This window comes from Heterocephalus glaber, unplaced genomic scaffold, assembly GCF_053883595.1.
Source record: "Heterocephalus glaber isolate CG9 unplaced genomic scaffold, H.glaber_assembly_v1.0 deba00001608, whole genome shotgun sequence".
Taxonomy (NCBI): Eukaryota; Metazoa; Chordata; class Mammalia; order Rodentia; family Bathyergidae; genus Heterocephalus; species Heterocephalus glaber.
This window is the reverse complement of record NW_028258379.1, coordinates 10,307,909-10,545,435: the sequence shown is the minus strand read 5'-3', so window position 1 is coordinate 10,545,435 and position 237,527 is coordinate 10,307,909. Positions and strand designations below refer to the sequence as shown.

The 237,527-nt window shown below is 43.7% G+C and overlaps 3 protein-coding genes and 5 pseudogenes across 9 annotated transcripts; 5 read left to right on the top strand and 3 right to left on the bottom strand.

Annotated features, from left to right (window-relative positions):
- Nucleotides 1–11,561: 11,561 nt before the first annotated feature.
- LOC101704260 (zinc finger CCHC-type and RNA-binding motif-containing protein 1 pseudogene) lies at nucleotides 11,562–12,230 on the top strand (annotated as a pseudogene).
- A 30,821-nt stretch (nucleotides 12,231–43,051) lies between these two features.
- Nucleotides 43,052–43,571, top strand: LOC101704609 (RING finger protein 11 pseudogene; annotated as a pseudogene).
- Nucleotides 43,572–65,334: 21,763 nt separating this feature from the next.
- On the bottom strand, nucleotides 65,335–161,174 carry Susd6 (sushi domain containing 6). 7 transcript variants are annotated; one of them, XM_021247218.2, is made up of 7 exons: nucleotides 161,037–161,163; nucleotides 158,896–158,981; nucleotides 117,889–118,091; nucleotides 75,832–76,029; nucleotides 74,702–74,840; nucleotides 71,141–71,562; nucleotides 65,335–69,313 (listed from the first exon to the last, which is right to left on the bottom strand). In XM_021247218.2, exons 3-7 carry the CDS (start codon nucleotides 118,007–118,009, stop codon nucleotides 69,288–69,290), a joined length of 906 nt encoding a protein of 301 aa, XP_021102877.1. In that variant the 5' UTR covers nucleotides 118,010–118,091; nucleotides 158,896–158,981; nucleotides 161,037–161,163; the 3' UTR covers nucleotides 65,335–69,287. The 7 variants fall into 7 exon arrangements, with proteins under 7 accessions (XP_021102877.1, XP_004837375.1, XP_087051444.1 ...); XM_004837318.4 differs by lacking the exon at nucleotides 158,896–158,981 and having other exon boundaries at nucleotides 161,037–161,174; XM_087195318.1 differs by lacking the exon at nucleotides 161,037–161,163 and having other exon boundaries at nucleotides 158,896–160,571.
- Nucleotides 161,175–172,330: 11,156 nt separating this feature from the next.
- LOC101697033 (vitamin D 25-hydroxylase-like) lies at nucleotides 172,331–173,812 on the top strand (annotated as a pseudogene).
- Nucleotides 173,813–183,998: 10,186 nt separating this feature from the next.
- Nucleotides 183,999–184,831, top strand: LOC101697407 (small ribosomal subunit protein uS5 pseudogene; annotated as a pseudogene).
- Nucleotides 184,832–201,682: 16,851 nt separating this feature from the next.
- Nucleotides 201,683–210,575, top strand: Ccdc177 (coiled-coil domain containing 177). The gene has a single exon (XM_004837319.3). It carries the CDS (start codon nucleotides 201,683–201,685, stop codon nucleotides 203,795–203,797), a length of 2,115 nt encoding a protein of 704 aa, XP_004837376.2. The 3' UTR covers nucleotides 203,798–210,575.
- Nucleotides 210,576–219,313: 8,738 nt separating this feature from the next.
- On the bottom strand, nucleotides 219,314–220,285 carry LOC101697775 (sex comb on midleg-like protein 1). Its single transcript, XM_004837495.1, has one exon. The coding sequence runs from the start codon at nucleotides 220,283–220,285 to the stop codon at nucleotides 219,314–219,316; it is 972 nt and encodes a 323-aa protein (XP_004837552.1).
- An 11,771-nt stretch (nucleotides 220,286–232,056) lies between these two features.
- LOC101705959 (glomulin-like) lies at nucleotides 232,057–234,657 on the bottom strand (annotated as a pseudogene).
- Nucleotides 234,658–237,527: the final 2,870 nt, after the last annotated feature.

The following is a 237,527-nucleotide window of genomic DNA, read 5'->3' as shown; positions in this document are numbered from 1 at the left end:
CGATACACATCCCCTCCCCTCTCCTCCCCAATCCTTAATTCCAGTATTTCCCCTGCTCAATTTGCTAGGCCTTAGAAATTCAGGTTGGCCGGGGGGGGGGGGGGGGGATTGTTTTATTTTTGGTACCGGAGATCGAACTCTGGTCCTTGCCCTTGCGAGGCAGGCGGAGGAACCACTGAGCTAAATCCGCGATGCTGAAAATTTTCTTTAACGCTTTTAGGTGAAACCCAAAGCATACCTACCATTTTTGAGAACACAGAATCTAGGGTTGCACGCTTGCAACTAGAGCTACAGAGAGATACATAAAGTAGTTCAGGAAGAAAGTAACTAGCCCGTACTCTAACCTCAAGGGACCCTCAAGAACTTGGACAGTTTGTATGGGATAAACTAGTCCGTTCACACAGTTATATGTGCAAATAAAAAGAGCCTCAGTTGGTACACAACAAAAAGATGTAGTTGATTATCTATGATGTGAGAAGTTAAGGATGGATCTGAGGTAGTTAGGGAGCGCCGAAGTGGGACAAAGGCTGAGTCAACAGAATGGACCCCTGGGCACAGTAAACTATTGCCCTTTGTATCATGGCATTTGCCTCTTTTCGCCAGAGTGGATATGCGCCTGAAAACCACAAAAGCAAAGTGCTTATGCAAATTACAAAAATTGTTACTGAAGAAAAAACCTGAATAAGTCTAACTTCTCTTGTTCTTAGCAGACTTAAAAAATCACAAATTTTGGAGATCACACAGCAGCTGGACAATACATTGTTAGTTTCCCGGTAGCTTTGCTGTGGATAACACCTCTGACTTTTGGTTTAACAGTTGCCTAGGTTACTTTACACACACATAAAGGGCGCATTTTCTAAAAACATTGACTCTTCAGATATAATCCTACAGATAGCTGATAGGTGACTAAAATGGAATAAAACTCGGTATCTCTGTTGTCATGCTATGCCTGTCCCCTTAATTCTTGGGTCAGATTCTAACCAGTTATGCATCTGGACATGTTGATCACTTAAAAGTTGTTCATCCAAGACTGTAATACAGGTTTAATATATCTTATTGAGCATCAGAGCTACTCTGTGTTTTCCCTTCTCCCGTCTTTCTGCCCTCACCCTCTGCTCCTCAGCAGCATAAAGCCCTAATGTCCTTCAGCCCTAGCATAAAGCCCAATCCAAACTATGAGGCAAAAATGTTTGCACAGATGATGGTCCCAGCTGCAAGAATAACTCAGCGATTCCTGAGACAAGTTAACTGTGACACCTGGTGGTCTGTCTCATGAGAAAAAAGACATCTTTTAAAACTGTGCCCCTGGCTGGTGGACACTTACTGGACTTTTTAGCCCAGCACCAACAAATCTATAAAAGTTTGCTGCTTCCTTTATTGTGCAAACAGACTGATCCCCCTTTTCTTAATTGATTCTGGCTCCCTTCAGCTGAATCTTCTCCCAAAGTCTTGACCATGTATGTACTTATAGTACTTGACTTGGTCAAAGATCCGATCTAGTATCAGATTTTAAATAAAGTATGTATTTGTTAAATTAAGAGAAAAAAACTTACCTCTAGCTGTTGCCCTTACAAATCTTGACATTTTATAATATGCAAATGGTCCCAAACCAGTTCTTATTTAATTACACATGTATGATTTCTGCATAATTTCAAAACATGGAAATTGGTCTTCCAGTTACTTTGTACATATTGTGTTGATGGTGGAAGCAAGGGCTTCTGATTTCATTCACTACTGGTTACTTTTGCTACAAAAACAGAAAGTAATCTGGAAAAGGTTTCCTGGGGGTAAGAAACAAAGATGGTGTTGTACACCATGGAAAAAGTTGGTACCTTCAGCCTATGGTGTTGTGATTTTCTTCAGGATTAATTATTTTATAAACCCCTTTTCCTTGATTTATTTACTATTAAAAAGTTTGTGAATTCCACAAAAGTAGTAATTTCTTATTATTATTATTATTATAAATACAGTATTTTAAAATACTTGCCTTCTGCAGTGTTAGTCTTTTCTATAACAACTATCTAATGTCAGTTATGCCTACCAGATTGATTCTTATCAGTTTCTTCAATAAACAAAATCATATTCCGTAAGTAGAATTATTTCCCTCCTTAAGTGATCCTATAATATTCTGTTCATACCCTTATAATTCTTTCATTTTAATGATATATGTTAAATGATTAAAACAAATAATTGATAATTTGAAATAGGAAAAAAAGGTCCAAAGGGGTAGGGGAAGTGGGAGGGGAAGGGGAAAGGAAAGAAGGGAAAGGAAAAATTATGAGAATAGGAACAAATGGAAATAGTCTTTGTAAATAGGGAAGGGAGCACAGGGAATGGGGATAAAATAAGAACCAAGATACATCATGGTCAGGTACAAGCACCCAATGATAAATGTAAACGTATTGTATACCTACAATGTACCAATAAAAGAACTTAAGCAAAAAAAAAAAAAGATATATGTTATTTATCATTGCAGAAATACCTAGTGCAAAATTCAGTATTGATAGACCTAGATTTACATGACCATTTTTTCCAGGTCGTTTTCTTCCTATATTAACATTTCAACAAAATAGCTTGGAATCTTTTTCCTAAAACATCCAAGTGAATAGTAAGTCTTCACTAAAGGGAAAAAATTCAAAGAGATCATGGATTAAAAGAAACCCAAAATCGATTGTCCATTTCGGTAGGGGACTCTTAGTATCACTGCTATGTTTATTCATTCAGTCCCGATCTCATCTAACTCAAGTCAGCAAATTACAACCCTGGGCCTAATCTAGCTGCTCACCTCTTCTTATATGGCCTGAGAATGCTTATACATTTTTAAATGTTTGGGGGAAGAAGGATCAAAATAATAATATTTAGGATGGGGGAGGAGGAGAAGTAAAAAGAATTACTATGTATTATGCACTTGTACCAATTCCCCACAATGAATTTAATTGTGTACTGCAACGTGTACTAGTAAACATATTAAAAATTTTAAAATAACACTTGGTGACACATGAAAATTTTTGAAATTGAAAGAGTTCAATATCCACAAATAAAGTTTGCTTGAAATACAGCTTTCCTGCTATTTACTTATTGTCTCCATCTGTTGTCATATTACAATGGCAGGGCTGAGTTGTTGCAATACAGACCATACGGCCCACGAAGCCTAAAATATTATGATCTGGCCCTTTGCAAAACACATTTGCCAGTCCCCTTAACATTCTAGACTCTAAACTGCTCTATAAATGCTCACCTAACTTTTTTTTTTTTTGGTATCGGGGATTGAACTCCGGTCCTTGCACTTGCACAGCAGGCGGTGAAACCACTGAGCTAAATCCCTGGCCCTCGCCTTTTTGTCAGATAATAAAACTGTAAACAAGGAAATAAGATTTGATCATTTTTAAATAGAGATTATTTTATTCCAGTTATAAAAAAATATATGTTCATTGTAGAAAAAAAGTTCAACAGCAAAAATAATTGAAAGAAAATACAATCCTATCTCACCAAATCAACCTCTGATTATATTTTGCTGTATTTTCTTCTCATTTTTTCTGAATTCTTAATATGTTTTTTCCAATTCAAAAGCAATATAACATCATTTTGTAAAAACATAAATATGAATATATATATATATATATATATATAAATATGACATTTTAAAAAATCATCCCTGAGTTGGGCATGTTGGTGTACACCCATTATCCCAGGTCTTCAGAGGCTGAAGCAGGAGGATTACAAGTTCAGGGCTAGCCTGGGCAACTTAAAATTGTAAAAGGGTGGGGAATATAGTTCAGCACTCCCTAAGTTCAATCCTCAGTATTGATGTAGAGGGTATCATCTCTATTCCTGATCCCTAAGGAATAACTACTTAGAATTTTAACATTTTCCTTTAGTGTTTTTCTATAAGCACAATTGTATTTTTGAGATATGAATCATCCTCATATGTATAACTTGGTATTATGAAGTTTTTCACAAGAACTATGTGTATTTTCCATGTCTGTTTGTTTTAATGTATTTATGGTTATAAATATATATTCACATGTCTACTGTTTTTCCACTTCACATCACTACATGCCTGGGGAAAAGTATTCATCCAGCTATTCTGTTTTTCTGAAATTACCTAAGTATCATCAGATGCTTAAAAATCCCTATCCAGAATTCCCAAAGTAAGAAAAAAATCTCATCTCCTTGCTTCCAGTTTGTGATACCAAAGATTTTACAAAAGAATAAGTATCTTTACACAGTCTTTCTTAGAAATTTGTGGGTTTTCAAAATGCTCACTTTTGGACACACACATGCCTACTTACCTACCTGCCTTCTATTATTACATACTGATTATTTTGGTTGTTAATTTTTTCAAAGATTGCACAATATTTAAAATACCCACAAACCCACTAGCGTCACAGAACATATACCAACGTTTCAGTCAGTGATGGGCCTTACAGGTGATGGTGGTCTCATAAGATTAGAGTGTAGCTGAAAATTCCTACTGCCTAGTGAGGTAGTGGTCAGTGTAAATTCACAGCATGACACACTACTCGTGTTTGTGTGATGTTGCTGTAAACAAACCAGCTACACTGCCAGTCACATAATAGGACAGCGCATACAATTATGCACCATACATAATACTTGATAATGATGATGAACAACTATTATTGCTTTATGTATTTATTATACTATACTTTTGTCATTGTTTTAGAGTGTCCTTAGTTTTTAAAAACTTTACTATAAAATCATATGTCATGATACACCAGCAGCAGCCTCGTACATCTGGTGTTCCATCTACATTTGTGCAAGTACACGCTGATATTCCCACAATGTTGAAATTGCCTGACAGCACAATTCTCAGACCATATTCCTTCCCATCATTAGCTGACACATGACCATGCTTTCATTTGAGTGGTTAGACTGATGCTTCTCAACACTAGCTGTATGTTAAAATTACCTGGGACATGTTTATAACATCCTGCTGCCTGGGTCCCTACTAGAAGAAATTCTGATTCCAATGGTCTAGGGTCTTCTGAGACTTAGCCAGAGATGCAAACTACTGGTCTAACTCTGGGAACTCAGTGTTTGGTTCTGCCCAAAGTCTGGCTTCATCTTCCCTCCTCCATGCTCAGGTTTGACAGGAGACCTGATTGGGGCCATTCTAATATTTCTTAAAACAGGAAACTGAGGGCCGGGGATTTAGCTCAGTGTTTCTGCCACCTGCCTCACAAGTGCAAGGTCCTGAGTTCAATCCCTGGGACCAAAAAACAAAACAAAACAGGAAACTAAGGCTTACAGGGCCCAGCAGTCTTTTCTGCCCAGACCATCCCACTTTGTGACTTTCCTTTCAAGGACCTGTTCACAAAAGCTGCAGTATGTGATACTGTTCTGCGCAATAGAGTGGCCCTGGGAATCCCAGAGGGGAACCAACCCTATCAAATTTGCAGTTTCCCCATCACCAAGGCCAGAGAAGACTGGGGTGAAGCAGAAATTAATATAGGTGGAGCAACTCTTCACAGGAATTGAAAAAATAGAGAAGTATCTATGAAGAAATAGGAGAAAGAGGTTAACATCAGGGCTCCTGAGAATATTGTCTTGGGCAGAGATAGAAAGTAATTCCCACGGATTCAGAATCCATTGACAAACTTAGAAATGTTTTATAGCTCTATAGCATAGAGTTTATTTGATGTCAGTTTGTACTATGAATTAACACCCAGTTTTAATTCTCACTTTAGCTTCTCCTGCTCCACTTTTATGTTTACCTCCTATGTCAGTCAGCTTTCTGTTGCTGTGACAAAATACCAGAGATAAGTCAACTCAAAGGAGGAAAGGTTTATTCTGGTTCATGGTTTGAGTTTTTAGTCCATGTTCACTTGGCCTTAGAGCTTTGGGCCTGTGTCAGGGAGCATGTGGCAGGAGAGGCCTATTCACCTCATGGCAGTTGGGAGAGAGGGCAGATCAAGGTACCGATATCTCCTTCAAGAGCATCCCCCGGCAACCTAATACCCTTCTTCTAAAAGCTTCCACACCTCCCAGTGGCACCACAGGCTGCCAGCTAAGCCTTCAACACCTGGCCTTTTCAGGGATACTTAAGAACTGAGAATTGAAACCCTTCTCCATTATTCTCCAACTCATAGTTTTTTATAAGACTCATTTTAGCATTTATTCCAAATGCAGACCACCAGTGTCATTTCCCCATGGACCTGGACTCAAGAGTTTTCAGTTCAGGAGTCTGTATATCTAACTGACAAACATTAATCCAACCTGCATCGGCCAGTTGACTTTTTTCCAAAGACACAGCTGAACCTGTGGCACATAGCTACTGCCATAGTTATTGGTCGCCCAGCCCACACCTGGCACAGCGTGGAAGGGTAACACACAGGCTGTGAGGCTTGGGAGGTGGGGATGACTGGGCCCACCAGGCTGGCTGGCACGGTGCCAGCCCTACTTGACACAGAAAAATGGAAGTGATCAGGCTGCTGTTGCCTCTATCTCTCTCCCTTCCATCTTCAAATATCTATTCCCTCACTCTTCCCCTCCTGCTCATCTGTCTGAAACAAAGGAGTTCAGGGTCTTCCCAGGATTTGGTGCTTGAGGCACCAGATTCCAAGCCTTGCTCCATCCAATATTTCCTTTTTTTCGGTACCGGAGATCGAACTCAGGACCTTGCACTTGCAAGGCAGGCACCGGAACCACTGAGCTAAATCCTCGCCCCCTTGTTTAAGTTTTAACATGGAAACTAAGTATATTTAGAAGTTAAAGGATATGGGAGTAAAGATAGAAAAATAAAGAGGAGGGCCGGGGATTTAGCTCAGTGGTTCCGGCGCCTGCCTCACAAGCACAAGGTCCCGAGTTTGATCCCCAGTACCAAAAAAACTTTAAAAACTCTCCATTTAACCAATCTCACTTTCCAACTTGTTCATCTCTCCTATCTTCACAGAAATTGGTTGGTCTTTCCACTCCTGGGTGCTGCATTCCAAGCTCCCATTCACAGCCACACTTCCTCCCTACCACACCATGGACACTGCCTTCACCATTCACTGTCTGCCTAATTTCAAACCCCAGTGGCATCTTTACAGTCCTCATCCTATTTCATGAGAGCTGATGTTCATCTCTGTGTACACCTTACTGTACACCTGGCATAGTGCTCAGGGCTTCAGGTGCATTAGCCTACTTAGCTCTTATACAGCTCTCAACATCAGTTAATATTCTCCTTTTAAAAATGCTGAAACCAAAGGTCAAAGTCACACAGCTAGGAAATGATGAATCTTTGAATTAAACCTGGGATGTCTTTATCAACTCAATGATTCTAAAAGATTTTCTTCCCAGTGTGAAAGGAGTTACTCAAATGGGATATCAAAAACCTTATAGCAGTTTTTAAGTCAGGAGATAACATTTCACATCCCTGGTGAGTAAGTTTAGGTACATTTTTGTCTTTGTGGTACAAAAGTGGAACCTGTAACATACAAATGAATTCAGCATAAGCCATTACTAGTAAGGACCAAAGCATCTAGGATGTGTTACAAATGACACCCACAGGCCAAACCACACCAGGGAAGCAAATAGGCCTTTAGCTACAAACAAGCACAGGAGCTGGGACCAAGTGTATGTTGGACTTTCAGGTCCAACACTTACTATTGTAAGCTCTAAAAACTGAAATAGGTCCTGGGACTCATAGGGACTCTGACTCTATTTGTTAAAGACCAAATCTATGAATTTATGTATGTTGTTGGATCTTTCTATATTTACTCATATGAAAAATAAATCAATAACAATATCATTCATAGAGTTGTCATGAGGGTTGAGTGAGATAATGCATGTCATGTGTTTGATCCAGAGCCTGGCACACTCAACACAGTCTAGCTATAATAATTAATATGACCAGCCCTGTCTCTCTAGTCAGAAAGGACAAAAGTCATAGTGGAGGTTAAGCTTCTGTAACAAAGAAGCACAAGACATGTTTAAAGAACATGTAAATTTCCTTCTCATGCCCCAAATCTTCTGTATACAAAATATAAAGGACTGAAACATTCCAAAGCCAAAAACATACCATGGATTTATTTCAAAAGGGGAGGAGGGAGAGGAGAAAGTGGAGGAAAGAGAAGAGAGGGGAAGGGAGAGAGGGAGAGAGGAGAGGTAAGAACCGGACGAGAGCCATAGCTACCCATAGAATTGTGCTTTTATTCCTCACAGTTCTGAAAGCTGGAAGTCCAAAACCAAGGAGCAAGCATCTGGTGAGGGCTGCTTTCTGTTTCCAAGCTACTTCCTTGAGCACTGCATCCTCTGGAGGGAAGGAACACTGTGTTCTCACGTGGCAGAAGATAGAAGAGTGAGAAGACATACCCTTCTACCAAGGCCTTTTATAATCAGCATGCTCCACTCATGAGTACAGAGCCCTCCTGACCTAATCACCCTCCAAAAGGCCCTATCTTCTGAAACTGTTGAATTTGGGGTTGAGTTTCCAACATATGCATTTTGAGGGACACATTCAGGTCATAGCAGCTAGGCACCAGGACATCATTAACACGTTAAACTAGTACAGCTTCTGGATCTAAGTCTGGAGCATTGAAGCTATCTTGATCAGGCCAGTTATAATTCTCTCTGGCGATTTCCTGGTTAAGTTTCATGAGCTCTCGGCCACAGTCCCGCTTCAGAACGGCAGCATATGTAGCATAAACAGTTGAGTGTTGCTCAAAACAAGGAGGTGGAGGTGGAGCCAGGAGTATGGTGGTCGACATCAACCATCACGGTAATGAGCAGAGTTCACTCTATCCAGGGAACACTGATACATGCCCAGTTGTTTCGAGCCTGTGATGGGGCAATACCACAAGTCTTTATGGAAGAAGACAACATGATAACACTTACGTTGCAGGTAGGAAACAGTACCAGAACTAGCTAGGACTCTTTACTTGGAAAGAAACAGGATCCCCGAGACAATCACCTTAGAAAGAAGAGTTATGTATTGGCTACTATAGCTGAACAATTTACAGACAGATCCAGCTGTACCCTTGGCTTGACATAGAGCTCAGGTGGTGTCTCCAGCATCTCGCTCTTGGTTCTGCTTCCCTTGAGAATCTGTCTCACTCCAAGGCTGGTTGACCTTGTGTAGGAAAGATTGCAGTAGCTCCAGCTCCATGGTCTTACAGCCTCACACCACCAAGGCCAGGGGAAGAGAGCATCTCTTTCAGAAGCTCCCATTGAAACTTCTTAGATCTTTTCCAGAAGCTTTAGCAAACATTTCCTAATGTCATGTTGGCTTTCCACTGAATTATCTGCTTCTCCGCGAATTTGTCCCTAAGTCCATTTTGACCATGATGATAGCTTTATGTTATTGTGTGACAGCTTTCCATCATTGTGACAAAGTATCTAAGATAAACAACTTAAAAGGAGGAAATGTTTACTTTGGCTCATAATTTCAGAAGTTTTATTCCATGGTCACTGGGCCCAGTTGTTTTTGGCCTGTGGCAGTGCAGTTCATCATGGTGGTAGAGCACAGGATGGAGGAGATTTGCTCACCTCATGGCAGCTGAGAGGCAAAGAGCCAGTGAAAGAGATAGGGTTCCCATAGTCCCTTCAAGGGCACACTTCCAGGGACCTAACTTCCTGCCATTAGGCCCCACCTTCCACAGTTCCACCACTTCACCACTGGCTGGGACCAAGTCTTCAGCACATGGTTCTCAGGAGAACTTCCAGGTCTCAACTATTCCAACTCTGTCTTAGTTAATCTGGATTTCTATAATGAATTTCCACAGACTCAGTGACTTAAATAACAAATATTTATTTCTGGTGGCTCTGCAGGCTAGAAGCCTGAAATCGTGGCCCCAGAATGGTCAGATTCTAGATGAGAGTAATCATCCTGGTTATGTGCTCTCACTGCCTTCCTTGGTGCAAGGAAAGAAGGGAAGAGAGGGAGAGAGAGGGAGAGGGAAGAAGGAAAAGTAGGAGGAAGGGGGGAAAGGGGAGAGAGAGATTGTGTTTCTTCCTCTTTATAAAGGCATTAGTCCCATCATGAGGGTCCCAGCTTCTTTACCTCATCTAACCCGTCTCTCAAAGGCCCCGTCTCCAAATACCATCACATTGGGAATTAGGATTATACCATATGAACTTTGAAGGGACACAAACATTTAGTTCATAGCAGACTAGGTACACTGAGGGCTTTAGCCAATCAAGACCCCTGCTACAAATGGGACTCGTGTCAGAAATGGGAGCCCCATTCATACTATAGTTTGATAGTGGCCATGGATTGGTCCCCACAAAGGAAAATCAAGTGACAGTTTTACCAGACAGCGGTAAATCAACATGGTGACAGTTAACCTCCAAGATGACCACCAAGGATCCTCTCATCAGAGTATTTACATACACCCCCTCATGGTCTATGAAACCAATAGAATATGGCAGAAGTTGGAAATTAGGTTTTAAAAGACAATGGCTTCCCTCTCCCCTCTCTCACCTCCCCCACCCACCCCACACTTGGGGAGAAGCCAGCTTCCACGCCAGGATGCCTAGGCAACCTATGGAGAGGCTGACTGGAGCCTCCAACCAATAGCCAGTGAGGATGGGTCCTGTCCACACCACATGGGGAAGCAGGTTCTCCAGGCCCACTGGAACCTTGCAGTGACTGCAGCCCTAAAGGTCAACATGACCGCAACATCATAAGCAACTCTGAGCCAGAACCACCAGCTAAGCTTCTCCCATATTCCAAACCTTAGAAGCTATATGAGTTACTATTTGTTTGCTGTTTTAAACAGTTACATTTTGGAGTAATGTGTCACACCACAATAGAGGATAAGGCAAAACTATAGCAGGGCATGAAGCCAGTTCTGGTGTGATGGCTAATTTTGGTGTCAACTTGATTGGCTGGAGGAATACCTAGAGCACAGGTAAAGCACTACTCCTGGGTATATCTGTGAGGGTACTTGCAGAGATGATTGATGTATGGATCAGCTCAGGGTGGGTGGGTTCTATCCATTCAGCTAGACGCTGGACAGAGCAGGAAAATGGAAGAAGCAGGAATTCTCTCTGGCTCTTCCTTCTGGCACAAGGTAGGATTTCTGCTGCTGCTGCTGCTGCTGCTGCTGCTGTCCTTGAGTATCATACTCCAAGGTCTTTACCCTTCGGACTTTGGGACTTGCACCAGTGGCCCTCTGCAGGCTCTTGGGCCTTTAGCCTGAGATTTGGAGATGTACTGTTAGCCTCCTCGGTTCTGAGCTTCCAGTTTCTTGGATTAAGACATGTTAATTCCCTCGCTTTCCAGCCACAAATGGCTCATTATGTAATATCTTAGCCTTTGTGATCATGTAAGCCAATCCTCTAGTAAGTCCCTCTTTCTATAAATAAATTATATTGGTTCTGTTTCTCTGGAAAATCCCAACTAATACACATGGGATTGATGGGGAGATGGTAAAGAAAAGGGACAGGCTGGAGAAATGTTGAGGTGGCAGATTATAACAATTTGGTAATCGGAAGGGAGCCACGCAGGGCCCCTCTGCTGCGGCAACCCTAGGGTTCTGTGCCCACCCCACCAGGGTATAGGATGCCCAGGTGGCTGGGAGGGGCGAGGAAAAGTCGGGGTTGAAGCCCCGCTGTGCCGAGGCCGCCATCCCTGAAGAAATGTGTGGTGGCTTGGCTCCGAGTAAGAGCACAGTGTATGTGTCCAACTTGCCCTTCTCCCTGACAAATAACGACTTATACCGGATATTTTCCAAGTATGGCAAAGTTGTAAAGGTTACTATAATGAAAGACAAAGATACGAGGAAGAGTAAAGGGGTTGCATTTATATTATTTTTGGATAAAGGCTCTGCACAAAACTGCACCAGAGCCATAAACAACAAACAGTTGTTTGGTAGAGTGATAAAGGCAAGCATTGCTATTGACAATGGGAGAGCAGCTGAATTCATCCGAAGGCAAAACTGCTTTGATAAATAGAAGTGTTATGAATGTGGGGAAAGTGGACACTTAAATTATGCCTGTCCGAAAAATATGCTCAGAGAACGTGAGCCTCCAAAGAAGAAAAAGAAAATTGCCGAACCGGAAGAAATCGAGGACAAAGCAGAAAGTGAAGACGAAGGAGAAGACCCCGCTCTCGAGAGTCTCAGCCAAGCCATCGCCTCCCCGCAAGCCACGACTGAAGAACAGAACCAATGGAACCCAGTGCAGGGGGACCCTCCACGTCAGAGGTTTCACGGCGCCCAAGGATAAAGAAGAGCACATACTTCAGTGATGAGGAAGAATTTAGTGATTGGAGTTGTATAATGTAGATGTCAGGAAAATAAAAACCATGCGCAGTACAAATTATTTGGATATAAGAACACTTAGGACCAAATAGTAATTTTTTACCATAAACAGTGCTTAGAAGATGAAAAATAATTTTTTAAATTATCATGCTTAGAGTTAGGTGTGGGGATATACTCCTGTAATCTCAGCACTCTGGGAGGCTGAGGCAGGAGGACTGCAGGTTCAAGCCCAGCCTGGGCAATTTAGCTAGTTAGCCAGACCCTGCCTCAAAATAAAAGATAATTTTAAGAGTTACACTGAGGATATAGCTCAGTACGAAGGCCTTGGATTCAATCCCCCATATAGATAAAAGATCATATTTCTACCTTGCCTTGGCATACTATAGATTTAACATCTCTAATCCAAAAATCCAGAATGCTCAAGTGGAAAATTCCACACCATGCAACTGTGATTCACAGGCAACATTATGAAAACTACTGCATCCAATTGCCTTCAGGTTATGTATGGAAGGCACTTATGAAGCATAAGTGAAACTCATGCTTAGACTGAGGTTCCATCCAAAACATATCACCTTCTGTATATGTACATATTCCAAAATATTTCTGGTACCAATCTTTTTGTTTGTTTGGTTTGGTTATGAGATAGGGTCTTCCTATGTAGTTCAGGCTGGCCTTGAACTCACTATGTAGTAACCCAGGCTAGACTCAAGCTTAAGGTGATCCTCCTGCTTCAGCCTCCGAAGTGTTAGGATTAGAAGGAGAGTACCTCTGCACCTGGCTGGTCCCAAGTATATGGGATAAGGGATATTCTGCCTGTTCTAAAACTCGGGATTTGTTAGTAATAATCAAACTTGAAAAGAACTAATTTAATAAAAACAAAACAAATATACAATGGTAATGCTATTTTTAATCCCATAAAAAGGTAGGTATTAAAATTTGAAAACTTTCCTGTAAATGCTTTAGTCATGTCTCACTGGTTCATAAGTACTTCTGAAATAAATTCAGTCTTTAAAACAAAAACTTCATATGAACTGAAAAAATAAGGGGTTTAATAGTACTGTTAATAAACTTCAGAAAGATGTTGTCTTTAAATATGGGTGCTTCATCATCTCACTTCTTTCAGCTTTCTCCCAGTCTACATGTATGTAAGTTACAAATATCCATAAAATAGCCAGCGTGGGGATGCACACCTGAAATCCCAGCACTGGGAGGCTGAGACAGGAAGGTGCCTTGAATTCCAGGCCAGCTTGGCCTACACATAGAGTTCAAGGCCAGCCTGAATTACAAAGCAAAACCCTGCCTCAAAAAAACAAAAAAGAAAAGAGAGAAAAAATACACAAAATATAAAGTAGCTCTAAAAGGCTTAAAGCCAAGCGGGACATGCCTATCTACATTGTGTGTAATACCAAATTCTGTTTCCAGAAGCAACTGCTTTCCATTGCTGTGTTATATATATGCACTGCAATAAAATGCCTAAATTTCTGTCAGCTGATAAAAGGCTAAAGGAGGATTTTCAAACCCATCACACTGCCCCCGTAGCCTTACTCCATCTCCCACATGCGGCTATGTTAAAATTTCAATTAAATCCATATTTACTGTTTCTGGTTTTTGTAAATGATCTTGTAAGTTTTTTATGTATTTATTACATTTCTTTGTATTTATGAGTAAATCTTCCTGCAATTCTGTGGTTGGTTATATAAGAGTGGGATTTTTTTTTTTTTGGAGCCTTTAATTTTCTACTTTGTATATTTCTGTACAGTTTAATGCTTTGTAAGAACACCTACATTTACCTTTTTAATGACTAAAAGCAATAAAATATTTCCACTTTGAAACTGCAAAAAAAAAAAAAAAAAAAAAGACAACTTGGTAATCAGCTTGACATGGTGAGGAGTGGAAAGAAAAAAGTCCAATTTCACTTCCAGGCTGTTGTGTGGATGCATACTATGAATGCAACAGAGAATACAAGTGATGAAATACAGAATGAGCAGCTAACACCCAAGAGTTTGTGAACTTGACCAATCCAGTTCATTGAGCTGGAAATACCAGGGACATCCTGGAAGGAGACATTTCTGAATGCATCAGGAAGGACGTCCCTCCCAGCAGGCAATAAGATGCATGAATCTAAAGGATATGATACAGATAAGAGCCAGAGAGGTTTTTGATATCAAGTGGGAAGGCATTCCCACGTGGGCGATTGATACCACAAAAACAAGTGAAGTCACCTGGGTTTTGTTGCGGCAAAGATGTGAAGGGAATTTTTGTGAAGATTGTGAATGTGTTCACCTCAAAAGGAGACTCCCACTGACCGGTGAAGAAAGTGCATGAACGCAGAGGATCCTGAGGAGACACAGTGGGGCGAGATGAAGGGGGACCAGCTGGCCAGAGGGTTACAATCAGGCCCAAGACCAAGAACTACAGGGTTACAACTTACCTGCTTAGAGTTTAGACAGAACCCTGGCACAGTCAGCTTGTGTTCACTTTTTGCTCAGGGCATATATATCAATGTGCCTCATGCCATGGATTAATCCCCCAACACATGATTTGCTTCATTGCATTTTACATTTGATTTTATATATATGCTTGCTTTTTGTGTTTTATTCAGGAAGATGTTTTCCAGCCTTGACATGGCTGACATCTGAAACGGAGTCACTACAGCTCAAAGGTATCTGGCCTTCCCCGTGTCCCAGGAGTCCTTCGCACTTATACCTCTCCTCTGGCAGTTATTGCAGTCTGCCTTCAAGTAATTATTCAAGTAATTATTCATGGGCAAGGTATAAATTCTTTGATGTCAGCCCAATTTTACAAATCTTTGCATCCCTCTCAAGGAGAAGCAGTCTCCTGCTCACAGTAAGTTGTGGGCAGGTCCAGCTTGTGTGGGACCTCACTTGAGCTGGCTGCTTACCACCCACTCCCCGTCCTTAGAGGACAGGACATCCTGTCTTCATGGTTAAAGTCTCTCAGCAGCTACGTGGCTGCTGCTTGAAACTGCTCTCTAGCTATTACTAATGGGCTCATCATAAATTAATGAAGTTCTCCCTCTGTGCCAGAAAACTTGTGACTTTGAACTGAGAGACCCAAAACTGAGGCAGCTTAATGGCAACATTTCAGATGGAAGTCAACTTCCCACTTGTAGCTAAAGTGTACAAAACCACCCTAGTAGAACTAGGACTGGAAGTCCCATTTGACCCCGCTATTCCACTGCTGAGGATCTTCCCCAAAGAGTTAAAAGAATCATACCACAGTGATATATGTGCGCCCATGTTCATAGCAGCACAGTTTGTAATAGCTAAAACTTGGAAACAGCCCAAATGCCCATCAACTGGAGACTGGATAAAGAAAATGTGGTTTTTTTATAAAATGGAGTACTACTCAGCCATAAAAAATGAGAAATTAGAGACATTTATAGCTAAGTGGATGCACATTGAGGTGATACTCTCAAGTGAAATAAATAGGACACACATGTGTAAATACCGAATAGTTTCTCTGGTGTGAGAAACTGAAAGTGTAAATAAGGACTCAAATGTATAATAGATAATGTGAAATAGGAAGAAAAGGGGCAAAGGGAAAGGAAGTGGGTGGGCTAGGGGAAAGGATAGAAGGGAATGGGATTAATATGAGAAAATGTAAAAATAGGAACAAAATCTTTGTAAATAGGGAGGACTGGAGGGGTTGAAGGGAGGGCTGGGCAAGGGTGAAAAAGAAGAACCAAGAGAGACTATGTAAAGGTGCAAATTTCCAATGATGAATGTCATTATATTGTATACCTAAAATGTACCAATGATTAGAATGAATAATCGATAATGTAAAATAGGAAGAAAAGGTCCAAAGGGGTAGGGGCAGTGGGAGGGGCAGGGGAAAGGAAAGAAGGGAAAGGAAAAATGATGAGAAATGGAAAAAATGGAAATAAAGTCTTTGTAAATAGGGAAGGGTGGAGGGCGTGAAGGGAGGGCTAGGAATGGGGAAAAAATAAGAACCAAGATGCATTATGTAAAGGTACAATTCCCAATGAGAAATGTAATTGTGTTGTATACCTACAATGTACCAATAAAAGAATTTAATACAAAACAAAAAAAACACCCTAGTGCTGGCACCCCCTGAAACCAGGTTGATCAAACCTCCCAGGTGTCATGAGCTCCCCCCAGTACCTTCTACTGATTTCTTCTTTTTGCTTAAGGTAGATCAAGTTGGCCTCTATAACTTAGGAGGAAAACTGTTTCAACATAATTCAGTGTCAGCAATAAAAGATAGGTCTATCATTAGACACTTAGAAGTATCTCATGAAATCCAAGGGCAAGAATGCACCCAGGCCTGAGAATCAGTCTGAAATAGGAAGTGGGAACTGTCAAGAACTAAGGACTATACAGTTTCTACCTCTCATCTTTTTTTTTTTTTAATTTTACTTGTTCACATGCTGCAGCTTGTCTTTCTCTGCTTCTCTATCAATATAGGAGAAGAAGGCCATGCCATATCACCCAGATTTGATATCTCTTTCATTAACATTAAATCCCAGAATGAAAAGGGATCCCCTTAGTACCAATTCCACATTCCCTGGAGAGGAAATTCTGATTGGCCCAGTTTGGGCCAGGTATCTATACTGGTCCACTCAGAGAGATGAGATCACATGACATAAATATGGCTGCCAAAGAACCTAGTGCTTAGAAGAGCATGACTGGTTAAGAGTCACAATCAACCAGGCTGGTATCCCAAATGTTGAATAAAAAAAGAGCTCAACCTTAAAATGATCTAGATCCAACTAGCCCCTAGAGTTCAACTTCCAACCACCAACCAACTTCCACCAGAGCAGAGCAAGCCAACATGTCTGTCTTCCAGCACCATGTCATGCTTTGGCAAAGACATGTGAAACCATTTTATCTGCCTGAGTCATGCCTATTTTCCTCACTCTGATTAGAGTGGGGAGATAACCTCATAATTACCTACTGTGCCCTGTAACATTCAGCAATAATGGGAGGCTTGTTCTGTGCCAGACATGTGCAAGGAGTTTCAGTGACTTACCTCACTGGACCATCTCAATAACCCTAAGATGGCTGTTGATAACCCTATTTTGTGAAAATGGAATATGTTCCGGAAGGCTTATTTCCAAATTTCTGTAACCATTAGCAACAGTGTGGGATTCAAGGCTTTTTCATTTACTCCTTCCGCTGGGCCAAGGTCAACTCTAGCATGGAGTGGCAGGGTGGACAGAATAGAATTGTATGCCATGGCCAGAAAGCAGCTAATACTGAAACTGAGTCTAGGCTGAAAGGTTCAGACATGGCAGGTGTCCTTCATTTCTAAAATCTGACACTCCCCACAGCCCTAATTCAGTACACAAGTCTCTGATTTGACCTTCCCCAGTAAAATGGAGCTAATAAGGATCAAAGTAAGATGATGCTTAAAACTGGGCTTGAGATTTTGAACAATGATTTCTCTTTTGAATCTCCAAATATTTTATGAGCTTTGCCTCTCCCAGGAAGATTTAAAGAATAAGTCAAATCTAAAGCTAATAACCATAATAATAGCTCATATTTATTGAGTGCTTACTGTTCCTCACACTGTGCTTGGAACTTCACATTAAATCACTTCACTCCTCAAAACTGTCCTAAGAGAAGATGGTGGCCTAGCTACTAACTTTTCAAAGTTCAACAGCAGATAAGCATTTAAACCCAAGCAACTTATCTCCAAGAGCTTGAATTTTACTACCATGACAAAGAAATAAATCCTAGATATAGGCTGAAGGTAAACTTCAGGACATAGAGAAATTTAAGAAAAGAATTTGTCACACAAGAGGGAAGATGAGGCCAAGGAGCTGTTTTCTCTGAAGTGGAGAGACCAGCAGAACCTGGGTGTGCTGGGTCAGGACAGCTAGGCAGGCAGCCTCCACCACCTCTCCGGGAGGCCGTGGTTATCTCTGCACAGAGCTTAGGCTGCAGCCACTGCTGTGCTCAGTTTGCTGGGTGTGAGTACCCGAGGCATGTGAACCCCTTAGGTACATGTCAAGACTTTCCAAGGGGTACCTAGGATTCTGGTTTAAGGGCCCCACCTGCCACTCTAGATCCTTTATTTTAAATGAATTCTCTCCTAAGCTGGCCTGATATTGAACTCTCTTGTGCTACAGACATCTCCTTTCATGGAGCCCGTTTCCCCACTAGACAAAGACTTGGGGTGGGCGACAAGTTATCTTTCTTCTGTCAAGAGAAAGGGGAACATCTCTGAGGCCCCAGACAAGGTTCAACTGGAAATACTGGGTAGGTACTGAGAAAGCCAGTAAGTCAAAGGATTGCATACCAAATTCTTTGTACATTAAATGGTTTCCAAGCCTTTGCCTTAAACTAACTTGAGGTAGGGCATAAATTGAAGTATGATCAAGTTGCCAACTAATATAGCACGAGTATAATTTTTGCTCATTCATAAAAAGATTGTTGATGTACAACTCAGAATTTTTAAAATTAAGTAGTATTGCTTTAATAAAACTCTACTCATTTCTACCTATTTATACAAACAATATTTCTCAGCATTTGCATACAGAAATATCTTCTTGCAATGAGTATTAATCATCTACACCTATATACAAAAAGTCCTATCCACCTCATGAAGAGATGTATTTCCTATAAAATTACTTTTGAAATTGAATAACTATCAGAATTATAAGCTTATGTTGTTTTGATCATATACAATTAATTTTTCATACATAATACATAATTTTTATGCATAATTTTAATGTATAGTACAGGCACAGACTATGGAAAGGTGCTTTAATATACTTTAAATATAGAAGCACAGTATATTGGGGTGAAAGTCTGTGGGTAAAGTTAATGGAAATGAGTGCAAGTATAAAAAGAATGGTATAAATTTCTGTCTTATTAGAGGAGCTGCTTTCCAGGTATTAAAATGGATCATCATATGTGTCAAATTGTGATGGTTTGATGGTATCAATGAATTTACTTAAAAGAGTGATGTGATAATTTTATTTTGAATTAGCAATACTTCAGTACATCCTCTGCAACTATTTATTTTTTGAGATGAAGCCTTTTTATGTTGCCCAGGTTGGTTTCGAACTCCCGGGCTCAAGCAATCCTCCTTGGCCCCAACTTCTTGAGTAGCTGGGGCTATAGACACATGGCTCTGCCTAGCTTCCTCTGTAAATATTTAAACTGATGACTAAATGGTCTCAATGTCAACTAAAATGTGGGAAAAAAAATTATGTAGTTTTTCGAAGTTCTTTTAAAGGATAGGTAAACAAGAAGATTAGAGGACCACAGGCCTGACTCATGGAGCTCAACTCACTAATGCAGGGAAGTGGATTTAAAAAGGTGAGTGTTGAGCCAGGTCTGGTGGTGCACACCTGTAATCCCAGCACTTGGGAGGCTGAAGCAGGAAGATTGATGCAAACTGGAGACCAGCCTGGACTACATAGCAAGACTCTGTCTCAAAAAATGAAAAAAAAGTGAGTCCTGTAGAAGTCACTGCCCCTGTGACAGTTAATCTTGACTGTCAGTTGTAATTGGATTAACAGATACCTAGGCAGTTGGATTGAGGGAGTACAAACCTTTTCAATGGACTTACCCATTGGTGAGTTGAATGGGCTCATTAGAGGAAATGGGTCAGAAGGACATGATCTACGGATTCTGTCTGTTCCCTGACCCTTTCCTCTATGGCTCTTTCCCTCTTTTCTGCTTCCTGGCTCCCATTAGGTGAGCAGCCTTGCCCCACCATATCCTTCTGCTATGATGTTTCTGTCTTGCCACAAGCCTAAAATCGATGGAGCCAGCCAACCATCAACTGAAACCTCTAAAACCATGAGGCAAAAGAATCCTATTGTCCTTTAAATCATGAATGTCCTGTAGTTTGTCCCAGAAACAGAAAGGTGACTAATATACCACCCCAGGGAGGGTCCTGAGATCTTTCCCCTCTAAATCCCAACCCACTGCTCCCTTCAGGTGACATTAGTCTGGAAGCAGATGGCTTTTCTCAAAGGTCCATTCCAGTGCCCTCTGTGGGCACCTCTTTCCACACTTCTGGGGGTCACCAGGCCTTTGCAGGCACCTTCAAGTCAGTGGTTCCTAGACTCAGAGAACTACCAGGGTCAGACCCACTAGGAGTCTGGTTAACATTGCAGTTTCTGAGCCTTCCTTAAACCCATGGAAACAGATCTCTGGGCAGTTCAACAGACTCTCCCCAACCCAAGCCAGAGTGGAACTCCATGCTCAGCTGTGAACTTTGCCTTCCTAATAAAACACTTGAGCATTATCCAATAGACTTCTCAATAGGCCCTTTTCTGGGGTAGCTCACCCTGCTAACTGCAGTTTGGGGAGGAGCCTAAGGACCTTTAACCAGTCTTAAGAAGTTTCTGATAATCTTTAACTAGACAGTCTTCTGGCTATGCTTTTCTTCTTTTCTTTCTTTCTTCCTTTATCTTCTTGTTTCAGTATACTAACAACGACTGTCTAAAGCAGCACTGTCCAATAAAACTAATACTGCAGGTTGCATATATAATTTTAGTTTTCTAGTGGCCATGTTTTTAAAAAGGGAATGTGAAACAGGTGAAATTAATTTTTAAAATATAGTTTAACTCAATATATCTGAAATGTTACCATTTTGACATGCAATCAATATAAAATCATTAATGTGATATTTTACATTTATACAAATTAAGCCTTCAAAATCTAGTGTACATTTTACTTCTTCCTTTTAAAATGTCTCTGCCCAAAGAGAAATCTCTGCTTTCTTCTTTTTTTTTTTGGTACCAGGGATCGAACTCAGGACCTCACTCTTTTGAGGCAGGCGGCAGCACCACTGAGCTAAATCCCTGGCCCTCTGCTTTCATTTTTATCTTCTTTGTTGGAAAGACTCCTACTTGACAACAAGTTTGAGACAAAACCTTGACATGTGTTCATAACTGATGTTTAAGTTCCTTTAGCTGCTGGGGGTGGGAGGTTTCCAGAAACCTACATTTCATGACTATTCCAAGTGATTGTTGAGCACACTTCAGGGTTTTATTGTTTTGTTTTTGTTTTGTTTGCAGTATTGGGGATTGATCCCAGGGAGTGCTGAGCTATATCCTCAGCCCTTTTCTAAATTTTATTTTGAGACAGAGTCTAATTTCTCTAAGTTGACCTCAGACTTGGAATCCTCCTGCCTCAGCCTCTTGAGTAGCTAAGATTACATGTGTGCAACACCATATCCAGCATACTTCAGGTTTGAGTCACTCTTTTAATGGCTATGCAGCATTTACATCCAAGCTGGTGGCTGATTCTTCCCCAGCTGCCTGTATGGAAACCTGTCTGTTGGCAAATTCTGTCTCAGAAGGAAGGAATGTATGGACATAGAAGCTGCATGTTCTGCTTCTCCTGGGCTATTGGTCTCAACAAAGCTGTAACACATTCCTGCCTCTAGGCCCGCAGCATGTCCCAAGCATACGGGCTTTAGGCATGCACCTACTGTGCAGAAAAGACTCAATAAGCAGTGACTGTTTTAGGTAGCCTGGCTCCAGGCTCTATCATTTGCTAGGTGTATGATTAGGACATGTTATTAGTCTTCATCTTGAACATGGGAATAACAGTGATCTACTTCATGGAGTTGTGATAAGACCCAGTAGATACATGAAGTTTATTGGAGGCACCTCATATTTTGTGGGGCTTCTATGTAAATGTCCATAATTAAATATGGTATTTCTGACCCAGACATGGTGGCACATGCCTGTAATCCCAGCACTTGGGAGACAGAGGCAGGGGGATTGCTGTGAGATCAAGGCCAGCCTGAACAACATAGCAAGACCCTGTCTCAAAAGAACAGAAAATAAATAAATAAATAAATAAATAAACAAACAAACAAACAAACATGGGCATTTAAAAAACTCCTGTTAAAAAATAAATAAAAGTGGGCCAGGGATTTAGCTCAGTGGTTCCACCACCTGCCTCACAAGCCAAGGACCCGAGTTAGATCCCCCATACCAAAAAAATAAAATAAAATAAAAAAATAAAAGTCTCTCGGATCATGCTGTTATGGTCTCAATGTGGTTTGTTTCCTCAAAAATTCAAGTTGAAATTTAATTCCCATTATGACATCCTCAGAAGTGAGACTGGTGGGATTTTTCAGAGGTCATTAGGAACTGGGGATGGTTGCTCACACCTGTAACCCCCACATTCAAGAAGGTTGAGGCAGGAGAACTGCACGTCAGAGCTCACCCTGGGCTATCCAGCAATTTAGCAAGACTGTTTCAAAATCAGTGCTCACTGCTTGCCTTATCTCAAAACTCAGTTTTTGCTTGTCAGACTTTCTCTCCCAGGCTTTGTTTCCCATGTCCCAGCTGCTTAAAGCTTCCTTGGGGAAGGGAACTTGTTTTGTCAGAATCTAAGCACTCATCTTAAACCTGCTGCACCGGATCAGGGTCATCAGCCCAACTGCACGCACACACCCAGTGCCAAAAGACGCCCCAGGTCCTGCTGGGTGTCTTGGTTCCCCTTACAATGCCCACACCTGCTCCCCACCTCCGCCATCTTCACACCTGAGGAAACAAAGTACTGTAGTTTTCAGTGTCCTCTCCAAATAAGTTCTCTATCAGACAGGTTCTGCCAGCTCAGGGACCTTCTTCCCTGACTACAAGGCCCTGTGGCTCTTCTCAATTTCCAATAGTGGGATTTATAAAATAAACATGTTTACTGAGTGTTTAAATTGCTTTTATTTTTCTATATGCATCTCACAGGAGAAACGTACTGTGTAGATTGGTAAGAAGAATGCTGACCACCTACAGAAGCCTGCCCCTAACACCGCTGCTAGCCTGTTGGCCTCCCTCCAGGCTTTCCTCCTAGGCTAATATTTTCTTATCAAAATTAGGATCACGCAGCTGACAGTACTGTAACTTTTTTTTTTCAGCACAAGGGATTGAATCCAGGGCCTTCACACTGAGCTACATCTCCACCCTTTCTTTATTCTTTCTTTTTTACTCTGAGACAAGATCTCACAGAATTGCCCAGGCTGATCTAGAACTTTTGATCCTCCTGCCTTCGCCCTTTGAATAATAGCTGCGATGGCAGGCATGTGAGGCTATGCCCAGCTGTAACTTTTTTTCACTTAGCAACACTATCGCACAGATACCTAACTCAAAGGCATTGGACATCACGATCTAAGTGGTGCGTAGCATCTAGGAGTCCAACTTGCAGCACTACCGATGTCCTAGTAGCTTTTTTGTCAGACTGATGTTTGAACACCAGCAACACAACATTGAGTAAATGTGGGTGGAATAACCAGTACCTTGGCTACGACAGCTGCAGGGAGGGCCAGAGAGAGAGGTCAGAAGGCAGCTCCCCACCACCCACCCACACCCCAGCACCAATGACAAAGCCACCCTTGTCCCACACATGGCCTCAACTATGGGAAACCTCTCAGAGAAGTCTCTGGGTTTTGCTTCCAAACAAGAAACTCATTCCTTTACTTTTTCCACTTAAGGTGTTTAGGTTTGAATGAATGTCCAGTGATTATCCCAATGAGTGAATGGATCCAAATCACTTAACTTAATCTGCACATCACCTTGTTTGTTTTTTGTTTGCTTGCTTGTTTGGTTGGTTGATTGGTTGGTTGGTTGGTTGGTTTTGGTACTAGGGATTGAACTGAGCTACATCTTCAGCCCTTCTTTATTTTGATACAGGGTCTTGGTAAGTTGCTCAGGCTGGGCTTGAACTTTCCATTCTCCTGCCTCACCCACCCAGAGCACTGGGACATCACTCTGTTCTTATTTCCAGTTGACAGAAGAGAAACCCAGGCTGCCAATGAGGCAGACCCAATACATGTGACCACTAGGACAGGTCATTTCTTAACATCATCTTCTTCTATACAACAAAACTATTTTCAGCAATAATTATGGAAATGAAACAAATGCTCAAATGGCCAAACTGGCCCGTGACCCACACACACACACACACACACACACACACAGGTGGTACCATCCACCAACTCCAAGCCACCTCTATATTTTGCTTCTCCTTGGCACAGGACAGCAGAAGTGAGAAGTAACCAAAGGACCTACCCAGGGAGAGAAGAAAGTAACCAGACCCCACAACTGTCCAATTGAACCCCTGCCCCATGAGCTACAGTCAGCAGAGACTGGAGGGCTGATTGTGTCTCCATCTACCAGCAGGACAAGGACACGCCTTGGCTTGGGGGGAACAGACAGAGGGGCCTCTGGTAAAGACAGGGAGAGCACCTCAAAAACCCATAGTCCCTAAAGCTAGGCAAGGAAAATCATGACTGGATGGATCCCAAGACTGCAGACCTTGGAAAGAAACCACTCATTAAAAAATATGGAATTTTTTCTTTGACTCAATCTTTTTTTGATTTTTGTATTTTTTAATTATTTTTATCTTTCCTTCATTGGGTTTTTTGGGGGAAGTTGGGGATTTTTCTCCCTCCCTTTTTTCCTCTTTTAGTTTATTTTCTCTCCTTTTCCCTTCTCCCTTTTCAACTTTTTCTCTTACTTCTTATTTTCTTTTATTTCCTGTATTTTGCTCTCTGTTTATCTTTTTTCTTGTTCATTCTTTCCTGCAACTGTTCTCTATTGCTATTAATGTCCTTTTACTCTTCAATAGAACCCCCTTTCTCACTTGTCTTCCTCTTTCTCATATCTCATTGATTAATTTTTCAAATTTTCCTTTTTATATTCTTTGGTTTGCTACCACCTCCACCTTTACTAGTATAACTACTAAGTTTTATGAATCTCTAGATAGCTAGTTAACTTTACATTCTTATTGTTGAATCTGTTCTATTGTTAGTAGAGATAAAGTTGTTCCATTTGGTAGATATTTACTGTATGTCAATAGTAGGTCAATATTTAGTTTGTCTTAGTGTTTATACTATAATAATGAATCTCTTTTTTATGGTGAAGGATGGTATGTTATTGGTCCTTAGGGTTTGTCAATATTCAGTTTGAATTTGACACTATAATGATGCTGATTTTACTACTATAGCCAAGGTGACATCGCTGTTGCTATTCATTGGTTTTCTTGGGCTGCCAATATCTGGATTTCCTTGGGGTCAACAATACCCTGGCCCATTCCTGGAGAACTAGGGGCTGGGTGAAATACACTGCAATGTCTTATCCTAAGTAAACAAAGGCGGTTGAATCCTGAGACAAAAGCAAAGGCCAATAGTTAGCCAGACCTAGAGGATCCCTCTAGGTCTAAGAAGTAGCCATTAACTAAAGAGGTCACCATACTAGAAATAAAGCTTTCCAATACAATCACCCACAAGCCTCAACACAAAAATCAAACACAAACAAAAGAATTAAAGCAGGAGAAAACAAGCCAACCAAATTCCTCCCAAAACTCCCAACTCTCCCAAAGCTGGTCCATGGAGCATCAAAGTGGAGGATACAAAAAAACCACACACTTGAATTATTCAGTTTGATTTCAGGATAGATAATAAAATAGATCAATAAAGCATTTGGCAAGCTCACAAAAGATGTAAGCAAACAGATATGAGGCCAAATAAACAAAATGATGAGTGTCTTCAAAGACACTCATAAAAAGCTAGCAGGGCTAAACAAAATGATTCAAAATATGAATGACCAGCATAGAAAAGAATTAGAAACCATGAAAAGGCTCCAAATAGAAATTCAGGAGATTAGAAATTCTACTGAAATTATGGGCAGCAGAAGTGACCAAGGTGAGGACAGGGTCAGAACTACAAGACAGGGCTGATTTGGTGACCAAATAATGAGAGATACCTCAAAAACAAAGAGTAAACAGGAAAAACGTGTCCAACACCTACAAGGTGATGCAAAGAAGACTAATGTGAATCAGTGAAAAATTAGAAGACACACAAATGGCCTCAAAAATCCTGTTTACTGAATAATAGCAGAAAACTTTCCAAATGATTAAAAAGAATTTAACATACAGATAAGTGAGGCATATAGAACCCCAAATAGCCATGATCATGAAAAAACCTCTCCACAGCACATCATAGTCAAAATCCTGGAAGTCCAACACAAGAATAGAATCTTAAAAGTAGTTAGAGAAAAACAAATCACTTATAAAGGTAAACCCATAAGAATTACAGCAAATGACTCGACACAAACATTAAAGGCCAGGAGAGATTCATATAAAGTATTTCAAGCCCTAAAAGAAAACAACTTCCAACCCAGGATGATATATCCTGCAAAACTATCATTCAAAATTGATGAAGAAATAAGATACTTTCATGATAAAAAAAAGAAATTCATGGCCTCCAAACTAGCACTCTAAAACATTCACAGGAATATCCTAGAAAGATACCATGAAGCTACTAATGACAAAAGGGCTGATAGAATGAACATACCAGGTAGGGCAAGTAATTAAGTAGAAAAAGAAGATACAGAATGAGCAACAGGGAAGCAATGACAGGAATAAGTCAATACCTGTAAGTAATAACTCTCAATGTGAATGTAAATGGTCTCAATCAAAAGACACAGACTGGCAGATAGGAACAAGAAACAAAATTCAGTGATACATTGTACACAAGAAACACATCTAACCCAAAAATAAACTCATAGACTAAAAATCAAGGGATGGAAAACAATATTCCATGCAAGGAGAATCCTCCCAAAAAGTAGATGTAGCTATTCTATATTCAGACGAACTGAACTTCATGCCAAAACTGATCAAAAGAGGCCAGAAACAGGGAGTCATTACGTATCAGCTAAGGGAACACTCCCACAAGAAGAGATAACAACTATTAACATATATGCGCCAGGGCCAGGGATTTAGCTCAGTGGTTTCGCCACCTGCTGCGCAAGCACAAGGACCCAAGTTTGATCCCCGGTACCAAAAAAAAAACAAAAAAAAAACCCCAAAAAACATATATGCACCAAACAGCAGCAGACCCAACTTCATAAAACAAGTACTACTAGACATAAAAGACCAGATAAACATAAACACAACTATAGTGGGAGACCTCAATACCCCTATACAAATAAACAGATTTACTGAACAAAAAATTAACATAGAATTATCAGAGTTGAACAAAACTTTGACATAAATGGACTTAATAGATATATACAGAGTGTCTCACCAGCAACAACAGAATATACATTGTTCTCAGCAGCTCATGAAACTTTCTCCAAAATAGATCATATGCTAGCCAATAAAGCAAGCTTAAGTAAATGTAAAAGAATTTAAATTACAGCATTCATATTATCAGACCATAGCAGAATAAAACTAGAAATCAACCACAAAAGAAATCACATAAATTATGCCAATGTACAGAAACTAAACAATATACTCTTAAATAAACAATGAGTTATAGAATAAGACAGTTTCTAGAACTAGACAATAATGCCAGTACAACACACCAGAACCTATGGAACACAATGAAAGCAGTCCTAAGAAGAAAATTTATAGCTGTGAATGCCCATATCACAAAAACAGACAGAGCCCAAATAACCTAACAAGCATCTCAAAGTCCTAGGAAAACAAAACCAATCCAAATCTAAAGCTAGTACAAGGAAGATTATAGAGCAGAAATTAATGACATTGAGACCAAAAAAATAAATACAAAGACCCAGTTAGTCAAACAGCTGGGTCTTTGAAAAAATAGGCAAACCCTTAGCCCATCTAACCAAAACAAAGAGAGAAAAGACCCTAATCAATGCAATTAGAAATGAAAAAGGTGAAACCACAATGGGCATTGCTGAAATCCAGAAATTATTAACAACTACTTCACAAACCTGCACCCAATAAATTGGAAAAACTAGAAGAAACGGTTTGATACAGACATATAAATTAACAAAACTGAACCAAGAAGATTTAAAAACCCTGAATAATCCAATAACAAGCAATGAAATTGAACCAGTAATAAAGAAAAAACACTACCAACTAAGAAATGTCCAAATCCAGATGGACTCACTGCTGAATTCTACAAGAACTTCAGGGACATTTGAACACCAATATTCCTCAAGCTCTCTAATGAAAAAAGGGAAGGTGTACTGCCGAAGTCATTCCTGGGAACTAGCATTACCCTAATTCCAAAACCGGACAATGATCCAACCAAAAAAGAGAACTACAGGCCAGTCTCTCTAATGAACATAGATGCAAAGATCCTGGCAAATAGAATGCAACATCCAGAGACGCACGGATGGTTCAAAATATACAAAATCAATAATGTAATGCATCGCAGAGGCAGAAGCAAGAACAAAAAAATCACATGATCATCTCAATACACACAGAGAAAAGCCTTTGCCAAAATCCAGCATCCATTCACGATATAAACCCTGAAGAATATAGTATAGAAGGACCTTATCTCAATTTGATAAAAGCCATTTATGACAAATGTACTGCCAACATCATGTTAAATATGGGGGAGGGATTGAAAGTTTTCTTTCTAATAGCAGGAACAAGAAGTCAAGAGTGTCTATTATAACCAATTCTCTTCAACATACACCTTGAAACATTAGCCAGAGCAATCAGGCAAGGAAAGATATAAAAAGAATACATATAGAAAAGGATGAAGTCAAATTATCATTATTTGCAAATGACATGATTCTCTCCTTACAAGACCCAAAGTATTCCACCAAAGGACTCTCAGAATTAATAACAAAATATAGCAATGTAGCAGGATACAAAATCAACACACAAAAATCAATAGTGTTCTTATACATTAATAATGAATTCACTGAGAAAGATGAGGAAAATAATACCATTCACAATAGTATCAAGAAAAATTAAATACTTAGGAATTAATCTAACCAAGAAAGTGAAAGACCTGTACAACAAAAATTATGTAACTCTGAAAAAGGAAATCAAAGAGCACATCAGAACATGGAAAGATATTCCCTGTTCCTGGATAGCCAGAAACAATATAGTCAAAATGGCTATCCTTCCAAAATTTATATATAGATTTAATACAATCTCAATCAAAATACCAACAGTATTCCTCACACATCCAGAGAAAACAATGCTAAAATTCATATGGAATCAAAAGAGACCAAGAATAGCAAAACCAATTCTGGGTAACGAGCAAATCCCAGATTTGAAGTTACATTACAAAGCCATGTTTTTTTAAAAAAGAAAAGAAAAAGAAAAGAAAAAAGCATGGTTCTGGCACAAAAACAGACATGTGGATCACTGGAACAGAATAGAGGAAGGAGAAACAATCCCAGGCACATTCAGCTATGTGATATTTGACAAGGGGCCAAAAGCATACACTGGAGAAAAGACAGCCTCTTAAATAAATGATGTTGGGAAAACTTGTTTTCCACATGCAGAAGATTAAATCTAGACCAATATCTCTCACTATGTATTAAACTAAAATCAAAATGGATCAAAGAACTAAAATTTAAAACAGAAGCATTTAACCTGCGGGAAGATAGAATAGGCAAAATTATTGAAGGCATAGGCAAGGACTTCTTGAACTGAACCCTGGTTGCACAGAAAATAGTACTGAGAATCAAGAAATGGGATCACATCAAATTAAAAACTTCTTCACAGCAAAAGAAACAACCCACAGAATGAAGAGATAACCTACAGAGGAGAAAAAAATTCTGCTAGCTTTTCCTCAGACAGAAGATGAACATCTAGAATATATAAAGATCTCAAAAAATTAGACCCCTCCCAAATTGAAGACCCAACCAAAGAATGGACAAATGAAATGAATAGACACTTCACAGAAGAAGTACAGATGGCAAATAAACACAGAAAGAAATGGTCGACATCGCTCGTCATTAGAGACATGCAAATTAAAACAATACTAAGATTCCATCTTACTCCAGAAGGAATGGCTATCATCAAAAAATAAAATAGTAAGAAATGTTGGCAAGGCTGCAAGGGAAAATGAAGCCTCTGCACTGTTGGCGGGATAGTTAACTAGTACAACCATTGTGGAAATCAGTATGGAAATTCCTCAAAAAACTAAAATTAGAAATTCCATCTGACTCAGCTATTTCTCTTTTAGATATCTTCCCAAAAGAGTTAAAGACATAATATTACAGTGATACATGCCTACCCATATTTATAGCAGCACAATTCATAATAGATAATAAATAATACATAATAATAATAAATAATAATAATAAATTCATTTAGCTATTAGCTAAATCTTGGGAGCAGCCTATATGTCCATCAACAGATGAATGGATAAAGAAAATGTGGCATTTATACACAAGGCAGTTCTGCTTTGCCATAAAGAAGGATAAACTTCAGTCATTTGTAGGAAAATGGATGCATCTTGAGACCATAATATTAAGTGAAATAAATCGGACACAGACACACAACCCCCCAATTTCTCTTATGTGAAAAACCCAAAGTATAAATAAAGAGTGAAATAAAAGGTAATAGGAAGTAGAGGGATAAATCTTTCTCAGATCGGAAGCGGATCAAGAGCTGGAGAGAAGGGGTAGGAAGGGAAGGGAAAGTACGTAAAAAAAGGAATTTAAAGAAATAATAAAATAAATAAAAATAGCCAGAAAAGAAACAGACAATGAAGATTTTTGCATTAAGTCTTGTATAGCCAATCATCCTGGTAAATTCTAAAATAGACATAAGATATTATGTTATTAAAAGTTATAACAAAGTAAATAATTTTAATTACATTAATGATTTATGAAAGGTGAAGATACAGACGACAAAATATTTTCTTTTTTTTCTTATATAATTAAATTCTTTTATTGGTACATTGTAGGTATACAACACAATTACATTTCTCATTGGGAATTGTACCTTTACATAATGCATCTTGGTTCTTATTTTTTCCCCATTCCTAGCCCTCCCTTCACGCCCTCCACCCTTCCCTATTTACAAAGACTTTATTTCCATTTTTTCCATTTCTCATCATTTTTCCTTTCCCTTCTTTCCTTTCCCCTGCCCCTCCCACTACCCCTACCCCTTTGGACTTTTTCTTCCTATTTTGCATTATTGATTATTCAGTCTAATCATTGGTACATTTTAGGTATACAATATAATGACATTCATCATTGGAAATTTGCACCTTTACATAGTCTCTCTTGGTTCTTCTTTTTCACCCTTGCCCAGCCCTCCCTTCAACCCCTCCAGTCCTCCCTATTTACAAAGATTTTGTTCCTATTTTTCCATTTTCTCATATTAATCCCATTCCCTTCTATCCTTTTCCCTAGCCCTCCCACTTCCTTCCCCTTTGCCCCTTTTCTTCCTATTTCACATTATCTATTATACACTTGAGTCCTTATTTACACTTTCAATTTCTCACACCAGAGAAACTATTCAGTATTTATGCATGTGTGTCCTATTTATTTCACTTAAGAGCATCGCCTCAATGTACATCCACTTAGCTATAAATGTCTCTAATTTCTCATTTTTTATGGCTGAGTAGTACTCCATCTTATTAAAAAAACACATTTTCTTTATCCAGTCTCCAGTTGATGGGCATTTGGGCTGTTTCCAAGTTTTAGCTATCACAAACTGTGCTGCTATGAACATGGGTGCACATATATCACTATGGTATGATTCTTTTAATTCTTTGGGGAAGATAGCCAGCAGGGGAATAGCGGGGTCAAATGGAACTTCCAGTCCTAGTTCTTTGAGGTATCTCCATACTGATTTCCACAGTGCTTGCACCAGTCTACACTCCCACCAGCAGTAGAGCAGGGTTCCTCATTCCCCACAGCCCCGCCAGCATTTGTTATTGGTTGATTTCATGATAGCAGCCATTCTTTCTGGACTGAAGTGAAATCTCAGCGTTGTTTTCATTTGCATCTCTCGAATGACCAGTGATGTTGAACATTTTTTCATGTATTTATTTGCTATTTCTACTTCTTTGAGAAATGTCTGTTCATTTCAGATGCCCATTTTTGGATTGGGTATTTAAATTTGGGAGGTCTGATCTTTTTAAGTTCTTTATAGATTCGAGATAGTGGACCTTTGTCTGAGGAAGAAGAGGTGAAGATTTTTTCCCACATTTTGGGTTGTCTCTTCACACTGCTGGTGGGTTCTCTTGCTGTGCAGAAGCCTTTCAATAAGAAGAGATCCCACTTGATTGTGCTAGTTCACGGGCAACTGAGGTTTTGTTCATAAAATCTTTTCCTACACCAATGTCTTCAAGGGTTCTACCTAACCTCTGTTCCAACTGGTTCAGAGTTTCTATTTTAATATTTAGATCTTTAATCCATTTTGATTTTAGTTTAGTGCATGGTGAGAGATACAGGTCTAGTTTTAATCTTCGGCAAGTTGAAGCCCAATTTTTCCAGCACCATTTATTAAAGAGGCTATCTTTCCTCCAGTGAGGGTGTTTGGCTCCTTTATCAAAGATGAGATGGCTGAGTGTGTCTGGCATTGTTTCTGTATCTTCTAATCTGTTCCACTACTCCTCCGGTCTGTTTCTTTGCCAGTACCATGCTGTTTTTATTAAAGTAGCTTTGTAGTATAGTTGCAGGTTGGGGATTGTGATACTCTCTGCCATGTCTCTGTTACCTAGAATTGCTTTTGCTATTCTGGGTCTCTTCTTGTTCCAAATGAATTTTTGGATTGTTTTCTCGAGGTCTATGAAGTATGCTGCTGGGATCTCAATTGGAATTGCATTAAATCTATATAGCAGTTTTGGAAGTATGGCCATTTTCACTATATTAATCCTTCCTACCCAGGAGCAGAGGATGTCTTTCCATTTTCTGATATCATCTTCAATCTCTCTTTTCAGAGTGCCATAGTTTTCAGAGAAGAGGTCTTTGATTTCTTTCGTTAGGATGATTCCTAGGTATTTCAGTTTTTTGGATGCTATTGTGAAAGGAATTATTTGCCTATTTCTCTCTCAGTGAGTCTGTCATTTGTGTAGAGGAAAGCTATTGATTTTTGTGTGTTGACCTTGTAACCAGCTACTTGACTGAATTTGGTTATTAAGTCTCAAAGACTTTTGGTGGAGTTCTTGGGGTCTTCTATATAGAGTATCATATCATCTGCAAATAATGACAGTTTGACTTCTTCATTACCTATCTTTATTCCTTTTATTTCTTTCTCTTGTCTAATTATCATGGCTAATGTTTCCAGAACTATATTGAACAAGAGTGGTGATAGTGGACATCCTTGTCTTGTTCCTGATTTTAGTGTGAAGGATTTCAGTTTTTGACCATTTAATATGATATTGGATGTTGGCTTTTCATAGATGACTTCTATCAGTTTGAGGTAGAGACCATCTATTCCAATTTTTTGTAGGGTTTTTATCATAAATTCACGTTGGATTTTGTCAAATGCTTTTTCTGCATCTATGGAGATAATCATATGGTTTTTGTCCTTGGCTCTATTGATATAGTGTATTACATTGATTGATTTGCATATATTGAACCATCCCTGCATCCCTGGGATGAATCCCACTTGATCAGGGTGTATGATCTTCTTGATGATCTTCTTCATTCTGTTTGCCAGTATCTTATTAAGGATTTTTGCATCTATGTTCATTAGTGAGATTGGCCTATAGTTCTCTTTTTCGGTTGGGTCTTTCTCTGCTTTGGGGATCAAGGTGATGCTTACTTCCAGGAATGAATTTGGGAGTATTGCTTCCCTTTCAATTTCATTGAAGAGTTTAAACAGTAGTGGCAGTAGTTCCTCTCTAAATGTCTTGTAGAATTCAGCAGTGAAGCCATCAGGGCCCGGGCTTTTCTTAGTTGATAAATTTTTAATTACATTTTCAATTTCATTGGTTGATATTGGGTTGTTCAGAATTTTTAGGTCTTCTTTGTTCAACTTTGGTAATTCATATGTATCTAGGAATCTGTCCATTTCTTCTGTGTTGTCCATCTTATTGGCATATAGGTTCTGGAAGTAGATATTGATGATCCTCTGGATTTCTCCTGGGTCTGTTGTAATTTCACCCTTTTCATTCCTAATTGCATGAATTTGCACCTTTTCTTTCCTTTTTCTGACAAGGTTGGGTAAGGGTTTTTCAATTTTGTTTATTCTTTTGAAGAACCAACTCTTGGCTTCTTTGCTTTTTTGTGTCATTCTCTTAGTCTCCATTGCATTGATTTCTCCTCTGATCTCTATAATTTCCTTCCTTGTATGAGCTCTGGGGTTGTCCTGTTCTTCTTTTTCTAGAAGCTTGAGGTTCAGCATCAGGTTGTTTAATTGGGCTCGTTCTGTTTTCCTAATATGCATATTCTCTGCTATGAATTTCCCTCGTAAGACTGCTTTCATTGTGTCCCATAGATTCTGATATGTTGTATTGTCATTGTCAGTTAGTTGAAGGACCTGTCTGATTTTTTTCTTTAATTTCCTCTGTGATCCATTGGTTATTCAGAAGTGTGTTGTTCAATTTCCACATGTTTATGAAATTTTTTGAGTTTCTTTTGCTATGGATCTCCAATTTCATCGCACTATGGTCTGATAATATACACAGGATAACTTCAATTCCTTTGCACTTACTTAAACATGTTCTATGTGTGAGTATGTGGTCTATTTTTGAGAATGTCCCATGTGCAGCTGAGAAGAATGTGTATTCTGATTTTGTGGGGTGGAAGACTCTGTAAACATCTGTTAAGTTCATTTGTTCAAGAGTTCAATTGAGTTCTAGTATTTCATTACTTATTTTTTGTCTAGTTGATCTATCTGTTTGTGACAGTGGGGTGTTGAGGTCCCCCACTACAATTGTATTAGTGCATATATGACTTTTCATGTCCATTAGTATTTGTTTTATATAGTTGGGCACACTAGTGTTCAGTGCATAGATATTTATGATTGTCATCTCTTCCTCTTGGATTGTTCCCTTTACAAGGATGTAGTGTCCTTCTTCATCTCTCTTAATCAGTGTTGGTTTGAAATCTACTTGATCTGCAAAGAGGATGGCTACTCCTGCTTTTTTTTGGATTCTTGTCACATGGAGTATTGTTTTCCACCCTTTAACTTTCAGTCTATGAGTTTCCTTTTGAATTAAGTGTGTTTCTTGTATGCAGCATATTGTTGGATCTTGCTTCTTGACCCATTCTGCCAGTCTATTTCTTTTGATTGGTGAATTGAGACCATTAACATTGATGGATATAACTCATACAAATTGACTTATCATTGTCATGACTTTTTCTTTTTGTTGGATTCTCCCCCTTTGCATTTAATTTCTTGTTGTGCCCAACTGATTCATTCTGCTGGGCTTCCTGGGGTTGTGATCCTCATTGTCTTTTCCTAGGATATTGTCAAAAATTTTTTGGAGTGCCGGTTTGGTATTCATGAAGTTCCTAAGGTGCTCTTTGTCATGAAAGTATCTTATTTCTCCATCCATTTTGAAAGATAATTTTGCAGGGTACATCAGTCTGGGTTGGAGGCTGTTTTCGTTTAGGGCTTGAAATACATCACTCCAAGCTCTTCTTGCCTTGAGGGTTTGCATTGAGAAGTCTTCTGTGATTCTGATGGGTTTTCCTTTGTATGTGATTTGTTTCTTTTCTCTAACTGCTTGTGGAACTTTGTTCTTCTGTTGGGTTTCTGGAATCTTAACAATTATATGCCTATGTGCAGATTTTTTTAGATTACAGCTACTTGGAGTCCTATATGCCTCACTTATCTGTATGCCAAGTTCTGTTCCCCTGCTTGGAAAGTTTTCTGCCATCACTTCTGTGAACAGTTTTTTTTATGTCATCTGCACTCTCTCCTCTTTCTTCATTGACTCCAATCAGTCTCATGTTATTCTTCTTTGAATCATCTAGCAGCTGCTGGATTGATTTCTCATGGTCCCTTACAATTTTAAAGGAATTTTTCTTTTCCTGGTCACTAGTTGCAGTCTTATCTTCTATATCTGAAATTCTGTCCTCACATGGGCTCATTCTGCTGTGTAGACTTTCAGTGGAGTTTTTAATCTCCTGGAAATCTATTTGCATCTGTTTTATGGATTCCATTTGTTTCCTATGTTGGGATTCCATCATGTTCCTCAGCTCCTCTCTAGATTTATTAATCATGTCTTGCACTAGGGGCACAATTTCTCCTGTTATCTGAGAAATTATTTCTGATTTCATTTTTTCCAGATCCCCTTTGGTTGCCAGTTCATTGGGTCCAGATGGTTGAGTATCAGAGTGTTCCATCTCATTTCCCTTTGGGGTTGCTGTAGGTGATCTGGAAATCTGGTTTTGAGACTTATTAACATGTTTCCTCATTTCAACTGGGCGGGGGGGCTGGTGGCACCTGCACGGATTACCTCCTCTGAGCTGGGAGAGGTGGGACAGGGGCTGGGAGCAGTGGTAGGGATGGTGGCCCAAAAGCCCTTTCCTGTGGGCTGGGAGCCGCAGGAGGGATGGTGGCCAGGACGCCCCTTCCTCTGGTCCAGGAGCAGTGGGACGGTGGCTCAGAAGCACCTTCCTCTGGGCCGGGAGCGGTGGGAGGGGTGGTGACCCAGAAGCCCCTTCCTCTGGGCCAGGAGCGGCAGGACAGAAGGTGGCCCAAAAGCCCTTTCCTCTGGGCTGGGAGCAGTGGGAGGGATGGTGGCCGGGAAACCCCTTCCTCTGGACCAGGAGCAGTGGGACGGTGGCTCAGAAGCCCCTACCTCTGAGCCGGGAGCAGCGGAACTCAGTACCGTGGTCTGGTGGTCTGGTGTCCATCCTCTGTGTCTTTGTAGTGTGGAACCAGGTGGCTGTACAGAGGAGCGGGGGGGGGGGGGTCCAATGGATTGTTGCTGGGGCGCGGGCTGATTCAGTATGTTCCGCATGACTCGGGCCCTCGGTCGGGCATGCACAGACCTGCCTGTCTGCAGTGGGCTGACTTGGCATCTTCCTTGCGACTTGGGACCTCAGTCAACAAAATATTTTCCAAAGAGAAAATATCCTAGGTCAGGGTGTGATAAACACAGAGTGAAAGAACTAAAGTAAAGGCCGAGGATTTAGCTCAGTGGTTTTGCCGCCTGCTGTGCAAGCTCTAGGACCCAAGTTCGATCCCCGGTACCCAAAAAAAAAAGAAAGAACTAAAGTAGCTTGCATTCTGTGTCCTAGTTCTCACAGCTGATTTGGAGTCTTGTTTAATCAAAGGGATGTGATCAACACAAGGATAGCACACCAGAGGGAGCTACATAGTTCCAAGCGCTTATGAACTTAGGTCTTGAGGTGAACACAAGTAGCTGACTCAACTAGAGTTGGGCCAACTGTAACTCCCATATTGTATGAGGCATGATCATTAATGGCACTGGGTCTTTTACAGTAATGTTTTAAAATTTAAACTTTCATTGTATATTTTGATCACCCTCATGTAAACAGCTCTTCAGATGTAACACACATGAGCTAATTTGAACTTTGTCTATATTTTATTAATATGCCACAAGAATTTGCAACAACTTTTTAGAATCACCATTGAACTTAGACCACAGAGTTCTTTCAGGAAAGTGTGCTTCACCACTGCCATTGGTCAGATTTGCTGGCACATGGTGGCATTAAAAGGCAGAGTGACTTTGAGTGGGTTGTGCTATTGTTTCTGAATTCCCTTGCTATCACATGTATCTGAATGTTCCCCCAAAGCTACATGAGCCCTTAGGTGGAGCTTTTCAGAGGTGGCTGGATCTAGGGTGTGTGAATGTGGATTAAGGGTGCAATAACTAAATTAGTCCACTGATAGGTTTAACATAGTTCTGGCTAATAGGAAGGCTCACCCTGGGTAGGGATGGCACCAACCAGAAGGCTTGTATCTTGAATGGGATGAAAGGGGAAGCTTTCTGCTTCCCCACTTCCTGCTTGCCCTGCCATGGGCTGTTTCTCCTCTGCCATGCCATCCTGCCTTGGAGCCAGCCAACTATGAACTGAAACCTCTACAAACTGTGAAATGAATTAAACCTTTCCTCCTTTAACTTGTAGGAGTCTGGTATTTTGTCTCAGAAATAATAAAAGTAACTAAGACATCCCTACATACAGTTCACTTACTCTCTTATTTCCTACAGGGACCTCATGTCACATAGCTACTTGGGACCCTATTGGGAACACCAAGTCTGGAAGCTTCAAGTCTGGTGCCTACTTTGCCTCACTCCAGCCCTGAGGTTCAGGCCTGATTAGGTCCACCTATCATCAAAACCTCCTGAACAACCAGGTGCACTGACACACGCCTATAGTCTCAGCTCTGAGACTAAGGCAGGAGGATTGCAATTTTGATGCCAGCCTGGGCTACATAGCAAGACCCTGCCTCAACTCTCCCTCTGAAGAAATCCTCCTGCCCAGAAGACAGTTCCAGTCCATCCCCCACCATCCCCCACATACCCTCCTGCATCCTTTGCTTCACCTCCTTTCCACCTAGAGATCACTGTTTCCATCCTGTAGGCAGCCCTCCACAACTCCTCCTCCTGGATTTTCTTTCTTGTTCTATACTGTGCTACTAGAAAGCCTGGTTGACTCACTCCCAATGTGGCTTCCCTTTCCCCTGATCTCTCTCTCTCTCTCTCTCTCTCTCTCTCTCTCTCTCTCTCTCTCTCTCTCTCTCTCTCTCCCCTCCCCCATTTTGCTTAGCTCTATGAGGAATTTTCATATCATCCTCAGGTTTTTCTGTAAAACTAAAATCCTGAATCCTCATCCATGGGGTCATTGCAAGGATTAAAAGGACTACAGAGTCACCACACTTCCCTAGAACAAATGAGTTGCTTACCACCCAGAAGATGTTTATTGAGTACCTCCTGTACACAAAAAACTTCTTGGTCCTTGGTTGTCCCCTCTCCACCTTCACTGCCCCACACTAGTCTCAGGAGTGGGGTGGGGTCTGTGGGGACGCATGCCTATCCCTTCCTGGAGGTTTTGTTCTAGGTAACTAAGGGGTAGAGGGGCTGCCAGGATAGACTGGCAGGTGTCCATGGCTCCTCCACCAGCAGATTCCCAGACCAGCTCCTTGAAGGAGCCCACCAGCATAGTAGAAAAGACCAACAATTAAACAGGCAGAGTGCCACTTTTATGATCTAATAGTTAATGAAATGCATATATCTCTGGTGAGCCCACTAATGCATACTGATTTATTGAGCATCTACCATGTGCAAGTCATAGATACTTCCCTAGGTACAAACTACCACCTTCCTTCTTATGTGTCCTGTGTCACAGAACATGGAGGGGCAGATCCAGACTCCAGAAAGACACCCTGCCTCTCACACCTGTGCACAGGAAAGGGGTCAGGGCCACCTCTCTCTGACTAAGGAGACTGTTACCCACCCAAAGACCCAGCACATGGCTCTCAACTGGAGCTGCCTGTCCAAATCTCCTGGGAATCTGCATGTCTTCAGTCAACTTCCACCTAATTTAGCAACATTAATGAGAGGGAAGGAGGGGATGGAGAGAGAGAGAGAGAGAGAGAGAGAGAGAGAGAGAGAGAGAGAGAGACTAAACAATTTGAAAGAAAGTTGCATGATCACCACACTTGGCCCACTTGCCCCCCAAACACTTGGGCATTTACCTCCCAAACATAAAGACTGCATGACCACATCACCATTATAACCTGCAAAAATTTAACAATTGTCCCTCTATAGTGCCTCATACCATATTTGTGATCAAATTTCTTCAACAGTCATATTTAAATTTCCCTAATCGCCCACAAAATGCCCTCTGGAGTTGGACCCCCCCCCCCCAAGGCTCACACACTGCATTTGATTGTTGATGTCCCTTTAGAAGTCCAAAGGCTTCTGGTCCCCATACATATGCCACAGCCTGCCCTCCTTATTTGTTTTGACTGCTGTGTATTCCTAACAATATTAAACACACACATTGACATTTAAATGTTTCCCCTCTCTGAATTAATTACCTACACGCACGCACGCACTCACACATGCACGCACATCCATGCAAGTCAGGATCTTCCAGACCCCACGTCCTTTTTGTTGTTGTTTTTTGTTTTTTATAAAGTCCTGGTCCTAGGACACATACACAAATCACTGTACACAGGCCTCTCATCTGTCACTGAAAATTCCCCATTCCCTGCTTTTCTCTATGGGGGTGTTTGCCTGCACTGGTATGCTTATTGCGCCACCTGCTGGACGCCTTGCACGGTACTCAGCTTGTCTCCACCGGAGGCACCTGAAGTCCCAGATGATAGAAAGCTTTTTCAAAGGCTCTGAAACAAGCGCTGCCCTTCGTTACCAGACCCATTTCCATGCATAACGACCCCTTTATGAACTTCGACCTGTTGCTAACCTTCACCAGTGTTTTTACTTTAATGTGACAGAGTCATGAGCCCAAGGAAGAAACGACCCAAACAGAACAAATAAGAGAACTGGACAGGAAAATGAAGCAAACACACTGAAGGATCCACCCGGCAGGACTTCATGACGGTGCAGGGAGCATCTTACATCGGACAGACCTGCCGGCGGAAGTCCTCGGATCAGGGCTGGGAAATGGTCCCACATTCCAGTGGTCAAGCAGAGATGTTAACGACTAGGGAATACTGAGATAACAGATGCAGTAGCGCTGCACGCCTAGGAAAAAGATCACATGTGCTTTTGAGGTACCCAAATTTAAAATCATACAGTAAGTCATAAAGAAAACCTCTACAAATTTCAGAGTCCTTGTTATTCAGACTATATTATTTGATCGCAAAGCAATATAATTAGAAATTTATAACAAAATAGAGGATTTTTTTTAAATTTCAGGATAAACCAGGTAAAAATCTGTGATATTTTGAGGATAACATAATAAATAACTTAAATTCTTTTTGAAAAACTTAGGCGGTCACTAAAAGAATGGAAATAATTCTGGTGCCTTCTAGACAAGGGAAAAATAGAGATTTCAGAAAATTGATAACTTTTCATTCCAAAAGAAGGTAGAAAAAAGTAAAAAGGGAAAAACATTGAAGCAATAATACAAAGTGAGATGGCAGAAATAAACCCAGACTGATTCATAATTATAAGAGGGATACACATATTTAACTTAGATAATGAAAGATAGAATTTGTCAGATCAGGTCAAAGCCCTACAAATCCAGCAAAACCACAATGAAAGCTTGAAAATACAGTGATGAAAATCTGGCTTAGCAATATAACATGGTCAAATAACATTAACTGCATGGTAAAAAAAAATTGAAAGAGGATAAAGAGGAACTTTTCATATAAAAAGAATATTTCATCTAGAAAATATAACAATTATAAATGTGGGTAAATTTAATAATAACTGAGGGGCTTTAAAATATGCACACAAATTCTTTAGTCCTTCTCCCTTCCAAAGGAGGGGTCAAACTCTCCACCCTTAAATGTAGGTTGAATTAACGACTCCTTTCCTCTTTCTTTTTTTCCCAGTACCAGGGATTGAATCCAGGGCCTTCACACTGCGCTACATCCCCAGCCCTTTTCTTATTTTTTATTTTGAGACAGGGTCTAGCTGAGTTGCTAAGTTGCCCACACTGGGCTCAAACTTGTGACCCTCCTGCCTCAGCCTCCCAGAGTGCTGTGGATTGTTTCTATGTGACACTACACCTGGCTCCAATCAATAGAATGCAGTAGTTTGTGGCTTCCAAAGCTACATCAAAAAAGACAGCACCATTTTTACCCAGTACACTCTTAATCCACTTCCTCTGGGGAAAGCGGGCTACACTGTCCCATGGGCACTGAAGCAGCTAGAGAGAAAATGACTCCTCCCACCGGGACCCACCTGCTCCCCAGCAGAGCAAGCAGGAAGCACTCTCCCACCCCAGGCAGCAGTCAGGGCCCTGCAGCCTAGTAAGCCACCGCAAGCCAGGGGATCAAACTAAGCCATTTTGGAATCCCAGGCTTCTATGCACTGTGCAGTGATAAATTGTGTGTGTGTGTGTGTGTGTGTGTGTGTGCACATGCATGTGTTTTCAGTGCTCAGGATCAAACTTGGGGCCTCAAGTGTGCTAGTCAATCTACCCCCAGCCCTACTGTTGCTTTAAGTCATTAAGTTTGGGGGTAATTTTTTATATTGCAACAGTTAATAAAATGGCCTCAAATTGTATAAAGCAAAAGCGGACATAATTATGAGAAGAAATGGACACACTCTTAGGCAGGAGATTCTAAATGCCTCTATCATAAATGAATATATCATGCAGGGAAGACCCAATTAAAAAATAGACAACTGAAACGAATAGACAATTTACAGAAGTACAAATGGTCAATAAATATAAGAAAAATGTTCAACATCGCTGACCATTAGAGAAATTCACATTAAAACAACATTGAGATTCCATCTTCCCCCATAAAGAATGGCTATCAGCAAAACATCAAATAATAACAAATGCTGGAGGGGCTATGGGGTAGGGAGCCTTCTATACTGTTGGTGGGAATGTAAACTAGTACGACCACTATGGAACTCACTATGGAGATTCCTCAGAAAACTGAAACTAGAAATTCCAGCTATTCTCCTTCTAGGTATCTTTCTGAAAGAGTTACAGTCATCATATTGCAGTGATATATTCATACTTATCTTTATGGCAGCACAATTCATAATAGCTAAACTTTGGAAGAGGCCTATTATGTCATCAATAGGTGAATGGATGAAGAAGACGTAGTATTTATATACAATGGAGTACTACTCTGCCTTAAGGTTAAACTTGAGTTATTTGTAGGAAAAGGGATACACCTTAAGACTATAATGTTAAGTGAAATAAATCAGACACACAGGCTTAAATATCACATGGCTTCTTTGGTATGAGAAACCCACAATATATAAATAAAGAGCAAAATAAAAGACAGATAATAGGAAACAGGGAGATGGATCTTTTGCAAATGGGGAGGGGCCAAGAGACAGGGGATGGGATGAAAAAAGGATTAAGATGTGCTATACACATGTGCCAACTCCCTGGAGGAGTGCACGGTAAACAGGCTAATGAGAAATTAAAACTTGAAAAAAATTTTTAAAATGAAAACCAGGTTACCAAAAAAAGAGCTTATGTGTCAGGCACTTTTTTTTTTTTTTTGGATTGGGAATCGAACTCGGGACCTTGCACTTGCGAGTCAGGTGGCAGAACCACTGAGCTAAATCCCCAGCCCATGTCTGGCGCTTTTAAAAATATTTTCCTTGGTCTGTCAAAACAGTACAGAGATCACACAGCCCAGCCATGAAGATGGGGAACTGCCTAAAATTCCCCACCTCGGATGACATCTTCCTACTTCACGAGTCTCAGTGGGACCTGGCTAGCTTTGGCGAGAGCACAGAGCCGATCAGGAACAAGTTCCAGTTCCAGTGTATGATCCAACACCCAGCCAGACTCGGCTAGCAGCTCAGCTGACCGAAGAGGAGCAAATTAGGATAGCTCAAAGGATAGGCCGTGTACAGCTTCTGCCTAAGGGAGTTTATGACCCTGGAAGAGATGGATCAGAAAAAAAGATCCGGGAGTGTGTGATCTGTAAGATGGACTTCATTTCTGGGGACCCGATTCGATTTCTGCCGTGCGTGCACATCTATCACCTGGGCTGTATAGATGACCAGTTGATGAGATCCTTCACGTGCCCCTCCTGCATGGAGCCAGTCGATGTGGCACTGCTTTCGTCCTATGAGACTAATTGAGACAGGGTCTCTTGTCTGACTTCAAGTGAACATCATTCTTGGTGGTTTTGATCTATTGTCACTGAGTCCAAACAGCCAGGGATTAGGAATTAAAATCATGCACAAAAGTTTCCTAAAACTCCCTGGATGGCTGTAGATGTTGAGGAGAGTGTGCAATATTTTGGAAACTTGGGGAAAGTAGGACGATATTTTTATGTAAAACATTGACACAGTGTTTAAAAGGATAATAGTATTTAGAGCTTGTTATTATTCCTCCCGGACATAGGAATTGTGTGACGTGTTACGGCAGCTGTTTATGTTTAAACTGTGTGTGTTGAAGATTAGGAAAAAGATAGTGGTTATTTTTCCTAAATGAAATAACTTTCTTCTCCCCTCCACTGATTCTTTTCTGAAGTTACTGGCATTTGGGTCAAGGTTTCATTAAAAGCTACATTTTATAACATGGACACCAAAATAGTAGTTTTAGGCTTGTTTGCACGGTTCTTTATTTCCATTGGAAACGGAATTCATTGCCTTAGGTCTTTTAAAATAGTGTATTATTATTGTTGGGCCTGACTCTATGCTTGAAAACCAGGTTATTTATAACCTGTTGTAAGTGCTACATTCTGTTTGCAGTTAGGAAACGCAAAATTCAAAGTGATCTCCTAGCTTGTAAGCCAATTGAGAGCACTATCCCTTTTCTATAAAAAAATGAGTTAATGTGTCAAGAAACCAACTCCACCACAGTGGTTTAATAGTATCCTTTCCTATGTGTTTATCTAACTGTTTCAGGTTTTTAATATGATGATGATTGAGGACCAGGGGTTTAGCTCAGTAGTTCCAGTGCCTGCCTTAAAATCACAAGGTCTTGAGTTCGATCCCCAGTACCCCAAAAAATATATATGATGATGACTGAAAGTAAAGGTAAATTTTAAATATTAAGATTTCTGATTTACTGAGCTTGAATTATACCACCATGCTTGTGTGATAATGAAGGTGGCACCATGATGAAATGTAACAAGAAAGTAGTTTCTCGGTGTAACAATTTTGATTTATTCTCTTTCCTATGACCTCCTTCCTTGTTGTCTTGACCCATAGCAAAATGATACTGCACCTCTCATTACTGTTGGGCTGGGGTTTATTGAAGTTACATAAACACATCTCAATCTGTGTCTCTTTTAAAGGTATCTATTAAGTCCTGCCAGGTGACTGATAAGACTAAGCAGGGAATAAAGGTAAATGTGTTTCATGTTTCGCACACAAATGCAGAATTTGTATAACAACATGACTTCATAATTGTGATCTCAAAAAAGGAATTCCTCATTTAATTTTTCTTGCAGTTAATGTAAGAATACTCTAAACCTCTAAGCTTCTGAAGTGTTAGAGGTAGTGATGGTCTAGTAAATATGTAGTAGTAATGTTTTATCCACTTAGCATGTGTTTATTTTTCCTTATGTACTCAGAGGTGACTTATTTGTTCAGCTCAGAGATAATACAGCTAAAAATCATTCATTGGCAAAAGGAGAAGTGGTCTCCACCTTAAAAACAAATGTTTCTTATTATTTTATATTGATTTGAATATTTGATTCTAACACTTTTCTACATACAAAACAGGTTTCTGGAAGGCTCTTCATAATTGCATTATAGGAGAATTTAGTATGTCATAAGTACTTATTTGACATTCAACCATATTATCCATATGTTGGTTAATTTCCTTATGACCCCCACAATAGAATGGCTTAAAGATGAATTTGATGAAAGTTGAAAGAAACTAGATTATTGACCCAGGGATTTAGCTCAGTGGTTCTGCCGCCTGCCTCGCAAGCACAAGGTCCTGAGTTCAATTCCCTGTAACAAAAAAAAAAAAAAAAGAAAGAAAGAAACTAGATTATTGGGTTCTGTTAAATTGTTACATGTATCTTGCTTAAATTGTTCATTAATTTATATCTACCCAATTACATAAAGGAAATTTGGAGGAAACAGCTGAATTTGTGCAATATTTTCAGTGATACTTTTTTATTCTTGTGTTTTCTACTTAAACATGGTGTCTATATCAAGTACTATAGTCAGACTTATTTTCTAGGTTCTCAAAATTAGTAAATGAACTTGTTAAAAAATGATCTTCCATATTGCAGTTAGTCTTTCTTTATTACAGGGCTTCTTTCACAGAAGTTTGGAAATTTTGAAGGAACCAGTATTGAACAGGATGCTTTTTTGAGCACTTTGTATGCTTTAACTTTATTCTCCACATACTCTGTTAAGAATCATCGATTTTGGCTTTTACAACATTGTTGAATAAAGTTATAATACAGCTAAAAAAATATTTTCCTTGAATACAGAACCTTGCACAAAAAAATAGTGTAATTATTTCTTTTTTTCTTTAGCACATTTGCAGTACATCATAGTGAGACTGTGAAAGAAAGAAAGAAAGAAAGAAAGAAAGAAAGAAAGAAAAAAAAAGAAAGAAAGAAAGAGTTGGGCATGGTGGTACAAACCCTTAGTGTGGAGGGCTGAGGCAGAAGGATCACGAGTCTAAGCCCAGCCTGCGCAATTTAGCAACTTAGTGAGACCCTGTCTCAAAATGAAAAGTAAAAAGGGCTGAGAATGTAACTCAGTGTGAAGGCCTTGGATTCAATTCCCAGTACCACAAAGAAAGGAAGAAAGGGAGGGAGGGAGAAGGTAAGGGACAAAAAAGGAAGAAAAGAAAAATAAAAGAGCAGTGATGCAAACCTGTAGCACCAGCTCCTCAAGAGACTGAGGCAGGAGGACACCTTGAGCCCAGGAGTTCAAGACCAGAGTAGGCAACATATTGGAACCCTGCCTTTTAAAACAAACAAACAAAAATAAACTGGATGAATTTTATTGTATTTTATATATATTTTAATAAACCTAACTAAAACGAACACATCTAATTGAACTAGACAAACCTTTGTGAGATTGACCAGAGAGAGAGAGAGAGAGAGAGAGAGAGAGAGAGAGAGAGAGAGAAAGTCACACAGGTAAACACTTTTAGGAATTTAGAAATATAAAAAGGCACATGATTACAGCTAACAAATCTTCAAAAATCAAAGCAATACTCTGAGCTACTTTATGAAAAATACATTAAAAAGCTGGCCATGGTGGCACATGCCTATAATTTCAGCACTCAGGAGGCTGAGGCAGGAGGACTGCTGCAAGTTTGAGGCCAGCCAAGGCTATTCAAGGCCAGCCTGAACTACACAATGAGATGCTGTTTCAAGAAACCAAAAAAAATTAAAAGAGAAAAATACAGTAAAATAGCATTAATTTAACTTTATTAATAATTGTCCAAATTATCTTAATAAAGTAAAAAATCCAAATCAATAATCATTCAATAAATTGAACTCATAATCAAAATTCTCTCCCATCAAAAGACACTGGGCTCATTTGATTGTATAGGTCAGTGTTATCAAATGGTTAAGAAACCAACAAGCTCTGTATCCTACAATCTGTTTCACAGAACTAAAATGAGGAGTGCTACATATTTCACTTTATGAAATTAGTTTTACTCTGATAGTGAACAAGGACAAGAAAAGAAAACTATGTCATGTTCACTTGTGAACATAAATGTCTAAATAAAATACAGCAGAGTATTTTAGAACATGCAACATACGTGTCAACTCTCTTATTATAGATAAATAGATGTTTATAAGAATCTAACAACTAACAATATTCAAAATAACACAATACATTAACATATTAAAGAAAACATGTTATGTCCATGTGTGTCCATGCACATCACGTTGGGCTTTGAATCTAAGATCTTCACACTGAGCTACATCCTCAACACTTTTCTATTTTTTATTTTGAGACAAAGTTTCCTTAAGTTGCCTAAACCAGGCTCTAATTTGTGGATCCTCCTGCCTCCACCTCCCAGAGCACTGGGATTACATGCATTCACTACCACACCTGGTTTAAAACATGTCATCTTTTTTTTTTTTAACTAAAAAGCCAGGCATATTGCACACCTGTGGTTCCAGTACTCGAGTGGCAGAGGCAGGAGGATTGCCAAGAGTTCAAGGCCAGCCTGACCTACATAGTAAGACCCTGTCTCAAAAAATCAAAAACCAAAAAAGAGCCAATTGAATTTTAACATCCACGTGGCATGAAATTCTCATTAGAATAGCATACAACCAAGTTTTATATATCCCATCCTTATCCCCCAGTTAACCATGTTCCCTCCTACTGTTTAGAAATTTCTTATATATCCTTCCAGAAACAGTTTTTTTGTATTTAATTTTTCTTAGAAAATGTCCCTGGACAGCACATACATTACTGCCCAATTCTTGGTGTGTTTTTTGGTTTTTGGTTTTGTTTTTGTTTTTTTCAGTACTGGAGGAAATCCAAGGCCTTTGCATTGGGCTACAGCCCTTTTTTATTTTTTATCTTAAGACAATTCTCAATAAATCACTCAGTAGCCCAGGCTGAACTCAAAGTTGTGATCTTCCTGCCTCAGCCTCCCAGAGTGCTGAGATTATAGGAAGACGCCACCTGCCAGCTCCTAATTCTTTTTAATAGCTGAATAGTATATCATCCTATGGATGCAGACATGTGGTTATTGTCATTATTTTCAATACTATTGTGAACAATATTTCAATTAATACCCTTGTAAATACATCACTGCATATATACAAACACCTTCAGATATTTTTCTGTTAAGTTTCTAGGCCAATGCTTTTAATCATTCAGTCTAAGAATCTTCCTGTCTAGAACTCAGTCCTGAGACTCCCAGATAATACAATACCCCTCCTGGAGGTCCTTGTTTTCTTTTCTCTACCTTCAACTATTAAAAAAATAGGTACCAGGGATTGAATCACAGGGCAAGCACTCTACCACTGAGCTACATCCCAAGCCCTTTTGCAGTTTTTTTTTAAATTTTGAGAAAGTCTTGCTACATTGCTCTGCTGCCCCAATTGCTAGCTTCGAACTTTCCACCCTCTTTCCTTAGCCATCTGAACAGCTGGGTTACAGCATGAGCCACCACATGCACACTTCCGCACTGTCTCTAGCATTTCTATACGTACCAGCTTCTCTCTGTACACCTATCCTCAAGTTCCTCAAACACCCTTCACTGAGAAGACGCTGATTGGACTTTGTGTGATATGTCATTAATGTTTCTGTATAACCAGAACTTGAAATACCCTGGTTGTTCCCATCCCATCCCATCCTTAAAATAAATTCTTCCCTTAACCAATTATCGGTAGCCCCAGCCTCTTCTCTATCTGGTACCAAAGCATCCCAAAGAGATTCCCTGTCTTCACTTCTCCCTGCATGCTTGGCTTTTCCTCACTATTCCTCTAAAACTCCCCATATACTAGATTCACACTCACCGTATTGAGTTCATGGATCTGACGTGGCCTTTCAGTAACATGTTAGTGACTCTCGTAAAACTCTAGTTTCCAGGATACGATTTCCCAAATTCTATGTGTTAATTTATTAAATATTTATAAAACACCTATAAAGGTGTCAGGGCTTGTGTTTAGATGTCCCCCCCAAAGCCTCATGTGGATGAGGTGGGGCTTTCTTTTCCAGAGGTGGCTGAATCTAGAGTGTATGATGCTGGGAGTAAGGGCATGTGATTACATGAGTGATTGGTTTGGCACCGCCCTAAGCCCTGTGGTTTGGATCGGATAAAAGGGGCAGAAAGGCATTGTTAAGGCCTCTTGTTGCTATTGCTGCTTCCGCCTCCATGACCTTTTGCCCCTCTGCCACCCTACCTTGGAACCAGCCAATTACAGACTGAAACCTCTATGAATGGTGAGCCAAATAAACCTTTTCCCCTTTAACTTTGGCGTCAGGTATGTTGTCTCAGCAACAAGAGAAAACTAACACAGGTGCCAAGCCTATAAAAAGATGTATAAATAGGTACTTACAACACAAAACATACGCAGCTACCATAGAGCTAAGGCCAGTGCGTACAGGAAGGGCCAAGTGGACTTCCGGAGTAGGCCACCTCCATGACCTCATCTATTGCTAACCCAGTAATGTGCCCCAGGACCCTGGCTCCCCCTCTCCTGTTTTACGTTCCATTTATACACTTCCTTACAGCAATCTCAGCCACTCCAAGGTAAGAAATACCTTTATACAAACGGCTGGTAAATGTACATTTACATACTCTGGATATTTATTGTGTTCCTATTCTCCATCCCCCAAATTGCTGCTTTTGTTCAGCATTTGTCACTTCTCACATGAATTCATGTAGTGGTGATGTTCTGATTCTTGTTCAACAACTTGCTCAAGACTGCTCTTCAAATAGGGAGTAGTGGTGCATACCTGTAATCCCAGCACGCAGGAGGCTGAGGCAGGAGAATTGTCTCAAGTTCGAGGCCAGCCTGGGGAACACAGTGAGTTCAAAACCAGACTGAACTGCACAGTGAGACCCAGGCTCATCTGTTGCTACTCCGTCAATCTGACATTGGCCCTGCCACTCAAAAATACACAATTCACAGTGCAACCTACTTGGCACATGATCCACACCTTTAAACATTACGCTTCACTCACAGGCCAGCGCCTCGAGGTCAGCCAGCTCTGATTCTGTGAAACCCCTTGGGGGTTTCTGTGTTCCAAGGACTCTTAGGAAAAGGACTGATCTGACGGTTCCTTTCCGTGCAGGAGAGAAGCCGCGCAGAGCAGCAGTGCTCTGTTCTCTGCCGGTCATGGATCGCTTTCTTGATGGATGCAGAAAAGGCATTTGACACAAATTAAACTCTGATTCATGGTTAGCAACCTTCAGCACACCAGGACATGAAAGAAGCCCTTTACTGTGCTGGCGCCCACGTACCCACAGGCATGCAGAGGGGGTTTCTGGGGCCTGTTACCACGAGGGAGACTGCACTCCTCAGTCAGGAGGCTGCGAGGGCCTTAGTAGGGAGGTAGACTTGCGCTAAGTTTCCAGCTGTTAAGTCCGTAAAGGCTCTGTGGTTTTATTCTGAGCTAGTGACCTCAGCAAGCGGGAGCCCACTTACCCTTGGATATTTTAATGATCTCGTTTGTTTACAGTGTTCGATGCTTATTATTTCTTATAATATGTTTCTAGGCTTGCTGAGTTGTTTTCTTAATTTTGACTGCACCTGGCTGGGTCCCCTGCACATCTACAGGCAGCTGGCTTGGTGGGCTGGGCATGGCTCTCTGCTTTGTGCCTCCCACACAGACAGGGTGGGCACATTCTCCTGACCACGGCAGAGGTTTGCATGACTGGCTTAATATAACAGATATGGCAAAGGATACAGAGGAAGATCGCACGAGGCCGGTCGTGTGGGAAGAGACTCAGTATCCATGTCCTCTCCAGGTGCACTACCTCCTGCCCCCTCAGTGCTGAAACTGTGGACAGCTTCATAGCTTTCACCTAGGAGGTGGGGCTGTTTCTTAAATCCCTGCCTGCTGTACCATCTGCACACCAAGAGCAGGTTCTGTTGCTTTCTAGGGGGCCTCCTACCTACAGGCCACGCGAATGGTCCTCAAAGCCCTTCACCACACTCCTTTCCAACCCCACCTGACTCCCTCGTGCTCCTCAACTTCAGGGCCCCTCTCACACGCTAGGTCCCCGCCCTTGCTGCTAGCTCTGTGATGAGAGCCACGCCTGAGAACGTCCAGGTGCACATGTGCCCAGCCCCCAGCCCAGCCTGGCACTGCAGATGTTCTTTAGGTTGAATTGTGTCCCCGTCCCCAAATATGTTCAAGTTCTACCCTCCCATCCCTTCCTGTGAATGAGGCCTCACTTGGAAATAGGGTTTTTACCAATGCAATCACAGATTGAGATGAAGTCATACTGGATGGGTTGGACCCTAACCCAAAGACTTCATTTCTTATAGGAAGAAGAAATTTGGGCCAAGAGACACACAAGGCCATGTGATGATGGAGGCAAAGAGTGAAGTGGGCAGCTATAAGAAAACCAATGGCCAGGACTTCGGGCAGCCACCAGAGAGAAGGGGAGCAAGGGGAGACTCTTCCCGGAGTCTTCAGAGGTGGCGCAGCCTGTGGACACCTCGATGTTGGACTTTTGGCCTCCAGAGCTGTAAGACATAAATGTCTCTTGTGTTAAGCAACCTAGTTCGTGGTAATTTATTACAGCGGCCCTGGAAAATGAGCCGAGCCCTAACAGGAATCTATTTCTCCTAGATCCTAGGTCACAGCCCCCAGCTCCAGGCCTCAGAGGCCATCCTGCATCTGAGTCTCAATTTTCTCGATCTGGCCATTCTCGCCCTGCCTGAGCGTCCCCTTGATGACACTAGATGGCGCCAGCGGGCTGCGCCAGCCCCGCTAAGTGGGCGCTGGTGAGGCTAAAGGAACTCCTGGTGAGTCACCCGCCATCTGGGATCCTCAATCCAAGATCAGATCTATTCAACTGCTTTACGTTCTCCCCAGAGAAGTGGCTTTTGACCTGTTAGAGAGAGGAAACTGCCTGGTTCGCCCTGGCTCCCCCTTCACAGCCTCAGCAGAGTTGCTGTCCTAGGCACTGTCCTTGGGCCTCCTGCGCAGGAGCCTGGTGGCTGCTGGGTGGGGAGAGAGCAGTAGGCCACCGCACAAGGCGCTGAGCTCAGGGCCTAAGGAGGCGAAGGGTTTGCCTCCAACTTTGGGCGAGCCAGGCTGGGCTTTGCGGGTGTGAGGACAGGACGGCTGCCTGCAGGGGAGGGCAGTGGAGAAGGAAGACAGGCAGGGGGCTCTGCTCCTCTTCTTGGACTCGGTGTCTCCAGCCCCTTATCCGGGCTTCTCCATCTCAGAGCCTCAGAGACCTTCTTGATAACTACTTCTCTGGCTGCCCTACAGCTTGTCCACTGCCAGGTTCTAGTTTAAAAGAAAGCCTGGCATTGTCCACTTCACCCTGTCACCCCTGCCACCCTGGGTTCAGGCCATCACTGTCGATCCAGGGGACAAGCCCCATGCACCTCCAAGTCTGTGGGCCAGAAACACTGGCCACACCAGGGGGCTGTCAAAAATGCAGAGTCTTGGCCGCCCAGGCCCGCTGAAACATGGCCTGCCTTTTAGGAAACTCCCTGCATAACTCGAGCAACATGAGCATCCTCAGAGCCTGGCACCCACCGCTCTCTGCACCCACTCCTGCCCTCCTGCATCCATGTTCAGCACAGTGAGAACTTTGGCAGACGCATCTGATGAGCTCCCTTCCTTACTGAAGTCTTCCATGGCTCCGCATGGCTCTTAGATGCCCTCTTGACCTACCAGCCATGCCTGTTCCTCAGAACCAGCTCATACACTGTCCTCCTTCCCACCGACTGTCCCTTCTCTTTGTGGTGTCTGTATGCTGTGCCCTCCACACCTCCTCACAGCACATTCAGCCTTGAACTCATCAATGGATGAATCCACTGATAAGCAGCACAGCGCCCCATGATCCCATCACCTTCCAAACCCCACCTCTGGACACACCCGGCTCAGGGGACATTTTAGATCTAAACCATAAAAGTGTCTCTTATGGTCACAATCTGAGGAGCTGAATATAAGACTTTGACATATGGATTTGAGCCAGAGATCATATACACACAGAATCCAGTCTATAACATCAAAGATCGCAACAAATAATCTTTCTTTTCTCAAGAAAGGCAGATGGAAATAATAGGTATTATTTATTGATCTTAAACTCCCACAGGGAGCTCTATGTCCCCTTCCTGTTAACAAGGGATCAGATAAATTTTCTGTATTCATTGTGAATATCCCTTCTGCCTTTTTATATATAATTTTGATTTTATTAATTTATTTAACAGGTTACATTCACTTGCTTCAAAATCTCAACGTATAAAAGGGTCTAGAGGATGATTCATCCCCCCATATTGCTTTCTCTAGCTCCACCATCCCTCTCCAGAAGCACCCAATGCTCCCAGCATCAAGGGTGCATTCAGAGGTCCCCTGTGAACATAAAAGCATGCATATGGGCATTTCCTTTTCTTCTCTTTTTGTATGATGATGTTAGCATTCTCCACGCCCTGTTCTGCACCTGTGTTTTTTCATACAACAGTGTATTCTGCAGCTTGGTCCTGAGGTATTTTATCCTTTTTCTTCTTTCCTATGTCCATTTTATGTTTAGCCCATGTTGATGATGATTTCAGTGTTTTGTGGGGTTTTTTTTTTTTTACTTTATTAAACAATTGTAAGAAATAACTTACATAAGCAAAGATTCATTTTCTTTATTTTTTTTTTTTTGGTACCGGGGATCAAACTCGGGTCCTCATTTTCTTTATTAAATAATTGTAATGGGTAACTTGTAACTGTGGGAAATTTTCCTTCAAGTAGAATGCTATGATTTGAATGTGTGCGTCCCTCCAAAATTCAGATGGGGACCTTAGCTGCCAAAGTGATGGTGTCAGAAGGGAAGGTCTTTGAGCTATGATTAGGTCAATCCTCACAGGTGGGAACCATGCATGCCCTTGTAAAAGGTGAGGACCCTATTGGACCTTCCATCTCTTCTGCTATTCTAAGTGAGGATATGATATTTGTCTCTTTTGCAGCTGTAACCACTCTGCCACATGAGAACACAGCAGGAGGTGCAGAGTCTGGGACTTCATCAGACACTGGTGTGGCAGGTTCTTGATCTTGGACTTTCAAGCCTCCAGATTGTGAGAAATAAAATTTCTGTTGCTTATAAATTATCTAATCCAAGATGCTGTGTTATAGCAGCAGGAATGGACTAAGAATAGAATTTTCAGGTCAAGAGTAAATTATAATATTTTTAATTGAAGTAAACCACTTTATTTAGAAACAATAAACTTACACAAAGCTCCCTGAGCATTTGAGAGTATGTTGCTCAATCCTTTCCAAATATTTTAATGTGTTTCCAACAAGCAAAGATACTCACTTACATAACCACAATACAGCCATCAAATCAAGACATGTGATATACTACTGCCACCTAACTTCTATACCCCATTTAGGTTTTTCCCCAATCACAAATATCTTTTAAGGCAAAGGGATCCAGTTCAGAATCATGGGTTACATTTCTCTTTATATCTTTGGATTCCTTTAGTATGGAGCAGTTCTTCAGTCTTTTCTTAATTTTCATGACCTTGACATTTTGGAGATTGCAAGACAGTTTTTCTATAAACTATCACTCAGTTTGGCTTTGTCTCATTTTTTGTGAGTAGATTGGGCTGCAGTCCCACTGAAATATCATAAAAGCAGTGTTGGGTTCTCTCAGTGCATCCTACTAGGTGGTACATGGTTTTGATTTGTCCCCTTGATTAAAAGATGTCTTCCAGCTTCTCCATTGTGAGGTGTACCTACATGGGCCCATAGTTTCCTGTATTGTTAAATGGATTTTACCATTGTTAGCATTATTTTGATGGCCAAGTTGTCCCTGATGTGGCCCGCAGAAGCTCCTTTGAGTGGGAGTGCTGTGGACCCATGGCCATCATTCTTTGGGCACTTTCTGATACAAGACATTCCAGGCATATTTTGTTGTCTTCCTACCTTAGTTCAGAAATAAGCCATTTTTCCAAGGAGCTCTGGTTTCTTTTAGTGGACAACAGTATTTAAGGTGACAATCTGAAAGCTCAGTGTATTTGCAGCTCTTGGATGTCATGCTTTCAAGCCCTCTGGAAAGAGCTTGGGACTGTCTGCGTGTCCATGCATGTATACTTCTATATTTATTTCTATATCAATTTATGTATATTGAAACTCATGAGTCATACCCCCTATTCCAATCTGACATTGCAGGATTCATTCTGTTTGTGCTGGGTGGGTCTGATTTGGGGCTTTTTCCCCTTTCTTAATTTGCAAGTCTCCTCTGTCCCCATGTAATATTACCTTGTGAATGAATTGTTCGGTAAGAGAAGGAAAGAGGATGACAAACTGCAGTGTGACTTTGATGGTTATTGCCAAGTTGCTCTCCATAGAGATGTTCCAATGTACACTTCTGCTAATTTTAAGCCTTTTCTTTTGACAATCTGATAGGTGAAAAATATTATTTCTGATGTTTCAATGTCTATTATTATAAGATAGCTTGAATGCCTCTGTAAAACAGAGAAACACTTGACAAGGAAAAAATGTTGGAGTTGGGTGTAGCTACTCTCCCTCATTAAAAGGGTCAGCTCGGAACACTGGAATAACTGTGTGGCTGTTGCTCAAAGAACCGTTGCAAGTTACAAGTAGCAACGTCCCTTCTGTCATCTGCCCCAAATGGCAAGTAATTTGACCTGTACTGGAGACTGAATGAGTCCTAAAATTCTCGAAGATGTTCTCTGCAGGCAGGAGGCAGGCACTGCCCAGTTGTGACCAGAAAGAGCTACGTTCAGTGGTGTTTTAGTAGAGAACAGATCCCAACAGGGAGATTCTTTGCACTTGACATCCTGAAGCTTCTTTCTCAGCATTAAAATTATTGAGCATAGTCTAACCCAAGGAAAAGCATTCCTAATTTGAGCAGATCTTAACTATGTATTAGGTGGAAATTCACCTAAATAGGGCTAAAAAGAAAAAAACCTTGCAAAAATAGCAGTTTCTTGGGACTCCTAGTTTAGATGTTACTACTTTTGCTCCTGTGGTTTTCAGTACCTGGAAAAGTCCTCTTTTTCTTACTTCACCCCACAGGACCTGGTTAACTTTTTTATCTATGAAATTGAAGTACAATTCATCCTCTAAGACCCAAACCAAGTGACACCTTCCCTAAGGACTCTTTGTTCACCCCCAAAAGAAATTAACTCCTCTTCACTCCCTAGGTGCATGGCTGATTGTCATTATAGCTCTTTGTTTTTTTATTTTTTAAGCTCTGCTTGAAGTTTTAGGTAACTGTTTATCTTTCTTCCCTATTAAACTGCAAATACTTTGAAGGAAGACTGAATTTTAGAACCAGGCTTTATGCTTTGTGTAATCTCGGATGATTTGTCAAATACATGGACAAATAAATGGATGAATGAAAAATGAAATGACAGAAGCAGGAGTGGGGAATGACCATCCCTGGAGAGGATGTAACATAAAAAGTCCCACAAGACCTTTGAAGCTCAGCTGCTCAAGGCCGTAGAGATACCAGCTTTGTGCTTGGTATGTTTATGTTGAGTTCCAATCCTTCCTTCCATCTTCCAGATCCCTCCAGATGTTCAGCCCAGCTAAAGGCTTCATCTGCAAGCAGGCTGCCTTTGCTGGAGGCAGCCAGGCTCTTGCTCCCTTAGGGAAGTGTCACTGTGGGGATGTCCATGCTTTCCAAATCCTCCACTGAGCCCAGACAAGTTTTGAACCGTAGAATCATCTGCTGGCCCAGGAGTAGCAAGTCTAGGCTACCCAGACAGGCATCCCAGGACAGGTCTATGTTATGAGATTTCCTTTTCTGGGGACACTGGGATACCAGGGGAAGTCCAAAATGTCAGACAGGAAGTCCAAAATCTTGGGTGTGGGATGGGATGTTCCTTGTGCCCTGTAATGTTCCTTTGTCACAGACAGCTTGAAAGAGGGACCCAGGCAAGCTTGGGAATGTGTCATGTCTCGCCCCAAGGTCACAATCTGTTGAATCTGTGTGTGGTATCTGAGAGAGAGAAGCCTGGCAAGTCCTCCAGCTGGAGATCCTGAGGTGAGGCAGGAAGCCCCGGGAATACAGAGCAGCCACTGGACCAACCCCTCACATTCTGCAGTGAAGCCCAGAAGGTGCACAGGAGCTGCCTGTGTCTCATAGTTGCCCTGAACTTGCCAGAGCCCAAAACCCATCCTGAGCTGAGGCACAGCTGAGCACACAGGACTAGGTAGTTTCTCGAATGGGTTGGTGTCCTGGCTTTGGGCATTCCTGGGAGAGATTCTTGGGGAGGATAGTAGGTTGGACAGGGTCAGGTGCTGGAGAAGATACTTCCAGGAGTAGGGACCAGACAGCCAGGGAAGAATGGTGAGGCATAAAAGAAGTGAACTAAAGAGCAGAGTGGAGTCGAGAATTCAAATTCAAATCCCAGCCTGGGTGATTGTCCATCACCTATGTGGTCTTGGGCTATACTGGAACCTCTCTGAGCTTTCTTCACCTGTAAAATCGGGGGGGGGGGGTTAAGTTTGTCTTTAAGAATGACTGAGTTAACTGAATAAAATACTATCTTTAAGGCACCTGACCTAGTCTGAGAGTCTTGTAGGTGCTCAGCAAACATCAGGGAAGGACAGGGAAAGAGAGGAGTGTGGCAGATGCCCTATGACCACTCACACCCTCACACCACACTCCTAGATCACTGTCCTTTTTGGGGTACCACTGCATTGGCCCCTCTTCTCAGTTCAAGGCGAGAGGAAACAAAGAGGGCATTTCCTTTCAGCTGGCTTGGCACTCCTAGAGTGCAGGTTCTCCAGCCCTGCCTTTGGTTCCAGAGCAGAATTAGCAGCCTCATCTCCCTCCTCCTGGCCTCTTGGAGCAGCAAATCCGACACTTGCAGCACAGTGGGTAGAGGCAGCCTACAACCCCTTGGACAGCTCCCTCCACCCAGGGCCTTCCCTCTCTAGCCCAGGCTGCAGATAAGCCACAGCCCTATGCCAGAGAGCAATCTGGGAAGAGAGAAGCATTAAAATCAAAGTATGGCTCAGGTATTGGACTCTGGGAGGCCTTCTCTCCATGCCAGGGCTCTTCTTGCTGCCTGCCTGTGCCCTTGTCTGAAGCAACCAGCTGGGAGTAGGAGCATCAGAGGTCATCTGAGTCTCCGCTGAGAATGCCTCTTGGAACTTGCCCAAGGAGTCATCCTGGTGTATGCTTCCAGCACCCCCACCAGCCTCCCAGTGAACAACAGGCAACAGGCACTCAGGATATTGGAAGGAAGCTGCGTTGGAGGAAAGGATGGAAAGCCAAGTGAAGAGTGGACTTGCTGAGGGTGTGGGACACATACTAAGCCTCGACAAGTGGCCTAGAGTTTCAGCCCAGCTCTGCCTCTAACTGGCCCTGTGGCTGTGGACAGTCAGCAGGTAGCCATGCACCTCAGGGTTCTCTGTCAAAGTGGACATTTTACAAATGATGACTGAGGGTTTGTGATTGTCTTACCTGCTCTGAACACTCAAGGGGAATCAGGTGCATTCCGAGGAAGAAAATGAAGTCCTGAAAGGCACTGGAGAGAGCTAGCCATCGGCTGGGGTGCTGTGGTTTCGGCCAGTTGCTTTTGTTCTTGCATCATGAGAAAACCTACATGGTGTGGGCAGTGTTCTTTGAAGCGGATATTAAAACATTGTCCTATGAGATAGTCATGGCTGAATCCCAGTCTCCATCATTTCAGAGCTGTGTGACCTCATGATGCAGCTGTGCTTCACAATTTTGAGCCTGTTTCTTCATCTGCAAAGCTGGAGTTAGTCATGACATCCACAGTGTAGCTGCCAGGACTAGAGGAGTTACCGCAGGCCAGCGGCTAGGGGCACGCCTGGTACCTACCACTCAGATGTGATGCTGTCAACTCCCTTGGTGTTGGCTTCCCTAAAAGCATCCACATCATGTCTCCCTGAGATCCTGTTCACCTGTCTCTCCTGCCCACCGAATGGCCTGCAGCACCTACTGCTGCTACAGCATCTCCCAGGAGTAGCAAAATCCTGTCCTTATTTTAGGTCAGCTTCACTGCCTTCTTCCCCAAGCTCTTAGTGTTTTGGGAGCCATCACTACAATTCTTCGTCTCCTCCCTGCTCCAAGATTCTGCTCTCTCCAGGAATATCATCCAAAGTGCTACTGCTGTGAACTCAAACACTCCATGACAGGGAAGTCTGAGTGGCTTGGAGTCTCCCTTCCTTCTTCTTCCCTTCCTCACCCAAGCAACCCCCATTCACATATCTTGTTAAGCTTTGGTGATGTCGCATTTTCTAAAGCCAAACCAACCTCAGCTAATTTTCCCAAGAAGCTTTCTCAAGACAATATCAATGTTTTCTTAACAGCCAAGACCAAAACCTACTTTCCCTTTGCCAAGTAGAAATGAAAATCTGTCGGAAAAACTTGGTTAGTGATCAGAAACCGACTTAAGACAGAGGGCTAACAGCTTCCTGATTCTTGGAAGCTCCCCCGCATCAGGAATCGAACTCAGGACCTTGTGCTTGCCAGATAGGCGTGGAGCCACTGAGCTACATCCCCAGCCCTGGAAGCTTGTAAGTTTTGCACAGACACACACAAGTCACTGAAGCTACTGGGAAGACCTAGTGGTAAGGTGTGAGTGGGGGTTGTGCACTTTGTTTTTTTGTTTTGTTTTGATTTTGGTACCAGGGATTGAACTCGGGACCTTGCACTTGGAAGGCAGGCGGCACCACTGAGCTAAATCCCTAGCCCATGTGTGTGCACTTTGAACTAGGAAGGAAAATTACTCTTTTCATTTTCCATCTCAAACTTGGACTTCTTCATGATACTCAAAATACCTTCTTTATGAAAAGAAACGAAACATTTAAAAAACTTCATGAAAGGCCAAGGATTTAGCTCAGTGGTTCCACCGCCTGCCTCGAAAGCACAAGGTCCCAAGTTCGATCCCCAGTACCAAAAAAAAAAAAACTTCATGAGACATGAAAAAAAAGTTAATTAAAACAATACTGGTATGATTTTTAAAATTACAATTCCCAGTGCTGGTGAGGTTGTGAGAAAATGAAGACTCTGCCCATGACAGCACATTTAAAAAATCTCAGTGGAGGTGGCCATCTGAGTGTCAGGGAAGGAGGAAAGGGGGCGCAAAAGCACCAAGAAGTTGATGTAACTGCTCAACAGACATGTGAAATGCACTGAGACATATCCAGTCATTAAGATGCATCTCTTTTGATCCAGCAGTTTCATTTCTAGCACTTTATTCTAATAATTTAAAAGAATTTTTTGATAACTCAAAGTCCCAATTGCCAGTATTACATACAGCATTAAAAATGATGTGGTTTGGGAGGTCTGATTCTTTTAAGTTCTTTATAGATTCGAGATAGTAGACCTTTGTCTGAGGAACAGCAGGTGAAGATTTTTTCCCACATTGTGGGCTGTCTCTTCACTCTGTTGGTGATTTCTCTTGCTGTGCAGAAGCTTTTTTTTTTGGTACTGGGGATTGAACTCGGGACCTTGAGCTTACGAGGCAGGTGCCAGAACCAGTAACTAAATCCCTGGCCCCAGAAGCTTTTTAACAAGAAGAGATCGCACTTGTTGATTGTTTGTGTTAGTTCATGGGCAACTGAGGTTCATAAAATCTTTTCCTACACCGATGTCTTCAAGAGTTTTACCTAACCTCTGTTCCAGCCAATTCAGTGATTCTGTTTTAATATTTAGATCTTTAATCCATTTCTATTTTAGTTTAGTGCATGGTGAGAGATATAGGTCTAGTTTTAATCTTTGGCAAGTTGAAACCCAACTTTTCCAGCACCATTTATTAAAGAGGCTATCTTTCCTCCAGTGAGGGTGTTTGGCTCCTTTGTCAAAGTTGAGGTGGCCGAGTGTGTCTGGAGTTGTTTCCGCATCTTCTAATCTGTTCCACTGGTCCTCAGGTCTGTTTCTTTGCCAGTACCATGATGTTTTTATCACAGTAGCTTTGTAGTATAGTTTCAAGTTGGGGGTTGTGATACCCCCTGCCATGTCTCTGTGACCTAGAATTGCTTTTGGTATTCTGGGTCTCTTCTTGTTCCAAATGAATTTTTGGATTGTTTTCTCAAGGTCCGTGAAGTATGGTGCTGGAATTTCAATTGAGATTGCACTGAATCTATATAGCAGTTTTGGAAGTATGGCCATTTTCACTCTATTAATCCTTCCTACCCAGGAGCAAGGGATGTCTTTCCATTTTCTGATATCATCTTCAATAGCTCTTTTCAGAGTGCTATAGTTTTCAGAGAAGAGGTCTTTGATTTCTTTTGTTAGGTTGATTCCTAGGTATTTCAGTTTTTTGGATGCTATTGTGAAAGGAATTATTTGCCCTATTTCTGTCTCAGTGAGTCTGTTGTTTGTGTAGAGGAAAGCTATTGATTTTTGTGTGTTGACCTTATATCCAGCTACTCTACTGAATTTAGTTATTAAGTCTAGAAGACTTTTGGAGGAGTTCTTGAGGTCTTCTATATAGGGTATCATGTCATCTGCAAATAATGACAATTTGACTTCTTCATTTCCTATCTTTATCCCTTTTATTTCTTTCTCTTGTCTAATTGCCATGGCTAATGTTTCCAAAACTATATTGAACAAGCATGGTGATAGTGGACATCCTTGTCTTGTTCCTGATTTTAGTGTGAAGGATTTCAGTTTTTGACCATTTAGTATGCTATTGGCTATGGGTTTTTCATAGGTGGCTTTTATCAGATTGAGGTAGAGACCATCTATTCCTATTTTTTGTAGGGTTTTTGTCATAAATGCGTGTTGGATTTTTTGAAATGCTTTTTCTGCATCTATTGAGATGATCATATGGTTTTTGTCCTTGGCTCTATTGATATAGTGTATTACATTGATTGATTTGCATATGTTGAACCATCCCTGCATCCCTGGGATGAATCCCACTTGGTCAGGGTATATGATCTTCTTGATGATCTTCTTCATTCTATTTGCCAGTATCTTATTAAGGATTTTTGCATCTATGTTCATTAGTGAGATTGGCCTATAGTTCTCTTTTTCAGTTGGGTCTTTCTCTGCTTTGGGGATCAAGGTGATGCTTGCTTCCAGGAATGAATTTGGGAGTATTGCTTCCCTTTCAATTTCATGGAAGAGTTTAAACAGTAGTGGCAGTAGTTCCTCTCTAAATGTCTTGTAGAATTCTGCAATGAAGCCATCCCAAAAATGGGCATCTGAAATGAACAGACATTTCTCAAAGAAGTAGAAATAGCAAACATACATATGAAAAAGTGTTCAACATCACTGCTCATTCATGAGATGCAAATAAAAACAATGCTGAGATTCTACCTCACTCCAGAAAGAATGGCTGCTGTCATGAAATCAACCAATAAGAAATGCTGGCGGGGCTGTGGGGAAAGAGGAACCCTGCTCCACTGCTGGTGGGAGGGTAGACTGGTGCAAGCACTGTGGAAATCAGTATGGAGATACCTCAAAGAACTAGGACTGGAAGTCCCATTTGACCCAGCTATTCCCCTGCTGGGTATCTTCCCCAAAGAATTAAAAGAATCATCCACGGTGATATATGTGTACCCATGTTCATAGCAGCACAATCTGTAATAGCTAAAACTTAGACGCAGCCCAATTGCCCATCAACTGGAGACTGGATAAAGAAAATGTGGTTTTTTAATAAAATGGAGTACTACTCAGCCATAAAAAATGAGAAATTAAGAGACATTTATAGCTAAATGGATGCACACTGAGGCTATACTCTTTAAGTGAAATAAATAGGACACACATGTGTAAATACCAAATAGTTTCTCCACTGTGAGAAATTGAAAGTGTAAATAAGGACTAAAAGGTATAATAAGTAGATAATGTGAAATAGGAAGAGGCAAAGGGGAAGGAGATGTGGGAGGGGTAGGGGAAAGGAAAGCAGGGAATGGAATTAACATGAGAAAATGAAAAAATGGAAACAAAGTCTTTGTAAATAGCAAGGGGTGGAGGGGTTGAAGGGAGGGCAGGGGAAGGGGGAAAAATAAGAACCAAGAGAGATTATGTAAAGGTGCAAATTTCCAATGATGAATGTCATTATATTGTACACCTAAAATGTACCAATATAAAATTTTAAAAATGATGTAGTTGATTACTTTATAAGATTGTAATACACTGCAAAGGTTGTAAAATGTACACAAAATATTATTAGAAAGTGATCTTTTATAAGAAGGAAACACGGGCATAGAAAACTGTCCATACATTACCGACAGGAGGTGCGCTATGGTGATTTTAATTTTCCTTCTAGATTATCTAGGATGAGCATGTATCACTTCTGAGTATTTAAGGGTATCTTATGTAGCCTAGGAAAGACCCATCTTCGAGAGTTACGACGTCTGTTGTCCTCTGCAGGTCTGCACTTTCCAGGCTCGCAGGTGGGGTTTGGCAGCAGGGCAGGAGTCCTCTCTACCCACATGGTTTACACCTGAGCCACAACTTCAGGCAGGCCCCCATCCCACTGGCACTGTAGGTTTTGAGGGCTTTGTTACCTTTGCCCGACCTCAGCTGTCAAGATGGAAGTCAAAAGCACCACAGATGACCCGTGCTGACAGCCTGTTTCCCTGTCTTCTCACCTGTATAGGGCTAGCATTCCCTACCTCTGTCAGCACGTTTCCAGTGTCAGGAGGCTCATCTGTCACCAAAATAGTCTGTTGAGGTCTACTGCTTTGAGATCTTGGTTTTTTGTTTCGTTGTTTTTCTTTCCCCTGGTACTGTGGTTTGAACCCAGGGCTTGTGCACTGAGATACATCCCCAGCCCTTTAATTTTTTGAGACAGGGTCTCCCAAAGTTGCTAAATTGCCCACGTTGGGCTCCCTCAGCCTCCTAGAGTGCTGGTACTGTAGACACTGGGCTATGCCCCATTTTTAAAAGAGATTATCATCCTGGTGGAAGGCATACCATTTCCTTGCCCTAAAATTAGAGTTCTCTACTTGAAGCTTGCTGGTTAGCAGACTCAAAGGCAAGAATGGGGGTTGTGCCATCTGGAAGGCCCGTGTGAGGAAGGCCAGAGAGGCAAGCAGTGTCGTCCCAGTGGAACCACCTAGGTTTGAATGGGATCCTGGCTCAACCACAAGAAAGCTGTTTCGCCTCTCTGTACCTGTTTCATTGTATTTGGTGCATGGCCACAGGCAACAAGGGCACCTGTGGAGCTGCTGCATGGATGCAACAAGTTTATGCACGAAGGGCTTAGAGCTGTGCCCGGTCCGCAGTAAGTACTTAGTAAGATCAGCTATTGTTATAGCTGATTTAGAAGTTGGTAAAGAGCTCAGTGAATGTTAGGTCTCTCCCATTCACCCTTACCACTGATAGCAGTGATGCTTGTGCAGACCCCAGATACCTTTTTCCACCCACCCATTGATGCCGTTAATAAATATCCCCTGAATCCACCAACTTCTCTTCATCTCTGCCACCACCCTAGCAGAAACCACTCAGACAGGGCCAGTGACTCACTGGTCTCTGATCCTGTATAATATGCCTTATACCTATAAGCCCATTCTTCATAAGCAGACAGAAAGAACGCTTTCTCCCTCCAAACTGCCTGTATCTTCCTAAGCCCTGTCACTGAAAACCACTATGGTGCTACTTACTGCCTTCAGGGCACAGCACCAACTTGCCTGCTTGACTGCTGAGGCCCCTCGCTCCAATCCAGCGACAGCGAGCCTTTTAGTTGTATGCTTGCTTAGGGTTCCCCACCACTGCTCTAGTCCCTGCATTCCTCCCTGGCTCATTCTGAGCTGCTTTCCCCTTAACCCTGCTGAGTACTTTCAGTACTGGGGATTGAACCCAGGGCCTTCACATTGAGCTAAATCCCTTTTTCAAATTTTTTATCTTGAGAGGGGGTCTTGTTAAGTCACTAAATTGGCCTGACTGGGCTCAAACTTGTGATCCTCCTGCCTCAGCCTCCCAGAGTGCTGGCATTACAAGTATGCACTTAACTACCAGACCTCACTCCTGGTTTAAGCTGAATGTGTTTTCTGCTCCCTTTGCATCTATTGAAGGGTAGCATCCTGTCACTTGCCTTGCTTACTGGCCCTTCATGTTCCAGCTTCAAAGCCTTTCATCCCAGAAACCTCTGCCTGCCCCTGCACCTCACCCATCCCCATGGACAGTCACCGAGCCTCTGCACTTGTCTACCCTCCCAGCACATCTGACCTTCCAGGTAGGCCCACCACAGTCTACTGGCACTACAGAATCGCACCTTGAGCACAGGGGCTGCACTCAGAGCTCCTGAACAAGAGGAAAGGAATTTTCTTCAATCCGGGGTTCCTGCAAAAATGTTCGGAAAGGATCACATCTGCCACATTCGTAAGAATTTTTTATTATTATTATTTAGAAATGCAGTTATATACATAGAACAATTAAAATTAAATTAAACTTTGTACAAATATTAAAATACTATCTTCACACCCACTGCAATGTACAGGATACCAAAAAATATATATATAAAATAAAATAAAGCAAACCCAAACTGATTTGAGTGACATCCTGCACAGTCAATTAAGCGTGTGTTGTTATAAACCATTACACGAGTACCATTCTGCAGAAGATCCCCTAGTGGTGTGACAACCTTAAGCCAGGCCAGGTGTGGGTGCTGCCACGCAACCCGATGATCTCTCCTCCCTGCTCGGCAATCCAATCCCAGTGCTTTTGCCACTGCATCTCCTCCACTAACCGGGCTGCTTGGCAGAAGGCTCAAACACTGGTGGTTTTGTTCAAAATTCTACTAGGGTTTCCAGGAAATTAAGAGACACTTCCCAGCAAAGCTAGGCCTGCCACCTTTCCCTCTCCAGGGAACTAGCTTCTCCAAGATTCAGCCCAAGCATCTGCCTAGCGAAATATTCTCCAAGCCCTGCAGGAGACCCAGCTGGCCCCGCGAGAGTGCTCCCAGCTCGCTATCCTTGGCAAGCACATCTGGACTTACTGTAACTGTGACGGCTGTATGCCACTTCCTTTCTAGCCCCTTTTTGCTCTTTGAGGAGGGAAGGGAAAGGCGAGGGGGAAGCAAGGATCAAGAAATGTTTGCAGCATATTCCATTCTCTATGCAAGAACGTTCCCACAAATGGAGGCAACAATGTTATGCAGTAATCAAGTGGTTTGGGAAGAAAGGGGCCAGGAGCCATCTATCCGTGTGTGGCTACTCACGAAGCAGGAAAAATATACCTTTGTCTGTCTTGCTGCCTGGCTTCTCCACAGAATTTTAAAGCTGGGGATGGGAGGAGGAGGGCAAGATGAATGGGGAAGATAATATTGCAAATGGAGTGCTTGTAGAATGTACACTGAAATGTCTTATAAAACCAAACAAACTCACACAGTGGCCAGGACTCAGCCATTTCACAGTTCACACCCAGTGAAACAAAGCACATAAAATACAGAAATGGCAAAAGACAAAGCCGACCTGCTAAACTAAGGCATGGGAGAGGTGGACATGTTAAGTGACTTTTACCATATTCTGGCCCTTCGAAGTTGCTAGAATGTCACCAGGATAAAAAACCTGCATTGAGCCAGCTCAAGTGTAGAAAAAAAAATTTTTAAAAAGAGGAAAAAGGAAAACAATGCTTTCTAAAAAGTCCTTTGGTGCTGACCACTTCTGCACAGGTTTTCTGCAGGACAGGCATCCCTTGGAGGTGAGCCCAGGCAAGCAGGGCTGTGGCTACAGCTCCTTCCCACCAGCGGCAGGCTTTGGGCAGGCTCCTTCCTAACAGCCTGCCACTCGGCCTCTGCCCCGTCTCTAGCCAGGCCTCACGTCAAGGCAGCTGGGGAGTCCCCAATCCCTCTGCAAGGGACAAAACTCAGAAGCCCCAGGAAGAGCGGCATGTGGCCAAAAATGAAGAAATTGCCTTGCGGGAAAGAGAACTGTGAAAGAAGCCAACTCAGACATCAGCATCAATGTGAGCCGAGCCCCAAGCACCTGTACACCCAGGAGCCTCGGAAAGGGCCTCCTCTAAGTCAGACAAGAGGGGTGGTGCGCTTGTTCCAACTTCTTACTTTCCTGACAGGCAGGCCTGGGCTTGTGAGGCCCAGAGCAGTGTTAATGAGCAGTGAGATGGAAGGAGGTATCAGGTCAATAAACCAGAAATAAAAAGTGCAACCTCTGAGGGGGCAAAAGCTCAGAGTAACTACACAGAAAAGGGTGGGCTCTTTTATTTAAAAAATATTCTAGAACAGAATTCGGGGGGGGGGTGAAAGCGTGGAAAATAAAAGCTTGAGAGTGAGACTTCAGCCCTGCCTCCCCACTTCTCACATTTCCTTTCTGGAGGAAGTCAGGGCACTGTTGCGCATCAAAGAGGGTCTGCATGTTAATGCAGCTGGAGCCTTAGGACTCCTCTATTAGGTGGCCTGTGCCAGCAACTGCTGAGATGTGTGTCTCATCTCCCTCAGGCTTTAGCCTTTCAATTCTGGCACCTTATCCAACTCATTCCCTACCTCTGACTTTGCTTGCCTGGACTTTCAGCACAACAGATGGGGCTTCTGGGTGGGGGATGTGTGGGAGTGGCCAGCAGGCACAACAGGCACTGCCCTTACCCTGAGAGGAAAGAAGATGAGGGGCAGCAGGAGGCCAGGCATGACCAGGGAGTAAAGTGCATTGTAAGAGTGGAGGCAGAGGGGTGGCAGGTTGGGAGAAGCCCATTTCCCCATCTTCAGGCCACCCACGCCTGGGGCTAACCCTGTTAGGTCAGATCCTGAACAGGGCTTTTTATTATTTTTACCACACCAGAGATGCTGAGGAGGAGCAGAGGTGCAGCAGAGTCAGCTTCGAGGTTTCCCAGCCCCAGTGTTTCAGGAAAAAAAAAAAAAAGCCAAAGCAAACATTCCTTAATGCCACGTCTGTCATGTGAAGAAGGTAGCAGCCTGGTGGAGCTTGTCTGCCCAGCCTTCCTATGTTCACCACAGGGCCAAGAGGGGCCCTGGGAGAAGTGCCCAGTGCCGAGTCATCACTACAGCTCCCCTCCAGTGTCCACACCTAGGCTTCAGTCTAAAGGAGCCTGGGAGCCAGGCTGCTGGGCACCCGCTTGCCCACTTCAGCCAGTAAGGCAAGGCGTACTGTGGACCATTTCTCAGCTCCTTCCCCAGAGGGCGGGGAAGACAGGAATGGCTTGTCAGCCATGATGTGTGCAGGGGCACCGGGAAGGGCAGAAGTAGGAAAAGCAGAGGTGCACTAGGCAGCAGGCCACTTCCTGGGCACAGTTACTAAGGCACATGACCGTGGTGAGGAGGATCCTCAGGACCGGGCTGGAGCTGCCTGCAGCTGCCCAGGGACTTGGTCTGTGCCTCTTGGCCTCCTCTCCGTCACCACAAGCCCAGAAAGTGGCAACTTGCCCAGAGTGCCAGTGACCAGATGAGTGTTGGATGGCATTTTAGAAACTCCTGGGATGATGTGCCTCAGGCTCTGTGGGCAGCAGGGAAGCCAGAGCTGCCTGGGCTGAAGCCCAGGAGGCAGCATGCAACTCCCTTTATCCAGGGAACAGAAAAGACCAAAGTCAAGGCGCAATGCTGGAAGCAAGAAGTGAGAGTTTGCATATTAGGAAGACAATCATTACCAGCCACCTTCTTTCCCTCCCTCAGGATCTTCTGGATGCTTCTTGGAAACTCTCACCAGGGCCAGGAGCCTGCACCTGAGCTGAACAGCCAGATGCTAGGATGGCTTTGGGATGATTTTCCAAATTCTCCATTCTCAGCCAAGGAAATGTGCCACCAGTGTCAACCCAGGGACCCACAGCCTGCCCCAATGAAAGCTACTTGTGCCTCAGAGGCTCACTCTTGACTCTGCTCCTGTGAGGGGAGGTGGTGCCAGCTGCAGGCCCAGCCTCTGCATGCAGGGGCAGGAACCACCAAGGCTGTGGACAGCTGCACACCTGCACTGCAGGGAACTGGATGGGCTGAGGGAAGGCACAAGTAAACACAGCGGTGCTCAGCCGAACATGGGCTGTAGGGCTGCCACCAGTGAGCTGGCTGGAAGGGACTGAGAGGCTCGGGGAAAGGAAGAGAGAGTTCGATCCGGCACATTCAAATACATCCCAACAGATGGGAAGGCTGGGCCAGGCAAAGAGCCAGTTGCTCCAGCTGTCCAGGCAGATGGCGGGAATCTTCCTTGAGTTTCCAGTGAGGTGGCCTGCAGGCCCTCAGAGACACTGATACACAGGTGGCAGCTCAGATATCTGGGTGGGGTAGCTGGAGTACAGGGTGCTCAAACCCACAGGGAGTGGGAAGAAGGGCGGAGAAGACCCTCGCAGAGAAGAGAGGCCCATGGCAGCCCTCAGGCTTCTTTCAGCAGCGGGATATCTGTGGGAAGACAGGAGGGCAAGCACAGCGGTTACCCAGAGGGGCCTCCCCACAGCACTCTTGACCCTGCAATAGGCCCTAGTGTAGAAAAACAAAATGCCCACACCTACATGTTTAGGGAGTCAAAAATCCCCTGCCCCCTTTTAGGCCTTTCTAGCTCTCTCCCCTCTGTGTGCTAAGATCTGAACACTCAGCCTGGTATTCAAACCTTTTCTGGCCCCACCAGCACAAACCCTCTCTCTTTTTACTCTGCTGGTCTAGCCACTTCCATTTATCTCCTAACCACTCCCGAATGAGGCCACAAAGCCTTGTTTAAGTCCCACCTTCTCCTCAAAGCCATCTGCCAGCTGTGTGACAATGGATGAATCACTTCCGTTCTCTGGGTTTTAGTCTTCTCATATGTCAGTGGGGGGTGGAGGTAGGGTTAGACACATGTTCCTGACTTCCTCTCAAGTCCCAGTAAGCTCAGGCATGGCCTGCAACAAACTCACTAAATCACCTGTATTGCTTTCTGAGCCCCTTATTTCAATGTGAACTCTACAATTCCTGCTTCCACTACAGGATTTCTCTACTATGGGTCCCATCATCATTTCCAACTGACAGTCCGTGCAGCAGATAGCACCCTTCCTTTCTCTTCGCGTCACTCCTGAAACCTCCTTCAGCTCCAACACAGGCTGGGCTGTAAAAGATGCTTGGTCATTCCAAGGAACAAAGCAAGGCAGCCCAGGAAGAGCAGGGCACATTCCTAGCCCCTTACAGAATATGAGGGCTACTATTTGCTCCTAGACGTATCTTAAAACACATGGCACTAACAGTCCAGGGGTCACTGGTTTCCACACCCAACCTGAGGCAACTAATCAGTGGTCCCCTGCCATCTCTCTAGCCAACTGAGAAAAAAGAGGGCAAATCATGATCTGTATTTACGAATTTCCAACTTTTAGACATTCACTGTGCACCCAGCATACCCAGGAGGCAGAAGTTCCTTCTGAGGCTTTTAGGGAGGCTCTAAGTGCAGAAGGCATTACTGTCAAAAGGGAAGCTTCTAGATTTAGTCTGTGTCCTGAACTGCACTGAGATTCCACTTGAAGATATTTTTTAAAGTGACAGAGCCAAGCCAGATTAAACTCTCCAGGCTCCCACAAAGACAGAAATGTCAGGAGGCAGAAATGTCATTCTATGGCCAGTTCACAACACATGAACTGGAGTCTCCTGGGAGGCAGGACAGCACTGAAGGTTTTGAAACCAGAGTCATCACTTCAAATCCCAGCTCAATCATTTACCAGTGGGCAATGATTTGTCCTCTTTGGGCCTCAGTTTTTCTAAACAGGGACAGTAACAAATAGCTACCATTCAAGATCACTGTGAGGATGAGCTGAGATAGTACACAGAAACTAAGGAGTGTCGTACTTGGCAGAGCCCTGCTTGCAATGATGTAGCTGCTCTGCGCCGAAGAAGAGACAGCTCCTGTTCTCTCTGTAATACAATCCAGGTCTCCTTGTCATTCCTGACCTTTCAGGAACATAAAATTTGTAAGTATAGGATAGCCCAACCGCCACTCAACTGTCCATCTTTTACTTAGCACTGTCCTGTGACCATGAATAGTGTCCAAGACTCCAAACTCTCAGTATTCACAGTGAAAAGTCTCTCTATTGAGAGCCCAAGGCCCCACCTGGTGCTCTGAAGGTGAAACTGTTTGGTAGGCTAATATCCTGGGTAATATCTTTCTTTGCCAAAAGCACACCAATTATTAGAAAGACCCACCATCCTTCCTCACTCCCGGCAAGGACTCCACACAGCTAACAATCCTGTTCATCACAGACCACTTACCATCTGTGTATTCCTCTGATGTGAGGGATAAAAGGCTTTGTATGTCGCTGTTCTCTGAATCTGTGGCTTCTTTGTGTGCTGGCCCGCTGCCCCCTGAGCCAGCCACCCAGGAAGAGGTGGCTGCCTGATGCACCATCACAGTCTCTGAAGCCCTGGAGCCCCAGGCTTCACACAGTCCTGACTGGCCGGGGGCCTCCTCCTCACCACCTGAAGAGGAGCAGGCCCCCTGGCTCTGCTGCTCCCTTAGCAGGCTCCTCCCACTGGGCCCAGCTCCTTCTGACAGCACGATGGGCACTCTGGGGTCTGCGGGTGGCATGGAGTGCCCGGAACTGCCATACACAGCTTCCTCATATGAAGGGAGTGCAACCTGCACCCCATCTACCATGATGGAGACCTGGTCCCCAGATACCCCCTGGTCACGCCTGGATGGGAAAAAAAGACAAAGAGACAATCAGAATGAGCACACAGATAAATAAATAAATACCATCATACCAACAAAAGCCACCTTTTCTTCTCTCCCTCTTGGACTGAGGTTGACCCCAGGGCCTTCACACATCCCAGCCTCTTTTTCATTATTTATTTTGAGAAAAGGTCTAAGTTGCTCAATTGTCCAAATTGGGTTCAAACGTGTGACCCTCCAGCCTAGGCCTCCCAGGATGCTGGGATTACAGGCATGTGCCACTACCCGAAGCTAAAAGCCATCATTTTGAGCATTTAACTGTGTGCCAGGCCCAGCACTAAGCGCTTTAAACACTTTGCCACACTGAATCCTCACCTGGCTCCTTTCAGATAAGGATTCAGTAAGAATGTAGATGCCCAGAAGTCAAGTAATTGCCACAGTCACAGAGCTGGTGAGGGGCAAGACCTAGGACTTGAATCCAGTTCCAGCTGCTTCCAGAGACTATGCCCTTAACTTGTGGGTACACAGGCACTGGGCTTCTGTGCCAAAGCTAAGAGCCTAGAGACCTAGAAATGGAACCATCCATTCAGCTCAGCTAGGGTAAGAAAACAAGAGGTGGTGGCATTCACCACGAATATGCTAAAAACCACTTCACTGTACACTTCCAATGGGAACTATGTGAGCCATATGAATTGTGTCTCCACGGAGCTGTTAGACAAAGGAGCAAGAGAGAGGCAAGCACATTATGGTCCCAAAATAGGATTCTGGACTGGAAGTCACATGAACAACATTTGTTCTTCTGACTCAATCACTTTGCTTAAAATTTCATAAACTTAAAAAAAAACTACATGAGGGCCGGGGATTTAGCTCAGTGGTTCTGCTGCCTGCTTGCAAGCGCAAGGTCCCGAGTTTGATCCCCGGTACCAAAAAAACTACGTCAATTATTACACAAGTACAGTCAAGAACATATAGACAATCAACATACAGCTCACTGGTTTGCTCCAAGTGACACTGGTGTAAGACTTCTAACCAGGTCAGGAATCTCACGCTGCTACACACTGACACCACCCTGAGCCTGTCCCGTCACTCCCGCCCCTCACTATCACCTACACAGAAACGACTCCTTTTGATTCACATTCTAACAGTTTACTACCTCAACATGAATCCTTTAGTGCTTCAGTTTAGTCCTGCACATTTCTGATCTACATATATGAATGAGATACATAATAAACGGGTGTGTGTTGACACAGTACACATCTCTGCTTCTTTTACTCCTTATGTAAGGTTTATTCCCACAGATACCTTTTGAGGATCATTTCTGTTACACACATACACACAACTTTCCTCATGAACCATGTGAAAGAAAGTAAGGTTAAGATACTATACAGATGTCCCTCAGCACTTCCACTCCTATATAACCCCAGCCTCCTTACACCCCGGAAATGTAACATTACAATCCATTGTATAATACAAGTTTCCAAAACCATCCCCAAAATGTATCTGCAGTCTTTGTTTTCATCCAGGATCCAATAAAGGGTCATGCAATGCATTTAGCTGTCTGGTCCCTTTTACCTCTGTTCATCTGAAACAGTCCACTAAAGTTTTTCTTTTATGACACTGGCATTTTTAGAAGACTCCAGGCCAGCTGTGGGATGCCCCACAATCTGGATGCATTTAACTGTTTCCTCAGGATTGGATTCAAGTCAATATTTGCCAAGAATACTACACAGGTGATGCTGTGTTCTTTTGGCTCATCACCCCAAGGCACATACAAGTCTACTGCCAGACCACATTACTGCTGGTCAGCTACTGTTAATAGCTCTTGCTGGGCATAGTGGTGCATGTCTGTAATCCCAGCACTCAGAAGGCTGAGGCAGGAGGATTGCTGCAAGTTGAAACCCAGCCTGGACTACATAATGAGACCCTGTCTCAAAAAAAAAAAAATCTTTCAAGTTCCTTACCTATACTTAGAGATAAAAATATGGGCTACCTGATACAAATAATGTACATACTGTGAGGATGAGAGAATGGTACTCTTAAGAAGTGCTCAGAGGTTTTGGGAAGGAAAAGAAACTTTGACAAGGTAGCAGAGAAAGCAGTGTATACACTCGCATGTGCTTACTTTTTGTTATTCAAAAACAATCTGTGTTGTTGTTTAAAAAGTAATAGAGGGGCCAGGGATTTAGCTCAGTGGTTTTGCCTCCTGCTGCGCAAGCACAAGGACCCGAGTTCGATCCCTGGTACCAAAAAAATAAAAATAAAAAGTAATAGATATACATGGTACAAAATTTAAGTGGGATCTATAATGAAAACCAATCTCCGTTCTACTCAAGTCAGGCAAAAAAGAATCAGGTGGTTACTTTTAACAGACTTACTAGTTACCTACAGGGGAAATGAAACTCCTTAACCTAGATGAAATACAGATTACATCAGTCTGACTTTATATGGAAGAGCTAGTTCTTTCAAGTAAATGAACCCCATCAAATTTTCTCTATTCTATTAACAACCTTTAAATATAACTGCACCTCCATCCCTTCAAACAAAACAAAACAAAACAAAAGGAAAAAATACAAATCTCACATACTATAGATCAGCGTGGCGAACCTATGGCACGTGTACCACAACCAGCTGTTTTATTATCATTGAAAGCTCTAAAAGGTTCACCATCACTAGTATAGATTAAATTGAGGCTGGTCCTTGTCTATAAGTTCCAAACCTGGAGCATTTTACAGAATTTGGGGTGGTTTTTTTTGCCCGCCGTGCATCCATGTATGTGTACTGGCATCACCTGAAGGTGCTTGTGAGCCCCATTACTGGGCCTCAGCCCTACAGCTTCAGATGATATGCACTCTGGCCTGGAAATATGCATTCCTAACAATTCCCAGGGATGCTGATGCTGCTGGAACCATAATCCAAGAAGCACTGATGAGAGGAAATGACAGGGCTTTGCAGCTGAACAGATCTGGGTTCAAATGTCAGCTCTACTAATGTATGCAAAGCAACGAGCATTGTACTACACACATCCAGGGCCCTCCCCCGCCCTTTCCCTAGGACACACAGACAGAGGAAGCTGTAGGCCTCCAACTTCCCCCAGCCAGGCAGAGGCGAGCCCCATAGTAATGCCTGCTGCCTGCCCCAAAGCAGCATGGCTCCAGGCTTACCTGCTGTGATGGAAAGACTTCAGCTTTGGCTGCAACAGCACAAACAGCACCACAAGGAGGAGGATGAGTGCCACGGAGCTGGCAGTGGAAGCCACAATGGACAGCGTGGGGACTCCAAGTGATGTGTGGGTTTCTTTGTCTATGGAAACAAGCCTCCATCAGAAGAATTTGATGTCCAGACATAAAACACAGGCCCCACAGCTGACGCAGTCAAATGCCCCCTGCCTGGTGCCACACAGAGGCATCCTACAGCAGGGCCTCTTCGGGAAAGCAGCGTAGAGCTGCATATGTACACACAGTGCTCTGGGAAAGGGACCACTTCCCTCTCCTGTTTCCTGAATAAAAAATTCCCCTCAACTCCAGCCTTTGAGGTCCATCTAACTAGATCTAACTCATTAACTCTGGAGATCTTATCTCTATAAACCACTCTGATCCCACCCCCAGTAACAGGCTGCTGAACTTAATGTTCACTAAAATGAACACATCATTCCACCACGAGTCCACCCATGTTTTTCCTCATGTGGTGGGATAATTTAGAAGTACTGGGCTGTAATAAGCCCACCCTAGTCCTGAAGCTATGGTTGTAGACCTCAGGTTGGTTCTCTTTTCTGGGGTGTCAGATGACCAGATGACACACACTTCCCTTCAGACAGCTGGATTTTCTTGTCATGTAAGACAGGAGGAAACAGGAGGGAAGAGGGGGCTTCTGTCCAGCTGGCCTGTAGCCCCATAACAAAACAATCCATTTCCATTCAAGGAAAAATGGAATGAAAGAGACACTAGGGAAGGTGTCAGCATTATGTTCATTGTAGTAGCAGAACACAGTCAAAGGTCACGAGCACTGGCTAGGCCAAGGAGATCCTAAACATCAAAGGGACTTGACACAGCATAGCAGATGCCTCAGTGAAGATATGGGAGGCCCTCAGTACCTCAGTGGAATACAATGGGACACACACCACCAACCTCAATGTCTTCCACAAAGACACAAAATCCTAAAGGAAGGGAGGCTGCAGGGCAAGCTGGCTATGCCACAGCACAGCCAAAGGTACTCGGCAGGAAGCACGCACCACTTCCCAGGAGGTGACAGAAAGCAGAATCCCAGAGCAACTCCTTCTGATTTGCAGACTGACCCTCATTGAGATGGCAGCTGATCTCCATGGCTGGCTTCCACTCGCCATTCTTACACGTCAGGTATTTGTAGTCCCCCTTCAACATGTAGCCTTCTGCACACAGGTATTCAATGACACTGCCTGCTGTCAGGGGGTCTCTGCAGGGTCGGGGGTGGCAGATGTAGCCACCATTTTCTGGCTCCGGGGGCAGGGGACACACTGCAAAGACAGAGAGGGTGGTGGTACCATGGTGAAACTTTCAGTGTTTCCACTTGACAACGCTGTTCTGAAAGACCTGGTGTGAAGGGCAAAGAGCCAACATTTAGAGCAGACAAAGCCTGGAATTCAGGCTGTCACTGATAGAAAGGGAAGTCTGGTCACTCACACCATTTCCTACCCCTTCCCTGACCATATCTCAGGAGAGCTGCCTCCATATTGAACAGGCAACTCTGACAATGTCTTTTTTTTTCGGTGGTGGTGGTACTGGGGATCAGACTCAGGACCTTGCGCTTGCAAGGCAGGCGTGGGGCCAATGAGCTAAATCCCAGTCCTCTCTGACAATGTCTTGAACCTACTGCAACTGTGACATGACTCTAAAAAAACTCCTAGCACAGTAAGTCAGAGTAAAAGGAGATAAAATACTGCCAGCCAGTGAGGGGCAAATATTAGGCTCGTTTCAGATATCAATGCCAGAAGGAATTCCATAGTAAAATAAAAATGTGTGTTCTCAGCCTCAGAGTGGATTTCTGGGAGGCTTCCCAAGTCCCTGGGTGCCTTTCATTCTCTGACTGGCAGTGACATCACTTGTCTCTATCTCATAGTAAGTCCCACATTTTTCACCCACCCAGGCAGGATGATCTGGTTTTAAAAGCACCTTCACCCCTTGTCTTATTTATTTGTCCCTACAACTCTGAGATAGAGTTTCTCCCCTTTGAAGTCAAGGACACCGAGGCCTACAAAAGCAGTGACTTAGCCAAGCTTACGAGCGGAAGAAGGCTCACCTGGGACCTGGATTCTATCCATCAGCAGGTGCCACTCCCATTCTGTGAGCTGAGGGGTTTATAAAGGATGTTATGGGTCAAGGCTATATCCCCTACACCTCTTCAGACTGGTCAGCTGGGGATGTGGCAAACAGGGACTGGGTTTGGTGGGGCTGTAGGGGAAGGCAGGGTGAGCAGGTTCCCAAGAACTTCAACTTTCCCAACACTTTCCAAATGTAAGATAGTCCAAGTTTTCCAAAGAAAATTCAATTTTGCTGATCATATCCTATTCACCACCCTGAGTATCACAAAGACATCTGTATGAGAATCAAAAACGGTCATTTTCTCTTACTCCCTCTAACAGGCCTGGAGCGACTGGTAGTCATGCTATAGTGCCTGGCTGTCCAAGATAAGGCACTGGCTCACTCCCATCTGCAAGCTCCACTGACTGCCCTTGGTCAGATGTGTCCTGAAGGACTCTCTCCAGCATCCACCTCCCTACACTCAAGAATGCTATAAAGCTGGCTGGGGTGGATACTAGGCCAGCAGAAAGGCACCCTGCCCTCATGCTGCATATCACTGAAGATGGGGAGACGACGCCATTTTCATTTCAATTTATTTATTCATTTGATGGTGGTGGGGATGAAAGCCAGGGCATCGCACATGCTAGGTACATGTTCTGCCACTGAGCTACACCCCTAGCCCTACCATTTGACAAAAACTGTTAATAAAGCCGGATGTGGTGACACATGCCTGTAATCTCACCACTTGGGAGCCTGAGGCAGGAGGATCATGAGTTCAAGGCAAGCTCAAATTGCACAGCCAGATCGTGTCTCAAAGAACAAAAAGCTTTTAACAACCAAGCTGGGTGCCAAGGGACCCAAAAGAGAAGTCTAGCAGTTTCTCTAAAACTAGATGATGAGCCCAAATAAGCCCCCTCACCTTACCCCAGTCCTCCTGAAAGACACAGTTCCAATCTGGCCACTTGGCTCCGAGTCCCACACTGGAGGCAAGCAGGGGCAAACACTCCTGGTGCTCTCAAGGCTGTGGCCAAGCAGTTCAGAGAGCTGGCCAGCAAACTGCTTTACACCTTCACGTTTCCTCTTTTGTTCAGGGCAGCAAGCCTGTCACAAACCTCAACTCCCCTCAATCTGTGTCTAATGGCTTCATTTCCCCGGCATAACTAATGCCAGGCACTCCAGGGTAGCTCCTGAAAGCAGGCAGAAGTGGCACACTGGGCCAGTGTGCTGCGGGGGCGGTCTGGGTCCGGTCTCTTCTTGGGAAGGAAGAGCTGCTGATTCTAAGACCACTCCTACTCTGCTGCATATTTCTGCCTGTAAAACCCACAAATCCACAGAACCTTAGAGTTACAGCCCAGAGGTAACCTAGCATTCATTTTAGAAGTGAGGAAAGTGAGGTCTACAAAGAAACAACTTGTAATTCAATTTAGTTTTGCTTTAACTGATATTTATTGATTACTCTGTATGGGGTCATGGTGTTACAGCTCTGAAGAAGGATAAAAAGATAAGTACCTCAGGTACTTGTAGCCAAATAGGGGTATGACAAACATATGCATACATTTAAAAAATCGTTTTCTTCACTGTGTCTAGGTTTTTGGTTTGGTTTAAGAATACTATTCCCTCCTTGGAGGTTATAAGCATACTCTACAATACTGTCTTGTAATGTTTTAAGGATTGGGTTTTACTTAAATACTTTTACCCGAAAAACCTCATGGGAAATGTACATACATGGTTAAAAAAAAAAAATCAAAAGGAAGGATGCAAAGTGAAAAGCCTCTCTCCCATGTTTTAGCCACTCAGCTACACTCTCCAAAGGCACTACACTGGCTTCTTCCACACTCTTTCAAAAAATTCTCCTGAAGATTTATTGCAATTCACATCAAAGAGTGTGACTCGTGCTTCAAGGGAGGAAGTCAAGAGCAGGAGACAATACATCTTGTGTGTGGGAGATCTGGGTGGCTAGGGAGGAAATGGCACCTCAGATGCGGCTCCATTTCATCAGGAAAGGAAGCGGCAATCTGAAGTAAATGCACTGAAGTAGGGAGGTGTAGGTCAAACGCAGAGAATACCACGTAGCCCAGTTTAGCTGAGATCATTAATAAGGAAAATTTGGCCCCCCAAGTTAAAAACTTGAACAGTGATGAAAACATTTTGTAGACATTCAAAGGGAAAGGAGCCACTGAAGGTTCTTAGAAGGTTAGCATTACAAGTGGAGCTGAGTTTAACAGACCAGAGGTAGGCCAAAGGTCGAGAGTCCCTTTAGATTACGTCAGCAGTACAGCAATCCTAGTATGGTAAAATAAACTCAAAACAACAACAAAAAAATGTTATGCTTATTCCAGAAGGTCACATAAAATAAACTGAATTATGGCAGGTTCAGCATCATGAGATGCCTCCCCGGTTTCAAGGAAGAAAATAAAGAGCTTAGAAGAAAGGATCAAAACATAAGTAAAGGAGGCAAGGTCATTTTCAGATCCTCTTCCCCAAAGAGCAGCATGGAAAAGTTCAGCTGAAGGCAGATGTGAGGTGGACCCTCTCAGTGAGCCTTGGGTTAACAGAAGGATGAGCAAAACCCACATAGCCAACAAAATCATCCAGGAGCTGCCAGAAGCCACTCTCCTGGGCAGATGCTGACAATCTGCACAGCAAGGTCATTCTCTGACAACTCCAAGTCTGCAGAGAGAATCTCAAGCTCTGATCATAATCAGAAAGGCAATAAAACATGTGACTTGACAATGCTACATACTTTTTAAAGGAGAGAAAGACCAAGCAGTTAACTTTACAGGGAAAATCCTCTAGCTCCTCTTTGCATTCCACTGTCTCCCACTCCCACAGGCAGTGGGCCTGCAGTGAGCACAGGCAGGGGGAGGGAATCCTTGGCCGGGGGCTCAGTAGGCATCCAGGCCAAGTCCAGCCAACCAGCTGAGGGTGCAAATGACCTTGGCAGGATCCCACCACCAGGATCTCAGCCTAACACACCCCTAAGAAGCCAACCACAACCCTTACTGGCTCTATTCTGTTTATGCGTTGTTGTTTTAGGGTCCAGTCTTTGAGGAAAAAAAGGCAAATTAAAACCAAAGAAACTTTTATAACACTTCATAAGGAGCACAGTAAAACAAGCTCCAAGAAAGGGCCCAAGGTCAAAGTGCTACATTTAACAAAGAAATAAACATTCAAGCCCCTTCAAAATAAGGTGTGGGGAGTCAGAGGCCCCATGCCTGGAGCCTCTGAGGGGTTAAAGAGTTGAGCAGAGGAGGCAGAGGACATTTAAGTATCTGGTGCATTCTCAGAAGACAACAGAAGAGCTCTCCAAACACAGAAACTGAGGGCTGTAGAAACTGCTGTCTCATGAGTTCACTCACAGGTCTGAAATAATGTAGCCTTACACTAAGATGTGTGAACATATGGGACCCAAGGGAGCAAGGAGAAACAGGTGCTTAGTGAAGGTGCTGAAAGCAAAGACAGTCAAGAGAAGCTTTCCTGGAATCCACCCACTGCATCAGCTACGCAGGTGTGAGCACAGTAGTTGAGGGGCTACGGGGGAATTCCAGAAAACAGAGCAGGCCCTCTCCATTCACGACCCCCTGGGAGGGCTCCAGGTAAGTGTGACAGAACCACACCCTCAAAGAGTGTAGGACCAAGAGGCGACACAGACACACATGCTGCCAACTCTAAAAGTCAGTCAAGGAGATGACACAAGCTGCTCAAAGGCAAGTTTTTCTATGAGCCTGGGGTGCCTTGAGCAGAGATAACCTCATTTGTCTGGCAACCAGACTGTGAGAGCCTGGAGCAAAGAAGAAAAACAGGAGCAAAAACTAAGTGGAGTGGGGCAGAAGGGATGGAGGGAAATCACAGATTAGTACAGTACTGTCCAGAGCAATGTAATGTAGGCACACAGGTAATTTTAAATTATCCTTTAATAAAAGGAAATGGGTAAAGTTAACTTTGATAATATTTTTATATAACACAACACAGGGTTACATTCTGATAAATCCACTGTAAAGTGAAAATATTAAGTTATGAGAAAAAAATGTGGAGGTTTCTCAAAAAATTAAAAATGGGACGACCATATGATCCAGTGATCTCTCTACCAGATACATATCCAAAAGAAATGAAATCAACATGTCAGAGACACTGGAACTCTCACGTTTACTGTAGCACCATTTACTGTAGCCAAGAAACAGAAATAACCTAAGTCTCCACCGGCTTGACAAGTGAATAAAGATAATGTACGTATCCACAATGGAATACTACTTAGCCATAAAAATGAAACCCTGTAATCTGCAACAACATGCACATGGAAACACAAAGCACTGTATTAAATGAAATAAGCCAAGCACTGAAAGACAAATACCACATGTTATCACTCATATTTAGAACCTACAAAAGTTGACCTCACAGAAGTTGAGAACAGAATAGTGGTTAGTAGAGGCTGGGGAGAGTAGAGGGGGAGAGAGGACAGGAAAGCTTGGTTGACAAGTAACAGTAGCCACTCCTTTAGGAGCTGTCCTTTGCAAGGTTACTTTACCTCCTTTGTCCACCATTCTAAATTCTAAAGAGAGGCAGCACCTAAATGATTAGGTCATTAACTGATAAATAATCTCTTTACATTTATAGAACCCAGAACATCTGGTGACCTTCAGATTACATCAGAGTATGTCATGCCCCTCCTTATTCTTTATTTTTGTGTACCAACTAACAGAAAGTATGTACATTGCAGAGGCTTAACTTACAAGAAAGTGACCTGTCCATCTAAAGAACTATAGGAATTAGCCCCAAGAGATCAAGGTCCACTGCAATATTCCAGAGATGGGGGTGACGGAGGAAGGAAGGGGAGGAGGGAGGGAGAGAGGGGGCAAAAGAGAGATTGACCCACCTGCCCCTTGGTGACATGTGCCCAGCATGTTCCCCAGTGTCACCTTGCTCACTGCTCCCTCAGCCTCTTTCCTCTCCCTGCAAGATCCCCTTTATGTATCTGAATATTCCAAGATGGCCTTTTGAGGAAACAATAGTTCCTTCCTCACTGTCCAGGACAGAAACCCTTGAATAAAACGGACTTGCTTCCTACCAATTCTTAGGTCTCAAGTATTGGCTTTTGAATGGTGAGCAGGTGGACCTGAGGCCCCCAAAAAATGGACACTATTTTACAGGTAAGACAGGAGAAATAAGTTCTGGTTTTCTATTGTACAGTAGCATGACTACAGACAATAATGATGTACTATATATTTCAAAAAAGCCTTAAAAAAGGATTTTGAATGTCTTTATTACAAAGAAATGATAAATGTTTGAAGAAATAGATTTGCTTATCCTGATTTGGACATTATACAATGTATGTATACGTGTATTGGAATATTGTGTGTTGTTCTGGTCATAAGACAAGGAAAACAGTAGCTACTGTAAACAGAGAGTACACTACTTGTCCAAGTACTCTTCTGAGTTCTATGTGAAGCAGGCATTCTATCTTCTCCTTTCCACAGATGAGAACAATAAGGCACAGATGAGTTAGGCGATTTGCCCCAGGACACAAGTATAAACGGCAGAGGTGGATTCAAAGGGCACAGCGGCTCCTAGGCTGCAGGTCTGGCTACTAAGTTAGGCTGGGCCTACTGAGGAGAGCAAGCCTCTAGGAAAACCTACTAGGTTTTCCTGTGGTTCATCCCTGATGCATGGCCTAGAGGTTGGAAACATTTAGCTATTTTGTACATAAAAGTAAAGTCATAATCTAGTATGAACTGTCCAATTCAAAGGGAAGCAATTTTCCCATAATAAATTAGAAAAAGTCTCCTAGGCAGACTGGAATTAGAGCATGCCAGACAAATACGAAGAGGGAGAAAAACTGACCATCTGATTATGGTGAAAGGTTTCTTCTGAGGCCTCCTTTAGAAAGCTCTATAACAACAGGTGATGCATACTGGCCATGTCAGGTTCTATTTCAAGCACTTTACATTTAAACTTGAAACTTTACACACACACACCCTACACATGTAAAATCTTGGCATGGTGCTCATGGCTATAATTCAGCACTCAAGAGGCTGATATAGGAGGATCTTGAGTTTGAGGCCAGCATGGACTACATAAAGTTCTCAGGCCAGCCTGGACTACATAGCAAGACCTGTCCTCAAAAAACTGAAAAAGAGGGAGAAAAAAACTATAAGAAATGTGCACTTACATTATACAAAAGAGCAAATAGAGTAAAAGAGATAAAAACAGTTACTCTAGGTCACCCAGCAGGTAAGTTGGCACACTTAGGACTGGAACCCAGGAAAGCCGACTTCATTGACTCCATGCCACTGGGCATATCACAGTGTCCTGGAATCCAGGTTCTCCTCCCACAACCTTAACCTGCCAAGGGAGCCTCAGTGGGCAGAAGTATAGTGACAAGGACAATCTGGGTATTGCCTGTGGACAATCATCTCCCTGGGCCTCAGTTTCAATACATGAAGGCAATGAACCAGAACCTTTTCAAAAATCTGTCAGAAGTTGGCTGGTGGCTGGCCTCATCACCTTTTGGATTCATTTGTAAATGTCCTACAACCATGTGGTTTCAAACTGAGCACAGGGCAGGAGGGCTGGAGAAGCCTCCTGCATGCACAGGCTCCCTCAACTGAGCAGATTCTTGCTGCAATCTGGTGGGAGCAGGAAAACAGGCAGGAGTCCAATTACTAAAGAGATACCCAGGGCTCCTTCTGCCCATGACTCTCCCAGACGTCTTTCGCCTTCCTGACCCTCAATCCGAACAGGCAAAAATCTAAGACAAGCTGCAGTGAGAGGGAAGAGAGGTGATTTCTCATGTCTTTCGCAACCTTCTTCTCGGGTGAGACAAACCTTCCCAGCAGTGAGACAGGAAGCCCATTGTCCAGCCAGGATCCCTTTGCTCATGAGAACTTCCCACACGCTGGGGGAGGGTCAGCCTGCCCTCCCTTAAGCCTTTCTGAGGGTGGGGCAGCGGCGCTGGGCTGGGAGAACACAGGAAGAAATACATCCTCCTCTGCCCTTCCCTCCCTCAGAGTTAGCCCCCCTCCCCCCAGCTCCCACTTCTATTACCCTAAAAGGCCCAGCCCAAGGTTGCTCTGGGACAGCAGCAACTGAAGGCAGGTCTGTCTCAGGGCCCATTCAGCTCGTTTTGGGCCCCTCACTCTCCATCTCACAGCCAGCTGTGGCAGAGCCAAAAAGAGGCCTTGCCCCACCCCCACCCTGTACAGGAGATCAAAAAGCCATGCTCTACCACTGATCTACATGCTCAGTTGTTTTCAGTACTGTGTCTTATTTTGTTTTTAGTTTTAAAACAGGGTCTAGCTAAGATGCCAACGTGGAACTCAAACTTGTAATCCTCCTGCGTCAGCCTCCCTAAATCCTGAGATTATAGGCATGCATCACCACACCCGCAGAAAACTATGTTCTTTACTGCCCCAAACATGGATGCTGTTGTCACTTGGAAAGAGTCACAAAAGTCCTTAGTCATTTAGAAAAAAATGTTCCTCTCCTGGGCCTGGAACTCCTGGTCTGAAAGCACAGAGTCAGTGGGAGCCCCACCCTTCTCTGAACCAAAGTTCCAAGGCCACTGCTCCCGGGACATCTCCCCAGGCTTGGCCAGAGCACTAAGGAGCAGCACAGGCAGAGCCAGCCAGCATGGGCCTGAAATTAGATGCCTGGGTCTCATACCACATTGCAATCTGGGGCAGATCTGTTAGTTTCCTCATCTGTAGGAGGACATAAAAGCTATCTACTTCACTTAGTTGCTACACAGATTAATCAGGATTCCACAAGACAAGTATCTGGCACTTTATCACACACAAAGTGTTCAATAAACAGCAGCTTTAATATTTTTGCTCCGTGTTCTCACAACATCTTTATTCCTCTTCATAACTGCACCTCTGCAATCACTTTCTCACAACCCTTCTCCCATTTACATACCCACCCACACAGCAGGGCAGGGCATTGTTCTCATTTTTGTATCCTCGGCATTTGACATAGAATCTAGCAGATAGTAGATGTTTAGCAGAAAACTGCCCTGACTTGCAGAATTTTGCCCACTTGTAAATTTGGGCCACAGTGGCTTCTGATCTGTGATGAGTCAATAACAAAGCAAAGCGACTCCCTCTCCAGGCTACATCTTATAGTCTCTACATTAGTATCTTACCATGAAAATACACTCCGTACCTAAAGAGTTTGGGCCACAAGGGATCAGATAAATGAATCTAGCTTTGACCCAGGGACTCACTCTGCGGCCTGTCAACAATCCTGTCTGAGCCTTACTCCCCAACAGCAATATCCCGCCCCAGGGGTTTTTGAACAGACTAATGAAACGGCATATGTGAAAGTGTCTTGTACCATGTCTGCCACATAATGGGCACTAATAAATTTTATACAGCAAATTAAACCCTTATCTCTGATCTTTTGGAATGAGGCAGGCCAAAGGCTTTAGCAAACAAAAGGAAAAGGACTGTTTCAGAAATTTCTGGATATCTGGAGAGAGGGCAAGATGAGCACTCTGAGAGATTTTTTTTTTCTTTCTCCTTGCTTCAGCTTAGCAATAAGTCAGTTCCATTTCCCACTTTCCTTCTCAGCTGTACAGCTAGGCAGCTCTTGGCTGACAAATGGCCTCCATATGGCCTGTTACCCTTTCACCTCCCCTTGTGCTCACAGTTCAGGGACCCCGAGCAACAGGCTGCCTGCTGGGGCTGGGCCCTCTCCCCGAAAACTGTTATGACTGCTAAGGAAAAGGCAGGTGGGAGGACATTCTCCTTCATCCTGCCGCTCCAGGTCCAAGCCTACAGCAGTCAGTGCTGAAGCCACCACCCATCTAGTAGTACAGAATGTACAGAGCAAAGCTGGCCCCTAATTACTCCCACCCCAGAATGGCAGGACTACTGCAAAGCTAGGGAGCCAGGCTATTCCATGTGTTAATACATGTTACCATGTTTGACTTGAGAGTGGAAGAGAAGGATTAAGAGAAAGTGAGAAATTTTATTTTTCCCTTATCGATAAAGGCTATCTAGTCTCATCTGCTTCAGGCTGCCTAGTTCTGGCCCAACTCCTCATCTGCAGAAGGCAAGTTGGTCCTCTACAGGAGTGCTCCAATCAGCTGTTGAGGCACAGACCAACCTCTGGGGTAACTATTAGCTGGTGATAATTAACTGAGGGCTTAGACTTCAAAACAGTTGATTCCAGGGTGCAAAGGTCAAAGTTTTGGTTTCATTTCTAATTCTACCATTAACAGTAATTCCTAAGGTCAAATCCAGTTCCAAGTAAACACAACAGGCCTTCAAGAAGCAAACATTCCAATTTAAAACAAATATATGATCTCTGTTCTCCACCAGGGTAGAGGAAGAAACGTAACATTTGTACCAGGTATTACATTAGGATCTCAACATTCTCCCACCCTAAAAGGAAAGCAGTATAATACTCAATTCGTTCAGATGAAGAAACTAAGGCTCTGAAAAATTCAGTAAGTTGATTCCAACTCTGGTTTGCCCTTCTGCCTATTACAGGAAAGCTGCTTGACTACAGACACCACTGGAAAATCTTACCTGCAAAAATCAAGACCTGCAAAGTGAAACATGGAGGTAAATGACATGGGCAAAGCTGATATAACTCCTGTATGGAAAAGAATATGAACTGGAGAGTTTACTTACACACAGAGGTTCATATCTCAGTGAGCCACATTTTCCCACAGAAGGAGAGAAAGGTTAGTCAGTTTCTTCACTAATCTCTTTGCACTACAAATGGAACTACTTACAGATCACAGATAACAAAACTCCAATTAGAAAAGATATGGGGGCATTTTCAGTGAGAACGCAAGTCTTCAAGAGTGATACATGAAAGAAAGGTTGCCACTAAATGCAGAATCCAGATGTGGCCTGAAATTAGAGGGTTACCTGTCTGCCAGTTTACCCAAAACACACAAAGTCCACTGGAGTATCTCTGCCAAAGTCCCAAATTAACAGCCCCTGCTACGTGTTATCAGTGAGCCAGGCAGTGATTGCTTCTCCCAGGTCTTCATGAGGCCACTGGTACTCACAGAGGCCTGGGTAACTGCAAAGAATGATCAACACTTGGTAAACTCTAATTATGTATGGGTGGTTGCAGAGATCCACTGAGGCAGTGGCCTACACCCAGCAGAACACCATACATAGGTCTTTGAAAAGCACTCACCAGTGGTTGAAGGGTAGTCTAGGTGGTCTTTCTGAAGAAACAGATGTGACTGGGTCTAGGTGGTGGTGGCTAACCTATGGCACACATGCCGCAGCCGGCTGTTTGTTATTACTGAAAGCTCTAACAGGTTTGCTATCACTGGCTAGGGCATGCCACCAAATGAGCTCTGTACAATCTGTGGGGTTTGTGGTAGGCCCGGATTATACAATGAGGCAGGGACAAAAAAAGGTTCTAGTTGTTCTGCGGGCAGGGAGTGGCTGAAGCTGCCAGGACTACATGTCTTTTCTTTTTTTCTTTTTTTTTTTGGTACCGGGGATCAAACTCGGGTCCTTGAGCTTGCGCAGCAGGCGGCAAAACCACTGAGTCAAATTCCTGGCCCTACATGTCTTTTCTTTATCACTTCTGAACCAACAATTATTAGGAATGCTGTGATCAAGGTGTACCAGCGAGCAGAGTCAAAAGCAACAAAATCCAATGTGCTGGATGTTCTCCCATCTCCATCTTATGTAGGATAGGCTTCTTTAAACACTTAAAGCAGTTTGTCATGATTTCCTTTGTACCTTCCTAACCAGAGCTCTCACCAGCTGATCGTAGGCAGGAAGGAGTAGGATTCCCCAGGTGTTTTTTTTTTTTCCTTCCCTTTCATCAGCCTACAGGAAGCCAGGGATGTGAAGGGCTGCTTAGCACACAATGCTCCTAGCAGATAACCCTTGCTCCTCCTACACTCTTTCCTGTGAATCCTGACCTTGCTTTTCTCTGGGAAAGCCACACATAGCCTCTTTAAAGATCTGTTAGAGACAGGAATCCTAACTTGCTACAAAGTCCAAAGCAAGGCACCTGTCCTTCAAGGTTTAGGACTTACCTATAATGTTAACTTGTATTTATCAACCTGTATCTGGCATATTGTTTTGGCTCTGTGATTGTTACATAAAGCAACTCCTGAAATACTGACTTGTGAGCCTTGGACCTGGATGGAGTCTCAAATATGTTTTTATTTATCAGGCTGAGGACTGTGTTTCTGTTACCTATTGTGTCTTCTGACCCTTGATCGTGGCGAGCCTCTTTCCTTAGACAGGTTCTCACTATGCTGCCCAGCCTAGCCTCAAACTCATGATCCTCTTGAGTCAGCCTCCAGAGTAGCTGGGATGCCACATTTGGTAAGCCATAGAAGATAGTAGCTGGTGTAGCCTCCACAGATTCAGCATGTCTGTAGATAGCTATGCCCAAATGTCCCATCAGTGAAGAGAAATACCCTTTAATCTTTCGCCCTTCAAAGAGTGACTTTAGTAACTTTCATCCAGAAGACAGTAAAAAACATTTACAAGTGTAAACTTTACTGTCTTAGGCTTTCACGTTCCTAATAAAAATTCCTTCATTAATTTAGTATATTAACTATTAGCACCTACTATGTGCCAGGGTGGTACTAGAAATACAAGAGCAAATAATAGAGGGTCCATCCTTGAGGAAACACCAGTTTCTCCAGGGTAAAGATAATGAGCTCCAACTAGTTATAATAATAGTAATGCCTACTTTGTTTGTCTCTCAGAGTTCATAAGGATTACATTTCTCCATCTATTCTCTTGACAAGACATTACTAATTACCAAAGCACAGCAATGGAGGTAGGCAAGTGCAATGAAGAAAAAGACTGGCCCTGTTCTCTGGGAGCCTCCTAATAAGTGACCATAACAGGAATAAATACAGACCACCACAGCAGGTACTAAAAGAGGATTAATCCAGTAGGGAAGAGACCAGAGGACAGAAGAAATGGTATTAGAGCTCCAACTTGACAGAAAGTAGGATTGTGACCACAGGATAAAGGATTGCAACCAAGACAAAAGAGAGTGGGAAGAACACAGGAGGGGAAGATAAGGGCACAAACAAAGGGAGAGAAAGAAGAACAATTGGTTTATATATGGGAAGTAGCAGGGGATGGAGATTTTGAAACATTAAACTGTCACCAAGGAAGGCTGTAAAGGCTAGGGTAAAAATGTAAACTCGTGGGTTCCTCTTCCATGTGATGAGATTTTTAAGGACACTTCCAGCCCTAAAATGAAAAGCCATGCTATTTCCAATAAAATTAAAGCTTGCCCACTAGTACTAATTCTGCTGAAGAAACAAGCCATATTTATAAATTTGCCTACCTACCCTGGAAACTAGTATTTTCCACTGGAGCTTAGAAGTGCTGCAGGGGTAAAATAGGGAAAGGGGAAGAACAGAGAAGAATCATGAGTTTTCCAATATAGATTCATCTTCCTTCTTTGGTTTGCCTAGGTGAGAGGGGACAGGAAAGAACTGAAGGGGCTGGCACACAGAAAAGGAATACAAAGCTGTCTTATGGTCAGCTTCATGCCCAAGGTTCTCTCACATGGCAGCAGATGGTCGATCCCTGGAGAACTAGATCCCAGAAAGCAGCTGCTCCCAGGTCATGGCTTAACTAACAGCTGGGTTCACAGGTCCTCTATGCACAAGCTGAATGCCAGAAATCAATAGGTCCCATTGTGACTGTATGCAGGGCTCTCACATCCAGGCTCATGCCCTTTGCCTGCCTGAACAGCAGACTGGAAAGATAACACTATACAGCCTGAAAGACTGCACTTGCAAATTAATAGAGAATTATAAAATCCAATCTTTTTTTTTTTTTTTTTTGGTACCAGGGATCAAACTCGGGTCCTTGCACTTGCGAGTCAGGAGGCAGAACCACCGAGCTAAATCCCTGGCCCTATAAAATCCAATCTTATAAATTACCTTGACTTTTCTAGGAAACTGAGATGCTAATTATTTAGGAGCTAAAGGACACGCCCATAATGGGGGTAGGGAGAGGGACAGAAGGGTAGGTACTTATCAGATGAAAGTCACTAAATGCCTCTGGTTCTCCTCTTCTTCCTGCCTAATGCACACAGGAGTCTGGCTCCAACCAAAAAGCAAGCGAGATGTTTCATGTATTAAAAGAGATAAAAATCCATAAAATGACGTGTGTGTACACAGAGGAATATAACTGTATGATTACACAATTAGCCATATTAAAGTATTTATACTGCTGAGACTAAAAGCCCCTACTCAAAGGCATTCCACCAAAGTTGAAAGGGAAAAGGAAAATAGAAAATAAAGCATCTAATTGCAATCTTCCACAAAGCCAGACATCCCCAGCTGGTGCCACAGCTGAATACTCTTAATTAACATGTTGTAAAGGCAAGTATGAAAGACACTGTATGCTTATCAACTCCATGTGGTGGCCAGCCAGGCATACAAGAAGCCTGGAACACTGCTATAATTAGAAAGATTTTTCTTTTCTCTCTTACAATGGTAGTCCAGTGTGGGATGTTGGTTAGTTTTTCCTAAAAACTTTGTTGTTTACAGCATGTACATAACAACTCTATACCCATGAAGTCAGAGATTGAGACTAAAAAACAGAAAAAAAGTTCACAGTCCAGACGCTGGCACACTTTATGGTGGTTGTTTTACTCTTAATTCTCCAAATGTAGGCCCTTAACAGTTACAGAAGGCTAGTAATCTTTGAGCAGGGCAGCCTTTTAAATAAAAGCTCATCTTGTAGCTTAAAAATCAAAGGTTAAATGTAGCTAAGCACAAAAAAGATGACACAAATTAGCATATAAATGAGAACAATGGGGTCATTAATACATGCAGAGACAAGTTCAATATGTAATGTGTTCAAGGGAACAGATTCACAGTTCTAGAAGGGCCTTTACACTTAAAAGGAGGATTTTTTTTTTTAAATAAGACTCTTAGTCACAGCAGAACTTGTTCAAGGTAGTCCCTGCTTCCCTGAAAAGGTCCTTCAAAGTCAAACAGTAAGTTTACATGCTACTAAAAGAAGGTTGTGTTGGGCCGGGGATTTAGCTCAGTGGTTCCACCGCCTGCCTCACAAGTGTAAGAATCCAAGTTCGATCTCCATACCAAAAAAAAGAAGGTTGTGCTTTCAGAAAGATGAGATGACTAGTAACATTGCCTGTAAGACACGATCTCGGACAACATATCTGGGCATTTTAGACATGATTCCTTAGCTCTGTTTTTCTTCTTTATAGCTACGCAAAGCTGTTGACTTGGTTAACCAGTATTCCACATACACTTGCTCACTCTCCACCTCTAGCACCCTCGCTGAATTCCAAAATCTCTCCTATCTTTCTTGTAACTATCATCAACAATTTCATTTTTCCATTTGCAACTCAACCTTATAAAAAGTAAAGGTGAAATAATTCAAGTTCCTGTTGCAGCATACACGGCTGCACATATCCATCGGGTGATGCCACTGGGTGCGTGGCTGGCTGGCAGGCAGCCACACCTCACGACCACTCAAGTGGTTCTTTCTCAGCTGCTGCACAAATGTTCAAATTCATTACACAAAGCCGACTGGCTATCAATTTACAATATACCAGAGAACAGGTTCTTCCTAAGACAAATGTTTAGAAGTAGATTGCTAGATGAACTGGCTCCCCAACACACACATACATACATACACACACACACACACTTTTAATTTCCTTGCCCCCTCACTCCCTTGGTCCCAAAGGCCCAGAATCATTTTGGTGAGCCTAGAGAAAATATATTCTTAGGTAGGCCTGCAAGCAAATGAGGAACGTGTCCAAGAATAAGGATTGCTGGCACTCAGCACACACACCTGCATTCTGAAGAGCCCTGAGGTTTGCAGCAGTACACTGAGGGAAGACGAGCTAGTCAGCGCGAGCCAGTGATTTGGGATGACAGCTCATCCTGGGTTTCCCCAGACTCTATGCCTTGTTGATGGAACAGACACGTCAAACACACAATCAGGGCTCTGAAGACTGCAGATGCCTCCAGCCAGACCTTGCAGTGGAATAACATTAGCAGCACAATAATTCCTCCCAACAGCAAGTAATTTGGCCCATGGTAAATACACTCAATGTGCCTCACATACTGCCTGCAAGTGGATACCATCCGCCGCTAGGGCTAGACTATTTATTTATACTTGGGATCCTTCCCTTGCAAAACCTAACAAACCCACCCACTTCCAAAAGGCACAGACGCTACGAGCTACTGGATGCTGAGCCTGCTGCTTTCTCTCTCAACCTTTCCCAAATATCCTCAATTTCCTCATCTCAGGACAGAGAAAAACTTGAAAACTTATATTGGGATTTCTACAATGTGAGCAGAACCACTGGAAGTCAAGACCTCAGAATAGTTTACTTAGCAGCAATCCAAAACAGTGGCTTTTAAGAGGGGGAAGAAAGCCTTGGTCTTTAAAGGCAGTATCTGTAGCAGAAGCTGAAGACTCTTTAGCACCCATTCTGCCATAGAGACCCAAGCCCCCTGGCAGAGAGTGCCAAGGCAGGCAGCAGAGCCTTGGCCTGGCCTGCACCAGGCAACAGCTGGGCTGATCCCCAAAGAGGAACCCCTTATTTCCCAAGGCTACCCAATGGGTCTGTGTGAAGCACTTGAGTTGAGTCCTCTGGAAGTGGCAGTCAGACCCAGTTGCAGCAGCCATAATGGAAACTGTCATTTTCTAACTATGGACAGTACCTTATTGGAAGTCATTTACTCTCCATTTCTACAGGAAATTAATAGATCTCAGGATAAATATAACATGTTTGTGCTTGTTTGAATAAAAATTTATTTCCCCAGCCAGGAATGGTGGTGTATCCCTATAATTCTAGTATTCTGGAAGGCTGAGGCAGGAGGATGCAAGTTCAAGCCCAGCCTGGCCAACTCAGCAAGACTCTGCCTCAAAATTTTTAAAAAGGGCTGGAGATCTAGCTCAGTGTAAAGACCCTGGGATATCCCCCCCACACACACCTTATTTCCATTTACTGCAAGATAGATAGTCTATTAAGGAGACCACTTTTTTACTGGTCATTTTCTATTTTGATTTGTTATTCAAATTCCTCATTTAAAAATTTTAACAGAGTAAAGGACATAAGGGAACACCACCCAACACTGGCAAGGGTTTGAGGAAACAGTACCCTTCTACTGCTGATTAGGCAGGAGGTAACTAGTGTCCCTCTGACTTGGGCAGTAAGCCCTGTCCAATCTCATTCTAAAATGACAACATTCTAAAATTACTCTACCAGGTCCACCAGAAGACATTACCTCTACTTAGGGCAGAACATGGTCAAAGCTTTACTCAGAGTGGTACCCACTAGATCCTACTCAGCCAGCAACAAACTATGGCCTCAGCTGGCCAGTCGAGGCATTGAAGCTGCCACCTTCACTGGGAGACCACACTTATCCAAGACAAAAGAAAAAAGCAGTGGCTTTCCACCAGGTCATTTCTCCTTCCCAGAGCCTAACTGCATGATTTCCTGCCAAACTATAAAGTGGGGGCTCCCTTCTGTTGCCCACCTAGGGGCATACTTCAGTTTACCCTCACAGGATAATCTTTCCACACGATGCTTTCATTTTGGAATCTACTAATAGCTGTCAATTCTTTCTATGCATCCCAGTGTTTCTGCTGAATATCAAGTCTCTCCACACTTTGGCTTGCTCCATTTCTCCAACATGAAGTTCCACTAAGCTACCCCTATTCTCCTTATTCCTCCGTGATCATGGCCTTAGCAATCTTCTAGATCTTAACTCTCTCTCTTAATAGCCACCATTTTTTCCCCAAACAACTCAAACCTGGCCCCAGATACAAGGCCAATCCTCTTCTACAGGAATTTCTTTCCTCTCTGAACTAAAGTGTCCAGGTCTATATAATCTAGCACACAGTTAACATACCACTATTTCCACCCCTTCCTAAAGATGAGTGGGTACCTGCCTCTCCATGGTACCACAAGTTCTTCAAAAGGGCAGAGTGCCCACCTTTGCCATCCTGAGCACATTTAAGAAGCTGGATAAGTACCTGACGGAGAATGTGTCCAGAAGGACTGGTACCTCTCATAACATGGACAAGGAAAACGCTTTAAAAGGCCCCAACTCTTGTTTCCCAGGGAGTCTCCTCTCCCCACACCTCTCAGCTGACCAAGTTCTAGAAAACTCCAAGATTTCTGCCTACAGACAGCTCCCATTTCAATTTGCATCCAAACATCAAACAAAGGATTTCACAACACCCCCACCCCCGCTGCAGGCTCTGGAGCTCTTGAAGGGAACCCTGTTTAAACAAGAGGTACAATATATTTTGGGAAAATGATGAAGCAACTTCCCATAAGAGGGAAGAAAAAATTCCCCAAGTGCAAAACAGAACAACTTTCCTGCCAGGGCAGGGATAAAGGAATTGATATTCAGGCCCTTCATCCTTCATCCTTGGAAAAGCCTGCTGTGTAGGAATAGAAGAGGCTGAAGCAGAAAGGGGGACAGCAGTTCCTTATGGCCAGATATGGAACTCAGCAAAGTTTCTAGACTCCAGGACCCACTAAACACTGCATTCGATACTGTCCAAGGTGCTCCTTGAGTCTAGCCTCCTACTTTCTCTTTTCTCTTATATGCCTTAAACAACTGCTGTGATCCCAAAGGTTGGGTACAAATACAATCATATTTTAGATACTCCAGGCCACTTGCTATTTAAAAAGAATTGCACAGAGACTTCTGAAACTTTGGGGCAGGGCCACTGAGACAGGGTCTTGCTCTGTAATTCAGGCTGGCCTTCAACTACGTAGCCCAGGCTGGCCTCAAACTTGTGCCAATCCTCCTACCTCAGCCTCCCGAGGGCTGGGATTACAGGCTTGCACCACACACCACCAGGCCCAGCCATAAAACCCTTTTGCAATGGCCACACTCTCATTTAAAAAAAAAATAGGGGGAAGGTTAATTTTGTATTTCAAACACTTGTTTTGACTGTAAGGTTTATTTTCTCTATAGTCCCTGGGTTTTAAGAGAGGACACCTGCAAAATAGTGTAGAAGGAGAAAATCCCTACCATTCTGCTTGATGTGAAAGGCTTATCTAATAACTCCATATAATTTATCACTGCTAATCAAACATTACAACTCTGGCAGTACTCTTCAGCAAGAAGAAAAGCATCATCCATAAAAGAAACTCCTCTCAGCTCCATGTCCACATGGAGACCTAATGTTTCAGTAACATTTAACAGCACAAGGCCCTGGGTTAAATCCCCAGCACTGCAAAAAATGATTAACATTTAACAGATTTTAACACAGCAACACAGCATTTGTGAGGGTTCTTTGACATTAAACCCTTCTCTCAAACTTGAGAATTCACCTAGCCTGTTTGCATGGAATAAAAGACAGCATGTAACAAAACAAATTCTAGCTTTTCCCTTATCACAGTAATATGAGCCATACTCCACCACACACTTTTTACTGTCTTACTTTCCCCACCAAAGGGCATATTCTCAAGAACTAATGAAAGGACCAAAAGTAAGCTAACAAAGAAGGCCAACTCTTCAGATACAACAATGACCTGAAGACCGTCAGAGTCTCCCACTAAGTTCCCCCTGCAGGGTCACGTCTTCCCAGCCCACCCACTAGTCTCCCTATTAAGCCACTTAGCCTGTGATTATTCAAGCAGAAGCCTTCTTTCTCTGTATCCATATGGATTCCTGTTACAATGCTCTTTCAAAAAATAAAATTAATCTGCCTAATGTGCATGTCCAACAGATTTCCAAGGTTGATAAATTTTACTTTTTAGGCAGCTGCAGGGAAGACAGGAAGCTGGGTAAGGGTATAGGGTGCAAACAGCACCATCCAGAATTCCTTCCCTGAGCAAGCCTTTTCTGTAGGTTGCATTAACACATATATCCAACTCATGAACCGATGTCAATTTATTATTTTTCAAAATTATCAAAAGTAAACTGATGGTGGGGTAGGGGAGGGACTACTGTTTCCCTGTGTCTGTCTGATCAGTGGATTCCCTCCCTGGAGGTAAGGTATGCTGGGAGACAATTTATTGGGATGTCTATATCAGTTTCTTTACCACAAAAAAGAAATCCCCTTTTCTTGCAGCTCACTAAAGAAATGGGCTACAAAATGACAGAGGACGACCCTGTAAATAGAATTTATAGAAAAGGAAATTGTAGGGAAGGGGTGGAGACATATCAGTTTTCTTCCTCTAATAAAGCCACAAGTAAAAACTAAGATGCAGAAATTAACCTGAAGGCTTCACTTTAATTGAAGAGCTGAGTCAGTAGGGAGACAGCAAATCATCCTCTCAAAACTCAGACTTGTTGAATGTTGTAGAGTCTGACAGACAAAAGGGGCTCCCCAGCAGACAAGTGGGGAGCAATATTTAAGTTGTAGGGAACAACGTGGGTAAAGATCTAGGGCACATGCCACAGTGGACAAGGAGAACAGTGCGGTGCCTGGACTGATTCTATGCCAAGAACAAGACTGGGAAGCAGCATAGATGAGGGTTATGTTGTTACAGAGTAACGACATTACTTAAGTCTTAAGGTGAGGAGTATTTGTGTATTTGTGTGTGTGCGCGCGCATGTGCGTGTACATGTGCCTGCCTGTCTCTGCCTCTCTCTCTGCCCTTCCTTGCACTCTCTTTTTTTGCAGCTCTGGGGAGGGAACCCAGAGCCTTCACACTAAGCTACATCCCTTGCCTAGGCTGGCTTGCCTTCAAACTTGTGCTCCTTCTGCCTCAGCTTCCCAGAGTGCTGGGATTATAGGAGTGTAGCATTTGAGTTACACTGGCAACATGGTGGAAGACAGACTTGTGGACAGCAGAAAGAAAGATGGGGAAGATACTGGAGACAGGATCATCAGTAAAAGAAATGATGAAACTGCAGTTATCAGCAGTGGTTTTGCTTAGAGGGGCCATCATTTATCCCCTTGGCTGTGGCTTTCTGTGCCACCCGATTCACCTCAGCACAGACACCACCAGGAATAAGAGCCTCTACAGAAACTCAAGCATGCAGTGGAGAATGGGGCTTTGGAAAGGGATTTACATCCACAATCTCTGTTGCTGGTTGGTTCTAGGTCTCTGGACAGATGCAAAATCAACGAATCCAAAACACTAGGAGGCTGTCTTGAACAAATGGGGTCCTGCTAACCCTACCCTCACTCCCTACTAAAAATTATTTTCTTATAAGGATATGGAAGATGTTCCATTTAGGCCATGTAAGTGGGGGTTTTTGGGGTTGTTTTGGGGGTGGTTTTTTTTGGTACTGGGGATTGAACTCAGGACCTTGTGCTTGTGAAGCAGGTGCGGTACCACTGAGCTACATCCCCAGCCCATAAGTGGTTTGTTAAAAGACATAAAATTTTTTTTAAATTCCTGGGCTGTGGATGTAGCTCAGTGGTATAGCATTTGCCTAGCATGTACAAGGCCCTGGGCTCAATCACCAACACAATAAAAACAAACACCATTCCTACTGGCTGAAGGGTCTGGGAAATGGTAGGTGACAACCATAAAACACATTCCAAAACTTCTAGAAGAAAATGTAAGAGCCAGTCTTATGAAATTTGGAGAGGGAAGAACATTTTAAACAACACACACACATACACACACACTCCAGAAAGGAAAAAATATATAAAATTAACACTATAAAGTAGCAGGGATTTTCAAACTCTTTGTTAACAGGTCCTTTTGCATTATTAAGAATTATTAAAATTCCCGACACAGCCAAAGCATGTATGAGTATATGTATACACATATACATATATACACATATGCATGTGTACATACACACATACACACATATACATATACATACACATATACACATACATACTCCAAAGCCAGCTACAGTGGAGTGTGCCTATAGTCCCAGCTACTGTGGAGACGAATACAAGAAAATCACTTGAGCTCAGGAGTTTAAGATCAGCTTGGACAACATAGTAAGTCCACATCTCTTAAAAATAAATTATTTGAAATAAAGCTAAAAGTTTTAAATATTTATTTATAAACTCATTTGAAAAATAACAAACTCACTACTATTAACATTGGAGAGATCATAACATAGTCATGAAAGAATGAGTACCAAAATGGCAAACATGTTACTGTTAATATGAAAACCATTTTGACCTCATCAATTCCCTGTGATAGGATCTCAGGAACCATTGAGAACAACTGCCACAGAAAAAGCTAAAATCATCTACAAAATGGGAGACGATAACCAAGGAAATTCAAAATTAAAGTCCCTTAGAGATTACATTTCATGTCCATCAGATTGGTAAAAATCTAACAACACTAGCTGTTTCAAAGCATGTGGAAAATTAAGACTTTTATTATATCTTAGTAGTACCCTAAACCAGCAGAACTACTTTGGAGAACTATTTGGCAAGATGTATAAAGTTGGAGTTGTACATGTCCAATAATCCAGTACTCCACCGGTAGGGGCATATGTCAGGGAGGTCCTGTATACATCCTTATGAAACATGCACAGAATGTTCCTGTAATGTTTGTAATGGTGAAAAACTGGAATCACCTACAGACTCACCAAAGAGAGAATAGTTATACATTTATTTTATTATTAATACAGTATAATTCTAATTGCATATAACTTAGTTATTAATTATAGCATGATATTATAGTTATATATTACTGCTACAGAATGCTATACTGTAAACTAAACATATTAACATGGCTAAATCTCAAAAACAATTATTAATAGGGGCAGGGGAAAGGAAAGAAGGGAAAGGAAAAATGCTGAGAAATGGAAAACATGGAAATAAAGTCTTTGTAAATAGGGAAGGGTGGAGGGGGTGAAGGGAGGGCTAGGAATGGGGAAAAAATAAGAACCAAGATGCATTATGTAAAGGTACAATTCCCAATGAGAAATGTAATTGTGTTGTGTACCTAAAATGTACCAATAAAAGAATTTAACAACAACAACAAAAAATTAATAAAGGACACTATGAATGTTTACTACATTTTATAACACACAAAATATCCTATACAGTGGTATCTCAGTTCACAAACTTAATTTGTTCCACGATTCTGGTTGTGAAACCGAATTGGTCATGAACCGAAATCAAATTTCCTCATAAGGTTCAATGTACATAAGGTTAATCCATTCTGAACCATATGTTTATTTTTTTTCAATCACAAAAACATGAAACAAAGTACAGTACAATATGAAGGGAGAGAACACTAACCTAGCTTGAGGCAACTTCTGGCATGGAGGACAGGAAAGTGGGTGGAGAGGAGGTTACTGTTTGGAGAGAGTCTCCCTCCATAAGGACACTGGGGAGATCTCCTTCAGGGTTTGTCTCTTAGCTACAGGGTCAAAAAGTCTGTCTAAAGTCACTAGTTTTTTCCGATGCTGCATAAACCCTCTGGAAATGAGAGACCACGTTATCGTTCATCAGATTCAACACTCTGTTCCTTACAGTTACATTGGGGTGACGCTTCTCAAAGAAATCCTGGCACTCATTCCATTTTTCCATAATGGATTTCATCATATCACTCCTAACCTCCTCCCTGTCTTCCTGTTCCTCAGTGGAATGCTCTTCAACAAGTGCCTTTTCTGGCTCACTCTGGAGTTCAGCAAGTTCTTCTACTGTCAGCTCCTCCATATGGTCCCAAACGAGCACCTCAATTCTGCACCATCAATGTCTAGACCCATACTCCTGCCCAGGGGCACAATCTCCTCCACTACCTATGGATCAGGCCCTTCAAAGTCATGTTCAGTGACACATTCTGGCCACAGTTTCCTCCAGGCTGAGTTTAAAGTCTGGTACATGACATCTTTCCAGGCTTTGTCAATGAGGTTGATACAGTGGAGGACATTGAAATGTTTCTTCCAGAACTCTTTCAGAGTCAAGGATGTCTCTTTAGTGACATTAAAATATCTAGTGAAGAGTGCCTTCTGTACAGCTTCGTGAAGTTGCAGATCACTTGCTGGTCCATGGGCTGCAGAAGAGGTATCGTATTGGAGGAGAGGATCTTGACCTTTATGAAGTCATACTCGGCATCCATATCATCCACTAAGGTTGGGCGATGTGTCAGGGCATTGTCCATCAGAAGGCACTTTTCAGGTAGTTGATTATCAGAAAGATAATTCTTAATGGCAGGCACAAACACCTCGTGCAGCCATTCTACGAACAACTGCCTTGTCACCTAAGCTTCAGCACTGGCACTCCACATGGTAGTCTGGCCTTGTTCATGGTAGTCTGTTCCTTGAATGCACGAGGGGGTCTGGGAATGGTACACCAGTAGTGGCTTAATCTTCAGATTGGTGCTTGCATTCGCACACAGCAAAAGGTCAATCTGTCCTTCATGGGCTTGGCAGTGCCTTTTCCTCCTTCAAAATATAGGTTCTGTTCGGCATCTTCTTCCAGAAGAGCCCTGTTTCAGCACAACTGAACACTTGTTAAGTGACACATCCTTCTTAAGCCTTCAGGAATTCTGTGGGTTCTTTCTTGTAGGCTTCTTAGTGGCCTTATCAGAACAGGAAGCCTCACCATGTCTTATCACATTGTGGATACCCCTTCTCTTGCACAATATATCAAACCACCCTCTACTAGCTTTAAATTCATTACTTGTTGCACTTCTATAGAGGGGTTTTCTTGCAGTAAATCACTGTACAATTTCCTAGCCTTTTCACTGACACTATCACCTGCCAGCTATTTTTTGTTCAACCACACTAAGTAAAGTTCTCCACCTCTTCCAGCACTTGTGTCCTCTGCTTAGTTAACATTGTTATTTCTTTTGCCACATCAGCTCTTTCAATGGCATCTTTATTCTTCAACATAGTCAAGGTTGTCAACTCCACCATCTTGTACTCCAAGGCAAGATCAGTCATATGAAAACCACTCTCTCATGCTTTTCTACAATTTCCTTCTTCAATTCAAAAGTTATTTTCTTCCATACCTTATTCTTACAATTCTTGCTCTGTACTTTCTTGTAACTTTCTTTATCACTCTGCACATCCATATTATTGTATTGCTTAGAAATATATGTGTAAGTATATAAAAGCATAAAAAATTTGCTGGAAGGGCCGGGGATTTAGCTCAGTGGTTTCGCGGCCTGCTGCACAAGCGCAAGGACCAAGTTTGATCCCTGGTACCAAAAACAAAATGAAACGAAACAAAAAAATTTGCTGGAAGTCACATGTCAACTTAGGATCCTACTTATCTATGGAGCAAAAGATCTGAAGCAAATATGGCAAAATATTAAATCTGGGTGAGCAAGTGCCCAGGTGTCATATATTAGTCTCTTTTTTTTGTTGTTTTGAGCCAGGGTCTTGCTATGCTGGATTTCAACTCCTGGACCTAAGCAACCTGAGGCTTAAGTACCTCAGCGTCAACTAGAGTCACACCCCACTGCGCCTGGCTCTAGTCTTTGTATTTTTTAAATGTTTATAAATTTTCATTGAAAAGCTGAAAATGAGGTAACAGATTTCAAGTGGCTATTACCTGGAACATAATACATATTTAAATGTTCTTTTCATCTGCAGTATTTTACAATGCCCCCAAACTAAAGCATATCATCACTTCTTGACCAGGTATTTGGTAACTTGGTAACTGTTTCCTAATCTTTACTACCATCCTAAGTCCCATTTGGTCCCAAAATACAGAGAGCAATAGTAAGATTCATTGACACTACTAAATCCTATGGCAGTACTGTTTCTACCTATCCATTATGTGATATTGCACCCTCTCTAAAACACCCTCATCTGAAACCTACACCACCAAACAGGATCTGTAGAAACACTTTTTTAACAGAGTTAACCTGAGTACTCTCAACAGGCCAGAGCTTTGTTTAAAAGTATTCGGTCTCAATGGGCCACCATCTGCCTTGAAGTGAAGTTGCCAGCCAGAATGACCTAGCCACTGTCATTTAAGTTAACACATCCTTCCTTCCCCACTCCTGCTATTCCTCGTCAGTTTCAACCTAAACCCAATTAGGCCTCAGGAGTGGGATTTCTATGATGTCAAAATCCAGATCTTAGATCCCTAGTGCTTCCTGCAACACCGAAGGCACCAGAATGCCTTTGGGGTACAGTTTCTCAGTGGGATCCACCCTTATCACCTGCCATAGAATGACGGGGGCAGCAGACTGAACAGTTTCTGCCTCTGAAAGAAATACATGTAATTTATTTATTTATTTTTTTGGTACCGGGGATCGAACTCAGGTCCTTGGCTTACGAGGCAGGTGGCAGAACCACTGAGCTAAATCCCTGGCCCAGAAATACATGTAATTTATATCCCTAGTTTCTTCTCTTCAGTGAGAGGAATAAGGAGCTGGGAGATTATTTCACATTGTTAAAAAACACTTTCAAAGAATGCAGATCGCTAGGCTATACCCCTGACCTACTGAACGATTCTTTATGGGGTTGGAGTAGGGAATCTGATTCTAAAACCACAGTAAAGCCAGAGAGGCACCATCCCAAAGTATGTTGATTTTGTAATTCTGATGAAAGAATAAAGCCTCAGCACCTTTTCTGTATTCCAGAGTCTCAGGATGTCAATCAAATACTACACAAAACTCTTCTTCCCAGTTTTTCCTTAGTTTGGATCCTGTCTTCCCATCAGGCCCAGTTAGGTCTGAGCTCTTCTGGAAGGCTTCCTAGATGGAAGTTATATAGTATCTGTATTACTCAAGGGGAACTAAGACGTACTCTGTGCTTTCTTTCTTCCAATTAAGACTATAAGGCCCTCCTTCCTGGCAGAGAACCCAGTGCATATGTAAGGGGTTCTAACATTCAAGTGGCTGAATGTTAAAAGATGAGGGCATGGGAAGCCAAAGTTAAAAACAGACAAAACAATGTAGTATTTGATTTGCAATGGGAGGACCTGGGTTCAAACCTCAGCTTTGTCCTTTGTGGGCTGTGATAGGTATATTGTGAGGACAACAATATGATGAAATACACAACAAAATGTTCCATATCTTTTCAACTGTCAACAGTGGATAGCTATGACTACACATTATTTCTCTGGCCCTCAAAGCCAGTTCTTATTTTTTATTCTCTGTGGTGCCAAGAAAGGAAAATTACAAGAAACAGGAGTTGCAGCTTCTGAAAACAAGCAGAGAAAAACTGCCCTGGAGACTATAGGTCCCAAGGTCTCTTTGTAGCCACCACTCTGCTGCAATCTCACCTGTTTAGGCCTCTGTACTACTACCCAGATCAGGAAGAGGTCCCAGGTACACTCCAGGAGACCTACAAATGTTAAGTGATAAAAATGAGTGGTGAAAAGCTTGCAGATACAATGTCTGGAACAAGAAAGCATTCTCGTGGGGACCCTTCACCACCTGCACACCAAGAACTAAGTAGTCTTACAGGAGCAAGTTTCCAGCAACAGTTTCAGCTTCTGGAAATACTGCCAAAGCCAGTCATTAAAATCAAGTTCAAACCATTCTTCCAGTAAAGGAAAGAGCAAAGAATAGTATCCAGCTGTCTAACATTAAAGCAGGGTGGTAGAGGAAATTAAAAACAGTAGGGATTTCCAATTATTGCTAACAGGAGAGTGTTCAGAAGGGAGGAAATTAATGAAATCATCAAAAGACTGGCGATTTTATGAAAAATGAATTAAATCAACTTCAGCCTTTCCCTGTTTCCCTGTAGGCCAGTCAGTGCCTGAGCTGCCTTTGAAAGTGCCCCATCTGAATCACAGAGGCTAGTAAGTGACAATTCTGAGAAGTCTTCCTTTTCTCCCTTCAGACACAGGTTGGAAAGACTGGTTCTGAGGCAGACTGTGCTAATTCTCCCCAACCCAAGAGTTCTTTAGCTTGCCAATACAAACACGTCAGGCTCCAGTGAGAAATAAAGGCAGAAAACAGGGTTAAACTCAACCTGCAAAACAGCAAACTCCTCTAGGATATAACATTCTGTAACTCATAGCTACTTAGGACGAAGAAGACAGACGGGAGGAAGAAGTCTGAGAGCCTGGAGGGACTCCTCACACAGGTGGCTTATGCAGTGCCTCTGGTGACCACTTTGTGTGTGCCCCAAACCCTAACACACTCTACACATGGCCAGTTTGGCCAGTTTTGTGGAGTTAAACACAGAGGAGGGAAATGGGGAAAGACGAAAGGGAGGAGGGCAGAAGAAGGCAACTATACCAAGTTAGAAAGGGAGAAACTGCAGGAAAGAAAAGGAGGTACTTGGATATAATCCCCTATTCTATCAATCCAACATTACCTAAGTCTGCTATGAACCAAGCACTATGCCAAGCAGTGGAGAATGACAAATAACAAGCCCAGGCTCCCTAGAAATTAGGATCAATCAGACAGCCTGGGAAGCCTTGCAAGTGGAGTGTGAAGATCTTGAGTAAAGGGACAGGGATGTGACAAAGCACGTGAAGTCATTTCTCTCTGGAGGCAGGTGTTAAGAGAAACAGCACAACTAGTTTTCATTCTTGGCAAGTAAGTCTTTGGATGGGATTCTGATTTGGTACTGCTGATCAAGAGAAGTTTTCACACAAAAAAAATTTAAAGCAAGTAACAAGCAACCAGAAGTTCTTGACCCTGGGGGAGGGAGTGGTCTTAGCATTAAAGAACCCAAGGTATCATCACCCTCAAGCAAAATGAGGTATTCACCAGGGAAGGTGCTGGGCTGATCCCCAGGATTCCAGCTTAGACGTAAGCAGAACCTAAGCCAAGGAAAGACTCCCTAAAACACAGGCTTTCTCAGGTCCCTGTTGCCTAAGAAAGTACAATGGGGAAAGGAAATGCCCAAGGTAACCACCCTGGGAGCTCACTACTCTCTCTGTGGGACAGACTGCCAGCCTCAAGAAGATAAGGGATAGAGCTGCCAGGTCCTGCCTTAATCATTTAGCCTTTTCCCAGTTTTAAAACTAGGTTGGTCCAAGGGCTTTGCACTAACTTTTATTCCCAGTCCGTTCTATTTTTAGACAGGGTTTTGCTAAGTTGCCCATGTTGTACTCAAACCTGCAATTCTCCTACCTTAGACTCCCAAGAGTCCTGGAATCACAGGTGTGCACCACCACACCTGCCTAGCATCCTATTTCTGAACCAACTCTCTCCAGTGATTCAAGATCTCTCCACTGTTCTGTCTCTGTCTTACTAAAATGTGCTCTGAAAAGTGTCAGATAGGTTTGTATAAACTATAAATCGGTGGTTCTCAGACCAGCAGTAGCTACTGCTACATTTCTACCAAGTTCTTGATAGAAGAACTTGGTAGAAACGTAAATTTTCAAACCTCATTCAAGACCTACCACATCAGAACCTGGGGGGAGTAGGGATGACAATCTGTGTCTAACAAGCCTTCTGAGGGATTCTGATGCACACTTGAATCTAAGAGCCATGGTGCAAATAACCTATAGGGTCCAGCTTGTTGGGTCCCTCACCAACTGGCCTCTTAATGGAACACCTGAATGACCTCTAGGATTTCAAACCTGGGGGACTACATAACTGCCTCTGGAGGAAGGATCAGCTTCCTTTCTCAGCATAGCTTTCTCCTGGTTCCAGGGTTCAAGACTTCATTCAAAATACACAAGATGATGATTAAAGGATGCCCTCTGAGCTTTGAAAGAATCTAGAACGTTTGGGCTTGGAGAAATGTTCTGATGACCAGAGGGCCTGGCAGGTCTATCTTTTATCTTCTTTAGGCTGCTGTGGTCCTTGCATACTATGCTACAGAGACAGGAGTCACTCGTGGTTATGAGAACAAAACAGGATTTTCCACACCAGCTCTAGGCTGGTGAGACCACTCCAGAAAGGTCACAGGTGTGCTGACAGGCCTAGGCCTCTCTATGACTGGAAGGTTGGCATATGGGCAAACTTCCCAAATCCCATCATCTGAACAGAACTAAATACTTGTTCTGGAGCAAAACTGGGCCAGACACTCGGTTCTGTAGTAACCCCCCCCCCAGAGTCTGCCATGGGTTCCCTGACCCCTCTTGGGGCACATCAGAGGGGAGAGAGGGTTTCCACTGATGTATGCCAGAGAGCTGCCACTGTGGTCCAGAATCTGGCATCTCAAGGACTACCGAGTACAGCCTAATAGAGTTAAGAATTCTGTCAGCACCCTTACCGCTTCCCTGTTCTTTGCCCCATTATTCTTCACCTTCCACTTTTCCAGCCCCTAACACTTCTCATTTCAAAGGGAACTCTGTGGTTTCTCAGAGGAAAATGGATGTGAAACCTCCAGGTCATTCTGACTGTGACACCCTTGTCTGGCTTGACCAGTTTTCCATGAAAACAACTTCCTTGTAATGATCTCTTTTTCCTCTTACCTTCCTTCCTCCCAGGAATTAGAAATCATCACATATTGGAAGTTCAACCTATAGATACGGACTCCATAGATCTGGGCTGCAAAGTCACCCAAGACTTGGGCTCTGTTGGGACATTTAGTTTAATTTTGTATAAACAGGGGGCTAACTAAATGCCAACCTTCTATCAAGGATGGATGGCAGACTAACCACTTAGTAAGTGCCAACTGGTGCTAAGTGCTTTGAGTAATTTAGAAAAGACATACTGACTGAAAAAAAAAACATGGCGTTATAGTTATCCCTTCCTTTGGAATACATTTTATTGCTTAACCAGCACTGTTTCATATATAATCTCATTTAATCCTATTATTCACAATCTTGGCTATTCCCGAAAAGCCAGAGTGCCATTACTAGCAACAGATTTTCTGAATGCCAGGAAGAGGGGACCAGCTGAACTTCAAAGTCTAAACTACCTAACAAGATACAGAGCACAATAGAACAAAGAATAGGTTACTTTGCTGAAAAGCCACTCTAAAGAAATCTGAGGTCCGTCTCTGCTGGAAGTCCTAACAGTTCTTTCCAGCCCAGAACACATCAAATCAGTCTCCACTCCAACTTCTCCAATTACCCCAGCTAACCCAAGATCATGAATCCTGGCACACAGTCACATGGCCCCACTGCCTGCTGCTCCTTCACTCTTCTTCCTTCCCCAGTCAAGAACCTCCCACATCCTCCAGCCTCCCCATGGAGTTCACACCCCCAGCTAAGACCCTTGGGACCCAGCACAGAACACCAGGGAAGTAAGAAGCTCTTGTCAAGACATTGCTCCCACAGGCTGGCTGGGCTGAGGCAAGAAGGGACCAGGTGAGGTGCTGAGCCATGGACTCTGATGGCTTGCCCCAACCCCTCCATTTCCTGTCCCATGGGCAAACAGGAGCCTGCCGTCCTTCTCATCCTCATTCTCCTCCAAATTAACATCCTCTTCCAACCCTCTTGACTTCCCTACTTAGATTTATTCAACTCTCTGACCCATTAACCATTAATTAGTGTTTGTTTTTTCTTATACCCTTTCATCCTGCAGACACTTCAGCAGAGCGTGTTCTCCTCCTCTTCCTCAACTCTGGACAACTCAGCTAGAAAGGGATGCTGTCTCCACCAGCAGCACCCTGCCTCTCTGGGTGCTTCTCCAAACTCTGCGTTTGATGATTATCAGCCTGCATCCCTGAATTCTTAGGCTAAGCTAAACTTCATTTTACTTTCCGCAAACTCCAGCTTCTGAACATATTCCACCAAAGTGGAGGAGACAACTCATCCTTCACCAGGGCAAGGAGCAAATCAGTTCAGGGGATAGAGTACACTGGATTACCAAAGTTTCAATGGAAATAGCATGGCACGTTCCAAGGGAAGAAGGTACCTAAGTGACAGAGCAGCATTGCACTAACTTTCATCTCCCCCTCTCCATGCCAGCTGTTGCCTGCCACAGTGGAATGCAACAAAATAAGAGTGCCAACAACCTGATTAACACTTAAACTTCACCACAACCCTATGTGCTGCATGTGTTACTGCCCCAATGTTATAGATATACAGATGGAGTACTGTAGATAGCTAAGTTAATTAGATATACTATAGGCAGTGAGACAGGACTGGCCCCTCAAGGAAGTCAATACAGAAGACAATTGAGGCGCATTTACTGAAGGCCAGGATTCAGAAAAGAGGAACTACTACACTCACATACTTTTCCTAGGGATAAACAGCAGTGACTGATACTCTATAAACAGGTATCAATCACCTTCGATGGGGACCAAAACCTTCCTACCCCATTCCTTCCCAGAAATCCTTATTCCTTCCATGTACGCTTGCTACTCATGTATGCTTGCTATGTGACTTGCTTCCTCCATTTGATCCTCATTTAATCAACATTACCTAAGTGACTATACTTGTTGTAATCTTATTGGTTGACCCTAGTTTTGTCCTACCTCATGCCCACCTTGTGATTTCCCATGGGATTAATATTACCTAGGCAACTATACTTTTAATCTTTTTTTTTTTTTTGGTACTGGGGATCGAACTCAGGACCTTGTGCTTGCAAGGGAGGCGTTGGAACCACTGAGCTAAATCCCCGGCCCTTACACTTTCAATCTTATTAGTTAACTAAAGTTTTGTCCCACCTTGAATCCCCCCTACCTCATGGCTTTGCTCAGAACACCCTTGAGAAGCGGGGTCAGCAGACAATGCACTTTCCGGATGTCCCCTCCTGTCCACTTAGGCAGGAGCTGTCTTTCCCTCAATAAATTCTTCTTATTCTTATCCCCCACTGTTCCTAGAACTCATTCTTCAATTTTAGAGAACATGAACTCGATTTCCCTTACATTATCTGGATTATTTGGAGGTCCTGTATCATCCCTATATCATATACCCATATATCGAGTTTTGGGAAACTTGCTCAAAATTATACATGTTCTTGACAGAACTTGCCAGGCTAGCCCAAGAAACTGCATTCCTAACCTTCCTATGCCACTTTGCCTCCTCTGTCCACTAAGTTCTGCATGTTTTCAGGTTTCCATGTAGACTTTCCTTCCTCATAGAAAGTAGAACAGCCTTCCATGACCATCCCAACCTAAGTCAGGAGCCCCTCCTATGTATACTCCAGAACAGGGCAAAGACTTCTCTGATCATAGGACAAGTATGTGGAACTGCTATAGTTTCAGCAGTGGCATGGCCCTGGCACCCTTCAGGAACTCCCAAAGTACTTGTGGAGCAAAAAGAGTGTTAACCCAGAAGTTGTGTCCTCTTCCAAGGACAGAGCACTATCCGTGGCTGCCCACAAAAAAGGGTGAGCCCTTCTCTCTCAGACTGACTGGGAGGAACAAATACCTGTGAAAACTTCCATCAAGAGCCAGTCCAGTACCGATGTCCTCCCAAATCCTTCATATCATTACTTACCCCCTGCTGTCCTCTCTGACCACTTTATGTCAACATTTTCTTGCTAAAGGACATGATACTGATTGTGAAAATATCAAACCCAATAGGTCTCACAGGAACCCTGGTAGGGTTTGAAGCAAGTCTGTCAGGTACGTATCACAATCCACAGAACAAAAGGTTCAGGTTTCCCAAAGCTGAAATTCTTAGAACTCTTAGCAAGCTGTACAGTTCCTTCAAATCAATGAGAGTTGAGATCCTAGGCATTAGAATCCTGCTCCTAGGAAAGTTTCTCCGACATTCTCCCAAGAGAAAAAAAGTGGGAGTAGGAGTTTCTGTTAATTCCATTCACAAAGTACATACAAAGCCTACTCTCCTTCCTTGGTCCCTATTAACTGTAGGGTAAAGGAACAGGTGGTGTTTCACAGAAGGGCAACTGAAGGATAAAAAGAAGTATTGAGGGTGGGGAGTAAGCCAAGGCAGGTTCTAGCTACAGGAAGACTAGGATAAATAGGACAAGAATGGGCTTAAAGGTGCTAATGTTCAAGGAAAGGGAAACAAGGACTCCTATTAACCTTGACCTTTAGACATAGAGGTCAAAGGGTCAGAGGAAAAGGAGATTGTGGCTATAAAGGTAAGCGGGTAAGGAAGTGAAGCCAAACTCACCCAGGCTGTACCTCCCCCAGTCCCTCTCCAATGTCAGGATATGTTTGGCACCAGCATGGTTTTGACCTACACTCTCTTCTACTTATCTTCACTCCCCAAGAGCAATGCAGGCTTACCTTTTCTTTCTTATCAGCAAGGGAACTGATGCTGGGTCCTCATGCCAAGATCCTCACACAGGCTCTGAAAGGAGCTCTGGTAGCCTACCTGGATCCTCTCATTTTCCTGCAGAAGAGCCCTATCACTTGTATCCCTGCACCTGAAGACATTTTCACATGCTCCTCAACAATCACAAATCAGCAGGGAGATCCCCAGATGGCAACTGCTCACAGGGCCCCCACCTTGGTCCCATGTATTCTCACACAGAGGACACGCCATAATTCTACATAATCCTTTCACGCAGTAACATCCCCTGTGGTGCACTGCTTGCTGGTCCACCTAGGACAATTATGGCCCTGATTACAACAAAGGAGCAACACTCTCAACTCTGCCCCTACCTTTAATGGACACATGGAAAAACACACACAGAACCAAGAGTAAAGATCAAGAACCGAGAACTGAGGTTGAGAGATACATGAACAGAAGACATCGATCAAGGCTCAGAGACCTAAAGGGCCTCCTGTGTGATGGACATAAACCAGAGAGCCACCCAGCCTCCTGAAGTCTCCTACTAACTCCATAAACCATGAATCAGCAAGTCTTTGCAAAATGGTCATCAAGGAGTTTTAGTGGGGAGTGCACTGGCTCAACACGTCACTGAGTTCTTTGCAATCCAGACTCCAAAGCAGTGATATTAACTGGGAAGATCAACTGCTTTTATCCATCTGTCCCCAAATTTCTCTGTGCCATGCTCAGGAAACACTGACAAGCTGCTCTTATGCCCACTCAAGCACCAAATGATTTGCAACAGTCTCTATGACATTCTCTTGGCCTTCCGCCATTCCAGACCCAACAAGGCTGAACAGTAAGAACTCAAGCCAGTAACATGGGTCCTGTCCTCTCCCAAGGAAACATGTATCTACGACATGTGAAGAACGATTTGGCCCTTTGTATTTCATAGTCTCGTTACTCAGAATAGCAAAGACTACAGCACAACTATTTAATAGCCCTGCTTGTACTTGGCTGTAACTTCCTGAAACCCATTCTGTACCCCCCCATGGGGTCTGCAATACCAAAAATACTTCTGTGAATTTAATAGGGAGAAAAAAAACTGCAAAGAATAAATCGTGAAGAGAATCTGTTTATCTTTCCTGTACTGCTGCCTAGAATTATGAATGATTAAACATTTGTACTTTAAAAGAGATTTGGCTACTAGCAAAGCTAACAAGTCAAAGAAGTTAAGCAAGGGAAAAATCTACATCTCTGGAGATGCCAATGAATACAGCTAAGCAAAGGGGAGGGGAGAGAGTCAATCAAGTGGAGAGAACATAGAGTTTTTTAAAAAAATTTAATTCCATCGGACCCGAGTTCGATCCCCGGTACCAAAAAAAAATTTAATTCCAATGCTGTATTCATCCTCCCAGATGTGTTTTGGAATCCTCTGAAATGTAATCTTTCAGTCATATCACTGTGCTGATGAAATAAAGTGTCTTTAAAAAAAAAAAAGATCCTTGGCAATCTCAAATTTAGTACATAAGGTTTCAAAAAAGTGACTCCCAAATGTTCCTAACAGCAACTCTGTAATCTCAATGAGATAGCCTTGGTGTGAGATCATCTAGCTGACTTCTAAGCAGCAACATCTCAGAGGTACTACCTACTCTTTTCTACTTGTGTTTAGGTATACAATACCTAAATGTCGTATTTGAGAATTCAGAGACTTAGGGAAAGTACATGAATTATCAGGGGCCAAACTACAGTATTGTACTGAGTTGAATAGAATCCAAGGCATACAAAAGGAACAAGGAGCATCCTCTATGCACCTTCATCTTTTGGAATGAATTAGCTGTGGCATCACAAAACCAGAAGTGCAGAATGGTATCTACTGGTGCTAGAATCTGATCTTCCAATATGGAATTACTTCTATATGTGTCAGGTAATGTTCCAAGTCCCTTGCATATGCTGTATTAGTTAGTTCTCATAACAATCTTATGAAGTAGGCACTATTACATGCCATTCAGGGGAAATACAGTGAGGTCAGGAAAATTATCCAACATAACAATGTAATAAGGAGCAAGGAATAGAGGTAGTACTCAAGCCCAAGCAATTGGCTCTGGAGTCTATGCTTTTAAACAGACTATGTGATGCTTCTCTCAAAAACAAGTTGGAGAGGTAAAACATAATGACAGCTAGACATAATACTAAGATACATGAATGATCTCAGTGGCTCCATGAGAGCTGCAGGTGGTATTTGCTATTTGAAGGAATATATGAATTGAATCTCTCTCCACTAGAGAAGAGACAGCTAATGAAGAAATTCTAAGGCCAATCTTTTTTCTAAAAAGAAAAGTTATAACCTCATCCTGATCATTCAATGAATTCAGATTTCCATGTGTTAACTGGCTTAAGGTGAGGTTGATGAGTGCAGCATCCTTCGTTCACTACACATCATGGAAAGGCTAAATGCTGCTGTTCCTCTAGGCTCCAAAGCTGAAGGAAGACCAAGGTCACTTCTGATCTGGGTACAAGTCTGGCAGCCAACCAAACCAGCACAGGCCACCTGAAACGGAAAGACTGCTCCTACCCTCTTGCAGGTTCACACTGAAGAGTGACATAGAAGAGTGGAGTCCCCTGGGGGTAAGAGGCAATAAACAAAGTTCATCTGGTAACCTCATCAGACTCATTAAAGACCCTTATTACCACTCTAACATTTTTATTAACACCCTGTGACTCCCTTTTGTTGAAAGAGTTGAGCCGGTAAGAATAACCCCCAAGCTGGCAAGTTAGGCCAGGATAGCAGGACACTACTACTCAGCAAGTAGAACCTGTGTTTGTTGAGGGGTTTAACCCAATCAAGACTCAGATAAACATGTAGTCTGATAAATTTCAAGTCTCTTTTGTTCAAAAGTTACAGTGCAAGAATAATACCATGTGCTTATAATGTTCTAAACATGCATATCAATTAGTCTGTAGAGGGTAATTTTTCAATGTCTTTTTGTGACACCAGGATTCAACAAGGCTTATAATGACCTGTCCAGCCTCCTACCACAATTCCCAACTCTTTTTATAGTCACAGGTAATTACCCCACAGAGAGATTACATCACTTTCCTAAGCATAGTTTGCAGCTGACAGGAAGATGTTCTGTGGATGTTTTGGGAACTACATCCTCATTTAGCAAACACTTTGCTATGCTCCCTATTGTTCCTTTCCAAGAATAGAACTGCCTTGGCAAACCTTGTACCCAAAATGTAACCAAACAACCAAGGGCCATTGTGAATAATAACAGAAACAACCACAGGGGGAAACATGGTAACCCAGAAATGACTCCTGTAACCTTTCTATCCACAGGGACAGAACATGGACAGGGCCTTTTTACTTCTGTTAGAATTGAAGCCTGTTCTGAGCACTTCAATTAAGAAACACAAGAAATGAATCTAAAGGATGCCTGCCTCTCAGAACAGGTAGTATGGTTTCAGCAAAGACCATGGGCAGTAGAGTCAGACACACTGGACTTAAATCCCAGCCAACTCCACCACTTACAATCATGTCTCCGAGTAAACTAGCATCTCTTTAACTCAGTTTCTCTTATAAAATGGTTTCACAACCACCTAGCCTATGTGTTATGGTAGCTTTATTTATAGCAACAGTAGAGCACATGACACACAAATGATGCTTCTTCTGTGTCAGTTTCCTGTCTTCTCCCCTTAGCTCAGTTTATTTTATCTGATGCTGGGTCCCTTTAGAAATGGTGAGGTGAGCCAGGGCTGCCTGCCAACATCTCTCTGCCATGGCAATGCTAAGGGTCAAAGCTACATCATCACCCAGGAAACCTGCATTTTCTATCTTAATGAAAACTTAAGTGCCCAGCTTTCTGGTTCTGTTGTGTAGAAATATAGATGGCAGCTTTCCCTGATATTTAAAAATTGCTCTAGGTGGCAGTGATGTTTAACATGGCCTCAAGTGTCATGGCAACATTTAAGGGGAAAGAAATTACAAACAAAGAAAATACTGAGTTTGTTCAGTAAACACATTCAGGAAAGACAGAGAGCGCAAAGCAAAAACTTTTTATGCGAGTCAGCAAGCAGCTGGGTTGAAATCATCACACTATGTAACACGAGCATTCTGGAAGGCAAAAGGGATTCCTAAAGTAATCAACCCTTCCTCACTGGTCAAACTGAGGTCAGCAGCCAGTGTATCCTTCATTCACTCTGCATCATAGGAAGACTGTCTCTAAACGCTCCCAAACCCAAGCAGGGACTATGCTGAAGATGTTCTGTTTTTATGATAGTGAAGGATGTCATCTGTACTGTTGAGTCACACTCCACAGGAGGTATCATGCAGTAGTTGTTGTTTGTGAATTACATCACACAGCCATCACACGTTTTATATGCCAAGTGCCCTCCAATCATTTTTATTAGTCTACACACACCACCAACCTAACATTCTTCAGGATGATTGTTCTGTTTTATAAAGGACATGAAGAGGTCAAGTGATTTACCTAAGGTCAGTCAGCAGGTTTCTTAAGATCACAGGCAGAGAAAAGGAGCTGAGACCTGAGAGAGGCTGCTACACACCTGGGACCCTAATCTCTCTCCGAGAAAGGCAAGTTCAGTAGCATGTGCAGATATTTATTTTTAATTCTGTTCTTCCCACAGCATGGTGTGACAAGGTGTAAAGAATAAGATATGCTTCCTTTTGCCACTCCTAAAAAGAAATCGTTTCAGTAATTCTCCCCATTTAAAGGAAAGGCACAGGAAAGCTGGACCCTTGGTTAATGCCTTAACCTCCTCTGCTGTAACTTCAAATAAAAGAAGATAAAAAGATAAAAAGAAACGAGTATGGGAACTGTATCCCAACTATCAAGTGTTTCTTCATACAAGATTCTTTCCTACTCAACCTGAGAATGTGAACAAGACTGGAGCATGACTGTGGTATTTATTCCCACAGACTATGCCTGCAAACTGCCTCCCAAGGAAGTCCATTTATCTATGGCCCAGTAAGATTCTCACAGTCACAAATGCATATGACACACAAGCATATCTAGGGTCTACCAGAGCCCACTGGCTAACAAGGCTGTGTAGTTTACAAGTACCCCATTTAAAAATGTCTGTGGCCAGGTGTGGCACAAATCTGTAACCCCAGCACTCAGGAGGCTGAGGCAGGAGGATCACTGTGAGGTCCAGCCAGCCTACATTACACATTGGGACCCTGACTCAAAGAACAAAACAAAAGTCTCTGGGATGGGTGTTAAAGAGCAACTAGAGGAACTGGTAAGAAATGTAGGAAAGGGAGGAAGGGGCCTTTCTACAAAAGAACTATCTTCACTTGGCTTCAGAGCATCTGAGAGTCTAGGTTTCCTGGCAAGTTTGTGTGGTATGCTGCTCATGGAGGACACAGACAAACAGGTGTGCTGTGGGTTTGGGGCCAAGGAATGGGCACCTCCCTCCCCCAGAAGCCACTCCAGTGAGAGGGAAAAACACTGGCAATAATTTGGTGCACTGGATATAAGTAATGGTGAAACCCCTCTTCCTGCCTACACTCTGCTCCCTGCCAGTACACGTTTTAGGGGGAGAAGAAAAGACTTGTGGGGGGTTGGGATGGCAGGGGAAGGAGGATTCTTTGTGGGGGGGGGGCAACAGAGCCACTTTCCCATCCTAATCTCAGCCCACACTACAAAGAGACACATTTTTCCATATTGGGGAATAATAATCCCTTTATCCAGCCAGTCTGGAATCTCATAATTGATTTCAGACCTTGGGTGGAAAGTTGGGACGGTGTGGGAGATGGAAAATAGGGTGGGGAATGAAAGGAGGAAAGCATGGAGCCAACAAAAAGGAGGGTGGGGGTAGGTGGATGGCTTAATGAAGCTAACAAGGCTAAAGACTTCTGATCTTCCACCACTAATAATGCTGCCTAACATGCCAGGGCAGCTTTCCTACAATAACCTGCATGAGGCAGGTCACAGCAGTGTGCCAGAACCAGGCTGGCTTCTGGTCCCAGCCCTACTATTAGCTGCAAGATCCTGGGCAAGTGTATGACCTCTGAAGTCTAACCTGGCTCTGACAAGCTCTTCCTTCCTACTTGGATAGTTGTTCCATTCTTGCACACACCTAAGGAGCACCATTTGTTTGGGGCTGGGGGAGGAGGGACAAACCTCCTGTAAAAAGCTAAACATTTGAAAGCTTAAATATTTTAGGGTTTGCAGGACACACATTCTTTGTCACACCCACTCAACTTTGCCACTGCACTGTATCACAAAAGTAGCCAAACAGCAGAATGAGCATTGCTGTGTTCTAATCAAACTTTACCTTTGAATTTCATATAATTTCTACGTGTCATGAAATATTATTCCTCTGATATTTTTTTATCCGGCTAAAATTATAAATGTTTAGCACAAAAGCCATACAAAAGCAGATGGCAGGCAGGGTTTGGTCTGCGGGCCATAATTCGCCAACTTCTATCCCAGAGCTAGGTACAGTGGTGAGCAAGACAGTCTTGACACTCATGGTTTTGTAACTGTCAGTTCTAGAGGTCTCCTCTGGCATTAGAGAGACCCGATAAGCATGTGCGCCGCTTCATTTTGTTGCACATTGGTGTAATCTGTTCTTTTTTGTCTCTTGAAACTTCAGCATATCCAGGATGCCTCCACTGTGGGGTCTCAACCACCATGACCCTGGGGGGTTGTCCTGGAGTTCCTCACGCTAGTGAGGCGAAGTTTGGGTTTATTGTCAGAATAGGGTGGATGGAGAGGCAGCAGAAAAGAGGTATGTATACGATGGGGAAGGCTGTGATGGAACAGCAACATTAAAAAAAAAATCGACAAATCATTTCTCCCACCAATTCAGATGAAAAAGATAAAATTAGATAAGCTTGTACTATTACTTGCGTGTGTTGGGCAATGTTGCATGTGTAGGTGGTAGAAGCTGATAAAAGTCACTAAAACAGACAGGACTGAGCCATGGGGACTCTACAGTCACAACCCACCACTCCCCACTACCACCACCAAGTCCCCTCTCAGAGTCTAGCACTGAGATCCCCCCCAGGGAACACTGCCCAAGGAAATAGCTACATCTATCTTTTAATGAAGTCTGGGAGGGGAACCATTACTATCAGGCTCAGTGATACTAGCACTCACAGATACAGAGGTGCGCACTAGCACACTGCCCAAAGGCCTAATGGAAACACCCAAATATGCCCTTCCTGACAAGGATGCCAGGTCTAAGAAGAAACTTAGGAGGGTCTTCAGAGTAGTGTTGAAGGCATCAAGGACCACACAAAATCAAAATGGCTCATGGATACATTTCCAGCCCGTTAGGGATCCTCCAGATCACCACCTTCAACCCGAAAGTCCTAAGAATCATTCACCCAATGTAGTGACACACACTGGTAATCCCAACACTCTTGGAGGCTGAGGCAGGAGGATCCCAGCCTGAGCATTTAGCAATTTAATGAGATCCTGTCTCAAAATAAAAAATGTAGCTCAGTGAGAAGGCCCTGGGTTCAATCTCCAGTACCTCAGGGGAAAAAAAAAGTCTTTAGAATCATGAAAGTATAGACTGAAGAAGCTAGAAGTGAATGGCCTTAAAGATTATCCAGATCAATGCCTTCCATTTTATAGTCAGAGAAACTATGGCACAGACTGGTTAAGTAGCTTGTTCAAGATCATGCCTGTAGTCACCAGGTAAATTACAAATACCTCAACTATGTACTCACTCTGAGAAAAAGAATAAAAAGACAAGAGACAAACCAAAAACAGTAAACCATCTAGTGCTTACTGTATTATCCTGGCAATCTTTACAACCACCCTATGAGGTGGGGACTATTATTATCCCACTCTGCAACTGAGGCTTAAGGCTCACAGCAACAAAGCAACTAGCTCAAGGTCACAGAGCCAGCATAGGAATGCGCTCTGCAAACAGGCAGTCTAAATCCACAGCTACCTTCTTCCCTGGCTTATGCCTGGATTCTACGCCTCTGTCCTACCTGGTGATGATGATGCCTGGGAAGGAGAGATAATGTTACCACCAGCAGGTTCCAACACTTGCCTCTGCTGCCAGAAAGACTATTGTATACTACTGACTGTCACATAGGACAGCACACACACCCACCCCATACTCCTTCTGCTCTTCCAGCAGCTACCTGGTGGAGAGTGAGCCCCTTACTCCAGGCTCCAGGAGGAAACAATGATATGAAGTCCTTTCCCTCCCACACAGAGAAGGCAGGTTGGGACTTACCTGAAGCAAGTCCGTCTCCAAGCAGGGTGCTAAGGATCACCAGAGGAAGGAACATTCCATGTCCCACGGAGGCCACAACAAACACTGAGCTGCTCTTTGGTGCTATCCTGCCATGGCACATCTTTTATCCGTACAAGTTTTATTAAAAAGACAAAATTTAAAATCCAGACGTAAGAATCCTAAAGCCAGCACGGGGCAGAAACCTATGACAAATAAATAAAAAACAAGGACTTTAGTAAGTGAAAACTCTGGCCATAAGTTAATTAAAAGCAAGCATTTTGGTAAAGAAAAAACAATTCCATACAAAGTTGAAAGAATTCTAGCAACTGAATCCTTGTCTCCAGGAGGAGCCAAGCACAGAAATGGTTTTTCACTCCTTCTGGAGAAAGGCCAAGGCCTGTAGCTAGCTGCCATCAGCATCCCGTCCAGGAGCCAGATGCTTGTGACAGAGCCAGGAGCCAGCTCAGGCTCACCTGGACATTGGCTGGGCACGATGGAGCTTTCCAAGACCGCCCAGCTCTGCCCCACCCTGGCCTCAGAGGCTCCACCAGCAAGGCAGCTGTTGACACAGAGCTGCTACACCCAAGTCAGGCTCTGCCTTTGCCACCTGGACTCAGAACAAGTTCAACTAACGAAGGCGGTGTGGGTGTATGTGTGTGTGTGTGCACGTGCATGCGTGCGAACATGTCTTAAAGGCAGAAATACACTGCCTAGAGAAGGAATGCAGCAGGAGGAGCCAGCCTGCTAATTTGCCAGAGGCTGGAGGAGCCACTAAGGATCTGACTCCACAGCAATGAATCTCAAAAATGGCTTGATTAATCAAGGCTCATCTGACACACCTGTGACCAGAGAGCCTGCATTCTGTTGCTGTCCCTGACACTGATGGGAAGCAGAGAACAGGCTACAGTTGCTAATTAGCCCTGCCACCCACTCAAGTTCAAAGAGATTTCGGAAGAGTAGAAGCTAATATCTTTAAAAACTAAAAACAATGTGTAAATACCGAATAGTTTCTCTAGTGTGAGAAACTGAAAGTGTAAGTAAGGACTAAAAGGAATAACAGATAATGTGAAATAGGAAGAAAAGGGGCAAAGGGGAAGGGGAAGTGGGAGGGGTAGAGGAAAGGAAAATAGGAAATGGAATTAATATGATAAAATGAAAAAATGGAAACAAAGTCTTTGTAAATAGCAAGGGGTGGAGGGGTTGAAGGGAGGGCAGGGGAAGGGGGAAAAAATAAGAACCGAGAGAGTATGTAAAGGTGCAAATTTCCAATGATGAATGTCATTATATTGTATATCTAAAATGTACCAATAAAAGAATATACAAAAAATAATAATAATAATAAAATGAAATAAAAACTAAAAACAATCACAGATCAAGACTTGAAGAATTATTTTCTAAATGCCTTTAGGGAAGAACCTGGATAGATGATACATTACAATGTGGATCTATATTTTAGTTACCTTATTTGATTTCATTTGTCAGTTGTTCATATATTCTAGTTTTTAACAGGTAATCCAAATAAAATTACCTCTTTTTTAAAAATTCCACACACTCTCTTTTCTATTAATAAGGCTTTGTGTGCACAGATAAGGGAGCCTGCCATCCACAATCCTAATAAAGGATGCCCCTGAGACTCTGCCAGACATTAACCAGACATGATTTTAATCTGCATCTGAATCCCTGATGCAGACCCATGTCCCTTCTAGGGAGCCAACTGCAAACAGCAGCAGAATTCTCTCAGTCAGAGAAGCAGCTATGGGTCTTCAACAATCATTAGGCAAGACCAAGGACAGACCTAGCCATTGGTCCTCATCCCCTTCTCTCAGATAATTGTGGATGTAGCACATTCTGCCCCCAGCTCAAAATGAGATTCCAACTTGAGACTTTGAAGCTCAAAGGGTGCTTCACAGAGAGGTCTGGGGTTATCTGTGAGTGACTCAAACAGTCCATAAAATTTTGTGTGTGTCAATGTATATACATTCATGTAGCTGAGAATGTAGAGTCAGAATGCCTGGATTCAAATGTTTCCCCTACTGTGACCTTGTCACAGAATCTCTCAGCCTCAGTTTCCCCATCTGTGGAATAAGGATAGTAATCACACTATCTTTGTAGGGTTAGCAAAGTGCCTGGCCCTCTGTAAGTCCTCGGTAACCCCTGCTGCTTTTTGTTTTGTTTTGGTGCTACTGGGAATTGAACACTGGCCTTTGCACTGAGTTTATTTATTTTTTTATTATTTTGAGACAGGGTCTCATTGAGTTGCTAAATTGGCCAGGCTGGGCTTAAACTTACAGTCCTCCTGCCTCAGCCTCCCAGAGTGATGAGATTACAGATATGCACCACCACACATGACTGCTGTTGCTGTTTTAATTACCAATGAGACCTAAGCAACAGTGGTCTCCAAGCTCATCAAGCTCCACCTTCTTATGGACAGATGCCAGAACCAAAATCCAAAGAAGTTAAAGGGTATGCCCAGGGCTCCAGATGGCTAATAACAGACTGACAGTGGGTACTGTGGTACTGTTGTTTCAGATGCAGCCATACTAGGTAACGCTAAAGGCAACAACACTGGATCATCAGGAATGCCATTTGCATTTCCACGCCACAGCTTGTGCCCAGCACATATTTAATTGGTGAATGGATGAGATGATGCTTAGATGTTCTGTGCACAAATGCAGGTAGTCAGGAAAGACTACCAGAGGAAGTAATGCTAAACTGAGTCCTAAAGAATGTGTAGGAGAGAAAGGAAGGAGGGAGGAAATGAAGGAAAAAAAAGAGGTTCCAAATAGAAGGAGGCTCAGGGCAGGCTAAGCTGAGGAATTTAACTGCTATCCTGAAAACCAGGTTGTATTTATGAGGATGATAAGTAGGGAAGTTATAAGACCAAATTCATTAGGCAGATCACCCTGGATTTTAGAGAACTGGTAGGGGTAGGGAAGCAGTGGCCAAAGGATAAAGATTCTTAAATTTCATATTATACAATAAATGTATACCTCTTCAGGGGGCAACTTGATAATTTCTGTCCCCAAAATGCACATATTATCCGATTTGTCAATTATACTTCTAGAATCTGTCCTCAGAAATGATATATGCAAGATATCCACTACATTGTTTGTAAAGGCAAAAGACAGGGGCAACCTAGAAATTCATCAAAGGGACTTTGGTTAAGCAAAAAGTAAACCCAATATAACAGAATATAATGCAGTGCTTTAAAAGAGACAGAGTAGTTCAATCTGTGCTAGTATAGAGCAATTTCTAAAACTAGTACATGAAGAAAATCATTTGGATGCTTGGGTTTTTTGGAGGGGCTGGGGACTAGAGACCGAGAATGGAACCCAGGGCCTTCAGAACACTGAGCTACATCCCCAACCCTTTTTCATTTTGAGATAGGGTCTCACTAAGTCACTAAGTTGCCCAGATTGGGCTTGAACTCTCTATCCTCCTGCCTCACCCTCCTAGAGCAGTGGTGGTGAACCTACAGCATGTGTGTCACAGTGGGCTGTTTGTATCATTCAAAGCTATAAAAGTTAACATCACTATCTTAATTAGAGTAATGGGGATTACAGGTGTGTACCACCACATCTGGCTGCATGCTTGTATTTTTAAAGGACATGCCACCCACCCACACACACACCTGTATGCCCTGAGAATCTGTCTGGAATAATGTATAAGAAACTGGTAAGTAACCATTGCCTTTAGGAGAGGAACTAAGTGGTTGGTTAACAGAGGAGAAAAACAGTTTCCACAACATGTATTCCCTTTTAGTCTCCTTGGACATTGTACTTTATACCCACATTAGCTATTCATATAGACAAATAAAGAAATCAAGGTAATGTAGCAAGTCTTTCCTATAGACAACCTATCTCCTCCCTCAACAAACCGACTGACACTCAGTAAACATCCTGATTGTGCCCCCTCCCAGGAAGGCAGTCTCTTTAAGGGCTCTGCACAAGGGCCATCATGAGAAGGAATCCTTCCCTGACATTTCCCGCCATGCTCACCCCCTTCTTTCTCACTATGACTGCACCTTTAACAGGTCATTGCATCTATTCTTTTATTTTCAACTGTCTCATCTCACAGGACTCAGGGTTCCTGTGAATTACTCAACTTGGAATCTCTAACACTAGCACAGGGCCTGGTACCTGACAGACAGGTCACAAGTGTTTGGCAAGCATGAAGAGCCAGTATGGAACTTGAGAGGAGAAGATGTACATGTATGCAAGTTCCTGATTTGTTTTGTTTTTGAAGAAACAGCTGACTTCTCTCTTACTGCTGAAGCAGCCATCTGAGTCAGTTCCACTGAAGCTTAAGACCTGGCCAAGTATAGAATGGACAACAGGGTGATACAAGTAGGGTCTTTGCAAAGAAAAAGAGAAATAAACAGTAGACAATAGAGTATTTACGCGCAAGGCTGGCCTAAAGGTTATTGCCTCAGAAATAATACAGAGAAAAGCCAACTCCCAAAACCCCACAGTATCAGCCAGAACAGTAGACACCAACTACTGTGAAAGGGTCACACTACATCATTTTAAGAAATGATTTGCCTTCAATATAATTTTTTTTTTTAAAGGGCCAGGGATGTAGGTCAGTGACACCGTGCCTGCCTGGCAAGTGCAAGGTTCTGAATTCGATTTCCAGTACCAGAAAAAAAAAAATTTTTTTAAAGCAAAATTCTCAAATTGTGGCTTTAGCACACCAAGGAAAAAAAAACACATCTCAGAACAAATAGAACAAATTAAGACTGAGTATTTATTATCCCTAGAAAAATACTGAAGTTTAAACTTTGTTCAAAAAGGAAGATTCCTTCATTTAAGAATCCTTTTGGTACATTAGTGATCACAAACTCCGACTTTTAAATAACTGGATTTAAGCCTCATTTTCAAAGCTAAAATTCATCCACCCTCACAGGAATACATGTACACTTATAGGTGAGCAGACAAGAAGGCCTGGGGCTGGCTTAGCCCCACTTCTGCCACCAGCCAGCTGGCTAGTCATAAAGATTCTCTAGTTTCTATTTCTATTTCTGAAAATGGCTCTAAACTCTATCTCACCCACAGAATTCTCTACAGCTTCCACACTTTCCTTTATGTAACTCATGCCTTTCTAAAACAGCTGGCTTTCCTCTCCAAAATATGGGGTAAGGAGATATAAAAACCTGCAATCAACCTTCTGCTTTTCTTTCTTGGGAATGACTGCTGCTGCCCCAACAGTGGGTAGTAGCAGGAGACGGAACAACTAGACTGTCAGCACCACAAGGGCAGGGGTTAGCCTTTCCCACCTGTGACCCTAGAACACCAAAAGCTTGATAACTACGCCTTGCTGAATATGATGGACAGGGCCTCTGAGCCATGGCTCCAACCTTGGGAAAGCCACTTACTTCATCTCTGCCTGTTTTTTCATTGGTAAAGTAGAGCTGTTGCTTGCTTTGACTCCTTCACTGGGTTCTGGTAAGACTCAAAGAGGAAAACTGACGAGGAAATATTCAGTAAACTAAGGCTTATATTTAGTCTCATCCGTGTCCTTGCTTGTTGTTGCCATAGATGTTTCCGGGTTAGCCAGGAGCCTGTAAAGATTAAAGGTGCCAGCCTTTAAAACTGGCTCCTAGCCTGGGAAGGTAGTAGCAGGCGGGCCAGCCACAAAACCCTGTTCCTAGGCAGCCTAGGCCCAGATCTCCTAAGCCCATGTGTCTGGCTGCCCTGGGGCCTACTCCTGTAGGGAATACCAGTCCTGCTGGCTGGAGGTGTGGGCTGTGCCATGCTAAACTCCACTCCATGAAGGCAAGAGGGGACAGACTCCATTGAGCTTGGTTTCAAAAGTGAGCCTCAGGGCCGGGGATTTAGCTCAGTGGTTTCGCCGCCTGCTGCGTAAGTGCGAGGACCCGAGTTCGATCCCCGGTACCAAAAAAAGAAAAAGTGAGCCTCAGATGACATGTAATTTTTTGGACAAGTTATTTCCCAAACCACAGCTCATCTTCTATTAGTTAGGAGAGGGATTTGGGAAAAGAAAACCAACTTAAACCCTTTCCTTGCCTCAGACTGGTCTAGTAAACAGACGGTGAGAACCTAGAACACAGATGGTAAAAGTCTATAACAAGAGCATTTATTCCTTTCTCAACCACCTTCACCAACTCCCATGTGATGGAAGAGGACAACAATTAGTTCTCAAAGTGTGAACAGAATTTAACCAGCTAATTACATTTCAGAGTAAGATGAGAAGTCTAAAGTTCCCCAGAAGGAAATGGTAAGAGAAATGGCTACCAAAGTCAAAGCTACCCAGGGCCTCCCTTTCCTCTCCTTTTCTTTCCTTCCCCTCTTTACTCCCACTCACCCTGAAATAAGCTATACACCAAAAATCTAAATAGCTCCTATTCCCCCTGCCAAGAGAATAAATTCATTAAATTTTATAGATGCCTTCTATTTCTCCCCCTGTGGATGAATGGAAACTTCCAATCTTATTAACCTCTATTTCCATTGTGCCACAAGCACTTAAGAGCTTCAAAAGTCACAATTTCTTCTATTGGAACTGACATCCTTGTGGCAGAACATTACCTTATTCATTTCTGTTCAATCTCTAGCTCCTAGTCCAAAAGGCACACATAACTTTTGTTGACATTTCACTCCCTCTAAATCATAAATATGGCTCGTTTCAGAAGCACATATACTAAATCATAAATATTACACCTCAGCCTTCCTTTTTGGGGGGGTATTGGGGATCAAACTCAGGACCTTGCACCTGGCAAGGCAGGCACAGTTCCACTGAGCTAAATCCCCAGCCTTCAGCTTTCCTCTTAAACCACCTAAGCAGGCCACTGCAGGAGGCCAGAAGTTTTCTTGAATTGTTATGATGTTCCTTGTATCCTTGTCTTGCTGTCACAGAATTGCTCACCATACTCTCTGGGACTCATCCTTCCCCCAATATTATGTCCCAAACTTCAGACCGCAGGAACAGACAGATACACTACCATACCTTCCCTAAGCCTTCTCTTTCACAGTCCCCAACACCTCTCTTCTAGAAACTAACAGCAGAATAAGGATCTGAAAAAGGAGACAGACTTGGATCCAGCTCTCCCACCAAACAGTGGTTTGGCCTCCGGCAAGTCACCCAGTTTTCCTGGTGCTCTGGGGTGGACCTGGATGATCCCCAAAGGCCCTTTCAGTTCTAAGGCATCTAGAATCTTCTCAGGTATAGGAGGGGCCCTAAAGTACTTCCTTAGAAAATGTTAGTCAACAAAAGTTTTGACTGGAAGGGAGAATTGTTAAATCTATCCTCACTGTTCTGCATGAGCAGCCCTTTCTGCCTTCATCTTCCAATAGCAATCCCTAGCATCTATCTCCCTCTGCACTGCAGCAAACCCAGGAGAGTCCACTTTGCCATTTAGAGATTAATCAATCATCAGCACATTTGTATGGGCCATCCGTACACAGTGTTCCTAAAGTACTTTCCAAAAATAACAAATGTCTAACAAAAACCCAGCCTCCACACACATACAAGGATCTCTGCAGAGCTGCAGGAGCCCAGGGAAAAAGAGAAAAGAGGCAAAGAGCGTACAGAAGAGGAAAAAAAAACAAGACAGACTCAAGACAGGAGTAAGGAGAGAAGGGGGGCAGAGACTATGAGCAGGAACTTGGTCTGCCATAAATTTCAGACCTGAAGGCAAGAAACCACTTCCCAGGCCAGGCCCATCCTTATCATGGACTGATGGGTTTATCATGATCATGACTTATCATGGTCTGATCTGTGACAAGCATTTCACTTCCCATCCCTCTGTTTCCTCATCAGTAAAAGGAAACAGTACAACCAAAGAACTCTCAGGGAGGCTGGGACCACAGAAAGGTCTAACAGACTGGGCCAGAATCTCTGGTCCATCTAGGTAGGAGCTGGGTGGTCTAGGACAAATTATTTTCAGGTCCCATTTGTAAAGTGAATACATGATACCCATGTCACTGGGTTACTGTGAGGTAGGAAAGGGAAAAAACACAACACAGGATGATCTCATAAAACCGTTGGCAATTGGGTTAGTGCTGGCAAAGGCCCTTTCTCTTTCTAGCAGGCTGTGGCAGATTCCTCCCACCCCACTAAGATTCCCAAAGGGCACATTTGCAGCTGGTTTGGAAATATCCCTGAAACTAGGCTCAATACACAAGGTCAGTTTAGACAAAAGAACAGACAACAGGTGAAAAGAGTGAACTATCCATGTTCTTTCCCAACAAATTTTATTTTTTTGTTGTTATTGTTGCTGATGTTTTTTTGAGACATGACTGTAGTTCAGGCTGTCTTTGAACTCACAGCAATCCTCCCCTGCCCAGAAATGTGCCACCACACCTGGCTTAGCCAAAAATATTTAAGACACTTAGTTGGCACTACCCTCTTCATGCCAGAAATTAAAAACCTGTTTATGACTATAATAAAGCAATGCTAGTGTCTGAGGGAACTATGGAATATACCCACACGTAAACACTCATTACACTTCAATACGTAGGTGGTATTACCCCATTTCATTGATACATGGAATTAAGGGCTCTAGAAGTCTTTTCTCCCCCAGCTTCCCTATTGAAAAGGGCTTCCAGCAAATTTGTTTCCCCCCAAAAAAAGGTCAAGCTCAGCTCCATCTCTTACTTTTCACTTCAGGCCACCAGTCTGGGAGACTGTGAACCCTCAGCATCACTACTGGGGTCAGAGATGGAACAACTAAACACACCCTCCCCACACCCATCACCGCCAGTAATTTATCACAGGTAACCAATGCCTGCAAAGACCACCAACTCTGCTTCTCTGCACCCCATGGTGCTTGATAAATACTGAAGAAGAAAAAAAAGATAAGACCAGAAGACATAATTTGTACAGAAAACACAAAATGGCACAGCAGCAGCAGATACAAGAGGTAAAAGGGTATAAATCCTCAAATTTTGAGTAGACAGCAAAACATGCTTGGCAGAAGCAGCTGTTAACTGGTTTCTAAGCCCCAGAGATGTATCCTATGTGTCTTCACACCCTCTGTTTAGTTCCTAGCAGAGCTGAGTGGAACAGGCTTCAATACCCACTTTACAAATTAAGTCTGGGAAGCTGATTTGCTCAATCTGACTTCTCAGGGCTCTGTATTTTCCATAGCTATACTACAATTCAACAAATATTTTCTGGCTGTCTCCCCTGCAAGATTTGAGTGATCAGAAAGATGAAATGGGACACAGTCCTGACCCTCAAGGAGTTCACATGCACTGGAGAGGAATTACATTTTTATCCATATAACAAAACTGGTCCTAGGCCCCAGAAGGACTTTAAAAAGTGCTATGAGAACACAATCGAGATAGGAACAAACTTTTCTGATGGGAGCAAGGGAGAAGGGGGGGAAAAAAGCAATGAGCTGGACCTGAGAAGAACAATTCAACTAAAAGGCTGGTGGAGGGATCATTTGGTCATTCTGTCTGCCTAGAACACTAAATGCTGCTGCCTGGTAACAAGAAATAAGTATCTATCTATATACCTTCACTCAATGAAATGTTTAGAAGCCAAATTTTGGCTTTTAGAGTACTTATATCTGTGTAGGAAACACCTCCTCCAGGTCAAAAATAGCAAACCCAAGGGAACTGGCGGCTGCAGTTGTGTTTACTTTTTACCATCTCTGTGGATCACTTTCCAAAGCCCCCTAAGTGGGATGGGATAAACAGGTCTGTGTCACTTCCTGGTTCTCAGGCCTTCTGCTGCATTCCCAGTCAGTCTGGGAAGGCTGCCTATTTAAAAATAAACTTTAAAAACGCACCAAACCCCAACCTTAAACCACCCTTCTCTATTTCAATTTCACCAAAATTAAAATGGGTAGCAAGCAAGAATGAGAAAAAAAATGACCACAAAGAATAAATTCCTCAGGTAAAATGAAAAACACTGTGTGCAACTGAGTTCAAGGTCAAGAGACTTGGATTTTACTTGTTTTATCTAACTAGAAAAACTGACCTTCAGCAAGCAAAATGCTTATTTCTACACAAAAGTTGCTTCAGCATACTCTTAATCCCAATGCAGTTATCCAAACTTTTATGAACCTCAGTTTCCTTATCTGTAAAATGGCACCAATAATATCTATTTCAAGGGACTTTAAAAAAGTATTATATGAGAAAAGGTACACAAACAGCATAATTCTGGGCATGCTGAATCATCAAAACTGGTAGTTTATTATTACAGTCATCACATCCATCATTATTTTCAACATCATTGAAAACATAGGGCAGGAACAAATGATCTCAACTTAAGGAGCTTTCAGGTTCCAAATCCTATGATTCTTAACGTCAGTCAGTCTCTTCCTCCCTCTCTCCGGAAGGGGACTGAATAAGAAAGGGAAGATAAACTGTGTAAAGTGTAACAGTTAAATATATATCCTAAACCTTTATGTTAGAAACAGTAGGCTATGATTAGGAAATCCATCAGTGAGAAAAATGAGTCAAATTACTCTTCAGTGGAAAAAAAGTTGCCTATTTCTTGTATTAAATCTACAGCATTGTAGCAAGTTCATGCACAACACGCTGAACTCTGAATATTCTCCTGGCCAAGAGACTAGGGGTGAAGGGTAAAAAGAATTAAAGATGTGCTGTATCACAGGTTCAGACATTTGGTGTATGTGCTTGGCTGAGGAGCCAATGGGGCAAAGCTACCATCTGTGGGATTATGATTGAATGCCTCTAAGTCAGAATCCCGCCCAGGCGGAACAATACGGCAGCGCTGAAGGAGCTTCAAAAAAAAAAGTGTTGTACCAACTCCCCACAATGAATGTAATCATACACTGCAAACATGTATTAATAGAAATTTTAAAAATAACAAACATCCTCTTTCTTGGGCCAGCACAACCTCACTTTATCCACCTCATCTTTAATTGTATAAAAAGATTTTCTCATCTCCTTAGGGCAGCCCCACAAGTACAGTACAGAGGCAAGCCGCACATTTCCAATAATAACCAATCCTCCCACCAAGTGTTTTTGTTTTCAAAAGAGTCTTCTTAATATAACTTCAATGTGGCCAAAGATCAAATGCCCTTCCCAAAAGTTAGAATGTAATCGGGAGTGTTCAGCTTTACCAAGGGCAAGGTACTAAACTTTAATTACATTCAGATGAAATAATAAACATTTTCATTCACTCATTCATTTCCTTGTGATGTGGCAAATGTTACAGAAATGCTATAGAAATAACAAAGCAAAACCATAAGATCAACTCAATAGATAAAAGTTTTTCAAATAAATTTCACTCTAGGAACTGGGCGCAGTGGCACATAGTTATAATCTCGGCACTCGGGAGGCTGAGGCAGGAGGATCAGCAAGTTTGATCCCCAACCTGGGCTACATAGTGAGTTCAAGGCCAGCCTGCACTACAAAGTGAGACCCTGTCTCAGAAAACCAGACTGCTGGGGCCGGGAATTTAGCTCAGTGGTTTTGCCACCTGTTACGCAAGCGCAAGTACCCGAGTTCGATCTCCGGTACCAAAACAAAAAAAACATACTGCTGCCGGGGATTTAGCTCTGTGGTTTTGCCACCTGCTGTGCAGGTGCAAGGACCCAAGTTCAATCCCCAGTACCAAAAAAACAAAAAACAAACAAAAAAACCAGACTGCTCCTTCTGTTTTTAGTGCTACGTCCCTGCCCTTCTGTGACCCCCAACTGTACAAAGCCTCTCCACCAAAGCCCACGTGAGCTCATTTCTGCACCAACCAAACTTCATTTCCCTCCATGTGAGGCCCTGATGCAGGAGAGTAGGAATCTCATTAAACAAATTCACATCAAGGGAGATTCTCTTAAATCTTCAAAGATGGACTCCAAAGGCAATCTCAAATTTGTCAGAGGTCAGGTAGAGGCACCAGAAGAACTTCTTCATGAAGACCAGATAATATACTGCAAAAGGGATTATGATAAACACTGAACCAAAAGGGGGGGGGATCATAAAATAATGCATTTGGTATTTCCTTCCAGACAGTTTCTGAACTCATTCATAAAGCTCTGTCTTAGGAACTCACTGACTTCATTCAACACATACACTGAGTACTTTCAAGTATTAGACTCTATGAGCAGGTAAAAGCTCATGCTCTTAAAGAGTTGACAGACGTCTGTGTATTGCGTATGTGTGAAAGGAACGTATACAACTAAGTACAATATGAAGGAGGTAATAAAAAGACATGGCAGATATACAGCCAGCATGACAAAGACAAAACAGGAAGATAAGCAAGAGCCCAGAGGGAAATGAAACAGACAACTAGCAGGGTCAATCACTGTGGTCTAATGAAGAGTGTGTGGATTTTACAGTCAAAAGACGACTGACTCTGCCTCTCACTTCTCATAGGGCCTAGGCTTTACTGCTGTGAGTCTCTGCTTTTTTACATATAAAACTGAAGTAACTGTATTTACTTCACAGAAATGCAGAGTCAGCCAGGCATGGTAGCATATGCCTATAATCTCAGCACTCAGGAGGCTGAAGCAGGAGAAATGCCATGAGTTCGAGGCCGGCCTGGGCTACGTGGTTTTAAGTTTAAGGTCAGCCTGAACTACACAGCAAGACTCTGTCTCAAAAAAAAAAAACTGTACAGTCAATATAGTAATTGGCACAGAGTAAGGCCAAATAAGAGCAAGGGGCCCACCACACACTCCTGCCTCTACTGGGCTGACTGGACCTGACTCATGGATAGACAGCCAAGCACCTGCAGGCTAGCTAGTTCAGTTGGTTGCCTGGGTTTAATGGGACCATGACCAGAAGGAATAGGAAGGCTCCATGAAGGCTCTTATGTCAGATTTGTGCCAGGATAATACCTGGAAGCACACACTCCGAGTCTTTTGGTTTAAAAGTATAGCATCAGACACAGATAAAATTATAAATTATGCCACATGTACAACACGAGATATGCCATTCTTTTGGACACTGCAGGTGTTCAATGACCAGTGAACAGATGTGATCTGAATCTAGTTGCATTCTCAATAAAATCTGTCTAAACGGATCCATGCTTCAACAAGTGAAAACAGGAAGAAACTGCTATCCAAGGTTAAAAACTGGTCTGAGGCACTCTGACCTCCAGTAATGATGGAATATCAGGGATTAGATTTACTCTTCTTCCTTAAACAATCAGAAAACCAGACAGAACATATGGATAATGGTTTTCAGACACTGAACAACAAGTAACACAGGGCAATGGTCCTTGAGAAAAGGGGGGAAATTCAGTGAGCCCTGTACTTCATAAAATTCAAACTAGCTTCCCAGGCCACAGTATAGGGAAGAGAGACCTGAGAATTCAGCAATCTTCTTGCGTTGAGCAGGGAAGCTGGAGAGACCAAGGTGGCCAGAATTTACAGGGCAAAGTAACAGGGCAATGTCACTGAGAGGTGGAAGCTTCAAAGAGAAAAGGCTTCAGCAATCTATAGAGGATCCCTTTTGAGTTTCTGACTGATGCATGGATGCCCATGAAGAAACTAGCAAGGCTGCGGTAGCACAATCCCAGAGCTCATTCAGAGCCAAAAACAGTTCATGCTCCCACCACCCAAAGTAACAAACTCCTAACATAGAGAGCAATACACAGCATCTTCAGGAAGGTTTTGCCTTATAGTGAGAACATCTTAGCCCTAGACCAAAGACTGTCCTGGATAAGCCCCAAGAAAGCATAAAGCAAGCCTTGAAAAATTAAACTGCTTCCAAGTAACTGAACTGCTTCTGAGAGCAAAGCTCAAAGTACATGTTTAGAGGAAAACAAAATGTTTTAGCGAGTACCAAGGTAAAACTCACTGGTTTCCAGTTAAAAATCAACCGGCATGCAAAGAAACAGCATCCACAATTAGAACAATCAAACAATAGGAACAGACCAAAAATTTACACAGATGATAGCACTAGTAGACAAGGATATTAAAATCCACTCTAAATATATTCCATCTGTATTAGAAGAAGGCACAAATATAATTGGGAGACATAAGAATTCAAACTAAATTTCTAGAAAGAAAAATAAAAATACAAGAAATGCAAAGTATATAGGATGAGATTGATAGCAGATTAGACAATGCAGAAGAAAAAATCTAATGAACATACAGCATATGAAAACACAGCATAGAAAATTATATACACTGAGAAAAATACTGAAAAAGCAAACAGAATGAACTGTGGGACAGTATCAAGTAACCTAACATAACTGGAGTAGGGGAGAAGCAGTAAAGCACAGAAATATTTTGAGGGGAAAAAAACAGCAAAAGGTTTTCAAAATTTGATGATTATAAAGCCACAGATCTAAGAAGTTCATCAAACCCCAAGAAGAAACTACAAACAGTAAACACAAGGAAACAGGGCATTGTGGCACAGGCCTATAACCCCAGCACTTGGGAGGCTGAGGCAGGAGGATCATCATGAGTTCCAGCCAGCCTGGGCTACAGAGTGAGTTCAAGACCAGCCTGAACTACACACACAGCAAGATCCTGTCTCAAAAACAAAACAAAACAACAACAAAATTACACAAGGGTCATCAAAATCAGAATACTGAAAACATGTGATAAAAAGAAAAACTTAAAATCAGCTGTGGGGTTAAAAGGACATGCTGCATATCATACAGAGGGACAAAGAATTAGAGCAGACTTATTGTGAGAACTAATGCAAACCAGGAGTCAATGGAGACTGTTTCGTCACTAATTCTTTTTGTGTCCTGAAATTTTTTTTTGGTACCGGGGATTGGACCCTGCTTGCACAGCAGGTGGCAAAACCACTGAGCTAAATCCCTGGCCCTGTCCTGAAATATTTTTAAGGAGCCTTACCGGTGAGCACAAAGTGGGGACTCAGTAGCCCTAAAAATATCCACATTACAGTATCCTCTGGAGAATGAAAATGGATAAAGTATTTACCTATGCCCACAACATTACAGACTACAACCCTGTGCAATCTTACAACAGTGATGCTTAACACACTAGAAAAAAGAGACAGGAAAGGTCTTGTAAGAAGATTCATTCCATCACAGAATAAAATCAAATTAAAAATTAAAAATAAGGAATGAGGTAGACTACAGTCTATGGTGTGAACAGGCCCCCTTCCTTTCAAGTATAGATGTTTGTTGATTAATGTGCCTGACTGCCCTCTGCAAATTCTGGTAAAAAAATTTTTTTTCAGAACAGAAGAATGCTCCTCAAGCAAAAGCCTGTAAGAATAAGTCAAGATGTAAGTGAGAGTTAAGCAATTTTTAGTTTTGCAACCCAGCCCAGGGCAGCAAACTTTCCTCCTCATCAAATATCCTGGGCTAGTACCCTACTCTTCAGAACTAACTAGCCTGGGACTCACTCTACATCCCATGCTTCGAAGTTAGCAATGCATCTGTCGCATGCATGTTGGTCAGGTTTCCCCTTATGGCAAGGCCTGAAGGTAATGTGGGTGGTCACAACAGGGAGAGGATGCGAGTGCTCCTGGTATCTAATGGGTAGGACCAGGGATGGTGCTAAAGATTCCATCATGCACAGGACAGCTCCCCAAATAAATTACTTGGCCTAAAACATCAACAATGCGGCAGCTGAGAACCTTGGCTTATGTCTGGCTAAGCTGCAGAGATGTCAGATCAACCTTGGTGCTGCAGGTAATATGAAAATCCTTCACACCACTGGAAACCCTTCAGTCCTGCAACCGCATCCCCAAACCAACATTCTGATCCTCTTATACATCCTAACTTGGGCTTATATTCTCTCAGACACAGGAGGAGTTTAGGAATGAAAGCTCTGCCACTGGCTGATTCTAGACATGCCACAAAACTTTCTGAGTCTGTTTCCTCCAAACAAAATAAATGGAAAGATGATGTAAGAGTTCTCCCATCTCTAAACTTATCTTACAAATTTTAGGTCCAAACAAAATAAATGGAAAGATGATGTAAGAGTTCTTCCATCTCTAAACTTATCTTACAAATTTTAGGTTTGGTCTTATCTATTTACAATGAACCAGAGGGAAGAGGTAAGGATTCAGTCTTGTATGCATGCACACCCCACTCTCTGAAGGACAGAAATTCTTATACTGTGGAAACCAATCTGAACCAAAGGATGCACAGAGAAGTCAAGAGCTCAGGTTAAAATGGACCCAAGGGAGCCAGCCATGATGGTGCAGGCCTGAAACCCCAGCACTCAGGAGACTGAGACAGGAAGATTGCTGTGAGTTCCAGGGCAGCCTGGGGCTACATAATAAGACCCTAACGCAAACAACAACAACAAACAAGGTGGTGGGGGGGGGGGCAGGGGGGTCTGCAGACAATAGTCAGCCCGGGCCCTCCACTTTAAATTTTAAAGTCCTCCATACTAACCTGTCACCTACCCTCCTTATGTCAAGCTCTTTGATCCAGTATTAAGTCCATATTCTCCCGTAATCCTACCTCCTTGCACAATACATACATGCACACACATAAGCTTGGAACCTCCAAACCCAAAGTTACCAAAAGTGATGGAGGCAGGTTACTCTCTCTTTGCATCTTTTCTACTTCCACACAGAGAGACAGAGAGAGGCCAGAGAAAGACAGGGCCTGAAACACAAGCTAAATTACAGCTCTTTTCAAGTAAGTGATTCAGCCCACCCCTGCTGTTCAAAGATTTCCCCAGGAGAAGGGATGGTGAACCCAAAGGCACAAACTCTGAGGGGAAGAGGCTCACTATTTGCATCTGAACAGAGACCAAGAGATCAAAGTTTCTTTTCTAAAGGTGGCCCCCTCCACTGCTGCCACTGTCTTATATTATATAAAGATTCTTTCGGGCATTGGGCAAAAGGGCAAAACACACACACACAGAGTAAACAAAAACGCAGCAAGAGTTCTCCTAGCAGAATGGTGGGAGACAGCAGCTAGAATAAAACCAAGACCTGGCCAACATGAAGCCTAACAGAGCACTGGAGCAGGGGACAGGATGAGGGGAGAAGGGGGCTACATTTTGCTGTGCAGTCAGTGCCCTGATGGAGATTAGGTTGCTGCTTAACCCACACTCCCTCCCCTGTTCAGGTCTTTCATTACAAGGAGCAGATGGCCCAGCCCCAGGCAGCTGGCAGGGAACAACAATCTGCATCTGCCTGCAGGCCTTTGCTTCAGGGCTGGAGATGGAGCTGGACAAAGTTGAGGGCCATGGCCACTTAAAAGAGTCCTAGGAGTAGGGGTGGAAACTTCACCCAATGTTTTGCCCCAGTGAGGTACAACCTCAAAACAATGGTTGGCATTATTCAGAAAGCCTGGGTGGAGTGGGGAAGCTGGGGTTGGAGGAACCAGCACAGCTCCCAGAGTGCACTGCAGCATGCTGGGCCAGGAAAGGTCATTCACTCATTCAACATTTATAGTGTATTTAATCACATTCCAGACACCATACCTGCAACTAGAGAAACAGTGGCAAGAGCAGACAATGTGCCCTCAAGAAGTACATGATAAGGTCAAGACAAACAAGGAAACAGATGGCAATACAGCAAGGAAGTGCTGAATACAGGGCAACATGGTGGCACTGAGGAGGTATTCCACCTAGATGAGCTAGGTGGAAATATTATAGGCAGTCAGATAGGGCTAGGTCCTCAAGAGGGTCAAAACAAAGGTGATCTCTCACCATGCACTAAACTAAAATGAAAATGGATTAAGGATCTAAATATTAAAATAGAAACGCTCAATCATCTGGAACAGAGGTTAGGTAGAACTCTTGAAGACATTGGTGTAGGAAAAGATTTTATGAACAAAACCTCAGTTGCCCGTGAACTAGCACAAGCAATCAACAAGTCGGATCTCTTCTTACTAAAAAGCTTCTGCACAGCAAGAGAAACCACCAGCAGTGTGAAGAGACAACCCACTATGTGGGAAAAAATCTTCACCTGCTCTTCCTCAGACAAAGGTCTACTATCTAAAATCTATAAAGAATTTAACAAAAGCAGACCTCCCAAATTTAAAGACCCAATCCAAAAATGGGCATCTGAAATGAACAGACATTTCTCAAAGAAGTAGAAATAGCAAATAAACATATGAAAAAGCGTTCAACATCACCGCTCATTTGGGAGATGCAAATGAAAACATCGCTGAGATTCCACCTCACTCCAGAAAGAATGGCTGCTGTCATGAAATCAACCAATAACAAATGCTGGCAGGGCTATGGGGAAAGAGGAACCCTGCTCCACAGCTGGTGGGAGCGTCGACTGGTGCAACCACTGTGGAAATCAGTATGGAGATACCTCAAAGAACTAAGACTGGAAGTCCCATTTGACCCAGCTATTCCCCTGCTGGCTATCTTCCCCAAAGAATTAAAAGAATCATAGCACGGTGATATATGTGTACCCATGTTCATAGCAGCACAATTTGTAATAGCTAAAACTTGAAAGCAGCCCAAATGCCCATCAACTGGAGACTAGATAAAAAGAAAATGTGGATTTTTTAATAAAATGGAGTACTACTCAGACATTAAAAATGATTTTTTTTTTTGTACCGGGAATCGTACTGGGGTCCTTGCACTTGCGCAGCAGGCGGTGAAACCACTGAGCTAAATCCTCAGCCCTCAGCCATAAAAAATGAGAAATTAGAGACATTTATAGCTAAATGGATGCATATTGAGGCAATACTCTTAAATGAAATAAACAGAACACACGTGTAAATACCGAATAGTTTCTCTAGTGTGAGAACCTGAAAGTGTAAATAAGGATTAAAAAGTATAATAGATAATGTGAAATAGGAAGAAAAGGGGCAAAGGGGAAGGGGAAGTGGGATGTAGGGGAAAGGAAAGAAGGGGATAGAATTAATATGAGAAAATGGAAAAATGGAAACAAAGTCTTTGTAAATAGGGAGGGATGGAGGGGTTGAAGGGAGGGCAGGGGAATCGGGAAAAATAAGAACCAAGAGAGATTATGTAAAGGTGCAAATTTCCAATGATGAATGTCATTATATTGTATACCTAAATTGTACCAATAAAAAGCAGACTTTGGGCTCAAAAAAAAAAAAAAACACAAAGGTAAAACACACCACAGCTGCACCGGAGACACACAGTAAAAACCAGGCCTCGGCCAGGGATTTAGCTCAGTGGTTTCGCCGCCTGCTGCGCAAGCGCAAGGACCCAACTTTGATCCCTGGTACCAAAAAAAAAAACAGGCCTCAAGATAAAGACAAGATGACCAGACCTTTCTTCCTCAAAGAACAAACCCTGGGCCTAATGAAGTCTAGACAAACATCAACCACCCTGGTGGGAGACCAGAGACCTCTGGACCCACCACTTCTTTTTTTTTTTCCTTTGGTACTGGGGATCAAATTCAGCACCCTGCACTTGCGAGGCAGGTGGTGGAACCACTGAGCTAAATTCCCAGCCATGGAGCCACCACTTCTTAAGAGAATCTTTCACTGTTCTTTCCATCCACACTTGTTATGTGACTTGTTTCCCGATTGGACTATTATTACCTAAGTGACTATACTTGTAACCTTACTGGATGTTCATGGCTGTGGCCCACATTGTGCCCATGTGGGTTTCACCCTATAAAACTTCTCTGTAAAGTGGGATCCCTGGCTACCCATTCAGGACCCCTTCTGCCCCTCAGGAGCTTTCTTATCAATAAATATCTTCCTACTCTTAACCTCTGTTGTTTCTAAGACTCATTCTTCAATTTCTAGAGAACAAGAACTCGGCGTATCATACAGTCAACAGGTTGGGAGACACAGCATTTCATATTTCATCTCCACTATTATGTCCTGTAACAGAGGGACACTCACACCAGTGTGGGAGCTTCCGCAGCAGCCTCAACTGGCTCTGGCTTTAGGGTGTTAACCAGGCAGAGAAGAAAGAAGTAAGAAAGTGGGGGTAAGAGGAATCATTACAAGAAGAACTAGCACATACCAAAACCTGGAGGCAAAAGAGAACTGGGAATGTTCCTTTGCCATTTCTGATCACCTTTACCAGGAGCAGACTCTTGGTTTGTCACGGAATTCTAACCATTACTCCCCAAAGGAACAGTGGGGTCATCTTGTGAAGTCCAATCTATCCATTTTAAGAGGAGGAAACTCTGCCCTAGAGAGGGTTCGTGGCTTTCCTGAGAACATAGGGCTTGTGAATAGCCAAACCAGCAGCCAGTTCTGCCCTACTCAACAATGTTCCTTTGATTCCTCCCAATCAGAATCTGACTCCTGACTGAGCCATCTAGGTTTCAGTGGCAGCTCCAGGACTGCTCTTGATGAGCCAGGTCTGTTCTTGTTGCCCAAGGAATGGCTCCCTCAGGCTCCTGCTAGATGAAGAAGTCAGTAGTACTGACCCCTAGGAACTCCAGAGCAGCAGTATCAGCTCATGAGAAAAGAAGTGGCTATCTCCCTCTTCTGGAAAAGAGGCAGAAGGCATAGGTGGCAGTACCCAGGGTAGACTGTGTATGATACAGCATTAGTAGAAATGAGTCCCCTCTTAGAAATAAAGAGTTGTTCTGAGAGTTGAGGCAAATTATCTGCTAGTACTGAACAGGAGGGAAATCTGAGGTGTGCCAAACCAAACAGGCTTAATTGACACCTCACCCACTTCCCCAGGAGCCCACCCCCTCCTCTGCCTGGTCACACTAACCTAGTTGTAAGAAGCAGTCACTTTAGGGAAGTTGCTGGCCTCTCTCTTGGCCTGCCCTTGTAGGGTAAGTCATCTGCCAGGGGCCAAGGCTCTGGCATGTCAAGGCCCAGCAGCCCATACTGTCATCTTGATCCTGCCTTCAGAAGCATTTGCTCTATTGTGTACCTCAGCCCTCAACCCGCCACCCACTCCCAGATCAGAGTGTGTGCAGAGTAGAAGAAAGTATTCATTAGCTTTTTGAATGCAACCTTCTAGAGAATCTAAATAGAAAGTGCCGTTATTCAACTGCCAAAGCAGAATTCCTCCTCTGCTCATAACAAAGCAGAGTGTCAGCTGGTTAAAACTGCAGAAAGAGGCTAAGGGGCACCAGTGTTAAAACCATTTACTAACCCACTTACTGTCTGGTGATCGGCAGCACTGAGACCTTGAGGCAAGGAAGGGTGTAATGAGAACATCCTAACGGTCAGAAATCTTTGCTATCCAAAATGCCCTTAGGTGCTGCCTCTAACTGCACACTTTAGTGCAGTCCCCAAAGGCTAACTGTGAGGCCTGGGGCTGTGGCTCAGTGGTAGAGCTTTTGCCTAGCATGCAAGAGGCCCTGGGTTTAATCTCCCACACTACATAAAAGTTTAAAGGAAAGACATTTTGCAAAGGCTAGCCAATACCAGCTGGGGATATTCAGGGCAAGAAAGTAGCCTGCCGACATAACTGACTTAACTGTAGGGCTAAAAAGCTGTGTTCAGTTCTGCATAACAAAGGGGTAAGCAGCACCTTGTGACCCAACCTCCTTGCCATCTACCCTGAGAAACCTATGGGTGGAGGTGACTGCGTGTGTGCTTGTTTGTGATGTGATGACACTGTATCTGGACTTCTTCCTCTCCAAACAACAACCCTCCAGAATGGCAAATGCAGCCATTTCCAGAGAACTACTTTTTTTTTCCTTTCTCTCTCCTTTTTGAAACAGATGAATGATCCCTAGAGGGAAAGCAGCTGTAAATACAGGAGAGAGTGGAAAGGGGTGGAAAAAGAGGCCAGCTTTGAGTTGTAGAGGAACTACTGTACTATTATAAAGGCCTTCTCAAAAGAAGCAACACACCCTATTTCAAACAAAACACACAACTTCATTCATAGTACTTCTCTAAAGTCCAACATTTGGACAGATGATTTCTCTACACTCCAGAGCTGCTTCCTCCTCTAGCTGACACTAAGACCCTCACATATAAAGTGAGGTGGCAATTTTCTTCCTCAGATCCTTAGAAAGAATGCGTTCATAATTCAGTGTACCTGCTACTGAGTATTTATTATCATCACCATCATCAGGGACTGAACTTTGTAAACAAACTGCTACGACATTTGGACAAATTTAAGTCGTTACGTTGTTAGGCACAGTGAGTCCACAGTATTTGTTGGATGAGAACAGAATGGGAGGAAGGTATAAATCTGAGACAGGTGGCCTGGCTCCTGCACTTATAACTTTTCAAAAGCTATAGCATTTTTCAAAGGCTTGGGATTCCGGGAAATTATCCACTGATTTATTCTAACTCCCATCACAACAGCAGTGGGGATGTCACCTCAAAGTCCATTTGCCCAAAATAAAAGATAGAGGTGTCTTAGAGTTTGTGGGAAGAAAATTCAAGCTGGTTTTATTTTCATACAAGTTACAGTTACAATTAAATGGGTTTTGCCTTTGCAACCATACTTTCTACCTAGAATTCCAGTAAATTTAAATGTAGCCCTAAATTTAAACTGAAGCCTGAGGAATGAAGCTGGCTGAAAGTGGTCCCAGCCCACAGAAGTTACCAACATGTTTCACAGTCCTACGTGGATCTGAGAAATCAAAGGAGGATGAGGGAAAGTCAGCATGACACTTAAAACTCTTCCCTCTGGCCGGGGATTTAGCTCAGTGGTTTCGCTGCCTGCTGCGCAAGCACAAGGACCCAAGTTCGATCCCCGGTAACAAAAAAAACCAAACAAACTCTTCCCTCAATCAGAAATGTAGGATATTGCCTTTAATTTTGTTCACGATTCTGTTACTCAAAGAAAAAAATACAACATAAGCATATAGGTCCCATCAGTGACAAAGCAAAGATGTTTATATTTGAAGAACACATTCATATCCTCAAACTCCTGCCAGGCGTGGTAGGGCATGCCTGTAATCCCAGTACTCTGGAAGCTGAGGCAGAACTGCTACAAGTTCAAGGCCAGCCTGGGCTACATAGCGGGATCAAGGCCAGCCTGAACTACACAGTGAGACTCTGTCTTAAGAAAAAAAAAAAATTAATTCCCAAGTTCCCCAGAGAAATCAATACAAATGCCAACAATACACATAAACCAAATCTCAAACTGACAGGTCTGCTCACTGTTGCCCCTAACTGTTCATTTAATTAAACAATCAGCTTCCCTATGGCCAGGCACATTTTATTTCTCCTTTTGGAGTGATTCAACACACAAAGACTCTCTATCTGGTTTCACCACCATTCCCCAAGAACTCTAATCACCATATAGTGATGAATACATTTGTCTCGTGAACCCCTGTCAAATTCTAGGACCATCTCATAGCAGAATGAATTCTTGAAACACAAGTCTCTTCCTGCTTGCCCTTTCAATTTTCTCTCAGGTGTTTGTTCCCAGAGTACTAAAACTCCTGGAATGTCCCCAGCCTCCAGTCCCTAGCCCCTCATCTGCTCCAGGCCACTCAAAAATCCCCCTAGGAATCACAATCCCTCTCCTCTCTGATGATTCAACTCTGTCTGTCTCATGTTTCCTTATTTCCTAAGAGTCTTCTATACAAACACAGCTTGCAAAATGCACAGAAGGCACAGTCGCCAACCCACCAGGAACCTCCAATAGAGCTGGGGAGGTTGCATAATCAGACAGCAAACAACCAAGACACCCAATAAAACAAGATTATTTATTTCAGTATTTTGTGTGAATATAAAGAATGATAAGTTACAGACAAAACAGTGAAAAAATAGACATCAAAGAAACTGATCTGCTGGGGATTTAGCTCAGTGGTTCCACCACCTGCCTCGCAAGCGCAAGGTCCGGAGTTGAATCCCCAGTACCAAAAAAAACAAAAAAAACAAAGAAATTGATCTGAGCAAAGATAATCAGAGGGCCTTAAAAAACAAAGGGAGGGCCGGGGATTTAGCTCAGTGGTTCTGCTGCCTGCCTCACAAGCACAAGGTCTGGAGTTCGATCCCGGATACCAAAAAAAAAAAGGAGATCTGACCTAAAAGCCTGGAGGGCTGAAAAAGTATGGAGAAGGAAAAAGGAACATACAGGAGGGAACTTTCCTTTTGGAGCAGGAATGTTGAAGTAAATATGCTAGAATAGGAGTGGAGGGAGGCCAAGGATCAGGTAAGAAGAGAAAATAAATGCTGTCTTAAAATCATTCATGTCAAGGGACAATTTTCACGGTTTCCCTAGTTTCTGCCACCAGCAGGCTCTGGTTATCTACAAAATATTAATTATTCAACTAAATCTTCAAGGGAAGGGCAGTTTGTACAGCCATAAAAAGCAAACAGAGAAATTCAACCTTGGGTCAATATGTAGTGGGAACCAAAAATGTTCTTAAGCAGGAAACCAACCCAATCCAATCCCATAGCATTTACTAAAGGCCCTCAAGGAGTACCTTACCATAGAAAGGGACGACAGTCCCTTGCCTAGACCCTGACACAGATGGTTTTATTCTCTTGCCTAGTCTCCTAGAGATAAGCACCATATGAAAAGGAGACTAAAATAGCTGGAAGGCCACACAAGACAATGTTTAGGCAGTATGGTGATGACAGGAACCTACAGAAAGTGGCAGGGGATGGTCACTGACTGGACAGGAAGGGCTCAGAAGGAATGTTGAACAGAGCAGAAACACTCAGATTTCTAGTCCTAAGTGGTACTTATTATCTTCAGGCAAGGCTTTTAGTTCAAAAGCTAAGGTCGGTCAGTTCAGCCCTTCTGCCTGTTTCTGGGAATGGGAGTTACACATTCCATCCTTCCCATATGCCTGTGGTTCTTAATGCTAGCTGTGATTTCCTGTAATTCCCATTTGCAAAGAGTTGGAGGGATTGATGGGAAGATAAGGGAAAAAGGCACTAACAATTCCTCTGTCCATCGCACTATGATAAACACATCTCAAGAGCCCTGCACTACCATTTTACTGGCAGCTTTTATTCTGGGAAGAAGAGAAAATGGGAAGGAAACATTACATTTTGAAAGCTATGAGGGAAGTGCTCTCCTTACACAATGAATTTCCCCTTCTAAGCAGAGCCTTTCCAGCTGTGATTAGTGAGGAAGGAGAGAGGAAACTCACACCCACAATGAGAGCCAGGACTATAGCAAAGACCAAGATCCCTCACAGTCTGGCAGGGTAAACTCCCACCCCAGTAACATGAAACCTCAGGATAAGAATAATATCACCAATATCACTAACTGGCATTTGAGTGCTTATACACTGAGCACAGATCCAAGCACTTCGATCTAATATTTAATTTGATCGTCACAACAACCTTAAAAGGTAGGTACTCTTGGTGTTGTTTTGTTTGTTTTTGTTTTAAGAGGTTTTTTATTTTGTTGTTGTTGTTTGGTTTTTTGGTGCTGAGGGTTAAGCTCCAGGACTACCTGCATTCTAGGCAAGTGCTTTACTGCTGAGTTACATCCTCAACTTTTTTTTTTGGTACCGGGGATAGAACTCAGCACCTTGCGCTTTTGAGGCAGGCACTGGAACCACTCAGCTAAATCCCCAGCCCTACTCAAGCCTTTTTATTGTACTTTATTTTTTGAGATGGTAGGCTGCATTGCCCACACTGCCCTCACACTTCTAAACCTCCTTGCCAGCCTCCTGAGTAGCTGGCATTACAGACATGTGCCACCACACCTGGCTTTAACGAGTTGAGACCAAACACAAAGCATGCTGCTGGGGTCTCTGCACTTGTCTATAAACTGAGTAAAGGCACACTCACTTTAAGGCTGTGCCTGTCTGTGCTTTACTGACCACCAATAAGTGTCCATTCACATATGTGAGCTCACTAATTTTGTCCTTCCTTCTTGGCTTAAATTATTTCAATTGTATTATTCTCCAAGAAAGATGGCTCCAAGCTTGGAAATCGTTTTGGTAATTTAATTAATGAAGAAATGCTGACGCTTTCTTGGGCCTGAGCTTCCTCTGCTCCTTCCTGGTCCCTAAGGTAAGCCCTTGGCTGCTGCCTCCCCTTGGGGTGGGACTGCCTGAGTAACCTGACATCCAGGAGGTCCTCACAGGGGCCCCAACATGTGGCCAAGAGTTCAGACGGGCTGACTCTGCAAGCTACCAGCTGTGCCAGCCTAGGCAAACTTTTAAACCCTCTTCTAACTGAAAAATGGGTACAAAAAAGCAACCTACTTCAAAGTTTCTGTGAAAATTAAAAAAGCTAATACATACAAAACACTAAACAGTATCTGACACACAAAAAGCATCCCAAACATATTAGCATTTATTATCAGGCTATCTTTTAAGAAAGTTTTTTCTGAATCTAAAGCTTTATACTTTTCACAGCAGTCTCAATTCATTATGACTACATTCAAGCCTCATCATAACCATTAAGTTAGAATGATTCAAAGTTTATGGACATTTCTTGCTATAAGGAAAAGGAACTAGCTGGGCCATAGGAGCTATTTACTTACCAGTCTCCCACTGTAGGTCAGAGACCTGTCTCCATCATCTCTTGTCTCCATCATCTCTGTACACTACCCCAACACACACACACACACACACACACACACACACACACAGGTGCTCAACCAGTAAATGTTAAATTGGACTGACTGCAGGGTTAGTCAAGCTGTTAGCAGAGCAACCCTAGCTCCATGGTGGGAACAAACCATAATCGCAATTCCTGGGCATTAGTAGCTAACATGAACAGAGACAACAGAACCACCTTTCCCAGGTGTGACTTCAACTCATTCCTGAGAGGAAAGGGAACAGCTAGAGGGCCAGAGGTCACATAAAGGGAAATGTCCGAACTGTCCCCACTCAACCTCGAAGGCAGCAGGGAATCAGGATAATGTAACAGGGCACTGCCCAGGCCCTCCAGCTGGGCCAAATGGGGATCCATAAAAGCGGCATTTCAAAGGCAGATAATGCTGCCTTGCTCACTGAAATGTGAGTTGCCTTTCAGTAGAGCACAGGCCAGTCTATAAATACCAGGGATTAAAAGGCTTCCTGTGGGGCCTCATCTGCCACCTGCCCAAATACAGAGGGGATCTGGTCCTCTTGGCCCCAAGCAAACTCTAGGAAGCTTCCCTCAGGAAAGAGCTGCCATCATCCAACACTGCACCTCCTCAGAGACAACGCAACCTCTCTTCTCCCACTTGGGCATGTTTTTGCTGACCTTTCTTTTCCACACCCTTCGTCAGGGCCATCCATTCCCAAGTGCCCCTCTGCTACACCTCCCACCTGGCTCTACTCTCCTTTCTCCTCCAGGCCTTTGCTCTCTTGTCTCCCTCATCACCTCACCCCCTACCCCAACTTTTCTAATCTACACATTTTATCTGCCATGAAAGAAACACAGGCTTTGAAAAATCACCCCAACTTCAGTTCTAGCTCCAATGCAGTAAATTACAATACTTACTGTTGCAGAGCTTGGTACCTTAGTCTACAAAGTGAAGACCAGCCCACCTCAGTAAAGCACCTAGCACAGCACCATGCACTTAATAACTTCCTGTCTTGTCCCAGGCCCCAGGGAATTTAGCTTCCTTTTCTACTATTCACCTGTAGTCACTCTTTTAGGTGTTACACTGCTAAATCCCAAAGTCTTAACCTAAAGGAGTGATTCAAATGATGACAAACATAAGTCACCGGTGGTACTGTAGCCAACACAGGGTCCCATGTGTAATCTTCAATTTACACTAGCGAGGGGACTGATCATTCTGCACCTGCTCCCTACAAATGACTCAGGCCGGGGATTTAGCTCAGTGGTTCTGGCACCTGCCTTGCAAGCACAAGGTCCTGAGTTCGATCCCTGGTACCAAAAAAAAAAACCCCTACAAATGACTCATTTGTAGAGAGAAAGTAATAAGAAGGGATGAGAAAACAGAGTTCAGAGTCACAAAATCTCTGTAAGGTAAGGGCAGCCCCTCTACCGGAAAACAGAAGCAAGAATCCCAGAATCCCACATCTACATGTAAAAAAAATTTTAATTAATTCTGACAGCAAGAACATCTGCCAGTTTTACTAGAAATACCATCTGCTTCATTCCTGATAAGACCCAAGCACAACTTTACATAGACTAGGGACAGCCTACAATATGGTTCCCCAAAGGTGGCATCCTTGATGACAGCTACCAGGCAGTGTGCCATGCCTCTCTCCCTGCAGCCCTGAAGCTGTTCCTATAATTTAATGATTAGCTCTGAAATAAACCCAAAACTTGGTTCTTTTATAAGCACTTTCTCTAAAACTTTTAGTCACCACCCTTAAAATCAGAATCAATGTAAGCAAGACTACTTTCCTCTTCAATTTTTTTGTTGTTGGTGTTCGTTTGTTTGTTTGTTTGTTTTGGTACTGGGGACTGAACTTGGGACCTTCCACTTGCAAGGTAGGCAGTGGCATCACTGAGCTAAGTCCCTGGCACTATTTTCAAGAACTTAAAGAATACGAGAGAAACAGTGACGGTCCTCAACAACTTTTAAAGGAGCTGTCACCAAGGGGTCAGGTGGGTAGCTTTTCCACTTGCTTTTTTTTTTCTCAATACTCAGAGCCTTTATGCCAAATTACATCCCCAGCCCTTTTTTATTTTGGTATTTTTGACACAGGGTCTCACTAAGTTCCTCAATTCCTCAGGCCGGGCTTAAATTTGTGATCATTCCTACCTCAGTCTCCCAGAGTGCTGGGATTACAGGCATGCACCACCACAGCAGGCAATTAGCTAACAGTAAGAGGGTCCCTTCTATGAGGGCTCTAAGGTCTTCTTAAGAGCCAAGCCATCAGGACTGAGAACAGATTTTTCTGAAGAGGAACCTGCTTGGTACTAAGTATGAAAAAGTGGTCACCTCAAAAGTAGCCTTCTTATGTTTTTCAGATACTGCTGGGAATAACTGACTGTCAACCCAGCATCCACGACAAGGAGATGAAATAACTCCAAGGTTAAATGAACTACAAAAACTATCAAGTGCAAGAGTCTATACAAATAGGCAGGCTCCTTCTTTCAGCCCACTACACAGACTGAGGTGGGTAAAACTTTTGGCATTACATTGCCTGTATTTATCCCCAACTGGTAAGTACTTCACATGAAAAAGGAAGGGAATGGAGCAAATGTGGAAATGTGTGATAAGAAAAGAATGTAAAGAGCAAGGGTGAGAAGTATACTGTAAAACCCAAAGATGGGTCAGGCATGGTGGCTCACACCTGTAATACCAGCACTCAGGAGGCTGAGGCAGGAGGATTGTCACCAGTTCAAGGCCAGCCTGGGATACACAGTGAGTTCAAGGTCAACCTGGACTACATAGCAAGACCTTGTCTCCAACAACAATTTAAAAAAAAAAAGTTTTTTTAATTAAAAAAATACCCAAAGGTGGGAATTAGGTCTGGCATGAAAACTGAGTTTGGGGACAAGAATCTCTCACTTTCTGCAAACAGTACTTGGCTGAAATTATTCCGGGGTTTTCAAAATGTACATATACAGAATTGAAGCCTATAGTTCAGAACTTATTTCCCACCAAGAATGGCTTCACCTCCACTATTCAGTCTCCCAAACAGGCAAAGAATCACGGGAGCAGCTTTGACATCATGGCCAAAGTGCATGGAGAAGGTGTTCCCTGGAAAAGCTTTGCCTGTCCTGTGCAAACCTACCTTGGTACAGGAGGGAGAGAACGCACAGAATTACGTGGTGTGGTGGTCAGGGTGGCATCTAATGGGGTAAACTGCTTCAGAGAGAAGGCCAGATTGAATGTTCTGAGAACTGAACCACAAGGGCAGTGGCATAGAGTCGGCTACCTACCAAACCAGGAGGATGCAGAAGAAGACAGAGAGCGGAAACAAGCCCCACCCTTCAAACACTCAGGATGTGGTCCATCTGTCCTGGAAAGTGGGGAAAAGATGAGGTCCAAAGCTGGCCTTGGCCTCATCAAGCAAACTGACCCTTGTTAGCCCCTCTCTCCAAACCAGCAGTGCTCTGCTGCTCTGCAAGTCTGCAGCCCTGGCCAGGGCTCCTGTGTGCACACCTGCAAAACTTCCGGGTTTGCCACTGCCAACTCTGATGGAACAAACACAGACTGAGACCACACAGGTGTCAGGCCCACTTCTGCTAACATCCAATGTCTGACCTTAAGAAAAACCACCCAATTACTCTGTGCCTTACTTCAGTAAATTTTTAAAAATTTATTAATTAGTACATGCTTGTGATACATGACTACTTTCCCTGTATTTGGTACATGCACATGACACATCTTAATTATCTTTTACATCACCTTCCCCTCCCACTCTTCCTCCCTCCTTCCATCTCTGTCCCCTTCCCATTTGCAGTAGATCTATCTCCCTGTTTCTTTTTGTATCTTTTATTTTGTTCTTTATTTATACTTTATATTTCCTATGAGAAACCATGTGATATTTAAGCTCGTGTTTCTGATTCATTTCACTTACCACTATGTTTTCAAGTACATCCATTTTCCTATAAGGACTCAAATTTATCCTTCTTTATAGCAGAGTAGTAGTTCATTATGTAAAAATACCACATTTTATCTGCTCATCTGTTGATGGACATATAGGCTGCTTCAAAGGTTTAGCTATTACGAATTGTGTGGACATCATACTACAGTGATACAGTACATGCATACCAATGTTTACAGCAGCATGTTCATTAAATTTGAAGTAAATATAACCCCCATCTCAATTCAAGCACAGTCATGAGGACAACAGCTTATTTACTGAGCATTTACTGTGTGCCAGATTCCAGGTTAAGGGCATGACATGTCTCATCTCATTTAATCCTCAAAACTCACTGCATGTGCTAGGTCCTACAGTTATCCCCCACTTTCAGATGTAGACACTGGCTCTTAGCACACAGATTTAAGTCTTAGTTATGCATCAAGACAGAAACCCCAACAGGACAAGTGCAGGGGTCAGCTGCTAATATCACTTTTTTTTTTCTTTTCAGTGCTGGGGATTGAACCAAGGGCCAATGTACCTGAGCTACATCCTCAACCTTTTTCTTTTAATTTTTTAAATTTTGAAACAGGGTCTCTCTTGCTAAGTCACTAAGTTGCCAGGGCTAGGCTCAAACTTGCATTCTGCCTGCCCTAGGGTCCCAGAGTGCTAGGATAACAGATGTCTGCCACTACACAGCACTTAATATCACTTTTCCCCCAAACTGCTGCTTCAGTATCTTCTAGATGTGCCTCTTGTTTTAAATATCCCATTTCATTTGATTTTCACAGCAATTCTATGAGGGATACCCTTAAATATAATTTTAATAAGTTATTCAAGATCACATACCAATAATGAAAAATTCAAATGACACAAAAAGGAAGTTTAAGAAGTTATAGTTCCCTTTACCTTCATGACTCAGAACTCTTTGCCCAGTAATCATTAATATTTTGGTAACTACCCTTCTAGAGATAGGTAATGTTAACACTTCTATTTTACAAATATTCTACAAAACTGAGGATCAAAGTGGTAAATTTGCTTACGGCCACAGAGCTATTGAGTGGCACAGCTGAGACGGAAACCAGATCACAGACTCCAAAGCCTACTACTCTCCACTACCTCCCACCAAGTATCCATTTCTAAAAACAACTGTCCGTTTCCACTGCACACAGAAAAGGGAAAACTGTGTCTGATCCACAGCCAGTCTTACTCCTCTACCTTCCCTAGTAAATGAGAAAAACAGTATTCAAACACACCTCTGCCCCTAGAACATAACAGTGCTTCATATTCCTTCAGCTCTAAGCCACCATGCACAAGGCAAGACCACCACTTCTAAGTGCCTCACTGCCTGCAGACTCATCTTCAGCCTCTGAGAAAACAACAGTAAGATAAAGGGAAAAAGAAGCCTGGCCTACAGGAAATGCTGGACTCCCTATGACAGAACAAAAGGAAAGGAAGCACCACCAGGAGCCTTCATAAATTCTGAGGCAAAGACAGTTGCCTTTTGGAAATGCCATTTCAGGTGGGCTCTAAACCCAGCAATGCTGCTCCAGTCAAAACATACCTGCAGGACAGTCAGATGAAGATCCCGACAAGGCCTGACTCAGGGAAGAATGCAGGGCTCCTCAAATCTCCATGGCACAGTCCTTAGACCCCCCAAAACTAAGAATTCTGGGCTTTACTTCCTTCTGGACCCTCCAATAACCTGTCAACTGCATGGACTTCAAGACAGCAGGGTTTTGTCCCCACTGCCTCTCCCTCCACCAAAAAATAAAATCCCCTTATACTGTACAAGAACACTCCTCGTCAGTTAGAATATGAATACTATCCTTTCAAGCTGTGTACATTTTTTTTGCCCATCCATACCGAAACATACTAACATAACTACCTTGGGGAACCTATACAGGAAAGGAGCAGCTGCCACTATACTGCTATTCCTCAGCAAGCAAGGTTATCAAGTCTATAATCCCCCAAAGGTTCTCCATTTCCCAACATGAGCTACCAAACAAAGTAGGATTTGAGTCCCAGCTGAGTTAGCATCCCTAATTTACAAATACAGTAGGTGCTACTAAATGCCTACTGGTTGCCAAGGTCTCGTCTTTCCCACTTATAAAATGGAACTAAAAATCTTCCTCACTGTACAGGCTCCCTTGGGATACACAGGGGACCAGTTTGGGACTCCCATGAACAATAAAATCCCCGGATGTTCAAGTCCCTTATATAAAATGGCACAGTATGTGTACATAACCTACACACATCTTCCCACACACATTGAATCATCTCTAATCACTTATAAGACCTAATATAAGCTAAGTGTACGTGCTATGCAAATAGTTGTTGTGTTGCATTGTTTAGGGAATAAGGGCAAGAAAAGTCTGCACATGTTGATCAGTACAGACAATATTTTTCCCCCAAAATTTTCAACCCAAGGCTGGTTAAATCTGTGGATTCAGAACCCAAGGTCCACAGGGCCAACAGTTTTACATAAGATGTCTTAAATTAAAGCACTTTGTAAAATGAAAAAACTTTTGTTGCTGTTAATATGGATATTAATCTATTAATATTAATGCATATTAAACACACAAATTTTACACCATCCTCAAGGGTTTTGAAATCTATGAGGAGAAGAGATTAACCCAAACACTGGAGAACAATTTTTAAAATGCATAATTAAGTGTTAAACTATGTGTTGCAAAACAATCCCTGTAGATGGACAACTATATGGAAAGGGCATTCAATAAATACTTGTTCAATGAGAGGTGGGGATATCAACTCAGTGATAGAGTGCTTGCCTAGCATCCACAAGGCCCTACATTCAATCCCTAGTACCACAAAATAAACAAACAAATAAATATTGTTCAATCACCAAATGAATTTTGATGCTTTACTTGAAAAACTCTTTTGCCTTACCACCTGAACATCAACTACCATTGTCACCCTATTCACAGATGACAACACCAAAGGCTCTGAAATCTGTTCGTGCTGCTGCTGCTCATGCATTGTCCTCTAAAATCATGTCAGTGTTTGAAAAGAGTAGCCCTTCTTTCAAAGACAGACTTTTTAAAAAGTGCACACAGGTCATCAACTGTAACGACTCCCATAATCTTATTTTATAATTCCAGAAGCAACAGAGCTCAATTTGGGAGAACAAAGAAAAAAGTCATCCTGTGTTAACTACTACTTTCCTGTAACTGGACTCACACTGGATGCTAAATTATTTCTCCAAACTACAGAGGCAAATGATTAAGTCAGTTTTAGGGAATGATTGATGCTTCCCAAGGCTTTTACAGCAAAATAATTCTAGAAACAAAGATCTGCACTTAAAAATTAGCAGGAATGTCTCTCTCGTCTTCAATCATAATACTTAAGGGATTCTGTAGTTTGGGGGTTTTTTGGGTTTTTTTGGTACTGGGGATCAAACTCAGAACCTTATGCTTTCGAGGCAGGCGCGGTGCCACTGAGCTAAATCCCTGGCCCTGTAGTATTTTTGTTTTTTTTTTTGTACCAGAGATTGAACTCGGGTCCTCGCACTTGCAAGACAGGCAGCGGAACCACTGAGCTAAATCCCCAGCCCTGTAGTTTGTTTTTGATTGGCCTTGCTAAAACATTTCAGACCACTTCCAAATGCCCCTCTATCCTTCACCTCTGACAACCACAGTTCCTGAGCTTTCTTCATTTCCTGCCACCAGCCAGGATTGAACTTGGTCAATGTTAACAACTTTTTATCACTTTTCTCTCAAACCAGCCCTTACTCCAAATATCTTCATTTTTAGAATTTCATTCCTTGTCATCAGGAGGCTCATCGCCTCAAAGCCACCTTGCCCTCCCACACTTTTTATTTTAATCATCTATCTATACCTGGCCAATCACTTATCCATCACCCAAATGACTGAAGGGTAGGTACACAGAAGTGGGTGAGACAGTCACTGATCTCAGGGAACTTCCGATGTCAGCCTGGAACCTGTGCCTATACAGGGATGGCTAGTCATAAAGCTAAAATAAAGAGGGACTTATGTCTTGGGTGTGTAGGTCCTGGACTGCCCCAGAGGTTCTAAGATCACAGATATCAGTATCTAGAAAGGCAATCTCACAAACCAACATTTCTATCTAAAATTCAAGTTTAGGGGAAAAGGGAGAAGCGAAAAAGATTCCCTAACAAATTTCCATAACTGATCCTGTTCTATCTATTCCCTTCTCTCAATTTTTTTTTTACTTTTATTTTTTGTTAAACTCTTTTGCTTTTCCTTAATTAAAATATAGTGAGACCATGTCTCAAAAAAACAAAATAAGAAGAGGATATTTCAAAGTCTGAAAAGATCCCCAGATTAACAACTCATTCATTAAGTAAAGCTAGACAACAGGAATCCTCACACCAGACCAAAACTAGATCTAGCTCAATCTACAAAAGACAAGCTGCTTTCTTGTTAGAGTGGCCAGGGGAACTCTCCACACCACTTCAGTTCTCTTCCTCTGGGATGACTGCTGGCTTAGAGCACAGAAGTCACTGACAAAGCCAGACACCCTGGCTGAGAGGCTAATGGACCCAACAGAGTCCTCCAGTACTATCACAAATTAATTCTTGGGTATTCCCTTAAGACTGCTGGCTCTACATGGGCAAGTTCTGTGCCCATTTTGTTCTTTGTCACAACTGTATGCCTAGCACCCAGCACAGGCATTCACAAAGTACATGCCAAACAAATGACTAGATTTACTATACTTCCTTTTGGTTTCTGAAGAAACCACCTATCTGCCTCCCACCAGCCTCGTGTCACAGCCCAACCAGATTATCAGCTCACAAATTATTATGACTTGAAGGTGCATGTAAAGGGGGAAAAAGATGTACCAATGAACTCTCATGAAACCCAGGGCCTGTTTTTCTTGATATCCTGCTGTGTAATAAGCAAAATCCCCCACAGGACTGAAACAAGGAGGTAGCTGGCCTTCCCACAGCAGAGTTTCTACCTGGAGGCAGATGGGAGGTCAAGGATTGATAAAGGTGTGACCAGCCAACATACCACTCTTAATGCTCTAGAAACATCTTGAGCATGCCAACTGAAACAACAGTACCCACTCAACACATCTCTGCTCACTGGCTTTCCAGGATGTCCTCGTCCAGCACCTATGCCCTGTCTCCTTCCTGGGTGGGTACGAACGTATATACAGTATACAATGCATTTGAGTGGGTGGCTGATTCCACAAAAAATAGGCCTGGGGAATTCAGACCCATAGCTGTGAAGGGTTTTGGTCTGCTAATAAGGCTGGGTGGGAGTGGGAGTCAGGATGGGGGCAGAATTAGCTCTCCCAGACAGTTGATTCTCAATCTTTAAACAATCCTACTATATCTATATATAGGTTGCTGACAATACCTGCTACTGTGACACCTAAGGAAGGGAAACTCAAAGGGAAAGATAACAGAGAACATATCTGGGGTTTTGTGGAATTCTTAAATTGCAAAGAAGCACAGCACAGAGATAAAAGGCCCAGCCTACTCATGAATGCATGTATTTTAAGAATAGTTCTCCTTCAGACAAACTGACCTTAAAGACTCATTCCCCTTTGTAATCTCACTATCTGACTCAAAACCACAATCACAGAAGCAACCTGAGTTTGTTCAGAAAAATATGAACCACATACCCTGCTGGGCTCCCAGTCCCCTTCCCTGAGGCCAGCCCAGAGGAAGAGAAACAAAGTTATCATTCTGGGGTAGAAAAAGCACTCCACTAGGCTTTTCATCACTCAGGCAAGTGAGCGCTGAGCATCCATTTCTCATTTTTCTTTTCTATAGAATGAGGAGGTAGCAAGTGTGGTGGCACAGGCCTGTAATCCCAGCACTTGGGAGACTGAGGCAGGAGGATCCCAAATTCGAGACCAGCCAAAACTCTATCTAAAAAAAAAACAAGATTCTCAAAGTCTCATCCATCCAACTCTAACATGTCATAAGCCTACAGAGTCTCTCTTCACATACTTGAAAGTTTTGGTATCATCTAGATACCTACAGTCAAGAATCTGAATCTTCAGGTAAGTGTCTTATCTCACCTCACTCAGCCTTTTAAAACTCCTAGGACTTGGGAATAGAACTTGCATTAACAGGCACGGGCAGTTCCAAATCCCAAAACTCTTGGCAGTGAATGCTAGCAGGAAAAAAGGCCAAAGTGTGGGTGTGTTTGTTTGTATGTGTGCACATGTGTCTACATTTATAAACATTTACACACACACAGGAGGATGGACTAATCTTGTGCTTGATTCCTAATAGAGGAACCCAGAGAAGATAATACCAAATTCCTTATTTTTGTCTATCTTGTTGGACTGAGTCTGTGTGCCCTATCCCACATGTTTCTCTGGGATGGAGTCATCTTGACCCTCTGATAAAATAATTAGGTGACCTGTATGTGTATGCTTTCAAGAGCTTTTAGTAGGGATCTAGGAGCAGGGAAAGCAAAATCAGCTATTGATCATGAATGGAGTGGTAATTAGGGCAAGGGGGGAAGAAGACATGCTGTTGCATTATTCCAATAAGATGGCTGGCAAGATGTAAAACCACCCAGGGGTAGATCCTGTAAAGGAAATGACACTCTCAGCAGCACCATCTGTTCCTTCTGGTGTAAAAGGCTGATCTGTATTTTTAACCTTGGGTGTAATCAAAGTCCACCTGTAAGAGCTCTGGGAAAGCTGTTCTAAGGAGGATTCTCAGGGCACATTTTCACTGTACTCAGAGCCCCTCTCCCTCTCCCCACCTGCTGGTTGGTCCCTAGCCTAGCAGAAGCAGGTGCACAGAACCTGGCATGGAGTTTTTCACAAAGAAAAGGTTCTGAGAATTATAAATTACATTTGATAAGGAAGGCTCTGTGGGCTGCACAGTAAAGTTCTCTCTATAAAACAGTGACAGGATTTAGAACTAGGGCTACACAATGAAAATTCTTTTTCAAAGCAGCAATACATGTACACTGAATTCGGGCACTACTGCCTCTGTCCACTCTCACTGACGCGTGAAGTTCTGCACCAAAGTTACAGAAACAAATGTTGAGTTTGGGGGTTGTTTTGTTTTGTTCTGGTAAAATCTTCTTTTGATTCAAGGTAATATAACCTCAACACCACAGAACCAAGAGACTTTGCTATATAACACTGTTCTCCCTCAAGCTGTATAACAAAATAATGTTAACTCCAAAGTAGAAACATGAATGCAGCCTTTAAAATATCTCCATGAGAATGAAAACATACATCCACAAAAACTTACACAAGGGTGTTCTTGGCAATATCATTCATAATCTAAAAAAATGGAACAACCCAAATGTCCTTTCACTGATAAATACAGTATGTCTATATAACGGAATATATTATTCACTAATAAAATAGAATGAAGTATAGAAACATGTTAAAAAATAAACATTATGCTAAGTAAATGAAGCCGGTCACTGAAGACCATATATCATGTGATTCCATTAACAAGAAAGGTCCAAATAGGCAAGTACATGTATATATAAAGAGAGAAAGATGAGTGGTGACCTAGGCTGGACGAAGTGATTGCTAATGGGTTTTAGGGGTGACAAAGATATTCTAAAATTGACCACAGAGATGTTACTTAACCGTAAATATACTAAAGCTTTTCCACTGTACACTCTAAATGGGTGAATTTTATGATACTGTAAATTATCCTTCAACAAAGCCATTTCTTTAAAAAAACCAAAAAACTCCTCGGGCAAACTTAGAAATAGTCCAGATATAGAAGGAAAGATTTAAATCACAGCTCATCTCTTTGATGGCCATTAAATAAAGCCATTAAAAATAAAGTATATCAGGCCGGGGATTTAGCTCAGTGGTTTCACCGCCTGCTGCGCACGCAAGGACCCGAGTTTGATCCCTGGTACCAAAAAAGTAAAAAATTAAAAAATAAAGTATATCACAGGAAAATATGGTATAATGCTAAGTAAAAAAAAAGAAACAATTCAATGTACAGGGATTATCATTACAAATAGAAAAAAATACATAGAAAGTATGTTTGTGTTGGGCAATAGAATCATGGTGCTTTTTTTTCCCTCTGTATCTCTCAAGGTTTCCAGAATCATCCTACTGTATTGGCAACTTTAAAAAACATCCCCTCAGAGCCAAGCACAGTTGCAACATGCCTGTAATTCCAAGACTTGGAAGGCTGAGGCAGGAGGACTGACAGGGGTTAGAGGCTTGGAATACACAGCAAGACCCTGTCTCCAAAAAACAAAAGACAAAAAACCATCAATCTTTCCTCAAATAGTTTGCTCATACTACTACAATTTAAAAATGCAAAATAAGCAAAACAACCTCGTTCTCTTTTTCAAACTTCCATTCACTTAGTTTACTGAGATCAACTGAGAACAACCCAAAGAAGGAAGAAATGGATAAACAGCTTCCTATCCCATTCCCAGAAGTCAGTTTCATTTTACTGGCTTTGTCAGAAGCTGAAGTCTAGTCTAGCCAAAGAAAAGTTCAGCAAGGACAGTCTACACAAAGGGTAGGCCACACTCTGATCTTAAACTTCTGTGGGTAAAGGCAAGTCACTGCTGGCAGTAGACAGGATCTGCAAAGATTAGATAAATATTTTCTCTTCCTTAAAGAAAGAATGATAAGAAAGGGAAGGCCGGGAAATAAACCATATTCATATCACTTCTCTGAGGTTTTGTTTCCAATCTCCAACTGCAAGAGAAAAAAATCCTGAATCATTTCATTTTTCACCACAGAGGAGCCTCTCCTGAGGAATGAAGAATTGTCAGTCACCACCTCTGTAGCCTGCAAACCCACTGAGAATTTTGACTGTCATCAGGAATCCCAAGCTAACTTTCCCAAGTCAAGCAATGGGCTCTGCATAAAAATACTTCGTGCCCATGTGTGGGAAGGGGTACATTAAGGTTCACTGCTATCAGGTAATTTTAAGGATCTACTCACACTAGCCACAGTGACGGAGGACTACATCTGTTTCTGCTTGAGAAAATGCTTCAGTAATATCCTGTTTCGGGAGTACTGCATGAATTCTTGGCATCCAGCCTTCAGATATTTCCAGGGTGGCTATTCTCCTTTATTGAGATGTAAGAGCCAGAGAGGGAGAGTACATCACAGACAACACCAGAGTCTGTGAGACCTGGGTCAGTTCTCACTACAGTTGCTGCACTTCCTGCTGTCACCATACCCAGTATCTTAACAGAGACTCCAGTGTCCCCTGGCCTTGACAGTAAACACCCTTGGCCTCTCACTGCTTCAGTAACCCCACTCTGTGCCACTGTCAGGTCTATTAGCAAAGTGGAGACTTCCATACCCAGGTGAGAAGCAGAGGATGACACAGCAAATATACGAGTCTTGTTGGTTTCTAGGCCAAAAAAACTAAAAAGGCCATCGTCACAGACAGATACCAGCACACAAAGAAGGAAGAACACAGGTGCCTTCCAGATTCTACTTTCTCACAAAAAAGGTTTTTCTACAGCAACACTCACAAACTTAACAATCATCCCAGCGAACAATGGCCGCAAGCCTTGAATCTGGGCCAGGATCCAGTGAGCAGATCTTGATGCTCAAGGATAATCACCCCAAGGCTTTCCTGACTGCCTGCCTGCTTCCTGTGTTTCAGATGTACCTTAATGGCTTCAAGCGCTCATCACAAAGCCTTTCAGCCCCAACTCCAACGCATCCCCCATTTCCATTAGCAGAGGAACGGCTTTCCCATATTACAGGTAGTATTTCTCATTGCTCTGCTTCTCATCTATCCTGTGATGTGGCAACACAACTGAAGAACATGAATTTTTAAAAGATCATCCCACTAAATGAAACTTTTCACTATAATAGGATATGTGGGTGCTATGGTTTGAAAATGTCCCCTAAATGTTCATGTGCTGGAAACTTAATCCTCAAACTCCTATGTTAATGTTCTTTGGATGTGGGGCCAGCAGGTGGAGGTACTGGTAAACAAATCAGAGGAGTTCCTGAGGGTAGAGGCCCCATGATGGCTTAGTGGCTTTACAAGAAAAGGGAGAACTGAGCTACCGTATGGCCAGGAGATGCCCTATATCATGTATATACTGGATGTAGCACCAAGCATCTTGGAAATCTGTCTCCAAAACTGAGCCAAATTAACTTCTATTCTTTATAAATTATCCTGTTTCTGGCATTTTATTATGACAACAAAAACAGGTTAAGATAGTGACCCCCCCCACACAGACACCATTTTGAAGAGAAAGCAGGAGTCTCGTCACGTATGTGTTTGTCTCAGTGCTTACCGTTAACCTAAATGTCCTAATCCTTAACACTCAAGTCTGTAACAGAGCAATGTCTGCTTTCAAAGCCACAGGATTCCTTCCTCTTATTTGCTCCTAATCATTCTACTCCTTGAGGGAATGTGCCCTAAACAAGAATTCCCTAGAGGCCAGTCACACAGAAGAAGGAAAATGAATTCTGCCTGTCAGCATCAGCTAGGAGACCGTATGTCAACTCAGGAGCTCAATAAAATGCTTTGTGCACTGCAGTTATGCAACCCAGCCCGGTATCTGCAAGTGGGCTTTATGGCCCTGCCACTGCTTCCTGTGAATTGTCCCTTGGTAAATGGGGAACTATAGGGGGAAAACAAGCACCTGTGCTGCTCTCTGGCTTTTTCTCACTGCTTCACTCTCCCAGTTCACCTCCTTTGGTACGGAAATGAGGACAGTGATGTTCCTCATTGATTTTTAAGACATTGTATTTCTCTGAGCTCACAGAATATACTAGCAGTAACCAGTTGTCAGGAAAGGTAAGAATAACAGAGCACAAGGTAAGGTTTGAAACAAAAGGCAAGTTTTTATCTGGGGGATGACAAGCATGAAGGGAATGAAACAATGCTTAATAGCAATCAACTTTAAAAGAAGTCTTACTTTTAGAACCCAGAAGCCAAATGAATTATTACCTTTGGAGGGTGCATGTTACCTGCGTGTGGAGGGCAAGCAGAGGAGCAGGAACTGTTGCCCCAGCGACAGCCAAGAAGGAAATCCCCTGCCAAAAGATGCACCATTACATAAGAGCACAAGTTCAATCACCACCACACTGTGGAAATCAACCAGGAAACCAGGCAAAGTACTGAGCTCTCATTACTTGCCAGCCTGCACCTTTAATACCTCATCCTACCTGTCTCCCTCTTTCAATGGGCCCAAATGCTGGGCTTTGAGAAGGCAAGCCTCAGCAAGTAAGCCAAACTGTGCCATGTGACAATGAGTTTTCTCTCAGGACTTAAACACTGAGCACTCAGAGCCTGGTCCTGATCAGCAGTAGGTGAGGATTTGTTTCATATTCCATTTCTATAAGGTATCTAAAAAGTCACTCTATAGACAGCAATCTCATCTCCAGGCTTCATACCAATACTTTCCTCTGTTTAACTTACTAGGCAAAAGTTCCTTAAGTAACAAAAGGCCCCTAATGAGAGCTAACAACATAAACCAAAATTGACTTTGTGAGCTCCATGAAAAGATAGCTTGGTTCTGTCATTCACTGCAGTGTCAGTGTTTGGCATATATTCTGTATCACATAAATACTTGTGAGCTACATGAGAAAATAATTAATGAGTAAGTGTTGTACAAACATACCAAAAATGTGTATCTTGGAGAGAGAAGTTGGGATACTCAAAAGCTGAGAAACAACTTGAAGCAGTACTTTGAGGAGAGTCTAGAAAGATTCCAGAATACCTTTGTAATCTTGGACAAGTTACTTAACTTCTCTAACTCTGGACTCAATGGAAAAAATGAAGATAGTATCTACCTCAAAAGTTTGTTGGTTACTAAATGATATTAAAAAGTAAAACGCTACACAAAGCTTGGTACAGAGTCCTCAAGAAGTCTTCCACATTATTGCTATTATCGTATTACTGCCTCACTGAAGTCAAGAAATACCTCCGCCAACTGAGAAAATGTTCATTTCTGGTTGAATATGCATCTAACTAAAAATACAAAGCTCAGAAAACTCAGAAGTCTGTGCCAAGGGCATGTCTCTACTAGCCTCCACTAGATGGTGACAATTTGGGTGTGGAATTCCTAAAACAAAAAAAGAGTGTGTACATCATTCATACATATTTTTTGGCAAGAGAATTTAAACAGAAAGAAATGAATTAATTATTATGAGTGGAAAGACACACTCCATGCTCTGGATCTAAAAAGGCAATAAATACCTAGGTTTAACTGAACTAAGTAATCTTCCTGAACCTTTGTAGAGAGCACACACAACCCCAATTAACAAGAGCAACAAAGCCCAGCACACTGCCTGACACAGAAAATTCCGTGGCAACCACAGCATTAGGCCTCTATTGAAGTAAGAACGTCCCTCTTACCAGCTGAAGACTGGATTTTGAGCTTCTTTTTCCTGGGTCTTATTGTTTCCCAAACCACCTGCCCCTCCCAACCCCGTTACAGGCAACTTTTTCCACTTTAGCAGCTGCAGAGCCAAAACCGTGCGAAGAGTCACCTTAATATTTGCAGTGTCTAAAACCCAGACATTAAAGAGTATATGTGTATACAAAAAAATTAAAAAAAAAAAAACAGGAAGTGGCTTCAGTGAGTTGCAGCCCAAATAACGAGAAAAGTTTTCAAGATTAAAGACCAGACGAGTCGCTAGGGCTCCACACGGCTCCGCACACGCACAAGCGGCTCGCGGACTTCCTCAGGAAATGCACCTCCGCTACGCCAACCCTGCCAGCGCGGGACCTACAGCTCTCCCGCTCGGGGGAAACACCACCAAGAAAGAGCTCTGCCCGCCGTCAGCACCGACCCGCCAAGGGCTGCCGGACCCCCAGCACTGGGCACCTGGTCTCCAGCCACCAGCCAGGCGTCCAGCGGCCCGGGTCCCGGCCCACACCAACGCCCCACAATCCCTGGCCGAGAGACACCACCGCGGGGCTCCGGAGCCGAGCGGCCGGTGACAGAGGGCCGGAGAGGAGGAGCCGGCAGGGCTCGGCCCGCGTCCGCCGGGGCGGTGCGCACCGGCCGGCGCCCCCTGACAACCTGGTGGGAACGCGAGTGACACAATGCCGGCCAGCCGGCCCCGGCCACGGTGACAACTCACTCGGGAGCGACGCGGAGACGTCCGGGAGGGGGGCGCTCGCGGCTTCCGCGCCACCGATCCGCTCCGCCGCCGCGCGCACCCGAAGCCCCCTCGGGTCTAGGCGAGGCTCCGCGTGCCCTTGTCTGGCTAACGCCGGCCGGCGCTGCGGGAAGACGAGGAGGAGGCGGCGGAGGCAAGCGGAAGCAAGGGAGGTGACTAGGCGGTCGCCAGTTTCGGAGAACGGAACGCGCGGTGGCGGCGGCGCCGGAGTCACTGGCCCAGCTGTACCGCGCGCAGGGGGGAGGCCCCGCGCGGGGAGGAGGGGCGGGGCCAGCACGCACGCCACAAACGCCAGCGTCACGCCGCCGCGCCCGCCCGCTGGGAAGCCCCTTGCGCACGCGCCTCTGGCCCAGCCGGTCGCCCCGCAGGAGGCGTGAAGGCGGGGGAGGGGGAGTCCCTTAAAGGGACAGTCGCCTTGGCTGCTCTGGAGTGACAGCGCCGTGGTATATAGATTAGGACTGCGCTGTTTGCACTGCGCTCTGCAGTTCTTTTACTGTTATTATTTAGATATATTTTACTTATATTATTATAACTTGCGAAGAAGTAGATTGCTCTTGGTTTACAAGGCTCTTTTATGCACGTTGCCTTGTTAGCTAGCCTGAACGACCTCTGAAGCCGGTCGTCATCTCCCCGTTAAGCCAAGCTCCTTAAACTAGGACGCGAAGCTCACCAACCTCAAATTGCCCCGAGGGCTGGGTGGATTTAGAAGTACAGCTCTGGAGCCCCACCTCCAACTATTTTGATTCGGTAAACTGGGGTCCGCTTCGAAGAATCTCCGTTTTAGAGAGCGCTGCGAAGAGATTTTTGGGCACACTTGAGAGCACAGGCCGGCGTTCAAGGTTGAGAAAACCGGTGCGAAGCGAGGGCCCCGGGCTAGAACCCGCCGGCCTCCTTGCTTTGCTCCCCTCCAGAGCCTTACGATCTCTTCCCAGCACACCCACCCGCTGTGAGCAGTCTGTGCCCTGGACGGCTCATTTTTTGGTGACCTCTCTCCAGATGTGTTAATGTGTTTACAAGGCTTATGTCCCCTTGATGGCAAAAAATGTGACTTTTTATCTTTGTGCCCAGGCCCTGGTACCTTACTTGGCTCAGTACAGATTGAGGCGCTTCTACCTGAAATTTAGCTGCAGAAGCTGCTTTTGAATCCACCACTTTTTTTTTTCTTCACCCACTTACTCTTTGTGCCTTATGTCTTTGCTGCAGCTTGTATCGGGCAGGCCTGTTCTCCCAGGTGCTTTTTTCCCCTCTGGGTGCCAGGGATTGAATGCATGGCCTCATGCTCATCCATTCTACCACTGAGATATACTCCCAACCCAGGTTTTGTTTTCTTTTGCCAGATACAGTCTCTCTCTTACCAAGCGTAGTTCTAGAAGGCTTTCAGGAAAAGCGCTGTGGATTAACAGAACATGTCCTTGAAATAGCTCAAACAAGGCAAACAGAGTGCGCGCGCGCGCGCGCACACACACACACACACACACACACACACACACACACACACACGCACCCCTTCTTGGCCCCACAGCAGCTTGTGGCATGTTGCTACCTTTTCCATAAGCCAAGCTCTTGTTCTGCTATCTTTTTTCCTTGCCTTCCCTGGAGAAGATGGACACTCCTCCCTTTCTGCTCATTTCCCCACTCTAGAGGGGCTGCACTGCTCAGGCTGTTAGGGGGTTGAGAAGCAAACATCAGAACTGCCTGGGACTGCAGCAGAGCTCAACAAAACTTATGGCCTGGGCTGGAGCCCCCAAGGCTCAGGAAGGGGACAAACAAGGGAAGAGGGTGGAGGAAGAATTGGAGGCAACAAATGAGAGAAGGGAGAGAAAAGGGAAGAAAGCAAGTATCATTGTGCAAGTCAGGTCTTCTACAGGGCTGTGCATCACACTGACAGGTGACCTCATGCAGGATCCACTGTCTCTCACATTGTCAAGTGTCTTCCAAGACCCTCCACCCACAGTGTCCACAGAATGAAATCACTCCCCAGTAAGGACTGTGTCCAGTTCTGTCCACAACCTGGCCCCTGCCAAAAGACAACAAGAAAGCCAGGCATGGTGGCACACCATGTACTTAAATCCCAGTACTTAAGTGTCTGAGGTAGGAGGATCACTTCAAGTTCAAGGCCAGCCTGGGCTACTTAGTGAGTTCAAGGGTGGCTTGCACCTCATAGTGAGACCCTATCTCAACAAACAAATTTTAAAAATAATAATAAATTTTAAAAAACATATATATGTATATATATAAAATCTAGCCCAAATCCTCCCCTCCCTTCATACGCCCCACACTCCAGCCTCTCCACACCACCTGCTGGTTCTCTAACAAGCCACTATTGTCACTATTGTCTTGGAGCCTGTGCCCAGCTGTTCACGCCACCTGGAATGCCCTCCCTGCTTAGCCTTTGCAACCTTTCCAGAGCTTCTCCTCCTGCCCTTCTGGGGCACTTTTAGTTGCACCTCAGTTCAGCGTTCATCTCTTTCACAACCTACTACTTACAACTTAAAACTGAGGCATGCTGTTCGGACTTACGACCTACCTTTTTCTTTTTGTACAGTTCTGTACACCTCAATGTCTTTTTGTATAGCACACTTTGTTTTTACATATTGTAATTTTTGCTGATTGTACTGTATAGTATAGTGCTGTGGTTTTATGTTCTGTTATACAATACAGTACTGCATGTAAGAGTTTTGCAAATAAAAGCAAAGTCATCAAGTTGACCATTTCTTTGTTTTGAATATTATAATGTACATACTATATACAAGTCCTCATTTAGTGAACAATTCACTTAATGAACTAGTCAAAGAAATGGAACTCAGTGGTTAAACAAGGAATGTATATAATAGATATATGTGTGTGTGTGTGTATATATATATATATATATATATTTTTTTTTTTTGAGACAGGGTCTTACTATGTAGTTCAGGCTGGCCTTGAATTCACTACGTGACCCAGGCTGGCCTTAAACTCAGGGCAATCCTCCTGCCTCAGCCTCCCAGAATGGCAGGATTACAGGCATGTGCCACCATACCTGGAGATTTTGTTTGTTTCTTATCCTATTATAATGCATGTTAACACCAGAGCTAATTTTTTATTTTCATATATTCATTTAGATCTTACCTTATCGGAAAGGATTTAAGATGGCTCTTCCAGCTAGTACAGTATTACTAGGTCCTTCTGGATTTTCAATACAAATATTTTTTGTTTTCATTGTTGTTTTTCTTTTGTTTTTGCAGTGCTGGGGATCAAACCCAGGGCCCACAAGCATGTGAGGCAAGCACTCTACCACAAGGATACCACCTGTCCCCAGTACAGATCTTAATCCTGCAACACTAGGCACTAGAAAGTGCCTGCAGGGTGAGACTAGCCCCAGTTAATGGCAAGTAAGGAAGCCACCCTTCCCAGTTTGTCTGGGAGTAAGGGCTCTCCTGTCATGTGGAACTCTCATTGCTGAAACTAGGCAAACCACAATGAGTTGGTCGCTCCAATGGGAAGTTGGGAGACTGTATTATCTCTTCCTCTCCTGGGACTTAATAAGGCACATGCTTGTGCCTTTACCACTTGTGGGGCAGCACAGAGGGGCTTAGCTCCCGGAAATGAGGGAGACAAAAGGTTCAGAATAAGTATGCAGTGTCTCTGTTACTATGGTTATTACATGGAATAGTAAGAATAGTGGCTACCGTGGTATTTACAGAGCACCTACTGTGTGCTAAGTGTTTGGTGGGAACTTTATCCCTGTAACCTCTAATTTTGGCAACAGCCCTCCAAGTTAAATATCATCAACCCCATTTTACACAGGGGAGATGTTCTCAACTTATCAAGAACCACACAGCAGGTATGTTACAAAACCAGAGTTCATTCTTGCCTGTTCCAAAGGTCACACTTTTCCAAATAAACCATGTGGCCCCTTCCTACTCCCAGCAAAAAATAGCAAGGATGACTCAAGTCATCATTATGTATCTCAATCTCTGTAGAAGTTCTTTGTAGCTCATTCTGTCCCACAGCAGTCCCATGAAATGAAGATGCATTATTACACCTGAATTTTACCTTTAAGGAAGTTGAGGCACTCAGCAGGTTTGTCTGATCTTTGAAACTGGCATGGGTTTCATGGTTTGATTCAGCATTCCTTGGGCAGCCTTCAAACCCATGTCCTCAGGGAGAGGAAGTATTTGGCTACTCTCCCACTGCAAGTCAGAGTCCAACCTAGGTGGGTGGGGCGGGCTGAGCCACCCAGAGCTGAGGGGCGGCTCCCACTGCCCAGGAGGAAAATCCAGGGCTCAGGTGGTGATCTGGCTATTGAGCTGGGACAATCACCAGGACACCACTCCTTAGAGCTTGCTGGGAACCTGTGACAGCCAGGTTTGGTGGCCCAATCCCTATAGGCCACTGCTGTGAGAGGCTTTTACAGAGGTCAGAGGTCAAAACCCAGACTGAGACTTCCCAGAGCAGCAAACACTAATGCCTGCTCACCCCAACCCCGACCCCAGCCCAAGAAAGTGTGCACTGGAGATTGTGTGATCACCAAGTGTGTGGGGAAGAGGGCAATTGGGCCCTTCCTGCTTTCCTGAAGCCCTGCAAGTCTTTGACATGTTTATCCTCCACAGAGGCCCGGCGAGCTGGGTGGTGCTGGCCCCACTTTTCATGTGAGGAAAAGGCAAGGCAGAAGAGGAGTATCTGTCTGCTATGTTCCCAGGTGGTTAAACCAGCAGCAGGAGAATGTCAGATACTCCCCGTACCCCCAGACTACCCCCAGGGGCCAGCCAGCCCAATTACCTGGCCCAAGAAGCAGGGCAGGGACTCTGAGAGACCCTGACATGACAGAAGAAGGGGCTAGGAGGGGCCTGAGGCCTTGCTAGACTCAGCCAGCCCACAGACCCCAGTCACACTGCCCCTCCTCCTTTCCTTAGCGACTGTCTTCCCTGTGGCTGCTGTAATAAGGCTCCTGTGGCCTTGTTAGCTCCCCGGAGAGGAAGAGACAAAATAATCTCCTGACTTCCCATTGGAGGGACCAAGTCATCATGGTTTGCCTAGTTTCAGCAATGGCAGTTCCATGTGACAGGAGCCCCCTTACTCCCAGCTGCCTCGTGGCTCATTTTCCTATAATTAATAGTGAGAAGAGGGGGCTATATGGTTGGCCCTGCTAGTTCTGAGGGCCCAGTGGATGAGGAATAGGGTGGCCTCCTCCCTCAGTCTGTCAGGAGACAGAGGCAAGACTATAAGGCTCTAGCATCCACCAGTCCTCAGAAGGGCTCCAGGATCTGTTGCCTGGCCCAGTAGGGGCAGATTGCCTTTGCCTACTCACTCTGGCCATAACTCAGTATATTTTTAAGGTGCAGCTTTACCCTCAGCCATGTTAACTCCCCCCCAACCCCTCCAAATTAAGTATGTACTGTCTGCCAGGTACTGTGCCAGTGACTTCACATACATTATCTCATCCAATCCTTGTAGTAATCTCTGAAATAGACATTAGTGCTATTATTTCCATCTTGCAGTTGAGGAAACTGAGGTATAGAAAGGTTCAAGATGTCTGTAGTTCCAGCTGCTCAGGAGGCTGAGGCAGGAGGATTGCTTGAGCCCAGGAATTTAGGGCCAACTGGTGCAACATAGAAAAAATCTCCTAAAAATAAAACTGTAAGATGAACCCTACAGTTACTAAGTATCTACGGCAGTCCTGACTGACTCTTAGAGAATACAGCTATGATTTGCACTGCAAAAGCAAATGAGCTTTTCAATAAGTACTATGGTGGATTACCTGTAGGTGTATGCTGGAGCCTGACCCTATTGCCTCTCAAAAAGTAATGTCAGTTGGGCACAGTGGCACATACTTGTAATCCCAGCTACTTACGAAGTTTAGGAAAGAGGATCACTAACTGGAGGCCAGCCTGGGAAACTTACTGAGTTCCTGTCTCAAAGTAAAAAGATTAAAGGGACTAGGGGTGATAGAGCACTTGCCTGGAATGTGGTTCAATACCTAGTGCTGCAAATAATAATGTAATAATAAATAAAGTAACATACCCAGGTGTCATGATACATGCTTGTAATTCCAGCACTCTAGGAGGCTGAGGCAGGAAGATTATAAAATCAAGCCCAACCTGGGTGATTTAGTGACTTAGTAAAACCCTGTTTTAAAATGTTAAGCTTCAAAAAATAAAAAGTTTAAATTTAAACTTTAGAGTTTTGTAAACTGGTTATTAAACACAACCCTTATTAGAAATTAAATTATATATGTAAAATTAAATAAATTATAAAGTAACAAACACTTAAAACATATCACTTCCTAGTTTTACTACATTGTACTTTTTATCTGTGTTTATCCACATGTGTTGTATCTGTAAGGTGGGAATACCACATACAGTAACTACTTAGGATCTCTTCCCAATTTACATTCAGTGACATTACATTGAGAGCCTGAAATAAGACAAGGTGGAAGTATTTACACCACAGAAACTAGCAAATGCTATAAATCAGCCCCCACCCAGAATAAGTTGTTAAATATTAACAACATAAATGAGAAACATTTACAATTGGAAAGCCCAACACTTCCAGGGCAGGTATCTGCAGAAGCCAACGGTAGTGGAAGAGACACAACCAGAGCGGGGGCCGGGCTGGTTAGGCCCTCAGCAAAGCCAGTGGGGTGCCTGTGGATAGGGAGCAGGTAGATTGCCCCTAGAAGGCAGCTAGACCCCAGACCTCAGGCACTCTCCAGGTCACAGGAAGGGTGGGTTCATGGTGACTTATCTAATGCCTAGAACATGTGATGCCGCCATTGAGAAGAACTTTGAAGAGCTCCCTCGCATACCCGCAAGAGAGTTGAATGCCCACTTACCAAGGGAGACGGAGGCGCACAAGCCTTGAAAGGAAGCCTGCCCGAAGTCAGAGCGGCTGGTCCCCAGTCCCTTGTGAATGCCTGACCTCTAGTGGTAGGAATGAGAATGCAGCCCTCTAACCTTCGGCCTCATAGCAAGCTTCTCCAGCTCTCTCCCCAAGGACAGCTACAGTGCTCCCCAGTACAGGACAACGAGGACAACTATTGTGGATAGACAAATGGACTGTGGACAGAGGCACTTTCTTCAAAGCAGAAGATCACAACTATTTCCTCAGAACCTATGTCTCCTTTGTATAGAAGACCATCGATAACATAACCTACCTACTCATATACTTGGGGAAAAAAATCAATAAATGCGCGAATATGTTCACCAAAAGACAGTCACAGGAATGTTCATAGCAACATTATTCATAACCCAAAATTTGACACACCCCTAAATGTCCACGTTTAGAAGGAGTTATGAGTGGGAATGGGCTTTAAGGGTGCTGAGAATATTCTGCTTTCCTTCTCTCTTTTTTAAACTAAATTAATTTTTAAATTATTTTTTGTTCTGTTTTGTTTTGTTTTTTTGGTACCGGGGATCAAACTCAAGACCTTGCGCTTGTGAGGCAGGTGGCGGCACCACTGAGCTAAATCCCCAGCCCCTTTTGTTTTGTTTTGTGAAACAGTGTCTCGCTATGTAGTCCAGCCTGGTTTCAAACTCATGGCACACCTCCTGCCTCAGCCTCCTGAGTGCTAGGACCACAGGTGCACACCACCATACCTGGCCTCTTTTGTTTTTAGAGGTGGTGGTTGAACCCAGAGCCTTGACCATACTGGGCAAGTGCTCTAGCACTGACCTACACCCCCAAAACCTGTTTTGCTTCTTGATGTGAGTGCCAATTACACAGGTGTGTTCATTTTGAAAAAGTTCATACAGGTGCACATTTATGATTCATATACTTTTTCTAAGAATGTAACTATTCAGTAAAAGTTTACTAAGAAATCAATCAACACAATGTTCTAATTGTAATATAAAAGAGAAGAAAAAGACTGCTTGAATAATGGCAGCAGCAATTACAAAGCAGACAGATGTAGCAACATGCATCTAGAGGTGCAAATTCTTGGGCAATGTCACTGTAAGTTTTGTTATTTTCTGAAATGCTGAGATCTTAAAAAAGTGCTAAAAATATAACACACTCTTTCTACAGTTTAAAAATAGGTGTTAAATAGGCCATTGCTTTGGACTAAGCTGGACCCCAACAGACCAGGCTAAAAATCAAAGTGAAGTCACACACTAGAGTTCCATGTCACCAAGATGAGACTAAGCTGTTTATCTGACTTTCTCAGAAACAAAGATTGAACAGTTAACATCCAAATTTCTCCAAAATCCAGTTTAAGCTGGCTTAATAGAGCTTGGGAGTATGGCCCAGCCATAGATTGCTTGCTTAGCTTGTGTGAAGTGTTGAGTTTGGTCCCCAGCACCCCACCACCCAAAAACAGAAAACCTCAACTGGCAGGATAATAAAATTCCTTCTCCCTTAATCCTCATACACAAAAGGAGGTAACTTGACACTAACCAATCGCTTATTTTTTTATTCTTTTGTCTCTCTGTCCCGGCCTTACAAGGAAACTAACTTTGAAATGACCAATCCACTTTTGTTTTGTTTCTGTTTTCTTTAGCTTGGGTGTTTTTTTTTTTTGGTACCGGGGATCGAACTTGGGTCCTTGCGCTTGCGCAGCAGGTGGTGAAACCACTGAGCTAAATCCCTGGCCCAAGCTTGGGTTTTTTGAGATAGAGTCACACTACACTGCCCAGGCTGGCCTCAGCCTCTGAGTCCTGGTATTACAGGCATGCACCACCACACCTCCCTTTTTCTTTCTCCCATTCCTGTCTCTAAACCAACCTCCTCTGCTCGGCTCATTGAAGTACTTTTTCTACTTTATGCACTGAAGTGCAATTAACTTGATTCTAGAATTGAAAATAAAGCCAATTAAGAACTTTAAATTGTCATGACTTTGTTTTTTGACATGTGAAAACTGTATTTCTAATCGTAACAGGTTGTCTTGTTTTGTTTCCTTCGTACACAACCGGGGCATGCAGAGTCTTGGAGCACAGGAAGGTCCTATGCTGTTCAGGGCTGGCCTGTCTATGTTGGACTGACTAGTTCCCCCTCATCTGTGAAATGGGGATGGTGGCAGCACCTACCAAGTAAATCTGTTGTAAAAATTAAATGAGTTTATTTCAGGAAAGTGCCTGGCACACAGTGAGCACAAAATAAGTGCTTGATATTATTTGTGTTATCCTGGATCCCACCCACTAAATGCAAGTGGTACCCACATCATCACCAATCACCACGGATGTACAGACAACCTAGCCAGATGCCATCTGGCTTTAAACCCTCGAAAGGCCTGGCGCTGGCAGCAGGTAACAGCACCCAGCATTCATTCTTTCACACGAGTTGAGGGCAGCTTCATTCCAGGCCTGGCTCTCAAGTTGCTGAGTGGAGAGACAAAGGCATCCACAGCTAAAGATAACACAGCAGGAAAAGTATTTCCATAGCCCAGAGGCAGCAGATTTTTTCTTAGCCCCCAAAATAGGTTCTCTCTAAGTTGCTAAGTTGCCCACTTTGGGCTTAAACTTTCAATCCTTCTGCCTCAGCCTCCTAGAGTGCTGGGATTACAGGTATGCACCACCATGCCTGGCAGAAGATTTCATATTTTAAAAATTTAGATTTTCTGCTTCTTTTGAAAAATCCAAAGCTTTGTAAACACCAGACCTGAATTCGTATGTTCAGGTGCCCTGCATTTGCCACAACCCCCTGTCTGACCTTCGGCTACTTTTCCTATCAGGCCTTTACAGACACTGGGCCCTAGAGCTGTGTCACAGGTCTATCTGCTGGAACCCTGAGAAACACAGAAAACTTCCAGGAGGAACAGAGGAGTGAGCCTTGAAGGTTCAGCGGGAGGCAGATGAGTGGAACAGGGCCTAGCATGTTGGAAGGAGGCAGAGGCACACACAAGGACAAGGCCTGGAACAGACCAGCTTTGGCAGGAAGAGCCCTGGGATCAGCTGAGACACAGCCAGAGCCTTAAGGGTCCCAGCTCTGGCAGCAGCCAGCCCCGCTTCTCTGCAGGAGTGCTTACCAGTGGGACTAGTTCAAAATCCAAGTACCAGGGCCGAGGCGCCATGGGGCATGGCCCACAGTGTCCTCACACTGTCCTACACCTTGACCTGCCTATCTCATGCCTGGGAGGGGCTCAGGAGGTACACAGGAAGCACAAGGAAAGTTGCAGGAACAGTGAAGCTCTCAGGGTCCCTGCAGGGCTGGCCTGCCATGGCATCACTGGACAGGCAGAAAAGCACCCCTCAACCGTCCACACGCTGCAGTGTGTCACTGCAGTCTGGCTCCCTGCTTCTCACACGCAGATCACCTGGGTAGTGTGCTAAAGAACAGATTCTGACTTAGCAGCTCTAGGGTAGAGCCTGTGGGTCTATATTTCTTTTCTTTCTCTTCTTCCTTCCTTCCATCCTTCTTTCTGGTTTTCTTTCTTTCTTTCTTTCTCTCTTTCTTTTTCTTTCTTTCCTTCCGTTTTTGGTAATAGGGATTAAACCCAGGGCCTTTGCGTTGAGCGACAACCAATGCTTTTTTTTTTTTTTTTTAAATTTTGAGAGAGGGTCTCGCTAAGTCACTAAGTTTCTCAGGCTGGGCTTGAACTCAAAATCCTCTTGCCTCAGCTTTCCAGAGTGCTGGCATTACAGGCATGCACTACCATGCCCAGTTTAGATCTGTATCTCAAACAACCCACCAGGGATGCCTTTTCAAAAGCCACATGTGGAGTAACATGACCCTAGATCAGCAACACTGGTGACATTTCGGATCAGATGAGTCCTGGGTGTGGGCCCAGTCCTGTGTACTGTGGACCATTTAGCTGCATCCTTCTGCTACCCAGCAGGTGCCAGTAGCAGCCCCAGACCTGGGACAACAACAAATGCCTCCAGACACAGCCCCAGAGAAGCAAAATCTTCCATTGGGGGGATTTTAGAGGAATTCTTAAAATATAAATGCCTATAGGCTTCTCCAGAATCTAGAGAGATTAGGAGGCACTGGGGCAACTGACTACATTATTTATGGTCCCATGTAGAATAAAAATGCCGTGTGCAAAGAGCAGGAAATAGGTGCCACTAAAGGTAATAGGATATAAAGAATTTGCCTTCCAAAATATTTCATTCCTTATAAAATAAAATGTAATATGGATAATGGTAAATGCATAAATTCACAAATAACAAAAAAGAACTTCTGCTGTCATAGTTTATATAGTGCAATAAATAATAACACTGTTGAACCCGCAGAGCCATAATGGCTCAGCCCTGAGCGTGAGAGTGCAACCCTGGGCTGTGGGAAAGTCGAGGCACTACTTTCACTTTGGATATTGGAGGCATATCTGCAGTGGTTCTAAACGGCTATGATGCAGTAAAGGAATACCTTGTTCATCAAAGTGAAATTTTTGCAGACAGACCATGCCTTCTATTATTCATGAGGATGACAAAAATGGGAGGCTTACTCAATTCCAGGTATGGCCGAGGATGGATTGACCACAGAAGATCAGCTGTAAACAGCTTTTGATATTTTGGATACGGCCCAAAATCTTTTGAATCTAAGATTAGAAGAAACCAAATTTTCCATTGATGCTACTGAAACATACAATGAATTGAAACACTTAATAACTAATTCTGTTTCAAATATAACCAATCTAGGGCCGGGGATTTAGCTCAGTGGTTCCACCGCCTGCCTTGCAAGTGCAAGATCCCAAGTTCGATCCCTGGTACCAAAAAAACCCAAGAAAGTCAAATATAACCAATCTGATCATTTTTGGAGAAAGAATCACTTATGATGACACTGATTTTCAGCACATGATTGAGTTATTTAGCGAAAATGTGAAACTAGATACCAGTGCCTCAGTCTTCCTGTATAATGCCTTTCCATGGATTGGCATCTTGCCTTTTGGAAAACATCAGCAGCTGTTTAGAAATGTAGCTGTGGTCTATGATTTTCTCTCCAGACTTATTGAAAATGCTTCAGTCTGGGCCGGAGATTTAGCTCAGTGGTTTTGCTGTCTGTTGTGCAAACACAAGGACCCGAGTTCGATCCCCGTACCAAAAAAAAAAAAAAGAAAATCCTTCAGTCAACAGAAAACCTCGGTTACCTCAGTATTTTGTTGATGCTTATTTAGATGAGATGGATCAAGGTAAAAATGATCCATCATCTACTTTCTCCAAGGAAAACCTAATTTTCTCCGTGGGTGAACTCATCACTGCTGGAACAGAAACTACAACTAATGTGCTACGCTGGGCAATTCTTTTCATGGCCCTTTATCCTAGCATTCAAGGGCAAGGTTGGAAAGAGATTGATTTAATTATTGGCCCCAATAGACAGCCTTCTTGGGATGATAAATAGAAAATGCTGTATACTGAAGCAGTTTTGCATGAAGTTTTAAGATTCTGTAATATAGTTCCATTAGGAATTTTCCATGCAACCTCTAAAGATGCAGCTGTACGTGGTTATTCTATTCCAAAAGACACAACAGTAATTACAAATCTTTATTCTGTACACTTTGATGAAAAGTACTGGAAAGATCCACAAGTGTTCTGTCCTGAGTGATTTCTGGATAGCAGTGGATATTTTGTCAAAAAGCAAGCTTTGGTCCCTTTTTCCTTAGGGAGAAGACATTGTCTTGGTGAACATCTGGCTCGGATGGAAATGTTCTTGTTTTTTACCACATTGCTTCAGCGGTTTCATTTGCATTTCCCACACAAACTAGTTCCAAATCTGAAGCCCACGTTAGGTATAACATTGCAGCCCCAGCCTTACCTCATCTGTGCTAAAAGGCGCTGAAAGTGCACAGATGTTTTCAGGAATAAGGGTGTATGTTTGCCTTATCCCAAAGCTTAATCTAATCAGCGCGATATTTAGGAAAAAGCCACAGTATCAAAAAGCCAAACAGATATGTCATTGGAAAGAGTACTAGAAGGGGCCAGGATTTAGCTCAGTGGCACCATGCCTGCCTCGAAAACACAAGGTCCTGAGTCCAATCTCCAGTACCCAAAAAATAAAAATAAATAAAAATTTAAAAATAAAAAGAATACTAGACCAATAACTAGCACTAGCTATGATTTCTTTCTTTCTTTTTTTTTTTTTTTTTGGTACCAGGGATCAAACTCGAGTCCTTGCGCTTGCGCAGCAGGCGATAAAATCACTGAGCTAAATCCCCAGCACTATGATTTCTTTTCAAGCTTCTGTAACTTCTAAGGTACAACTCTTTACTGAGGAACATGAAGGTGCAAATGGCAGATGTTGCATAAGAGACTAAGAAAGGCTATAGATGCCCTAAGCACAGCCACTTGTTAAGTACAAGATTCCTCTCATCCCTTTTTGACTACCCCCTAAGGAAGCTTTGCTTCTAAATGCCAACTCCTTTTTGACCCTGTATTATCATTAATAGACTGTGGTACCAATCCAGTTTAATAGAGGACTAAAAGAAATTAGAATTCAAATAAACTACTTTGGACTATAGATATTTTAGATATGGTGACAGATGATGGAAGAAATATATATTTAGTGTAGGACCAGCCTTGCTTTCAAATATAGCTCCCTACTATGTGTTCATGAAAAAAAAAATAACCCTGTTGGTGTTATATCTTAATCAAAAGCCTGCTCTGGCTGGCTTTTCTGCAAATTCATTTATGAGGTCATCACAATTTATCATTTCAGCCAATTATTTATTTTTTAATAAATTTTTACTAGTGAGCAAATTTATTTTTAATCAATATAATCAAAAGCAGAGTTGGGCTGGGGATTTAACTCAGTGGTTTCGCCGCCTGCTGCGCAAGAGCAAGGACCCGAGTTCATCCCCGGTACCAAAAAAAAAAAGCAGAGTTAGTTACCCTCGACACAGGCAGGATCACAAATAATTTTTGAGGTGTCTTCTGTTGAAAGAATGATCACTGAAGCATAAGAGTATTTTATGGACTATAACATAGGAATATTGATAAGTCATTCCAAAAATTGTGATTTTATTATCATTATTATTGTTTTGCAGCCCCGAAGATTAAACCCAGGGCCTTCATACTGAGCTATATCCCCAGCCCTTTTTAAAACTTTAAATTTTTTTTTTTTTTTTTTGGTACCGGGGATCGAACTCCAGTCCTTGCATTTGCGAGGCAGGCGGCAGAACCACTGAGCTAAATCCCAGGCCCAAAACTTTAAATTTTGAGACCGAGTCTTGCTAAGTCACTAAATTACCCAAGTTCAAACATCCTCCTGCCTCAGCCTCTACGAATGCTGGGATTACAGACGTGTGCCACCATACCCAGCCTAATAAATTATTTCAAAATATTAATTCTAGTGCACTTAAGTCGATTATTCTCATGAAACAATTTTCCAAGCAAATATAATTCTTCATACAAATCAGGTTCATGCCAGTGTGACTGTTTGTTCCTGGGATTGGGGATTGAGCCCAGGCTCTGAGCTACATCCAAGCCCCCTGCTCCCTTTTTTTGTAGTTTTGAGAGAGGCTCTCATGAGGTTGCTGTGTTGCCCAAGCTGGGCTCAAAACTTGCAATCCTAGACTGCTGTTTTTGTTTTGTTTTGTTTTTTAAGAAACAAGGACTCACTGTGTTGCCAGGCTGGCCTCAAACTCCTGGCCTCCACCTTGAAGGTAGGTGGGAGAGGTACAGGCTGGTGCTACCTTGACCACTTGAATTCAATTTTAAATGTATGTTTACACAATGGGCTTCTAATGTTTCTCCTCACATTTTCTGTAACTTCTTGGGTCATACAAGAAACTAAAAATGGCTTTAGCAAGAGGCAGGTACATAACATAAAATACCTATTTATGCATTCTTTCATTGTATCTTCAATTACAAGAGAAATTAATTTTTTTCCCAGTACCAGGGATTGAACTCAAGACCTTGCATTTGCAAGGCAGGCATGGCGCCACTGAGCTAAATCCCCAGCAAGAAAAATTAATTTTGAAATTGTCTTGCTTGTTAGTTCTGTAACTGGCTCAACAGAAGCTTCCTATCATGATATTCTTTTCTGTTAAATGCAGTGACCTTTAGATTTAATTTATATTTCTAAATATGTGAATATTTCCTTTGTTGCTTTGCTGTGCTTTTCCAAACTGAAGATTCTAGACTCTTCGAAGAGTTGTAATAATTCCCTGATATGCTTTATTGCAATGTCTCTATCTAAGCTTTTATTTTGTAATAATGTATTGACAAAGCATACTGGCTGAGGGCCAGCAATTCCTGTCCTTAGACCTGACTTACTATTTGTACAGCCAGGGACAGAAGCAGGCCTCTCATTGCAGTCCCAGTGCGCTGGCTCCTGGCTGTGTGACCCCTTCTCTCTCCTGTGGTTGCTGCTGCTGTCACTGCAGCTGCCATCAATCTGGCCCCGCAGGGCTCGGAACTGCCTCAGACACTCAGGTACATGCAGGGCCACCCTGTGCTGTGTCCTGATGTCTGCCCTGCCCTGTGTGCGCTGATGCCAGCGTCCCAACTCTGCTGCTCACATCCATGCTGCATGGATTTACTGGCCGTAATTTACCAAGCTCAAGTTCAGAGACAAAGCTGTTAAAAATTTAAAGAAATTCAACAATTTCAGCAGAGCATTAACCATGGCAGAGTCTTTTTTGTTTTGTTTTGTTTTTTGTTTTTTTGGTGTTTTTTTTTTTGTATCAGGGATCGAACTCAGGACCTTGCACTTTCGAGGCAGGTGCTGAAACCACTGAGCTAAATCCCCGGCCTCTGTTTTTTGTTTTTTGAGACAAGGTCTCACTATGTAGTTCAGGCTGGCCTCGAACTCACTATGGAACCCAGGTTGGCCTCAAACTCATGGCCATCCTGGTGTCTCAGCCTCCCAAGTGCTGGATTACAGATTTGTACCCCCACAACCGGCTTGGAGGGGTCCTTCTGAACACAACTTACATGGCTAGGAAGCTGGCCCAGTGCTGGGTGATGAAGGGCAGTGCACGAGATGCAGCTCAGAGCAGCTGCCATGAGTCTGTTGGCCTCTCAGAGGTGGCAAGACACACAGAGAAAGGAGAGCTAGGAGACTGAAGGGGCCAAGCAGGTGGTGCACAGCGGTGACCCCAGCACTTTGGGAGGCTACAGCAGGAGGGTCAAAAGTTCAAGCCCAGACAGGACAATTTAGCATCTTACCAAGGCTCTCTCACAAAAACAAAAAAATTTTAAAGAGCTGGGGATGTAGCTCAGTGAGAAGGCCCTGGGTTCAATCCCCAGGACATTAAAAAAAAAAAGACTCTTAAAAGGCAAAGTGGTGTCAATGTCAGAGTTCCACAGAGGCAGCCCCTGCACATATCAGTGGCCCTGGCTGCTCTGCACCCTGCCCTGTTGCCTATTGTGGCTGGAAGCCACAGAGGGAGTGACCTCCAAGCACTGGGCCTCACCTGTCACCTGAAGCTCCCTCACCCTATTTGCTGCTGCCACGCAGACCCTTTTCCTGAGTTCCAGACGTCTTCCCTCTTCTAGCTCTCCCAACCTGACTTTTCCCCAGCATGTGGGTCCCACCCTATGCCAATTATTGGGGTGGGGATCCTCTTTGGTGGTAAGCAATCTTTTCAGAGAAAAATTAATTCCAAGGAACTAGAAAGATGAAAAGCCTTTCCCCAAAGGCCAAGAATAAACTGGGGAAACATGACAAAGGGAAACTGACTTCAAAATGCAAATACCTTTTGAAGCCTTCAGCGAAATCCAAGGTTCCAGCCTCTCCATAGCTCCCAGGGATGGGGATGTCATCACTGCCCAAGAATAAGCCCAAGGTTAGGAGCTGAGATGAACAAGAAAAGCAAGTGAATTGCTCTGCTGATGGGCCATCCTGGCCCTGGGCAGACATTGTCAGTGATGAACAGGGCTGCAGCTTCCAATGAGTTACATATGCGGGCCGGATCACTTAGTAGCCCCATGGGGCAAGATTTCCTAGCCTTGCTATAGCAGGAGAACAAGGGGGCTCAGAAAGGTCAAGAAACCCACCCAAGGTCACAGCTAGTAAGGGCCAGAGTCAGGATTCAAATCCCGGTCTGTCTGACTGCACATTGGATCCGATACTTTTCTCTCTACACTGGGATTGAGGAAGGAAGATAAGGTGGCTGAAACTACCCAAGAAAGGAGTTTGACAATACCCTGGGACACACACACACAAAACAATTCTGGGAGCCCTTCATGAGGACTTCTTGCGAGAACTTCAGCAGGTTTTTGATAGGATAGTTTGGCCGTGATGCCAGCATGGGAAACATAAAGATGAGACAGTGGCCACTAGGCGCTCCCTATGGCATGTCTTCGTGGTAGCCCACCCTACACTGTAGGGTGTGTTTTTATTTTTATCTTTTCCTCCCTTCTTACTTGGCCCAAACTCACTCTGGACAGCCTATTTTCCCCCACCCTTGTTTTCTCCTACCTTTAATGAATGTGAGACTTTGCCATTGTTTGTACTTGTTTGGTTCAAGTCTTTGTCCAGAACAGAAAGGACCTAGAAATCACCTCTAAAAAGAGATACTAGCACCCCAAAATCTAGCAAGAGGCTATTGTGTCTTTCTTCTACAGCTGTCCTTGCAGGTCGGTGTAGTCAGCCAGGGGAATCTGTCATCATCTCTTCAGGTCTCCTGGCCTCTCCCTTTTGCTCCTTTCTTCTTTACCCTGACTCAACTACCTAGTGCTTCAAACCGGCAGTGAGGGAATTTCAGGCATGTCTGTGGAGAGAGATGTCCTCTGGCTGGGTTACTTCTCTGGTCCCTCCAATCACCTATTCCAGCTAGGGTGGTAATTGCAGCACTCAAGAGGCTGAAGCAGGAGGATTGCTGTGAGTTTAAGGCCAACCCTGACTCTCAAAAGACAGCAAAGTCAGCTCTGCCTCAGCAGCTAGGCTTTGTGTGCGATGCTGGTGCCTACATTATCCTCTCTCTCTCTCTCTCTCTCTCTCTCTCTCTCTCTCTCTCTCTCTCTCTCTCTCTCTCCCTGTCTCTCTCTCTCATTTTTTGAGACAGGGTCTCACTGTGCAGTGCAGGCTGGCCTCCACCTTGCAGTAATCCCCCTGCTTTAGCCTCCTGAGTGCTGGGATTACAGGTGTGCACCACCACTCCTGGCACCAACATTTTTCAAATCCTGACTCCTTTGCAAATTTCAGGCATTCAGTTGTTCCCATTCTGAAAATCGGGAGGCTGAGTACAGAGCAGAAGAGGAAGGACCATGCAAAGGGCACTCTGCACCCAAGACACTGGGGAGGTGTCTACACAGTTTCTTGTTCTGTGCCCTTTCTTTGATGTTGGAAGGACTCACTATTATTCCAGACTCCTAAAGGATTGAGTGGGCTCCCCCAGAAGCCCCTGACAGCTGACCCTCCCTCAGTCTCTCCATCTCCAGGTCTTTGTTCAACAGTTTCTGGAGCCATGCAGATCCCAGTCCATGCCTGCTGCTCATCCAGCTCTCTGGATGATGTCGACCCACAGTCACAGTTGCTCCCGGGGCTTAATCCAGCATTTGCAAAGCTTTGCTTCCAAAATCTCTGGCCTGGCATGACTCCCAGCCCCAGTCAGCAAAGAGCTGCAGCATTTTGGTGGCTTTTCCAGCAGGGGCTTTGTGTGGCCTAGGGAGCAGCTTTGATCTCCATGTGCCAAAGGAGGGCTGGGAGTGGAGGACAGAAGCGGGAGATGGAAGAGAGGAAGGCCTGCACACACCTGCTCCCACCCAGGACCTTCCTGCAGCACCTTCTTCTCAGGCTCCGCATAGCTCAAGAAGTTGAGACAGATGTGATTTACACATTTAACATTCCACTCCGATACTAACTTTCAGGCAGAAATGTAAGTTCCAGCAGTATGCTGTGGAATTCAGGGATGGAGGGGGTCTACAAATGCCCCCTTTTTATCTTTTAGAGCCAAGGAGTGTCTGTGAATGTACCTTGTCATCTAGTTTATGAGGCATTTAACCATTTTGTGGTGATATTATAGTTTCTCAGTCTGGGTTCTTCTCAAATTATTATAAAACATTGCTGTAGAGCATGCCTTCGAAGAGGACAAGACTTTTTGACAAGTGATGACATGGATCTTCAAACTCACTCAAACACAAGAAGTAATTTGGCTGGGGATGAAGCTCAGGGGTAAGGTACTACCTACCATGTGTGGCCCTTGGGTTCCATCCCCAGTGCAAACACACAAACACACACACACACACACAGTAATTTGACAAAGGTCACAGCAATTTTTCCGAGAAAAGCACATAATTAACAGTCCAATGACTCCCGATAAAACTCAGGGACCCAAGTTTCTCTAGGCCACTCTTGCTTTGGAACCCTGAAGCAGAACATCAGATGACTCCAGCCCCTGCCCCCAGAAGCCCTCACACCTGCTCCCATGAGCCTCTGCAGCCTTTTCTGAGTACCAGGTGTTCACTGTGAGGACCCCTCAGGCTGGCCCACCATACTCTCTCCTAGAGCCACTTCAGGCTCAGCCCTCCAATCCTGGCCTTCAAGATGTCCAGGGATGAAATCAGGGTGGAGCTGTCTATTGTCTCATTGTATTTCCTCTCCCCTCCCTTACTATAAAAGGCCTTTGCACACCTGGACACAGCAGATTGGTGATTTGTGGCAATAGGAGGTCCCTCCATCTCCTCAGAGATAACTTTGAATAAAGCCTTTCTCCTTTAACCAAAATAAATGGCTTCCTGTAGTTGGATTGTGGAGCAGCAAGCACATGGATCTGAGCGGCTGGTAACATAACCACTGGCTTAAACACACTCAAGCTGGCTGCCAGAGATCCAGCCATTGTATCCACATTAAAGCAGTAAGAAAAGGGGCCATGAGAAGAGGGGAAGCTCTTTCCTGAAGCTCTATGAAACCACTTCAAATTAAATCTCATTAGCCATCTCCTATTTGTAAAGAAGGCTGGGAAATGGAGTATTTTCACTGGTCACATTTCCATTCCCAATAAAATCAATCAGGGTTCTGAATTATACAAGGTGGTAGGAAAGGATATTGGGTAAGCAACTAGAGATCTCTGCCCTGCTACTTTGTACACTTTTTTTTTGTTTTTTGAGACAGGATCTCACTCAGGCTGGCCTCAAACTTGTGGCAATCCTCCTGCCTCCACCTTCTGAGTCCTCGGGTCACAGGTGTGCACACCACTTCCAGCAATTTCATATACTTTATGTTTATCTGTCTTGTCATTCTTGGGGCTTGGTGTATTTTGGAATTCACTTCCTAATCATTGTGTGCTTTCGTACTATTTGATTGTTTTTCCATTTGTGTGTTTTTCTATCTAAAAATAAAATATTTTAAATGTAAAACAAAATAAAATTAAAAACAGAACATAATCAACATTCTTTAACCCAGTAATTCCACTTGTGTGACCCTGTCCAAATGCACCAGTAAGAAACACAGTTCAGGTAAAATGATTGGCACGCAATGCTCACTAGCAATCAGTGTGCAACATTAGAAATAAGCAAGGTCTCACATGAGGGGAACATTTAAACAAACCATAGTAGAATTGTGTGATGGGATTGGTCGTATAATGGATGTTCACATAAAGTTCTCAATGACACAGGAAATGCTTATGATATAGTGTTAAAGACGGGTGGTGTCTACTCATCTATCAAACATTATGGCCCTTAGGTCTGTTTTTGTTTGTAGACACTATTAGCTCATGACCTCCTCAAACAACTCCAGGTGGTAGAACTGACATCATCCATGAGGAGACAAAAAGATGCCTGAGAGGTGGGGTCCTTGCTTAGAGCCATGCAAGTAATAAGAGGCAAAGCCAGGAGATGTCCAGCCAGTGTTCCACAGCCCACTCTGACTACTCTGCTCTCCTACTTTAGCACACACGTAGACACATGTACACCAACAGAACCACATATATTCAAAGGAGCATTTCACTACAACTTTTAAAGCCTAGAAAAATATTGGAAGAAATTATGCCCAATGTTATCAGTGTTTGTCTGGATAATGAGATTAAAAGTGATTTTTTTTTTTTAAATTTTTGAGACAAGGCTTTGCTAAATTGCTCAGGTTGGTCTCAAGCTTGAGATTCTCCTGCTTCAGTCTCCTAAGTAGCTGGGGTTATAGTCATGTGCCACTATGCCCAGTGTGCACTTCTTTTTCTGGTTCTTGCTTTTAGTTTTATTTTGGTGCTGGGGATTGAACCCAAGACATCATGCACACTTAGCCCATGCTATACTACTAAGCTACATCCCCAGCTCAGAACATATTTTTTAAATTAAACTTTAATTTTTATTGGTACATGCTTGCAATACATAATGATTACATCCCTTGAAGAGAGTTGGTTCGTATAAGTACAGAGAATAGAGAGACCACCCGGGCAGGCTTTGTGTGAGCAACGAGGCTGTTTAATTCAGTCGGGTGCAAGAGGGCTGAGTCTGAAAAGACAGTCAGCACTCAGGGAGGAAGAAAGGCTTTAAATGGGAGGTGGTTTCTGGGGGTTGGTCCGGGGAGGAGTTGCTGTCCTGAGGAATTTGGGGGACAGAGATAATGTGGCCATGCTCCTTGGAACAGGTGATGTAGATGTAATCAAAACTTCCTGGAACTGAGGAGTTGGAACATGGTATCCTATTCTTTGTTCTTTGAGGTTTCCTGTTGTGTTTGCTGGGAGTGGTCTCAACTGTCGGGCATGACACATATCGCATATTAAATTTTTTAATCCTTTTCCTTATTCTCCTTCCAATCTCCCTCCTTCTCTTGGTTCCTTTTCCTTTTACAAAAGAGCTATCATCCCCTTATTTCCTATTATCTATTTATTTTGCTTTCTATTTATATTTTAGGTTTCTCATGTAAAATAAATCATGAATTATTTAAACTTGTGTGTCTGATTTATTTCACTTAACATTTTGAGGTGCATTATCAAGATGCATTCATTTTCCTACAGATGCCTCAAGTTTATCCTTTTTATGGCAGAGCAATACTCCATTGTGTATAAATATCACATTTTAATCCATTCATCTGTTGGACACATATGCTTTTTCCAAGATCTAGCTATTATAAATTGTGCTGGTATAAACATGAGTATGCATGTGGCCCTGTAATATGATGATTTTTAACTTTTGGCAGGATACCTAGAAGGGAAATAGCTGAGTCAAATGGTAAATCTATTTTTAGTATTTTGAGAAATCTCCACACTAATTTCCATACTGGTTGTACTAGTTTACATTTCCACCAACAATGTAATAGACTTCCTTTTCCCCCACATCCTCACCAGCATGTGTTATTATTAGATTCTTTGATGATAACCATTCTTTCTGGGGTAAAATGGTATCTCAATGTAGTTTTAATTTGCATTCCTCTGATGGCCATCAATGATGAGCATTTTTTCATGTATTTATTGGGCATTTGTACTTCTTCTGAGAAGTTTCTATTCATTTTGGTTGTCCATTTTTTTTGTTGGGTCTCTTATTTTGGAGGGTGTAACCTTTTTATTAGTTCTTTATACAGTACTGATGTTAGTCCTTGTCTGAGAAATACCTGGCAAATTTTTTTTCCAATTCTATAGGTTATATCTTCACTATGGGTTGTTTCCTTTGTTGTGTAAAAGGTTTTTAATCTAATATAATACCAGTTTCTTGATTCTTAATGTTATTTCTTGTGCAATTGGTGTTCTGTTCAGAAAGTCCTTGCCTATGACTATGACTTCAAGAGTTGTACCTATTATATCTTGCAGCAGATTAAGTGTTTCTATTTTAACATTTAGATCTTTAATCCATTTTTATTTTAGTTTAGTAGATGGTGGGCAATGTTGAGATATGGATCTAGATTCAATCTTTGGAATGTGGAAAACCAGTTTTCCTAGTACCATTTGTTAAATAATTGATCTTTCCTCTAGCAAATGTTTTTGGTCCCTCTGTCAAAGATCAGACAGCTGGGGCCAGGGATGTAGCTCAGCAGCACCATGACTGCCTTGCAAGTGCAAGGTCCTGAGTTGAATCCCTGGTACAAAAAAATAGACCAGACAGCTGGCTTCTTCCTCGGGAAAATATCAAACAGCAGATAACACTGATGCAGTGAGAGGGCCTGGAAGCCCCAGGGGCCCAAGCATGGGAGGCCACAATGCCTTCTGCAGAGGCTTCATCAACAGCCTTTGAGGCCACTGGTGGTAAGTCTGAGGACGAGGAGTGGAGGCCCATCACTAAGGTGAGCCAGCTGGTCAAGGAAGTGAAGATCAAGTCCCTGGAGGAAATTTATCTCTTCTCCCTGTCCACCAAGGAGTCTGAGATGATTGAGTTTTTCTGGGTGCATCCCTCAGAGATGAAGTTCTGAAGAACCATGCCTGTGCAGAAGCAAATTCATGTTGGCCAGCAGACCAGGTTCAATGCTGCCATTGGGGACTACAACGGTCACATTAATCTGGGTGTAAAGTGCTCCACGGATGTAGCCACTGCCATCTGAGGGGCCATCCTCCTGGCCAAGCTCTCCATTGTCCCTTTGCAGAGAGGCCACTGGGGGAACAGGACCAGTAAGCCTCACACTGTCCCTTATGAGGTGATGGCCACTGTGGCTCTGTGTTGGTTCTGATCCCTGCCCTGGGGGAATGGGCATCATCTCAGCCCCTGTGCCCAAGAAGCTACTGCTGAGGCCTGGCACTGATGACTGCTACACCTCTGCCACTCTACCTCCACCACCACTCTGGGCAACTTTGCCAAGGCCACCTTTGATGCCATCTCCATTACCTACAGCTACCTGATCCCAACCTCTAGAAAGAGACTGTTTTCACCAGGTCTCCCTATCTTGGGGATTTCTTTGGGGGGGGGGTCATGCAAGCCTAAGGGTTGTGTGTTACTACAAAACATTTTTCTTCATAGGAATTCACCGACCATCTTGTGAAAATCCACACCAGAGTCCCTGTCCAGAGGACTCGAGCTCCAGCAGTAGCTACAACATAGGGTTTTTACACAAGAAAAATAAAGTGAATGCAACATAACAAAAACAAAAGATCAGACAGCTGAATGTTCCTAGGGTTGTTTCTGTATCCTCTATTCTGTTCCATTGATCCACATATCTGTTCTTGTGCCAGTACCATGTTATTTTTATTACATTTCTTTGTAATATAACTTTTTCTTTTTGAGACAGGGTCTCACCATGTAGTTGAGGCTGTCCTTGAACTTACTATGTAGCCCAGGCTGTCCTCAAACTCATGGTAATCCTCCTGCCTCAGCCTCCTGAGGGCTGGGATTACAGGCACACACTACCATGCCTGGCTTTGTAATATAAATTCAAGATTGTGATGCCTCCTGCTTTGCTCTTGTTGCCCAGGATTGCTTTTGCTATTCTAGGTCTCTTCTGGTTCTACATGAATTTTAATCTTATTTTCTCTAATTCTGTGAGGAATGCTTTTGGTGTTTTGATGGAGATTGCATTAAATCTGTATTAGTTTTGGAAGTATAGCAATTTTGACAATGTTAATTCTGCTGATCCAGGAATAAGGCATAGTTTTCCATTTTCTGATGCCCTCTTCAATCTCCTTTATCAGACTACTATAGTTGTCATTGTAGAGGTATTTCACTCTCTTGACTAGGTTAATTCCTAAATATTTCTTTTTTCTTGATGCTGCTATGAGTGGTACTGTTTTCATAATTTCTTTCTCAGTGAGTTCATTATTGGTGTATAGGAATGCTATTGATTTTTATGTGTTGATTCTGTATCCTAAATTTAATCATTAATTCTACGAGTCTTTAGGTGGAATTTTTTGGGTCTTTACACAGAGGATCATGTCATTTGCAAATAGTGATAATATGATCTCTTCCTTTCTTGTATGTATCTCTTTTATTTCTTTCTCTTGCCTGATTGCTCTGGTTAATATTTTGAGTATTATGTTGGACAGGAGTGGTGATAGTGGACATCCTTGTCTTGTTCCTGATTTTAGAGGGAAAGCTTCCAGTTTTTCCCCATTTAATGTGATGGCCACTGGTTTGTCATAAATGGCTTTTATCAGATTGAGATAAGATCTTTCTATACCTGTTTTCTTCAGGGGTTTTTTTAATCATCAATGAATGTTGGATTTTGTCAAAAGCTTTTTCTGTGTTTTTTGAGATGATCATGTAATTTTTGTCTTTGCTTCTGATTATGTGATGTGTTATATTTATTGATTTGAGTATGTTGAACCATCCTTTCATCTCTGGGATGAAGCCTACTTCATCATGATGTTTGATCTTTTTGATGATCTGTCACATTCTGTTTGCCAGTGTCTTGTGGAGTTTTGCATCTATGTTCATTAAAGAGATTGGCCTGTGGTTTTCCTTTCTGGTTAGGTCCTTGTCTGGTTTTGGAATCAGTGTAATGCTAGCTTCCAGAAATGACTTTGGGAGTACTCCTTCCCTTTTGATTTTATTAAAGAGTTTGAGGGAATGTTGGCATTAGATCCTCCCTAATGCTCTAACAGAATTCAGCAGTGAATCCTTCCAGACCTAGGCCTTTCTTAATTGGAAGGCTTTTTATTACTGCTTCAGTTTCATTGCCTATTATTGGATGATTCAGTGTTTTTACATCTTCTTGGGTCAATTTTTATAATTCGTATATATCTAAGACTGTATCCATTTCTTCTGGATTCTCCAATGTATTGAAGTACAGGCTTTCAAAGCAGTTACTAATAATATTCTGAATTTTAATAGTGTTCATTGTGATTTCACCTTTTTCATTTCTAATGCACTGATGTGGGTCTTTTTTTTTTCCTTTTGGGGAAAGATTAGCTAAGCATCTGTCAATTTGGTTTATTTATTTAGTTTTTGAAGAAATAGCTCTTTGATTCATTGATTCCTTGTACTTTTTAAGTCTCAATTTCATTAATTTCTGCTCTGTTTCTTTATAATTTCCTTCCTTCTACTGGCATTGAATTTGGATTTTTCTTGTTTTTTTTAGGACCTTGAGATCTATCATTAGGTTATTTACTTGAATTTGTTCTGTTTTTTGTGATGTGGGCATTCACAGAAATAAACTTCCCTGTTGGAACTGCTTTCATTGTGTCCCATATGTTCTGGTATGTCGCACTGGCTTTATTATTTGATTCTAGGAACTGTCTAATTTCTTTCTTGATTTCTTCTGTGACCCCTTGATTATGCAAGAGTATATTGTTTAATTTCCATGTGTTTGCATAATTTTAGTAGTTTTCTGCCACTGACTTTTAGTTTTGTTGCACTGTGATCTGATAATATGCATGGAGTAATTTTTATTCTTTTGCATTTACTTAAGCATGATTTATGGGCTAGTATGTGATCTATTTTGGAGAAAGTTCCCTGTGCTGCTGAGAAGAATATGCATTCTGTTGTTGGGTGGAACACTCTGTAGAAAGCTATTAACTACTTACCAGTCTGGTTATTTATGTAGAAGAGGACTAAAAATTGCATATTTTTCATTAATTTTTATAAGATAATATAATAGGAAATATAAAATGACAATTTTATCAAATTTATTCAATACAAGAATCAAATGATTAAAATGACACCTGCTTGAGTGATGTTTGGGATAGTCAGTACATAAACAAACAGGCTGCCCAAGTGACATGCAAGGTAAACTAAGTAGTTATGTCCATTTGTTCAAAGATTTTGTTCAATGCTGCTATTTCTTTATTGACTTTTTGTCCAGGTGATTGGTCTCTTTGTGATAGCGGAATATTGAGATCCCCCACCATTATTATGTTGCTCTTTATTTGACTTTTATGTCCAATAGTGTTTTATGAAATTGGGTGTACTGTTTGGTGTATATATGTTTATAATGATTATCTCTTCCAGTTGAGTTGTTCCCTTAACCAGTATGTCGTGACCTTTTTTTTTTGTACTGGGGATCAAACTCGGGACCTTGCACTTGCTTGCGAGGCGGGCGGCGGAACCACTAAGCTAAATCCCTGGTCCCCTGTCGTGACCTTCTTTGCCTCTTCTGATCAGTTTTGGCTTGAAGTCCACTTTGCTGAAAACAGGATAGCTACTCCTGCTTGTTTTGGGTTCTCATTGCATGGAATACTGTTTTCCATTCTTTGATCTTTAGTTTATAAATATCTTTTTGTTTTAAATGTGTTTCTTGTGTGTAGCATACCACTGGGTTTTGTTTCCTGATGCATTCTGCTAATCTATGTCTTTGTTTTTAATTTTAATTTTAATTTTTTTTAAGACAGGGAGTCACTATGTAATTCTGGCTGGCCTTGAATTCACTATGAAGCCCAGGCTGGCCTTGAACGCACTGCACTCCTCTTGCCTCAGCCTCCCAAGTGCTGGAATTCCAGGCGTGCACCACCATCCGCAGTTAATCTGTGTCTTTTCCTTTGGGAATTGAGATCATTCACACTGACAATTATTACTAAAAGGTATTGACTTATTTCTGTCATTGCATTATTTTCCTGTTGTTGATTCCCTTTTCCCCCTCTTCTACTTAACTGCTCACCTTCCTCAGTGTATTCATTCTGTTAGAATTTTTGGAATAGTTTGTTTCACTGTCTCTTTCTAAGATATCCTTGAAATGTTTTTGGAGTGCTGGTTTTGGGGTCAGAAATTTCAGGTCCTTAAAAGGAGCTCAGTGAATATTTATTGAATGGATGGATGTGTACATGGAGTTTTCAGTGCAGGTGAAGAGCTTTCGATGGGTTTCCAAGCCCATCTGGCCACTTATCAGCTATGTGACCTTGGGCGTGTTGTTAACCTCTATAAGTCTGTTCCTTCATTCATCCACCAGGACTATAATAGTCCCCAATTCTTAAGGTCACCATAAGACTGAAATAAAAAGCAAAAAGTATATGACAAAATTAAAAGCGCATGACACATGAATGTTAGGTACAATTATTTGCTCTCTCTGCTTAGATTAGGATCACTTCTGATCACCCTATCTACAGCCAAGTTATTAACAAAACCCTTAAACAGCATGGGGGCATTTAGAATATTTTCCACTAGAAATGACACCATTTGGCTATAGTCTGATGGAGCACATGTTTTCCCACCACATACTCAAAGGGTACCCAGGATCCTGGCTTTGATTGGCAGTATTGTCCTATCTTCCAGCCTAGTGATGAAAGGAAAATGAAAACAGCTTGGTTCCATTCTTTCCCCTTTGAGGCTCATAGGCGTATAGGCCATTTGTTAACTGATCATACCCTAGGCTGATGCTAAATTCACTTTTTGCCCTTAGCTGAGCTAGGTCCCATTGCAAAGCAATGGAACACCTGTATGTCTTTGCCCAATCAGGCCTGTGGTCTCAGCCATGCAGAGTGGACAGGATAGGCTCCAGCTGTGGCCAACTGTTTTGATGGAAGTAGCTGAGTGTCATCAAGCAAGGAGAGAAGAAAGATTTTCCTGTAGGGCAGAATATCATGCTCAGCATAGAGTCAGCAAAACATGTGCCAGAAAGTGCCTGAGATTCTCAGTATTTGGAATCTGCTCTTTAATGTCAGTTTGCCTGTTCATATCCTTGAGCAGAAGGCAAGAGCTCCTTGAAGGGAACACATTTCTCTGCTGTCATCTTGGGCAACTTCCACAGTGACAGGCAAACTTGTTCCTGCAACCATTTGAGAAGAAGTGTTTCTTCCCCAGAGGGGCTGGGCTAGGAGGTTTGTAAAGTGAAGCCCAGTAGAACTTCACAGCAACCTACCTGGGCCACCCCATAAGATGATAGGAAAAGAGAGCAAATAGGGAGTGGAAGAAGGCAAGTGTTCTCTCTTCTCCCATGTACTTGGCCCAGCTAACTCGCGTTTGTCCTTTACTAATCTCAGATTCAATGTCAGTTTCTCTGGGAAGCCCTCCAGTCCCCCAGACTAGATTAGATCATCCTGTTACTTCCCCTTATCAGAGCCCACACATTTTCTTCATATCCCTTACTGTTACAGTGTGCACTGATCTCTCCTTCCATCCCCATCCATGAGCCATACTGTGGGCTCCATGAGGACAGTGGCCAAGTCTAAGTCCCAGTACCCAGCCCTGGGCCTGCACACAGTAGGCACTCAAGTATGTAGAGTATTGGATGAATGGACAAGTGAATGGGGAATGGACCAACTGGGAGGGCACAGGGCAGGGGTACTGCGGCCTCCTCTCCCTTTGGCCCCTGGAAATCTGGCCTTTCTTGTTGGATATGTGGAAGCCTGACGTCCCATTTCCTGTGCCTGGGGAGGGGAAGCTGGTGTTTCCCAAAGATCCATGTTGTCATTGTTCCAGCTGCATAATGAATAACAGCCATTCCTCACCAAGGATGAAGTCACTTCCCCAAAATCAACATAAAACCCACAGGGAAAAAAACTAGCATTTATGGTACACCTACTATGTAGGAAAAAATTGGGTATTTTATTTGATTTCTCACAACCACACTGCAAATATAATTCCTCTGCTCCCATAATGCAACTGAGACTCATAATGCAACTGAGACAGGCATTAAACAACTTGCCACATTCAGGAAGAAAAGATAAGGAAAACAAGCAAGCAAGCTAAATTTGGCAACATGTATGTGTTGTCCTAAACCATACTGTGTCCAGCATCCTGAACTGGAGTGGAGGAGGGTGTCCTGGTGAGCTTCCTTTAGTCCTCAGCTGCCTGGGAGTGCCCATGGCTGCCTCATTGCTTGTCTCTTAAAGACTGAGGCATAGAAGAGGAGAACCTCAAAAAGAGGAAAAGGGAGGAGTGGGACCAAGTCTACTTCCATTTGCTCCCCAAACCTTTACTGAGCATCTACAAGAGCTGTTCAAAATGTATGGGGACTATTTCAGCTTAAAGATTTATCACAGTAAAAGACACATTGTCATTAACCCCCCTCAAAACACAATCCCTCACTTTGAACACACTTGTCTGATGGTTCTTGCTACTTTCTGAAGCAATTCTGGAAGTCCTTTTTTGTGAGTGTCTTCGTAAGGTGTGATAAAAAATATGAATGCTGCTGCTGAGTGCCATCCAGCAGAAAGGCAGGCTCATAAAAACTTTATGATATATCCTCATCCACCTTATCTGTCAGATCTGCCACTATGCAACTTTTGGATCTTCCCTACAGTCAGAATGACCATGAAAGGCAAACATTTTGAATTGATCAGGACCTCAAGACAGCCATGACAGTGCAACTAAGGACAAGAAAGAGGGCTTCCAGAACTGCTTTAGAAGGTGGCAAGAATGATGACATAAGTGTGTTCAAAGCAAGGGAGAACATCTTGAGGGGGACTAATGGCACTGTTTCTTTTACTATAGAAATTTAAAAAACAATTTAAACATTCACCATGTCTCAGGCACAGGGACTGGGAACAAAATATAATAAAATACAGGTCCTCAGAAGCTATGATGGCACACACCTGTAATCCTAGTACTCTGGGAGGCTGAGGATCACTGTGAGTTCAAGGCCAGCCTGAACTACATAGCAAGATGCTGTCACAAACAACCAAACTACAGATCTCCTCTCCTGGGGTCACTGTCTAGTGAGTGAACTAGTGAGTAAGTGAACAAACACAGTTCAGTAAGCCCAACATTGTGATTGGTTATTAGATCATTTATTCTATTTTATATTTGAAGTTCTCTGTAATAAAAGATTAAAAACTTTATACTATAGCTCACCCCAGGGCTATATGTATGAAACGTGCCCAACCCAGACCGAAAAGCCAATCGAGGAAGGCTTCATGGAGGAGGTGACATACAAGCTGAATTCTGAAGGAATCACCCAGCAAAGTAGCATGGGACAGGACCGTCTTGCTGCAAATGGCGCCAGCATTGACACAGACACATGACAGTGTGGCCTCCTTGGAGAAGCATAAGTACAAGTCAGTTCCTGTGGCTGGACAGAGGAAGGCACGGCCTTCCAGCCCCCTGTGAAGCTGTGCTTTGGGTGCATTCTGCTGACCTCCGGGGCTTAAGGATTTGGTTTGGTGTTTCAGGTTTGGTTTCTCACTTTGGAGAATTTACATTAAGTGGGTGACCAGAGAAAGGGCGCCACCTGGAGGTGGGAGTGAAGAGTGCGCATTGAATTCTTGTCTCAAAATTTGCCTTCAAAAAGAAAATCCTGTCTCCTATCCAATCTATCAAAGGACTGAGCATCAGGGAAATCCTCTGACTTTCAGGACAAATGAAAAAATAAGAGGCAGTGTTTAGAAATAGCACAGAGAAATGGAAATCCCAGTTAAAGACACTCTATTAAGCACACAGGAAAGCAACAAAAAGAAAGCTTGGGTTGGCTCATTATTTCTTCCAAATTCAGTAACAGTGATAATGACCTCCCATCATTATGCCAGATACATGGGTACACCGGGCTATGTGCCAAACATGCTTCATTTCATTGGATACTCAGGAACAACTTTATAAGAAAGATATACAAGAACCATTTTTTAGACACCAAGAAGAAGCTGAACAACTCTCTGGTTCCCAAAACCAGTGCCTGGACAAGCTGGGATTTGAACTCTGGTTTACAGACTCTGAGACTCATGCTTTTAACTATTAGGATGGATACCTGGTGGATATGGACATTCAATAGGTTGAAAGTAGAGCTTATTATCTTGGTCTACCCTCCTCCATTTCCCAACTCAGCAAATGACACTACCTGATCCTGTGTGCCCCATCCCAAGGCAGAACTCACCAGCTGTGTTCCTCTCTCTCCTAAATATCTTTACATTTTTTCCTATGCTCTCTGTCCTTACTGCCACTGCCTTAGTGCAGGACATACCCCTCTCTTACCTGATTAGATGCCCTCTCAGCAATCCCTGGCCTTCCCAGAACATAGGAGGTAGAGGCATAATTGATTCCTCCATTATAGCCCCCATGCTGATAAGCTCCACCACTATACTCCCAGTGGCTGGCATTGAGTGGTCACTCAATTAATATTTGGATGACTGAAGATAGCCAGGAATCATTATTTCTACTGTATCAGTGTTCTGATTCAGCTGTGTCTTCTCAAAAATCCGTGTGTGGAAGTCATGACCCCAGACATCAGAACAGACTGAAGACAGAGCTTTCAAAGCAGTCCTGAAGGTAAAATGAAGTCATCAGGCTGGACTATATTCCACTAAGGCTGGTGTCCTGATGAGGAGATTAGGACATCAAAAACATAGATAGAGGGCAACCTTGGGGGACATGGAGAGAGGTGGACATTCGCAAGCCAAGGAGAGAGAAATCAAACATGAGGACATCTGCTTGGACTTCTGGCCTCAAGAACTGTAAGTAAATACTTCTGTCAAGTCACCTGGTCTGGGGCATCCTGTCACAGCAGTCCTGGCAGGGGAATAGAATCAAGCAAGAAAGCCAGGCCAGAGTTGTTGAGGGACTTAACTCCGTACCGATAATAAGTAATGCATGAACCACATTCTGGCTTGGTTGGGGTCACTCTTTCATGATGCTTACCAATTCTTATTTTAATTAATTTTATTGGTACATTTTATTGGTGCATTTTAGGTCTACAATTCACTTACATTTATCATTGGGTGTTTGTACCTGTACATGATTTACCAATTCTTATAATTGATTTAACCCCGTTATTGTTTAACTTGTTAAACATCTGAGGCTGTGACTCCAAAAGGCACGTCTCAGTGTCCCCAGACCTCCCCGCTAAGCCTAGAGCCCCTAATTACTTTTGTGTGTGTGTGGTACTGGGGATTACACTCACAGCCTTGTGCGTGCTAGACAAGCACTCTACCACTGAGCCACATCCCCAGGCTTTAACTTTTTAATTTAGAGAAAGGGTTCTGCTAAGTTGCCCAGGCTGGTATCTAACTTGTAATATTCTTACCTCAGCCTACAGAATAGCTACATTACAGGTATATGCACTGCAAAGCTTGGTGCTTTTTAACAGAAAGATTTCAATGAATTTTTTGTTTTCTGAAACAAGTTCTTGCTCTGTAGTTCAGGCTGGGCTTGAACTCACTATGTAGCCCAGGCTGGCTTCGAACCTGAAGTGATCCTCCTGCCTCAGTCTCCTGAGTGCTGGGATTACAGGTGTGTTGGGAGCAATGCTACATAATTCTAGGGATAAATCATTTGGTTAGCCTAGTTCTCTTGCCTACAGCCCAGCTACAGAATAACTCCAGTTTGGCCTCCGGTCACAACTGAGACTTCAGTGATCCAGTGATGCTGTGATTCTCCAGGACAAGAAACATCCTGGGAGAACAAACATCTGCTCAGTTCCTCATTGTTCTTGGACCGATTAACATCTTGTTTGCCGGAGATGTACTGAACTTTCTGCAAGCCTTCGGTTACACCTTGTTTATCCCAATGTGAACTATTGAACTCTCTGCAAGTCATTTGTTACATTTGTTTCTCCCGATGTACTGAATAAAAGGTGTGGTAAGCTGGGGGCTTTGTCTTTGCTGTCCAGAGCAGCACTGATCAGACCCAAAGCTCAGCTTCTTAGTCTCATTTGTCTACCTTTCCTGTAATTCGCCGTGTGCTGCCGTGGCTTGCAGGAGACCAGGACTCACTGCAGAGGTTCTGGTAACGTCCCCTTCCCCTGTTCCCTACACAGGTGTTTACCACCAAGTCCAGCTTCAGTGCACATTTTGTTAGCACATGTGGATGGGTGAAAAGGAGCCTGATGGCAAACGCCTGATCCCTGAGAAAAATGTGCAGAGAATCACCATCTCCAGAAACGGAACATGACTCATCTCTGAATCTCCAAATATAAACCTTGAGATGGCGGGTCTGAGGCAGGCTGAGCAGTGGTGCACAGTAGAAGTTAGGACTGTTCACTGGGATAAAAAGGGAATATATAGGTGGGGAGGTAGGAGAGAGGCCTACAGAGCAGCACCTCTGGGCAGGGAAGGGGCCTACGGCACTGCACAGTGTGTGATGGTGTAGCTGAGAGAGGCAGGGAGACTGGGAAGGAGGCTGGCTGCAGGCACTGTCCCTTCCCGAGCAGACCTGCAGTGCTTCCCCCAGAGTGGTCACACTCAGGAAGGAGGACCCTTGAGCAGCAGTGGACAAAAGGTGGTGCAGCCTTTCTGGAAGTGAGAGAAATCCTAAGGTTCCTCCTAGGATCCTTGCTGACTCTGTGGTGCAGTGTAGGTTGGTCTCTCCTGTCCCATGGGAAGTTCTCAGACACACGCATCAACCTGAACATACTTAACGCTGAAATTCACCAAAGCAGCTTAATAGTTCAAAGTATTTTGATAAGGACAGTTTCATGGTCCATATGGTTAGTGAAGCAGCTTTACTTACGTCCCATCTCTTCTCAGTGATGCATTCAGCAGGAGGGCCACTACGTTCTGAGCCCTAAGTAGCCATGAGGAGAAACAGACAAAGATCTAGCCTTTTACGGCTGTTAACTCCCTGCCACTGACACACCAAGATGTCGTCTTTGGGTGATTATTTTTTTCAGATTATTTTTCTCTTCTTTTTTCCACCTGTGCTTTCTAATTTCCTACTTTGGTGAAAATATATTGTTTACTAAAAGTATGAAATAAACTCTATTAATAAATATTTCCTTTTCCTCTTGGTTTGTATCCCAAAATTCTTCTTAAAGCTTTAGTCTCAAAAATTGGGAGGGGTCAGGTGTGGTGGCACATGCCTGTGATCCCAACGCTTGGGAGGCTGAGGTAGGAGGATCATCGAAAGTTCAAAGTCAGCCTGAGCTATAGTGAGTTCCAGACCAGCCTGAACTACATGGCAAGACCCTGTCTCAAAAGAGAGAGAGAGAGAAAAAAAAAAGAATTGGAGAGGTGACAGTTTGGACGATATATTGGTCTGGGTCCAATCAGGAGAAGAACCCACACAGTAATTAGAGGAAGGTTAATTTAAAGATGTATTGAACTGTGAAAAGATAATAAGTATGCAGACATACTGAGTTCTAACAGTTCCTGAGGGCCAAAGGACAGTGCTACAGGAAGGAGAATTTGGAAAGGGCACCCCTTCCTCAAGACCATAGTCCTGACCTCCTTGAAGAAGGTGAGGTTGCAGCCCATTTGGGTGCCAAGAAGTCTGCCCAGGCAGAGATGGCCCCCAGTTGGTGGGCAAGCAGAAAGCCATCTTCAAAGATGCAGAGGAACTGAAGCCAGTGAGAGGGAGTCAGAACACTACAGGCACCAGGCCTTGAGCATACAGTGCCTACTTCAAAAAGGCATGGAAACATGGTCACCAGTGAGTGGGCCAGAACCATGCAGGTACCAAGGGACTACTCTGGGCACTCATGTGAGCAGAGTCCCACAGGATGTTCTACACATCTGCACTACTAACCATGTTGCAAAAGCGAGAAAAGGCCAATAGCATGGTCCCAGGAACCAGAAGGAGAAGCCCCCCCACAACGTGCCTCCACCTCCCTCTCCTGGGAAGCCTTCTTGTGGGTTCACTGTCAAGTAGAGAATGCTCAGAGTACCTGTTCCCAGAGGAGAATCTCCAGGGTGAATCTGGACTGTGAAGCAGTGAGCCAATTGGTGGCATATGTCATGGGTCATTAGAACTGAGGTCAGGAAACTCTTTCTACAAAGAGCCTGACAGTGAGCAGTTTAAGCTCTTTGAGTCATAGCTTCTATTAAAATTACTCAAGTCAGGGAGCTGGGGATGTAGCTCAGGGGTGTGGCACCTGCCTGGCAAGCAAGAGGAGGTATGGACAATATGTAAACTAATTAGCATGTCTATGTTTCAATAAAACTTGATTTACAAAAACAGACAATGGATTTGCCCACACAGTGGCTTACCAACTCCTGATGCAGAATTTTTTTAGGGTAGGGTCTTACTGTGTTGCTCAGGCTGGCCTTAAACTCAAAGGATTCTCCGACCTCACCCTTCTGCATAGTTGAGACAACAGGTGTACACCACCATGCCCAGCCATTATGTAAAATTTTAGAATGAAAAAATAAAACCTTTATTCTGCAAAGAGGACTGCACTCAGAAGAGGGAAGAGTGCAAGTGCAGAGCTCAGGCAGATGGCGGGGCTGAGTGAAAGGAATTTAAATGAAGTTATTAACATCTACCTCATATGCTTTTTTGGGGGGTCTAAATTAATGAGCTATTGTTTTAAAAGGTCTAAGGATGTACCTAATAATTATCATTACCACTAAGGGTCTGTGAAAGGCAAAATAACAGTCCATATTGTCCCTTCCACGTATAAAGACTAGAAGCTGACACTCACTGGGGTTAAGAAACTTATCTCAAATCCCACAGCCTTGTGCAGTCATCAATAATCAGCCTGCCTGACTCTTAAATCCATGGTTCTTTCTCATCATCACCTCCCTACCACACTCTCGAGGGAGATAGGTGTTCCCAAACTGGGCTGCTTTGTTTGCCATAATGAAATGATACAGCACCCTGTACCCTGGCAGGCTAGGACTTAAAACCTGAAGGAAACCACGCTTTAAGTCCATCTCCTGAAAGGGCACTTAGAGGTGGGAGGTGAGAGACATCCGCTGTTCAATGGCACCCCACTGCTTGCCAGGTCAGTTCTGAAGTGGTGTCCTATTTAGGTTCCCTTTCCAGGGCCTCTCCTTCCATGACCTTCCCAGAGGAAGAATTATTGCTTACACAAGGGTAGGATGTTTGTTGAGCATCCCCAACATTACAGATGTTTCCATATTGCTCCTGACCTCTTTAAGATAAGGTTTATCAAAAAATAAATGGTAGGTATTTTATCACTGCCTATTGACAATGTGTTGGTTTAGGATCAACTTTGGGTATTTTGCATGTAAGTGTTTCTAGCTCTGATAACAAATCAGGTATTATTGTCCCTATTTAACAAATGTGACCTCCTCAGCCATAAAAGAGGATAAATTTGAGTAATTTGTGGGGAAATGCATGCACCTTAAGACCATAATGCTAAGTGAAATGAATCAAACACAGAAAGTTAAGTACCACATAGTTTCTCTAATATTAAAACCGAAGCATAAATAATTTACAGAGAAAAATAAAAGATAGATGATAGGAAACAGGGAGGTAGACCTTTGTAAATGGGGAGGAAATCTAGGGATGGAGGGAGGAAAGGGAAATAAAATGGATTAAGAGGAAATAAATATATATACATATTTATAATCTTTCCCACAATGAATGTATTCAGTATTGCCACAAACATGTACTAATAAAAATATTTTTTAAAAGACAATTTAAAACATGAAGATTGAAAGACAAAGGTAACATGTATGTTGTTTCACAGACCTGACTGATCTTTGAAGGAGGCACTTTAAAGGATTCTATGTAAAGAGAAGGATCTTCCCAGGCTTTGGCCAAGATCAATTGTACTGTCTATGTAAAGAGGGGGGAAACCAGGCTTGGGGTTGACTTACCCACTCCATTCATTTCCACCTGAATCCCCATCTCTGCAGATGCTCAGCTTGCTGTGGAAATGCAATGCATGAGATTGATTTCAGGATCAGAGAGAGCCAGGTCCCAATCCCAGCCTCTTACTAGCCATGTGATCAACTGCTTGTTTTCTCTATGGAGAGCAATTTTTCATGTCATTCTACATGTCTTTCGTTTGTTTGAGACAGGGTCTCACTATGTAGTTTAGGCAGGCCTTGAACTCAACTGTGTAGCCCAGGCTGGGCTCGAACTGGCAGTGATCCCCCTGCCTCTCAACCTCCTGAGTGCTGGGATTACTGCAGTGTACCAACACTCCTAGCTCTACATGGCTTATAAAGATTTTTACTCTGGACTATGGCAAAGATGCTTGAACAGCAAACATCCTTGAATAACAGAGATAGTGTCTCCTTCCAGGTCAGAGGGAAGATTTGCTTGCTATCCAGGATATTTAAGATAATGTTTCCTTCTGGGACAAAGGTTGAACAGTTCTGCTAGTAGTACCATTCAAAAAATTAGGGTTTATTAAGCATGGGGTGACTTAGTTGTGACACAAACCCACTGGATGTTTCATATCTACCTGGGCTCACCTCTCCACAGCCCATAAGATTTGTAGATCAAGGAGAGCCAACAAAAACATGAGCCTCGTGCTGCCACTGTGCCGAGAATAACAAAGTCCTTTGTTTCTGACCCAGGAGTCTCCTGTCTTCTACCATCATGTGTGAGACAGTGGCAGGCAAACTTGTTAGTGGCTAAGTGGGTAAAATTCCAAATCCTTCATAGTTCTTAAATCCTTATCTCCCAAATGTCAAAAGGCTCAGCAACTCTCAGTTCCCACTGCACCTCAACCACCTGCACTTTGACATCTGCTCCCAGTGTCACACAAAGCTAATTTTGCCAATGTTACCAAAGACTGATAACTGCTAATTTTGATGGGTATTTGACTCCAGGAGAAATCCATCAGGATCTCTCCAGCCTTTAGCAATGAGGACACATTCTCCTGCTGTGTTCTGCTGGTGGCTTACACAGGACCACACTTCCCTGCCTCTTTTCATTGGTCTTCTCCATGCACCCCTTTCCCCTTAACCACCCTATCAATGTCTGGCCAGCCTCTCCTGTTGTCCACCTTACCTCCCTGGGTGATCTCATATCAGTTTTAGGAACTTTGTATATACTTGTAACACCCTAAGTTATAGCCCCAATCCAGCCACCTGCTGAGCAATTCCATGCCACACTCAGGTGGTACAAAAAGGAATCTGTCCTTCCCTGACCCCCACACCAGCTAATTCTCCCTGCTGGACCCCTCTCCATTGTGGTACATGCAGCCACCTCATTGTTCCAGGCACTCATGCTCAGCTGTTTCCTGTTTCCCTGCCTACAGCCAAGCTATCTTTGAGGGTTGCTTCATGTCCCCCTCCCATTGTGCCCATTCCTCCTATCACTCCCTCTGGTCCCAACCCTCCCTGCCTCAGATAACTACAGCATCTAGACAACCCAGCTTGTTGCCTCCTCTCGGCCCCCACCCACCCTATTGTTGCTAGAGTTATGTTCCTAAAATATAAACCAAATCATGTCATTTCCTTGCTTAAAACCCTTCATTCACTCTTCACATCCTAGCCAACAATGTCAAGGTTCTTGAACAGTATAGTTCACCATGTTCTCTAAATGTTACATCCCACCCCACTCCTATAGCCACTAACACTCAAAATGGAAGAGTTGGGGAGGCAGTATCTCAAAAGAACACTCACTAAATTGCACTAACTGGTTTTAATTTTATTATCGGGAACTAGTAAGTCATAAAATGTTGCACTAACTAGTCACATATGTCCTGTCTGCCTCAAACCCATTCTTAGTTTTTCTTAAAAAATAAAATCACAATTTGGACCAGGTGCTGTATTTCAATTGTCTGGCATTGAGTTTGTTTGTTTCGCGCAGGGTCCTCTTGAGAATAAGCTGAGCAATTCCTTCAAGAAGGTGCTCAAGGGCCCAGTTTCTTCGTGATATATCTATATCCACATCTCTGTTTATCTGTGTGTGGTATACTGTATATACATATTATAAACAAACAAGTGCTATATAGAGATGCTGTATTTTTTTTCCTTAAATTCTTTTATTGGTACACTTTAGGTATACAATACGTTTACATTTATCATTGGGTGCTTGTACCTGTACATGATGTATCTTGGTTCTTATTTTTTTCCCCATTACCTGTGCGCCCTTCACCCCCTCCACCCTTCCCTATTTACATAGACTTCATTTCCTTTTTTTTTCCTTTTCTCATAATTTTTCCTTTTCCGTCCTCTAAGCAAACAAACCAATACCCTCAAGAGTCCGCCAGGAGGCGCTGGGGGCGGCGAAAGACCGGCGGTACCCTCACCGTGGTAGAGGTGGAGAAGGATGCAGCAGCGATGGAACCGGGCTTCCTTTTTTATGAATCAATGTGAGCAAAGGGAGCAGGGTCGCGTTATTTTAGGGAGGCTTTGTCGCATTCTCCCTCCTGCGTGTAGGTAGCATCTGGAGTGCGCGAGCCCTGCTCGCAGGCCCCATGGAGAGAGGCTGGCGACGGCAGCAGGGGCTCCTTTCTTGGCAGCAGCCGGCAGTAACCCGACCCCGCCGGCGCAGGGACTGAAGAGGCGCCGGGGAGAGCGGCAAGCTGCGAACAAAAGCCCTAGGCGCGGGGCCGGAGCCAGAGAACGAAGGGTAAGTGAAGCCGCCCGGAGACCAGCGGCTGCGGGCGCTTCCGCTCCAAGAGCCCACCCTGCTGAAATGCGGTGGGGGAACTGGTGGGCATCTGGGGCGGGTGTCCGAGCCCAGACCGGGGAGGATGGTACCTTTAGCACATTCCGACTTGGAGGCGATCGAGTGCATCTGGGAGGATCCCGACGTCTTCTGCATCCCCTGCAAATACCCGGTGGGGGCTGGGGGTGGGAGTGGAGGAGGCGGGCAGAGCTCCTAGCAAGCCCTGCCCGAGAGGCAGGAGCAAGAATCCATCACTCCTCCTAAAAGGTCCTTTGGGGATTTCTCTCTGCCCTACCATCACCCGCACCCGGGTGTCCTTTGGCAGTGGGAAATCAACCATAAACTTCGTTCCTATGCATAAGGGATCCCCGCAGCAATCCACTTTGGGATGAACAGCCCCGCTCCGCCTTTTGTTCCTCCGAAGCTGCAGCCCGGCAGCCCGCCTCAGCTACAAACAAAATACGCTAATCCTCCCGGGAATCCGCTAGCGCGCCTCCCTCGCTGGCTGCTGACTGCTTGCACCTCGATTTTTAAACTTGCATCAGGCAGGGGGTGCCCCTAGCGGGCCAGACTCCAGGAGACCCTTGCCACAGGCCCCGCATTCTGGGACTGAGAGCGATCTAGGCTGTTCTTTTTGAGCACTAGGATCCTCCCTCCAACCCGCCGCCCTGTCTGGGTTTTCATGGCAAAGCTTTTATGATTTACGTTCCACCAGGCCTAATCTGAAAGTGGATTAAGGGGGGGGGGGCTATGGACAAGGAGGGGGGAACAGCTCGCTCTCAAATGCATTCTCCTATGTCCCTCCTTGTCATCCCCAGAGACTCCAACAAAGGCCAAGGCTCAGCCATGGTGGACCCAGTGCCCGAAGAGGAGAAAGGAGCCGAAGTCGGCGGCTCAAGAGGGGATGGGGCCACGGCGTCCGTGACCCCCAACGCCCAGGGCGCCCAGCAGCCGGCGGCCTCCTCGGCCTCCGCCTCCGCCTCGGGCTCGGCGGCGGCACCCCGCAAGGCAGAAGCTCCGTGCACAGCAGAAGGTGGGCCTCGCGAGCAGTCCCCACTGCTGCACCTCGACCTCTTCAACTTCGACTGTCCGGAGGCGGAGGGCAGCCGCTACGTGCTGACCAGCCCTCGCTCGCTGGAGGCCTGCGCCCGCTGCGCAGTCAAGCCCGTGGAGCTGCTGCCACGTGCGCTGACGGACCTGGTGCGCGAGGCCCCGGGCCGCTCCATGCGGGTGGCCACGGGCCTGTACGAGGCCTATGAGGCTGAGCGGCGGGCCAAGCTGCAGCAATGCCGTGCCGAGCGCGAGCGCATCGTGCGCGAAGAGAAGCGGCGCCTCTTCACGCCACTGGGCCCAGCGGCCGGCGCGACTTCGGCCTCGGCCTCGGCTTCAGCCCCGAGCGCCGGCAGCAGCAGTAGCGGTAGTAGCGCCAGTCTCCCCGCCTCGCCCGCGGCCCGCAAGGCCTCTCCCAGCCCCTCCTCGGCCCGGACACAACCTCCGCCCGTTGCCTCTCGGACAGGCAGGAAGAGCCACTCACTGGACTCGCTGTCGCGCCGGCGTGACGGTGCCCTCAGCTCTGAATCCGGTGCGTCGTCGTCCTCCTACAGCGGGGAGAGCCTTCGGGAGCTTCGCTGGCCGCCGAGGGCCTCGGCCAGGTACAGCTGCCCGGCAGGGTCGGCGTCCTCGGCCCCCAACCCTCTGGGCCGACCTTCCGCCCTGGCCCTGGTTCCACTCACAGGCCGCAGCTTCAGCCTCGGCGACCTGAGCCACTCGCCGCAGACCGCTCAGCACGTGGAGCGCATTGTGCGCCAAGTGCGCGCTGAGCGGGGCCTGCGCGGGGTGCCCGAGCGCGACCGGAAGATCGCGGCGCTGATGATCGCGCGGCACCAGGAGGAGCGCCTGTTGCTGGAGCATCGCGCCGCCGCCCACGGCCAGTGGGAGCAGCAGCGCGTGCGCGCCGAGCAGCGGCGGGAGCGCGAGGAGCGCGAGAAACAGCGCGCGCTGGAGCAGGGCCGCCGGGCCTGGACTGCGCAGGTGGAGGAGCGGCGCGGCCGTCGGGGCCGCGAGGAGCGCGAGGCGGCGCGGCGGAGGCAGCAGCAGTGCGAGCGTAGCGAGGACCGGCGGCGGGAGCTGGCCGAGCGCCAGGGCTTGCTGCGGAGGGAGCGGGCGGAGCGCGTCGCCCAGGAGGACAGGCTGCGCAAGCTGCAGCAGGAGCAGAATCTTAAGCAGAGGGAAGAAGGCCTGCAGGAGGGGCGCGAGCGCGCCGAGCAGGTGCGCAAGGAGCGTGCCCAGCGCGCAGCACGCGCCAAACAGCGGCAGGAGGGCCAGCTACAGCGCGACAAGCGGGAGCTGAGCCGCGCCGAGCGGGCGCGCCACGAGGCGCTGCTGCGGGGCCGAGCCCGGCAGCAACAGCAGGAGCGAGAGGGCCTGCGGAGCACAATGGAGACCAGCTTGGGCCGCGCTCAGGAGAACTACGAGCAGTTGGTGGAGCAGCGCACCCGGGAGCTGCGGGAGCGGGCCCGGCGGGAGGAGCTGCAGGGTCGGCGGGCCAAAGAGGCGATGGAGCGCAAAGAGCGGGAGCATCAGGCGCACTTGGAGGCGCTGGCGCGGGCCGGGGAACGACGGCTGCAGCACGCGGCGCAGGTGGCCGAAGAGGCAGTGCAGCAGAAGGCCCGGCGCGTGGGCCAGACCCGGCTGGAGAAGGAGCGGGCCCAGCGCGCCAACAAGGAGAAAGTGGAGAAAGATGAAGACTTCCGTAGGCGGGAGCTGCTCCAGGCCATCGGGCGCAAGCTGGAGCGCAGCGAGCAGCTGTCTCGGGAACGGCGTAGCGCGCTGGAGAGCGCTCGCTCCACAGCCCGGGCCTCCTTCCACGTGCGCGAGAAGGTGCGAGAGGAGACCAACACTCGCTCCTTTGACAGAATGGTTCGCGAGGCCCAGCTACACGCCAGCCTCGACAGAAAATGACTTCGCCCTGCACTGGCCAGATGTGGCACACAGCCCAGTGAGGCCTCCCCCCAACCCCTGGCCACCTTGATCAAACCGGGGAATTCCCCAGTCCAGGTGCAGCACCATGGATTCTCTAGGCTTCTGACCAATGAAACAATAAGAGGACAGACTGTAGGACTTTTCAGTCTGCCCCCTTTGTTTTTAAAAACTTACTTCCTTTGAAGATGACATGGCTGGGCCGGGGATTTAGCTCAGTGGTTCCGCCTCCTGCCTCGGAAGCACAAGGTCCTGAGTTAAATCCCCGGTACCAAAAAAAAAAAAAGTCCAGGGGCTAAAGATGACATGGCACAATCTTTGCCCACATCCATCCTTGCCGGACCTCCCTATGTGTCTTTTGGGTTGGAAAGGAGAGTAGCTGGGGAAAATGGGTCCTCTTGGAGAGGGCAGAGTGGACTGCCTTCAACCCCGGCAGCATTCACCCCAGGCATTCTTCAGATATTGGTGTTCAAGAGGACTTTTGGTTGCAGCAGCTGAGGGATGTCCCTTGGCTCACCTCCATCTTTCAAAGTATGGCAGTTGCACAAAATTCGGAGGCCTTCCAGAAAAGCACAGCTCTTCCAAAGTGTCCCACCATGCACAAACATTTTTTAATGTTTGAGTATTAATCAGTCACCTGAGCAAATTTTCCTGTTAGTTCCCATAGTTTTTCAGCTGAGTCTTCCAGGTTTTCCAGTTAGACAATCACTGTATGGAAAATTATTAGTTTGTCTCTTTTTTTCCTCTCTTTTTATTCTCCCAAGTGGCACAGGTAATGGGTTTGTTTGGTGACGCTGTTAAGATTTATTGGAATCCCTCAGCCCTGGAGGTATTGGTTTTCTTAGGCAGCAGTGTCCTACCCCATGAGCTTCTTCACAGGGTGATTTCCAGGGAAGTGGTATCCAATGGACACCTCCTAGGACAGTGCCCGCTCCTGGCAGAGAGCAGCCATGCCTTAAGAAGCAGAGCTACCTTATGTGCCTGTGCAGGCCATTCTTGCCTAAGTCCCTGGCTCTGGATGCAGTCTCAAGTCTGGGCCCTGGAGTTTGGAGTGTAGGATTCCCTCTGTGAAGGAATCTGCTCAAACCTCTTGAGGATAATTAGTGTATCTTTGGCTGCTTTACTGTAGTGACTGAAGAGCTGGGATTGCCTCTGTGTTGAGAGTTGTGCTCAATATTGCTGGTAGAATATCTTCCCTCCCCAGGAAAAAGAGTCTCCTCGTTATATTCCTGGTACCCTTTTACTTATGACTGAGAGTATTTAATCGGTCTCTTGGTGCCTCACTTTTCCCATCTGCCAGATGGGGCCATCAGAACTCCTCCTCTGGTACCTCAGAGTCTCCTGGATCCAAAGCACCACTTCAGTATTATTTGTTGGTCTTCTTTGTGCCTTCCTTGACCTGGAGTTGGGAGGCAGGAGACTGTGTTAGCCTAGTTTGTGAGAATATGGATTCCGGACGTTGGGGCAGTGTATTGGCCTCTGCGGGGAAGTACTTGCAGTGCTAGGCCACTCCCTGGTTCAGACAGTTCAGTTGTCACCAGTCGATTTTATCCTTTAGATATAATGTAAGGAGTGTGCTTCCCTTTCACAACACTGAGATTGGCCCCAGCTATATCCACCCCTTGACTACCTTCATCATGGAAGGTGGGAAATAAAACATCACTTATTGCATTAAATCAAGGTCAGGAAATTTTTTAATTACCCAAAAATGAAAGAAAAGGGAATCAGGGTAGAATTACTATATTAGAATATTTCATCTGCGGGCCGGGGATTTAGCTCAGTGGTTCCAGCGCCTGCCTCTCAAGCGCAAGGTCCGGAGTTCAATCCCCGGTACCAAAATAAAGAATATTTCATGTGTATTCTGCTGGGCAAAACTGTCCCTAAAATAGCTAGTTATTACAGACATATTCACACACACACACTTAATCAACCCCCCACCTCCACCTAGTTACGTGGCAGCAGACGTAGGAGGAGTGTGTAGAAGAAGTAGTGTTTAGGTATTACAGTTAAGATGATGTGAAACTAGAAAAGGAGCTGTGTACCAAGGTTTATTTCTTGAATGGATGAATGAATGTTCCCCTTAACTTTTCTTGTTGGTAACCAGGTTGTCAGTGAGTTGTAATAATTGGTATTGTCTGTGAGTCAGGAGTGTTTAACTAAAAAGTTCATGTGATTCTGGTTCTTACATTGTGATTCCTGAGTTGCTAAGGGCTTTGAAACCTTCATAGAAAGCTCCATCCTCAAAAATCACTTACTTCAAAGTGTATGCATTTATTTGTTTGAGACAATCTGTCTTGTTTTGTTTTCATATATAGGAGGTTCTGGAAGGTACATAGATGATCTTACATGATGCTTTCCCAGTTTGTTTTCTGATTTACGGAGTGACTCTGGGTAGATCACTTCTCTGTGCCTTGGTTCCCCTGCCTGTGGGACGGGAGCTATGATTCCTGCTCCCCCTTTCACACAAACACTGTGAGGATGAATCAGAATCCAAGTGATATTTCCAGTTGTATCACTCCGGAACTAGAGGTGCAGTCCCTCTGAACAGGAAGGGTCATGTGACCATACTATGGCCAGAGAGTGTGATGTGTTGTCATGACCTGGTGCAGGAGTAGTCTTGAAAAGCACATTGTAAACCATAGTGTGCAAGGGCCTAGGCCTAAAGGTTACCAAATTAGAGGTATGCACTAAGAATCACTGTGTTAAGGCAAAAACTTTTATAGTAAAAAATTCATACAGCTGAACATAAGTAAAGCAAAAACAAAAGCCAAACCTGTTTATGATAAGAATGGTCCCTTCAGGTTCCAGATCATCCAGTGGAATTTAGACCCACTTCTACAACTCTAGGGAATTATCCAAGTTGCTCTCCGAAGAGGGACTATTTCCAGAATGTTTATTGGACCCTTGATTTATATTCTTTCTTTGAAATGATGCCTGAGAGGAGAAGTTGCTTCTAATTTTGAAAAGCAGCAGGAGAACATTGGAGTGGGGGAGGTGGTAGGTGGAAAATGGCTCCTGATATGTATTCTGCTGGGTAGAGCTGTTCCTACACAGCATTCTGAGGGTCCAGAGTTGACCATAGAGCACCCTGTAGAAGTGTTCTTACCATCCAGGGGATTGCAGATTTACCCTTTGGAACACCTCCTTGTTCAAAAGAGAGAATGTGAAGTAGCATGAAGAGGAATGGGAAGGATTAGAAGAAGCTTCAGTTTGTTGGTTACCAAGGAAACAAGCAGGACAAAACCATTTCTGATGAAATCATTGGGTAAAGCTAGTCCAATGTCCTGCTCAATGACCAATGCCTAAACCACATCTGGACAGAACAATGGAAATTTCCTTTTGGATGTACACAGATTGGGCACTCAATGAGGGCCGTAAACAAGATTTACCAAAAGCAGAGTCTGTGGGGTAGTAAACATAGATAAATATCTCAATCTAGTTTATATTACTATAACAAAATACCCAAGGTTGGGTAATTTGTAAATGAAAGATTTCTTTAGCTCACAGTTTTAGAGGTCAAAAAGCATAATACGAGAGCTTCCAGTGAGAACCTCATGGTGGATGACATCACACGGGAAGGGTGTGCATGCAAGAGAGAACACATGGCAAGATAGCAAAGGAGACAGGAGGGGCCAGATGGGCTTTGTTTAAAAATGTAGCTGTCACTCTCTAAGGAACTAATCTACCCCTATCAGACACTGTCCCATTCTATGAGACCAGCCTTAGTCCATTCATGAAGGTGGAGCCCTTATGACTTAATTATCTTTCCCTTGGCCCCACCTCTGGGGTTTTTTTTCCTTTGTAGTACTGGGGATTGAACCCAGGGCTTTCACAATGAGCTACATTCCCAGCCCTTTATTTTTATTTTTAAGGCAGGGTCTTGCTAAATGACTAAACTGCCCAGGCTGGCCTCAAACTTGGATCCTCCTGCCTCATCCTCCCAGAGGCTGGGAGGTGGGTGCCACCACACCCAGCTAGGCCCCACCTCTTAAAGGCTCCACCCTCTCGACACCATCACACTGCAGACCAAGCTTCCAGCATAGGAACATTTGGGAACAAACTATATCTAAGGCATAGCATTGAGGATATAATTTGTGTTCAAGCCGTTCTGCCACTCATTCCTTTTCCTTTAAACAGTCCGTTGAAACACAGAGGTGACTCTGCATAAGGGGTGATATTTTATTTACCATAGAATCCTCTGTAGTCCATGGTTTATCACCTCATATATTGTAAACACATAAATACTGCATGGAGAGAAGGCTAGAGGGATGGATGGATGATGGACAAATGAACAGTGGACATCTGCATAGAATAATCAGTTAGGCAGCCTCCATTCATTCAACAATTTCCATTGGGCACCTGCTATGTGCCAAGCACTGCTGTTGATGCTTGTGAAAGACTCTCTGATCATTGACCCAGGAATCGCTTTTCCTGCAATGTCATGAGCAGCTGTTTCCGTTTTCTGATTGGGCTTACCTACTTCCCACCTGGGTATCCATCCTCAGGACCTGATGGCCCCTCAAGGCACTAACTTCAACTTACCTTTTTAGTCTCCTGGGGACAAGCCATCTGCCAATCAACAATCATTTATTCCCTGTTGTTTTCCTTCAGAGAAACCTTGGTTAATTAGGTCAAGTTTATAATGTCACATAGTTGATCAGCTTACATTACAATGAAAGGGAGAGGGATGGAATATTAATCACTTTCAAGGGTATTTGTCATACCTTTCAGAAAGTCAAATAAATAATGATCATGGACATAGAGAACAGAGCCTCAAGCTATTCAGGGTACCAGTTCACCAGTTTACTGGCTCCATCATTCAGCTATTCTTGTTGAGACAAGAAAGTCAGTAATTCAAGCCGGGGGTAGTGGCACACATACATACCTATAATCCTAACTACTTGGGAGGCTGAGCAGGAGGTCAGCCTGAGTAATTTAGCAAGATCCCATCTCAAAATTTAAAAAAACAAACAAACCAGAAAGACTGGAGATGTAGCTCAGTGGTAGAGCACTTACCTAGCACTTAAGGAGGAAAAAAAGTCAACATTTCAAAAGCAACCAATTGAAAAATCCCAAGGAAAAAGAGATTCTGGACAATGTTGAATTGATAAGGTTTAGTGAATCAGAATATCTCACTTCTTGAGTCTTCTGTGTCACTGAAGTTACCCACAGGTTGCTATGTAGATCTGACTTTTCTCCTGTGTGTGACTCCATCATCCGGGTATCCTCAGGAAACATTTGGCAGAGGGGCAAAGGAAATGCCATTTATTGGAAAGGATTTTCAGAGACCCACCAACAGATGACTCTCGGATCTAAAAAGGTTCGGGCTTTCTGGGTGACCCATTTGGCTTTGGGTGTCTGGCACAGCACCTGAGCATTACACCTGGTCACCTGCTTTGGCTGTGTGTGTCCACAGAAGAGCACCTCGTTAACTCACTTGTGCTGTGTTACATTCAGGAGCTTTCATTCTCTCTACGTGTGCTTCCTCCTTGCCCCACACACCCCTCCAAGCCGTAAGCCCTTCAGTACTATCCCTGATGCTTCTTTGGTTTCCAACAGGGTCAGGGTTGAGACAGAGGCTGGAGTTAGCAGCAGTGTTAGGATGTCGGGTGAAGGATGGTTTGTTTCTCAGGAGCACTGATAAAATCATCTTCTGTGGAGTTATCACTTCCCCACTTGTCACATACAGTCATTCTGCATGAGCACAAAAACCTAGTCTGAAGTGATTTTTTTTTTTAATTAGCTGAAGTGCTCACATGTGTCTTCTCCACTAGCACAATATTGGCAGCATCTTTTTGTGGCAGACACTTGCCTGGTTCGTAGGACTGTTAGAAAGAGAATCCATATCTAGTGTGTCTGAGCATGCATGTCCACGCATGTACCCCTCCCAGCATCAGTGTTGTTGCAGAGGGAGGGAACCTGTAGTCATCTCATTCTCACAGGAAACAGCAAGCTCTGGGAAAACTGAGCTGCCCTCTGATGGGATCAATTGGTTCCATCTACCTAAAGCAGTCTGTATGCTTCCATCTGAAGGCTGCACTGGGCTCTGGCCTAATAAGCATGGCATATGCATTTCCCAAGTCCATTACTGAGCCTCATGGGTGACAGGATTTCCATGTTGCCACTCCACTGTCTTAGTGCAAGAAATTGATTGGGAAATGAAATTTAGATGCCCAAATGTCTGAAATTTAAATGAAATGAATAAAATGAAATTTAGATGCCCAAACTCAGGAACTTCTCAGTGTAACAGAACAACTGACACCCCCAAAGTTCTGAAAATCCAGTCCATGTGGCTGCCACATGTTCAAGGCCAAGAGTTTGCCAAAAGGGCGAGTGTCTTGACTTCATTCAAATTATTTTACACTCTTCCATGTGCCCCCCTGCCCAGCATCTTCACGATGGAGACAGCAGCTCCTGTTTGTGGAGAGTTTTGTTGAATCAGTTGATGTTTAGAAAGCAGTTAGCACAGTCCCAGGCAGGTAGCACTTAGTTGGTGGTCACCATTATCTGAACTTAAGGGGGTGGTAAAGGAGTGGGGCAGACAGAGCCTGAACCAGTTGTTACTGGTGGTTAGCAGGGGTAACAGCCCTTCTTGGGTTGTCTGTATCCTTCACTGTGTGACAGTACCCTGAACATTTCAAAAGAAGGGGCTCTGGAAGAACATTCTCCTCCATGAAGTAGTTTGGGGTTGGGGAGCGGAAGGGATTACCTTGTTTACCAAATTACCTTGTTTGGCAATAAAATTAACATTTGATGATAATTTTAGTAATTCTGTATTACGATTTCCTAAATGATGAAAATGACATGCTTTAAAATGTCTATGTCTTTCTGAGGCAAAGAAGGGTGTGCTACTGTCCTGGTCATGCCCAAATCCTATGATAGCATCTTTAGCAGAACCAAGTACGATGGACTATGGGAGAACCACTGTTCTGGGGGCTGCAGTGCTGCTGGATGTAGTGGCACTAGATATGGTAGCAGGAATTTGGGGAGAGCCATCTCTGCAATGGTCACATGGAGTGAAGAAGTGGGTCCGGGACCAGCCCGATATGGGAGGTACTGATGAGCAGGCTGTAGGAGTAGATGTTGGACCAGGAAGAAAGGTAGATGTGCCTTAGCATCTTGCTTCACCCTCAACAAATGACTGCCATTGAGAAACCTCGGCGAATGTCCCCAATCTGCATTCCTGGCCTCATGGCCCTGCAGACATGTGCATGGAGGTTAGCTTCCGGGTGGGTCCTGAGAAGCCCAGTCCCCATTCTGGATGTACATCAACACAGAGAGGCTGAACAGTAGGCTGGCCCGTGTTGGCTTTACTGTGCACGGGGAAGTGGGGACAAAGAATATGTCAAGCTGTGGGTTTGCTCCCACTTTGTTCCCTTCTGCCTGCACTTGGATACCTTGAAAGGAAGCCTCAGCAGAACTCAGAGGCCTCTTAAGCCCTTAGCAAAATAGTAGAGTAGATAGAATGTGTCCCATAAGAACATCTGCTTGTTTGAAAAGTTTTAGGATGAGCAAAACGCATACTAGAAGGGAACAATTTGCTAAGCTAGCATTGGAAGGATGACAGTAGCCGATATATACCAAAACCTTACACTGTGCAGGTGACTGTTTTAAGCACTTAATTCTTACACTAGCACCATGAGGTAGGTACTGTTGTTTCCATTTTACAGGTGATAAAATTGAGGCACTGAGTTTAAGCAGCTTACCCAAGGTCACACAGCAAGTGTTGGACAGAGTTGACTTGGACCCAGTTAGTCTGGCTGGACAGCCCATGCTCTTAACTCATATGTTCTGTGGTTTCTTGGAAATCAGTGGGAACGGTTCTTTTATAAAAGGACCCTCCTGGAGTCTCCAGGGCTGACCATTTGAATCACTGCCTGCTATGCCTATGAGTACAGATTGCAGGGGAAAAGCTCCCCTCATTTGGACTCCATGGTCATGGAGCACTGAGGATAGACTGAAGTTCACTGTCCAGAGGCAAAATAAGATAACCCTAATGTGGATCACAGCGCATTAATTAATGCAGAGGCAGCACATGTTCTACACCACGGGTGCTCGAACATGGTCCCTGGGCTAGCAGGCCCCATATCAGATTTCCTGGGGGGTGGGATTCTGTCTGGGTTTTGGCCAGCTCTCCAGCTGATTCCAACATGCACTTAGGTTTGAGAACCACTATTCTAGATCTGTGCTTTCCGATTCAGTAGTTGTGAGGCTCATGTACCTGTTAAAATTAAGTTAGTTAAATTTAAATAAAGCTAACAATTCAGCTCCACACACAGCAAGTACTCAGGTACATGTGGCTGGTGACCACCACATCAGCACAAATCTAGAACATTCTCAACATCACAGCAAGTCTTATTGGCTAGCACTGCTCTAGAATCTTCTACCTCAGAGTGTGGGCCACAGACCAGCAGCACTGGTACCACCGGCAAGTTCGTTAGAAGTGAAGAGCTCAGACCCCACCCTAGACCTTCCGAATCCATCTGGGGTTTTTTTGCAAGATTCCGGGTGATTCATGTTGCACATTCAAGTTTGAGAAGCACAGCTGTGAAAGGCAAGCTATAAAGGTCCTGTCTCACAAAGTGTTCATAGTCTGTAGGTACCAGATCTATGTAGATAAGGATAGACAAGCTTTTTCAAAGGTGGCCAAAACTTCTAGCAAAAAAGAATGGATGAGTAATAGAAAATCTATAGTTTCTATAGATCAAATGAGTTAACCTTTGGAATTTATGAGAAGACACTTTTGAGGTGGCCCTTCTCTGTGTTGGCATAAGAATGGATCCAGCCTCTATCTCAAGTAGCAGAAAAAAGTATGCAAATCTCAAGGGAAAGGCAGTATGTGATGTAACTTGGAGGACATAGTTGGTGGCAGTACATAATTTGGAAGGTGATGCCTCAGCATGTACACAGGGTACTAGATTTTAGAATACTTTAGAAGGCAATCGAGTACATTTAGGGGGCAAGAGAAAACCTATTGCTTTATTTTCTTTAGCATTCTATCATCTAATTGGGATGAAAGATTACCAGGTTGTACGGAAGCTTTCAGTTACTTTGAGATATATGAAGTTGTCATATTCAACAGTTTTTGACCTACAAAGCAGCAGTCAGTGGGGTGGCAGTTGCCTTCAATGGGGTGTCTGAAGACTTTGCAAGAACTGGGGAGGGGGGCATTGCGCAGGTGGCTGAGACATTCAGGTCCTAAAAGGAGCTGCCAGATAGGTCAAGGACAGCCTGCTGTGTGCTTGGGCCAAGGACAGGTTTTCTGCCTGCAGGAAGCATACATTTATATCAGTGCATCTACATGGCTGAGAGCCCACTTGGTCTCCTCCCACAGGCTGGGCTGCATGGCAGTTCATTTCCCTAGAATCTGCAAACTTTTCTGCAGAGGCTGTGCCTTCTGCCTGACACGAGCTCCCAGGAGTGCTCCAGAACAAAGGCAATTGGCATGCAGCTGCCTGCCCAGAATACCAAGTAGTATCCAGCAGTGGAGGCTCCTGGGGCTTGTACCACAGCCGACTCCCCTGGTACCAGCTCTGCCCTCCAAGAGCCCTTTCTCTCCCTCCGCTGTGGCTTTTCTACAAACTCACTTGTTTCCAGGTGGAAGAAATATGCCCCGCAATCCAACAATACATTTCTAAAACCTTCTCCATGACAACGCTGAGTGCCGAGCAGGCTGCCAGCTCAGAGTCAGCCAGAGAGGGGCCCTGGGGGCAGACAGTGCAGAGAAGCACAGGACAGCTGGGGATGCCTAATTCTGCCTCAGCAGGAAGGCGGTCTGAGGCCAGCACATCCCAACTCCAGAGAACCTGTTTGGAGACTGAGCAGACTAGGGAAGCAGTGAGCCCATGTCCACAGATGTCCAACAATGATAATCCATTATCTTAGCACGGAAGCAAATGGTGCAGGGCAGGTAGGACTTCCTTTCTTCTTGAAAGATCGTTTGCAATTGAAAAGAGGAGATAAATAATAGGAAATGAGCAAAGAGACGGGTTCTTAAATGGGCTGCCAGTGCCTTGTGATTGGGCAGATTCTTTATAAATCTAAATAAAGCACCATCCAGATGATAAGTCTCAGATGCTGCCCCTCCCCAAAACACCCCCTCAAGCTGATCTCACAGTGGCCAGAGCCCTTATAAGAACCAGAAACAGAATCCCCATTTTTCCTCCCTCTCTAATAGTTAATGGCAACATTAATCCATGGAGCAGCGGCAAGCACGGCAGAGAAGGCTAAGACCCAGCATCTACAGAGAAGTGTCTGGAGACAGGTTGTTGTTGATATGGGGTTGGCAAGGAAGAGGCATGTCTGTACGCTGGAGAAAGAAGTGAAGACAGGATCTAAATTAAAGTGGGGGGCACCAACTCTCCTTCCTAACTCTAGTGTTTTTGTTTTTGTTTTTATTTTGTTTTATTTTTCCTTCCTCTACTTCTGGTACTGGGGATTGAGCCCAGGGCCTTCAACTGCATTTGATGTACTGAGCAACATCTCAGCTTTTTTTTTCTTTTCTGAGACAGGGTTTTGCTATACAGTTCTGGCTGGCCTTGAGCTCACTATGTAGCCCAGGCAGGCCTCAAATTTGTGGCAATCATCCTGCCTCAGCCTCCCAAGTGCTGGGATTATAGGTGTGCGCCCCACGCCCAGTTGTTTGTTTGTTTGTTTGTTTTGAGACAGGATCTCTCTGTGAGTTGCTAAGCTGCCCAGACTGATTCAAACTTGTGATCTTCCTACCTCACTGCCCAGAGTGCAGGAATTGCAGGCGTGGGCCACTGTGCCCAGCTCCATCTAGCTTTTTTATGTCTGAGCCAGAAAGAAAATATGAGTCTTCCAGATTTCTGGATGTACCTTAAGTGGGGAGCCAGGTGCTCTGCCTGGCTTATTCCCCTGCCTTGCTGTTGCTGTCCCTTCTCAGCCTTCACCCTACCTGTTTAAAGAGAGCTCTCTTCAGTGGTCAAGTGGTTCTATGGTTTGGTTCCAAAACAGGGACTGTCAAAGCCTCTGAGTGCTGACCTGGGATCAGAAGGGCACATCTGTGTCAGAGACATTAAAATCAGATCGTTTACCAACAGTCAAGGCATCAAGCAAACCCAAACGCAGGGAGCCTAGAACTGCCTCTCCCCATCCTCCTGATTTTTTTTTTTCAACAAGGTCCCACTATGTAGATCAGACTGGCCTTGAATTCAACTGCAATCCTCCTGCCTCAGCCTTCCAAGCACTGGGATTACAGATGTGTGCCACCATGCCAGGCTTCCCCTGGGGTTTTCAAATAAGACTAGGGCTCCCTCCTGCTCTGTTCCCCGCAATTTCCCTGTGGGTTCACCACTGAGCCCCTGCTCTGATGCCAACACTAGCTTTCCATGGAAACAGGTGAGTGGACAACATCCACGCATGGTTGCTCACTCTCCACACAAAGAGTGGGGGCATCGGCATGGCAGCTTTGCCTCTGCAGTAGTTCCTGGCTGCAGCTAGTGTCTGTCATGGCTCATTATTTTTATCTCCCAAGTTACAGGATTGACTACATAACTTGCAGTGCCAAGGCCAAAATAAAAATGCATGGGTGGCCTCTTGTTCAAAAATGATGAAGAATTTCAAGATGACAACAGCAGAGCATGAAACCAAGGGTGACCTCTCAGTACAGGTGACCTCTGTGTAGCTGGACCTGGCAAACCCCTACCCAGGGTAGAGCAGGCTATTGTCAATCACCAGGAGGTATAATTTCTGGAGTTTTTAACTCTGAGAGTGATTAGTACTTTTACAGTTGCAAAAGCAGACTCACACTGGACCAAAGGAAGAAATTCAGACATTCTATTTTATGTCTAATAAAATCATTGTATATCTAATGACATTATTTTATGTCTAGTAGAATTCATTTCTTTGTCTAATTCCTGTTCAGATCATTCCCCACACCTGAGTACAGGATTAAGGAGTTTTCTGGGACTGTCAGACATCAGTGGTGGGACACAGCCTTTCCCAGAGTGGCAGAGCCTGGTTTCTGTCAGTTCCCTGCGAATCACCCCCTCACAAAATTGTGGAGTGGTTAAAACTGTGCAGTCAGACACCCCTGGCCTTTAGATCACTGTGGCAAAACTGCATACTTTCTCTGAGCCTGGGTTTCCTCATCTGTAAAGTGGGGACAATACTGGCACCTACCATACAGATTGTTGTGAAGACTGAATGAGAAAAAGCATGCAGAGAGAACAGCAGAGTGTTTGGCATTGCACATAATGTGCTCAATAAATAGCTTTTGTTATCGATCCTTGTCTTTAAAAGCAGGTAGGGTTTTTTGTTGTTTCTGTGGTATTTGTTTGGGGTTTTTTTGAGATGGGGCATCTCTTTATGTTGCCCAGGCTAGCCTCAAATTCCTGAGCTCAAGTAATCCTCCTGCCTCAGCCTCCCAAGGAGTTGGGTACAGGAGGTTGCCACCACACCCAGCTTAAAGAAGACAGTTCTAAAAGTGGAGCTGTTAAAACAGAAGTAACCAGTAGCTGAACTATTTCTCTTAGCTCTACCTCATTTTAAAAAAAAATGCTAGAAGGAATGTAGAGAGGCTGCCAGGGGTGTCCATGTTCAACCCAGATTACAGATGCTAACAGTTCATTAAAGTGAATCATTGACCTTCAGTTAAGGTCTTGAATTGCCCCCAATACCCCCCAACCTAAATAAAGACAGCTTTATTCCCAATTCACAGGCAAAATTAAGTCAAAGCATAAACTGTCTTTTAGATTTTTTCCCAATTTTTTTTCTTAAGACCTGGTGCATTATTTTGGATATCTAACAAAAATACTGAATATTTTAAAGTCTAATATGACAAACATTCATGACTTTAAGTGCTTCATCACCTGAAGAGGCATAAGGAAGATGAACATAAGCTATGAGCAGTGACTCTGAATGAACATTAGCTGACATTAGCTCGTGAGAAGAGAGTAGAGAGCATTAGTGGCCCTGGAAGATGAACTCATTTGATGGGCTTTCCTGTAGGCCAACTGTATTAGTCAACTTTCCATTCCTATGGCAAAATACCTGAGAAAATCAGCTTATAAGGAGAAAGAGTTTACTTGGTTTATGGTTTCAGAGGTTTCAGTCCGTGGGTGTTGGCCCTATTATTTTGGGTCTGTGGTGAGGCAGAAGGTGAGGGGTAGTGGTGGAACAAAGCTCTACAGGCTGGCAACCAAGCTTATGGGCCCTGAGGAGACATTTCAGATTTACTACAACAATTTGTTCCCCAGCATTCATGTGGTGAAAAATTAGTCCCCAGTGTGTCAGTACTGAGAAAGGGTGGGCCTTGTAAGAGGTGTTTAGGTCATTAAGAGGGATTAATGCCTCGATCTCAGGAGCGAGTTCTCAGTCTGCTGGGACTGTATTAGATACTTAGAGAACAGGTTGTTACAAAGCAAGTCTGCTCATTTTGTACATGTCTGCTTGGCCTTCTGCATTCCAACACAAGCTGAAGCAGCCTGAGATCCTCGCTGGCTGCCACCGTGTTTTTGGACTTCCCAGCCTCCAAAGCCGTGAGCTAGGTAAACTTCTGTCTTTATTAATTACTTACTCTCAGGCATTCTGTTACAGCAACAGAAAATAGACTAAAATAGGCCACTGTGAGGGTGTTACTCTGTGAATATCTCACCTTACACTTTGTTCCACCAGGGACGAAATCTGAGAAGATCCATCAAGGACAGAACTGCAGAGAATAAGGTTACTATAAACAAATGGTTGGTGTGTCCACAAAGGGCAGTTAAAGGACTGTTACAGCAGAGGACGGGCCTGAGACAAAAGTGGGGTCTGACTCCTGTCCCCCTTTGTGGCACTTTCCTTTTCCAAAGCCTTAGTCTCACTCTTCTTAGACAAAGGGATATAGACCCCCTTTCTCAGGACACCCTCACTCTGGAAGGCCTGGCTGCACCCTCAGCTGAAGGGGCTTCACTCCCCCAAGCCCCAGGAGGCTGCCATGGTTTTAACTGTGCTGCCCGTGAGGTGACAGCTGTGTCTGGAGATCACTGTGGAGTGTGGGTGATGCAGTTTTTTTTTTAATTTATCTAATTTTATTGTATTTTAAAAATTGGAAAGAGTGAAACAGTATTTCCAAACACCTGAGAAACAGTACAGCATCTTCACATAAACAATTTGAAAGAAGACCAAGTTTAAGTTAGAATCTCATTTTATATAATGGATAACATAAATTAAGTCATCCTTTAAACCACACGTATCCAGTAAATAGTTGCACTTGTATATAAAGAACATTTGGTTTTCTTGCACTTGGTGAACACTCTATTGTTATTTATAACAAACGGCTGATACTATTAGCAACAGTTTTCATAGCTTGCATTGTTCCAAAAGTTAAACAATGTAATAAATAACAAAATAATATATTTCTCTTAAAATTTTTAAATTATGAAATATAGCTCAAAACAATAAGTTAGAACTAATGTATCTTCCAAAGTTTAAAAGGATAAATGGCTCAGAACTAGGCAAGTTAGGAACACTATAGAACAGAGAGCTTCCTTATAAGGAAATCAATCTAGAGATTGTTTCTCATTCCCTGAAGAGTTAAGTTGAAAGGTACCAGGGATGGCAAATGATGCATATATATTTTTTAAAGTATAAAAACATCTCAGTAAGAAAAAGTTCCTCATTACCTCTGTTAATAGTGCAAAGTGCCATTTTAAATTCAAAAAGTAAAGATTTACTTGCGTGTATACTTGTTTTAGAATAAAATATAAATATGAAACAGTACCCATATGAGGAATAAACATACAATAAAAACATATCTTTTAAAAACTGGGATATACATATCCTAATAGAATGATGTGAACAATGAGTTATTTGAATGTCCAATCAAACTAAAATAGAAAATTTTAAAATAATAGGTATTTCTCTGAACAAATTATAATAAGACTCCATCCAGACTACTCTTCCAGTGTATTTCTTGCATAAAATGGTCATCCCATATATCCTACAATTTATCTGAAAACTGGTAAGAACATTTGATGAAGCTTTAAAAATGGTTTTCTCTACTAAATTTGAACAAATAAAACTATACAAAGAAGTAATAGAGAGACAAATAATTTACATGGCTATTGCTTTTGTGGAAATTGGTAGAACATGAACAGTACACTACAGTATCAGAATATCTGAGAAAGATATGATAGCCACAGATTTAACCTTAAATTCTCTTCTGAGGTAAAATTCTCTTGGATTTAATTATAGAAGTTTTCAATCCCTGGTATTTCCTCTCCCAAATCAAAAATTTTTGGTTTTGTTTTGTTTTTTGTTTTGCTGGTTGAAATATATATTTTTTGCATGAAATATATTTGTTAACTATACATAAAAAATAATAAAAACACAGAAGGAATGAACTTCCAGTTTGAATATGTTAATGCTAACATGTTAAATGGCTTTTCAAGAAGTAGACTTAACTATAACATCGTTTTGCAATTCTGGATATAACATTTTGAGAGGAACTGTCGGCAAAACAAAAACCAAGGACAAGAAAATGAATTGGTAAACTCAATCTACATTTCCGAAAACACCTTGTTTTTCTTTAAGCTTTTCAATGTAGTGGCATAGCTTCAGGGATGGCCCTTGCTTCAAACCCATATACTTAATGATTATGTCATTATTGAGCAGCAGCAGGGCTTTCCCATCAATTTCCTGTGTCCTCAGGAGCCAGGTGAGGGGGCCTGATATCTGAGGATCTGTATGGTTCAGAAACTGGATCACATCTTCCACAGACCAGTTAAAAGGGTTTTCAGGGAAGGTTTGTTTCACAGTATCAGTTTTAGATTCAATTGGAGAACTTGTAGCAAAATCAGTTGAGTATTGGAAAGATGTTCTAGGATGCTTACTGTCCGGGCACCCGGAACAGCTGCTCAAGTCCAAATTACGTTTCAGGCCGGAATATCTCTGGGTCAGAGTTGCTGAATGTGATACTGTGGAAATTTCTGCAGGCGACATGCTGTTGCTGCCAGGATACCTGGGGCTGGCAGGCGTATCAGAATATCTCACACATGTACAGTGAGTACTGCCACAGCACTGGTTAGGAACTGGTGAACCACCATAGAATGGCTCCTCCTCCTGCAGGGGTTCCTGCTCGATTTCCTGTGATTCTTCATAATCCAAAAATGCCATGTTTTCCTCACCATTATCTTCTGGTCTGCGAACTGGTGAAGTTGGGCTATAACTTTTAGAGTGAGAAAATGAAGTGAGACGATCTATTCTCTCCATTTCCTCGGCTTCAGCTCTTTCCAAATCTGAGGAGCTCTGTCTTGTGAGTTGCCTAGGAGAGTCCCAATCGTGTTTTGCTTGTGAGCACTGAATTTCTGACACCTTTCTATCAATAGCATCACACTTTTTATCTAAGAGTTGAACGGCATCATATATGACCTGACATTGGCCAATGACCACCAGAAGTTGTCTTAGGTCTTCTTTGTGGGGTATGTTCAGTTGAAACTGTTCCTGCTTATTGGCGGTGGTACACATTGTGCACCAGGAGAAATTCCACTTCCTCTGAGTTGAGCCTAAAGATCTGTAACGTTGCTGGTTATTTGTGAAATTGCTTAGTCACCTAAGAGTGACAAACCTTCTACTCCTCGTACAGCTCCTCGGAGGCCCTGGCGGCGGCGGGCGCAGCGGGGTCGCACTTAGTTTCAGTTGGTCCTGCGTGGCTTGCGCTTCCTGCTCGGGCCGGGCGCGGGCGCGGGCACCCGAGCGCCTCTCGCGCTCCGCGGCGACTCGGCCGGCGCGGCGGGGTTGTGCGCAGGAGCAGCTGCGCCACGCGCCCCGGGCGCCCGCGTTCACTGCCCGGCGGGTTGGGGCAGGATCGGCGGCTCCCTCTCCGGCCGAGTGCAGAAAGCTTTCCACTTGCGACCGAGAAACCGGCCCCCGCGACTGAGCATGCCCAGTGCGGCCGCCCTCGCGGGAGGGGCGGGGCGGCGCGCGGGTGATGCTGTTTAAGTGATGCTGTCCCCAAAGCAGAGGCTGCTGGATGGTGAGGCAGGCCAGCTTTCATCTAACCCCACAGACTGCCATGAGAGCCACTGCGTGCAGAAAGAAGCCTGAAGAAGGGTCTGGCAGAAGAGAAGGAAGCACTAATAAAAAGCAGCAGCATTCCACTGCTGCCAAGGCCAACTCTCTCTTTTTTTTAAATTCTTTTATTGGTACATTTTAGGTATACAGTACGTTTACATTTATCATTGGGTGTTTGTTCCTGTACATGATGTATCTTGGTTCTTATTTTTTCCCCATTACCTGTGCACCCTTCACCCCTCCACCGTTCGCTATTTACATAGATTTCGTTTCCATTTTTTTTCTTTTCTCATAATTTTTCCTTTCCCTTCTTTCCTTTCCCCTTCCCCTCCCACAACCCCTACACCTTTGGAGCTTTTAATACTTCAAATTATCAATTATTCATTTTAATCATTTTAATCATTTTAATCCTTATTTACACTTTCAGTTTCTCACACTAGAGAAACTACTCAGTATTTACACGTGTGTGCCCTATTTATTTCAAGGCCAACTCTCCTGAGAAGCATCTCCAAGGAAAGTCTGGCCGCGAACCAAGCCCTGGCTTTTAGACTTGGCTGCCCAAGCCTTGGTCCTGGAGGTGCATAGCTCCCTCTACACAGTGACCACAGAAATCCACCAGCACTGCCCCAGCCCAGATTTGTAAATCAACAGCCACAGCTGTACATAAAGTGAAAACGAATTCCAAAAGGGTTTGTATACCTCTACCAATTAATTTTAATGTATAGATTTCTCCCCCACCCAACCTACTTTACCAAAAAAATGTTTTTGCCTAGGTTTTCAAGGCACAATTAATGTAGTGTGGAAACCCCTGCTACACTTCACAGACTGAGTCGTTACACAACTGAGTCTCCCCTGAGGGCGGAACATTCCCTTTCAGGACCCATCCTGACCATTATAGATCTAAATCAAAACAGATGTGTACTCTAGTGGAGACGTGGTGAATGTTCACAGGAAGCACGGGTCACGGGAGGGCCATAGACATCTAAGCCAAGGCCTAAAGGATGCACAGAAGGTTGAGGACAGGCTTGTTTTCTCTTGCATAATAGTCCACAGGTATGCGGGCGAACCTGTCTAGATAGGTCGCCCCATGGCAGGCCGGGGCCCAGCTTTCTTCCATCTGACTTGGCTGTCTTCTAGAGTGTTTTCCTCATTGGCATGATCACCGCTAACTCACCAGCACCATTGTCACTTTCCAGGAAAAACTGATGTTCAGGCCAAGAACGTCTTCCTTTAGGAGTCACAACATTATTTTTGCTTACATCCCACTGGGCGGAACCTGGACATATGGCAACTCCTGGCTAAAAGGGAGACTGGGAAAGACTGTATAGCTCAGTAGCCGTGTGTCAAGCAAAACTAAAAAGAAAAATGCCAACTGGACACTGGAAGTCTTTGTTGCAGGAAGGGAAGAATGGTCTAGGGAAGACTATGGTCAAGGGGAAGGGAGACAGGACAGAACAAAGCCTTTGGAAGGGATTACTAAGCATTTCATTGACATTGTTTCATTTAAACTTCAAATTCCTACAATTAAAAGCTATTACCATTTTCATTTTACAGACGAAGACGTTGAAGCTCAGAGAGGTTAGGCAATTTGGTGAAGGTCACACAGCTGTAATGAAGCTAAGATAGTGACTTAAGTCCACCTGGATCCAGAATTGCTGGGATCTAAAGCTATCTAGAAGGGAAGAGAGGCTATGGGAAAATAATGCCAACACCAGGGCACCAGAGGGAGTGAATGAAGAGAATAGAAAGCAGTTGGGGACCTGGTAGAATATAGCAGATGAATCCAACATCTGATAAAGCTCACCATTTTTCAGTCCAAGAGAATCAAAGTTAAAAATCTGTTTTGGGGGGCCAGGGATTTAGCTCAGTGGTTCCACCACCTGCCCTGCAAGCGCAAGGACCCGAGTTCGATCCTCAGTACCAAAAAAAAAAAATCTGTTTTGGGACCAAATTATTTCTAGTAGTTGAATCTTAGAATTATGAGAAATCTTTCAAAATGCTCAGATGTGAGGAAGATCTTGACCCTCAGTTTGATCAACAGGATGGTTTTGAATGGTCATCCATGGACATCAGGTCCAACCCCACCCATAGCAGGAGCCCTCCCATGGCATGCCTGAAGGTTGCAAGTTAGCACTCACACACTCTCACTGCTGGGTACCTCCACCCCTCTCCAACCAGGGTCTCTGTCAGGTAACTCTGGGTTCTCTGAAGCCCTTTGGAGTGGTCCAGCACAGGGGGAGATGGACTGCCCACAGGTGCAGAGCTTGGATGAGACCCAAGTATTTCCTCATACACTGAATCCATCCATCCACAGACAAGTTCAGGAGGCCATGCTTCCATCCAGCCAAGGCCAAGGTAGTGTGAATTCCCATGCAGTGTTTCTCTTTGCAGGGCCACAGGAGATGGAGGCTCTGGACTGTCTGAACTCTGGCAGTGTTTCTCACCTCCACGAGTGTTAGGATGTTCATTTCTCCCTTCACCCAGAGCTACAACCTTGAAGAAAAATCACTCTAAACTTGCAATGGATTTTGCCTATGAATAATTTAGCACAGCTCCTGACTCAGGGGAAGTGTTTGACTTCTGATGCTTCTTAACCTAGAGAAGCAATAGATAGCACCCTGCCTCAGGGCTGCATCTATGTAGATTGGAAGGAATGGAAGGGAGAGAGAGGGGAGGGAAAGAAGACAGAGAAGGAGGGAGTGGCAAGAGGGAAGGAAAGATATGGAATAAATTTCCTCCTTTCATCAGTCTTGGAAGTACCCAAGGACTTTAGCTCACTGCACAACTGGAGAAAGAGCTTGGTCAGGTCGGGGCAGCTGCTCTGAGTGATGGGTCACCCTGCTTCCCAGCATTGCAACTGTTGTGGCACAGCCTGTCCACCAGCGCACAGTGAACTGAAGTAGGGACCAAAAGCAGTGTGAAGAACTCCTCCTGGATCCCCAAGGCCAGAGCCATCCTTCCTGTTATGGCTTGTATCTAGATGTTCCCCCAAAACCTCATGTGCTCATAAGTCGTGCTTTTAGGAGGTGGCTGGGTCATGGGTTTGTGATACTGGGATTAAGGGTGTTGGTACTGGATTAGTCCACTAACTGGTTTAGCATAATTCTGGGTGTGGAGAATGGGAAATCCCACCCTGGGTGTGGGTGGCACCATCCAATAGGCTTGTAGCCTGGATGCAATAAAAGTGCAGAAGGCTTGCTGGGTTTTGCCAGCCATGCCATGGACTGTTTCTCCTCTGCAATGTTCCTCTGCCATGCTACCCTGCCTTGGAGCCATCCAATGGTGGACTGAAACCTCTACAAACTGTGAGCTACAATAAACCTTTTCTCCTTTAACTTGTGGGTGTCATGTATGTTGTCTAGGCAATGAGAAAGTAACAAGATACTCCCACTTTGCCTCAGCATTATTTCAGGACTGGAAGAGACTAAAGGAGATTGATGAGTTGGAGGTGGAAAGTTCCAGACCCAGGTCTGCCTTTCGTGATGGTAGGACCTTAGGGAGGTCACCCCTGTGTGATGTGAGTGAGGTGAGGATGGGATAACAGGATTGGACCAGAGACCTTGCATCATCCCATCCCATCGCAGACCAGGTAAAAGCAAACTGTTTATTACTGAAGCTTTTCCGTCCTGATGGACCAGGCTGCCCCAGATGAGGGATGCTTTAATACAGATTGGAGGCTTACCTAAGTAGGCTGTTTCTTTTCTGCTGAATTCCACACCTCCTTAGCACTCCCATCATAAGGAAGGAGAGTGCAAGGAGGTACATGCCAAAGAAAAATAAGCACGACTTCTGCCTGACACCCAGGCACCCCAAGTCCAAGGCACCCACCTCATGATCACACAGTGAGGGGAGTCCCAGGACAGGGACTCTGAAGAGCTGAGGAGGTAACCCCCACCCCAGCCCACATGGCCCTAGAGTGTCACCTCTGACCAGTCACTTAGATCAATTCCTCCTAGCATCCTTCTTCTACTTAAGGATGGGGGAAGAGGTGAGCAGGACTAGGAGTGAATGGGATTTCAAGGTTCTCACGGGACCAGCACTCTCTGGCCTTTGCATCCTCATCTTTAAAATGGAAACTGTAAAAGGAATAGCCCTGCTACCTCAAGAGGTGAGGGGCAATACAGACTATGGAGGTAAACAAATTCATCAATAGGAAGGAGCCTCCCAGTAGCATGTTCTGGCTGCTCCAGAATCCTTGAGGTACACACTGTTGAAACAATCTGGCTTTGTCACTTTCCTGTCACTGAGACAGAATAGCCAACACTTACAACCTAAAGGAGAAGAGGTTTATTTCTGTTCATGGTTTTTAGAGGATTCAGTCCCTAGTCGCTGGCTCCAAGGCCAAAAGGGCATGGTGGAAGGGTGTGGCAAAGGACAGCTGTTCATCCTATGGCAGCCAGAGAAAGACAGGGAGAAGGGAGGAGCCCCAGAGGGAGATGTGACCTCTGTTACAGCTTGTATCTAGATGTCCTTATGTGCTCACAGGTGGGCCTTTTGGGAGGTGACTAGATCATGAGTATGTCTGGCTTAGTCTACTCACGGGTTTATAGCCGGGTGTGATGTTGGGAGGTGAAGCCTGGTGGGAAGAGGTGGGTCACTGTGATGGGTTGCTGCTTCCTGCCTACCATGCCATGGACTGTGTATCAGTCAGTGCCTACTAGAGAAAACAGATTTAATACAAGATACATAAATAAACCAGAATTTACAGATTGGCTTACAATGGCTGCCTACAGAGTCAGGAGAGGAAGAGTACAGAGGGTCTGTCTGCACACCGGGGATCCAAAGGATCCAGTCAAAGGCCTGGAGCTCAGCGTAGTGTCCTGGGTGAGTCTGTATCAGGAGGCCAAAGGGTCTGCACAAGAAGGCTGAAGGGTCAGTGTTGGGGGCTGAAAAGCCTGTGCTGGAAGCTAGGAGATGACACCCAAGGTGAAAACGAAAACGGGAACTCCTCTGAAGAGAACTGAAGCAAGCCTACTTTCTTCATTTCCTTTTATACCATTCTGGCAATAATCCTCCCTAGTATGGGTCCTCCATGCCCAGAACTATGCTGAGCCAATTCAGTTGGGTGTTACTTACTCAAGTTGACACAATCAAGCAACCAGCACAGACTATTTCTCCTCTGCGATGCCCCTCTGCCATGCCACCCTGCCTTGGAACCAGCCAACTATGGACTGAAACCTCTACAAACTGTGAGCCAAAATAAACCTCTCTTGTAGATGTCAGATATTATATCTCAATGATGAGAAAGTAACTAAGATATCCTCCGAAAGCACACACCAGTGACACATCTCTTTCAACCAGGCCCCACTTCCTAACAGCACATTTAGCTATGATCCACAGATGGCTCAATCCACTGATGAGTGTAGCAGCCTCAAATCCAATATCTTCAGAAAGCCTGAGGCTGTGGGGGAGCATTCCAGATCTAAACCACAGCACAGTCCCAGCCTGCATGCCACCCAAATGCTACTGAGAGCAAAGGACACTCCTGAGACATCCTGAGGGAGCAGTTGATAATCAACAATCAGCGTAACTGATTTAGTACCGCAGCCTCTGCCACTGGGTACCTGGCATTCTCTGTACTTTGGTGTGTTCAGCACGACTCCCAGCCCAACCCTTGATTCTGCAGTTCCCAAAACCTTCTGATCTGCCCTGGGAAAGAGGTTCCTGCCAGCCTGCCCCTGAGTCTAGTATGCTAATGAAGTCTTTACCCGGAAGAGCGCCCCTTCATTTATTTACACAGAGCACACATCCTTCTGAAATGGCACAAATCCACTCGGGCAAGATCCCCTTGTAAAAAAGAATGGAACCAGAGGGTGCTGGGCATCCCCTATTGCTCTATTAATTCCTAGATTCCAGGCTCTTGTTTGTCTAGTAAGTGAGGTGGGACAGGTGGCAGCTCTCTGCAGGAGGCTGTGCTTGGGGAGAAGCCACTAGGGAGGGGGAGGGGCAGGGAAGACGGAGATGAGGGGCGGATTGAGATTGAACCCAGGGCCTTCACATTGAGCTACATCCCCATCCCACCCCCGGCCCCCACCACCAGCCCTGCTGCCCCTCTGTTTTTGAGTCTCCTTAAATCTCTAAAGTGCTCTGGTTGGTCTCGAACTTGTGATCCTCGTGCTTGAGGCTCCCAGAGTGCTGGGATTACAGGCGTGCATCATTTGGCCCTGCTGCGCCTGTAGTTAGACCTTAGTGACAGAGGTGGAGTTTGGGGGACTCCAGGTCTCCCTCAGTTCCCCTGGCCTCTCCCCTGCCTTACGGTTAGGTTCCGCCAGGGGGCGCCAAGCACACTTCCTCAGGATTCCCCGGGAGCCCTGGGCAGGTCCAGCTGGGTCACAGAGATCCTTTCTTCAGTAGCTGAATAGATCTTCCTGTACTCAGTGGGGTGCCACCTCTCAGAATTACCAAGCGGGGTTAGAAAAACAATTACACTTTAGCTGTTGCATTGCGCGGTTATGATTGCTTGAGGAGCTCTGCCTCTCCTGGCCCGGCTTCTCCACCCACGAACAGAATGGCTCATGGGCTCAGAGCCTCGCACTCCTGTGCTGGTGGAACCGACTCACTGTGGCACGGCGAGAAGGCCCATCTGAAGAGGCCACCGCGAAACAGCAATTCAGGAGAAGATAGGAGGGGAAGGGAACTTTCTCCTGGGAGGGCTGGGTGTCAGTATGGGCCAAGCTACTGCGGAGTTTGAAACTACGTCCAATGTTCTAATATAACTTAAAATAATAATCATTACAATAACAATGATTAGTATTTATATCATTTCATGTTTTGTCATTCAAATCACAAGTAGTAAAGCTTAATAATCTTCGTGGCTAGGATGTGAGCTAAAAAAATGTTGAAGGATGAGGATGTAGCTCAGTGGTAGAGTGCTTGCCTAGCACGCGTGAGGCTCTGGGTTCCATCCCCAGCCCCACAAAATTAAATTAAATCAAAAAGTTGAGAATCAGGCTGCTCTAAATACTGGGCTTTGTCTTTCTTTGGCTATTAGCAAGAATGGGACTCATCCACAGGCGTACATCATTCAAGACCACCCCATCAGGCTGTTGCCATGACAACCATTGCCAACCCAGCCTTCAGGAAGCAGCAGCTGGAGTTGAAAAAAAAAAAAAAAAGGCTTCGGTCCTGCTGTTGCTCAACAATAGCAGTCCCATGATGCAATCATCTGCCCTGGCAGGTTGCAAATTGCATACATGCATGCACGTGTAAACATACACACCACACTGGTGGATTACATGGGCAATTATAGAAGCCCATTCTCTCACAACAGTGATTCACCCAAGGGGTGGGCATATCACCTGATAATGAATGCCAGGGCCCTGAAGAAAGCAGCTCTCTGCTCCCTCTGGGAGCCACACTGGGGCTGCCCTCGGCCGTGTCCTCCTCAAATGTTTGCAGTGGGACAGAGCAAGGTCACCACGCGAAAAAGCAAAGGCAAGCAGAGAATCAGCTTTCTTCTGATTGAGCCCAAAGTTAGAAGCCCTGAGCTAACACTTGGATTCCGAGTCCCTCCCAGCTTTGGGAGCCACTATGCTCTGTCACCACAGCCTGAAGTGCTATTCCCAGGTGGAATCTTCTCAGCTCCCATCCACCTGTGGCTACACGTGAAGAAATTGCATCACCTCTCTGGGCTTGAACGTTAGGAGCTTGCTATCAACTTCTTCACACCAGGAGCTGCTAGGGCAGCAAGGGGAACTGGCCAAAAGCTGAACGTCAGGACCAGGTTAAAGGATCCAGGAATGCCTGGAATGTTCCCTTTGAGAGCTCTCAACAGTGCGGTGTCTATAAAGTGTGACAACACACAGAGGCCTCCCCAGCTTCAGCTCCCCAGACCCTCAGATCCTCAAGAGAACCTGTGAGGTGTTACAGCCACATTTACATTTGATGACTCTGGTGCCCAGAAGTGTTAAGTACTTTGCCTAAGTCACACAGCACATAGTTGGCAAAACCAAACCCATACCCAGGCTACTTCAGCACCATTGCTCTGTTGTACATCCTGAAAATGCTCTTCTACCCTCAGGTATCTCAAGTGGAGATTCATGATTCAGCGTAAGTACCACTGGCTCCCTTAACCCTATAGGGCCAATTTCCACAAGCATCTTCCTATTTGATGGTGTGTCTGATATTCAAGAGAGTATTCAAAAGAGTCTGTAAAGGACAGGCAGGTGGGAGGTTTTGTTTTCTTTTGGGGAGTTCCTGGGCTACTGGGACTCTTCTACCTCCAGTTGTTTGCAGTGTGTACCATGTACCATGTTCATATTCATCAACAAAGCTCAGCCCGACTACATTTCCCAAACTCCTCTGCAAGTAGATGTGGGCAAATGTCAGCCAATGAAATGAAAACGGAGGTGCTCTGGGCCACTTCCAGACACAATGAAAAGCAGAAGTCTTCATGGGCGACTGAAGACTGCCACCCCACGACAACCTTGGAAGCCTCAGGTTGATAAAAGGAAATAGCTGTCACCTAGGTCCCTGAGTGACATGCAAAGGATTGCACAAACTACCAAGTGTTGTCTGATTTGTGCACTGCTGTAACCCCTGAACCCTAGCAGTGCTTGGCACATGCTGTATGTCACCTACCTTAACAGGTCATTGAGCATATGGTACACTATTATTTTATGTATGGCTAAGAAATAAAAATGCTGCAAATAAGGTATGATACTGTGTCTTCGAAATTTTCTTTCATATTATTCAAAAGAGCTTTTATATATTTGGTTAATCATAGATTCCTATCATAAATCACTCTTATACATAATAAAATAGAAAATAGAAGTGAAATAAGTTGGCTAAGGTATGTCTAGAACTTCTCATTCAAAATCCAACTCCTCTCTCAGACTCAGAGTTCACAACGGCCATCTATTTTTCACAATGCTATCATCCTCGGTGGAATCATGAGGGTTGGTAATGAAGCATTTCTCAAAAAAACCCATAAAACAATGAAGGGGCACATGTGCTGGGCTCTTGCCAGCCTGACAATTATGTGGCTTTAGCTTATTTCGACTCCCCTGTCACCATGCTGCCAAACATGTCTGATTCACGCCTCCTCCGAAGCCATGTGATGCTTCTGGGTTAAGAGCGAGTGTTTGAGGATTTGTTTTCCCAAGCTATTGTCACACACTGTGCGACCCCCACCCCAGTACTGGGGATTGAACCCAGGGCCTTCATATTTATCTACAGCCCCAGCCCCCCACCCCCTTTTCTGAGGCAGGGTCTCCCTAAGTTGCCCAGGCTAGCCCAGAGCCTGCCACCCCCACCTCTGTTCCTCAGTAGCTGGGATTATGGGCATGTGCCACCTAGCCCCACCAATTCTGCAAGTTTTGATGCTGGAACTTTTGACGTTTGGTACAGGTAATGACAACCTCACCAAAGCTGCCACATAGCCAAGAGCAATTGTGAGATGCTGTTAATTTAAGATATATCTCAATTTCAGAGATTCTGAATTGTAAAAAAAAGTATCAGAATTTTTAAAAATACAGTTGTAGGCTCTTCAGAAATATTTGTTGAAGGAATAAATTGATAAACTCAGCAATTGATGAATTTTAGTCTATAACTGAAAAATGTTTTGACTTTAGGGACGGTCCTTCAGATTTTAGAAATCATACAAGCACTAAGATGACTATTGATTAGACTGCTTTTGTTTGCAAATAACAGAAAATCCAGTTAATAGGGCCTAAGAAGCTGGGAGTGGTGGTGCATGCCTGGGCAGCTGCAGCAGGAGGATCACAAGTTCAAGCCCAACCTGGGCAATTTAGCAATTCAGTGAGACCCTGTCTCAAAATAAAAATAAAAAAATTTAAAAGGGCTGAATGTTCAAGACCAGAGAGTTAAGGCCTAATTGGCCTCCTCTGTGAGCACACAAGAGAAAGGCTGCATTCAAGGGTGACTGCATATTAGGTAAAAGTTAAGGCATCTGAGGTTGTTGTTTACCAGAGAATGTACTAAGGATATTGGAAGCCAGATGAATCTTGTGTTACTTTGATTGCTCATGCTTGTGTTCGGGTGAATAAAGGTGAGGTGAGCCAAAGGCTGGAGGCTTCTCTGCCTACTAGAGGCAGGAGCCCCCTGGCTGCCCGTGTGTTAAGCTGACTCTGTGTTTTTTGTCACTCATCCTCGTTTATCCCTAGGTCAGGGAGAACAAAGCAGCGGGTTTAGGTCCTGGAACAAGACTGGCTGGGTGGGATTGGCTACAGGTGGCACCCCAATATGGCACTCAGGGCCGAGCTCGGCCACAGCTGGCAATGCAGCTCAGTGTGAACACTCTGACTTCAGTACCCAACAAACAAAAAAAAGGTCTAAAGAATAAGGAAAGTTAAAGTAAATTATCTCATGTAACAAGAAGGCCTCCCTACTTCAGTGATTCAACACTTTAGTAAAGACCAAGACTCCTTGCCATCTGTCTGCTTGGCCATCCTAGATATGCTGGCTTGGTCCTCAGCCCAGTCGTCCTCGTGGTCCCAAATTGGCTGCCTTAGTTCTAGTGCCCTATCTCGACACAGGAAAGCCAGTGGAGATAAAGGAATTGAATTAACTCTCTGACCTTTATTTATTCATTCATTTTTGTATTAAGCATTGAACCCAGAGCCTTCACAGTGAGCTCCATCCCAAGATCATTTTGTTTTTTTATTTGGAGAACAAATTGCCCAGGCTGTCCCCCAGCCTCCTGAGTACAGAATCTGGGATTAGTGGTGTGTGCCACCATACCCTGACTCTTTTTTAAAATGGGGGAAGAAAACCCCCTACCGCAGATGTCCTCCAGCAGACTTCTCATCTTGAAGGTCACATATCTACCCCTAAAGAATCTCTGGCTGAGAGGTATAATTGTCATGATTGGGTTAGATCAATTAGGATTTATTCCCTGAATTTGGTCCTCTGGGGGTGGATGCCTGGGAGGAAGCCCAAGTCCTTTTTCAAAGGAAGAATTAGTGAACGATGAGGGGTATGCAGGGCTCGAAGATGTTTGAACAAAGTGGTTTTCAGTATCACTCCCCATGTGTACATATTGTATTGTTGGAGAAAACATTTTGAGTCTCAGCGTTCACTCCATGGCCTGCATCACTGATGACCAGTCAATATAAATCCAATCCTCAGTGGTCTCACGGCAGGCATTACTGGTCAGCCAACTTGCACATTTTCTCAACTCCTTTTCCTCTTGCTACCAAGACCTCCCTCTCCCCTCTCCCCTCTCCCCTGGAATTGAACCCAGGGCTTTCACACTGAGCTATATCTTCAGCCTTTAAAAAAATTTTTTTTATTAATTTTTATTTAGGAAGTAGAACTTTTACTTTATTCCAACATTTTCTTCAGAGGTAGACTTTGTTTTTATTTCAATGAGTTCTTCTGAAAAAAATCAAACCCCCTAGATTCAAAGACCCAATTCAAAAATGGGCATCTGAAATGAATAGACATTTCTCAGACAAAGAAGTAAAAGCAGCAAATAAATATACGAAAAAATGTTCAACATCACTGGTCATTCGAGAGACGTAGATGAAAACAACACTGAGATTCCACCTCGCCCCAGAAAGAATGGCTGCTATTAAGAAATCATCTAATGAGTTCTTCTACTTGAGCTAGAACACTTTCAATCAAATCAAATGTGAAAAGAGCTGAATGTAGGACCTTAAGCTGGATTTCAGGAGGCGTATTGGGGATCTCTTCTCTACCCATTGTTACAGAACAAAGGTTACAGAACAAAAGTTCTTAGAGTTTTGAACTTGGTTATTTTCTTGGCTATTTTTAATTTCTGCTTCATAGTGTGCTTTTGACATATTAAGTCCTGTATGAAGTGGCTTTAAGAAATTATTCTCAATCTTTCCAAGTTCTGTCCACAATCCAGTTTGATTGTCATTTTCATTATCTTTGATAACCCAATACCTCAATAAATTTAATGCAGCCATAATCCTACCTGAGTTTTGTAGTAAATCTGTTTCAACACCCTCTGGGAGAAACAGTACCAAATCTAAAAGAGAAATCAGCTGTGGTCCTGTAAACCATTTGTTAGATGTTTTCTTAAATGACATATCAATTTGATTTTTGATATTTTGAATAATAAAGGCCTCCACACCTGAGTGATTACTTGTATTCAACAAGCACTTAAATAATGTATATTTGCCTTGTGAATCCAACTTGTTAATATACAACTGAAGCATGGCTAACCCTTTTTTTCTCAATGTCTCAATGGGGCAAAGTGTCATTACTTTGACTAAGCTCTGAGGTACAGTAAGGAAACTCTTGATTTCTAAGTACTGGTAAAGTAGACTGTTATCTTCTGTTCTCAATAAACCATTCTTCAGTAGTTCCAATCCTTTGGACAAAACAGACTCTTCTATTCTTTGCAAAAAGACTTCAATATGCCCCATATTAAACTGCAAAATGTATGAAGGGCTTAAAACCACTGGCAGCTGATCAATTTTGATGCCCTGAACAAATACTAGATATGCCAGAGAGGCCATAGAGTCTGGTAATTATTTGTCTTCTTCTTCCTCAAATTCAAGGTAATTCCATATCCTCTTTTTCCTTCCATGATTAAAAATAATTTTTGGAAAAGGGTATCCAATTGCTAATAAAAATCTATTATTTCAGTTGCAAAACACCTTAAGGGATCATTTCCTGCTTCTTCAAATTGTTCAAGGAATTGTGCTGTCAGTAAAGGGTATTTCAAGCTTTTAAAACAAAATTTCAGTAATTCATCCTTTAATTTTTTGTTTTCATTTTCCTTGTTTTCTTTATCATCAATGACTTCTTCCACAAAAGATGTACTGAACTCTATTAAGGCCTTGCAACACTGACAAAGGCCATAGCCATCTGTTTGTATTTGTTCTTTTGAGTAAGGAACAGGAAGAAGAGACAGTTGACTCCAAAGGGTAGATAATGCTAATCCAACTGAATATGCCTTGTTAGGAAGTTTCTGAATCACTGTTTGTAATGGCTGAAGTAAAAGAAGAATAATTTGGGATAACTGTTTTCCAGAGGGCTCTTCAATCAGTTCGAGCAAACCCAACAATAATTCCTTTGGATTACATAACTTTACCAGTAAATCAAGACCTAGAGAATATTTTTTTTTCTTTTATCATTCCTTAAAAAGCACCGAACAACAGGACCAACAAGGTTCCAGCCATGGTTTTGATGATGACCTTATTCTTTTCATTTTGAATAATTTCTAATAACTGATCTACGTGCCCTTCTTCTATGCGTTTTTGGCCTGCTAACTGAAATAGGCCAAAATCTTCTTCTTCAAAGTCATGCTCTTCTAAGATTTGACATTTCTTTATTATGGACTGGAGTTCTTCCACAGCCATTCCTAATTATTTTTCCAAGTTTTGATTCTGAAATACCTAGTGCGCTGGAGAGCTGCATCCAGGGGAAGCCATTCTCCCAATTCCTGCTCCTAGGTGATCCGGCCGTCGACCCTCAGCGCTGCTCTCTGCATGGCTCCCCGCCAACCGTGAGCCAAGACGCCCTGGACTTCTTGGCATCTACTTACCCGCCAGACCTCGCGGCCCTCTAAAAAAAAAAAATATTTTTGAGACAGAGTCTCACTAAGGTGCTCAGGCTGAACATCACAATACCCTGAATATGACCTGGGAGAGTGTTATTGTCACTGCCGCCTCCAAATTGTGGAACTCAGAATTCCTAACGTGACCATGGCATGACATCCTGGCATCAGGTGTGGGTTGCCAGTGTCGATCCATGTACTGAAAGTAAGGAAGCTGGGCGTGGTGGCACACGCCGTGACCCCAGCACTTGGGAAGTGAAGCAGAAGAATTACTGAGAGTTCAAGGCTAAAAACCACAAAAAACCGAAAACTAAGAAAGACCTCCTTTACTTTTTTTTTTTTTTAAGAGAAGAAAGCCATTCAAGAAAGCATCCAGCCAGGTGGTGCACTCAGTGATCTCAGCTACTGGGGAGGCTGAGAGAGGAAGATTGAAAATTCAAGTCCAGCCTGGGTAATTTAGTGAGACTCTGTCTTGAAATAAAGGGTTAAAGATGTGGGAATGTAGCTGCTGGTTCAATCCCCTATACTGGGGGCGGGGGGAGGACAACCATACAAGTTGAGCCCCTGTCCTCTAAGGAGGCCCCCGTGTGCCCCCAGGAGCCTGCCCCTCTCTGAGGACCACTGGGGTGAACCCACAGTGCCTGCTGCTGCAGCCACTTAGATGGGCAGGTGCTCTGCTGTGGACGCCACATGCAGGAAGGTAAAGATGTTACAGAGGAGAAGTACAGAAGACATTCAATAATGCATCACAAGGGGCTGGGGATTTAGCTCAGTGGTTTCGCTGCCTGCTGCGCAAGTGCAAGGACCCGAGTTCGATCCCCGGTACCAAAAAACCCCACAAAAAACAACAAAAAAACCCCTTAATAATGCATCACAGTGTGAGTGCTACTGACTCCAGGAAACAAAAGCGAAAAGACCACTGCCATTCATTTCTCAGAAAGGTGACACCAGTCCAAACCAAGCTCTCCAGGGTGGAAAGGCCAGCATCAGAATTAAGGGAGGCTCAGTGAGTACCACAGCCACATGCTCCATGACAATGTTTCTGTCAATGATGGACCACATGGACAAGTGCCTAAGAGGAGAGGACGTGGTAGCCATCTTGGTCTGCGTAAGGACGTTGCCACTTGCACACGACAAGGTCACCTAACTGCCATCATTAAGCAGTGTGTGACTGTCATCGCTCATCCTCCTCTTACAAACAGGGCTGATGTCTTGGATTAATCACTGGCTCTTCAGCACCATCCAGGCCTCTGGTGCCCAGCCCTGGGGCTTCCTTGGCTGCCTCCTTCCTGCAAGGCTGCTTCTATTCCATGGGACACTGGATCCATGGAGGCAAAGAAAGGGACAGGAGGGTAAAGGTCAAGAGAGCCCTGGTGTGGAGGCCGTGGGGGAAGCAAGAAAAGGCTCAGTTACTCTTTGAAGTCCTTAGGAGGTTCTGGCCTTCGGAACCTGCAACACTGGATCCAGAAGACTTGCAGAAAAGAATTCTCTGGGGACTGAGTGCTGAATCAACACTGTAAGAATTTATGATAGGGCCGGGGATTTAGCTCAGTGGTTTCACTGCCTGCTGCGCAAGAGCAAGGACCCGAGTTCGATCCCTGGTACCAAAAGAAAAAAGAATTTATGATAGAGCCAGGTGTGGTGGCACACAACTATAATCCCAGGCACTCTGGAGGCTGAGGCAGGAGGATTGCAGCCTGAGCAACTTAGCAACTTAGTGAGACAAATGTCTCAAAATATAAAATAAAAAGGGCTGGTTCCTGAGTTCAACCCCCCAGGATAAGAACAAAACAAAATAAAAACCTCATGACAGAAGGATCTGAGTGGAAATTCTTAGGCCCTGAAATAGAGATCAGTAATATACTTACTAAACGAATGAAGAAAACTCACTGAAAGTTTTTACATTTTTCCAGGGCGTGCTAGGAAGAACACTGGCCTTGAGCTCGGAGACCTGGGTTCCCATCTCCAAGCCCTGTGACCTAGCATAAGTCCCTTAACTTCTGGGTTTCTTTTTTTAATTTTTATAAACCAAAATTATACTGTGAGAACAAAAGAAATCAGTGTGGAGGTGCTTGGGATATAACGGACTCTTGACAGACGATGGTTGGAGCAGACTCGGTTGTTTGGCATCTTAAAGAGGAGAACAAGCACCCGACTCAACCCGGATCTCGCCCACCCGGCACAGCTGCACCGAGCCCCCACCCCGGCAGCCCCAGCCCACTTTCCCACCTGAGTCTGCGGGCGGCTCGGAGCATGCTGCCATCTGCTGGGAGGAAGGAGGAAGTGACACCAAAGCGTCCCTAACACAGGGCCAGGGTGGGGAGGACAGAGGAGGAAGGGGAGGCTGGGGGCCCAATTTCCCCTCTGCTGGGTCAAGACAGACAGCGCCCTTCTTCACTGGCCCTGAATTGTCAGAAGAATAAGATCTCATCGGTTTTTTTCTTTACAAAAAGTGACAGGATATTATTCCGCTTTCAGAAGGAAAGAAAGCCAGGTGCACTGCCTGTAATCTCAGCTCTTCAGGAGGCTGAGACAGAAGGATCCTGTCTCAAAATAAAAATGAAGAAAAGAAAAGAAAAAATTTTAGAAAGGGCTGAGGGTGTAGCTCAGTAGGAAAACACTTGCTTGGCATGTGTTTAATCCTAGTACAGAAAGGAAGGAAGGAAGGAAGGAAGGAAGGAAGGAAGGAAGGAAAGAAAGAAAGAAATTGTGGTACCAGACCAGGCGTGATGGCACACAACTAATCCTAGCACTCAGAGGCTGAGGCAGGAGGATTGCGGTGAGTTCAAGGGCAGCCCAAACTACATAGCAAGACACTGTGTCAAAAAAAAAAAATTGTGTTACCAATTTGTGACCCCAAGCTGGGTTCTTTTTCTCTCTCTGAATCGTGGAACCAATAAAAAGGCAAAGCACTAAGCAGTGCAGGAGACTTCTATCCTTGTCTAAGAACATGACAAGTTTGCGGTGCAGGGGCTATAGACATAGGGTAAGAGCAATGAGAGGAGGGATAGGCTAATGAAGAGGAGGAAGAGCCTGTCTTTTCAGGTGCCACCCCCTTTCTGCTCCTTCTATGGTTCTCCTGGTCATCGTCATGGCATTTCTCACCTGTCATAGTACCAGCCATGTACCTGCAGGTCAGATTATCATTAATTTAGAGGCTGTCTGAAGGTTGTTCTTAGATCTGGCCCACATGAAGAGGAACTT

Bases quoted from the DNA above. Each gene is read 5' to 3' on its own strand.
- LOC101697775 (XM_004837495.1), bottom strand. From the start codon at position 220,285: ATGTGTACCACCGCCAATAAGCAGGAACAGTTTCAACTGAACATACCC.
- Susd6 (XM_004837318.4), bottom strand. From the start codon at position 118,009: ATGTGCCATGGCAGGATAGCACCAAAGAGCAGCTCAGTGTTTGTTGTG. The intron at 76,030-117,888 runs GTAAGTCCCAAC...CTGTCTTTGCAG, and splicing joins TGGAGACGGACTTGCTTCAG to TGTGTCCCCTGCCCCCGGAG. The intron at 71,563-74,701 runs GTAAGCCTGGAG...TTTCCCATCCAG, and splicing joins AAGTCTTTCCATCACAGCAG to GCGTGACCAGGGGGTATCTG.
- Ccdc177 (XM_004837319.3), top strand. From the start codon at position 201,683: ATGGTGGACCCAGTGCCCGAAGAGGAGAAAGGAGCCGAAGTCGGCGGC.